Here is a 288,358-nt window from a genome sequence, read left to right on the forward strand (position 1 = left end):
CTCTCGCTCTCCTCTCAAAAAAGAGAAAATTAAAAAAAAAAAAAATACCGCCCACAATACAACCCCCCTTCCCCAAATATCAGCGCCGAGGCTGCTGCTCCCGCTCGTGCGTGCGGAGGAGGCTGGCGACCCCATTCAGTCCCATCTCGTTAGGCAGAGAAAGTGCCATTTCCACACGCGGCGCAGCCCGGCAGCGGCGGGAGGGGAGGCAAGCCCGAGTACCGAAGGAACATCCTCTCTTCCTCCTCCTCTTCATTCCAGGCGGCAGCGCCTCAGCGGCCGGCGGCGCGGCCCCCTCCCGTGCCCCAGCCCGCCGGGGGAGCGGGCACCGCCGCGGCGGCTCCTTCTCCGCCGGCTTCTCCTCGGAGTTTCCCGGCGCCCCGCACCAAAACAGGCGGCGGGGGCCGCGCTCGGCAGTCCAGCCCCCTCCGCCCGCCGCCGCGGCTCAGGCTCACTCCAAGGAGAACAACACGTGACGGCGCCAGTGCGTGGACCATCCCCGGAGCCGCCGCCAGGCTCCCGGCCAGCGCCGCCGCTCCGCCCTCCGCCCTGCCCTCATTCAGCGCGGCCGCGGGGCCGCCGCCGCCGCGCCCCCATTGGTGCCGCCGCCCGTCCGTCACGGCTGCGGCGGCGCCCGGCCGGGCTGGGGCGCGGCGCGTAGTAAAGAGGCGTAGACGCCATTCAGCGCCGTGTTCTTTATACCCGCCGCCGGCGGCCTCTGCAGTGTGGCGGCTCCTGGGCCCGGCCGGGCGGGGAGATGCTCCCGCCTACCCGCAGCCCTTGCCGCCGGCCTCGTGGGGAGGGGAGTGGAGGGGAGCGAAGCGGGGGCGCTGTGCCTGCGGCCGTGGGGCCCCGCCCGCCCCGCCCGGGTCTCATTCCGCTCCTCGGGCTCAGACGCGGCCCCGGCGCTGCCAGCGCGGCCGGCCCCCAGCAGGGGCCTGGCGGGAGGGAGGGCTCGGCACGGCGCTGCCTCCATGGCGGGCGAGGCCGGGCCCCAGCCGCGCTCCCGCCACCGGCTGTGCAGCGGGTCCCTTGTCTCCCCGCGTCGCTCCGTGCTAGATTAAACCGAGCGTGCAGCGGCCGTGCCGGAGCTGGACGTGCCGCGCCCGCAACTCTGCCCCGGGCCCCGGGAACAAGTGCGGGAGGGAGCGCTGCGGCCGCATCCGCTGCTCAATGCTGCCCTCTGCGGGACAGCGCCCGGCCGGGTGCGGGCTGTGCCGTCGGGGGCGGGCTCGGGGTCTGGGGGGCCTTTGGTGTGCCCTGGTGCCACTTAGGATGGGTCAGCCTGGACAGCCTGGCAGGGACGCGGGGCTCTAATCGCCCTGAGCTGGCACTGCCCTGCCCCAGCAGACTGACTGCAGCTGGTCAGAGGTGAAAGCAACACAGCAGTGCTCTCCTCTACTCTTCAGGTTTAAATTAAATAAAAGTATACTCTCGTTTGGATTTGTGTCGGTCCAAATACGGGGTAAATAAGTTGGAGGTTTTTCTAATGCATCTGCACTACAAAGTTTGCTGCTGCGCCGATCGTGGCCATACAATTATTTGAGAGGAGCAGTTGCTTGGTCAAAAGGTGAAAAATTCCCCTGAAAGAGCTGAAACACAAGGAGAACCTAGAAAGGACAGCAGGCAGCAGCACTAACCACCCTTGCATATCATCCTGTAGAAAACACCATAAAGCACAGAATTGTTTAAGGGTGTTTGCCAAACACAAAATGACAATTTCTAATGCACACAAAATGACAATTTCTAATGCAAGAGCAGAGTCTAGCTGGTGAGGAGTGAGAAAAAAAGACAATCCAATCCATGCTGTAACAATAACCTATATCATCACCTCATTCTTTCCTCAATACCATAGCTCATAATGACCAGATATTTGTATTGAAAATAAATCTGTTATACATACCCAGAGATAAAGATTAGCACAAACCAAGTGGATTTCTATCCTCCAACAAGTAGGACAAGAAACTGCTCCCCCAGCCCACACCATGGAGCTGTGGGATAGAATTGCAGCCCCAAGGCAGATTAAGATCAGCTATCGTGGCTGTCATTAATGACAAGGTATGTTTGTGAGAAGAGGGCACCATCCCCATACATCCACAGCTAAAAGGTCCTGTGGCAGGAGGATAGCTCCTAAACCTCCTCTCCCTGTCCCTTCAGAAGCATGGGAATGCATGTTTGTGCACAGAATATATGTGCTACTTTTGTAATTAAACAATTTGCACATAGTAGGTAAGGTTATTAATATTAAATAATAAATTTTATTTGCTCTGCCCCATTCTTTCTCTTGGCAGGTGTTCCACTGATGTGCACACATAAGTGGAATGATCTCTTCATGGAGAAAAACTACCAGCTGACTTGCATTGTCTCACACCAGGAAAAATGGATTTGAGAGTACAAGTAGGAGACAGTCCTATAATCATAGAATTTCTTGAGTTGGAAGATACTCATACAGATGATCAAGGCCAAGCCCTGCTCCTCACAGGTCTAGCCAAAACTAAAGCATCTGACAAAGGGCATTGTCCAAACTCTCCTTGAACTCTGACAGGCTTGGTGTTCTGACCACTTCCCCGGGGAGCATGTTCCAGCGACTGAGCACCCTGTCAGTGAAGAACCTTTTCCCAATGTCCAATCAACTTCCCCTAACAGTTTCATTTGGTTCATACCATGTTCTAGCCACAGCTTGTGGGCAGACAGTATATTTAAATGTGCTCCATTCATCCTGGGAACATTCTCTTCAATAATAGCTGGTTTTGCAGATAAAATAAAATCTGGTAGTTCTTATCTGGTTATCAAGGGGATTCAGTAAATGTCCCAGAAGCGTTTTCAAACTTTATATATAGATTCATGGCCTTTGCCCAGCAGAAATAACAGGCAATAACATACTTCCAGCACACTCTGAAAACTATTTTTTAAAGTTAGTTTGCACCATGCCAGACCACATGTTGGAATTGTTTTCTTGCTCTTTGAGTTCCAAAACTCTGAAGTACTGTGCTTTTCTGTGAGGTACATAAGTGTCCACACCAGCACACCAAAGAGAAGAATATACCCTTACTGTTTCTATTTAAACACTCCCCCTGCCTTGACCATGAGTACTGAGAACTCAGACTTTGTAACTAGTTGCAAAGGGCTTCAAACCAAGACATTTAATTCTCTTTGTAAATACCTATAGCTATACACCACTGTCTCTCTATACAAGAGATTCAGCTTCAATAAACAAGAACAAAATTGAAGTTACTTTTCTAGCACTCATGTCCAAATCCTAAATTTCATTTCTGCATTCTCCTATTCTGATCATACACCTCAGAATATATATACACACACATATATATTTATACATATATATATATATATCCATATTCATTCTCTTGGAGACAACATGATTATTTGATATAGAGAAGGGAAAAGAGTATAATAGAACAGATAAGGATCAAAATTCCTAACTTTTATCTGCCCTAGTAAGTGGCTGAAAGATTAATTTAGCACAGAGTAATCTCATGAGGCATAAAGTGTTTGAGACAATTAGTTCTCACAGTGTCTCTCCTGAACCTAGCAGAGCAGATCAGTAAGGATTGGGAGAAAATCAAAACTTGTGCTTTGGTAATGCTTTCTTGGTGAAATGTCATCCCAGGAAAGCAACTGCAAGGATCCAAAAGTGACTGAAGAGGTAGTGCTGCTCTAAATTACAGCGAAGACTGGTTTCTCTTGAAGCCACCTTTACCTGTTTACATAAAGATTCTCAGAAAAACCCAGCTCTGTGTCCATCACACCAACACAGGTATGCTCTGGGCCTTGTCCCAGGGTTGAGTTGATTGCATTTTATTTTTTTAAATCTCATTTGTAGTATTTACTTTTCATCCAGTAAGGGTGAAATTTGCATAACTCCTCCTTCAAAAATAGTGTGGCCATCTCTAAACTAGTTAAATCATTACTTAAGTAAACAAGATGTTTAATTTCTCTGTTAAAGGAATGGCAGTAATATTATGATTATCGATTTTGTATCACTGATTTCTACCATCATCTCTTTGAAGCAAACCAAGAACATATATGGAATGACAAATTAGAATCTTCAAGTGCCTTCCAAGAATCTAAATTGTTATGCTGCCAGCTGTATCCCACTGCATCACAATAACAAGGACTACAAAAGTTCAAGGCATCTTTTCTATACTTCAGTTATTAGGAATTTTTCTATCATGTCTTCTCCAGTTCATGTGTAAAACACTGTTACTCATAGCAGCATTTAGAGCGCATTATTGATATGAAATATTTATGTTCTAGTGATCAAAATTAATTCATACAGATTATATTTTTTGTACATTAGTACCTCCCTATATAGCTTCATGTGTCTTTGTTTAAAGAAGCCAGAAAAGATAAAACATTATTCCTAGGCTGTCCATTGAGAATACGGATATCCCAACTGAAGTATCACTAAACTAACAGCAAGCTCAGTAAGCTTTTGGATAATTCCCAGGCTACACTGATCAACCTTCAGCTCTGCATCTATTATCTTTATATTTCCTTGCTGTAGTAAGTTCAGAAACTGTAGTGATGCTTCACAGATTTTTTTTTGTGCTTTAATTCTGTCTCCTTCACCACAGACAAAATTGCCTGGAGCGTGAATTTCAAAGGGAAAGTTACAGAATCTCTTATCTAATTTATAATAAGTTTTGTCTGTGTATAGCTCAAAGCAATGGTCTCAAGCAGTTTCTGACTGAGCAAGGGAGTTTCATAGGTCCAAAGGGGGTTGGTTTGGGTTTTTTACCACCGTGGCCAAGTCCACAGAGGTATGAAAATCAAAGCCAAATAGAGGGGTTTTTCCTTGGTTACTTGGTGACAGCAGCAGTGTCAGTCTTGCTCAGTCAGCTTTATTTCATCTTTGAGGTGTCAGTGTTTAACCCTGAATGCTAGATAAAGCAGAAGGTAATGTGCCTGCTGCTGCCCACAGTGCCATTTAACAGCTACAGAGGGAAAGGAGAAACATGTTCATCCCTGCAGGATCCTACAGGGGAGATCCTTCTGAGGCAATAATCAGCTGCCTTTTCCCTTGCTTTGTTGGAGAGGAGTGAAGGGAGTGGGGCTGTGCCCAGGCCATCGAGGTGGGGTAGCCAGGCTGATCACTGCTGTCACCAGCTGCCTTTGCTGCTGGCCTTGCACTCAGCCTGGCCTCAGGGCTGGTTATTTCTAAGCAGGATGTGCTGCAGTGTTTGGACATGAAAGATTCCTCAGTTGTGTTTGTCAGGAATGGGGAGACTGAAAAATGGGATAACAGAGCAAAAGACTCAGCAATGGTTTCCAGAGAAAAAGGAGATTTACTCTGGTTTTCTTCAAGGCGTTTAGCAGCTGAGCTTATCTAAAGACCTGACTTATATCCAGTGATAGTGGGCAAAATTTATTGATTTCTATCAACCTGAGAAGACATGGACTCATTTTGCAGGCTCCAGCTGTGATTCAGAACTCCTTGAGCTTTCCCTTGTGTGATATGATCAAGCTTAATCATGACGTGCTGATTGTAAATGGAACATACTTCCTTGGTCTCTGCTCTTTCAAAGAATTACTGAAGGTTCAAAGAGTTACAGAAAAGCCTCCTTGCACTGTGTGATGCTGGGCAATAAACAGTGAGCTTAAACACACGCAGGAAAAAGCCATTCTGACTTTACATATTTAGTGACACGGTCCAAGTTAGTTACAGCTACTTTTGAAGATGGCCTTGGAATTTTAAGAGTTAGCTCTTTAAAAACAGCAGCTCAACACTTTTGCAGTCAAAAAGCAATTAGAAATTATCATGTAAAGGAGAGAAAACAAAATAGAGACTTTTTTTTTACATGCGCAAACTATTGTACATCTTGCCCTTGCCTACTGTGGAAAAATTCTACTTTGTGGACTTGAAAACAATAATGAAGAACTGGGAAAAGATAACAGTACATGATTAAAGATAGTGCAAACTGAGCTAGCAGACTGAGATTTTTCAGACTGGATAAAAAGTGTCTGGAAGAGATGTGACAGATACCTAGAAACATCATTCCTGGCATGGAGAAGGTGGAAAGGATTGATTGTTCCAATACAAAAGATAAAGAACATGGACTAAAACTAGAAGGTTCAAAACAAAGTTACTTCTTTTATGTGAATGAACCTGTGAAATCATTGCCACAGAATGCTGTGACTTGAAAAAGCAGTGGACAGGTATTGGGAAAGTCTGTCCATGCAATAGAAAGACATGAAAGGCAGCTCCAGGACTGCAGGAGATACAGGAGCTGGGAGAATACTTTAAAGGAAGAGTCACTGTTTATGGATCTTACTCCTGTACATGTCTTTGTCACCAAGGAGCACCTAGATGGATGATGCAGCACACATGCTTATGCTTTTAAGTTTAACTTCACTTGGTCCTGTAAGGGTTCTTTGATAGCTGTTCACATTTTCTGTGTTTGAATCCATAACCTGGCTCTTCTATTTAAGAAACATTCAGGGTTTCTTAAATGGTGCTGTTAATTCTGCATTATTTAAACAGGCACCTGCCAAATATCCTATTCAGTTACTGCAGTAAGAATTGCAATGATCTTTTTTAAAAAAGGCTGTTGGACAGAGAATGATTCAATGACTTGCTTAGAATCCCACACCTCTCCTAAACCACAATATCTCAACAGTTTCTGGGACAAGACCCAGAGAACATCATATGCTCATGTGATGCAAGCAGCACTGCGTAGTGATTTCACTATTTATACACTGGTTTTCATTACACCTTTCACACAAAATGCCTTTGCATATTGGCATAAATCTCCCAGAAAAGGTAATTGGGACACCTTCCCTAGCAAAAAGATGGTCTAAACTGGACTCATCTTCAAATCACTTGAACTGGAAATTGTTGTTACCAGTCTTCCTCTGTCATCACTTCCATTTTTCAGATTTCTGCTGAGCATTTTTAACCACTCCCCCCATGAGAAGGTCTTACATCAGGGATGAAGGTGCATGGTAAGTGCTCTGGGGCAGGTTTTAGCCAAAGCCTGTTTTCCCTTGATTTCTACATGCACCTGCAGCTGATTCAAGTGCAGGTCATCACACAGAGGTTTTCAGCAAGCCTCCCTTGAATTTTAAATATAAAAATAGGGCATGACCACACATATGCATGTCAATTACTGTGCTTTATGTTTAGTGCTCCTCAGTTGCTAGAAGGTTTTATCTGCATTTGGGGAGGATTTGCAGGGTGGATGGCAGGGCAGTATGTATAAAACACTGAAAATATTTATTTTCATATATGCTCACTGATGAGTAAGTATCCCTGCAAGTTCATGCCTTTGGACATGCAAAGGAAGGTACTGAAAGAATTTAAACCCCATTTTCGTATTATTCAATTTTCTTCATACTTTCAGGACTCAACATTTTCTTGACTGATGTCAGACAAAAAGCAAATTTAGCAAATCTTAGACAAAATCCTATCAATTGTTTTGAGTTCTGTCTGCATGAAAGAGCAACCCAAACTACATTTCTTTTTTTAACACTATTAAAATTTTTCCTTTTCTAGCCTGTTCTGAATAGTCTAGTCAAAATCCATTAATTTCTCTCAATTTCCACCTCTACTTACTGCAGGTTTGCTATTCAAAATGAAAGGCACCCTATGCATTTAAAATGTTACCACAGTAATTACTACTCAAACAATACATGCCAAATTAGAACAGTCATTTTTAGGGACATTGCTGAAGAAATTGTTTTCAGCCTAATGGAAGTTAATAACTGCTACTTACCTGGAACATCATTACTATTATTGCTTAAATAAGGTGACATTTAATTAGCAAGTCATGAGCAAGAATATTCTTTAAAATGCCTGGTCCTGGCTCCTGCAGATATTCTATAGATTCAGTTGAAGGTGCAAACCAGCAGAAGGAGGGAGGTCCTGCATGGACTGGGGATGCTTCTCACCAGTCCTGTGCAAACCCTTCACCTCAGAGGGCAGCAGCCATCCAGAACTGCTCACCTGCCCCCTAACATTGGAATGTCTTGGTCACTCCAAAGTGCTGGTTAGAAAACTCTGATTTCTCAGATTAGAAATACTAACCTGATTGAAGGAACAGAATAGCTAATTCTGTATTAATGAGGTTTAAGGTTTTGAAGATCAGGAAGGCCAAACAATCTGGATTGTATTTCCATAAACATATGCATCAGTGGGGCTGAAACCAATGGGGATCTGCTCTTTTCAGTGGAGGATTTAGTAATGGTAATAGCAGCTTCAAAGGGCAATAAGGAAGAAAATGCCACATGAAGAAACCTTAAGCTTTTTTTCCCTCTTAAAACATTATTTGTCTATTTTTAATATGTCAGCTTAGAATTGAGCAAGACACTGGTTCCAGAAAGCCAATGGTTTTACCCTGTAAGAAACAATTTGGTTATGGGGTTTTTAAATTTGTGGGTTTTTTTTTTTTCAATTAGTTTCAAATTTTACATAGATTAAATTACTGAAATACTCAGTTTGGTTTATTATATGTCTAACATGTGCCAGGCTCAAAAAAAAAGACTGTGATAAAATAATGGGGTTTGGTTTTCATCTTCTTTCCTCCATCTGATGTGGTTTGAATTAGAAATTACTTTAGGACTGCCATAAAAAGGTCCAATTTTTGTCTTTTAGGAGCAAAGAAAACAACTTGAATGTAAGCAACTAAAAGCTGTTTACCAAACCAGTATGTGTGTTTATCCCTAAATAAATCTGTCACAAGGCTGTTAGATAATTTGTTTCTAGTGAGTACTTTGAAAAATTGCTATTTAACAGATACTGGAACTTCCTTCCAAAAGTTGCCTGTTGAGATTTTTGTGAACTTAGTAGAGAAATATGTATTTGAGAAATGAGGAGATAGGAAACAGTCTGTGATTCCAGTACAATGTTGATCTGGACACAAAACAGTAATTATAAAAAAAAAAAAAAAAACAAACCTAAAATGAGCTGAATATCAGTTAAAACTCTGTTTCATTAGTAAAGTGAGGAGGTCCAAGTTACTGTTAATTCCAGGGCCAAGGTAAACTGTTCCTGTTCACAGTGAAAATATCCACCAGAAAGAAAAGAGAATATATAGAAAGAAAAGGAAATGCACATATGTTTCTATAGAAAAGCTGCTTTAGTTGAATTCAGGAAAATCTCATTGAGCAGAATGAGACAAAAGCCACTAACTGAGAATAAACATTACAAATGAAGCATTCACCCAGGAGTTTAATTTTTTTCAATTCTGATAGCTCCTTTAGAAGGCATGGACATGTAATGCCCAATTGACAGGGCCTCTGAAGTTACATAACACAGATCAAGGCTCTGCTCTGTCTGTGGGGGAGTCCTCAGGCTCCTCTGCTCCTCAGCCAGGATCTGTACCCACCCCAAGACCTGCATCTTTATACACCCTACAGCTACAAATTAAAAAAAAAAAATCCAAATAGCTGTTAGCATTGTCAACTGTAGCCACTTCTCTCTAAAATTAAGCCAAATTATGCAAACTACATGACATCTGGTCTCCTTCATGTGTATGCTAATATTAGAAAAAACTATTTGCTGCTCCAATACTGCACACAGCATGACACAGGTAATAGAAACAAAGCAGGATTTCCACCTCTTTCAGACTGCTCCTATAAATAGAAATTTAAAAAAATGATCTGCCACAATTTCATTGTCTTAAAAGAGCATTTTTTGTCAATTTTGGACATCAAAAGCCTGACTTTAAAAGAACTACAGATACCTAATTCTCTTCAACTTCATAGAGAACAAAGAAAGTTTGTTTCCAGAAAGACTGCCCGTGAAAATGCTAATGTTCATTAATGAAACTATTTTGCTATGTACTTACATGCCAGCACACACAAGTATTAATGATATTCATACTTTTGAATTAAATACAACATATTACTTGAGTTACTGCTATCAAGTGTTTTTCTAGTGCTGACAATTATTTTGTGTCTACTTGGCATGCACAGAGCTACATCAGCTTCAGCCATTTCCCAGTCTCTGCTGACAAACAGGAGGTCTCCACACCTATTATTCACTGCTGCCTTTCCTAACCACTTTAACACATTAATTCTTGAGGATGCTTTAGTTGATTTACATAAATACCTCCTCCCCTCCTACATGCATTAGATTATTTTTTACAAAGCATTACTGGGGATTATTTGCAGCCAGCAGAGTCAGTATGTCCTCACCATACAGTCCAGAAAAACAGAGTTGACAACCAGGCTGTTTCCATGGTCTCCCTGACACGCTGGTGTTCACACTCAAAGTACAGCAGGCAGCTGTTCTCACCCAAAACATGAGCCCAGCTGTGCAGAGGAAGGTCTCACAGTGGGTAACATATGCATTTGTTTTTCTAAAATATAAAGGAAGAAAACATTTATCAATTGGTGGATTTAGGTAGACTGAAAAGAGCCAGTAAAGCCCAACTGTAAAATCTGAGAAAATCAGGATGGTTATTAAAGGGGAGAGAGAAAGTGGTAAAATAGATCACTTCTATTTCTTTAAGTTTCAGGGTTTCCCTTCATGTAACCCCAGTGTGATCAGGAGATGTGGTGCTCAGCCCACTGCACACACTGGCAGGGCCACACTCTTCACTTCACTTCCCATCCTGTACTTGCAGAAATCCAGAGCTAAAGGCCCAAAATTCAAGGGCTGAGCCCCAGAACAAAAAGTTTATTTTCACACCCAAGATCTCCCCAGGTTTGCAGCAGTTACATTTATCCAGCTCTCTGAATCACTTCTGTATTTATTGCTTCATGTTACAAGTACAAAACTAGTGTAAATACCATGAAGTAAAAAAATTTACTTTATCTGGTCTGTTTTGCACTCTCTCATTTCCATGTTGTTTCTGTCAGCATACAGGAACTGTTTCCAGACACCCCTTCTGTGCCCATTTGCAATTCCTCGGAGAGCAATCTTTAAGGATCACACAACTTTCCAATTTTAATATTTTCACCAAAAAGAAAATGTGAACATGCTACTAAGCATATTCTGGTTCATACAGATTGCTACAATTGCCTTACTTATCCCCCTTTCATAGGATTAACCTATAAATTGAATGAATATGAACATAGTTATTAAAATGATTTGTCTGGTTTTTCTGCTATTTCCAAAAATAGCACCCAGGAGATAGGAACAAATGAATTTGGTATTTCATCCAGAGACAGGATACCTCTTGGGCTTTCTAAGCCTTTAAAAATTATTTAGCAGTGATGACAGATGCAAGACTGACATCTCAATACAATGAAAACCTCAATTTATCCATGCTATCAGCAAGGCTCCAGTTATTGAACAATTCTATAGCTATGCAGTTTGTTACTGAATTAAATCCTTCCTATAGGATAGTGATTAATAATCCCTGCTTTTGTTGTTTAAAACAGATGTTTCAGGGCACAGAATGACAAAGATCAACTTAAATACATGAAGAGAGTATAAATGTCTTCCTGAGTCTGCAGAACAACCTGAAAAAATTTGATGGAGAGGTCTGCTTCTCCCTAATCACCTGAAAGGGTTGTCACGTCTGGAATGGAAAGATAAGTTACAGCATTGCCCTCAGTAATTATTTCTAGATGGAGAATTCCAGCAGAAGCATCCAGCTTTTGTTCTTAACCTCCAGTCCAAAGCTGGCCATGCAGTAGGAAAAGTAATAAAAAATAATATCTCAGAGGAATTAATTCTCATTATGAAACAGTTTCATATTTAACTAACTTCAAATGTCTTAACATTAATTAAGCTACTGTAGTTTCTTCTGGTGCATTAGAGTAGCAAATTTGGTTTAAAACACGGGTCCAGTTTGCAAAATGGCATTAACATCCTAAACACACCCTCACTAAGGTCCTGCAGGTGTGTCCTACAGCAGAGCACTGCATCACCAACCAGCACAGTCATGCTCTGGGTTGGGCAGGAATTCCCCTCCCTGCCTTACTTTTAGTGGCACAAGGAAGTTTAAAACCAAGGTGTGAAAAGGTACATCAGGCCCTCCTTCTCAGCTGAGCCTGCTGACTGATCCTGGCATCAGTCACTTCAGAAAGAGAGTAAACCAGCAGTTACTTTTTTGGTGTCTTTTCCATGAGGATTACAGCTGACAGACTGCAATGTCTCCCCCTTCTGTGCAGCTGGAGATTCATGCAGTGCTGCTTGTCTCAGCAGAGCAGTGGCACAACACAGATGCCTTTCCCATGGTTTGTAAATCCTGTATTTTATATCCATGACCTTTGCAAATCAAGCCTCAAAGAGAAAGCATAGCCTATATAAAGTAAGTTTATACTTTGAAGACTTAAGACTTGCAAGTGAAATATATCTGTTTAGAGGCAGAAAGTAGAGGTTTCTCAGGCAACTAGAAGCTCTCTCTGTGAAAGCAGCATTAAAGACCCATTTTCTTTTAATCTGTGATGACAAACTGCCTCAACAGCTGCATTCCTCAGAAATGAAGTGACCAAACTCATGGGTGAAACTCCTGTGAGAAGACAAAATCACCCTACCCTGCTGGCTTAAAACTCCTCATACATTTGAAATAAGGACCACAAATTCAGGTATAAGTGGTAATTGTCTTTTCCCACAGCAACAGTCAATAGGAATAAAGGATAGAATACAAAAATAAGAGTGAAATAGGAGCTAAGAAATTCAGAAAACAACCTAAAAGCAGGCATGGGAAAAGTCTGGCCCATACATGTGCTTCCCCTTGCTTTGTGAACAGGAGACATCAGACCATTGAGTTCTGCAGTTTCAGTATCTGAGAACTGGGATATTATGCTAATAGCTGTGATGATAGCATTTGATGTGGATTTCCAGGTCATTAAGGATGCCATCAGGGTCATCCACTGAAGGAACACACAATTCCCACTGAAGACACCTCACTGGAAGGTCAGATAATTAAATGTAAGCAACAAGCCCTCTCTCCTGCATACTTTCCTGCTTCAGGATGTGAGTTGCACACTGAGGACTACAAAGGTCACAAGCCCACTGGCCAGCTCCTGGCTAAATCCTTTCCCACAGCTGCATGAAAGGTAAGTAGCTTCAGGGGAATCAGCAATGAGTTTACTGGTGCAATATTCAGTAAATGTTGTCTCTAGTGCACAGTGTGAGAGACAGATCTGTAGCCATTGACCTTAATACTACCGATTACCGTGTGGTTTGTTGAGTAAGCACTGTGTAAGTGAGCAAGTCAGAAGCACAGCCTCTGAATAAAGATAACATTACATCAATATTGTGTTATTTTAAGCCTATATTAGCAACCCAAAAGTATTTGTTAAACTAGCAGGAACTGTGCCATGGGAAGCCCCTTTTCACTCCAGTTCTAATGTAGAAATACCCTGCAGAATAATCTCACGAGCTAAGACTTGCAGAACCATATAAAAGCAACAGGGACCAGTTAGGGTTTACATGTACATTTTTAACCTTGTTTTTTCCAGACCTTAATTTTATTTCTTAGTTCTTGACAAATTTCTGACCATGTTTAGTTTTATCCACTAACACCTTTGCAGGAACTACTGTCTCTTAAGAATGCATCCTTTGCAAAGCCAAAAATTTCACACTGGTACAGAAGCAGGGAACTATCACAGGAGTGCTGAATTAAATAGTTTTAAGTAATTTTGCAAGAAATAAAAAAGATGCGGCAGATTACTATTCCCAGTTTTAATTTATATATGCAAAACTAATCATCCAACATGACCTAAATGGGGAGTGCCACTTTCTGTTCAACAAAAATGCAAATGGTTAAGGACCTTGAGAAGTGGTGCTCCTTGCAGAGGTCACCTCACTGGTCTGTTATCAAAGCCTGCATAATGAAGTCGATGACACAGCCATTAACTTGCATATGGGCTTGTATATGTCAAAGCAGACCAGCTTAATCTAAAGGTGAATTCAATAATGTTATGCTGAATTGCAGTACAAAAAAAGCCTGCAAAAGCCTATGATTAAGGGTCAGCACATCTGGCTTCTGATTTGATGTCAGCTGCTAACCCTTCTTTGACCTCATCCCCTGCAGACTGTCTAACTGCCTATTACTAAGGATATTTTACAAAGTCATCTTGCAGACTCTCACTGTGCACTGAGAAATACCATGTATCTTCCCCTTTGCTAAGTTAATTTCCAAACCTCTTCAGTACACACGGAAAACCAACATTTAATTTCCTAAACCTGCAATAAATTGTATCTCACATTGGGAGATAGTGAATGAAAATTGTAGGAAAGCTTATTTTTCCTTCCAAAATAACCATTCTGTCCATTAGCCAGTGTGATCTCTCAAATTTGCATGCTTTTCATAATAGCATTGGTGACAAAAATTTATTCATCCTTAGCGTAGCTGCATGAAACCAAGAGCAGAAAAAACTTGCTTACACTACATGGGAAATCATTCACACCACATGAGATTTCCTACTTTACTGACTCTTATTGTTCTTCCATTTATTCATTTCCCTATATTTGGCAGGTTGGTGTCCCATTTCTGTTGTTGATAGGCTGAGGCTTGTTTATGCTTTTGGGTAGGGCAGTCCAATTCTGCCAAAAATTAAGGACAAAACCTGTTGAGAGGCTGCATCCTTCTGCATAAAAAAGAGAAGAGAAACCTCTCTCAACTCGGCTTTCCATTTGCATCAGAAAACAATCTGTTCATTAGAAACACTTCATAATCTTAAATGTTTTTCTAAGCTCCATACCAACTGATTCTTGTTTCAAAACAAACAAAAATTACAGTTTACAAAAGTGAAAGGTAGATAATTACAGCAGAACACTCAGTTATAAGATCATTTCCAAGTACACAAAAGGAGGGAAATGAACGGTTTGTGAACACCCATATGCAATCGCAGACGTTTCTCAGTGAGAATAAAGGAAAAGTTTTTCAGTACCATGAATGCCCCAAGGCACCACATGAATTTACTTCATAGGTGTAAAAAAAGATACATTAATTTGATACCTAAATATTTTAGGAACACAAATCAGTTAGAACACACCTTGCAATTATTTCAGCTTCATTCTGAGAAGAATGTGCTATAGGCTGACATTAAGGAAAAAAGAATTCCACTATTTCAAATGATACATAAGCATTTTTTCATCTATTCAGGTTTATAAAAGCTTCAAAAAAAGAAGCTATCCAATACTTGAGTTATTACATGCATCAAGACACAACACAAAAGATTTCTTTTAGAATTTTACCAGTGATCAGCATTTCTCACTTATTTTACCCTTTCCACCACATTTAGGGAAAATGAGGCTTAATTATGGAAACCAGCAGCTGTTGTAGCTCCATAATGCATATAAATAAAACACCAAAAGACTGCAGTGCCTTCTTTTGGGGTTACTATTTTAATGAAACAGTATCACAGTTCTAGCTCATTCCACCCTTTCCAGGGTGCATATCAGCAGTAAATCTCATCGACTGCATGCTGCATTGCTGAATTAAAGATAGAACCTACTGGGATGGAGCTGAAACCAATGGGAATTTAGAGCTACACCACACGTAGCAGGGACTGGGCTCGTTGCCCACATCATGGCCTTATCAAAGTATCAAGAAAATAATAAACATAAAATATAAAGTTCAATAACTTTGTTATCAGTATAACTAAACACAGCTTTCATAAACATATCAGGTCTATGCCTGCAAAGCCTTATAGTCACTTTTTCCTTTATTCCTCTCAGCCAAAAAGCAAACCTTCATTATCACTTAGAGTCCACCTGGTTTTCCAAACAGCAATTACACCACCTGCACTGCCATTCCACACTAGAGCAAATTTAGTCCTACTTCACTGCCATTTCTGCTAGGCTCTAGCTGCCACCCAGTCTATCTGCCTCTCATTAGCAAGGCAGACCCTGCTAATAAGCAAAAGGACTCTTCATATGTGCAAAGAGACAGGGAAGACATCTGATGGATGCCATCCTGCCTCTGACTCCTGTGTCCATCTCAGCAATGCAAGCCCTCCATGAGCACCAGTAACTGCGCATGCACTGAATATACATTTCCCCTGCTTCCCGAGCAGGCTGGGGTTGGCACATGCAGCAATCTCATTCTGTTTGTGTGAAAGTTTCATATTTTTCCCCATTATGAGTCCCCACAGCCCAGATTGATAGTAGACCCAGCTGTCCTTTATAATTACATTTTAATGACTTAGGATGGTTGTTTGCATTTTGGCAACTTGTTTAATAGTGATGACATTTAAATTGTCACAACTAGGCTTCAAAGTTATCAATTTATTAGATGATCAGGAAACTTCACACCTACAGTGGTGATGTTTTTTGGCTGCAAAATCAGTAATCCATCGGCACACTGATTTATATAATGAGGGTTATTTCATAGGGATATGCTTTAGTTAATTCAGCCCTGAAAAGGATTCACTTGAACGAATTAAAAAGGTTCTGTTTACTTATTTATTACTTTAGATTGACAGATACTCTAAAAACACACATATTGTGTTTTGCCTTCTGTTGCTTTTTCATTTCAGTACATTGACTTTTTGTGCACATATCCATTTATTTCTTCTCCTTCTTTAAATGAACCTGGGATTTGCAGAATCACATATGATTCCTTCAAAGAAATGCTTCTTTGATACAGCAACAGAAGCACTCAAATATTGCACATTTATATTCTCAGTAGATTTTTTTTTTTGCTAAGTATTTCAGTACCCAAGCCCCAATGGTGCATCCAAACAGTTGTCCAACTCCTTATAGATGTAGAAGTCATGAAGAGCAGAAAAATTAACCCTGATTGCCTGAATGTCAGGTTTAATCATAGTACTGTCAGCTGCCTGGCACATCCCCTACACACTGCTTGTTTACCCCTCAAATTCCCTGCTTCCCACTTTCAGCCCAAGGGTTTCAGTCTCCCTCCCAGCCCTATTTTTGACCTGCTGTTTTGAAAAGAGCCAGGACATGGTAGGGGCAGGTAAAGCCCATCAATTTCCTCACAAACTCACTACACAGGCCCAGCTGAGAATGGGGCACAGCTACAGATGAGCAGTGCTGGCCAGGCCCTTTAGAACAAATTGGCATCCTGCCACGTCTCCAGAACTGGGGCTCAGCCTGGCAAGCACAGCCTGGCCATTGCCATCAGTGGCACAGAGCAGCTGCCCTCCCCAGGCAGGGTGACCACGATGGCAGCTGCAGGAGGTGTGGGGCTGCAGCCCACCAGCAACACATGCTTCTGCCAGAGGAGACTGAAACCGGTCAGGTGATTCTGAAGTTACTGGGAGAGCAGCATGCAGGTAAAATTGTCACATGTTGATTTTTAGGAAATCAACTAAAACTTACTAATACACCTGATTGGTGATTGGTATCAACAGGGATATGCCGGTCATCATGAAGGACAGTAGCTCTGGGAGGGGCAGGAGGGGAATTACTGCTCAGTGCCAAGCCCCTGATGAACAAATGGCACTGCTGACAGGCACCATGCAGATGCAAGCAAACACCCTGTGAGCTCCCACCTACCTCAGGGACTTGGCCCAGCATAGGGTGTGCCATATAATCTGTTTTCCAAGAGAGAACTGGCTGTAATACATAAGTACAAAGAAAAAAAAAATCTAATGAATGTACTTCTCTTGACAATTTTGACTGCATTTTCCTCCTTATCAGTGGTATTACCTTCATGCAAGCAATCATTAAGTAAACAGATCTCAAAGAAAAGTCATTTCAAGTACAGATTTCTTCCACTAAACTCCCTGGAGTGCCCACTCTGTAGCCCTTGGGCAAAATCCAGCATGAATTTATCTCAATAGGCCAGTGCTCATTAATCAAGCAAAGGCCTGGCTGCAATCCTCGCAGGCGGCTGCGCAGAACGCCAAGTCACCTTGTTGTAACTGATCTAGGTACTCTGCACTGCCAAAAGCCAGAAAGCTGCCAGAGACCATTATATTACAGATGGAAAGCCAGTAAAGAGAACAAGGAAAGTAATTAAAAAATATATTTCTCAAGCTCATTGGACATGGACCAAAATCCAAACACAGAATGTATAATTGAAATAAAAGTGACAGGTAGCAGAAATACACATTAGTGAGCTGCTGAAAGAAAAAGCTTCAAATAGACTCTCACAAGCTTTTAGAAGAGGAGGAAGAGGTCCCCAGGGCAATCCCCATGGGAATTCTTTGACTCTGGGAAGTGGGAGGGTTCATCTAACTAATGGTTGAAAAACTTGCCCTTCTACCTAGAAAGCTGGAAGATCCCCAGAAACCTGAACAAGTCCTAGAAAGTTTGCACGAACACCCCTGCAGATGGCTGAGCACTGTCTTTATGCCCTTGCCGGTGCTCGTTCCTCTCCAATCTAAGCCCTCTGCCCTGACCTCTGCTCGGTTTCCAGGGGTGGCCTTCGAAGTGGGTGATTCCCGCACTGGCGATGGCTCGGGGGACAGGACAGCCCGGGGCTGTGACTTGTTCTAGCGGGGAGCTGTGCTGGCTCCCAGCACATGCAGAGCACGGTGTGAATCCTGCCTGCTCCAGCCACACCCAAGCCCCGGATACAGCCTCAAGCCGATCCCAAGCACCTCGTTGATTTTTTTTTTAAAGAATATTAGAGAGCAGTATCAGCAGAGGACTGACAGGCAATCATCTTCAGCAGAGTGAAAAATAAACTGGAGCAGTAAGCCAGCAACCTGTTGTAGCTGTTTGCTCAGCGAGCGCACGGCTCAGAGCATTGCTGCGCTGCGTGTCACGACAAGCAGTCACACAAGGACAGCACGGAGCCGCCTCCTGCTGCTGCCCCAGGCCTGAAGGAAGGCTCCCACCTGCTTTTATTGGTCTGACAAGAAACAGCACATCTGTCTTTGTCCTTAGGCGATCACTATGGCCACAGCAGCACTACCACAAAAATGAGGGTGAAAGCTGCTATTTGAAACCAAGGTAAAGACTGAAGCTTATTTTCTCTACATACAAAGCAAAAAGCAGCATCCTCAGCAGGCTCACCAGTTATTTCCCCCAGCTGCTATCAGTAGTCTCCAGTGTGCTAAAGGCAGTCTAAAAAAAATACACATCAATTTTTATTGAGCTTTGAAGACCATAGCTTCTATTTCAGATCTGAATAAAGCATTGTGCTCCTGAAAGCTTGTCTGCTTTTCCCATCTATACTAGCTAACCACATACAGCATATGGCATTTGCCAGAAAATTCTACATTATCAGGTTAGAGTGCAATTTCTCCTGAGCTGAACCTGAGTAACACTCAGGTACTAAATATAAGCTCTCAGGCTTGGTGATAGTCAATAGTTTTATGTGGTTTGATTCTAACTCAAACAATGCTTTCTATGCTAAAAAATATTTAAGTGCTTCAAAACCACAATTTCATCTTCATTTACTTTACTGCTTTCTACAGCAGTCTTGTAATTTCTACTGAATATTGTAAAAACCAATAATGAAAAAGGTGAAAACAATGCTTCAATAGAGCTTACCAGCTTTGAATTGTCACTTTCAGATTCACTGCCTTGAATATTGTACTCACCCCTTCCTTGCTCTGGAACAACCTCTGCGAAGGGGACCCAGCTCCAAGGTACCTGATTAAGGGGCAGGAAAGGTCCAGGGACAGCAGCTGGTTCAGCCAAGAGTCCAAAGCACAAGGTAGCCCATGAGGACAAGGCAGGGCAAAGACAAGGGCAGAAAATCAAAGCAGGCATTGCCCCCGGATGGAGCTGTTTGGAGACAGAACCCTCAAGCAAGGGCCAGGGCAAGGCTGGGGGCAGCTGGAGACCAACCCTGGTCCAGGCCTGCTTAGGGGAGGACTGAGGGTCTCAGGCTGACCTTAAATGGGGCTCTGAGCCCACAAGGAGGGGGTGTGGCTGGGGGACCCAGGTGAGGCTGGCCAGCCACTATTAAGGCCTAATTAAGGCAGACCAATGCACTCTGAGCTGTGACAGATGCTTTCATTAGGCTTGGTTTTGTTAAACAAAAATATGTTAAAGACAGCTTCAGGAAGTTGAAACCAACAAATCAACAAACAAAACCCCCCAAACAAATAATAATGCCCATTTCAATATTATGGATATTATGAATATTATGGCTTACTATGTCTCCTCACACCTTCTGGGATTCAAACTTCCAAGGGAAATAACACTTCCCTCTTTGAATGAAAACAGAAATAAAAGAACCAAATTTTTGAAGTGGTCTTCTGCCGGTATCAGCTCCTCTTCCAAATGCTTCCTCACCCCTGCCCCTGCCTCTCAGTCTCTCTGCAGAGAACAGGAGTCAGGCTAGTGACCATATACAATGTAGGACCAAGGTTAGCATAAAAGACAAAAAAACATGCAGACCATGAATTCTACTCATATATCCAGAGGATAATACAGAGCAAGAAAAGACTTCCAAGAAGAGGTTTAAATGTAATTTCTGGTTAAATTACTGTACTATATTTGACAAATCCTTCTTTACAAGGAGTGCCAGATAAAGCCCTCTGGTATTGCCTTTGGATTAGCCCAACTTTGAGAGCTGGAAACCTGGGAGAACAGCAAATCGACATTTCATCTCCCTTGGGAAGGCAATTGCTTCCACTGTCCTGGCATCCTGCAGGCCAGTGGAGCACAAAAATGTCACCAGAATACTGACACATCCTTGTTATAAAGTAATTCAAATTTCATAAAAAATTGGATCAAAATCCATGTTTCCGTAACAGAAAACATTACATGAATGCTTTATACAAATGGGAAATAATCACAAAATTTTCACAGCTAGAGCATTAAGAAAAATTCCCTGCCAGCAGCAGAATATACTTCAACTTTATGATTTTTATAAACTGTGAATGATGAGATGTAAATTATGCTGCCACTGAAAAAACCCCAAACAACTGTATTCAACAGAATATTTTCTGCCTACAGTATTACTACAAGTAACAACTTCCTGACTATTATTCCTGAGGTCAAGCAAAAGAAAGATAAATGTTTGCATATGCAACTTTTAAAATTGGGTTTAGATGACAGCAGGTTACTCTTTTGTTCCTTATACTCATACCAAATAACTTTTCACATTATAGTTTGTTGTCATCAGTGATGTCACATCCTATTCTATTTGCTTTTGACACCTTTTTTAGAAAGCTCTTCAGTTGCACAGAAGAATTGCCTGGTACCATCTTCTTGGCATAGTTTACACAATTTACTTAACACTACCTGTTGGTCTACTCCCTTCTCTTCTGCTTACGTACAGCAGCTCAGGATTTTGAGCTTTTTCAAAATGCTTTGGCTTAACTGAAGTGTCTCACTGCAGCATGGAAGTATCCAGATAAGCAGGAGATGACTGATCATCTGATCAGATGCCTTTGGCTGTAAGTGTTGGGAAACCTTTCTGATGTTGGTCCATTTCTTCCAGCCCACATTAATACCAAGACACTCCTTTAGTTTCCAGCTGTTGTTTCATCTATGTCTTCTGGGAGTCTATATGAACAAATCAGGAATCTCCAGCATATATTCTATCTCTGCAAGCTGGAGAGAAAGCATCTCCATTTTTCCCTCCATTTGTCCATATTGTATTATAAAGTTACTGTGTAGTGATGCTGGCAGCTGAACTGGAGAAAGGAACCTGTCAGCAAGGAAGAAGTTAGTAAAGGTGGACTAGGTAGTTAAAGCAGAGTTAATGTCAGATCAAAGACTCTGGAAGAGTAAGCCCTGAATTTATACAAAACATTCACTATCAGATCTTATTTCCATCTGTCTCTCAGAAGGGCTTGTCTCCACAGTTTCCAAGGCATTATGTTGTTTTCAAAACCAGAATAGTAGCAGTGTATATAAACTAATAACATGTTTAAACTGGTCCTTTGATCATCTGTATTTTGTTAATTTTCTGACAGACTCATAATATTCGGTGTATCAAATTCTGGGTTACTGCTTTTCTCTTCTCCTGCTTTTTGTAAACACTGTCACGTACTGACAGTCTGGGAAAGCCACAGTTCCTTTACCATAACTGCACTCCGGCATTCTTCTTACATTTGCAGGCTAGTCCTAACTAGTTCCTTCAAGATTAACATAAACAGTGTTTCAAATGTGCTGCTATCAGATTCCCAGCATTAATTAGAAAAATAACCTTCAGATATGGATTTAATTTGCATCCATGCATTCATAGCAGGATGTTTCTTTGCAATTGTTACATGTTGAAAACCCTCTGTATAACCCTCCAAAAAAGCGAGTATTCTGAGATCTGCTTCACTGCTTCTAAAACATGTTTAAACTTTCTGCTATTAAGCAAAGATCTCAATGTCACTTTTTCATTAGGGGTCAACATATGACTAAGCTGTATGTTTACACTGATAATAGCTGGATGATAAATATTTACATGGATTATATAGTTGGCAGTAAGGCGTAAGCAGTGCTGACCGTATGCGTCACTCCTGTACCAGGAGTATACGCATTAGGAAAATGATGCTTTTGGTTTTTTCTTCTTTATTTTCCTTCCAAGAGTTGAATTCTCTTCCTAATCAGGCCAGACATAACCAGGAAACAGAACCTATACTGTTAATAGTTGTTTAAATGGAAAGGGATATTGTCTTAAATTAATTCAACCAACCTTTTATGTGTAAGCCCTTCAGTTATTCTTACTCAATAACATTATTCATGTTGAGGAAAGCTGAGTTACAGCTTGTATGGCACAAGTATATCAAATGTAGAATTTGTAAAAAAAAAAGAAAAGTTGTAAAATGTGAATAGTGTTTCCTATTTCATTCAATTTTATTGGTAAGACAAAATTATCATTCAGCCAAAAATTAAAAGAAATCCATGAGGTGAATAGTGGTGTGAGATTAAAGAAAGAGAGCAGAAGGTGTTTTTTTTTTTCTTCTAACCAGCTATTTATGTAAGTATAAACTAACCCAGAAGATCTGGTGGGATATTAATAAAATTTGTGTGGAACAAGGAAAAAAATGCCAACTTTTAAGATCTTTATGGGTATAAAGTCCCATATGTGGGTAAAGAGTATAAGAACAATGGTGGGGTGTTTTTAAAACCTAGCTACATATGTGGCCCATTAATTATAGCATTAGAACACGTTATTCATTTTCTTAGCCTCCCATTGTTTCTGTGACTTTTGTTATCCCTGCTATATCATTAAGGATCTGAAAAGAGAGAACAGTAATATACAATTGCTCAGATTGACCCACCAAGGGAACTACAATCCTCTAGGTCCCAGAAAGGAACCACAGCCTTAGGACTTGCACATCCAGTAATAAGATCTGGGCCTGTATTGAGGCAAGAAATATGGCATCTTTAAGAATTATGGACTGTAATTATTGTTGCCTGAAAATGAAGTATGCTGTTACAGGAAATGGTGCCAGTTGTAGAAAACTTGGTGTATGATAAAAAAAATCTATCAGTTCAGGCACTTTTAACTCCCACATCCTGTGATTTCTATGAATTATTATGATTAGCGTTAATTGAAGTAACAGATCTAAACGTGCCAAAAGTAAGGAGCTTAAGGTAATGTGTCTAAATGGTGGCACACACTGAGCCTTGCCCGCCTCTTTTGGCTTCTGCTTGTTCTTGGAAGCGAGGACTATGCTGAAGTTGCTTGTTTTGGCAAAGCCTGCTCCTTTAACTTGATCTCCACCCTGTTTCTAGGAATTCAGCCCCTTTCATGCCTGCCAGTCTGCTGAGCTGTGTGCTGTTTTTGGAAGGGCAGAATGCAATTTTCTTATAAATTGTATGACATACTTGTATGAGTTGCCAAAATGTTCTATGAAACCTGAGTGCCACATAAATGACAGCAAAATCAGGCCGTTTACATGTAGCTTTGGCTATGGGTTTTATATGATTCATTTCTAGTCACATATTTGCACCATCAGCTCACCAACATTTATATGAGAACCTATTATTTCAGACACTTATAATTTGCCCAGTGTATTCCCTACTGAATATTAATAAAAAAGCTCACAGTCTGGATATTTGTGTCAAATCTGGGAAATAATACAGTGACAGCAGTGACTAGTACTCTACAAAAGTGAAACTAATGCAGTCTTTAGCTGCACCAGGGGAGGTTTAGGTTAGACATTAGGATGAAATTCTTCACAGAAAGGGCGATTAGACAGTGGAATGGGCTGCCCAGGTGGAGTCACTGCCTCTGGAAGTGTTCAGGAAAAGACTGGACGTGGCACTGAGTGCCATGGTCTGTTTAACACGGCAGTATTCAGTCGTAGGTTGGATTTAATGATCTCGGAGGTCTTTGCCAAACTTGTTGATTCTGCGATTCTGCAGTGTCTTCATCTAATTGCTTCTAACGCTTGGGGAAAAAAAAAGTCCTCGAACTATTAAACTTACAGAACTAGTTACTGTTTTGCATGTGCAGTAAAACGCGCTCAAAAGGCAAGGCGATTATGTATTTTAATAGTGGGCAGTGCCAGCGGCCAATACCCGCCCCGAGCGGCCGCCTCAGCTCTGCCGCCCCCGCGCTCCGCCCTCAGCCCGCCCGCGCACAGCGCCCCTGGCGGCGGGGCGGTCCCGGCGCATGCGCGGTGCGTTCCCCGGGCGGGGCCGAGGCCGCGCCCCTCGCCGCGGAGTGGCGGCCGCGGGTCACGCGGGGCGGCGCGAGGTTCCGGGTCTGCCGCCGCCGGAGAACGTGAGTGCAGGGGCGGGGGGATGCCGGAGCCGCCGTCGCCGCCTCCTCCTGCCGTGCTCCCTTATTCCGCTCTCCTGCCCTCCTCCTGTCTTGTCTTTGCCGCCGCCTCTCGGCGGAGAGCGGCCCCCCGGCCGTGAGAGGCGCGGCCACACCCGGGGAGCGCCGCCCTGCTGAGGGGGGCCCGGTGCAAGCCCCGACAAGCGGAGCTGGGCTGGGTGCGCTGCCCTCAAGCTGCGCTCTGTAGGAGGTTTCCCTCCGCCGCGCTTCGCTCCTTCCCGCCGCTGCAAGGAGTGGGAATGACGGAGCTGAAGCGGCCTGAGAAGTCGAATCGCCGATATTTCACGGTTTCGCAGCCATTATCTTCATACGCACACCCAGCGTCGTGCCCGTGGACTCGGCTCCCGGGAGCGCTGTGGTGGCGGGAGGAGCCGGGTGTCGGGAGCAGCGGGGCTTATCCGCAGCCGCACATGGTGTGCTCCTCACACCGCCCCAGCGTGGCCTTACTGCTTTCGTTCGCCTCCTTTTCCGCAGTGGTGTTTTTTAAAAATTCTAGAAACAACTTCTTAACAAAATCAATAACTCGCCACAGCTATATCCCTTTCTTTGTTAATACTACAAAACAAAAAAACCTACCTCTACCCCTCAAAACTGCAAATATCTTGGGGCTGTATCGAAGAAGAAGCAAAGGCAAGTGTATCTTGTCTGCATTTGGTAAGCCTCGCAGTTGTTAAACGCCGAGTCTGAGTAATTCAGGTGTCTGTGAAATGTAATTAACAATACCTGAGCTGGTTCGATTTCCTGAAATAGCACAGTGATGTTCTTCCTGGAACTGCTTTTTATTGACATAGATTGGAGGTGTTGACAACAGCAGTATAACACTAATACTAGGAAGCATGTGTTTCTGAATTGTTTATTTCACCAGTATTATTTTAAAGTGGATTTCTTCAGAAAGTTCCTGTTCTTCCTTTCCTTCCTTTCTCTTACACACTGCAGGCAAATTGTCCTTCAAAGCTACCAAGGAATGCCAGAATTGTGAGAGCTGTTGTGCTTCACACTTCTGTAGTGGAGTCAGGCAATCTTTGATGGTTTAATTTTTCATAATATTAAAAAGTTCTTCAGATAAAGGAGGATGCTCTTCTAGTATGATTACCCAGTTTTAACACTGTACACAACTATTGCAATTGAGTGGGGGAAAAAAACCCAACAAACCCCAAATCCCTGGCCCTGAGTTAAATATCTGTGAAGTTAAAACTCAGCTCTGGCCTAATCTGAAGTTCACTGTTGTTTTGATGTATTTTTATTTTAAGCTGTGACATCCTTTTACCTTTATAAGTACAGTGATATTAAATATTGATGGCTATTTCACTTCTCCAACTTCAATTAGTGTAGATGTATCCTGGTGTTTTGAAAGGCAGTTCCTAATTACTGTCTGTTATGAGAGAGATTTGACCTAGTCCCTTGGGTTCTTTCCTGTGAAAGCTGTCTCATTTATTTTGGGATAAGGTGGCTAAAATGATTCTTGGCATGTATTGTTTAACTTGTGTATATTTTATTGTGAACTGTAGTTGTTGCAACCTTCAGAACACAATTTTCAGTTTTAAGGTGAAGTTTTTAGTTAAAAAGCTTATTTTGTTGAGGACTTTCTCCTTTAGTGGTACCTAAGAGGATTAAAAAAGCTATAAAAGATTTTCAATTTTCATGCTGAAGCAGATAGAAGAGGCAGAAGAACTTCTTTATTCTCACAGAAAACTTTGAATGAAATTTAAAATGTTGCACAATAAAAAAAGCTGTGATATAGCCATTTATGAAGTCATTGAAGGCTGATATTTAACATTGAATTGTCTCAGTAAGGGAGTTTAAATTGTTTTAAAACATTTTTATTACAGATGTTTGACTTCTCTTACCAAATTGTGAAGTGCTGTGTCTTTTGAGTTCACCATTCAGTATTCCTTTGTGAAGGAAAGCCCTTTAAAGGCACATCTGATGAATCCAGAAGTTGTTCTTTATGAAGTAATTAATTTTATAATTAAGTCAGGACCTTGTCTATGCTATGAACTGTGTAGGTGACTGGACATTTCGAAGCTGATTGTAGCTGACAGCTTGTGGCTGACCTTCTTGCATACTTATCAGTATAAACAGGATGATTCATTGTGTTTCAATTTTTTAGTTTATTTTTCCTTGCATTGGTTGTTTTTTCTGTTCGGCATTTTCCCCACCTCTCTCCAAATCTGAGGCCACAGTCAGAGTGTTTACAGTTGGCTCCTGCTTCCTTTGCCTCCTCTTTTGCCCTAAAAGCTCTGATTTGATTCTGCTGTACCTGGAGAAGCCTTTGTGTCCTGAGACTGTCTCTTCACAGACAAGTGCTGTGGGCCTGCTGAGGTTGATCTTCACTGGGGGATGCTTTGTGCTTGGGATCTGACACTCATCCTTCTGTTTCAGGTGGCTTTGACTCTGGTCTAGCTCTAATCTCAACATGTAGGCTGAGTGCACAAGTTTTTTTCCAGAGTGTACTTGGTTTTGCATAAACATAAATCAAAATTTCAGGGTAGTTATGTTTGTTTTAGGAGGATTCTCTTCCTCTAAATTCAAATTACAGCTATAAGAAAATGCGGTAGGACGTTTAATTTTAACTGATATTTACTAAAATATTTATTTTTTTTTAGTAATGTGAAGTCATAATATTTTATGGTCGCCGAGTGAGGGGGTTTGTCACAGTAAAAATAAGTTTAAATGCTTTTACTTGTTTAGTATGAAACAAACAAATTCCAAGAATATTTAGTTCAGACATTTATCTTGAGTAGGTGACAAAAAATGCAGCCACGTGGCAGCCTGGATGTAAGACAAATGTCTGTTTCAAGTCATTTCTGGAAATTTGTACATTTTGAAGTAGGTGGCATATTTTCAAAAAAAAAAGGAAAAGGAAAAAAGTGCTTCATTGTTTCAAGCCTCATTAGAGTTTTAATGAACAGTAGAGGCTGAGGAGGAATGTTCAAATTTAAGGGAGCTGCATGAAGGAGGCTCTCAGATAACTCCTGTTCTCTTGCTGGGGATCTTTTCCCCTTTGCCTCAAACACAAATGTGTTTTGGCTGACATTTTTGGTTGCTCCCAGTAAGGGGAATGGTTTATGATAACCAGCACTGCTGAAATCATGATGGAGATCATTCCCAGTCCTGTTCCATGATTATTGTCTGGCTATGTGCTCGATGAGGGTTTCTTTTCTTAGGTGCATGGGTGTTGAAAGTACTTAAATTGGGAATTTAAGGGTGTCAGAAGCAGAGATAGGAACTTTGAAACATAAGAATGTTTAACAATTTGAACAATGTGGTGTATGGCAAGATTTTGATGTTTCCTCATAACTTGCATTTAAAGGATGTTCACCTTTAAATTTTAACAGTTTTTGTGTCCACTGTTTTGTGGTGAAAAAGATGTGTGGTACAAGAAAAGCCAGAGGTCTGGGCAGAACATTATTAGAATATTGGGGGGTGTTGGTGTACCTGATGTCAGAGCTAGTGTGGAAAAAGAGAATTACATCGATTAAACTTTGGATTAACTAATTTTTTGGTAATGTTGACTTTAAATCAGAGACTGACCATGTAATTATCTGCAGTGGCCAATTAGCAGTTTAACATTGTTCATTTGAGCTTTGTGGGAGCTACAGCTGTGGTCTCTGCAGTTAAACTGTGATCATTAAACACTGGTTTTAGAAGGCACCAGTGTAGGAGGTTACATGTTCAAGAGGCCTGGTATGTTTCTGTTGTTTTCACTCTGTTTTGGACAAGGTTTAGGCATTATTTACCATTTCCAAAATAATAACGTGGGAAAAATGTAGTCAGTTTCATTGTAACGTAGCAAATACATTTTACATGCATTCTGGTTTACTGCAGTCGTTTTCAGGATAAAAAACCACAGCCAATTTGGTTTTTTCTTCTCTCAAATTGCTATAATAAGCATAAATATGATTGAAACAGAAATACAGAGACAAAAAATACTTAATTATAAGAAGTGGCATTAATTAATTCTGTGTGTGAACTGGCATGGAAGTGTGTGCTTCTCTCACTTCAGGATAAGCAGAGAAGGTGGCCTGGCCCCTAGCAGGCTGTCTTTGATGTTCCACCCTGTGCAGGTCTCCCAGGTCCTTTTGCTGGTACAGGGTAACATCATCCAGAGATGCTTTTCAGTTTCCATCTGCTCACTCACTTTGTGGAATGCAACCCAATCAAATTATCGAGAATACTCTGAATATCTGAATAAACATATGTAGTGAAGTGTTTGCAGGCATGGCAATGGTCTGTAGAAATGTGAAATTAGTAAATCCTAACAGACATAATGGGGAAGGTTAAATTTTGCAACTTGAGCTGTCCTTTATAAATGTGCCATTTTTTTCCCTGTCCTCCAGAAGAATTAGATTATTGCTTGTTTATCTAATGAAAATGTTGAAGAGGAATAATTTTGTATTAATTGGAAAGGCTTTTAAATAAAAAGATTAGTAAATTAACTTCAACTGTGTTTAGTAAAAAAAGGTTAATGGGGTGTTGAAATGAGAATTTTGTATATATCTCATTATTTCAGGTGGTTTCATTTGAAAGCTGGTGGCAGAGTTTTGAAGAGGAATTGTGTTTTGCTGGTTCTACATAACTGATACTCACACATGTGTTGTGTCTCCAGTAGCTCTGCAAAGAAGGGACACCCTGGAGGGGAGGAGAGGCTGTGCTGGGGCACCTTGCAGAGTTCTCAGAGGTGAAGCAGGACTGGCCAAGCTGGCTCTGGTTCTGAATCCTGGCTCTCTTCCTGTCTTCCACAGGTGGCTCCATGCTCACAGCCCCTGTTACCCAGTGCAGCTTCCTCCCTCCTCTCTTTCAGTCCCTGTCAGAGTAAATCTGTTTCTAGCCAGATCTGTTTCTGTAGCCCTCTTTAATCTCCTGGTTTTTTTCTGCCATAATTAAGGCAAAGATGAAAATTTTGTTACAACTCTTTAATTTTTTTAATGCTGGTTTTATATATGATTTCCCCCTATAGTTTTCTCCATCACTTACTTCTAAACTAAACTCTTCATTCTCATCCCTAGGAAAGCAGTAACAATTTTCAAATTGCATCTAGGAGTACTTGGCTGTGTCTCTGTTTCTTTTGTCAAAATTGTGACTTTTAATTTTCAAGCTTAGCTTGTTTTGAATATTTGTAAAAGTTAGAAAAATGGTCATTAAAAAAAAATTAAATATGTGGCAAAAATAGGGATCCTGGAAACTGAGACTCTAGAGAAGAATTTTGAACTGCTTTCCTTCCTGTAATCTTAATTATTCTGACTGAATCGGAGTTAATGAAAACATGTCCAGAATACCCAAGCATTTTAATGGATTGAGTACAGCCTGTGGAAGGATGTGAAACAGAGGTTGCAGACTGCTTTTTCTCTCAATGCTTGTCTGGATTGCCTGTATAAATCTCTTTTATTTGTGTTTTGTATCAGTTTACGAATTCTGATTTCTTTTCCTCACTTGAATTTTTGTTCTGATATATCAAAGGTCTCAGCTGATTGCCTTGATGAATTTTTTTATGTTTAAAAACTTACAAAAACAGTGGTGAGCTTCAAAACACTGCAGTATGTGTGTAACAAGTTATCTTTTTTCTTTCAGAATTTCCAAAACTTGTATGGTTTCAAAATTGAACAAAAGACTGGAAATTGAAATAATCTTCACATTTCGTTGAATGAAGAAGTAACCATGGAACGAAGGCAAAGAGGAGTCAGTGCTGGACTGCTTTTGCTGCTTTATCAAATTTCTCAAGTTGGACTCCAGAACATTCCTTCTGTTACCCTTGGGGTACTTGTGCTGAATATTTTTCTCTTTCTGAATCCTTTGAGGCCACTCTCTGAAGTGTGTCTCAGTGTAAATGAAGCTGTCCACAAAAAGAACTGGCAGCGTTTGCTGCTTTCTCCTTTCCACCATGCAGATGATTGGCACTTGTATTATAACATGATTTCCATGCTCTGGAAGGGCATAATGCTGGAAAGAAAGCTGAAGAGTATATGGTTTGCCTACATAATTGCAGTATTTTCAGTACTGATTGGAGTAGTTTACATGGTGCTGGAAGTCCTGCTTGTGATAATTCTGGATGATCCTTCCTATGAAATGAATTGTGGCGTAGGTTTTTCAGGTAAGACACAGAGTTGGTCCAATTTACAAATGTAAAATTAATCTGTATATTTGCTATGTAACAAGAACTGTTAATTGCAGAAAGAGAAGAGGTGTACATCTGTATATATGTATGAGTGTCACATCAGTATCCACATCCAGTTTTTCAATTTAAACATGTACTATGGGCATGAACATAAAGTAATTCAGTTCATGTTCTTGTGACCAGCAGGGACTTTAGATGAGAACATGAAAATATCATCATCCTTGGAGAATTGTGTTTTCTGTTTAATATTGCTGTTAATTGAAGTCTGAACTCTTAATTTTCAGATGTTGTATAAGCATTTCAAGAATGCTCCTTAGGTGGCTTCTAGAAAAGCCTGTCAGTTTAAAATTACTCATGCCTGTCTTTGGAGAGACTCCCCTAGATCTGCTTCTGCTAGCAGCATCCAGACACCTGATTGTGGTCATCTTCCTTCCAGCAATGGTCTTGTCTCCTGCTTTAGCAGATCATTTTCAAGTCAATAAATTTCTTCTCTTTAAAAAATCTGTAATCAAGTAGAAAAGTAGCCCTGCATTTCTAGATAAGTAGGAGATTTCCTTGCTGTCCTTGGGACCTAACCTTAGAAGGCAAGCCTTCTTTCTCAGCCTTTAAGAAAGTTCCTCAGACCACTGTGAGCTTTCTCTTGAGAGGGACTTTTTCATAAATACTTCCAATAAGTTCTCTGAATTCATTCCATCATATTGACTGGCAGTTGCATGATAAAACAATTGCAGTCAGTTAGAAATTAATACTATTTACTGTGATTAAAGGTGATTTATCTACTTTTTTTTTGCAGAAACAAGTGATTCTGGAGTATGTGTAAGATGATTTTCCATTAATTCAGAATTTGAACCTACTGTTGAGCTTTACACATATTTGTTTGTCTTGTTTTCAGTAGTGGCTTTTCTCAAGTCACAGAACATGTTTTTGAGTTCACTAATTTTGTCAATTATTTCAATAGAACTCCCATTTTAAATGTTTGTATTGTTTTGAATACCTGAATAGCTACAGTGAGCAGGCACATTAAAAACCAGCTTAGATTTGGCTGTTAGACAAATACACAATTTTTCTATCTTTTTTTTAAGTCACTGAAAAGTATCACTGAAAGAACAGAACTGCTCTGGCATGCAGCAATATGCTTCGTGGTGCTTTGAAATTGCATGGTACTTCAAATTGTTTGCATTTCTTTATTATTTGTGCACAAGTATTTCTCTCTTCATGTGATTTCTTCTTGTTTGCAGGAGTCTTGTTTGCTTTGAAAGTTCTGAACAACCATTACAACCCAGGAAGAGTGAGCAGTGTCTTTGGATTGCCCATATCCAGTAAATATGCTTGTTGGGTGGAGCTGCTGGCTATTCATTTCATCTCCCCAGGGTAAGTGTGGCTGATATTTCAAGGAAAGGAGAAGAGATTTGGGCTGTCTGGAGTAGTTTGAGGTGTGAGTAGTGTTAGCTGGTATCCCAGTGCAGTGTTGGGCCTGCAGTATGCTTTTTCCTTAAAGCTCTCTGTTTTGAGTACATCTCAAATTAAAAACCTGAAATACTGTTCCCAGCAGGTGTATTTGAGTATTTGAGGGAAGATAACAAAAGTTGATGGGCAAGGAAAAGGGCTGAGCTTTTTCAACGAGGTACCTAAACTGCTCCACTAGAGTGCCCAGGGCTTCATTAGCTGAGCAGCATTGCACTCTTTGCTTGCCATTGCTGTTCTAGACCCCTCTGGCTTAGTCACTCCTCTGATTTATGATCAGAATATCATCCAGCATTCTGCCAGTTCTGTCACTGTCCTGCAGTGCTGCTGGTCATCTCCCTCAGTTTCCCTGGGTGCTCTGTGCCAGCACAGTTCATCTGCCCCTACCTCTGGAAGAACCATGCTTTTCTTTGCAGTTGATTTTTTTAAGTCCTGTTTGCAAGTGAGTAATTTTCCTATGTAGCATTTTGTAACTGTGAATCACATTGCTGAATATATGCAAAGTACAGACACAAAACCTATGAACTATCAAATCATAGTTTATGTACAATTTCCCTTTGTCAGAAAGATTAAAAAAAAAGAGCTCAGCAATACTGAGATAATCCTTGTCAGGTACTATGATACAGCTGATAGAACATTTCCTAGCACAGAAGGAGAATTCAGATATTGCTTAGGTTGAGCACTGGTTTTATGGCTTTATGCCTGGCTGCTCAGTTAACTGCAGTGAGGATTAAAGACAGAAGAGTGCTCTGCCCAAATGCAGATTTGTTTGTGAGCTGCATGGCACGGCTACAAATATAAAAATAAAGCTTTCAGTGCATTAAAAACATTCTTGTGAAATACATAAACCGCTGTTTTAGCTGAACATAGGTTTTATTTGGTGATATGTTTAACAATACTGTTTTTAATTAAAGAATAGTGGAAGGGCATTATGTATGAAGTAAAACCTTATCCTACTGTGTAAGGTAGAGGAAAAACATGATTTCAGACATTGTGTGCTGTTCTTTTTCAGTTGCTTTACTGCAGAAATGTCTTTGGATAGAGAGTGGATAGAAAGTCCAAAGATAATATAAAAAAAAATTCTTAATTTCATGGAAGTTTAGATTGCTGCCTCATCTAAACCTTTACAGTGACCTCTACAGAGGGCAATTTCACAGCACTTAAATGATAATGGGGGCTACAGAAAACAAGTAGTGATCTCCAGAAATTCATGTCCTAGGACATATGTTTGATTAGTAACTGCCCACTGCCTTGCAATGAACAAGAGCAATTGTATCTCTCACAGCATTGCTCTTACATGCTCATCTGTGTGCTCAGGGCACATTATAATATTTGAAGTCTATGTTTAACTGGTTCCTTTTATGAACTAAATTGCATAATTTAATTTTGAATAGATAAGAGGTCAGTAATTGAGGCAGAATTCTGCCCAGTTAGAAAGCTTAGGCAATAAATTTGGACCTGCTTTTGTGTGCTGGGAGAGGGTTTAGAATTTTACTGGCATCTTAATATTTTCTTTCTCATTAATGTTTTTGTTTTGGAAAAAATTTAAAGTGCATTCACTATCCTTCTAATCTTCACCTTCCATAAAGGATATAGAGACGTAGGCTTTTGGGATTATTTGTTTAATGGAAGAAGAGACATGTGAAAAGTTACCTTCTGTTTCATCTGTGCCTCTTCCAGAACTGAGCAGATATCTTAAGTCTTAGGTGAACCAATATAATGTTGGTGATTTCTAATGTTGGTGATGTCTAAGTATTTTTAATTTTCTGAGGTCAGATATTTTCTAGGTCAGGCATGCATTTTTCATAAATTTGGAAAATATGCTCCAGAAAATCTGTTTGGAAAATTAGGTCCTTATAGATACTTTATTTTGGTAACTACCTTTTATCTGTAAGTTTTCACATCAGCATTTATGTGTTACTCTCTGGAGAGTTGTTGGTTTTTAACGAGAGAGAACTGCAGCTCCCCATGGCACTATAGGGTTTGAGGTTGAGTAGGTGGCAAAAGAGTGAATTTAGATGTGATCTTCACCTCCCTCTAGTGACACCTGCATTTTCCTGTCTCCTTTTACCACTGATGCCTGGAAGGTGGCTTGGCTTGAGTGCTTGTGCCATCATCTGTAAAACTCCTGTAGATCACTGACCTGAATGTAAAAATTTATACAAACATTACACTTGGTGCATTAAACAGAGGTTTCATTTCTACTTTATAAAGGAAAAAAAACCTCATTTTAGCTTGTATAATTTAAATTTTTTGACAATTAGTATAAATGAGTTATTTCTAATTGCACATATGAGGAAATTTTAATGTTTAGTGTATTGGCTCCTGTAACTTGGTAAGAGAGGTGAAAAATTTGCAACTAGTGTTTACACCTGCTTGAATTCAGAAGATTTTCTCTTAATCTATGTCAAAAACTTGAGCAAATCTTGTTTACTGTAAACATGTTCTTCTGGTTTGATTTCTCAAAAGACTCAGAGCCTTTTCCTTCTTTATACAAATGGTAATGATATTTTTAAAAGAAATTGTTGGTATGCATAGAAAAGAATTTGGATCTCAGCAATTTGATTGTTTTAATTTTGAAGAAAGTGTATTACAAAGATTGCAGTGGATCTGCATTCATGCTTCTTTTACACTAATTGTAGGATTGCATGGATAGTGCAGTAGAAAGTATTGTGTTTGTGCTTTCACTCAGAAATGTAGATGGTTTTGGTAAGATCTACCCAGACATTACCATGTAAGTCACTTTTCTAAAGTTTAAAACCAGTTAACTCATTTGGTAAGTCTTTAAATGCTTTTAGGGAATCATATTCTATAGCAGCTAAAATGATCTCTGCAATTAGCTTTCTCAGGATATTTGTTAAATTCTTTTCTGTAACTGTGTAACTCCCAGTTTTAAGGTAGTTACAGAGAAAGAAGACTTGGCATTATAACCTTGCAGGCAAGTGATGTCTCTGTGCTTGGTCTCACTCAGGGACTTTCTCTGGGATGTCTCAGAGACTTTATTTTTACAACCAGTTCTACACTCTCCCTTTTGTATCCCTGCCAAAAAAAGTCTCCACTACTCACAGGATTTTTTTATTTTCTAGGACTTCTTTTGCTGGGCATCTGTCAGGGATTCTTGTTGGATTAATGTATACTATGGGACCTCTGAAAAAGATCATGCGAGCCTGTGCAGGTAAATAATTTTGTTGAATTTACAAAATCTGCATAAGGAACACTTTTATTTTTAAAATTTGGTAAGTCTTGCATAGAAATTCAGCGCATTCCAGCAAGTTTTTAGACAATTCAAGATGTGCTCATTTTATTTAAGTGGGTGCAGAAGAAAAAATCCTTTTTTTTTCTTAAATACGGATAAGAACAATTAAGACTAAATGTGGCTTTCAGATATTTTTACTTAGAAGAGTATCTTTTACTCTTCTTTTCAAGTATTTATTTAGAGTATAATCTTTCAATGAAAATGTCACTTCAAGTGTGGTGAAGCCATAAACATATGTCAGAACAAAATGTTTCCATCTTGATTTGTGCTGTCATATTGATTCTAATGGAAGTCTCTGGTTTGATGGTGGTGGGATGCTTAAGAAATGGTTGCTGGATTTCTCAAGCTTTCCAACAATGTTATTACAGCTTTTCATATTGCAATAATAATTATTTTCTAAAAAATATTATAGCTTTAGACATCTTTAGTCTTAAAAATTGTTTTAAATACAGCCCTGCAAACTTTTAAATGAACAGTGCCATAGATGTTAGTGTTTTAATTGGAAGTCTAAGCCCCAACACAGCAGCTGTGCTGGGGTTGGTTGGCAGAATATTTGGCTTTTTTTGTCTGAATGCTTGATAGGTTGAGTACTTTATTCATGAGTGTTCCATCAAATTGAACATGGATATGGTGTTTGTACAATGGGGAATTAATTGTTCAATTGTGTGTGCTCTCACTGGGGCTTTGACCACAGCTTAGGGATATTCTGTAGGTCATGTATGGTCAGCAGCTGGAAGGGAAATGACACCAGAGCATCAGCTTTCCTGCCTTGCTGCAGGAACAGGCATCAGGTGTCCTGTTAGTTAAAGGTTAACCTTGCATGATGCTGTGCCACAGGAACTGCCTGATCACTATGGAACAGGCATCAGCTCAGCTGCCAGGGCAGCTTCAGGGGCTCCACCTTGGGCTTGGCAAGATGCAGCCCTGCCTGGGTAACCTCTCTGATCCCCTCACTAACCCTGCTCTGCTTGGAGTTGGACTGGGGCCCTTCTGAGGTCCCTTCCAATCAATTTCTCTGGGATGTTGGGGGGATAGAACATAAGAAAATAAAGATAGTGTAGAAAGTAATCTTACCCCTAAGGAGATGCAGCTGGGCCAATTATCAAAGATTAGGAACAGGCCTGGCTTTAACAGGCCACAGCTGTAACCAATGAGAAGCAGAGTGCTATAAAAGAGTGGGGTGGCCCCTTGAGAAGGGAGCTGGAGTCAGTGGCTGCTTTGTGAAGAAGGAGTCAGTGCTCTGAGGAGCTGCCCAGGAGAAACACCAAGAAGCTATGGAGCTTTTGTGATAAGGAGACAGCAGTATAGAGCCCCTGCAATAAGATGACAACACTGGGATTCAGGGATAACCCCACAGTACTGTCAGTGAACCCTGCCCTGGCTGCTGTGCAGGTTCTGTGTGACTGATAGCTGCAGGAAGCAGTGTTGAGCACACAGGCATTTTTTTTTCTCCTATGTAGCAAAGCAGGAATAATGCAGTGTTGCTCCAGTCCTCAGTTTGCTGTGCATTAAACATTGTTAGTAATGAATACTCTCAGTAAAGAAAGTGTTCATTATGTGTTCTGGGAGAACATAGTAGGTTGCTTTGCTTTTTTTCTAGTCTACATGGATCTGTTGCTTGAACATGGCACTCTACTATAAAATCTGGAACATACAAGATTGCATTAGTATATTCTCTCACTGATGCCAAAACAGATACCCATGACTGATTTCCTGCCTGTATCTTATGAAACAAACTCTTAAAGAAGGGGTACTTTAAATTTGAATTTTGTATTCTATAAAGAAAATATGATTATTCTAACAGTATATGCATTATTCTTTTATTTAGCTGGCATTTCCTTCTTCACTGAGCCTGACAGGCCAAGGGACTACTATTCAGGTAAGTACTCTTGTCCACTTAACCAAAAACTTACTCCAGCTTTAAAAACAGTTTCTGCTAATGATTAGAAAACCTATAGGAGAGCTATGTGAATGGAAACATACAGAGTGTACAAAATATTCTGCACACATATACTTGCTAAACTTATATTACTTCTCTGGACATGTCTCACCTTTCCTCTTCAGGCAAGTGTGTGGATGGATTTTGTACAAGAGGCTTAAGCCTCTAATTAAGGTCATGACTTCCTAAAATGCTCCCTCAGGAAAATATCATCCCTTTTGCACAAGGTGTAGCAGTGGGGAAATTGTGTCTACTGAAAGCAGCCTTTTGGACCTAGGTAAATATGCCCTCATCTGGCAAATTTATATGTTCCATTCTAGGGTGGTTTTTCCCTTCTAACAAGGATCTTCTTCCCTTGAGCCCTCTCTGTAAAAGAAGTAATTTATGTGCAGAAAGCCCCTCCTCAGCAGACCGAATTTAGGCCATCTGCAGTTTCTAGATGGATGGTTGGAATGGTGGCACTGAGTGGAGCTCATTTGATTCACCTCTCCTGCAGAGCACTGAATCATTGCCTGTGGAGTGTACAGGAATAATAGGTGGGGGCCAGGAGAGGCTGGGAGAAGGGCTCTGGGTGTAGGATGTGAGCTAAAGGATGCAAATCCTGGCATCTCTTAGCTCCTGCAGTGATTTATGCTCTTTCCTAGGCATCTGCTGGAAGAGCAGGATAAATGCATAGTGATAACTCTCTCAAATATCTGCCAGTGTGCAGTGGCTTGTGGCTTAAAGATGTTCTCAGCAGAAAGTTTTATGGGAGGATTTTGTCTTTAATAGCCTGTGGTAGATCCTTCTTCCATCAATTTGTCAAAAGCTCTTTGAGTCAACATGAACACTTTTAACACCTACATCATCAGAAAAGACTCACAGTGTGGTTCCTGCTTTAGAATCTGTCACTTTTTAGTTTGGCTTAAACCTGCCAGCTGCTAATTTCATTTTGATGCACGTTAATTCTTCTTTGGGGAGGGAGACTAAACCTTCATTCTTTATGTACTTCTTTCCTTAGTGGTTTTTCAGGCTTCAGTCCTGTACTCACAATGGCTATATCTCCCCTCCTTTCAGAAAGCTGAAGTCCGTCTGGTTGCTTGTAAGGAAACTATTTCACACATTTGATCATTCTTACTGTTCTCTGATGTTTTGTCAGGCAGGGGTTTTTATTTTGTGTAGTCTTTTATAATTGAGATGTGCTTACTTTGAGCCAAGTTTATAGCTACTTTTATTCTCCCTGATGGACTTTGTCTTCCATGATCTATCTCCAGTTTTATTATTACATTAAATAGTTCCCACAAGTAGGATTCTGGGCCCTTAAGTATTTTTGAAACATCTGTTTTGTAATTCCTAAACAAAAGATCTTAGTCTGCTTTCTTCAGCAGCAGCAACAGGGATTGTTCCAACTTTCCAAAGTATATTTACCCAGGGTTTTCATTACTCTCATTTACTGTCAGGTCACAAAACATTTGATCTAAAGGCCAGTAAAGAAATAAAACAATTACTACTGAGAAGTGACATGAGAGGTGAAGGCAGCGTGTGCAGCAAGCACAAGTGACAGCACAAGTGACCTGTTGCCATGGCTGGCAGTCCCAGCCCAGGGGAAGGGGCTCATCCAGGTACAGGAGCTGCTCACAGACACTGAACCTTCCTCCAGTATCCCACAACAGCAGGGTGGGGGGAAACTCAAAAGATTTATATTGGAAAAAACTTTTTAATAGCTAATGAAGATAAGAATTTGTACTTGACATTTAAACTCTGTGATCTGTTACAGCCCCTGTACAAACAGCAGCTGCTGGGAGCTTGGGTGGTTGTATGAGACCACCCTTGTGGAGGAGCAGCAGAGATTCTCAACAGCCCTTTCTGTTTGCTTTTCCAGTTCTTTTCAAGTAGGGAAAATGGAAGAGATTTCATGTAGTAGATCTGCCATGATGGGGAGGGAAAAAAAAGCTGTGGTATGCTGGCAACAAGGAAGTCTGGGATTTTTTTGTGTGTTTTGAGCAGTCCTCAAATGCTATTACTTTGAGTTCTTTTGGACAAAGGGGAGATGGAGAGAGTTAACCTGAATTATCCTGTCCTCCAAATTTGCCTTTAGATATAACCATTTAATTTTTTTTTTGTACCAAATTCATTTGTCGAAAATGACTTACAACTGCAGTTAAGAAAATATATATTTGTTGTGTTCATTCCCTGTTCACATACTTTGTAATTGTCTTTCATCCTATTTGCAGAAGTCTTAATGGAAGATTTAACCTTTTGCTTGGTGTGTGATATATGGAATAAATTTGGCCATCTGTGAATGAAGAAAACTCTCCCTAGTGTCATAAGCTAATGATGCATATCTTGATTAGTTTTTCACTTTCTGGCATTGCTCATTTATCACTATGTGCCTTTAAATACCAATTTAAGTAGAAAAATAGATGAAGCTATGGTCAGAGTATATTTTATGAAACAGCACAAGGAAACAGCTTTGAAAGAAAAAAGGTTTTAAGTGTAATTTTAGCACATTTAGTATTTAGTAGCTGAATTAGGTTTTCTCTAAGTGCAGTTCATGAATGAAGGATTAGGACATTTATTTTGATTAATAGGAACACCTTGAACATGTCAATGTTAGCAAACTGTGTCTCATCTTAAAATAAAAGATTACAGCTTTCTGAGTACTTACAGCTTGCTGGCAGTGTGAAACATAAACATAGAAAAAACTACAGCACTAGAACAAAGCTAAAATACAGCATCCCCTTGCTTTCATCAGATAATTTAATGCTTTTAGTAGCAGGATTTTTACCCTCTTCATGCATGTAGTTTTGAAGCCTTCAGAAAATAAATTTATAGCTGAGGAAATGTTGATTCAGATTAACATAAAGCAGAGGAGAATGAGGGCAGTGTACAGACATAACAGCTAAATGCTGTCCCTCAGTGAGATTTCACTGCAGGTGTAGGAGAAATCTTCCAATGTCAGTTGTGTTCCAAGACAAGAAAGAATTGGGAAAAGACAGAATGTGTGTGTTTACTGTGTATGTGTACATGTCTGTGCAAAGTCAATGTGGGGATATTTGCAAATACAGACGAATATATATGATTCTATGTACTTTGTGCAGTTACTCTGTTCAGTTTTTCCTGCTTTTTCTGTATAACTTTCAAGACAGAGTATTGCTGGTTTTATTTGACTAAAGATTCTAGAGCTTGGGATATTTTTCTTTAACAAAATAATTTTTAAATATAAATTATTTATCCTCACTTTGTCATCTGTATTTGTTATTAACAGAAACTTCACAAATTTCACCTAGAATTGATAGAACCAATGAAAGATCATAAGACTATCATTGATGCTAATTATCTGAAGAAAAAGGAAATTGCCTGCTGTACTTGTTTAATTCAAAAATATTTCCATTTTTCTCATTTTGAAGAACCTTTGTATAGTTTTCTCTCAGCTGGAAGAAACTGGCAACTTTTGTGTACTTTGGTTCTTCAAGATCCCTTGCTCAGCTCTCTGGAAATGAACACATCACAAAAGCTTTGTATTTTGAAAATACAGAAATGGAATAGAAAAACTGAACTTTCTCCATAGTTTTCCTCAGTTGAAAAGTGTGACTTTTTTCCATAATTTTTCTCAGCTTAGGTTTTCTGTGCTCAGTCAAGATCAGATTGTGTTGTTAGCAGGAAGAGAGTGTTGCTCAATTCTCCAGCCAAGGAATTTTTTCCTTTTGACTCCCATGTGTTTGGGTGGGTGATGGCCTGTGCTTGGTTTTGGCCAGCTGTGCAAAGGCCAGGGAGGTTTGTCAGCAGTGCAGCAGCAGCAGTGAGAGGGACACTGATGGGATCTGTGCTGTGCTGGCTTTTGGCAGGGCAGCTTTAGCTGTGCCAGGGCACAGCAGGAGCTCTGTACAGCACTGCAGGAATTTGCAGGAATCTTTTCGTGTGACTTCTCGGGGTCCAGAGATGACTGGAATTTATGGTGACATTGTTTTATGGGCCCTGGGGGAAAGGGGAAGAGAGGTGGGGAGAAAAAGCCTGAACAGTACCAGGTTTGTGTTCTGGTGATAGCAGTAAGGTCTCCAAATATTGACAACTAAATGTTAAAAAGAGATGAGCAAAACTGTCTTTCAATTTCTGTCTGAAACTTGTTAGTAATAGCAATTCTATGACACTTACTTTAACAGTTATAAGAAATTGAGATGTTTGGTCCATCTTTTTTTCTCTTGTTTTTTTTTTTTTTTTTTCTCCTGTTACAATGCTGTGGCTTTGTAAATTAGAAGTTAATTTATGGCATATATTGTATAAGTAATTGAACCCTAATAATTTTTTTCTTTCCCAAATTAAAACAATTTGTGGAAGAAAGATAGCAGGAAGGTAATATCTGATTTCACACTTGCTGAGTAGCAGCAATTGATTTTATTTTTTGATTTGTTTTACAGAGTATTATGGCTATTATCCAGATTATCAATACAGAGCTCCAAGGAGCTACTTTGATTATACAGGTGGGCTCACTGAAGAAGAACAGCTTGAAAGGGCAGTGCTAAACAGTCTTAATGAAAGAGGTAGGAATTTTATTGCATTTTTATCTCTTAAGTTATGATTCATACTGAAAGGGACTTAGGAAATAAGATGTATTCCCCATGACTTATTTTTGGACATGTCATTTTGGGAAGGAATTGATATAAAATGAGCTTTATTGTAAAGGATATTGTCTATTTTACTGTCTTTTTAAGATGATATTTTGCATAAGTTTTAACACTGAGTTTGAGAAAAAAAAATCCTTCCTTTTAATATTAAGCATTTTGAGATGTTACTTGAAAGAATGAGCCATTTTTGTGGAGTTTTTTGAAACTGTCAAGAAAACTGAATATGAATGAGTGATAAGATTTAAGTAGATAGTATGCACTTTAAAAGCTTACATGTATGACTTTGAAACATCTGCAACTTTCATTTGTAGCCTTAAATAATCTCCAACACTCCAGGTAAGATGTATTTTTTATCCCCTTGTGGTTTTGAACAAAGGTAAGTTTTGTGCTGTCAGAGGGAATGTGTTTTTTTGGGAATGTCCTTTGATGAAACACAAGAATGAATTTCACTAGTACCTCACTAGTAGATTGCTGTGGAACCAAATTTCACTTTAGGCTTCCCTGCCAAAAGCAGCATTTCTTAACACTGCTAGTGCCTGGTTTCAGTGCTGGTTGCAGTTTTTAAGCCTCACAGGCAAGTGAAGCATGAAAAGGTACCATCATATATTGTTTCCAGTGGAATTTGGTGTGATCACATATGTAGGGATCTTGCTTTATTTTGCACTTCTCTCTCCTCCCTGCTGGAACACTTTTTAGTTTGGACAAGCGAGACCTAAGATTTGAGCTCTTAAAATACTTGCTTAAAGAAGCTGTGCAAAGGTTCAGTTTGCCTATAGGCAGATGTCTTGTTTCACAAAGAACATAATCCAGAGCATGTCACTGATCACACCTGTTTCAGGGACACAAAGGAAGAGATGAAATTTACTGCACTAATGGGCAATTAGGATATTCTTCCCTGTCAGTTAGTTTGAAAAATAATTAGCTTCAATGAGCACTATCCTTTGAACATGATGTTTTTCCTAAAGTGTGAACATTCAGGGATTCTTGCAATTACATAGATGATGAAACAGGTACTTAACATGACAAAAAATTACATAAAATAATTTGAAATAGGTTGTATTAGCAGGTACCACAATTAATTTAGGGCTCTCTTATAATATATTTATTTTTCAGAGATTTTTAGGATATTTTAGGGGCTTTTTTTTGCAGGAGTTTTTTAGGAATTCTCTGGGAATGTTTAGGATATCTTTAGGGTTTTTTCAGAGTTTTAAAAGAATTATTTTAGGGTGTTTTAAGGGCTGTCTTACTACTAATTGGAGTTGTTAGGAATGTTTTGGGTATCCTTGGGGCTTTTTTAGGGCTATTTAAAAGTTTTTAGGGCTTTTTGAAGAGTATTGAGGGTCTATGGAGAACTTTTTAGGACTAGGGTATTTCTAGGGTTTTTGAGGGAATTTTTTAGGCTTTTTTATCAGGGCATTTTAAAGCTTTTTGGGGTATTCTTAAAGGTCTTTTAAGACTATTTAGGGATTTTTAGGGGTGTTAGGGACTTTTTAAAAGAAGGGTATTATTAGTGTATTCTGAGGCTATTTTTAGGTTTTTGTGGGGTGTTTAGGACAATTTGAGAACTAGGGCTTTTTTAGGGAATTGATAGGGTTTTTTTAGGGTCCTTTCAGGGCATGACAGAGGGTGAGGGGCACTGTGGGGGCTTGAGGGTGGCAGAGGCTGGGAGCTGAGGGAGGAGCAGGGAGAGGGGACAGTGGGTGACACACAGAGAAGCTGAGGGTGGCAGGGGCAAATGGAGGGTGACAGCGAGAAGCTGGGGCTGCAAAACTTTTTCCTTGCAAACAGCCTTAGGCCTAGGCAGAATTTAGTGCCTAGGTTAGGGTTAGGGTTACACCTAGGGTTAGGGTATTGAAAATCACAAAGCCCAGAGTTCCAGGCACACTGCAGCTGCTAAAGGCATCCCCAGGGTTTGGGTTAGGTTTAGAGTCAGGATTTAGGGTTAGGGTTCTAAAAATGTTACCAGTGTGCTTTTAACAAATTGTTACTTGAAAAGAGTTTATTTCAAGTATCAATGGATTAAAGATTGTCTTTAGCCATTTCCTCTCCTAACCAAAACAAATTATCAGACTTCTGTAGAGGGAATGGTTTTGTGTATTTCTCAATTTTACCATCTTCTTTTAAAAACAAGAGAGAGACAGACACTGTTCAAGATTGTTCTGGCTTGCTCTTGTAACAATCCAGCTATGTCTGGATTCATTGTATGTTACTTTCCTTCTGAACTCATTACCCTCAGCTACTTCCCTGCTAATCTGATTTTTCATTTGTCAGCTGTTCCAAAGCATAGCACAGAAACAGTAGTTAATTCCATCAGTCTTCTTCACCAGTTTATGTTCAAGTCTGTAGATAAGACATATTGACAGGATGAATGGTGTGCTTCATAGCATGATGAAATTTTCATACATTGACAGAAACTGAAAGGGCTGTGCTAGAAACAATAGCAAAGGCTAATGAATGTGGTCTACTTGAAGCTGAGCAGGAAAAATGAGGCAGTGATAAGTACCAAAAGCCAAAGCTCTCAGACTGTATAGCATGTCTGCATTTTGCAGAGGGAAGGACAGGAAAGAATAAAAGCAGTTTTGCCACTTTATATTTTTTATTCAGTTGTAGTTTCTGTCTGACTTCTAGTGAAACACAAAGCAGTGAAAAGGTTGCTATGTTTTGTGTGTCTCAGCTGTTTCTGGAAGCCTCCTAGTCCTGCTAAAGTATGAAAAGAGGAAAAAATGCCTGCCTCTCCTTAAAATTCTCTGTACAACTCAGTAAATTATAAGTGAGTTTGATTAGACCTAAAGACTTGACTATTCATTGGCTGGAAGAGATGAAATGAGTAAAGCAACACTGGGTTTTTGACTCTGGTTTTTTGCTGCCTTCCAGTTTGCTGCTTCTACCTCCAAATGTATCAAAAATACCTTGGAATGAGCTGTGCAGCGAGGTTGTGGAGTCCCTGTCCCTGGAGGTGTTTAAGAAAAGGCTGGATGTGGTGTCAGTGCCAGTCTCCCTGACAAAGGGTGTTGGGTCATAGGCTGGACTCCATGAACTCAAAGGTCTTTTCCAACATCATTGCTTCTGTGGGAAAAAAAAAAAAAAGGATGTTTATAAACTAAGAGACCTCCCATTTTCTTAAATAGAGCACTTTAAACATGGATGTTTTTGCATTAAAAAGCAAGGCAAGTCAGGTGTTCAGTATATTGCACTGTATATCTGTAGCACACCCAAGTGCTGGTTGGTAAGCTTTAATAATATTCTGTGGTTATAACATATTTAGCAGGGCTGTACTATTTATGGAGGAGACAATTTATATAAAACTAGTAAAAATGAAAGCCAAGCAAGTGTTGGAAGTTGTAATGACTTTTGATCAAATATCCAGATCAGAGTTCTCTGTTTTGGTTAACTGTGTGGTCCTTGCTGGGTTCAAAATAAATCACCTCATTATCTTCCAGAGCAAAGCCTCTCCAGAAGTAACAGATTTGTAGAAATGAGAAGTGTCTGTTCTTTGTATGGGTATTTAAGTGTTTGTGTAGTTTGGTTCTTGTATGGATACCACACTCAGTAGTGCCAGGACAGATGGTGATACTGAAAATGGTAAGCTGTTCAACTGAAATATTCTAGATTGTTCTTTAACGCAACTAAAGCTGGCATGACAAAAAATACAGACACACTGCTTTGTGATACCTCTGCTGTTCATTTGCTACACTCCTCTTATCAGACCTAATTGCATATTTCAGTTTGGTAGCTTCGTATATTCCTCCTGACTCTTACAGAGACTGTCCTGCAAATCATGTTATCTAGCCTAAAAATAAGGTCATAACTTCAGAGAAGAGGAAAAATCAAGTGAGAATGTTTAATGTAACTCTTCGGTGGGATTGCATTAATACAGGTGTAGTTACATCTGTTGCAATTGCAGCATTTTTCTTCTGCTCCAGAGTGCTTTAATTGTGAACTTAAGTAACAAAAGAAACTCCTACACAGAGTGACAGGGTAGGGATGGAGGTCTCAGTCTTCTGTATTCACAGAACGTGGTTCTAGTTCACAATAGATTTGTAAAATATGCCATGGAAGGGTTAATGTTTTGTTCTAAGTTTGTTGTACTATATCCTTTGGTGTTGTCTATCACCCGGTGTTGTTGCAGTTTTCCATGTCCTTTGAATGCAGGATTCCATTAGTCTTTAATTTGCTTTTGCTGATGTGTTGAAATGCCTGTGTTGGTTTCTTGCACAGATGTCAGGTGATGTTCAGTAGTAGCAGTGGCCTAATTACCATTTCTGAATACTGTGGCTTATAAATATTTTGATAAGATGAAGGTGTGATTTCATTAATATTTCTGCAGTAATTAAAAGAAAAAAGGTGTCAGGGAACTATTTTAGGTAACAGGATAATTTAAATATCTACATGCAGATACAAATACATTTGTTTAAGACATCCAGACTTTGCTGTTCACCATATTGTTTGATGTAAAAAAAAGATCTTTTCTTCAACCTAAAACTTGTCAAAATGTATTGTGTAGCCTTCTATTTTTGGGTCAATATATAAAATAGCATTTTTCATCTTTTTTATAGCACCTCATTCTATTACTAGTGATTATTAAAGCACATGTATATTTGAAGTGTTGAGCATATTTTATGGGGACTAAGCAAAGAATTGTCTTGACTGTGTGAGTGGTATCTGTTTTCTTAAATAAAAATTAACTCGGGATGCTGTATAGAAAAATAAATGTTTTTATAAGAAACTTTTTTATTTAGTTGACAATTTCACTACTGGAAAGAATTTTTTAAAAAGTGCAAGTAATTTAATTATGATTTAAAAATCAGTTATTAAACTACAGCATTATGATGCAGTTTTAACCCTGTGTGGCCAGGTGAAAGCTCAAGAAATGCTGAGTGTTACAAAGGTTTTATTACCTTTAAAGCAAATGTGCTTGTCCTGGACACTGCCACTGTGCTCAGAAGGCAGGCTGTGGTTGTGTTTCCGGAGCCCCTCAGCTGAGCTGCTGTGTGTAACCAAGCCTTGGTTGTTCCTTGCTGGGTGCCTCCGTGTGAGTTCTGGAGAGCTGCTGGAAGGGCCAGTCCTGGCTCCTCGGGGTGCCAGGCCCAGAGCTGTGGGTCTGGGAGTGCTCCTGCTGCTCAATGATTTTGCTTACACTTGGAAGGGTTGGGCTGCCGCGTGTCCTTCCCTTGTGGAACTGCTGCCAGCTGGGGGTGGGAGCTGTGTGTGCATCTGCTGTGGGGCTGCACATGTTGGACTCAGTACTAAAAGCAAACACAAAAGCTGCTTTTACCAGAAACAACTGCTGAGGACACTGAAATAGTTTAACATTCTGGAGTTTGCTGTGTAAAGGAGGGATCGTGAAAAATGTGAATACTTGTTAATACTTGTTATTATTAACTGGTTAATACTTGTTACATGTTCTTTTTGTTGTGGTTTGTTGTTTGGTTTGGTTTTCTTGTTGGGTTGGGGTGGTTTTTTGGGTGGTGGTAGCTTTATTGATTGGGGGAGTTTTCTGGTTTTGGTTTTTCTTTTAATTTGACTGTTTTTCAGAGCAGTTTCTGGACTTTGTAATTGCCCTGAAACCATCAGAATTGAAAACATTCAATTCCCTGTCTCCTTTGTGTTGTGACGCTTTGGCTTACAGGATGTATGTGCATTTTTCTCCTATTACAGACCAAAATAACAATTGTTTTTCATTGTGTCTTGTAGATTTTGGTGGAGGAACACACAATCATGAGCAGCGACCTTATGGGTTTTGGTTTCCACCTGAGAACTCAGAAGAGAACATGAGAAGGCGAAGGCTTCGTAGGTTTGACAGATGATGAAGTGGGCAGGTGTTGATGTAAAGTGCTATTCAGGCTTACCAAAATATTTACAGATTTATTTGTAATCTGTAATTTACAGAATAATTTATAATATTTTCCATTATTTTTACTACTTGTTGCAAAACTGCATAGGATTTTGTGAGTTCAGACTCAAAGTTGGAACTTGAATAAAAGCATGTGAGATAGGAATGAATATGTGATCTTTGGCCGTCTCCATCTTAATGCACCTTAAATGGAACAAGACTGATGGTTTTTCCAAACTGTCTTTTTTTCCTTAAATTATTTTGTATAGCTTTAAGAATTCCTCGGCTTCTTGACTGCTGATGTTCTCAGACAACAGGTTTTCTTCATCCATTGCAACTGAAATGTTATGTTTTCTGTGTAACTTTAAAACTATGCAATTTTTCCTCACAAACCTTTCTCAGTTATCTCTGACGACCAGTTCATTTTTTAGGATTACCATCTGAAATGACACTTGAAAAGATTGGTTTGATGACAGTAGCTGGGTTATGTGAATCTAGGCTTAAGCTCTTGAGCAGACAAATAGTTGCAGCTATCCTTCCCCTGCTGTCCTTACCAAGGAATTTTTCAATACAAACTTCAGTGTGGCAGTCTTCCTCACACCATATTATCTAGAACTTGGATGAGATAAAACTGAGTGGTTACTACTTATGTTTTCCTAAAGCCTTTCTTAATATTTATGTTTTAAATCAAAAACTGCTGCTCTTTACAGAGCTGAAATAATTTATTAGGAGTTTTCTGTAAAGGTAGGTGGCTATGCCATACAAAGCATATATTTATTTACTAATATTTTTAAGTGTCTGTTTCCCTTTCTAAGAAGGCTTGGAAATTTTCTTTTGTATATGCTGTTCATGCAGCTTTAAAAATTCCACTATTTCTCAATATTTATCTTGTTTGAAGACCAATCTCAGAGCTGAGAGTTTGTAGACTTGTGGAGATCACACCTAAACACAGGCTACCTTGAATTCTTCATTTTTGAGAATTTCCTTACCCAGCCAGAGGAGTTGACAGGAGACCTGAGAGCTCAGTGTCCTACTGGGCACACCCTCCACATAAGTCTGTCCTCTCTATGGCACTGCTGCCTCTTAATGTTAACTGATGAACCTTGAGGGCTTTGGTTTCCAGTATCACCATGAAAATCACTCCTTGTCCAGGCATTTTATCCTCAGAATGAAAGAACTTGGGGATGTTCCTGTAAATCTGTTGCAGAGAGGTGTGATTGCAGAAGAATAATTTGGTTATTGGCTTTTCACACAGACCTGTTGGATTTTCCTCATCAGCACTGAAGGAGTGAGGATTAGATAAGCAGTTCAAGGGTTTCACCAACCTGTGTTTTATGAAGTCTACTTTTCTATGAGGTTATTTTTTTAATATAAAAAACAGTGCTGTATATTTCATACAGAAAAATATCCTGAAAGGAATTTTTTTACTGTGTTCTTTAAATAAATAGTACCTGCCCTTTCTGTTTGTAGCTAATGTATGTAAGGGAAGCTCTTGTTTGCTGGGAAAAGCACAATATCAGGATGCAGACTTTGGGCTCGAGGTTTTGGGACACAACAGGCACAACTGCAGTGGGAATCCAGGTACAGACAGAATGCTGATTTCTGGTGTGTTCTTGGGCTTGGTTGATTTTGTATATATGCAATAGCCATAGAATAAAACAGCAGACACTTTTATAGAAGGCCAACTTTCTTATGTTCACTGAAAATAAATCTCAAAAACCTGTATACTTTTCTCAGCAGGTAATAATCAGATGTAAATGAGAAGAATGTAGCATTGGTTCCTCAGAAATCCTTTAATGCTCTGGTCAAAAGTTGCAGTGTAACATACTGTGTGTGCTAAACTGATATTTTTCTTTAAAAGCACAGGATGTGCTGCTAGTCAGGTAAAAACAATACTTAAGGAAAATCAAAAACCCGATTAAAATTTATAAGCACTTGGTTTTGTAAAGTGAACTTAGACATACATGCCATTAAATATTCACAAAAAGTTTCAGTACTAATAAATGTTCTGTTGTTTTGACTTTCTTTTGTATACAGAATTGAAATAAATATTTTTTTAACATTTAAAGCTGTTTGGTTTTAATCATAGTAATTAATAAAGTGTATATTTTAAATTACAGAGCTAGTGCTATGTTGTTAGAAATTAAGATTTGTGATACCAAGGGGGTAGATTGATTGTATTGGGACTAACATTGTTTCTTTTTAATTTAGGGAAAGCTTTGGAGTTAGATTACTGAAAAGTTCTGGTATGTACAGTGTTTGGAAGGTTTATTCACACCTGCTCATTGCAGGTGGGTTGGCCTGGATGGCCTTTAAAGGCCCCATCCAACCCAAACTATTGTGTGGGTCCTCAGCAGGATTTTTGCCATGAAAGCCCCCATCAGTCAGTTTCAGAGCAGTGCTGAGGAGAGGTGGCTGATGAATCCCCAGTGTGCTCTGTTGCACTTGGTCTCTTCAGGGACAAAAATTAAGGGCAGTTACCCAGGTAAGTGTTGGACCTTGCTTCTCCTCTGGCCTGGTCACTGCCTGACTGCCTCTAGGGCTCTTGAAGCAAACGTAGCTTTGTGTAAAATATTTCAGCATCTGCAGTTTGATTCCTTTGTTGTAGGAGCTGTGATTTCTTGTGAGTTGTTTGTACTTCCTCTAAACTCTGTGATCAGGTACCATGTAAGAAATTCCGCTCCCTAATTAATCCTAATCAGCAGACTTGTTAATGGGCATATTCTTGAAATTTAATGGTTGAATGACCCAACATATTACTGTTAATGAATAAGGGTTTCTCACAGCCCAGAATTAAGATGTGATGAAAGAGCTGTGTTTATCTTCTAAAATTCTTTTCCCTCTTCCATCTTGTGTTTAAGCACAGGCAAATTCTGTGGTTTTGTGTCAATGTGCTGATTTCCCTGAGAGCACCACTTCTCCTAAAGGGAAAAAATGCCCCTTAAAATACCAGGAAAACAGTATTTGTGTACCCCTGTGTGCCAAGTGTATATATGCTGTTATACAGTAACAGAGAACTGCTTAACCTTTGAAGCTGCTGCTTCTCTCCAGATGTGCAAGGGTGGAGATGGCCCAGCATGGAGGAGGGAGCAGTTTGGATCCAGCTGTCCTCCCTGCTGCTGGGAGGGGCTGGGAGTGGGGATTGCTCTCATTTTCCCCTCTGATTCCATGGCTGGGGAATTGTGCCCCTTTTGGTTCAGCACTGAATGTGAATTGTGCTTCCTCACACAGCTGGTGAGCAGATCCTGGTGTTTGTGCTGTGCCTTCTGAAGTGTGCAGACATGAAGGACAGAGTTATTGCATGGGTTTATTATAAGCTTCCCATTGTTTCCTATATAAAAAAATGCTTATTTCTTACTGGTTACCAGATTTCAGAAGGCAAGAAAATATTAACGTTTCTGAGCTTTCAGTTGTAGGAGCTGCTTCTGAAGGAGTGTCAAGCTTTCTAGAAAGTCTTACAATAAATTCTGATACCCATTTACTCTTTCAGGAGCTGGGAAAACTGGAGAAACTCAGACAGTTTTTCACAAAACTCTAATATGGTTTGGGCATTTTTGTTTATATGATCTGCTGGGATGAATAAAGCAATTGGGTTAGTGAAAGAGCAGATCAAGGATATGTATGACAGCATTCTTCTGCTACATGAGAACAGCAGTAAGCTCAGCTCTCTTTCTATTTACCAGCAGAAATTGGCCTAATTTGCAGCAAAAGGAGTGCAAGCAAAAGATTTCTAAACATGTAGATGGTGAACTTCCAAATAAGCTAGGGATATTCCAGAATTTCATTCTTCTCTTTGCAGCAGGTTAAACAGGTACTCCTTCAGGGCTGTTGGGCAGGTCAGCAGTAAATGTGCTTGCCTTGGTGCAGAATGTTGGTTTAGGTCTGGTCCTTCACCAAACCATTCTTTCTAGGGATCATTTAAGAGAGATTGGTGTGCAGCTACTGGGTTCTGTGAATCCCTGTTTTCCTTCCTTATGCATGGAACAAGTGAAAGAACAGCCCCTAAATCCATCCAATATTAGTGAGTATGGAATGACCTCTTTGCTGACTTAAAATTATAAAGTACTTACATACGAAGTTCTGCAGCTGAGAAGGCTGTTGTGACATCATCTATGCAGAGATACAACCTGTCTGTAGCCAAAACTTCTGTAACATCTGGTACCATTTATTGCATCTATTTCACTTTCTTACATGCATCTTAAACGTTTAAGCACAATAGAATCACAGCATTCTAAAATAATAATTTGTTTTGTAGTTTTAAAATGCAGATGTGCAGAGTCAAGCAGACTACAGCTACAACTGCCTCAGAGTAGCCATTTTTAATTTTTTTTACTTCCCATCAGAATTTAATTGATTTCTGCCCATGAGAAAGTTTACTCTCCACTTCAATGAAAATACCCCTTTGTAGTGGTGTTTGCCATGTGCATGGAAGACTAAATTCTGGAAAAGTTCTTGTTTTCCTGGGTACTGAAACCTTGTTTTGCTAAGCTGAACCTGATGTCAGTTTGGGATTTGAGTGCTTCATTCCAAATCTTGCTAGAAACCAATCAGGAGTAACACACAGGGACACAGCAGAGACTCTGTAGGGTGGTACCTTACTGTGGGTCTTCCATTAGGACTTGGTTGGGATATTGTCTCACATGTTCTGCATTTCTAATTCAGTGAATCTGTGGAAAACATTTAAATACGTGGAACTTCAAATCCCACGAAGCTCAAGCCTGTCTTTTGTGAAGCAGTGGGGCAGTGTGTGGTCAAGCACAAGGTGAGCTGTGCTGTGAGGTGTGTGAGCTGCCTTACATGGAGGAACTGACTTTGTTGGATAGATTCGCTCCAGAATGATAAATACGGAGTTGTTTTTACTTTGCACTTACAAAATGTCACCTCTAATTGAACTTCCAGTACCTTCTGGAACATCTGGGTGAAGTGACTAGGAAAGGGGAAAGCTGTTAAATATGAATATGGAGCAGCATCTGTTGGAGTGCTGATGGGGATTTTTTCTGCACCTGGCTAGTTTTTCAGATGGTTCAGGTGGGCAGAACTTCAGCAGCTGTTTATGTTGTTTGGTCAGTTTAAAATGCTGATTTCTGAAATCAGATCTAGTCATGAAATAGATCCCCAGTTTGATGCAGCAATTGCTTCACCTGCTGGAAAGTTCTTACCAGAGCTGACTGAATTTTTTTATTGTTTTGAAGACTAATGGGCTCTGTCCTTGCTTGACTGCTGCTTCTCACAGCTGGCTTTGAAGAGATCCTTTTTCTTGCAAACAATTGTTCCCCTTTACAGCTCCTCCCTATGGCCTTGGATGGTTGTTTTCTGTCTTGCTCAGACAGTTCTAATGCAAGTCAAGCCTTAGAACAGAAGTCCTCATCTGTGCAACATCTGTCTGTGGATGGCCACTGAGTGGAGTTACAAGTTACTTAAGGATTGTTTGTAAGGACTGGGAGTCAGTCTGGGACATCAGTGTGAGGTGGCCATGTGGAATAACAGAAACTCCCAGATGGTTGTGGTTTGTGCCCTGAATCTGGATGAAGGTACAGGTTGGAGCATTGCTTGTGGGCTGCTGGTGTGGCCCCACATGCTGTCCTGGAGGGCTGGCACAGTCCCTACAGGCTGGCCCTGTGTGCCCAGAGCAGGTGTGGTGCAGAGCACATTCAGTCTGCTCCAGAGTGTGCTTTAAAGCTTTAGGGGGATCCTTTCCAAACAAGTGAGCTGCCTGGGTTAATGGATAAAAGGTTTGCTTAATTTCCCTTAAATACAGGCAAAAAATGTATGGACTGTATGAATTCTGGGGTTTCACTGTTGTGATACTGCTTTTGTTTTCCTCTGGTGCTCGTGAACAAGCCAAACTCAGAAAAAGGTGAAAGAATCCCTGGATCAGTTTTGCTTAAACTGTTGCACATGATAATGTGATTCTGGGAATGACCTGTGCCAGTGCAGGTACTGCCACAAAAGGGCTGCAGCCTACAGAGGAACAATGTCAGAGCACAGGAGGAGAGTGAGAAGGAAGGTGCAGCACAGAGAAGCCACTTTGTACCTGGAACAACACTTGTCCCAAGAAGCTTCTGGCTGCCCCCTGCCTCACTGAAGGGTCTGATGGCACTTGCTGTGGTAACAAGGGAGCAGAGCAGGGCCTGGACTGAGTTGGCCCTGGGAAACTTGGAGGAAAGGTATATTAGAGTTTGTCAACTTTTCCTCCAAAATAATAAATTGAATTCCCTGAGCTGAGTCTATTTACCCCCCAACAGTGCATGGTAAGTGATTTCCCCATCTATAAACCAATGAGTTTTCTTGCTCTTTCTCCTCCTGGGGGCTGAAGCAGCTGGGCAGGTCTGTGGCTGCCAGCCAGGGCCAGCTGCCCACCCTGACAGCTCTCAGCACATGACAAGCAGGGACCTGGGGCAGCAAGACCTGGCCATGGCCCCTGCACTGCTCCTGTAGGAGGCTCTGTCAGCTCCCAGGCCCCAGCCAAACACCACCTCTGTCTGCAGCTGTCTGCTGTTCTCTCATTCTGACACCTGTTCTATGCATGTGGATTGTGGACTCTAAAGTTTTGCTTTAGTCTCTCCCTTTTGACATACTCTGTATACACCAAAAGACATTCAAGAGATGTTTTCAGTGTTGGCTTGTGCATCTCCTTCCTTGTAATGAAAAACATCAAATGAAGCAAAAATGGCCACATTTCTTGTGAACAGATCAGGTTTCAGGCCATGCAGTGCTTTCATTCCATTTGTTATCCTCTAGAAATCCTGATGCACAGGGATGTGAGGGACAAGAATCTGCCACCTGCCATGAGGATTTGCCTTGAGTTAGAACCAGAACCTTCCCATGTCCTGGCCATGGTTTGCTAGGGTGATAGGCAAGCAAATTTCATTAGAAATCACTGGATCTGAATTTAATTCCAGGTCAGTTTACCCCAAATGGCTCCAATTTTAGTGACCTCCAAGTGCAGCCAGCATCACTTTCTGTGTTGCTCTTAATATCCTGCCTGCTGCTGAGGATAAAATTCACTTCTTGACTGGGCCTGCACAAGATTCAAGCTCTGAAACGCCACAGTAAGGGTAATTTGGACTTCAAGGACCAGCACAAGGCCATTGCTTTTTGGAGTGTTTTTACTTTTAACAGTTTCAGTTATGCCTTTTCACACTTAATTTCATAAATAGGATCCCTATGAATAATTTACCAATTATTTTTCTGCTTTTAGTCATGGGACAAATGATTGCAGAGTTAAAGCATCTGCTGCTTTATATTTTGATCTGTTTTACTTGCTGTGTAATATTAAGCAATTTATCTGCAATTTAATTTTGAATTAGTACAATATTTCTGATAAATGCCTTATGGAGTTAGCTGAGCACGGAACAGGAATTTGCACACTTATGAAATATCTGACCTATCAGTAGTAGCTTAAAATATATTTCCTAAATATGTTCTTACAGACCATAGTAAAATGGAACTGGCACAGTTGCAAAACCTCTACATAAAAATGATACACAAATGTGGGGGGGTTTGTGTGATATTTTTAAAGCAAACGAAAGAGCAAAATGGTAAAATGCTGTGAAATAGCCTATTTAAATTATTGGTGAGGCTTTTTGCTGATGTCTTAAAGATTTTTTGGTGCCTTTGTTCAAGTTAGGTGAACACAGATGCAATTCTAAAAACCCTTTTTATTCCTTTGTTCTCACCTTGTTCCTATGACCCAGTTTGCAGTAACAAGGTATATAGGATTTTGATTGTTGCTTACTTCAGTGCAGTTTATAGCAAAAGCCCCACTTTGCTTTCCAGGAAAGCCCCAGCCCCTCTCCAGAGTTTGTCACAAGAAAAGAAGCTGCAGGTGAGTGAGAGGAGCACTGCCAGGTGAGGCTCATAAACCGAACCTCAGTGTGGAATCAGCTGAATCCGCTCAGGAAGTGGAGCCATCACCTGAGCCACTGGTGTTTGTTCCTGTGCCTGTGGGCAGCAGCTGCAGCTCCCTGCCCCGTGGGGTTTTACCTGAGGCCTTTTAGGAAGCACAGCTTGCACACCTTGGAGAAGGGGTGGCCTAAGCACTGGTGCTCCTCTCCACTCACTGCTTTCTTCCTGCAGGAAGCTCCTGAGCTGCTCAGCACCTCACAGAGCCACAACTGTGGGGTTTATGTCAGACTGGAGAGCTGCGCTGCCCCGCTTTTGTAGGATGCTGCCTGAATCTGGAAGGGATGGAATTCCTACAGGTCAGTGCCAGGGATTGGCCCCTGCACCAGTGTCAGATCTGCTGGGTGCAGTCGGGATCACCCGGGAGTGACCTGAGGTGTGCCCTGTCCCAGCAGGCACAGGACCAGAGGGAAATGTTCCCTGGCACAGGTGGGAATGGCACATGCCCCAGGAGAGCTCCTGGCCCTTGCCCAGGTGAAAGGGCAGAGTCAGTTGACCACCATGTAAGCACAGCACACGAGAGAGCATATTTGGTTGGTTGTGTCAGGAGGAAGTTGCACAGTCAGATGGATTTACACTCGACTGGACTTATCCTCTGGCTGTTTTGTTTTCCTCTGGCTGAGTTTGGAATGTCTGTCTTTCCTGCTCTTTGAGTTTGTGTACCCAGCTTTTAAATTGGCTGATCAGCCCGTTGTACTCGTGATGGCTTCAGAGGGAGTTTACTTTCAATTAGGACCCTTGGATGAGGATTCAGTTTCCTTGAAAATCCTTTTGCTGGGGGCACCTCAGTGAACACAAATTGAAAAGTGCTGGAAAAAGCATTTCATTCCATTCTATTAAAATGTAGCTTATTTAAGTGGTAAAAGGGGCATTTGTGGCCCTTCTGCACATGATGGATTCTCCACTTGTAATCTGTGTTTTCAGATGTTTCCCCATGATATAGAACCATTGAATAGTTCTGGTTTTACAGATGAATGGAGGAGGTACAAATGTGTTTTCATTTTTTCAAAAGGTGATTAGTGCTTTAGGATATGAATATTTTTACAATCAGTGCTTTAAAAAATAAAAAAAGATCTTCAGAGCTGTCATTCCATAAGGATCTTAATGGTGATGGTTCTTTTTTTCCTGGTGTATTTACAAACAAAGAAGCAAAGAATTAATGCAGTTTATTGTCCTAACACTTCTTATATTCATCACTCAGATAAGTTCACCCATTTTATCCCTATGTCACTGTTTCTTTTCAGTTAATACTAGAAATTGCTTTGTTTCTTCAGAAACTTGGATTAGAGTTTAATAATTTAATGTAACTGCTCTTAGAAATTAATTGTAAATATAAATACAGGTTTTTAAGGATTTGTTATCACAGCTAATTTTATTTTCTTACATAATCTCCTGTTAAATGGATTTGCAGCTTTTTGTTGCTTATGAAAGCCCAATTAACAGTTCTTTCAGTCTGGTTCAGTACTGCAGTGGGAAAAGACTTTGATCTTCATTGTTTTTATTATTAGATTATTTTTTAACAATTACATTTTTCCCTTCCCTCAGAAACAGCAAGTGCAAAGTTTCTTTAGCTTGGGAAATTCAGCTACAGGGCTTTGACATCTATATGTTTGCACATTTCTATTGGCATGGACAAATATTTATAATATGCCATGTAAATGCACATATTCTTCCTGCTGTAAATACCATTTGTGACAGGAAATCCATTCTCTTGCACAACAGGTATGGTGTCCTTGGTCTTCCCAGATTGACTAAATCCTCCAAGCGCACCTTGTTCCCTGTGCTTTACAGCAGTGGACTCCAGTGGGACAGAGTTTTGTCTTTTCTTAATAATTTTACACGAGATTTTACTGCCTGTGGATGTGTGTACATGGGCAGATGAGGCTCAGCACATCCCTCATCTGTGTCTTATTTTTCCATTCCAACAAAGAACAGTGCTCCACACTTTGACACAGATTGAAACACGAGCTGCTGTTTAAACCTTTGCACTTTGCTCATTCTCCCCTAAGCCTCTCTCTGTAGCTGCCTGCTTTTGCTTTGCTTCTTAGCCATGCTTCAGGCATACCTGGCATCTACTGATTTTTTTCCTCTGCTCCTGTCCTTCTTTAAGAGTCCCTGACAGGGGGGCTGATGCAAACTGCAGCTCAGGCATCACGGTGGTGAGCCAGAAACTGTATTCATTAGCGAAGAACTGACAGGTTCCCCGCTGGCCCTGGCACTCGATGAATGGTGCTGATCTGAAGTCTTCCAGGCAGCTTCCAGGGGACATAAGGGACTGTCCACCACCCTGGTCACCAGATCCAGTGTGCTGGAAAGAACAAAGAGACAACTTGGTAACTGTGAATGAAAAATAGGTAAATGACGTTCATCTGTCTTTTTCCCTGCTTGCTTTTAACTGTGTTGGTTTTTTGTAATCTTATATGGGAGTAAGATTCTCTTGCTGGAGGAAATTTTAATTTGGTCTGTAATAAATTAATCTCAAAGTCTAGAGCCAGCTCACTTAACTTTCAGGTATTTATCAAACTGAAGGAAGGAGTAGTCTGGGTTGATTCAGAATGATGCCATTATACAAATGTAACTTGAGGATGGCATTAAAAAGACTGGAGCTCTAATTCTGAAAATTGTGTCTTTGTACATGAAAATCCCACTGTTTATTATTATGCAAGGAGGCAAAACCTTTGTTATTTTAAGAAATGTGTATCTTAAGTCTTTAAGTACAGTATATGTAGCTACAGCCAGGTTCTGCAATTTGGAATGGACCTTTGTCCTGTTTCTTGTGAATTTTCCTCTTTAATGTTTGCTAGACACTGAATAATTTACTTTTCAGAGTTAAAAATCCTTGAACCTTTAGAATACAAAAGCTGGCTGAAAGAACCATATCTATATACTGATGCACCCACTTTCTTACCATCAGAAACGAGTATCCTATCCAAAGGCTCCTCCAGCTGGGTGGGCAGGGGGGAATGGACTGGTCCTGGCTGTGCAGTGCCACGGCCTGTGCAGGGGCCTCGCACACAGCACATCTGCTGATGTAGGGCTGGATCTCCTCCTCGGACAGCGGCGCCGTGGGCAGCGGGGCCGCGCTGGCCAGCCAGTAGGACTTGTCATTGCGGCTGGCATAGTAACACACCTGGTTGATGTTGCAGTAGGCAAAGGGCATGGTACTGAACACAGGCAGGCAGGACCCTGCCAGACCTGGAAATTACAGTGAGGGATGCCAATTATTTCACTTCCTAGGTCAGTTGAAAATTGTATTCTGGCCAATATTGCTACAAAAATATGTATTTTAGCAAGATTTAGGTAATGCACAGATGTTAAACCTCCCAAGCCCTTTACCAAGATGTCTACATGAAAAACAGAGACCTATTACCAGTATGTATCTTCCTTTGACCAGTAATATTTAATTGTGTTGATCTGATATTTAAACATGATGTTGTAGTTTGTCACCATGAGAAACAGTTATGATAACAAATTTCCTAGCTGTGCCAACACTGAAAAATAAATTAGGCAAGAGGTGGTGGCTGGTTTAAAAGGAGATCAGCTATTTACAAACTCATTAGGAGCAGTGAGAAACCAAGTGACAATGCTGATAAATAGAAACATTTTTGTGAAGTATGACAAGCCACTGCTAGCAGTCCATTAAGCTGAAATCCCAGCAACTATCCTACTGCCTTCCAGAAAGGCTTCACAGACTCCCAAAGTGAAATAAAAGGATTGACAGATTTTGCAGGGCAAATCCTGTAAAACTCCCATCAGGCAGACATCAGTGGGAACCAATAAGTGACCAGTGCATACTTCTGTGGTGAACTTCTTCCAGAACTGAATTTAGAAGAGTTTCATGGTAGCCTATTGAGTTAGCAATAATCACTGCACAAAGTTCTGCCTTGAACTTGGTGTGTGAAGTGTTATTTCTGTAATGCCTCCGAACCCAAACACTTTCATTAAAGGCATGTGACATTTCTGTACAGAAGCCAGTTTTGTTTATCACTGATAATATTACATTCCAGTACTAATGAAGGATCTGGAGCAACCTGAGTAGGAAAAATGCCTGCAAAATCACAGAGGATTTTCTTTGAATCTTATTTTCACTGCTGTTATGAGGCATTCTGTTAGCAAGTGGCTCTCCTGGGAAATGCCAAACACACAATAGTGAAAACATTCTAAAACATCACTGCTATTCTAAAAATAGTTCTTTTTATTGCTCTTTTAAACACTTCTTTTTTGTTCAGCTTATTAGGTCCTTGATCTTTCCTCCTCAGAGAATTCTCTGACTCTTGTATAACAAGTCAACAAGAATTTAGGAAACTTTTCCTGTGCAAATTGCCACCAATCAGTTCCTCAGGCTGCAAGTCAGGCAGCTTATTTATACATCTAATTTTAGTCAGAATTGTATAAGACAGGGAAGAAGTGACCCAAGGCACCAAAAGCAGCTGTCTCTGGAAGGAATTTGACTTTGGCTTTTCCAAAAAATATTAGCTTCTGACTCTGAAAAGCAAAGGATTCTGCTGGGCACATGATGCATAATTTACTTGTAAAGCTTACTTATACTGCCCAACTGTATTTACCCAACTTAACCAGCTCTTTCCCAAGCTGTGTTTACAGTAAAAAAGGAGCAGATCCTCCAGGGAGTTATTTCAGAGTGGCCAAATAAGATTTCTGACCTAGGAAAATCTCTCCAGTGACTTCAAAGACAGCCTAAAATGAGCTGGGATAAGCGAAATAAACCCCTCATCTCTCCAACTTCAAGTCAAAATTACTTAGAAACACTTTTGCATTCAATTGCAGAGCAGCAGAAAGCCATTTTAAATGGGCGACAATAGGGCAAGATAACCAAATTCATTATAATCAGTATAAATTAGTGCAGAAAATAAGTAGCTGATAGTTTTATAGTTTGCTCCATGTGACTTATCTTTCCTTGTGTAGATAACACCGTATTATTCCTTAGCTGGAGAGCAATTATGTACAATACATACCAAGATCTTGATTATGGGCTTTCTCTTGTCCCTCCAGGTACAGCAGACTATAGCCAGTCCATAACTTTGGCATCCCCTGTGGGCAGAGTGGTTCTCTGTCTGACTGACTGTGAAGGACGAGCAAGAATCCACTTGCAGATCTAATCTGGGGGCCTGGTTGTCCTGGGACACCAGTCTGGCCAGGTGGACCTTGGAGAAAGGTAAAAGAAATTTACTTGTATAAAATACAAAGTTCACACCTGCTGTGTGTAAATGTTCAATAAGTTCCCAACTGAATATAATACAACTTCAAGGCTGTCATGGGCAATAAAGATACAAGCAGACTTCTGTAATTCTTTTTCTGGGAGAGAAATTAACTAGATTGCCACTGAATGCTTGGCATTTGGCTTTTCTGTTGTGCCTCTGTCTTGTGTTGTATAGATTAGGAAATGAAGTGGGCAATGATTTCCCAGACTTACTCGCTAGGATGAACAGAAGATTTGGACTGAATTTGAATCTTTGCAGTAACAGTCAATGCCCCTTGCTCACATATGTATTAAACCCTTAATTTATTAGAGAGCAGTCACAGGTAAAATACAACTTTAATTACTGCCAGACAGTTGCCCCATTAGCTCTGGCTCAGAGGTGCATGCCTATTGATATATTCTGTGTGAGCATGGGTGCTTAATTGCCTTTCTGCTTAGCAATGGATGCTGAGATAAATTTTCTTCCAACGGGTCTTGTTATGAAATCATTCACAAGTGTCACTGTCAGTGCTTGAACTGAGAAGGGGCAAGAGGTGTCATGGAATCTCAGGCTAGAGGTGGATGTATCCGTGTGGGAACTGGGGGAGCAGAGAGAAAACTGAGTCCGTGCATCATCTCACCCATCTCCCCCCACACCGAAGTCATGCTCATTCTTACCTTGTGGCCCAGCATATCCTTGCTCTCCTCGGCTCCCTTGGTCACCTGGTGGTCCAGGTGCCCCAGGTAACCCATCTTGACCTGGCAGGCCATATGATCCTTCTTCACCTTTTATGCCTAGATAAACACAAAGTATGTGCTTTTCCTGCATAGGGCTGCATTTAAGGTTCTGCTTGTCCAAACACAAAGGGCCAGTCAGCAAAATGGACACCAGGACAGGGAGGTGCAGAACTGCTTCTGCTGGGAATTCTCTTCACCACTTATTCACCCTGTGACCACAGCAGTAGCTCAGAAGTATGAGTTAGGAACAGCAGCTCCTGATAAGGTTTTCCATCCTCTCCAGAGATCTTGTGTGATTTACAGTAGAAATCAAAGCACTTCCCAACAAACATTATCATACAAGCCTCGTGCAGACCTGCCATGAGGATCTGCACCATGGAATGAGCTGTAACTCCTCCTGAGGCAAGCCAAGCTGTCAGCTTGGAGAACCCCATTCAGCAAAGTCTTAGAACACATAGTAAACTCCCTTTGAAGTAATGGATATATTGGAGTACTTAGAGAACAGAGAGGGACTGCAGAAATGGACATTTTTAGGCTCCTAATGGCCTCTCTTTTTTGTATTTCTCACATGTCCATGCACTTTATACATTGGAGGGAAGGTGTGGTGTGACAGTAAATGATGCATCTCGTGTAGTATGCAGATAATGATGGGCCTGTTCACTGGCTACCCAAAACAATCTGAATTGAACAAAGCAACACCTATTAGGTATTGTTGCCCTTAGAAGTGGTTTTCCCCTTTTGATAAAAAGCAGTTTTCAGATAAGGGTGTTTCTCTAGCACCCACCACAGTTGTTTCTCAGTAATGATGTTTCATTCCTTGCAGACTTTGTTATTTAACCTGCAGCTGAGTAATTCAAGGTTGTCTCAAAGCATTCAAACTTCCCCTTGTTACTTTTTACTAAGAAAGTCTGAACCAATTAAAAAAAAAAAAAATTAACAGCTTTTCTAGGTTGGTTGCTGAGTTCTTCTTCCAAAGCTTAAGCCCATTGAGGGATTTTAATAAAATCCATTGCTTTTGCTAGTAAAACTTACAGTTTGCCTTCCAAGCCAGGAAAAAATTGGACTCTCCCATCTTAATGAAGGAAAAAGCATTACTATTTCTTTATTTCTTTCATAAAACCAGTGTAAATATGTGTATCACTGTATCACCTGGTTTTAAAAAACCCTTAATGATGTATATAATGGAAACACAGCTGTGTAACCCCAGAAACTCCTTTTAGCTGACAAATCAACTAAGATACCTAAAACTAGAGAATTAACTGAAAACTGCATTGTTTCCTTTCATGCTGTAGGGAGTCTCCTGGGAGACAATCACAGGGGTTTTTCTCTGGACCCAGAGCAGCCAACACAACAAATTTTGGTTTCCCAAGTAGGAAATACCTAAAACCACACAAGGGATTCCACCATTAAACTGAAGACACTGCAATACAGCCTATGCTGTGTTTCTGTGAAGGTGGCCTCTCTTTTGGGATCACCAGTACCAGCATCACCCTTGTTTTCTTTTCATCTGTCAGAAGAACATTTCAGTCTTTCATCACTTCCTTTTTAAGATCTCTTTGGTCAGTTTCCTTTGGTGGTAACTTTTTCATGTTCTAACAGATAAAGACCTCTATTGTAGCCACTTCTCTGACTTCAGTGTCCTCTTAGGACTTTGGTTAGCAGAGCTTTGGGATTCACTTTTGCTAGATTTTAAAGCAAAAGTACATTTTAAGCATCCTCCAAATAGGTCTAAGACAGAGGGCTGGTTTGAGGTATTGCTTTATAACTTGGTGGGGAAAAAGGAAAAATACTTAAAGAATTTTTTTCTCAACAGTGTCTTATGCTTTTGCCCTGCCTGGCCTAGGAAATGGGAATGTAGTTCAGGCAGGCTCAAACAGCCTGGTTCAGCTACATTTATCCATCATCCTCAGCATTCACCAGCCCATTATGTACTTCTGGAGACTGTCAGTAAGTGTTTAAGGAGAAGAGAGAGGGTAAAACACGGAGAAGTAACTAACATTCTGACCCTTTTCAACTTGTTGTCTAAATGGCTGAGAAGAACATCCAAGCTTTCAAAACATGAGCTTACCTTGGGGTCCAGGGTGGCCTATTGGCCCTGGTAATCCTGGAGAGCCATCCTCTCCTCTTTGCCCTGCTTCCCCAGGAGGCCCTGGGATGGTAGGGCATGAATCATCCACTTTCCCTGGCTCACCAGGGTCACCTGGAATGTGTAATGGGAAAGTGAATTGCCAGACTGGCTAATAGTTCCTGTGCAAAAAGTCAACGTAAATGTTAGCTGATTTGGTTTTTCAAGAGTATGCTTTAAGTATTTTAAAATATTGAATAACTGAGTCCTGCTGTTTTAATTTTGCTCTTAGTCTTTTAGCACAGTATTAACAGTGTGGCAAGCCAGTGTTAGCAAGTGTATGTTAGCTGGTCTGTGATCTTTGCCCAGGTGGGCAAGAAAGTCAGTGGCATTCTGCCCTGTGGCCAACAGGACCAGGCAGTGACTGCTCCCCTGTGCTCAGAACTGGTGAGGCTGCTCTTGAATCTGTATTCAGGTTTTGGCTTCTCACTACCAGAAAGACACTGAGGTGCTGGAGTGTGTCCAGAGAGAGGCAGTGGAGCTGGGAAGGGTCTGGAGCCCAAATCTGGTGAGGAGCAGCTGAGGGAACTGGGGGTGTTTAGTCTGGAGGAAGGTCAGGAGAGACCTTACTGCTCTATCACAGTTACTTGAAAGGAGTTTGTAGAGAGTCTCTTCTCCCAAGTAATAGGAGGAAATGGCCTTAAGTTTGATCAAGGGAGACTTATATTGGGTATTAGGAAATATGTCCTCATGGGAAGGGCTGTCAAGCCCTGGAACAGGCTGCCCAGGGAAGTGGTGGTGTCACCAACCCTGGAGGCAATTGAAAAGATGTGTAGATGTGGCACTTGGGGACATGGTGTAGGGGTGGCCTTGGCAATGCTGGGTTAATGGTGGGATTTGATATGTTGAAGGTTTTTTCCAACTTAATTCAATGATTCTACATTTCACATATTTGGTATGAAACTTCTTAATGTGCCCCAAACTGATTTGAGTTAAAGCCTAAAGTCTACCTAACCAGCTTCAGTGCAAACACCTTAGCACATGGAAAATTTTGCAGTATTTTGCCTATTTTGTTTTTGCAAAACTATCAATAGGCAGGCCAAAAAGGCTAGCACATAACAGCCATTTGAAGTGGTTATAATACATAATAATAAAAAAGAATAGTCACATTTTATATATTGAAAGTTACTGGCACCTTTTGCCTGTTTACATTTTGGATCAACATTTAGTCAGATGGAAAGTTCAGTGTTTGTAGTAATCCAGAGTTAGGATTCAAGCTTTTGCTACGATTTTGGTTAGAAAGCATTTTGTGTGAAAACCAAAAGAAAAACCCAAATTAGAACTAGAAACAAATGTTTGACAAGTCTAATTGACATCCTAGCACGAGAGTTCTCAACAGAGCATTCTCATGACGTTGGTGCTGTTTATGTGAAATATGAATTAGAGCTATATTCTGATAGCAGTACCTACTATTCCTAGAAACCACACCAAGGATGCCTTCTAATAAGAGCTGAATGTTTCTATATATAAGGGAGGGAGCTCCCATGAAAAGAACAATAAACAAAAGTCATGAACTTACCTATGAAACCTGAAGGATTTGAAAAATGGAAATCAGATTGTGGCCATTGAGGTGCAGGTGGAAGCAAGTTTCAGGCATGTAAATTAGAGTAAAGAATGGAATGAGAACTGAAATCACTTACGTGAGGTGACATTAGAAACAAATAGTTCAGAAATTTTTAATCAAATGAGAAATCATTTAAGTTGGCAACTGCAGGGGTCTTTTTTTCTGAGATTGTTTAAATTATTTGCATGCAAGTTAACATTAGTATGATTATATATGAATTGAAGGATCACAGTTACAGTTGAATGACACTAAGCAACAGGTTCATAAGTACCTGTGGGACCTCTGGGACCAGGTCTTCCTGGAAAACCTTGGTCTCCTTGTTGTCCTAAAGCACCAGGTGGACCCTGTGGGCCATGGACCCCCATAGGACCTGGAAATAAAACAGACAAAAATATAATGCAGTCTGGATGCTTGGGAATCCTCAACTCTGCTATGGCAAAGAAAAAAAATACATATTTCTTCTTCTTTTTCTGTTCTGGATCTAACTTATGACTTTTCTTTTTGTAGAGATTGGAAGTGATTGGTTTAGATGGGATTTCTCTGCAGGGTGTGAAAGAAGCAGAGTATCTAAGAAGTCATAGTGTAGATTTCTGTTTTCAAACTAAAGAATCTGTTGAAAGCTCCAAGCTATTGCTTTGGGGCAGATGTGAGACTGTTAGTTCAAACTCATCTGCATTTTCCATAGTTTCTCAAGACTGCTGAAGCGGGGATCACGGTTTGCTTTTCTGGCAAACTCAAATGTTTTACTGCCTTATTCTCAGAGTGGCAGAAGTGTCTTCCAACAAGCTGTTGTGAAGCAGTGCATGTGAATTTGTCTCTACTCTCACCTTCTACCCCAACCCCATCGTGTCTGTAGGTAAGCAGGAAGAGCTGTGGAATGTCCAGCCTCCACCCCTTCTGACTGGCTCCATGTCCAGTGGGCACCCCTGGGCACAAGGCTCAGTCACAGGGGCTGGGAATCAGTGCACACACAACTTAAAAACATCTCTGACCATACCCTTTGGGCCTGCTCTTCCTTGGCTCCCTGGAGGGCCTCTGGCTCCCTGCTGTCCTCGTGGCCCAGGATTACCTGGTGCCCCACGAACACCACTGTCACCTGGATCTCCTCGCACAAAGATCGTCTCTCCGGGAGCACCAGGATTCCCAGGATCACCTATGGAAAAGAAATTTATTCTTAATGTATGCACGAAGTACAAACATTTAAAAATAGCCATCTTCTGCTGGTGGGTGTTTTTTTTTTATTTTACTCTAGAGTGTTTTGGTTTTGTTTTTTTTGGAGGGATTTTGTCTAGGATGTAGGACAGCCCTTGCATATTTCTGGAAATACTAGTGTTAGCCTTTGTCCAAGGAAGACAATAACAGGAATAGTTCCCAAAGTTAAATAACTTCTCTGCAAGCAGCAAGTTACTGATACATTCATTGAAACACGGTTTCTCTACATTTATATTTTAAAGCTTTATTACTGTGTTGCTTTATGTGGAGATCTCCATTTTGTCCTTGGTCAGTTACCTACCTAGTGTTCACTGAGGTAGTGATGGGTTTCTTTATTCCCTATGCACTTCTATACGTTGTTTCACAGACAGTAACCCTGTTATTCCTAGTATTCACAGGGGGTTTTTACATTATAAAAATTGATATTTTTAGTTTTAGTACCTCTGATGCCATCTAAACCAGGTAATCCTTGATCACCCGGAGGACCAGGGGAGGCACTATCAGGAGATCTTCCCATAGGTCCAGTGGGTCCAACAGGTCCTCTTCTACCTAAGGGATCACATTAAAAAAAAAATAAATCTGATGTTATTCTTTTTAGATTACAGGCAGAAGTTAGTAAGTAAAAGAATGCTGACATGAGAAGTCATGGAGGTAATGTATGGTCACACTTGTATACCAAACATACCGGTCCCCAGGCTAATGAGGCCATCTTGTCAAAGTGAAAATATTAATTATCTTTTTGAATTTTTAATTCTTCCCATAAAATCTGTGTAGCCTGAGGAATACATCATCCCATGTTGGCACATTGCCACAGAGAGCCACATTTTCCTGAACTCCAGCAATGGGAGAAATTATAACAATGTAAGGTGAGTGGGGGCTATGAAATGATTATGCCTGGGGCAGGAAAAGTATTCACAGATTGTTCCTAGCAAAAGGGAGTTACACTGATTCCTAAAAACCTCAGTGAACAAGATGAATTTACTAGCCTTAAATGCATTCTTTCCCCCAATCTTTAATGTGGATTTTTCCACAATAAAACATTTATGCCCTTACTTGTGACAGGCAGAGTTCTCTGCACAAACTTTTGAACAGTTGCAGCTTGTTAACATGTGGGTTGCATTCTGTTGCCTTCTCTTTTCTACCAAAAAGCAAATCTAGTTTCTTCAGTCTTGCTTTTCACCCCATCCTTCCATTTACTTTCTGGTGAGTTTTCTCCTTTTTGTCAAAGCTGGTCACAACTATCGAAGACCTCGCTTATCCCATGTAAGACAGTGTTAATACCTCTCAGAATTAAACCTGCTCTTTTTTCCTCAACAGCACAGTTCTGTTGACTCACCTAGTCCACAAACTAGTAACCAAACTAAGAAAAACGATTGTGTCTTCATTTTAGAATAATTCACCTCACCAGATTTCACCTCCTGCTATTTTTCTTCCATGTGTTATGTGACAAGGTCTGGCAGTGTAAAGCTGATGTCACTTCTAATCACAGAGTTGCTGAGGCTTGAGTGGGTCTCTGGAGACTTCCTAGACCAGCCCTGCCCTCAAAGCAGGATCAGTTAGAGCAGGTTGCCTCAGGTTCTGTCCAGCTGGGGTTTGACTATCTCCAATGACAGACCCTTCATAACTTCTCCAGGCAACTTGCTCCCATGTTCAATTCCCTTCACAGGGAAAATAAAACTTTTCCTTACAGCTAAGTAGGATGTTCTGTATGTTAATTTGTGCCCATTCCCTCTTGTCCTCTCACTGGATATCGCTATGAAGGAACTGTCTCCAGGTCCATCCTTTAGGTATTTACTCACATCAATAAACTCCCCCTGGGCCTTCTGTTCTGGAGACAAAGCAATTCCCCCTCTCCCTCCAGTCTCTTCACTTTCTCAGTGGCCCTTCCTCAAACACTTGCTTTTTCCCATTTCTGTACAGTTTGTATACCACCAAGCTCTAAAATAACCACTATAATCTTGTGAAGCAGTTCTATCTTGCAATTGCATCAGAACAGTTGATAGATTCACTTTAGTTCTGGGACTGCCAGATCTTCTGCACTCCTTTTCTTCAGGAATTTCTTCCCAGGTGGCAACCCTACTAGCAGTTCCCTGAGTATATTCAAGTCCATAATTTTCTATTTTCATTCTTTCCTATAACATAAACCAGAAATTCTCTGGAGACTCTCAGGAGTCTCTGTATCTCTACCAGAAACATCAGCGTGTTACAACAGAAGTGGTTTTAGGGAAAGAATCTTCTGAGTAATGTTCATATTAACCAGAGTAAGTGCCTTTAGAAAAAGAAATTAACTATGAGGTTGATTTCTACACTGCAGAGCAGCACTTTGGAGAAAACCTTTTCTTACCTGGAAATCCTGGGAATCCCCTTTCTCCAGGGGGGCCTGGAATAGAAATACCAGGCCATCCAGGATCACCTCTGTCTCCTTTTGGTCCAATTTCTCCTGAGTATCCTGGGGGCCCTGTCTCACTCTGACCTTTATAAGAAAACAATTATGTACATAAAGCTTACAGCGAGTACAAATACAGATGTGCAGGACAGAAATACCAGTTGCAGATGTTCTTCCTTGCAAGAGTTGCCTAGTGCTGTTTTTCTGGTTCCCTCTTGGAAGCTGGATAGAGTTTAGTTGAATCTGGCCCTAATTCATCACTTTCAAAGAAATTAATCTTTTTGCTTAAATGCTCTTCTTCAGGGGTTATTTTACATGGTGTCATTATGGTAACTTGAAATGTAAATTGATTGCATGGTTCAAAATTTAATTTTCTATCAGCATATATGTGCAATCTTTAGATAGATTATAAGCATTGTTTTTTAACAGTGCTTCAAAAGCACCTTTTGAAAGTTGTGAATACATCAGCATGAGTGAAATCCACATTCCTCTTAAGTATGAGGCACAACTCCCTTGGACTTTTAATGGAGCTGGGATTTCACAAGTCTCCTTTTCATTTGTTAGTTTTATCTTTTGCGTATTTAAGAAAAAGAGACTTGGCTCTCCTTTGAATCATCTGCACTGAGCTTTTTAATTTTATAAACAGCCTTGAAGCATTCCAACAAAACTATGTGAGTAATGGAAGTTTGAAAGTTTTCCCACAAATAACTGCAGGTGTGCCATTAAGCATACTTTAGATTCTGTTTGAAAGTTTGGTCTGAGCCTTAATGATATCTTCTGGGCAAGGCAAACATCAAAATAATATGCATCTTTCCTTGCACATTCAGTCATGTAGAAGATTTTCTGTTCCAGTTATTTCTCATCTTTACCTGGAGCTCCTGCAGAACCTTTTTGACCTTTTAGTCCATCCAAGCCATCCAGTCCAGGCAGTCCAGGAAGACCTGAGAGGTTTTACACAGGTATGACTGACCAAAAATCCATTACAGTCACAATTAAAAATCAAGCCTTTTTTTAATCTGACAACATCAAGGTGGGGTATTTGCTGAATTTGATTGCTGGCAGCTGCAGATGAGATCACATTGCAGTGCAATCTTTTTGGAAAGGCAAATGTGAAAAGTTTAAAAATTGCAGTCAATACAGTTTCACATCAAAGCAATCAGAAAGCACAGCTTTTAATCCTTTAGGTACTTCCATCCTGCAGCTAGCAGATTATGGGCTAATCAATAGAGACCCTTCTGTCTGTGACTGGACTGCCACTGTAACATGTGCTTGCTATTCCAAAGTTCACTGTGCTACCACTTCATGGCCACTGATGGGGTGCAGACACTACCTAAGATAGCTGTAAAGCTGAAACTTCTTTACAGCTTCTGTTCAAAATAGAAGTGCAATTTATCTAGCAGCAAAAAGAGGCTAAATTTCCACCTGGCTTCTTTTCTCTGGTCCTGCAGATTTCACACAGGAAACTATGCTTTTTTGCATCACTCTATTACAAAAGCTCTTTGATCTGAACAGCACAAAATCTTTGAAACAGCAAATCTATAATTGAAACCTCTGGTGTGACACATGGTAGTATATAGAGCAGCTCTGTTACTAGTGATGTTCACTACTAGCACTGGCTGAGTGTTTGTGGTAGTCAGACATAGCTTTTGCTTTATTACTTGTGCTTTTTTGAAAATTGCTAAAAGGTAATAAATGAAACAATAGATGGCACTTTTTAATCCATTTTTAAGAAAGTTGAACTAATCTAAGGTTGTGTTTGTTGTTTGCAGTCAAGGGTATAAAATATCTCCATGGCATCAGTGCTTTTTAGTTCCTTGGTTGTATAGATGAAATGTGAGAACAAACATTTCCTCAGTGCAGACAGCAGTCTGTCACCTGGTGATAGCAACTGGTCTGGCAAAACTGATGGGTCATTTGTGACAGGTTTCAAAGAGGTTTCAGAGACAGGAACAGAATTGGGATGCCTCTTGGTTCAGAGAGGGACGCTGATCATCAAGGAGCTGAATGATACTGTCAGTGCCTGCTCCTGTCCCACTTCTGCTGCTCATCTCTGCCTCCTTTGCTTCCCCATCAATTCCTCTCCCTGCCCTGCAGGATTCCCAGTGCACTTGCAGTGGGTTTCTCCCAGAAGTCTGAATTATCTGTGTGTGTGTGTCTCCTTTCCTCTGGCTCCTTCCTGCCACAGAAGATGTAGGTTCTCTGTTGGGTGCCTGTGCTCGTCCCAGCATGTCCTGCAGCTCACCACTCCGCCATGTATCCAGAGCAGGCATCATGGGACAATTTATTGCTCTACTTAAGCACATAAGAATGGATATATTTTTTAAAGTTTGTAAACTGGTCAAATTTGGCAAGGACAAATTGCTGTAGGAACAGCAACACAAATACCTTTCATCAACTGCTTCACCTGCCAAATTTAAGTGTCCCTAGTTCAAAGATGGGTTATCTGAGAATGAAAAATAAAAAAGCCCTAGAGTTCTCTAGCAGGCACACCAAAAATTATAATAATATAGCTTTGTTCTCAGAAACTGTAGAATTATTTTAGTTAAAAATTAACAAAGGATGAATTGCAAAAAATAAATCCAGTGTGTAGCAAACACCAGTCTGGAAAAATTTTAAATCCAGAAAAATTTTTGAAAACCTGCAAAACATTGATAATATACTCTCTGTGTAATTCACTTTATAACATGGGATACTAGTAATCTGACCTGTAATATCTTCTATGACCTTAATTAACTGTTCTTTAACTTTTCATGACATTCTAACTTTCATTCCTGCTTTCTGTAGCCTTCCTGTGCTTTGGACATGTTCCCATTTTAAAATTTATGTATGAGTTGCTTTGGGGGAATTTAGCAGGGGTATTTTAAAATTATTAAGAGCTCCTAACTAATTTTGGCCCCCAGGTCACCACTTAAAACTTTTTTTGATCTTTGGCTCATTCTGGCAAGATTGATGGCTTGGTTTTACTTGCTTTCCAGGGAATTTCTGACACATTTGCCAACAATCCATTATAATATCAGCACTTGTACTTCTAGATTTTTGGATTGCTATGGTCCCATATTTCTAGGTATAGCTGAATTGGCTGACCTGAGCATGAACCACTGTTTCTGTGTTGTACAGCCCAATTCAGCTCCTACTCACACAAGTCCTCCTGGTGATGGTCTGAGTATTACTTGCTCCATCAAGGATTACTCACACAAGTAAGGCTTGCCAGGCTTAGCCCTTAACTAGTAAAACAACAGTAATAAAGAAAATGGGGTTATGCTTTAATAGATGATGTTTATTTTTTTTTAAATCTAGAAGTTTTTTAAAATCTGTAAGTTCAGGCACAAGACCTTTAATGAAACTGAGAACCAATGAGACTAACAAGGCCATGTACTTAGCCATGAATTATCCATTTCATTTCTAATGCTTGCACCAGCACTTGTTGAAAACAGCACCAAGATCTATACATCCAGTTGAACTGGAATACAAATACCAGTCAGTTTTCATTACTGGGTGTACTTTCAAAGGTATTAACCTTCTTTTCAGCTATGCTGGCAATACATAGAATCAGCTTAGCAGGCAACTCGCTCTCTAATGAATTGTCATTTGGGACTGAACCTTCCCCTCTGCAGGACATGTGTTAATGTCATGTTCCTGTGCAGGACTTGGGATAACTTCTGCACAATGTAGTAAAAGGTGTCTTATGGCAAGAAGGAAAGAGCCCATCAATTATGAAAAAGTTTGCAGCAGAAGAATGCTTTTTTTTTTCTTTTCTGACCCCTTTCAGACATCCCTGCCACTGCAGATCTCTGCTTTTGTTACAGCAAATATTGCTTGCAACACTGAAATGTTCTCTTGCACATTATGTACCAGCAGGGAATCTGTCATGACAGTTTAAATCAGCACTGCTTATTTACTGCAAACAATCATAAATTGTTTCCATTTTTCATTTGAATTTTCATTAATTTATAAGAAACTTCTCAATTTGGCCTTAAGCTGAATTTGAAAAAGTGGATCTATTGTCCTCTCTAACCATTTTCTGTAGCCCCAAGTGTTACTTTACTGTGGTTTCTGCATATGGGTCACTAATCTTCTTCCTGTTTGGGAACTGGTTACGAGGCACACTATAATAGACACAGGATACAGAGCTGATAACTTTCTTTAGGGAGTATTAATAACTTACAATTACAGTTCTAAGCATAGTAAAAGTTAATAACATTCCCCAACAAAAACAGTTGTATAGATGAACTGACATTCAATCTAAGCACAACAATCATTGCAAGAAGTGTAAATTAGGATTTGGAGGAAACACTTCGATACTAAATACTCCAAAATCAGACAAGCAACAAGAAAACCAACAATAAAATGCAACTCAAGTTATCACAATTTGTTAAAACAAATTTGAAAAACAAAGCTGTCATAGCAGCCTGCTGGGTTTACAGAGTAACAGTGGCACTCCATGGTGAAAATGTAGAACACAGTATAACTGAAGTGAAAGTGAAACAACTGAATTACTGCAAACACCTTTTTCTTTCCTAAAGTCCTGCTCTTGGTTACAATCAGCTAAGCCAGACTCTGTTTCTACCTTCCCCCTTACTCATTTTAGATTGTAGCCCAATTCTCCAAAGCAGCATTTCTACTTAGTTACTTATACTTAATGGTAATGGGAACTGGCCTAAGTCTAAGCAGTTTAAGAGACCGCAGAGTCCAAATCACAGTCACAGTTAGGCCTTTTCCATTTTCACTACTGAAAAAGTATTTATGTCTGGTACTGTCACATTACCAATAGAATGGCACTGTATATTCTTTTTACCTTTTCTTTTATTCTTATATTCTTACCTTTTCTACCTTGGGATCCAGGTAACCCTTGCAATCCTGGAGGTCCCAAAATTCCAGGTTTCCCTTTTTCTCCAGGTTCTCCTGGCAATCCTTGAGGACCTGTAGCTCCTGAGAGTGAAAGAAACCCCTGTGAATATGTAATCCTATTAAACTGTTGATTTTTTCCCCCATGCTTTGCAGCACACAGCTGTGTTAACAGCAGTACCTGCATGTGTCTGGGGATGCAGGATGAATTGAAGGGTCTTGCTGTCTGAGAGTGAGCAGACAATTGCTGCTATAGGTACAGAAATAATTTTCAGTGCCCCCTTTTGTATGAGCTCTGATTTCTCCAGCCTCCTCACAGAGATGCCTCAATGCCTTCTCCTGTTCCATATATCTTTTGAGCTATTCCATGGCACTATTTTTTGGACTTTTGCATTACCTGGTAATCCAGGTGGCCCTGGATATCCTGGGTCACCCTTAGATCCTGGTCTTCCAGGCTGCCCTTGGATACCCGGTAAACCCTTTTCCCCTGGAAATCCACGAAGTCCTTAAAGGAAAAAAAAAAGGCAATTGCTACAGAATGGCTCAAAATGCACAGGGAGCAGAGCTCCCTCTAACACAACTTAGAGAAAATTAATTTTTAAGTCCAATTTTGTTTCCATCAAACAGAGGTACCTGGCAATCCTGGATCTCCCACAGGCCCTTTCTGACCGTGTGTACCAAGCAGAGGAGTTGGGTCACCTCTCTTGCCTGTTGAGGTACAATGAATTCCATTTTATACAAGCATCCTTTCCATCCACGAAACCAAAGCTGGACACTTTTGTAAGATCAGGAAAGTCATTAATAGGTATAAACAGCTACAGAAGGGGCTGAGAGAACACAAAATAAGAATTGCTCTGTCACACGCAAATTATGACAGTTCACTTTGTTTGCATTTTCTCTTATTTGATTTGACAAATTTTCCATATCTGTACGAATGGATTTGTACATGGTTTTGATGGAATTTTAAAGTTCTATGAAATTTGACAGGAATTTATCTTCTAAATTATCAATACCTATTTTAAAGGAACAAGCTGTTGAAGAATATACTGAAATCAACTTTTGCCTTCAGGTAAGTAAGACTTGTTTTTAATTACATCCATATTTTATGGGAAAACAAGACAGAAGTGAAAATAATTTTCTAGTGGGTCTTCCCCATCTATTCCACATATATCCTAACAATATTGCTCCATTCACAGCATGTCTATATAAACTCATTACCTTTACATCCTTTGGAGCCAGTCAGTCCTGGATATCCAGGGTTTCCTGGTAAGCCAACATCACCCTAATTTTTTTTTAAAAACAAAATAAAAATATTTGACATAGGATATGTGTAGCAGGAATGATCTGCAGGAGCATTTGGTTCTCTTAACAAAACTATATCTTAAGCTCACAAAAAAAAAAATCTCGTCTTTGTTATTCGTCTAACATTGGCCAACAGCAAGGAACTGTAGGTTAGACTTGCTAATAATTTTGAATTTATGCTTTTATAGCTTATTCTCATTCTTGGCTCAAACAGCCTAATTTCCCCACAGATGGCTTGAATAATTTGATTTAAAAGGTACCATAAAATATATATCCAATATTGTTGTATGTTACCCAACATTTACTATAAACATTAACCAGAAATATTGTGATGTCACAATAAAAATGTAAATTTCCCTATTTTTCTTTTTGAATAATGAACTTTATTCAGCAAAGAAATTTAATTAAACAAGCTAAGCAAAAGTACATCTCTTTACCAAGAAAATAACTGTGCCTTTTCCTTTATGTAATTTCACTGTCTACCTACCCAGCATACAAGAAGTGAAGAATTATACCTTCCATGAAATGTTTGTGTGGTTTTGTGTATTTGTTTTTGAGCAACACTGCTTGCCTGGGCTCTGCCTGGGGCAAAGATGACTTGCTTTGTCTTGTCTGTTGCCTTGGTTGCTTCACACAGCAGGATATGAAGAAGCAGCTAGATATTAACTGCATAATGGTGCTGCTGCTATGTTATGATCTCTGTGGTAAGTGGTTTGTCAATCTGTTCTTAAGAATAATGTTAAAAACTTGATTGTGCATCTGTTTTTTGCCCCCCTATTTAGTGTAGTAGAGCCTGGACTTCAACCATGTAGCAAAGCACTACATCAGCCAGGAGAGGTCCTTTCCTAACTCCCACCACAGTTCCTGCTAAAATGTAACCAAAGCACAGAGGTGTTTCATTAGGAATTTACAGCTCCTACTACTCTGGCTGTCTCTTTTCAGAGGAAATATCTAATGGGTGAGTACAGTACAAGCACCCTTCATCATATTTCTTAGAGGCAGGAGATAACTGCAAAGTCCAGGACACTTCACTACCACTCTGTTTACCTGGTCACCTGGTTCTCCTTGAAAACCTGTCATTCCTCGAAGGCCCTTTGGTCCAGGCAAACCCTGTGATCCTGGAAACCCCATCACTCCAGTGTCACCTTGGTCACCTGGTAGTCCTGGAACACCATTCTTTCCTGGAAATCCTCGTGTGCCTCTGAAACCAGTATTGCCTTTTTCACCTGAAGTTGATTGCAGAAAAAGATAATGACCAATCAAGTCAAGCCAGTGTTTGATATTGGTTTTCAATATGGCAATGCTTTCGCTCATGGTGTATTGCCTTAGTGACAACACAAAGAAACTAAACATCCAGTTTAGGAACCTGCAAACATGGCTGGCTGTTACTGCAGCCCTGAGCCCACACTGTGAAAAGCACCAGTGGTTTATGTCAGAGGAATGTGTGTGTATGCAGGGCTTTCATGAACTCACCTGTGTCACCTCTCAGTCCGTGCTCCCCAGGAAACCCTGGGTCCCCCCTCTGGCCCTTCTCCAGGCGGAGGTTAACGCAGCCGCTGTCTCCTGGAGGCCCCCTCTCACCTTGGAAGTAACATTTGCAATGTAAATACATCCCCACAAGTGACATGTCCTGAAAATCACCACCACTGAGTGGTGACTTTCCTAATAGAGAAAGCCTTCAAATACTAATATGGTTCTCGGTTTTCTCAGCAGGCTCACTGCTGACAGAATTTGCAATCCTTCCCTTGATTTTTTGTTTATTCATTCATAACCCAGGTGATATTAAATCAGAAGAATATGGAAAGATTGTGAAATTATGAAAGACAGCAATTTTGAGCTGCCTGTGATTGCATCTTGCAGATGGTTACTCTCTTTCCTATAAAAAATTAAACAGATTTTTAACACAGTAGTAACAAAACTAAACATAGCGACAATATAACTACAGAGTAAAGTGGATTTTTACAAACCTTTCATTCCCATATCTCCACATTCTCCACTAGGCCCAGGTAGACCCATTTTTCCTTCTTCACCTTTTACACCAAAGATTCCCATTGGGCCTTGTATTCCTGGGAGTCCTGGGAATCCCTGGGGTCCTTGAATGCCTTTGCTTCCTGGAAATATGAAATGCTTTATTTACATGTCAAGTCTGCTTATATTGCTACTGTCATATTCTGAGGAATAGTATAAAGCAAAACCAGGATGTTTAGAAGGACTTCTTAGGAAATCAGCAGAACTAGAGAACCATTAGTTGGACCATGTCTTCATGCCAAGGTCAAACTTCTCTTGAAACTCTGATTCTACTGAGGCAAATTGCCTCCTCCTACCTGCAGTCAGCCCCTGAAGATTTAGGCTGACCTTACTCCTAAAGCAGTTATCCCCAACACACCACCAGATCTTGCATGTGGCTGCTGGATTATGGGGGCTTTGTTCTGCTCCCTGTGGCTGCCCTCCAGTTCTGGAGGCTGGCACCCAGAGAACAGTTGGGCTTGCCATTAAGGACTGAGGCAAAGAAGGCATTAAGTACCTCAGCCTTCTCCTCATCCTTTGTCACTGTTTTGCCCCTCCCATCCATCCAATAAAGGATGGAGATTCTCCTTATTCCTCCTTTTGCTGCTGATGTATTTATAGAAATATTTTTATTGTCTTTTACAGCAATAGCCAGATTGAGTTGTGGTTGCATTTTGGGCCTCTTGATTTTCTCCCCCCATAACCCTGCTACACCCTTATCCTCCTGAGTTGCCTGTCCCTTCTTCCAAACTTCAAACACTCTCTTTTTTTCTGAGTTCAGCTAAAGCCTGTTCAGCCCAGCTGCTCATCTTCCTCACTGTCTTGTCTTTCAGCACATGGGATGGCCTGTTCCCATGCCTTAAAAATTTCCTTCTTGAAGAATGTTCAAGCTTCCTGGGCTCATTTGTCCCTCAGGACTGCCACCCAAGGGATTCTGTTAACCCTAAACATATTCCTCTTATTATTGCATATTACAACCTATTACAAATAGTCAGGAAATAATATATAGAAATATGTCAGTGTTGTAAAACAACTGAAGCACCAGGATGCACCAAGATGCATCAAACTATATTCATCCTTTGTTTTTATCATATGAGAAAGAACAAAGGACGTTTCTATGGTTATTGACTCTACCCTGCTGCAGTCTTATCCTTGAAGTTGGAAAGGGAGGTGGGTGCAAAGAACTTGCTAACCTTAACATCAGTAAAAAGGGCTCCCTCTACAAGAGAACTTATAGGAGAGGTGGTCTGCAGGATATGTAACATACCTGTTTCTCCTGGGAAGCCAACAGGCCCTCTATTTCCTGGAAGTCCTGGGGTACCTCGTGAGCCAGGAGGACCTGGGAGACCTTGTGAGCCCAGAGAGCCTTTGAGGCCTTTGATTCCATGGGGCCCAGCCAGGCCCCTGTCTCCCCTCTGACCTTTAAAGCCTGGTAAGCCTGAGAAAGAGAACTTTAATCCATGTATGTAAAGGCAGGCAAAAGTTACACAGTTGCATATAAAAAGTAGAAAGTGATAGATTTGGTATAAATTTGAAAATCATCAAACATGGCAAAATAAGTTGAAACCTTTTTTTTACTATGTTGGAGTTCTTGCCCTGCTTATATTTTTCAATTGGAATGTTTGTTTTCTTGTATTTCTTTAGTGACAGTCAATAGAAGAGCACTGTGAAAAATCTCTACTAATATGTAAATACTTTTGATAGATGTCTCTCCTAGCTCTTCATAAATAACACTTCTATTGAAGAATTATGAAGATAAAAGCATCACAGCAGTGACAGGAGCTGAGTTAAGTTACTCAGGACAACAGACATGAGAAGGGAAGCTGGGATACACCTGAGATGCACAGTCTACATTCCCTGAGTTTAAAGAGGTGTGCAAAACATAATGTACACCCCCAGTAATGAGCAGCTCCCATGGCAATATTTGTCATGGCAGCCACAAAAATCATGTGATGAAACCTAGCAGAAAATATGTGCAAAGTTTAGGGCTGTGAGGCAGCCTGCTGGCTGTTGTGTACCTTGAGGTCCTGGCAGGCCCATGACACCTCTGAGTCCAGGTGGTCCTGGTAAGCCTGGGACACATGGTGAGCCAGGGAAGCCCGGGCAGCCTGGTGCTCCTACATCACCTTCTGGGCCTCTAAAGCCTTTGGCACCTGGAAATCCTGGGGTACCAGGTTGTCCTAGGAAAAAAAAAATTGTTAGTTCCATTACTCACTGTTCCTCAAAATTCCTAGTTTTAATTTTGAAATGTACATGTTAGGTTACTATAGTATCTTATTTATCCTCTAGTTTTTGCACAGTTTGTGAAAAGTGATGCTTTTCTGCAATTTAAAATTGGCTGTTGTGGAGAACTTCTTTCTTTAAGGAACAAATACAAATTCAACCCTCATCTATAGGTATAGAAGAGTGTTTCTGATGTATAGGAGCAGCTCACTGGCCTGCACCAGGTGCACAGCACTGGCTCAGTTCTGTAGGTGCTCCCTGCACTGAAGGATGGGTGTATCTGCTTAGGGCCAGGCAAAAGGAACATCTGTAAAAGGAAACAGCAATATCCTCTATGGGGTGGGAAGGATGTGGTGCTTTGGAGACATCACTGCAGCAAACAGCAAAATGTAAATGTAAAAACAGGGAGTACTGTTAACAGTCACCATTATGGATCTGAGTGAGAGGCAGTTTTCTCTGAACCAGGAGCACCTTTGCTCAGATTTTGTCCTTTGAACATGTAGAAGTGTTTCACAGAAGCTGGCTCATACCTTGAAGTCCAGGAATGCCTGGATTACCCCTTGCTCCCTGTGCACCAGGGTGTCCTGGCAGTCCCCTGGTGCCTGGGATTCCTGGAGGGCCATATGTGGTGTCACCTGGAAGACCTTTCTGACCATCTGGGCCAGGTGGACCTGGAAGGCCATTTCTGCCATCAATTGTAGATCCTCTTTCACCTTCATCACCAGGATCACCAGCTGTGCCTCGAAAGCCTGTCAATAAGATTTTTAAATTCAAATAGAGCTTATATCAAGAGTTGTTCAGGGTTTTTTGTTTTGGTTCCTCACCCCTCCCAAATGTGGAATGTTGTAGTCCGAATTTAGCCAAATTTAAATTGTCACCTTCCAAAGAAAAATAACATTATAAATTAAATTTCATGTTTCTTATTTATAGCTAATGATACACGAGGAATGAAGGAGGTAATTCCTGTGGGAAGTGACAGGGGTTTTCTTTGGGGCAGCATCTGTCTTGAGTACTGTCACTCTTGTGTGGTTCAGTGCTCTCTGGACACTGAACTATTCATTTCAGTTCAATCCTGCTTTACACTACTCTATCTTTCCTTGCATTAGAACTTGCCCAGCAGCTTTCCCAAATTAGGGAAAGCACAATTCACCTTCTGGCCCAGGGATTCCTGCTCCTGGCCTTCCTTGATTGCCTTTTTGCCCATCAAAGCCATTTGGTCCAGGATGCCCAGGGAGTCCTTTTAAACCTTTTTGTCCTGAAAATCAAAATGAAATACATAAAAAGGCTGTCAGAGCACTAAAATGTGTGATCTAAGGATTTTATCTTTATTCCATGCAAATTCATGTACCTTGAAAACCAGCTGATTTCATCTGCTTCTAACACTTTGGACAAGAGCCACTGCCCAAGTCATAAACAAATGCATGGTTGCTGTTTTTCTAAATGAACACGTTCCCTATTCCATTAACAGCAGACTGCAAATCACTAGTGTTAATTAGGAAAAAAATATTTCCTACAAATTTTCATGTGGTCATGAAACAGTATTAACCTAGTGAATAACAGATGTCAGCTCAAGTTCTTCTACTCTTCTGTGCTATGTCCTGCTTCTGGAATGGTGCAGATGAGCTCAGTACACTCATGTCTGTATAAATTTTTGTTCCCACCCACAACACTGATGTCAGGGAGCTGTGTAACACCATATTACACAGCTTGAAAATCCACTCTCTCCATTTCTTCTAATTTGCTTGGATATTTCAAATGTCTCGGAGCCGATCACAAGCAACACCTTGCCAGTTCCTGGGTGAGTTCTTTGAATTTAAATTGAATAAGTTGAAGAAATTATGATAAGTATTGAGATTTTAGGGCTCAATTGCAAGTTGCCATGAGCATTTTTAGAAATTACAGACTTGCAGCATATCTTTGCCTTGCACATCTCTTTCTCCTGGTATGGAGACGTACATACTCTAGGCCTTACCCAACTCCAGCCATATTTTTCAGACTCTCTCATGCATTTTCATTGAGGCAGGACAGAGTTTGAAGCTGCCTTGATTTAATTATTTCCATGGAGGCTGCCTGCACTCCTTCTGATGGTGCAAATGGCAGCTGTCTGGCCCTTGATTCTATTAGAGACTACATTCCTGTGTATTTGCAGTTTTACATTTTGAAACACGTATCTTGTTGAAAAACTAGAATAGTGTAGCTCTTTTCTTTAATTAGCAACTTAAAATTCCATTTCAGTATAAATCAAAAATTATTCAATAAACATACCTTGAACACCTTTAAAACCTGGGGGACCTGGATTTCCAGGATATGGTGATGTAATGCAGACAGTTTCACCTAAAGCAAGAGGGAGAAGAAACTGGCCTATTTGATTTTAGATTAGTTGGAGTCTGAGCACTTACTGCAATATTTCTGGGGAACTACCCAACCACACGTGCAAACGTGCAGTGACTGTTTATGCACATTGTTATTTCCATATTACTGAAGCCTTGATGGGGAATCTTAAAATATATTTTTCTTGATACTTCCTATCAAACATTGGTGATGTTCCAAATTGCTGTAATACAGTTGTATTTTTTAAAGGCAAAGTTTTTTTACATTGTCATGGCAACTTGTTTTACAGTACTCTCTGTTGCAAGAAAGAAATAATATTTTCTTTTAAATTCTATCTACAGCTATCAGTGTAGATTTTTTTTGCTAGGCATTTTTATAACCAAGAAAACCAGGCCAAGATTTAAGTATAAATTGTGTTTTCCTAAACATTAATATTATTTTCACTCTAAATTAGCAGCACTGTAATATATAATACATATTAAACCATGATGGATGCCACCAAACATTCAAACGCATATTTTGCTATTTCATTCTTAACATAAACATTCAAAATTACCTTTCTGGCCTTTTGGACCAGGTGGCCCAACATTACCCATGTCACCAAAGTCTCCAGGGCTACCTCTGGCTCCTGGAGACCCAGGAAGCCCCAAGCCAGGCAATCCCATCTGGCCTTTTACCCCAGGAGGTCCTGGGAGCCCAGGGAATCCTTTATCACCCGGAATTGCTACTCCAGAATCGCCCTGAAATATAAATTCTCAGTAAGTAATGAGCTAATTTCTCTCCTCTCTTTGATTATGAAAAAGCAGGTTAGAGAATTATCTGAAGAAACACTTTCACAATGGTAAGACTACATGGATGGCATTAGTATTTTTAAATATTCAAAGGCAAAAGGAACAAAAGGGTTTGTGTATTTTTTATTTCCTGACCCTGTAATATTGGCACACAGTATACGCAGAGATTATCATCAGGAATACCAAAATAAACAGTAATACTTACAAGAAATGAATTTTTAAATGCATAAAAAATTTCATAATCTTTCATAAGATAATATGTTAATTGGAATGGAAAAAGTCTGGGGAAGTCAAACATACCTCAGCTCCTTTTTCCCCCGGCAATCCTAGTTCCCCATCTCTGCCATCAAGACCTCTTTGGCCTGGAAATCCTGGAAGCCCAGTAGGTCCTCTTTCACCCTTCAATCCTTAAAATATTTTTTGGGGAAAAAAATATTTGCAGTAATTTTAGGGGGAGGAGGTATTTCTCCTTAAAGAAATGCTTTGTAACTGTTGATCCTATCTCCATGATAATTCCCAGTCCTTGAATTCACATTCCTTAATGAGGCATTTTAGGCTCAGGAAGGCAGTTTGTAGTTGGATACCTGATGGAACAACTTGGTCTCTGTAAAAGAGATGTTCACAGGCACCACAGGAATGTGGCTTTTGTCTGTGCTATACATAGAGTTAAAATATTTCACTATTGAAACATGTCACAGATTTATTCTTGATTTCAGTGAAGTCAGGATATAGCTGTGCCATATGATACAGAATATTTACATCAATATTCCCCAAAGGTTTTTGGTTTTTCCCCCCATGGATTTTCTTGCACCAATACTTATGAGAAAGTAACTTTTGTATCAAGGACAGCAAAACTATTCTAACACAAAGATTCTTTCTGCTGTGTCAAGAAACCTTTAAAATAAAAAATAAATAAATTTTATTTTGCAAATAAAAGCAAATGTTTTCCCCTATTCCAACATCTGTAAAAAAACCCACAGGCATCCAAAGCTAAGCTAACTTTTTATAAACATTAAAAAGGACAATCTTCTGTGAATAACTATTTTAGCCTTTCTAACTAGGATTTGCCATCAGATTGCCGCAGTTTATTGTTCTCTTTTTCTTTTGCCTTTACAAATCATAACCATAACTGTGGAGAGGTTTTGATCTATTTAATTACAAGAATTCCGGTTGTGCAACTGGTAGCATATTGTTTCTCTTCAATGCCTGGTCAAGAGTAATTTTTAGAAATAAGAGAGAAATCTGAATAGTCATTGAGCCTGAAGTTTTCCCAAGAAAGATGTTGGTGGCCTAATATGAGATAACAGCTATGATATTGGTATATGGCAGTTCAGTAGGTGGCTTCTGTTCAATAATATTTCTTCATTATTTCACAGTATTTGTATTCTGCTTAGTCTTTGCTGTACAGACTTCTGGAAGACCCCAATTATCAAATGAATGACACGAAAAGTCATTTGTTTGCATTCATAACATGCTGTTAAAACTGTTTAATGGCTCAACTATAGAGAAAAAAAAAACATAAAACACTGTGTTGATCTTGTGTTTAGCAAGAAGAGATGGTACCAAGAGAGCAGTTTGGATATATATGCCCTCTAGGTTTCAGTGACTTACTGAGCTAATGGATTTAGTAAAGAGTAAATTAATGTTTTGCTTACACTATTGCCTAGATATTGTATAGGAAAACAAAAAGGTTAACAGTAAAATGTGTGTTTACCTTTTATTCTAACTCTTCCTGGATCACCCTTCTCTCCTTTTTCCCCAGGCTGTCCAGCAGAACCAGGAGTCCCCTTATTGACAAAGAAAAGAGCTGTCAGTTATCTCCAGCAAGGAATCAAAGTGGGAATTTAAGGGAAAATTAGGTATCTATCTCTTGCATTGTTTCACCAAAAAAGACCAATTAAAGAAACCAAAAGGATGCACTGGTCTCTTTTGATGGTCAAAAAGAGGAGTGTGAATGGCACATGGTCTTTTCAGGCTGACTCTGCCATGTGCACAAATGCACAACTGTGCTGGTTTTGCATTAATTAATGTTTGGTGAGGAGGGAAGAAGCCACCAACAGAAATGATTTTCTGAGAGGAGCTGCTGAGAGCTTCCTCCATGCCTAATAACACCGATCACTAACTCATTTCGAATATTGACACTTTGCTAAACCACTAGAAAGTTAAACATGCCTCTGTGCACACACATGTTAAAAATGAACAAACCCTGGGAAATCTCAGATTGGCAAACCAAACCCACTACAACAACTGAAAGAAATTGTAATGCCAGAGCACTGGGCCCACAGCTGCACAGATGTGGGACTGCAAATGTAAGAATATCAAGAGACAAATGATTCATTAACTCTTCCCACTGCAGACTTCAACCCACTGAGGAAGGGAATCTCTGGAGGGTGGTGACTGCTGGATGAGGCTGTCCTCCCAGAAGTGAACACAGCAGGAAGTAAGTGATGCTTTTTTTTTGAATGAAAATCCACAAAGCCAACAATAAAAAATTTCATCTAGTTAGGTACATTATATTCTTAGATGAATATATGGCTTGAGAGGTTTAGAGGGCAAAAGAAATACTTTTCTATATTTTTATGCTGATTTTTGTTTTCAGCTGTCCAAGCAGGGTGCACTATTCTTATAATCTTTTTTCAAGGTTTGATCTTGCAACAGTATATGTAGATCAAGACAACCATGTGAAATTTACACAGAAGTAAAAGGCCACTAAGGTACAAAACCGGGGTATTATTTAGGTAGCTTCCTCTGTTACTCAAAATCTTTCCCTTAAAAATAGGTGGTACAAAACCAGTTTACAATGTGATTGACAATTTCAAGTCAGGCAGCAGACTTCTGAAAAATGTGAATCTGAAACTAGAAGTGACTATCTGTTACAATGTCTAGATCTTCAAGTAGGCAGTGATGAGTTATTAGTGTCTGAAAAGAAAAGGAAGGATTTGGGAAGAAAAGAGAGCAGAAAAATGGAGAAAAATGGTCTGTTAGACCAAAGCAGTTCTGTACTGAAGTGAGTTATTTCCTTCCAAAGTGATTACTTTGTCCTTGTTTCTCAATTAAGTAACCTAAGAACAGCAAAATTCAGGACAAGGCTTCAAGCCTTACTTCAGAGCCACAAGGGCTAAAACATACTCTCAAAAGTAACAAAAACAGCAGAATCTCACATATACCACCCAGGTAATAGGGTTTTAAGAAAATAAAGAGGGCAAATGTAAATCTTCTAATGAAATGATTGGAACTTGAATGAGAGCCCTTCCACATCCTTCTCTCACACTCACAGTGGATTTGTTTGCTTTTTTTTCTTTTGAAAGAACATGTTCTGGAAACTTTTAAGCAATTCCTTATGTGAGCAAACAGTTCTGCTATTAAAACAAACCCAAATCTCAAAAAAACAAAACAAAAACCAAGAACAAAAAAATAGGCACAAAACCCCCTCTAAACATGCCCCTCAAAACAGCCCAAAAACCTAACCATAATGGAATGGTTATAAAGCAGGGCATATCTACCTATATTTTCAAAGAAAAGCCTCTCACAAGAAAGTGTATTAAAAGAACCTTCTATTTGACATTATTTTGGCATGCAGCACCCTGGATGTACATTCCATATGTCAGACCAGAAGAAGTAGATCAAAATCCCAGCAAGACCAATAAATTCCCATATACTGTATTCCTAAAGCAGTTAGATTAAGTGGTGTTTTGAATTACTCTCACTCTGGGGACTAAGATAAACTATATGAAGCACATTAAAGAAAGTAAGTCTACTCCAAAATAAAAGCTTGTTTCACTAGACTGTATTAAGCTAAAGTAGATGAAAGTTCCAGGGCACTTCCTCCACCATTCTGCTTAAATGCCTGCTGAGTTGAGAGGTAGCTTGATGTTGTTTAGTGAAGCTCATGAGAAGCACTCACAGGGAGCCCTGGTGATCCCACTGCACCAGATAAGCCTGGGTCGCCCCTTTCTCCGTGTCTTCCAGGGGATCCCATTTGTCCTTTTCTTCCTGGAATACCTGCAGGTCCTTGCACACCACGGGCACCAGGAGGACCAGCACTACATGAGCAGAGGCCTTGACTTCCTGCATGAAAATGTCAAAATTACATTGAAACAGCCAAAAAATTATTACACAAAAAGTAATGCTGTCCTTTTTCTTTTCTGTGTGAGTAGTGCACCACATTTAGACCATTTTATCTCATGTTATCTCGCTAGGAGAGGATTATCAGTCTCCCTTTACAGTGCTGAGTAACTCTGCATTAACAGGACTCTGCTGACTCAGAAGCCCCAATGCCAACAGTAACTCTGTATTTTGATGGGCCTAAATCTCCAAGTTACCATGGACTTCTTGCACATTTAGATTTGACACTCCTGGCAAAGGTTTCATGCTCAAATTGTTGTTATCCAGGCCAACTTACCCTTCTCTCCTTTTGCCCCTTTTCTTCCTGGAAGGCCAATCTGACCTTTTGGTCCAGGTTCTCCAGGGATCCCTCTGTCAGTACAGATTACACCTTTGAAAAAACAAATTTTCCAGCCACTATAAGTCAGGTTTACTGTTCCTCCAGCTTAGGTTATGTGTCCTCCTCTCCCTTCTCTTGTTACTCTCACATAAAAAGTTAGTGATATTAATTAATGCTTTACAGGTTGTTACTTATAGATTATACTGCAACAGACTGTATGGCTAGAGTTGATGTTGACACATTGCTTCTCATTTGTGCTATTATTTTTTTTCTGCTTAAAACTTTACTTTTTTCCAAAGGACGCAGATTTGAGTTTCCTCCTCAGTATTAACTTGAACAGTTAAAAAATGGTCTATGAGACCAAAGCATTTTTAAAGTTTAATTTTAATATGTGTGTTACTTTTGTGGGTATAAATCACCCAGAAAACTATGAAAATCTTGAAAATCTCACTGATGAAAAGCTAATAGGAAAAATATGGTTTCAACATCCCATGAAAACTTTGAAATAGCTGTCAAAATGCACTTTTCAATTCTCTGTATTTGTAGCACCAACAAAAGCAGTGGCTATATTAATCTGCAGAATTGTGTTCTTGTTATATGAATTGCTATTGAACCTACTGGGTAGTCCAGGTAAGCCTTGTCTTCCTGGCTGCCCTGGTAGGCCTGGTGGTCCAGGAAATCCCGGTCTTCCTGGGATTAATTCACCTGTTCCAGGCAAACCAGGGTCCCCTTGAAAACCTTGAGGTCCTGGTGCCCCACTTACTCCTGGCAGGCCAGGAAGACCTGAAAAAAAAATAAAGGTAAACAGCTCACACAGCATTAATGTGAGATATCAAGGAGGAAACTCCAGACCATTCAGGACTGCCCTGAAGAATAGCTTCTATATAACTAATGTTGAATCCAAATCCTTGGGTTTTTCAGGATCCACAAGAAAAGAGGTTCCTGCTATAGACCTTCAAATGCTTCTATTCCTCCTTCCCTCCATTATCTCTTTTGTAGACATCCCAGTTACTCCAGCTCCTCATACAGAGCAAAGCCATCCTCAGCACATCCCTTTTTATCTTTTTGGGATGGAGAGCAGACATTTTAAGTACAGCACTCCAGACACAGTAATACCATCGATTTACCATGGTAGTATTCTCCTTTGTCTTCTGTTCCTTTTCTAGTCATTCCTAATGTTCTACTTGGATAATTTTGTTTCTTTTTCTGGCTATTAAGTGCTGAGTTAATATTTTTAGTGAACAGTCTTTACAGTTGGTGACTTGCATCAAGCAAGACCAAAGAGCAGTTTTCTTTCAGCAGCTTTCTTTCCTTCTGGTGTTTAGTTCACATTTATCCTCTACTTCTCTTACTTGTTCCATCATATCCTGGTCTTCCTAGAAGGCCTGAAGGACCAATTGGTCCAACTGACCCCATTTCACCAACAGGACCTGGAAATCCAGGATCTCCTCGTGGACCTACAGAGAATTACAGAAACATGTGAGCTGAACACCTTATGGAATTGACAGCTTAAATCTAAATTAAGCTGCAACCAAAATTATAATTTGGAAACTACACAAGAGTAAAATTACTTATGAAACATTTTAAAATGTGTAACAATTTAATTTTAAGGTGGGAGGATTTGGTTACTTTTCTATGGATTCCATCCCATTTCACAAACACATTTTTAACCCTTCATTGCTTTGTAGAAGTATCTTTGTGCTATGTATTACAAAATGCTGAGGGAAATGTTTGGCTAAAATAAACATGTGTAGCATTTAAAATAAATATGGATTTCATGTTAAGTGCTTTGGCAGTACACACAGGGATGTAATTTCAGGATCACCTTAGCTGAAATTATTCAGATTTTTAAAAGTATATTTTCAAAATTGCTACAAATAATAACATTTAAAATTGCAATTACATACTGATAAAGAAAATCTGAATCGGATGTAAACAGCTTCATTAAATTGGAAAAATAAAATATTGACAGTATTTCTGTTCTCTATTGTCCAAAGACCTCTTTCTCTGAAGATTGTATCCACTCACACCATGTACATGACTGAATGTTACTCGAGATATTAAGCATGGGGTTTTTTGTTGTATGGGCTGGAAACCATGAGGGTCTGTGGAAAAAATTTAATTTATTTTAGGATAAGACCCCGATCTAATGGGGAGGTTCTGCTGAACTGGGGTTTTGTTGTAACTTACTTCTGTGATCTGAAGAAATTTCTCGTGTTGTACTAGCAATACAATTTATGATGAGCTCTCTGTTGAAATATTCTCACAAGACAAACTCTTCAAGTATTAGATGCAAAAGTGCAACCTTGCAGGCAGCAGACCTGTCTGTTCCCCACTGCTTCCTGCTATGAAATAAGAATTTCCACACATCTTTTCACCCATTAGATGAGTAAGATGGGGATAAAGGGAGCTGGGACATTAAAACCCAGCCTGTAATAAATTGACAGGTATTCTGTTGGGAATACTAGTCCCAGGATTTTCCCCCTGCAAATAGGAAGCTTGAGTGTAGTCTAAAATCCGTGTGTTGTGGCAATAATGAAAAGAGGAATCCTAAATGACAGTGGGAAGGCAGGTGTTCTTATTTGCTGTCCATTAACCAGCACAGGCTTATTTTTCATTGATTTTTTGTAGCTATGCTTACGTCCAAGAACAAGAGTCCTTCAGATCTAGTTGTGACTGTATGCACAAAGATCTTTCACCCAAACAAACATGTAATGTGACACTTGTATGTTTAATGTAGTTCCAGGAAGATCAGCAAGACAAACAAACACAAAATGTGGCTGAACCCACAAACAGGAGTTGGCCTGTGGCCACTGGGAGTATTTTAGGGTTCTGTCCCCTGCATCCCTAGTACCACTTTCATACACCTTAGCAAAACAGGTCCTGCACTTTATACAGCACAAAGACTAGTCAAAAATAGATATAACCTTTTATAGGAAGCAGTGGAGTTCCAACAGTTCCAGGAGGACCTGGGGGCCCTTTTTCTCCTGGATCCCCCTGTAAGAGTCCAACAATAAATTTTTTTATATACAAACATATGGTGTACTACAATATAACTGAATATTTCAACAGTGGGGAGATAGATAAGGATGTGATACACAGGGCTCAGGAAACTTGATTTTGACACTTTGCAGCATTTAAAACCAAGCAAAAATATTTAAAATAATCATTATCTTTCAGGATACCAGTGGCTGAACAGTAATATAGCCGTCACACATCTCTATTTGACTCTTCGGAACATGTGACTGCTGTATTTTATTTCATTCATTTATTGTAAATATGACTCAACTACAGGAAATCAGTATCCATTTAATTGAGAAATTTTGATTTAACAACCAATCTGTAATTAAAAATTACAGAAATGCTATATCAGGATTAGGAAATTACTTCTATGACAAATAAGCATAGAGAAAGTTTCACTGTCTAACAGCTATTATCAATGGTAAGAGGTACTCAAAGCTCTTACAAGAAGTTTAAAACATCTGCATTAGGGAAACATGAAAGTGCTTACTAATGGTGAGGAAAATCACTTCTGCTTGGAGGTTTTCTAAATTAACTTGGATTTTGCTACTTAGAATTGCAAGCAAAGTGGACTTTAGGGAAGTCTTTTATGTGGCAAATTGTATTAGACCTTTTGCTTTGTAGATTAGAAATGAGCTCTCCTTTTTCAGCAAATGGGAACTAAGAAAACAAGAATGTCAATGTGGGAACTGCGGAGTGAAGCTGCATTCCCAGACTGGACTCCAGGGCCTTTCAGGACACAGACAAGGAGAACTGCATACCCATTCTTACACAAGTGAAAACAAGGCCTCTATGCCTCTCTCTTGACTTTTTTTTTTAATGATATCTCTGCAGTAGTTAGTTCTGTTACTGACTGCTGCCCTCATGATCTCTGGCCTGTTTCCTTTGACTGTATCTTGCAGAATGAAAAAATATCCTTGTGTCATCTTTGGCTCTTTTAAACAGGAACATAAATTTGTCTTCCCTAATGACACAGAAGAGTCTTCTGTGTGGCAGGAAAGAAAAGGTAAAACTAGTATTTTTCCTCCTCTGATAAATTTAGAAGGGATTTTGAGCTTTAAAATTAATTTAATGACTATTAAATAAAGATTTGTATAATATATGTATTTGGCCCAAGTCTTATATAATTTTCATGCTGATTTTTAAATGACACAACCAGAACACAAGAAAGAAATGAAGAGTAATGAGCCAATGTCAAACATGTCTGGTTTTGGTATCTCAAGTAATAAATTCCAGTTGTGGTCTCTGAAAATCTGGTTTTAGGCTGTTAGGTCTAATGACCCTCCCTGGCTGGCAGCTGCCTATTTGCTGTGTTTTCACCATTGGTACACTCCCACACAATGGCATAGATCTCTTTAGATTATTTTGTTGACTGATACTGTTTTCTCTTCCCGTGAAAACTTCAGGAAACTCTGCTTGCTGACAGTTTATTTAAAAAAAAATTGTGTTGCCAGCATCCAGGCTTAGGCTTCAAAAGCTATGGCAACAATTCCTCAAAGTCCACTCTTTGCTTTTAGCAACAGTCAGCATTTTTAAAGAAGAAATCTACTTTCAATGCAACTGGGGTTTTTTTCTGAGTTGCATTCACCTTGAACCTGAATGCATCTTAGATTTTCTATGAATATGTTTGTTTCATAAAAATCTATGCAAGGACAGGCTATTCCCAGGAGAAGTTATAATCATATTCTTGTTCCTTCGGTCCATGTGATTTTTAGTGGATCATAAGCAACAGCTGGTCAGGGCAGCTGAACAGTTGATACAGTCTGGATAGGTCTGCTCCTTTCAGGAGTAATCATATTTCTGCAATGGTTTCCCAATCAAAACTACAGCATCTGTGCAATCCCTCAGCATTTTGCCTATCTGTAGTAGTTACTCTTTTTTTATTAAGTTGTGCCTATAATTGATTTGATTTCTTTTGTTCCGGGCACTAGTAATTGTAATTTCATCTTTCTGATTCATTACTACAGGACTTCAACCATTTCCCTGGCATAACCTACCAACAATTAATCATGTTTTTGTTTACTGTTTGTAGTGTTAACTGATGGCTACTCAGGCTGTGGGCTGATCCATGGAGTCTGAGGAATGCAGTATTCTGTCTATAACATAATTTGTCTCAAGCATGTTAATGAGACCCTGAATTAAAACAATACGTACATCAGGGTGAAAACTTTTTAACAACAAAACACTTAAGATTTGATTCTAGATTCTGGGAGTATTGGACTGCAATGAATTTTCTGTTTAAATCTGATATGCAATGTTTCAGTTTAATTAGTATCTAAATTATATCACTGTGTTGTGAAGTTGATAACAACCAAAGGGGATGAAAAGTAACATCTGGGTATGACCACATAATTAAAATCTTGGCTGAAGAAGCTGGTCTAGCATTCTCCTGGCATTCTCCTAACTTTGAAGTAAGTCTGTGAGGAAGCCAAATGTTTTTATTGTACTTTTACTTATTTACTTTATGTCTTTGTCATTTCTCATTTGTAAACATGCTTTGAAAAGCTGTCTGTTGCTTTATATTTGTGTACTTTCTACTGTGTTTTTAGCTGTATACTACTTATCACAAATTTGCACCAGTCACAGTTCACTTTTTTGTGTCACCACAGATTATGTAGAACATGTTCCAATCTTAATCTTTAGTTTATAACAGAGGTGATTTTTGTGCAAATCTCTTGAAGAAAATTTACTGGCTTATATGCAGTTTTCAAAAAAAAAAATATTTCAGAGGAAAATAAATACTCCTTGACTTTTGTATTCCAGAATATTTAAGCCAAGTTCATTAGCATCACTCTTTCTGCAGTAATGTTTTTGTCCTCTGTACTGTGATGATAACTTTGATGAGCTTTTTCAACCTTGGTGTCTCTACTGATGATTCTGTCACCCACCTTCTGCATTGCAGCATTTCTCTTCTCCTCTTGCTCATACACTGTTGACCATTTGGACCCTATCCCAGGACTCCTTAGGCCTTCCCCCCTGGCTAGACTCACTGCTGCCTTGCTCCCTCTAGGGTAGCATCCAGAACTCCTTTTTTCTTCTGAGTGTGCTTTGGGAAATATAATAGTTCCTTTCATTCAAGTCTTTGGTGTTGCTCAGAATTACAACATGATCCAGTAATCAGAATTTCATTTGTTCTGCAGCCTGCAGAAGAAAATTCCATCAAGTTCTGTCCTGAAATGTCACTAGACTGACACGTGAGTCTTCTGAAATTGTTTTAAGCATCTCTTCCACACTTTAAATATTTTCCTGTTTTACTGCTTAGCCCTGGGCTGTGACACCTACACTTCTAATCCCTAGTGGAAAGCAGCAGGTATTGTAAAATAAAAGACAGTTAGTGTCATCTAAGTGAGCCAAAGTAGGAAATGTTTAAACACAGCTGGTGTGAAGGAGTCCACGTCCTTACCATTCTGGTAAACATCTTGGAACAATTGTTTAAGTGAACAGACTGAAAACATGCCAAGAGATTTCGGTAAATCATGCAAACAGGCCTATCTGAATGGAATCCTGCCACCTCATTTGGGGCCAGTTTTCATCCTCATTTATAGGATCATACTATTAATTAAATAAGAGCTTCCTTTACCTCCCATATTTCCCTGGGGAATGCAGCTCAGCTGTGAATACCTTGCAGAGTACTACAATTCATGGATTAGGTAGCTATCCTGGTATACTTACAGGTAACTATTTGGATTAACAATTCCTATGGTATGTAAAATAGAATTTCCACTCTCACCTGTACCAGCTAGGAATGTTTTCTTACATTGCTATTTACTACCATGGTGATGAATAACTACAACTATCATGAGAACAGTAAGCATTTACAGAAATTATGACTGTATAAAGGGAAATGGCCTGATAAGTGGGTACATTTGGGAGGAATACTGGCACAGAGGGGAGTGGGGTGTGAATGTGTCACGTTTTTTACCTGAATGCCTGGATAGCCAGGTTGTCCAGGAAAACCAGCAAATCCTGTTTCACCCTGGAAAGGATCACATAAATACAATTTGATTAATCTGTTAAGACATAATTATTTGAGTAAAACCCAGTAAGGCAGCTGTGCAGTACTGTCATGTTATAATTGTGTCCAGAGAATTCACTGGGTTTGTACAGGAGGTGGTGTTTCACAGACTCTCCTGTGTTGGAAAATTCACAGCCTGTATTGCCAGGTTATTCAGACAGTGCTCAGCAGATTCAGTGAAGCTGGGGCACAGAATTAGCTGGAATACATACCAGCAGTCTCTGATAGACTGTCTGCTTAATACAGTCAGTCTGTATTGAAATTGTTTTACTGCTTGCTGAATGATTCTCTTAAACTACTGCATGGAAAGCAGCTGCACATCAGCTCTCTTCTCTTTTTATGATTTTCTAATATACTCATCCAGGCAGTACTCAAAGTCTTTAGGTAGGTAGGACTAAAAAACAAAGTGAAAAGTATTTTTGCAGATAAAACAGTCACCTGGAACATAACTCTAGAGGCAAATATTTATACATTAATGTGATTTATGAACAGCATGATCACTATCTTAACTAGAGTTGGGCAAGATATAGATCTATATACATACATCTATTGTTCTTTATTCCAGTAAGATGCTGTAAGTTCACAAGTAAAATTTAGCAGACTTAGCATCACTGGAATTTCTGAAGCCAGAAACATGAACAAAACATGCATGCACCACAAAATTACACAATGTCACCATAAAAAACAAAGTTAACATGCTGCATAACTTTTCTATTATGCTGTTTGTGTGTCCCACTGACTTCTCCTCCTCCTTGCAACTTCAGATTCCATTAGCAAATTTCAGCCAAATTTCAGAGTGGCAGAAATTCAAAGACACAGAGTTCATGCAGCCTCTGTGGCAACAGGTAGCAGAACAGAAAAGAAGGAATGCAATCTGCTCTGTGAAGTATGTGGGAATTCCAAATCTGCACAAATCCACAGAAAAAAAAATCTCATTGATCCCACTGTTCAGGGAACTTCTGATACTTTCTGCCTTCATACCTTCATTCCAGGAGAACCTGCAGGTCCATAAGAACCAGGATGACCCTAATAAAAGCAAGTAGACTGTAAGCTAAAATAGTAAAAACTTGTTTAAAATTAAACCTATTCAGAACTGCTGATAGTTAATGTTACATAGCTAAATAATACTTGGGATATCTTCCAAAAAACTTTGAAGAGCTTTTGCAAATAGTTTCTATGAGAAATGGACAAGAATTAGAGCTATAGACCACAGCAAACCAGTCAAGTTTTCACTTAATTTTTTTACCATATTGCATAAAGCACAGTAGTGGAATGCTGCTCCACTTCAGCACTGTTAGGCAAATCCGGCACAAGTAAAGTTGCTGTGAAAAACTGCCATCAACGCGTATGGAGAACATTAAAATTACTGTGTTAGTACTGTGCTGTTCCAGGGCAGATTTGTGCTGCTCTGAATATTTAGAGGATAACCCTACAGATTTACTTTCTTTCCAAGGAAAGTCTGTATGAGCTTATGTTTAAGCTGAGACAGGGTAAATCCCAGGGCAAGTCTCCTAAATATTCTATACAGGAGGCATGACAGATTAGTTCAAAAAATCCTTAAAGTCTTTCCTGAAATTGCAAACTTGAACTGCCTAATTATAGTGAATTTATGATATAATTTATTGTGCAACTTTCTTACCCGCAATCCAGGGAATCCAGGAAGGCCCTTTTCACCTTTTTCTCCTCTCCCAAGTATGCCCTAGAGTAGTCAAAATAGTTTTTTTAACCGAGATGCTCAGTGAAGTGTGCCATGCATTTTAATTTTTGTGCATGTATACATTACATAGATGGATCTTGTTTCACTTGTGAGGCTCAGTCACTGGGGCTGACTTTGCACAGCATCCCCAGCAGTGCCTAAGTAGCTTCAGGTATCTGAGGAACCTGCTCTGGTCTCTTCTCTAAGCTTCATATAATTTCAGCAGTTGAATTTGTATTTGTTTTTCCTAAAGCTTTTGGCATTGTTGAGCTGCTTCAGTTGATTTCTCTGCTCTGCTTATGAATAACAAGTGTACGTATTATCATCTACACAGACAAATAGTACTGGAGTGTGCATATAAAGCCCTTTTTTTTCAATGTAAATATTAAAGAAAAAGATTAGCTTTGTTCTCTTTTCCAGTGCCAAGTAACAGTGGTCTTTTTATGATGGAAAATGAACTTCTGGAAAAGTGCCAAACTTGCACCTCAGAAAGTTGATGTTCATGCTTCTCATTTCTTCTCTTCTACTACAAAGCTAAATAAGTTTTTAACATAAACTAGAGTCATTCTTTTGTCTCCAATTTCCTCTTTATTTTTCTGAGATCTGGCAGCTTCCTGCCTATGGATTTTCCTCTTCTGGCACCTCAATGTTTAAATTGATCGTGTTGACAGAAAGCAAAGAAAATGTAAAACAGACAGTAAAAAGCAACCCTCTCTCCAAACATGTGACTCTGCCTTCTCTACCCTTGGGGTTCTCCACAATGTCAAGTTAAAGTCTTCCCTCAACCTTCTGTGGTAAACATACATCATGCCCCACTAAGAACACATTCAGATCATCTCTGTTTCTCTTCTTGAGGAAATAAAAATAATCTGTACTTGTATTTTCTTCACAGTTCCAATCCATTATGTCAACAGCACAACTGGCAACAACACAGATTTTTTTGCTACCAGGCAACACTGAATAGGTATGTATAAAACAGACTCAGAAAGATTTTCCAAAGGGTTTTAAATATTTTTGCTTTCACACTGATTTAGGCAGTGATTAAATTTCACAGCAAAAAATGCTGTGCTTTAGAAGTTTAACATAATAACCATACAAGGACTTTGCCAGTACCATGGGAAAAAAAAGTCCCATTACTTACTTTGGGTCCACGTGGCCCTCTGTATCCTGTTACCCCAGGTAATCCTTTTTGGCCCTATGTATAAAAGGAAAGGTTTTGTGTATATTAATATGCAGGATATGCCTATGTGCTAACTTTTTTAAAGTCCTATTATGAATTAGAAGTGTTAAATGGTATGTTTTTAAGCACTGGGTGTATTTCTTTATGTGTCCTAGACAAAAGAAAAGGAAGAAAAACATTTATGTACTTATCTTTATTTCTGTTAATGCTGTCAGACCAGCATAATGACTGTGGAGGGAGATGGATATATATTTTAATTTGCTGCTCTTCTTGGTTTGATGCAAGTACTTGATGCAAGTACTCACAAGCATAAATCTTCACTTTTGAGTACAGCCCCAGTCTGAATGGCTGCTTACACAGCCATGATTGTGTTGTGTTGTAGAGCAGCAAATGTCCCACTTCCCAGGAACGTGGGGAGTTTATGGAGGTTCTTTTGGTCCTTTCCCTCTCTTCATACACTTGTATAGCAGCTGTTCGCATGATCAAAGTCAAGGTCTAACATGTGAAATCTACTGGTTCCCTGAGTTGAGGCTGCAAGGAGCTGGCAATGCCAACTTCACCTTTTCATTTGTGTATTTGAGGAAATCTGACTTGAGGATGCAGAGGACTCTGTAACAATATAGGGCTCTGTAACACATTTTTGTTTAAAAAAAACATGGGTTACAAACATTCTAATGTTCCAAGCCACTCAGCTGTGGCTATGGTAGGTGTGATCTTGAAGAAGTACAAGTTGTTCAGGAAAGTTGTGGATGTCCCATTCTTGGAAATGTTCAAGGCCAGTTTGGATGAGGCTTTGAACAACCTGGTCTAGTGGAAGGTGTCCCTGCCCATGGCAGGGGGCTGGGACTAGCTGATCTTTAAGGACTCTTCCAACTCAGATGATTCCATTATTCTGTGATAAAATTTGCAATAAAAATTGACAACAAAATTACACTTAATTTTTATATTAAAAAGGACACCCTAGAAGGGTTAAGGTTGGTTCAAAACTGTAGATTGGAGTACAGTTGCCAGTGATATGCAAAATTTATATTGTATTAAACAAGTAAAGTATTACTGAAGAGCCACAAAGGGATTCAATAGCAAAGTAATCAAATTTGCCAAGATGCCTGAAACATGATTTGCAGTGACAAAAACTGAAGAACACTAAAGCAAGGGCAGTATCTCCTTTCTGCATCAAGACAGTCTTCCCTCCAGAACATGAGCCAAAGTACACATGGGGTGTCCTCTCCTGAAAGCTTGTAGGAAGGGTGCTGAACAGAGGATTCTGCTGCAGTTGGTGGTTTCTTACAGAAAGATAGGTATACCTTATGCCATCCTTGCAAAAATTACATCACAGGATTGTACTTGCTAAGTTGAGCACTGTTAAACATGATGACAAATTAACACCTTTTGTCCTTTGAACAGCTGAGCTCCAGGAGGTCCAACTAACAGTGGTGACCCAGGGGGCCCAGGCAGTCCAATGTCACCCTGTGGAAGCCAAAACAACAGCAGAGATGTTCCATGCAGCATTTCAGTGACACTCAGCTTGTTTTCCTGTTGTACCATAGCACTACATATTTCTGTACCCACTGAAAATATACTAATTACCTGCAGATAAAGGTTTGCACTGAGATCTGTAAGCCTCTTTACATCTGCCCAGATGAGTAAAGTTGGCAATCTAATCTCCTCCTGACTCATTAAAAATTATGCTACAGCTAAGGAAATAAATGAGAATGCCTGGCTCCTGCTCCAAATCTGCTGTGGAGATAGCAGATACAGGACTGTCAAATCTCTTATGTGTACATACAGTCTCTCATATTCTAGACCAAAGCCTCTGAGCACAAGACTTTGTGAATGTGAAATGAAATTATTGATTTGTTGTGGAAAGTTGTGTAGGTTAGACACTTGCACAAATTCTAAGAATTGATTGGGCCAATTCATAGAAGAAATTTCAAATATTCCACATTGGTTCTATATATCCTGAATATGCTAATATAGGTGGAGACTGGTAAAGAACTGTTATCATGTGCTTCTTACACCCTTTCCTTGACATCTGTTCTGCACTTAGCAAGAGATGAGATTCAGGGACTGATCTGGTCCAGTCACTAAGTAATCACAAATACTGTTGTGATTACCTAGGCAGTGTCTGTTCAGAATGTATGTAAATGTTAAGTAACACTGATGGTTGTTTTTCAAAATCTTCAGAATGTGCTTGATTCCTGAATGCAGCTCACTGAAGGAATTCCTTCTGCTCAGAATTGATTCAATAACTTCTTCTGTTCTAATGTGATGAGCAGGACACAATGCCACAAATGAACGCGTTCCAGGGAACTCAACAAGACTCTAGTATTCTTCTAACTCTACAGCAATAATATATTTAATATTATTTGTTTTCTTACCGGCTCCCCCTTTTGTCCATCCACTCCAATTCCTGGATTTCCCTAATTGATAAAGAATGTACACAGTTTCAGCATGATCAGAAAATATTAACATTAGAGTTTAATCAAGAAATTATTTTGAAAAACTTGATAAAAAATAAACAAAAGGAACATTTCAAATACTTGTATAAATTATTATTTTACTAACAGCTTCAGAAGTTATTACCCACCTGTTCACCTGGCAAACCAGGGTAACCTGGAACACCCTTTAAAAGAGAATGAAGACAAATCAATATGTCTGATTTAGAGACAGGTTTTGAAAATTATTTCCTCTTGCTCGTAAGACCTAGAGGCAGAATTTTCTCTTTTACCTATTCCAAAGTGCAATTTACTTCACTTGGTCACTGCTTTGGCTGACCTCTGGTTTCCCCCTTTCCTGTCTCCCACAGGTGGTCTTGGAAAAAGAGAGCACTAGGAGCATTTCTCCATGACCACAGACTGCCAGGATGAAACATGTTCACGCAGACATGGGAAGGAACAGTATATTCCTCAACTTCCAAACTCATAAGGCAAAGCTTATTACCTGCCTCAAAAATTACTTCTAGGCTTTGATTCACATTAAGGCAAGTCTAAAATGGGTAGACAAGAATGAATGCATATCCTAAGGCAAGGCTGTATAACTGTGGGGATCTTACAGGCAAGCCTGGATGGCCTGGGTATCCAGATGGGCCCGTTGTACCTCTTGAGCCCCTAGGTCCCTGGAAAAGATTGAAAAAGGTCTTTTTGTGAACATAGAAAGAATTTGCCCTTTCCTACACAAACCCAGCACCTCTAGACCACCTTGGACTCAGCCTACTGGCCACTGGATTCCACCCACAGCCTAAAGCTGACACCGTGCCTGAAATCTCCCTGTGACGAGAGCAGCCCAGCACCAGCTTCTGGGTAATACTGGACAAGGCACAGTTCTATGTTATTAATGCATGGGGAGTTCTCTTTGTCAGCAATTGTGCTATGGTGTAGGGACTTGATACAATTCATTGGTGACTGCCTTTTTGAAGGGTATAACAAGAGGAACCCAAAGCCACCAAGAATGTGATCCGGCAACAAAATTAAACTCTCTCTTCTTCTTTCATGTTCTTATGGCTGGAATATCGTAGAGTGCTACGTATTCTTGGGAGACCCATCAGATACTGTAGGAGAAGATTTCACATCTTGAAGTTCACAGAGAAAATATTCTGTGAATACCAGGGCAACAGCTGCTCCACACACAGCTAATGCAGTGAGGATGGTCTGTTTCTACTCCCTTTCAGCCAACATGAACTAGCCATAGGAACAAACTATACAGACTTGATATTTCTCAGACTTTATTCTAGAATTTCGCTATTTAAGGCAGGCAGAGAGAAACCCCAATATTTCTTACCATACTAAGGAGAAAAAATGGAAGATCTTCAAGACAAAAAGCAGTTCTAGAACCCACTGACTGTACTTACAGGCAGGCCAGGGGGTCCAGGATCACCTCTCTCTCCCTGTAATGACAATCATTTAGCAAATGAATCAGTTCAAGCTTTCTTGTGGGTATTTTCTAACTTTACAGATATTAAGATCATAAACTAGCTGTTAGAGTTGTATATGTGTTTTTAATTTTTTTTTCCCACTAAGTTTTATAGCTAGTGAGGAGTAATGGAACAATTACATTTACCATACATGTTTTCCTAGAAATAGATTATTTTTTTCACAATCAGTTACTTACCGGAAGTCCTTTTCCAAAATGTAAAATATACACTGAATTTCCTTTTTCTCCTTTTTGCCCTGGAATTCCCTTTAAAGAAAAAGAGTCTTTTAAAACATGGTCTACTTACTGATATCATACATTTCCATGGAGAATGTATGATAACTTCTCAGACTGTGACTTTCTGGTGCCCCTATATCACAGGGCAATCCACTAGGATCATGAATGATCATTTTATCTAAAAAAGCCTTCTGTACAGTTGAGCAAACCAGGTCCCCACAGCTTCTGGACTCCTGCTCTGTTTAGGTGCTCCTTAGCCTTTGAGTCCTTCAATATTCTACAATCTTCACAAATCTTGCCCTTAGTATCAATATGCTTTCTTTTTCTTTCAGGGAGGCATTGGTTTTAAGTACTAGCCCTCTGCCTTCCATGAAAGTTCATTGTGTGATTCAGAAGAATTCAAAGTGATACTGCATACAGATAAAAAAAAAAAAAAAGTATGGACTGTATTAGATGCATGTATTCAATATTTTGAATGTTGAATTGTTATTTCTGAAGTTTTTCCATTTGAAATCCAAGTACAGTGGATATAATTTAACTAAGTTAACCACCTGAATACTGAATTCAATAAAATGGGACACTGTCAACCACTTTAAAACTGTACTGGTACAGTGTTCATGATATCATAAACTGTCTGTCCAAATCCTGCAGTCAGAATGAAACAAGGAAGGTATTTCTCCCTGGAATAGTACAATAAAAGGAAGAATTACAGCTGTCTGCAGGTGGATATAGCTACAGTAGATTGGATACAATTTACAGGTAAACAACAGCTGTTAGGGAGCACAGTAAACAAATCAAAAGTTGTTTTTATCTTTAGTTATTTTACACGTGGTCTCTTTTATAATAAAACATTTTTGTTAGATTAAGTTTATCTTCTATATGACTTAGGTGAGGCCTTACAGATAGAAATTACTTTATTTCCAACAAGGTCAATGAAGTAAAGCCAATTTATTAAAACCATAGGTACATGGTGTTAAATAAAATGGTACAGGACAATGTTATAAATAAGAATTAAATAAAAATGTTGGCTGTAATGTACAGTCAAGTTAGTACCTGGTGCAAGAAATCAATTCAAAAATAGGCAATCTGCATAGAGAGGTTGGAAGAGCATTCTTGCACACAAGCAAATATGGTTACTGTGTGTTGTTTTTCTGGGTAGCCAAATGAATTTGCACTGGAATTTTAGTATGCAATCCAAGGCTACATGCCTATTGTGTCTCCCAGTTCTTGTAGGATGCAAATACTTTTCTAGGCTTTCCAAAGAGCAGACTCCTGAAATTGGTAGGATTTTTGCTGTCCCATGTTCCTTTTTTCCTTTATGCCACTTGTCTAATTACAAAAAAGTAAAACTCTATTTTGAAGACCGTAGTACATAAGAAAATACACGTGAATGTAGAGTTTCAGCAGAAGTAACAAGTTACTTGCAGAGGTATTACAAATGAGGTTATTAGTAAGTTTACAATGTTGTGTCTTTCATAGCACGAAAGTGTATTTTATTCTAATTGTTATAATCTTTGATAACATCATTACACTCTTGCATCCTCTCCACATTTTTCTAATGGCTGAATTCAGCATTTTATTTAGCTCTCACTAACCACATTTGATTTTTCATGTAAAGTGCAGTTGTTTTTATTGTGTTACTTAAAAAATTTCAGGGAAGCTGTTAGATCAACTAATCAGCTGTTATTCATTCAGAACTAAAACTTGTTTTCACAATAAATCAAAGACTGGTGACTAGAACTCTTGAGTAAAATTTCTTTGAAGCTACAGAAATAAACTACTGTAGCTTAATGGCAAGAATCTTTTTATTTTCAGCAGTTGAGTACTGCTAACACAGCTACTTAAACAATTTTAAAGTGCCTTCCATTTTACCAGAAAAAGTAAACAAATATTAAAGTGCTAATTTCAAACTTTTTAACTGTGGAACGATCTCTGCAAATACAGATACACGTCTAAGCAAGACTAGGAGTGCACAGAGCACATATGTGTAAAAAAGTGGTACCAAATCTTAGAGTGAAACAGGATTTAGCCTTGTTGAACCTTCCACTTATTTCTAAGTTACCTCATGTATGTCCCTGCTAGTCATGCTTTTAAGAAATTTCAAGTACTAATGAATGCTAAGGGGGTTTCAAGCTACTCCTTTTCAGCTGGAGTGGCAATTCTGGGGAAACAAGACAGAATTTAACTCTCAAGGCAGCCACATGTACTTCAAGGATATAGAAGCTTATTTCACTTTCAAGCTTCATCTGTTAGGGCAGCGTTTCACTCCCATTAACGTGAGTAAGAATTCCTGGGAATTCCCTGTGCAGCACTGTAAAGCTGATGCCACAGTCTAAGAGTCCTTTTAAGAGCTGTTAGCTTGGAGGGGAAATGCAGGTGCACAGTGGGAATGCCTCTCACATACATAAGGACCTCTTGGTCCCATATAACCGCTTTCTCCTGGGAATCCTGGGTCTCCCCTCGAGCCATTGCAGCCGTCCAAACCATGCTTGCCTCTGGGTCCTTCCCTTCCTGGGAGGCCCTGAAAGACAGTTCAATCTTGGTGAGAAATGATTAATGGGAAATTACTTTTTAAATTAACAGAACAGTTCAGAAATAAATATATCTCAGATGTGAATGAGATGACCTCTGATGACCTTTATGGTGGTGCTGGTTTCATATTCTTTTGCATTAGAAATGTCTTTGATTCTGAATAGATTTTTTGTAGGGTAGAACAAATGAGGTAAGTCTTTTGTTTATTTTTCTTTTAATTCTGTTCATAAACTTTTCTTTATACCCTTAAAAGTTTTGAGCCTGTTTTGCCCTCCTCCTGATCCATATCTCACAGCAGAAAATGGGTAAAAATTCTACTGGGTGCACTGGCAATTCGGACAGTACTAGACCCACTACAGCTATAAAGCTGAAAAAACCCACAAAAAAAAACCCAAAAAGAAAAAATAATAATTTCAAGAAACTTCATGCTTTTTAATTGTTAGGATAAAACAAGTAAAAAGAGGACATAGCTTGACCCAGGCACACAGAAATTACAGAGATTGTAGTTTTTCTAACCTAGTAATAACTAACCAGTGTCCAAATAAGGATTAGTTCTACTAAAAATTAGGACTTGGGCAATAAAACAATAAGATTTTCTTGGAATTATTATCCTGTTGGAGAAAAAAAAAATGCACAGAATTAAAGATTTTTGTAATGACAAAATATTAATTTTGACACAAAATTTTTTTGGGGGGGAGAAGTGTGAAAAATCATTAAGAGAGTATCCTGGTCATTTACCTGAAACACTTTTGTCAATTCTACCTTCTTCTTGTCTGTAAATTCTTCAGTCTAATTTGTGGACACTGTTTTCAAATGAACATTCTTTGAAAAAAAAATATACATTTCTTGGGAACACTTCCTCTTTTTGTGCCAAATTTTGGGCTTGTGACCTCTGCACTACTCAGACATTTTGGCAACAGTCCCACTGTCAAATGTGGACAGCTGACAAACAGATGCTACAACACCCACTTAGCTTTTGGTTCTGTTTTTACTTTCAAAACTCAACATTTTAACTCTGTTTGATCCACATGAAACTGGTAGCATCACAAGAATTCAGTTCTAGCACAGTATTTTGAAAAATGCATTATCTAAGATACTATTTCACCAATTTTCACATTGAAAAAGACATTAATAAAAGTACATTATCACATGCTTATAAAGACATATTTAGGACCCAATTTGCTTATTCAGTCCCTATTCAGGTTAAAATTACTGGACTCAGTGGTTGAGTTTCTTCCTGCAACAGGACTACAAGCAAAAATCAGAATGTTTGAACAAAAAACAGTGCATTGTTTGAGATATTCTCAGAGATGTTAAAAATGAACGAAGCAAACTACAAGTAAAGAAGTGTATCATAGAACCTGAGAGAAGAAATACTCTGCTTTTAAGCCTAGTGGCAGTCTCTGCCTTCACTGCCCCACTCCTGCTTGAAAATTCTGTACTTACCTCTTTGGGATTTGGTGGTGCTTGTTATCAATAGGAAACACAGTTGAAGTTAACCTAGTTATTTTACATTTTTTTCAAAACATGTAACTCTCTGAGAGAAATGTTAGAGGACTTGCTATGAATTTATGGGATCTGTAATTTTTACAAAGAAATATTTGTTTAATACGTACAGGAACACCATCTAAACCAGGAAATCCTGGGACTCCGGTTGGGCCCTAAAAACAGGTGATATGAAAAAACAAAGTTGATGAGATTATTACTTAAAAAGAATGAAAAAGAAGAATATGTGCTACTATATAGCAAGAAACAAAAAACCAGTCTTGTTTAAAATACGAATCAAAAGCCATAATTTTCAGAAATTAAGTATCTGAAAAAAACTTCTACAGGCCTAGCAGAAGAGTAGTGCCAACAGTTACCCATGTAACAGGTGGTACAAACACCTAATACTCAATAGCTATTCATACTCCAAAGATTATAAATTGACAGAACAGGAAGTTACCTGTAACTTATAAAATATTTCTGTACATAATTTAACAATCCTACACCTGTTTTGATAAAATTTTGGTTACAGCATTTACATTTCAAGTGTGCTAGATACTGACATTAGTGATTTCACTCTGAGATCAGTCAAATTAGACTATTAAAACTAATATGAAGTACCAAGGGCCAGGGATTGTGCAGATATGAAAGACATGAATCTGAACTGCAGATTATACTCTGCAGTTTATACTCTCTAAGTGGTAATAAATCTCTGTTTAGTGCAGCATTTTTACAAGCACTATACTGCTCCCTTCAGCTCCACATTTCTACACATTCTTTGAGATTAAGGAGGATGATGTGGTATGTGACAATCAGAGTCTGTCCACCATCTTTTACATCTTCTGACAATTCTAATTCTGCAATCCACAGCAAAACAAAATCTGAAATATTTTTTCAAGAGTTAATTATCTTTAATTAGCTTCTGTGAGAATTTTGTGTGAGCAATAGTATAGTTTGGCAAATGCTTTTTTCGTCATTCAGTTTCTGTTTCACTTATCAACATTTAACATTGTATAAACCTAAAAGAGCTGTCTGTAGTGTTTCCTACCTTATCACCTTTTTCTCCAGCTGGCCCAGGCTTCCCATTCTCACCTCTCTGTCCTTTCTCCCCTGGCAGACCAGCTGGTCCTGTAGATCCCAAGGACCCAATCGGACCTTGAGCTCCCAGCTCACCAGGCTGACCCTGAAAAGAGTCCAAAGAAGTGAATGAATACTGCTGTAACCCCCACAGCAATTCAGAGATGACCCTGTGCATAAAACAAGGCTAACAATGTATAAATATTCATGATTCAAAACAGTTGCTGGACAGCCTGCAAAACTGTCTCACGGATTAGCTGCTGTAGGACCTTCAAATTTAACAACTTGCTGGAGGTGATAATTTCTTTTCACCTTCATCAGGTCTCCAAGACCACCTCTCTGAGATGCTTGGGATAACCTCCAAGTCTTCCTGGCTCCAGCAATTTAAGTATCACCTTTTGCAAGCCTAGGACTTCAATGAGCATTGTGATTTCCCACCAGAAAAATGAGGAGTCCTTTTAGACAAAGGGACTTTGTACACAATTAGAACAATCTAGCAAGTTCCCTATTTCAAATCATGATATGCCAATTAAGTTTTTCTAGCTCACATTTTTCATAAACACTCTCATATTTTGATGCCTCATATAAAACTTGTGAAGTTCCTGGAGAAAAAAAAAATAGTTTACATATAGCTATATAATAGTTAACATATTTACAGAAAGTATCAGTTTTAATAGATTGTGTTAGAATGTTTGGCAAGTTGAAGAATGTAATTTATCTATAAATTGCTCTAAATTGAGAATTTGTACCTTCACTACCATACAATCTCCATAGATTTCTATCAACTTTTCCAAGGTACTATACAAAGCAAAATTGCTCACCATGCCAACTGACTTTTCAGTCTATAACACTGGTGTGCAGTTGTTTCAGATGTGTTGCAGTTTTTGTTCTGTGCTGCTCAACAACTGTGCAATCATAGATTCAAAGTGCTGAATGAAGCAAGCTTTCCAATCAGGCTTCACATGTGAACTGTCTACACTTCCACCCTACAAAAATCTATGTATTTGCAGGTCTTTATTTTGCTTACATATCTTTTTTATTTTATATCATTATCCTTGTTTACCTAGTACTTGTTCTGTTTCCAAACTGAAGACTGTTTTGCTTTCAAGATTTCATCCACTAATTATACTAAATTATTAGAACTATAATTAATTCTATTAGTTACACAGTATGTATAATCAATCAATAATTTATTATATTAGAGAATTAATTATTATAATTAATTATAATCCTGTATTTTAAAAGAGAGGAAAAGGGAACCCCACACATTCCTGAGAAAACCATATGGCATTAGGACCACTTGAGGGCAGTAAAAGATATTTCAGTATTCACAGAAGTAACAGGCTATATCTTTACTTTTATGAATGCATTGAAGGAAGAAAAAAAAGATAGAAATGAAAGACGATTGTAAGAAGATATGTAGTTTCAGGAAGCAAAATAACTGAATGCTTTCTTCTCAGTGTAAACATTTCAGCAGGCTGAATCTGTCTGGACAAAATCTTGTGAATTACAGCCAGGGACTTAAGCTTCTTTTCCTTTTTATTTATTTTCTCATTGTCTTTAAAATCAGTGTGATTTGACAGTGAAAAGAAGTGAAAAAATGTATGGTATGCATCATTCAATCAAATCAACAAAACAACAGAGCAGTTACTTAATACATGTTGGAACAGGAACATATTATAGGTTCCTTCCCCAGTGGAAGTAGGGCTGGATGACCAGTGGCCCTTAAACTATGAACAGGAACTTAGTCCAGAGGCTGGGAAAAGAAGTCCTACACTTAAAAATAAGGACCACCTGAAAAAAAGAATCCTCATATGAGTCATGTTCCATTTATCTTTACTTGCTCCTCTCACTTCAGCATTGATCCTGCTTCCAGAGAAGTCACTGCCAAAAATTCCAGGGCAGACTTAGCATGTTGTCTTTTCTAACAGTTACAATTTTTGAGATACCAGAATTTCAGCAGTGTAAAATATTGTGCAAATTAAGTGCTACTGGTATTGAAAGCTGATGATTCTGCATCCTTGTTAACAGTGAATGGACAGTTGGGATTCTGGGTGCTGACTGTTTGCTTGCATGAGCAGTTGCAGCCTGTCTACTCACAGAGCCTTGCTCATTCTATGTTAGAATTAATTTATTAATTGAAGTACTTCTAAGGTAGCTATTATGCCCTTTAAATATTTGATTGAAAAAGATAATTGGACAAGCATTTTAATTAAAGCATCATTTTGTGTACAAGGAAATGAATCAGACTAATAATAAAATACAACTCTTTGAGCCATTAACTTTACTGGAAGTGGCATGACTTTTTAGTTCTCTAAACTATCTGTTACTTTGCAAAATGCATCATTCATCAACAGGAAAAGAAAAGCATAAGATGTTTTGCACTAATTTTTTAGTGCATTTGTCTTTTTGTGCATTTTGTTGACAACAGGTTTCTGCACCAACTTCAGTATTTTTAATTAATAGTGTATATGCTCTGAATTCAAGAGGTGAAAGAGAAAATTTTCAAACATGTTATATCCTTTGGACAGTTAAGAAACATGATTTTTATTGCACTCAGATAAAAAAAGCTGAGACACTGTAGGCATTCTATGGTAGTTATTCTAATTAAAAAATAAACACTTACAGGACATGTAGTCCTTTAGGTTGGTAAAATGTCTTAATTTGCTGCTACACTGTTAATTTAATTGACTTCATGGTCTTCAGTAGAAGGTAGTGAAGTCATAGAACAGAGTCACTGAATTCAGAATTCACAATGGGTTTGGCAGCTGATACAACTTTAGCATGCCATGTGAAGCTGATGGATTCTCTCTCTTTCTTTCAGCTCAAAGACTGATAATGACTGGAGCTTTGTTAAGACCAAACTGATACCATGCCATAACATCTATTATCACATCTATTATTTGTGCCCATCCAATGTGACTACCACAGCATTACAGTCTCAGGACAGCTGTAAAAATAAAGAGGATGAAGGTAGTCATGCTCATGTGGAAATGACAAATTAGCTCAGATAAAATGAACAGAATATTATGCCCGCTCTGCCATCTGATGCCAATAAATTCCTCTAGGTTTTCAGTGCCTTGTTAATTGTCTAGGTCAGGAGCTACCATGCCAAGACTATAGTCTGTTATTATAGCATATCCTGGGCTTGACCTGCAGTAAGAAATTGACTTTAAGCAAAACAAGGCTATATTTTTTTTTAATTAACTATGCTTCCTAAGACTAAGACTGCAAGTACTTCAGAATCATGCAACAAAACATTTAATGCTGTTTGGAAAAGGCAATGGCCAAGGTTAACTGGAATTTTGTTTTTTTTTAATGCATGAGACTGAAGAGCATCTGATTTTGAGAATGCCTTGAGCACTTAGCTCTCCCAAGCACAATATTTTAAAGGAGTCTTAATTGGAAATAAAAAAAAGTCATGCTACTCAAGTGAATTGCCTTGCTTCTCATTATCAAAAAAGTCAAAAGAAGCCCAGTTATCACCTTCAGTGAGGAGAGTACCCTGTGTTACAGGCTATGGAGATGTACCAGTCATTTGTGAAATGCACTTACCTTCTGTTCATTAGAGCAAAAGTGAAAATGCCCAGCAATTCCACACAGATTGTAGGCAAATAGTACAGCAGCCCTTTCCACTGTGCATTGGACTCTGGCTTGTAACCAGTCATTTTCATTTCACAGGAGCAGGACAGAGCAAGAAGGAAAAGAAAGCAGTCTGTGGGCAAGAGAGGAGTGCTCACTAAGGCGTTTGGAGAAATGTTTTATTTTGTAATTTGCTTAGTGAGGTGGGGGCATCTGCTGCTGCTCTAAGCTCCACCCATATCTTCTCCCCTTTTGGAAGAGCTGGTCAATTACACCGCAAAGCCACAGCTTCCAGGGTTTGGAGGGGTGTCCATTCTGGGAAGATTCTACTCCTCATTGTGTAAGACTAGAACCAAACTAATTTTCACTGTAAATCAAGGCTCAAAAAAAACCCAGAACAAACCCTCTTCTAAATATAAACCTGATTAAGATGAGATGAATCTGAGAAATCACACAATTTGGAATTAAATCCAGTCTATTGTCCTTAATAGATTCAATTAGATAATTTTTTTCACCGATTTTTAGCCAAGTAAATGCAATAATACTTAGAGCTTGAGAATCATAGAATTTCATAGAATGGTTTGGGATTGAAGGGATCTTAAAGATCAAGTAGTTCCATACCCCCTGTTATGGTTGGGATGACCTTCCACTAGACTAGGTCACTCAAAACCTGGCATTGAACACTTTCAAGGATAAGGCATCCACAATTTCCCTGGGCAGCCTGTGTCAGGGCCTCACCACCCTCACAGTGAAGAATTTCTTCCTCATATCTAACCTAAATTGTCTTTCACCCTGAAGCTACTACCCCTTGTTCTGTTACTACAGGCCCTTGTAAATACTCTACCTTTCTTGTAAAGAAGATCTTAACCAAGCTCTGAACTATTGGAAAATTTGGCAAATTATATTTGGCAACTTTATTATATTTTTCAATGATATAATATGCTGTAAGAACAAAACCCCTGATGATGCAGTTTAGTATTCACAGTGGTACTTCACAGAAGCATGAGAAATCACAGTGAAGTGCTGAAAACATCATCCACAATGTATGCACTAGGTTTGTGTTTTAACCCTGTGGGACTATAAAAAGAAGAACTATCCAATAAGCCAGTGGGTGTCACTATTGTGTTTAACTCAACAAATCATAATTTAGCACTGAAATTCTTAACTACTAATGGCTGAAAGATACAAATAGAGAGCTACAAATAGAGCATAGATAATATAGAAATAGACCACAAATAATTAACATCAGCTTAGCTAAAATTGAGTTTTGCTCTGTAATATTTTATTGAAGTCACTGTTGACAATTTTTGGTTGATTCAAATCTGTAAAAAAGAATAATTTTGTAGAGTTTTATCTTGCTTGATGTAGAAAAGCTTGGCAATCTGCAGCAACTGAGAAAAAATACCATTTTCAGTATGGTAGGACAGGGGAACCAAAAGTATTAAGAAAAAAAAAAAGATGTCCAAGAACAAAAGGAGGTATAATTACTAAGGTCAAAACTTCTGAAAATTTGATAAATGTGTAATATGAAAAATGCTAATTTACAGATGCTGTAGCTGGACATCAATGCATGACAAACAACCTCAAAGAGACCTTGCAGTGATTGGTGTGATTCTCCTTAAAGACTGGGGTGGTTCTGTTCCTATTCCACAATCTGGTAAGCAGGATCCCATTCCCTACCAGTTCAAATCCTAACTTCTGCAGGCAGAGAACTGCCTATTCCTCTGCCCAGTTACAAAAAAAAAAAAAAAAAAAAAAAAAAAAGGTATGGTCTGCTTCAGATATAGATTTAGGGGTTTCATTTCTTCATTTCTCTGGGTCTGCGTTATAGAAAAACATAATATATTTTCAGTGAATGTAAGTGAAATGTGTAACTGGTCTCAGGAATCTTTTGCTTTAAAACTGCTTTAAAAATCTTTTGCTTTAAAACTGTTTTACAGCTAATGTACTGGGAAAAAATGATCAATGGGAGAAATCTAGATTTCCTCAGATATTAGTGTACATACATCTCTGACAGTGCACTTGAGACCAAGCAGAAGGATTTTACATATTTATTTCCTGAGCATGCAATTTGAAAATTCAAATACAAGTACAGGATATTCCATGTGAATGACAGACTGCCATTGCATGCCAATACCATAGTGTGTTTTAATAAATATCTCTTACTTCCCAAAACAGACAGAATTTGCACCATTTTCTGAGTTAGTGCATTTTAAATATGTTTACACTGTGCTGTAAATTGAACTCCAATAGCCCATGGAACCTACTAAGGAAATTTACTCACAAGATCTACTGAGATGTTACAAGAGAAGCAGTGCCAGAATACTGACTTACTCCCAGGTAACTTTGCTCATTCTTACCCCAAGGCAGTGCATTCTTGCCCTGCAGTGACGGATACCAGCTGACTTCCTGACTTACCTGTGACACCCAAGTGACTCAGCACCTCTTGTGAATGCTTACTCCTTACATCTGAAGTGTCAGAAAGTGTAAAACCCTCCTCTTAGATTTCTGTTTGCTGCATTCTCCCCTACACTAGGATAAAAAAATCAACCTCTTGCTTCATCTGCAAAAGAACAAGCATTGGTCCTGCTGAGTTCTAGCTATTATTCACTTGATCCAGGCATTTCACATGACGCCAGATCAGGTTGGCTCATGAATAGATGCTTGCCTCCCAAATCTACTTAACTAAAAACAAAGCCAAGGGAATTGAATAGGATCAAACTCTGGTTTGATCAGCACAGGGGTCAGCACAGGACAGGTTTACAATCGGTCAGTGCTAACTGCAAACTTTTTTTTAGCTATCTAAATTCTATTACAGCAGCCAGCATTTTTGGAAGCTGGTGATACAACACTGCAGGAGTTTTCCAGGAAACAACTCTCCAATTTAAAAAAAGAGGATGAAATGGTGGAAAGGTTTTACTATGTCTTTAATGAAAATTGAAATCACAGACTTCAGGTGATTCCTTCTACCAAAAAGGAAGAAGGGAAAAAGAATCTAAGAAGTCAGGTAGAACACTTACTGCCATATATATACTTTCACTAATGATGTTTTGCTTCATTTAGCTGTTCTACAGTTCTGAAATGTCCAGGTATAATAGCACACAGTGTGGACAAAGAGACCTAGCAGCACATTTTAATGGATCCTGTGGAAGAGAGTCTTGTCCTTTTGAGTTGTGACATAAGATTAAACGATAAACAGTATCATGAGAGACTAACTAATAAGACTGCAGTCCCAAGTGAACAGAAGTAAAAATTTTATTGTGGTGTGAACAATTGTAATGACATACAACTAGCAGTTGTAATTAAAATGTTTTTTAAATTAAAATGTAATTAAAAGCAGTGGTGATTAAAATGGTTTTTTCAGTGATTTCTTGCTAATGAATAGGAGTACAAATCTATTTCTTGCACAAAGTTATGGTTGAGAGAATTAAAAATGACAGGTACACAAGCTCTTCTAAAATCCAATAGAGCAACTGATGCATAGCTATAATGGTTTTATTTAAATGAAAGTTCAGGTATTTGCTTTTACTTTTCTGTCAACTTGCCCACTATCAATACATACAAATATGGCCATGGCAGTTTAATTTTTTTATTCCCATAATCTGCTGTTCTCTAGCTAAACCTTAATTATCATTATCTTGTCCACTTACATAAAGAAGGCTTTTGATATAGGAATTTAAAATATTTTCAAATGTGTGGAGGAATAGAATGCAAGAAAATAGTGGAGAAGGTGGTCTCACACCTGAGGAGTTGCAGCTGTACTAATTACCAAAGATTAGGAACAGGCCTGCCCTTAATAGGCCACAGCTGTGTCCAATAAGAAGATAAGTGCTACAAAAGAGTGGGTGAGCTGGGTGTTGGAGTTTGTTGGTTGTGCTCTGAGCAGAGTTGGAGTTTGTTGGTTGTGCTGTGAAGAAGAAGGAGTTAGTGCTGTGAGGAGCTGCACATGAGAAATCACTTGGAAGGTATGGAACTTTTGAAATAAGTTGGCAACACAAATGGGCAAATAGAAGGCTTGCTAACAAAAGTTCTGAATCTTTAGGCTTGTGTACTGTACAATGCCAGAGGCTTTTAATAACCATTTATTTTTTACAATTTCAAGACAGGATTGAGGAAGATGCAAAACTCTGAGGAACCAGCCCCAGAGTAGGATTCAGACAGAAAAGCAGATAAAGCAGATGTTTTGCATTCTAGAAAGCTAATGATAAGATAAACCAATCTTTTATTTTGTAATGGGTAGTCTCCACAAAAGATTGGAGAGCAAAGTTAGTGTGTCAGAGTGTAAAAGCAGAATACAGCAAAGTTTAAAAACCAGAAGAATTGTAGTATGAAAGAAAATATTAAATAATCCTATAGAAAATTATTAATTACCATACATTAGGATAGAAAATATGTGCAGTAATCTGTGTGAGGCAGTGTTTAGTGAAGCCATGTTTCATGTGGGGTCTGAAGAGTACTTCTGTTTCTAGTATATTGATTAATATAAATGACTGCATGAAATATAGATTAATATTACATTGGAGGTACTTTATCCATTGTCCATCAGGGTACATGTACATGCTTATTTCAGAGTTTTTTCAGAAAATGGTACAATTCTCAGACTTACAGTTGCATAACAACACTGAATTAATTTTGAAATGTTTATTACACTGCTATTTGGCACTTAAGTCTAGTTCCTTGGAATTGTTTAGAAAACTAACTGTAAATGCATTAATTGTAGTACAGTTTACATGTGATGAGGACAGCCTAGGAAAGAGCTAGAACAACTGCAGGAGGTATTTATTATTTATTGACTGATTATGAGCATGTCATTCAGAACTTCCGGGCAACTCTCTTGTTTGAGAGTTAGTTGTTTTTAAATAGCACTTCAGATCAGGTTTTTGGTATCCAAAACAGTCTGTTCAGTAGCACTGAGGGACACTGCAGAGGTACCAGTCAAAATACTTTTCCTGGGATGCCCTTTTGTTAGCACAGTGTTACAGAGATATACGCATCCTAGGCCTCTATTATGAAAATCCTACAGCATGGGGGACTTTCACATAGACATAATCCTGGAGGATTAGGATAGGATCCAAGGACACCGGGGCAGTGATCATGACACAGCAAAGCATGCAGCTAACTGCAGAAGCACAGGAAGAAAAAGGTGTCTTGCTGTTCTGGCAACTCAGGTTGTACACAAAGAAATGGGGCATGTGGCTCTTCCAAAATTGATCCACCATATTCAACCTTCCTAAACTTAAACATAGTACTTTGGTAGAAACAATTTTCATCACTGACAATTTTTCAGTTGACCACTAATCAGTACATATATACACAAAATTTGTACATATGTATGTTTTTTCCTCACACAAAGTTTAAATTATTGGCTATCTCTATATAGAGATGTATTCTGAGAAAGAACTGCCAAGATAAACTAATCATCATGAACGTATTGCAATTAGCAACATGCACAGTTACTAATTCTAGCATGTAATGTGAAAGTGGCTTAGAGCTGTTTTATAATTATTCACAAGACAAAGAAAATTCAAGGTTTTTTTTAAAGTTAGTATCTTAAGTGACTAAGATAAAAAGTCTGCTAACGTTTTTGGAGTCACCCAACCCAAATAAGAAATAACTAAGTTCTTATAAAACTAGAGAATGGCATGGACATTCTCTTTCAACCAGCCTCTTAATCGAAGACAAGTATAGATTTCTATACTTTACTGTTATTAGGAATTACATCTGTCTAATTCCTAGACTGATTTCAAAGAATCCTTAATACAAGAAAGGTACCATGATTAGTACAAACTCAATTAGAAACAGAATTCTTTACAATCTTAGGTGTCTTCAGTGACAGCTGTACTTGACACCAGTGACAGGATTATACAGTTTGTCAGATGTGCTTATGTCTGAATATTGGTTTATTGATTTATCAACCATGTTGATTTTCAGGAACAGCAATGCGCACAAAATGAACAGTATTTGCAACAGTAATTATAATTATCACTAATCACAACTTACCCTTGATCCTTTTTCTGGAAAGCACCGACAAACTGAACAATCCTGTCCCCCACATGGATCAATATATGCATATCCTCCCTAAAAATGGAAAGGTTATGGATTTATCAATGCACAGCAGACAACAATTACATCATCAAGTATTGTCAGCTGGACATATTAGCTAATTAGGTGATTTTCAAGGCAAAAGATCTCTAATCAACATAAACATGCTGGCAAGGTAGAAGCAATAAATTAAAGCTTATTACTTGTTTTAGAAGATGGAAGACCTTAATTACATGTTATGTTACATAACTAAATATTACAGCCAAATATAACTTAGGAAACCAGCTGCACCTGAAATAGATTTTAACAGAACCAGAATTTAATTGGCAATAATGTACAATTTGTGATCCATCACATTATTTTAGGAGATTGTTCAACTACAATGAAATGATAACGGGCAAAACAAGGTGTAGAAGCAAGACATTCACTCAGAGATAAAACCTTGAATTTAATTCTTGTCTATTAAATGAAACTAAGTATATGCGTGGTGTAATTATGCATTGCCTACTATTAATTTACTGCTTGTATTAAAAATTTGTTATTTTAAGAGCACAGAAATTATTGCTTTTTCATCAAATTGCAATGAGGAAAAAAAAACTATTCAAGGGGAAATGAAAACACAAATTCTAAGTTCAGTAGATCTTGTGTGTTGTAAATGAACATCATATCACTGTGCTTTTCTATTTCTCCAAATGTAATAATAAACATACTTCACATGCACTTATAAACTAAGTTGGAATGTCTACTAAATAGCATTTTTTGAGTAAAATGGTGTAAATTGTCAAAGATAATTTTAAAAGAATTTTAACAAGGAGGTAAAATATTTAAGTATGATGTAGATAAACAAGTAAATGGTGATAAATATTTCCCCAGTGTGGGTTTTCATTATTATCAAGGTCAAGATTGTTTTGTTACTGGTTTTAATACCTAACAGAACACTATAGGCTCATACTTCAATGTTTCAAGGAGAAAACTCTGACAAATATTAGATAAGGAGGTAAAATTCTGTTCTTTCTATCTATATCATTTTTAGAATATCTGGAATTCCCAAGCCTCAGAACAGGAGGCTATGATGGTCTCTCTCACACACTACTTGTCTTTCACACACTGCATTTCCCATGAAATTACTAATCTACCCTGCACTAGTCTCTCACATAGTTGTTAGAATCTTGCCTCTCCTGGAATGTCAATAGAATACAAGCTCCCAGTAACAGAACTATTATCCTTTCTTCTGATTGAACAGTTATTTTTTAAAAAATATTTCCATCTTCAATAGCTCAAATAAAAAGGGATGAGTTTGGGGACAAAAAAAAATAAACTTTACAAAAAAAAACCTTGTAAATATTTGAAAGAATACAATGAGGATGGACTTGAAAGAAGGTAAGGGCATTGCAAACATAAGAGTAATATGAAGGCCAGTACAGATGGAATAATAAAGTAGATATTGAAACTATACTATATGTGAAAATTTGGCTTCAGAGAGATGGGACTGTCCACAGAAGCCAGTTTAAGATCTAGGTTAACATAGAGAGCAGCATGGAAAGCTAGAATTGACATGTGCCATAATGCAGGACCATTAGAGAGACTTTCTGAGGAAGGAGATAGACTCAGTGAACAAGGGAGGGTTTTTTACATCCAACTTTCCAAATGTACCTCAAGAAGCCAGAATTAGAATCTAGGAAAATCCAGAGCATAAAATTGCAAATTATGGAATCTGAGTAGCAGAAAGGAAAGACAGAACCTCAGAAATACAGAAAGGAACATTACAGTTTTCCCACAGAACTATTGGTCATTTTGGTGCATGTGGTGCTACTTGTTCAAACTCTACCATTCTATCCCTCACATGCCTAAAGTAAATATCAATGTCACTTACCCCATCAATTCCTTGAGTTGAAAAAATAATCAGCATCCACCTGATTTAAAAGAAGAAAACTAAATTAAAACTGGCCTCTGACTTCAAACCTTTACAAAAATTTAGCTGGTAGAAAGTGAGAAGTGATCAAATGTACACATGATTCAATCCTGTTTGGGGTCACTACATAGTGTTCCTATAAGGGGTGCACACCATCAAGAAATGGCCTCCCATGCTGTAAATATTTTGGATTTGTGGGGCTGAGTACAAACAGATAGGCATGAACAAGACTATGTAAAAGTCATAACTCCCTCTTGTAACTTATTTCCAATCCCACAATTACAAAGGGCCAGAGGGGACCCATTCCAGACAGATTTCTCCATGGACACCATGAGGTGAAGACTGAGTAGAGACTGGAATGATCTGCATCCACCTTGAAATCAGTTAGTTGGTGCTGTTTTCTTTTGCTCAGAGGAAGAGGGCAAGAGAGAGTAGAGAGGAAAGCCACATTGAGAATAGCCACATGATTCCAGAGCAGCTGTTAGGGAAGCCCAGCTCCATGCCAACATTTCTAGTGATGGCTTGTAAAGTTTACAAAAAAAATACTAAAATATAAAGTTAGCCCAAAATTTCTGCAGCAATACAGAAAATAAGCATTCTTTTAAATTATTATTAATGCTAATATTATTTTTACTAAGAACTAAGGTGTCTACTACTTATATGAAAAGATAAATTAGGTACAGCTATAGCATACAGACTTCTGAGTACTATTCTACAGGATACAGTGAAGCCTATTTCAAAATTACTTCAACTTTGTAAATGTCTAGGTGTTTCTTATTACTGTTAAATTAATAGCTAAGAATATATCTCAGTGAATCTGCTTAAAAAATGTAGTGATCTGTAAAACTCACCAGGCAGCTGTGATAAGCCACTTAATCCGTTCAAATGAATCCTTTGTTAATGCCATTCCTGCTGATTGAGGATTTGTATATGCAGCACTTCTTTTTTCTTTAAATGGCAGGTCTTCTCTTTCCTTCTGTTTGTGGATGGTCTATAAACACTGTTCCATGCTGGTGTTGTTTTCCCTTCTGAACCTGTTTCTATTAAAATATACATCCAAGATACACATGAATAATTACTGGAAAACCAAAAATAAGTCTTAACCATTTGTACATGTTACACTGCACAGCTTTGTGTTGGCACTACATTATATTCTTCCTATTCAGGCCACATTTTATTTTATCAGCAATCCAATTATTTCAAGGGGACTATGATGAAACTGCAGATTCACATAAAAAGGGGTACAAGATTTCAGCCTAGTAAAGATAGTCCTCATTCTGTGTATAAAATAATGAACAAAGAGAATCTTGCATCATTATTTTTTTTAGGTTTTCATAGCCACCATTTCAGTTAAAGTCATTGAGACAAAAGATGAAATACCCATGTACAGTAAAAAAACCTAATGAACTTTAAAAAAAACCTCAAGAAAGTATTTGTTATAGTTTTAAGACCTGACTGAGCAGCAGCATCTTTTGCAAACTGGGCTGGACCAGTCTGTGCTAGCATCTGAGCAAAGGAAGACCACTCTGAATGCAGAATAAAACATATGCATTTGAGCTAAGAGCTCTACCCATATGCATGGATGGATGACAATCACTGGACATCACCTAGAGTTTTTCACTGTATTTTTAGAACATTTTTTCTACAGTTTTTCCAGGATTTAGGAAGCTGGAAACTCTGTGTGCAGGACTGACCAGAGGCCTCCGCAGTCCCACACAGCCAAATTTTGCATGCATAATACATAATTTGCATACATAGTGCATCCCTGACCAATTACTTAGGTCCAACAGTTTTATTTGCTGCTGCAACCTTTTTGGAAACTCGAGCTTCAGAAATCCAGAGACAGGGCCAGGTCATGTGCAAACTCCCTTATGCCCCAAATAAAAAAGAAGCTGCAATCCTTTGTAACAAGGCATGTCTGGCAAATGAGTCACACTGAGGGTTATTTCAAACTGAGGGTTTAAGGGCTGGGCTTCTCCCAGGTTAGCACAGGTTATCACAGGCTTCTGCTTTTCAGCACTCTAGTGATCCAAATGTGGGAAACAATTTTGAGGAAACTGAACACTGACTAGTGTGAATTGACAGGGGTTTGCCTCCTTTGGAGAAGTTTCCTGAGCAGAGAGTAAGGATGTGAAGTGCAGCAAACTGGCTGCTCTCTGATAGCTGTTCAGGCAGCAGCCATGTGTTTGTTAAACACGTGAGGGTAGGGTTCCTGAAACATTACTGTTTTGCTTTCTATTATTTGATAGTGTGGCATCTTTCTAACCAGAACTAATCTCTAAATAATATTGACTCCTGTGTGTGTGCACAGTATATCCAAATCCCACAGTACTAAGGGGAGACACTGGAAGCTGCTGTGCCCTGACTGATGAATAAATAGCCTAAAGGCAGCCAGTCCAAGCTGCAAGATCACTCTTTATATGTATTGTACAGTACTCCATTCATCTGTCAAATTCTTACAGTCTTGCTGTGCCCCAGTTCCCCATCTGTAAGAAAAGAAAAAAATAACATCTCTAATAAAAAAATAATATTCCAACCGCATTCCTACCTCACTGATTTTTTACATTAGTAAGATAAACAATATAAGCAAAATTGTGAGGCAATAAAATATTGCAGGGACTGATAGCCTCAAATGGAAAATCCAAGTCATAAAGTGTTGAGACTTTGCAGAAAAGTATTCCTTTTGCCCACTATCCATCTCATTATTTAATTATACAAACAGCTTCTGAAAATTAAGAAGAAAATAAAAAAGAAAATTATATTTGGTACATTTGCTTTGTATTAGCAGCGAAACTTTTATTTTCAAATTAAAATCCATTTTGATCCAACCCATTGACACAGTTTGAAGTAATACTTAATGCATGAGTGGAAGACTTGCAACCCTCTGCTTGTTATTTTGTCATGGCTATCTAAACCCCATCATTTTCCGAACAAGTTGAATTGTTCAGTAGCTAATACAATAACAGAAAGAATACAAGGTTTTGTTTAGATTGATGTGTCAAATTGATCTCATTTTTTATGTTTTTGAAGCAATCACAGCAGTTACCTCAATAAAATATCCTCAGGATAGCACACTCACTGCCACCAAAGGAATAGATTTCACATGACATCACCAAGCCTCACCTCAGAAAAGAGAAGGGGAAAAGCTGGCAGTATAACATAATCTAGATGTTTACTTTCTAGACAGGAATCAAGAAGCATGACAACTTCATTTTCAGTAACTCTGCTAAAGAACAGGGGACATGAGCCATAGTTTGAGGCAGACACACAGCTACAGTTATTGAGGTAAAAAGAATTAGAGCAGTCCTAACTGTATTTTCATTGCATCCAAAGGAAGCAACATCATGTGCAACAATACCATACAAGTTACAAAGTAAGGATTCAGAAGCTGTGAAATAAAAAATGGGGTTGTGTGCTCAGTTTTAATGTGGTTCTTTTATGCATATAATTAGGACAGTCATTTGACGTCTGTGAACATATATGCTGTTTCCCATAGGACTTCTGCCTCATTTGTGATGGACATTTTCAGTACTCTCTCCATCCTTTCCAATAAGTCCTGTTTTTTCATTTACAGTGTTCTATAAAACTTTGCACTTTATACTAAATACAACTTTAATGTTTCCCACAAAAATATTCCCAAAAATAGTATTATCCTTTCTTTACCATAGAGAATCAAAGAAACAAAACCAAAGTTAAAGTAATTAAGTATCAGTTACTGTAGAAAAAGACAAACTTCAATTAGATGCATCTTTCAATTGCTTTCTAGAATTAAGGTTGCTCTCCTGTGTTCATGTACTGGTGCTTTTGTTGGATTTTTGTAAAGTACCTCTACAGGCACCTGCAGGTATATGTTTTGGCACAACTGATAATAAACTGGACAGCTGTTCAGACATACAAGATTGTCTGAGTTTGTAGCTCTTGGATAATTTCATGGATTACAGCAGTATCAGCAACACTGTGCATCAAGGTTCCACAGGCTTTTTGTGGATGGACACTGCCCATGATGGCAGTGCTGAGCAGTGGGAGAACATCAGTGGCTGATCTTACCTGTGCAGCAGCTCAGTGCTCCTTTGGAGTCATGGATCTGTCCTAGAGACTCACATAAAGGCCTGTATGCCACTATGTGACAATCTTGGAGTGCAACATTACTTGCTGTTTCTTAACTATAAACAGACAAAACTCCCATTCAGCTGAGCCACTTAGCAGCCAGCTGCTCAAGGTCAGTGAAGGAGGTGGTTCTGCAAGTGAAGAGGATTCTTTTAAAATATTTTGATACAGCCTTATTGATACATCTCCCTTGTTAGCACTTTCACATTTTTGCTTTGAGCTTGCTGACTTCTTTTTTTTTTTTTTTCATTTCCACACAGGGTTTTCATAATTTGAAAATTGACTTAGTATCTCTTTATTATAGCAGTGTTTCATTCACTCAGTATTCTGCATGAGTTCCTTCCCTGCCCCTAACAGTGGTCTGCCTGCTTTCGTCTGTTTCTTCCAATAACTCACTGGCATAGTATTCAACAGCTCTTCTTTTGAGTACTGTCTTCTTTACAGTGAGATCTGGGGCATTTTGCATTGAAATTGTCATCATTTCAGAGGACTGATCATTCTCTTCCACTGTAGTCTCATTTGTTCTGACTTCATTGTCTCACAGACAGCTTATGCACCTTTTGTTTTCACTTTTGTATAAATAAGTGTCTACTACATTCTCTCTAACTCCAGTACTTCTCATGTTAAATTCCAGCAGTGGATACTATTTCTTCTACATGGTCACCACCAATCTGGCCTGAAACCAGAGGAATTCTTTCCTTTTCTCTCCATACCTTGCTGTCTATACCAGCATGCTCTTACAGATATTGGATATTTTAGAGTCAAGTCGTTTTACCATGTTGCTATGTACAAGATCTTTGGTACTGAAGATGATGCTCACCTCCTCCTGAAGCATGTTCTTACTGGCACTACCAAACTTTTTGGAAAAGTCACTTCTGCTAACCAGCTTTCACAGCAGTTTTCATTAGAGGTTGAGTATGGTCTACTGAGCAGAGATTCAGCTCTACTCTTGCGCCTGTCAGAGAAGCTGTTTTACAAAGCTCTTTGGCTAGCTTTCTGCTCACAAAAGCCTTTACCTTTGTATTTCATTAATACTCCTAAATTAATAGACATCTAATATATAGTTGCTTTTGCTGTATCACTTTTAGTGCAAATAAAAGCTGTAACATGGGATTTCCTGTATTAGCATCCATGAACACTACAGAGAAGATAAGGCTGCTGTGGCTGGCACTGCCAGAATGCTTTCTAAGTTTGCACCTTCTCAAAACAGCACTGTATTTAGTGAAAGGTTACCTTGAGCATGCAGCACTTCTGTCAATAACACAAATGTGACAAACATTACACATTGCCGACACTTTACAAATCACCATTCTGTTCGCAAAATCTTTTTATCATATTAGGTGGAAACCCTGAGGAGAAACATTTCTCGCTGCTTTCCATTTATGCGGTGGGGCAGCATTTTGCTCCCTCTGGGAATTTCCTCTGTCTCATAAAGAAAACACTCGGGGGAGCGGAAAGCGCTGCTGAAGGAGCTCCGGTCCGCGCCCGGGAGCGCCCCGGCAGCGGCGGGATGGCGCTGGGAGCCCCGGCTGCTGCGCTGCTGCCGCTTTCCCGGTACCGCCTCGCTGTCGGCCGCTCTCACCGTGCCCTCCTCCCCGCCGGGACCCAGAGCCGCCCCCGCTCCGGGGAGCGCACCCCGTGCCTCGTTCGGGCAGCGCCCGGGGCTGGCCCCGGCCCCGCTCCCGCCGCCGTTCGGGGCTCCCACCACCTGCGCCCTGACAGCGGCGCGGGCGGGGGACGGAGCCAGCCGGCAACCCGGACACCTCCCGCTGTCCCGGGACGGGCTGCCCCTCAGCGCGCTGCCCAGCCCCGTCCCGAGGAGAGCCAGGTGCCCCCGCCCGGGGCTGCCCGTCCGCGGCGCTCACCTCAGCTCTCAGGCGGGAAAGCCCCCGACACCTCGCTCACTCCATGCCCGCTGAGGACGGACGGACGGACGGGCGGAGGCTGCCAGCGCTGCCCAAGGCACGCGGGGGGAGATGAGGGGGTGGACGAGAGGGGTGGCCGGGGCGGGGCCGCGACCCGGGAGCGCCGAGGCGGTCGCGGAGGAACCCTCAGGCCAAAACCACGGGAGGGCAGGAGGGGGGCAGAGTGGAAGCGCCCCGGGACGCCGCGGAGGCAGCGCCGAGGGGGGATGGCCGGCGGGGGCTGCCCCGGCCGCCTGGCGCCGGTGCTGCTGCTCGCCCTGCTCTGGCCGGGCCGCGCCGCGGCGGAGGTGAGTGAGCGCCGGGACGGGGCGGCGGCGCCGGGGCCCGCGGAGGCTGCGGCGCCCTGGGACACAGCGGGCTCGGCCCCGCGCTCCCCGCTGCCGCCGCGCTGCGTTGGCCGCTGGTGGGGAAGGAAAGGTGAATGCGGGTGTTTCAAGTGATGCACCGCGTGTGCACGGCCGCGCAGGGCGAGGGGAGCCGAGGTGAAGTGAGGTGAGGCGCATGTCGCCAGCTGCGGGGCACCGCTACCGGACCCCTCTCCGGGCGGGGATGAGGGCGGGAGAGAAGGCCGTGTACGGGGCACCGCGTTCCCGCTGGCCTCAGGAGCTCCCCGCCCTTCCAGCTGAGGGGACGGCACGGGGTGGGATGGGGGCTCCGTCCCGTCCCCAGCCCGGGAAGCGGCTCCGGAGGCCCGGCCTGCGGGCACGGGGGATGCCGTGAGGGACTGGACGGCCAGGATGGAGCCCTGAGGGACAGGATGGCCCTGAGCAAACGCCTCCGGATCGGCACTTGCTGTCTGGACCACCTGTGCCTCCTTCATGACAAAATCATTTAAGAGACTTGTCTTTCATGCGTAATGACAAGCGTCCATCACCGTTTGGTCAGTAAATTCTCCTAGATCATGTTGTAGTCTTTTCTGTGCCTTTCTCCAGTGTCTGGTTATAACATTTGGATTGCACATTCGCGGCTGGGAGAAGAGCGGGCGGCTGTGAGGGCACACGGCTCGGTGTAGCTCTCAATACTTCTGGCAGTTCCAAACAGAAAACTGCCGGTCTCGGTCAATTTCTAGCAGACATCAAACACATGAAACTGACAGTTTTAAAATTTCTGATAAACCTAAAGCACGTGAAACTGACAGGTTTAGTAAATTTCAAGTTCTTTCTCCCATAATAGTCAACAATCTTAATTTTTCCTTGTAAGTAAAGCTCTAACACCGTACATGAAAATTTTTACTGCCTCTCAAAATATTTTGAAGTTCACCTTTAGAAGGAAAAAATGTGGTCTTGTACTTTGCTGTTGCTAAAGCAGAGCCACATTCTACTACAATTATCTGAAGCAGTCTAATTAGTAAAAATGTTTCTTCTAAACTCCTGCAGCTCTTTCACTCTCCCCTTCTGGGTAGAGTGTCTGGAAACAGCATAAGGTCCTCATCCAATATGTTGGGTTTTTTCATGGCACTGTAACTCCACTGGCAGTCAAGTTCAGTGATTTAACCAAGATTTAATTGTTTTATTTGTAATGGAATTAAAATACCTCTTAGTTCTTATGTAGAACAGAGTTACCAGATCTATTTGCAAGGTATGTGTTTTCTGCAGAGTTCCTTCAGGCTCCATCCAGATCTGGATGTGGAAGATGTGGAAAATTAGCAGTTCACGACCTGTCTCTCTCTTCTGCCCAGTTTGCTGGTTTTTGTTCCTTTCTCCTGTTCCTCTGCTGATACCTGCCATCCATTGCCCTTGTTGCTCTGAAGAGGTGGATATCATCATGTGGGTTTCTGGATGGCTTTTAGCAAGCACAGGCTGTGTTCCAGGAATGCCCCCCCCCTCCCACAACACACACACACACACACTTTTTCTAAGCCTCTCTTTTGGCAGTTTTATCTAAACTCCTAATTAAATATTAGTGGCTGCTGTAATTGACATGAGGTAATTGATGAATAAATCATTGCATATTGGCTAAACTGTTCATTGCAAAGAAATAGTATAGTTAGTGTTCTAAAATCATGCTACACTTTCGTATGAAAATAAATTGATGTTTGATCAGCAAGGAATACTTCTGCTGTTTACATCAATTTAAAAATGTTTCAACATAAAAAAAAAAATTAGGTGTAGTTTATTCCTGAAGACAGGTAATAAAATCAGTCATTTGTGACTGCTGCTGTTTATACAGCAAATTTTAGTCTTTGCAGCTCTTCACAGAGTCCAGACTTCTCTGCCCTTAGGAGGCTGAACTTTCTGGCACCTGCTAGGGAGTATTATTGTCTGCATTCTTGGCCACTGACATGCTCTAATCACATCTTCTGAAAACTCAGCAGAAGTAGCATCTTCCCATGTCAAAGGCCTTTCAGCTTCTTTGATCAGCTTCTTTCTTCTTCCTTGACTTCAAACAGTGGTGTTATAATTATTCTGATTTTTCTGCTGTTCATTTATATATTTTAGAATCATCACTATAATATGTTTTCACAGGACACAAGATTCTTCCTATTCTTCATCTTTTTTTCTTTCAGAACAAAATGGATTTGCTTTTTCATTGCTTCATTTTGTCTAACAGCACCTGGAAGTGATAGTGTCTTGGTGTAAATGTACAACTCAATTAATTCCCTTAAGAGTGTCCTGTCTTTTGATACCATTTATGTACTTCTCTTACATCTTCAAATTAAGTACTAATCTAAAAATATTCCCTGAAATTTTGATGTTTCAAGTGACATGTTTTTCAGTTTTTCCTAATGGGAAAAATACCTTGGTCAAGTTTATTAGTGCTCAATCGATCTTGTGGCATTGATCATTTCTATGATGCCATCATGTTAGTATTTTTCAGAACAAGATAGAGTTTCTACTTCAGCAAGATGACTTGCTTGCAAGTTAGCTGCACCTCATCTTACTACCACTTTTTAATTTGTATTGTAAATACTGTTGCAATGTTTGTTAGCTCACAAGATTAAATTATGTTGTTATGTTTTTGCCTCCATCGTGACATTTGATTTTTCTCATCATGCATTGGAGGCAAAGGAGGGGACATAACAACCTTGGTGACTGTAAGATCTGAGAAATCTGTTTTGCATTCTCTTCCTCACTCATATTGTTTGTGACTAATGCAAGTGTTCATATTTCACAACTAATTTCATTTCTCCCAAATGTTAGAATTTGCATGCAAGTACTTAAAATGAATCTTCTTTGCTTCCTAATAGCAGTATTTTTTCCCCCTAATTATATGTAACCTATCCTGCTGTCACAAGTAGATCTTAACACATGGCTCTGGAAGGAAAAAATGATGTTCTACTTCAGCCCATGGCCATCTCCAAGGCTGGTAGGAATGGCATGCAGGCTTTTTTTGACCAGCAATCAGTGTTGGAGGCACCAAGTGTCCTGGTGAGAATGTTCCTTGTCTGACAGCCTTTGGAGGCACCCAGGTTCTTTGTTGCACAAGCAGCTGAGAAGGGAAATGTGCACCTGAATATACAAGAGAGTTCACAGAGCATGTTAGAAAAACAAGTCCTTTGTGAAGTGCCCTCTTTGATTTGGTTAATGTGATCCCAGCTCCAAAGTCAAGGAGGGTGTTACTCTGAGAACTGGGTCCAACTTCTGCTAGACTCTTCTGCTCCTGATTGCCTCTACTTTTTTTGTAATTCAGCCACCACCTCCACAGAGAAACAGCCCAATGTCACAGCACTGCAGAGCAAGGCTTTTTCTACCAGGCCAAGAGAGGCAGCATAGATTGGCAGAGTTACCCAAATGTCTGTGCATCAAAATTGATGGATTTCTGCTCGTTAGCAGCACGTTGCTCTGATGGCCAAGAAATGTGAAGTGTGCCTGTGTGTGTGCTGCATCTTACAACTGAAAGATGAACCTGCTTAGATGCCCTAAGTAAACACCTGTAAAAGTTGAACTGTTGACACTTGCTGCCTTTTCTAGAAAACCTACAAGACAAATACACATTTAAGCAAATGTCTATAATTCAAGTTATTTTGCTGGCTGAATAATACCATTAAAATTCTTAGAGTAGGCAGGTTCTTTCTTCACTGCTTTGCATTACATAGAGATTTCTGTATCTTCTCCATTTTATTTATGATCTGTGCTAGCAGTGTCTCCTGCAATACCTAGAGCTGACTTGACATAACAGATCTTTGAAACAAAATACTTTGCTATTAAGTGTGACCAGTATGGGATGTCCGGTCATCTGTTTTACTGTCACATTCTCACCTTACTGCCTAACAAAGTAACACTAGAAGTATGTTGGCATGGATTACAGGAGCCTAGGAGGAAGGTGAAATCCAAAAAGACTTTTTCCTTAACTATTTGCAGCCTCAGTCTCTCACAGTCACACTGAAAAAGTTCCATTTTGTCACACCTAATATATTTTCAGTTCCATTTTCATTGTCTTACCCATTTTGTGACAGGGTAGGAGTCTCACAGGTTTACAGGTTTTCCATTTTGCCTGGCTTATTGAAGACCTTTTAACTCGGGCTTTGTGCTGCATTTTTCCACAGGCTATTTTGGAGGAAGCTGCAGGAAGAAGTGACCTTTAATTTTTTTAAATCTGTGAAATCACAGAGCCTTTCAAATAAGGAAAAACCAAAGCGTGTGCAATAAGCCTTCTCTGAACAAGCTACTGTTGCTTTCATTGCTACTTGCATCACTAAACAGAAGATGCACACCAGGAATTTTATGAATATACAAATATACAGGCCTGAGGAGATGAAAATTTTAGTGAATATCATTCCCACACTTAACAGCTGGGAAGAAATACAAAATGTGTGAGTTAATGATAACCATATTGTGGTAGGTAAGCAAAAATTCACTAGTTAAATGGTGTGTATTCTTTGTTATTAGATTGCTCTTTTAAGGTGATTGTTAGGAAGGAAGAACACGGATGAATAAGCTGATTAAACACCCTTAAGAGTTTGCTACACAAAACAAAATTGTGTGGCCTGAATTGCTTAGTCTTTTTTTCCTTGGGGAAAACAAAATATTTATTTCTGTTGTCCCCATGTCCTCTTCAAGGTCAGGAGAAGAAACCAACCCCAGAGATGGAGCTTTTGGCTCCATCTTCATAGATTTTATACATCTGAATATATCAGGAACAGTTTGGTACCATTTCTGATAGTCCTTATCACATCAACTTCAACCCTAGTGTGATGATTTGTAGAGTAAGGTATGGGTCATTATAAACATAAATTTAAATATACTCTATGGTTTAGAAGGACAAGCATCATTCTTTTTGTCTAAGAGAAAGAAATTCTGTATCTTTATAGACCAAAATTTACACACATTATAGACCATAATTTACACACACACATCCTCCCCAAAACAGGAGATTTGAGAGCCTCAACATAGAGCCTTTCAAAACTGCACACAACATACCAGCTCTACTTGTGTAGACACTGACTAATTTTATGCAATGTCTACAATATAGACCTTAGCGGCCATTGCTACAGAGCTCACAAATCATTTGAGTTTGTGAAAACTCAGTGTGTTTGGTTTGTTCTGCATTAAAACATTTTATCTGTTCTATCCTAAGGCAATGATGAAGACATGGGCAAAGTGAAGATTGCTAAGCCCTACTGTTCTCACACTTCCTCACTGATAATGAGCTGGAGAGAAGGGAGAAGCTCAGTAGAATTAATTGTGCTGTATCTGCTTGCAGAAGGGTATGGTTGGCACCATGGCAGTTGCATGTGAAACACACTCCCATTGACACAGTGGTGTGTTTTCCTGGATGAACAATTATGTTACAGTGGTCTCTTGGAACTTTTGTACAAACAGGCTTATTCACAGAACAACAACAAAAAAAAGATAGGCTGTACAGTAAGTACATCAACAAAAAAAGAAGCAAGAGATATTAGAAATTCTCTGAAAATTTTGTTTTCATCTGACTTATACTATTTAACCTGAGGTTTATGTTACTGAGTTTTTATTGTGGTAAGTGTGGATACTTATGAGAGGTTCGTCTAACACTACAAAACTCTTGTTATGCAAAGTTCTTAACCAACAGGGTTTTGCTATAAAAAGTAAGAGATTTTTTTCAAAGTTCTTTCCATCTCTGAAGTGAAAAAAGGGGCTCATACACCTGTTCCCCTTGGCATAATGGAAAGTTGTTTAAATGTTCACATACAGAAGCTTCTTCCATTTCTCTCTACGTGTCATTTAGCTTAGTTGGTTTGAAATACCATTATAAATATATCTTTATATTACATGAATGAGCAATCCCTCCTAAAAAGACCTCATACCAGATTAAAATTAAGGATTTAAAGTAAGGAGATTCTTACCAAGTTCAGATAAAAATGTGTGTTAACATCATGTGACCATGACCGACGTATCTGTAAATTAAACACAAAGTCCTGCTTCTGTGAAGTGTTATATTTTCCTATGACCACAAATGTTTAGGACTTCTCTCCTGCACTTTACACTGAAAGCAGCACATACCCAGTAATACAAGGCCTGTGTCACCAACAAGGCATTTTGATTCAATAGCTATTCCCTGAGCAGGGTTCCCATTACAGGTGCTTATTGGAGCTTATTCAACAGCTGAGCTGCCTGCAGCATAGCAGTTGTCTCCTGCTGTGTCTTTTAGATCCGGGCTCTCTGTGTTGGGTGCTATTAGTTAAGTTACAGGTGTATTTCTTTATAATGGAAAGTCTGATTGAAATAATTTTCATCCTGTGCTGGGTATTCAACTGGTGAGCAAAATGCTGTGAATTGTGATAGCATACATGGCTGTTAACAGGAGTCTTCTAAGGTAGGAATGTCTGGCTGCCTTCCAGTTCACAAGTGACTACACAATGTTTCAGGGTTTGGGAACTGACATATTTTCCTTCATCTCATCATCTCCTATTTCTGCTCTATGTTGTCTATACTTATTGAAGGCTTAATAATTTGGTTTTGTTGTACTGGTCCAGCAATCACTAAAAAAACACAAAGTTCTTCGTGGTCTTTGATAATTTTAATGAATTCATGTTTGATGCTTAGAATGCATGAAAAACTTTTAGTATACAGATTCTAATTGTGAGACTGGTATTCTGTTTTGACAGCAGTGTTTTGGAGTGAGGGGACCTCATTCTCCAGGACCTTGCACGCTCCATGGTGATTTGCAGTTGTGCAACATGAGGAATATGCTGCCAGGGTCATGTATCCACCTTGTCTAGCTAGAATTCCTGACTGTGCTAATCTAGATAAGTGTCTTAATACAGGTGTATAAGAAGAAAAAGATTTTCTTTATACAGCTTTTCTCACAGTGGGAACCTTTTTTCTGTAAAGCTCTGCCCTCAGATCATCTGGTGCAGGTTAGGATAAAAATTCAAAACTGTAATTGTATCCAAGCTAGAAACTCTAGCTACCACCATCATGTTCTTCAGAAAGTACAACATTTAACATATGTGCAGCATACCTACCCCAACACAAATCTGCAGTGTGAATAAATGGTAGAGCAAAACTTTCCCCTTCTTGTAATCACAATGTATTACTCCCACCTTTAGTAGATGCAACAGAAAACAGGTAGTAGAGAATGAGTGAAATGGGCCTTTTGAAGATTTAAGCACTGTATTAACATCAACTGTTGGAGCAGGGTTATTCTGTGTGCTCAGTTGTGATTTATAGACACAGCTGGGATGTGTAAAGTGATTGCTCTGCACTGAGACAGCCCAGGAAGAATTCAAAAATCTCCATGTGTCAGCAACCCTTGAAAATTCACAATCAAGACTTAAAGGAGCTGGCTCACTGATACATAATTTTTAATAAGTATTTAAGAGAAATTACAGAAAACTTGAAATTAGCTGGTAAGTTACTTCCACTTAGGACCACTGTGATGACATGCATGTTTTCAGGCTGCTCAGGATATCATTATTGAGCAGAAAGATGGAAAAGAATTAAAAAGTGGCATCACAGAAAAATAGATATTATCCAGTAAGTCTTGTTCCACATAGTGATAGAGTTCTAATTTAGTGAATCTTTAAGTTAGGAGAAAAAGACCTAATGGCAGAGTAGGTGAAATGCTAATAAGTATCAAGTTTAAATGAAAAATTAGTTTTTTAAAAATAAGTCAGATCAGCAGTTAGAGCAACCAGTGAAGGAAAGCAACAGCTCCATCACCCATTTGAGAGCCACCTGGGCTATTTTTACTGTCCACAGTAATTAATGGATATCACCTGCATTTCTTTTAATTCATTTTAAAATACCTTATGTTGCACAGTCATCTTTCATTTACGTTAACCAGGATTTACTTCGGGCATCAGTGGAGTTCACCCATGAAATTAAACACCAGTCAGGCCAAAAGTGCAAACTTAAGCCCTGCTTCAGCCACTTTACTATATTCCTACACATTAAAATTAATTTCATCTCAAGATCTTTATTACTCATCCTGTGTGCTCTTGGTCTGAAATATACTTAAAGAATATGGTGCTTGTTTCCTGCAGCAACACATTCTGCTGCCTCTCTGTCCTGGATGCAGTATTTTTAATACAAATATGTATTTTGAAATTGTAGCTGAGTTACCCTGATCTTCTCTGGATCTGAAAAAACAAAGACACTGACAGTTCTGTCATTGTACATATCATTCAAAAAAATAGATCAGTGGAGAAATACAAGATCATCCTCACTTTGGCTCTGTTCCTCTGTGCTCCACCTTCCTGCCTTTAAACCATTCCTGGTAGGACTGTGCTGCCCCACCAGTGTGAGTGACAGCACTCAGCCTGTGCTAGGGACAAAGTAGGAAGGCTGCCATTGCTTGCTCCTTACATTAAGACTTTGTCACATCCTTTGGCATATTCATGTTTGATAACATCTCTAAATACACTCTCTGACATTCTGCATGTAACCAGTGCTGCTGGCAAGGTGCTGAGAACTGTGTAAGATTCTCTCCAAATTAAGTTGCCACCACTGCAGTGGCTGGAGTAGCAGTGCCATGCTCAATCTACATTAGCCTTTGCATAGGTGACACTACAATCTGTAGTATGTTATTTCTTTCTTCTTTCTGTGTCACTTCTTAGAGCAATTATGTGAAGGAGAGAACTGGAATACTTTCTAAGTAGTTGGTTAAGTTACTCTCTGAATCAGGAGCAGGAAGAGGTCAGAGCCCCATAGAATCCAGCCCCATAGAGTAGGAAGGGCAATTCAGTGTTACAGATAAGGATGCACCCACTGAACAAAACATTCACCAGTGCAGTAAATGTGCCTCAGCATGTACTACTGGAATCATGTATCTGTTTATTATAACACTGTAACTATCCCTAAAAACACTTTGGAGAGGAGCTCCTCTGTAAATTACTCCAAGGGCTGTGGGGATTTAATTTTGGTTCATTGGTGAATTGATTTGATTTGGTAATCATATAATGATCTGGCTGTATCCTTTCACCTAGATTTTAGATCAAAAATATTCTTCATCTAAATATTTGAAAGAAATGTAAATTATTACAATGAAAATCACAAAACCAAAAAACATGCAGTAAACCTGTGGCTTTGGTTAATACACTTATTTATATAGATGTTATTGTGAGAATTTTGAATAAACTGTTAATACCTAATATTTAGTTTCCTTATCTTATAACCTGGAAACATCATATTGGGTTTTTATGATCCTTTGATAAAGGAGCTGCAGGCATCTTGGAAGGATGTGAAAGCATCCTGCAGTATAAGTGAGCAATGATTTTTTGGTTCAAAGCTCCTGTGCAGAAGGCGTAATCTTATCTTACATAAAAAATCATATGCCAAAACATTTAGTATTATCCAGCTAACTGACTGTGTAATGTTAAATCATTGGTCTTTTCAGTTTAGTTTAGAGTGATATGTGTACACAAAAAGACTTAAATAGATCTGAAAGCTTACTAATGGCAAATCAAACACACTCTAAGCATTCTGACTTCTTGAAGAGCAAAGGCTCTCTTTCTTTCAATTGTTTATTAACTTAGATTAATTGTATAGTGTCATAATTTTCTACATGTTCATGCATTTCTCTTCACATTGGATCATCTTTGATTATAAGATAAAAGGATTTGTTCTGTATCTGTACACATCAAATCTTCTGCAGATTATACCTGTTATGGGAGAGTAATTTAATTTTTGGATTTCTCTACATGTCCTGAAAACTGTGCTTTGCATACCGATGCTGGAAAGATCTGCTTCTAGTTTGCTTTCACAGGCAGGAATAAGGTACAACTCCATGAAGGTCTGTAGAATTATAATGGTATATATCTGTGTATACATCTTACCTGGAGCAACTGCCCTTTTTGTATTGCTTAGCAGACCTCTACCAATAATCAGTTTTGAAAAGAATGCTTTGGAATGCAAAGTACTGTCATTGAATAAGGAACAAGAAAATCAATTGTCTTATAAACTATCCCAAATTTATTTTGAGATATACATCACTTTATTCTCTTGTATTGATGCTTAAAGGCTTAAAATATCTGTCATATAACTGACTTGATGAATTTAGATTATCCAGTACCAGACAGACTGATCTCACCAAGGGAAAATCAGGGTACTGTTTGTTGTTAATTCTGCGCTAGTTCTTATTCTTGTATCCCTGGTGATATAATCATATTGATTAATATAATAGTAAAGGTAGCATAGTTAGGTGCTTACTGTTTCACATGATACCTTTGTTTTCCAAATTTCTGATGCAGTACCACTTGCATTCTAGCTGTCAGATCACAGTAAGAGTGAGTTTTCTTTAAGTATGACAAAGAATTAACTACTTAATGTTTGCATTTCTTTAGGAATCTAGCTTGAAACATCAAGTAGCTGCCTATTGATCTCTCTATAAATCAGAGGCAGACACAATAATTTCTTGAAGTCCATACAGAGCAGCAGCTACTTGCAGCATCTTTGCTGCATCATAAAAGAAACATAAAAGTTACAAATTTTAAACACTGTGACTGTTGTAATGTGAGAAACTGTAGGGGGGAGTTAATTCTGTCTGCAAGATCTCACTAGTGCTCTTATTTGTCTCAACAGACTGTACAGAGGAATAATGAGCTCCTTGCCACTGTTGTGAATTGCCTCTTCACAAACGTTTTTTATAAGCTGTATTATTTGTGAAATAATTACTAAAACCACTGAGATCTTGCCTCTCTCCAAACAACTCCATGAGAAAAAGAATTGTATTATAATGTTTGTATTTTTGTTTTTCAGAACTGTGTATGCAAAGGTAAAAGTCCCTGCTTTTGTGATAGCCCAAAAGGTAGTAAGGTAAGAACAGATACATTTTCCTTTTTGAATATTAGCTTATATACTTGGAAATTGTTGGTAGATTACTTCATGAGTGAATTTAGTTCATGATGGTATTTGGCCAATAGAGTCTACAGAGAATGATTACCTTACAAAGTTCTGTTAACTTTGGGGAAACTGTTTAACCAAGCCTTTTCAACTGAATTTTTTTTCTACATTATTATGTTTACAGCACTGTGTGATGTTTGGGCAGCAGCAGAACAACTGCCCAAAACCACCAGGTCTCTTTCACTAACCCCTAACAAATACCATTACCTTGGCAGCTGCTCTCCTGTTATAAATTTCATGATGCCATCAGGAATCTCATGCTCAGTGCTTCCCTCTGTCCATCTCTGGACCGTGCCCACCCCCCTTTGCCAGTTCCTGAAGGAAAGTTGCACACACTGGCATCAAACAGATAAACTTCTTGCACATCAAGCAGGGCATGAGTTTCTGGGTCCTAATCGCAAACACCTTGCCAGCACTGAAGGAGCAGCAAATCCATCCGCAGTAACAGATCCACAGCTCTGCCTGTTGCCAATAGCAGCTTGGCAGAGGCTCTGAGTGGCTTTTAGAAAAACCTAAATTACACAAATGCCAAAAATTCTTTGGAACTCCTGCTCACAGTTGGAAGAACAACTGATTCACAAATGAAAGGGGCATTATTGAAGAAGTCATGGTTGCAAATTAGGTGAGCCATGAACACAGGAGTTGCCATACTTAACCTTATCAACAGATTTCAGACATCTATAAAGATCTAGGACTATGGTTAGTCCCACTGATTGGTCCCATCTGCTTTTATGAAGTTGGAGAAAATTTATCTGGAAGTAAATATGCTCATTATTAAAATATATATTATAAGTGGGAAAGGAGAATACTAATATTTTTAGTAAAATCTCCCTGTTTATTTTTCATATTACTAGTTGGTCTAACCTGACTTTGTCCTAAACAGTGAAATTGAAACCAGTTGAAAACCTAGAAAAAAATAAGCTGCCCACTAAAAGAGAAATATTAATAAGAATGGACACCCAAAACTTGTCTTTATCACTTCTATGGAAAATAACTGAGAAATTTGTGGCTAAGAGTAAATAATTGTTTAGACTGATGAAGTTTTACATGCAGAAAATCAGGATAATGGCATTAATCAATATGTTTTGGTCATTATTCAGTGTTTAGAATTCTCCAACCTGAAAATCCTCAGATCTTGTTGATCTGCTAAGAAGAAAGTGTAGCTAAAATTGCCTTTTCTGTAGAGAGGGCAGTGAAGCTGTCAGGAGAGCTCTGGATTCCGCAGCTCCGTGTGGCTCTTGGCACGGGCAGGCAGGTGGAGTTTGGTTTTCCTGGGAGCTGGCACCGAACCCCCTCCAGCGGCTCATCCTGGGATAGCAGCCATCCTCCTACCTTGGGATGCTGCTACAGAACAAACAACAGAAATAAACTATTCTTATAAAAAGCTATGCCGATTTATTTTATAGATCTCACACACTCTTTATAATTCAATTCTTATTTTATATGTGTCAAAGTATTATGAGATTACATTCTGTCTTGGGAGATACAAATATATAAAATTACTATTTTAAAAATTTTTATTTCATTCAGAAGCTATTTAAAATCTGGTGAGTTTGTGGAATTTTGAGGAGTGAGAATTGGTGCAGGGAAAAGCCAGAGTATTCTGGCTTCCCAGAGACATCTCTTGGCTCCTGTCTTGTACATCGAATAGAACACTCAACCTTTGTCACAGCAAAATTTCACATGCTTTCTTTGTATAACTTTGTATAAAGCAATAGGAAAATTGGCTCTGAGAGAATTGATAATTCCATTCTGTCTCTCCCATGTCGTGCTGTGATGTTTTGAACCAGCAGCTCTTCACTGATGTAAAAATGAGCATGCTAAATTGCTGCTGTCTGAAGGGCTGAAACACCTTTTCCGTGAGCTTCCAGCTTGAAACATATAATTTAAACCAAATTAAGACTTGCATCTTCTATATTTAACTAAAAAACTGAAAATGCTCCTTTCACTCTAGCTTGGCCTTCTGTATTCTGTTTCTATACCTTCAATTTTGTTTCCTTTAGTTTATTTATTTGAATTTGATCTTTAAAAAAAAAAAGTGAAAAAGTAATTTGATTAGATTCAGAAAAATTTAAGATATTTGTCATGTAAAGCAAGGGGGTTTTAGTCTGTCTGAATGGTTTTGTTGCATTTGACTCCCACTGTTTTCTTCCTTGATTTTCATGAAGAGAAATTGAACTGATATGGTTTGAAACTGATCTTGCTGTACAGCAGAAGCTGTAGGCACACAGTTTGTGGTGATTGGGATGGGGCTGGGCTGAGCTGTGAGCAGCACTGACAGCACTGAGCCAGGGAGTGCCCAGGGGCACTGAGCAACCACCAAAGGGAACCGAGGGCACACAGGTGCAGGGCATCAACAGGAGGGGATAAAAGGTTGGGCTAAAGAACAAGAAGGGCTGACTCTTGAAGCCTTCTGAAGTGATGTGGTGTTACTCTGTATGGGTTGAATATTTCTGATATCGTGTGATGATGCTCTGTGTATTGTGGCTGTCTCAACTGCAATGTGTGCTGGCACATGCTGTGACAAGCAGCCATTAAGTCTCTCAATTTTTGTTGCTAAACATAATACAGAAGTATTAATAAGGAATACATATCAGCTGCTTTCTTTCAATTTTCATGCTGTCAGCTAACTTCCATACTCTACAAAATCCTGAGTACTATGTTATGCTCTGATAATTCAGCCATACTTACAGGCATGTGGTGCTGTGAGGCCGAGGCAGCCCAGAGATGGACCACAAAAACAGGTCAGTGTTGGCAAGGGCAGTGGATCTGCCACAGCAGCAGAAAGCCAAGGGGTACTGAAAGTAATGAATGCCTCAGAAATAAGCTATCAAAAGGAGAATTCATGGATATTTGAAGAGTTTAATTATTTTAATGTTTGCAGGGTGAAAAAGGCTTTCCTGGTGTTCCAGGCCCACCTGGTCAAAGAGGCTTTCCTGGTCCAGAAGGGCCTCCAGGGCCACAGGGACCAAAGGTAGGTATGTATGTGAGACAGAGATACACACAGAAACTACGGTGCTTGACAGTCACAGTTAGCTACGGCTGTGTAGACTATTCTGTTTTACAAAACCAAACCAAAACCTGTCTCAGAGCTTCCCATTTGGTAGGGATGTTGTTTGGTCATCAGCTGCAAGGGTCATTTTTACTGCATCAGAGTAGAGATGATATGACCATGGGCTTTGTTGTCAGTTTTCCATTTGCCAGTGCTAAAGCAGCTGGATTAAACTGCCAGAGACAATGAACATAGGTCTAGACAGATTTTTGCAGCATACCTCAGTTTTTGTCTTTGTATCAATTAACATCTTGACATTTGTTGCAGAAAAGAAAGTAAACAAGCTACTAATGAGACAAATACAAATGAGACAAAAAATAGAATTAAGAAAATTTGAAGGGAAACATGTTTTTTAAGGTACATCTTGGCCTGTTTAGGAATTACCTGATTGCTCACAGTATGGAATGGCTTTATTTATTTATACAGCTGACTTTGTGTGCACATATCGGTATTGATATTGAAAATATTGTGTGTATTGTTGACATTTATGTGCTCTTTCCCAATTGAAATGTACTGAAAAACATCACTTTCCATTTTTGATCTAGGGTTCTCCAGGACTTACAGGCTTAGTTGGACCCAAAGGTATCCGAGTAAGTGTTTGTATTTTAAACAAACTTACATGTACTAAATGTCATGCTAATTGCCAACTTGGTTCAATAATTTGTGAAAATAAAAGCAAAACATTATGTATGATTTCAAAGTATGGTTAAAATTTATGACACAGTGTATGTACTAGTATTATTTATTTTTAGAACTTTTGCCCTTTTTTGCTGCATCTTACATCCAAGGTTGTTGCTGTATGTATTTCATATTTGGCTATGCAGTGAAAAAGTCAAACTAGAATACAACAAAAAGTTGTTTGGGTTTTTCCCCTGTGGGCAAAACCAGTGTGTGTTACCTGTGTGTAACCATTATGCTTGATTCACAGTCAGAAGAGTTAAGGAAGTAATGATTTTTTTTAACAGAATCATACTTGCATTCATAATCTTGATATGATTGTAATCAAAGAAAAATTGCCTAATGAGCTTTTGTTTAATATTCATAATATTATTTCTCTTGTTTAATATCATTAGGGAGTCCCAGGAATACCTGGATTTTCAGGTCCTCCAGGCCTTCCAGTAAGTAAAAATGAAACCGATTTAACCATTTCTCTCTTACTTCAGTCTTTAGTGCACAATTATCCTCAGCTCAATGTGCTCACTCTAGTCTCAACATCAGCATTGTCTCTGTCAATTGGCCTAGAGATAAAAATCTTGGCATCAGCAATTCTTACTCATTGTCATGATTTAAGAACCCATTGTAATCTGTCAAGTCTTGTGAAACATTGCTCCAATATAAACTCTTTCAGTGTTTCTGTAAGGCAATATGAATGTACAAAAACAAAGCTTGTGTCAATTTTGTGCTTCTTTTAGGGTGAACCAGGGACTGTTGGTCCTCCTGGGCTCCCAGGTGTTCCAGGATGCAATGGCTCAAAGGTACAAACCAAGCTGAGTCTTCTGGAGATTGCATTTGGCTGTGCATGGGAATGGACAAAAAGTGATCTAAATTTCCCCCAATCTACAACTTTGATTTGTTTTGCTTTGTGACTTTATCAGCTAGAAAAACTTGTGTCATGGGTCCAGAGAAAGGAAAAGTGCTACTTTTTTGTGCAAAATAAATACTTAAATAATACATTCTAATGGCCTTTGCTAAAAGACAAGAATAACATTTGATATTTTGACAGATAATACTTTTTTCATTAAATCCAGGAGACCTAATCAGTTTTGTCCAATGTCTCCTTTTGTTGCAATGGGTTATAAAGAAGATAGTTAATCCATTTTATTTTGACAGTATCTAGCTTGCAGTTGGCAATTCATAAATCCTGAAAGTGAAAAGGCTCAATGTTAAGTAACAGATTTACCAGGTTTTCTTTTCTCTATGAGCATTCTGAAAGGAGTCAGAATAATCCCTATTACAGAAAATCATCAATTTCTAGTGAAACTGTGAACTAATCTGAACCGTCTAGGATAGAAGTCAAGCGGCATAAAATGCAAGAAAAATCCTCTTTTAGCAAAATACGGTGGTCATGAACTCACAGTGCACTCAGTGTGATAGCATAGAAAACTTCTGTGATCATTTGACAAAATCAGGCCAAATAATAAACCATAAAATGCATTAACAATCACTGTTACTACTTTCAGGGTGACCAAGGATTTCCAGGTCCTCCAGGTCAAAGAGGTGCTCCAGGCCTTCCAGTAAGTGTGAAATTCATGATTGTGTGCATTCCCACCACACAAAGCCAGTCCCTGAAGGAGAATAAAGCCTCATGTTAGCTCATACTGACAACAGTTGAACTATATAGGTATCCCCATTTTATTGGTATGAAAACCGTGTGATAAAGAGAACAAAGTTAAAAGTAATGCTTTATTGTCTACATGTTGGGCCTCAACTTCTTAGCTAGTGACTGCATGAAATTGACTGGAGTTAGCTCTCATGGGATACTCATGAAAATTTACCCTTAAAAGTGTCCACGATATATTTAATAAATTGCAGTTTCAGTTCATGACTAAGTATCTTTGAGGAAATAATGGCTTAATTAAGTCATTAAGAACCAGGAATTAAACCCAGAACTTCTCACTCTGGGTACACTGCTCTGATCCCAGGATGTGGGATTTTTTCACTGTAGAAATGTGTTTGAAAGAAACTTCTAAAGAAATGGAAAAGGAATGCTGTCTTTTTAAGTTCTAGTGGCTTCAAATCTACTGACTTATAAATATGATCTTTATTTTACCAGCTTTGCTGATTTTGTTTATTCATTTATTAATTTCAGGTTTCAAAGCTGTTCTGCCTTCAATTGCAGAGTTGTACCTGTGAGATAGGGCATATTGTTTAAAAATAGTCATTCTTCTTAAATTGAAGTCTGGCCAGTAAACATGAACCTGGCTATGCACCTTCTTCATGAAAATAAATCACCTGAAGAGCACCAAGCTTAGACACTATTTAGAGTGTGTTATTTCAGCACTTTTATTTTTCTGTTTCAATATGATTGTTCTTCTTCCTAGGGAGTTGCTGGTATCAAAGGAGAGAAGGTCAGTTTTTTGCAAGATATTACATGAAATATTTATTGGTTATCAACAATTTCTGTGTATCTTTTTTAATAGTAGAACTGTCCATAGTAGACAGTTTCCATAATTATGCATTTCTGATATTGCTTATTTCCCTACAAACTGTATTATAAGATTTGTTGCACTACAGAGTTCTGCAGCATAACTTTTCATGTTTCTTTTTATCTATTTGTCCAGGGGTACCCTGCAGAGGGATATAGCCAAGAGTATGGTGCAAAAGGTGATCCTGGATTACCAGGAATGCCTGGTCTCCAGGTAACTCAAAATACTGGGTGCTGAGATAGATATGTATAAAAATACACAGTTATATGTATAAACACTTTCTATATAACATGAGTATATATTAAAATTGTTTGGTATTTTACATTACTTAAGTGTATTATTTACTTAATATAGATACAGCGTTTTCTACAATTGTGTCACTGATTTCTAAACCAAAATCTGTCAGTTGGCAGGCCAGTCAGATTGCAGAAAAACAGTACTTCAGGTAGGGAGAAAAACTGGTCACAGATCTATGAGTTTACCCCTACACATATAGAACAGAATAGTTCAGCTGGAAGGGACCTATAATGGCCATCAAGTCCAACTGCTAAAATTCCCAAAGTTAAGACTGAACTGGATAGACCAGCTCAACTTCTAGAGTACTAACAAAGGAAAGAGTGGTCTATATTTCAAGAATGAACATTTTCAGGGGAAGGCAGGGCTGACATTTCTTCTGACTATTGGAATAAACAAAGATCATTAAATTGAAATAAACATTTTTATTTTCTATTTTCCATTTATTTGAAAAAAACTTTAAAGTATAGGATTTATTGCATAGAATATTTGAAGGATTGAAGGCTTATTAGAGGCATTAAAGCACCATATGGATTATGAGTCCGCATTTCTCGGACTTGCTTGCATCCTCACTTGAGTAGTTTAGTTTTAGAACAGATGTTTCCTCGTGTTTCAAAACATATGCCAAATAATGAAGCAGTGTGGAAGAATTACACTTCTGTGTTTCCCTGAGACAGGAGAAGGAAATTCAGAAGCAGACCTGCTCCTCTGTTTCTCATTCACTTCATTGAATTTGGTGTTGTATTTTACTCATAATCTTGCCAGGAGATTTATTCCTGTTTCTTTTTTAATATGCAGGGTGCCCAGGGTGCTCAAGGATTTCCTGGGGAACTTGGACCACAGGGCCCTCCAGGACCTTTAGTATGAATTTGTTTCACTTGTTACTTTGACCTTTGATTTCCCCTAAACCTGTGGAATTACACAGATACAAATACTTGATTCTCTCAGACTTATTTGAGATCTAGACAGGTGTATGTAAAAAGTGTATTTTTCTGCACACATCTGATTTTTTCAGTTTCTTTTGATTACTTTTATGCATGATAATTCCTATAGTTTCAGAAGTATACCTTGTCCATGTAGGCATAAATTTTCATTTTCAAATAACTGTCTATTAATTCACTTTAAACACTAATATGCATAACATTGAGAGATGCATATGTTTGCAACTATACTGTGTAAACAATCTGTCACCCACTGACAATGGCTTGCAGTTGTAAAGGTGGAGGAAAGTAAAAATGGGATATAAGTTCTGTGGAAGTTGGATACTTCAAAACTCCTATATCAGAGACTTACAAGATTGTAAGTTTTTTAGCTGAGGAATTTTTTTGTGTGTGTGTTTTGTAGGGCATGCCAGGAAAACCAGGACCTCCTGGACCTAAGGTAGTCTCAAATTGGTAAAAAAATGAAAACTTCTGTTATGTGTAACCGATGTTTAAGTGTTTATAAAATTTAAAAAAATAACATTTGGGAATTTTTTTCAGGGTCTTATGGGACTGAAAGTAATAGGAGCCAAAGGAAGGAAGGTAATTTCATAAGAAGCTTAAACATTTTATAAGTTTTGTTTCTGTTTTCTGCATTTTCTGATTTGCTATGGTGAAATGTTTGTGGAAGTAAGTCCTGTAAAATGCAAATTTTCAGTATGCATGTGGAAGTTTTTTGTTGAAAAATGGAAACATGGCCATGTTCTCTAAGGTCAAAATCTTTTCACATAAGAGCCAATGAGATAAACATCTAGACAGAAGATTAGACACTGAAGAGAAGCCAGTAATTAATATTAATTGGCACAGAGCATTAAATAAATATATGTACTTTGTGTAGTGTTCCTAAATGCTTATCTAAGCAGATAAACAGTGGTAAATATGTAGCATTTGTAGTCTCACAACTTCTGTCCAATGTGTTTTCAGTGTCAGCCCTTGTGATACTAGCAAAACCCCCAGGTTTTGAATAAAAATTGGATAACTTGTCTTTCATGTACTTACTTTGTATTCCATGTAATTGACATTAAGCCAGGAATTACTACAAACGCCCACATTGTCTCTCAGCACCCAGCCTGCAGCTGCAGGACTACTGCAGTTAATCTGAATGTTCTTGCAAGAGATTAGGACATCTCACAATTATGCTAACTGACCTGCACAGATTCAGTTTTAACACTGTAATCACCATCAGGAATGTGCTGGGAGATTCCTGGGGAAAAAAAAAAAAAAGCCTGTAAACCTGGTTATTCATTAGTAGTAGCTGAGGTGGCCATGGAACGTCTTGCTTCATTATGAAGGAGTGACACATTCTTTGCTGTTCTGCTGCAAATTCATGCAAAAGCATTCCTGGCTTAAAATCACTGAAAATTGTGGATGTTGTTTTGATGAGGTCCACAGGAAAGATCACGCTGAGGACTTTCCCAGTTCTCAAAGATTCTTAATTAGAAGGTGCACTTCACTATTTAGGTTTTCAGTGAAGGACACATGAAAGCTTCTTTTGTCTGTTAGCACCATGATTCTGTAATCTCCCTGAAACACCCAGACTGCAGTTTGGGGGATGTCACCAAAGACAGTTCATGTAATTTACTGATTGACATAGAGACAAATATTGTAGTCAAGGAGATATTTTTGCTTGATTCAAAATAGTTTTGTACCAACTGAATAGGATTAAAAATTTAAATTGTTTCCAGAAACTTTAACAGATACCAGCATATTAATTTCTGTATTATGAAAATGTCCTCTAGGGGAAGGTTAAATCTTCCACATGACTTTTTTTATCTGGAATTTAAATGGCAAACAAAGGTAAGTGTTAATTGAATTATTGGCTGAGTGTAATGACAGAAGAATTTTCATTATATCAAAAGTAAGTAGTAGTAATTTGAAATAACAAAAACACACTGCTTGTAATTTGCTCTATTTTTCTTTTTCTTTCAAGGGTGACACTGGGTTAACCGGACCCCCTGGGCCCCCAGGAACTGTTATTGTGACGTTAACTGGACCAGACAACATGACGGTAGTGAATTTGTTAAACGTTACATTCAGATAAGCCATCTGACTAGGCTCTACTTTGAGAGGACATTTTCATCTTTGCTGCTCTGATAACATTTCCTTTTACCCATCCTAACATTTTTCAGACTTGTTTAGTTAGATTCTAAGCTCAAAGTGTCTGTGTGGAGCCACATCAGCTGAGCCTGTGTGCTCATGTGCACATCTGCACGTGCCAGTGAAATGCTTCTTGCTTACCAGTACCCCACCTGCTGGGAATCTGAGTACATGAAGAGTAAATCACTTCTGCTTCACCAAATCCACATGGATGTTCTGCATGGCTATCAAAGTCACAGCTGTGTTGATCTCTGGGCCTTGGCACTGAGAATGTCAGGCTCAGAGCTACCAGAGTTTCACAAAAGCTTACAGTGTGTTCATGTACATTTTGTAGTTTTTCTCATTATTTTTACTGCAACCTGACCATGGAAAGTGTTGGAAAGACAATAAATATGGAAGGAAATAGTCTGATTCAGCTTTAAGTATTGCTTTGTGAATTAAAATTTTTGCATTGTAGCCTTATATAGAAATTAAACAACAGTAGCTGACAGAATTGTAGGTATTCACATATTAACAGGACAAGTCTTCTATGTGTTCTTGATTCCATTTTTCTTATGGAATTTGCATCTGATCTATGGAGTCAGCCAAAGTCCCTCTCCATTATATGCTGAAGTAAAAGTGAGTTTTATATTTGGCACATGAGTCTAATGAGGTAATAATTAAACAATGAAATTTGGCTTTACAGTGACTTTAGATGTGGCCCAGTGGTGCTACACTGTAGTATAATCTAATCTTGCACCCACAGAGACAAGGATGCTGTAGGTAGCCACTACAATTGTGTCTGGAAGTAACTCTGGCTCCAGTGAAGCAACCAAGGTTTATTTGGGGTTGTTTCTTGTTGCCATTTGTGGAGATATTTACTGCAGTCCTTTTGCATGCAATCACAGGTAGGTTGTTTTTTCTAGCTCTATTCTGAAATGTGCAGAAACAGTTTCTTTTTCAAATATCACAGACTTAGGAGCACTGATACGAAGTTTCTGCTTATTTTTTGAGTAGAACCGTCTCTGCTCAAAGAATCTTGCTGGTGACTAGAAGGATTTCCTATTTGTAGAACCAGACTGAAATGGTAAACATGGAAAAATCCAAGACACCACAGTAAGCTCTTCTTTTCTGTGTAATAGGACTTGAAAGGAGAAAAAGGAGAAAAAGGATCAAGAGGACTCCCAGGACCAATGGGGTTTACAGTAAGTGAACAAAAGTAAATCCCTTAAATCCAGATGTTCAGGCAGCATAACCTAGTAAATGCTACTCTTTACAGCCCAGTATTTACACTAATTATTTCCACCTCTAGTGACAAGAGTAGAACTAATGAATAGAATAAAATACCTAATTATAGCGTTACAACTTTTTTTTAAAGATAAAAAATTATGAAACAAATATTTAACTTAGAAAATGTGAATTTCAGAACATGAGTATCCTCAGTGTAGTTTTGTTCCAGGGGCCAGTTGGTGATTCCCAAAGTGAAAAGGGTGACCGAGGAGAACCAGGAGCACAGGTGTGTGCAAACATTGAATACATTTGTGCTAGTCCTTTGTGAAAAACAGTTTTGAACTCCTGTTGCTGTCCAGTTTTTGTCTTGCTGCTACTCAGAGCAAATTTGCTTAGATTCAAAAGCTCTTTCCTGCAGTAAACTAGACAAGAGCTGGAAGTCAAGTGACTGTACTTACATGAGTACTTGGACTGAAGGTCACTTAATTGTGATTATGCTTCTTTTTTTTTTTTGGTATAAAGGTTCTGCAGTTAAAACTTAGTAAAAGAGTGCTTTGCTAGACATGTAGTGGCTCTGTAATGCAAAGGTTTAAGTAGAAGAGAAAACACCATGTTTACTTAAGGCAGCAGACTTAAACTAGTATGTTCAACCATAAGCTGTGTGGAGATATGAAGGAAGTTGCCCAAGAGTTACTTCATTAACAGCATAGTATATGACAAAACATTTATTTAAAAAATTCATATTAAACACAACTTACCTGATTATGTCTTTTTTTGGAAGATAATTAAAGGAAGGCTATTACCTTAATTCAAATGCGTTTCAAACTTTCAGATAAAATCTGCTCTATTATTTTATCATTTGTCTTGTTTCTGCAAGAACCTGATTTTGCACCAAGCTTTCTGCACTTGCCTGGCACTTTGTACTGCTGGAGTCTGGCACAAGTAATCCTTCACAGGAGAAGCAGTGTCAGTGGAATATCTTACCTGTTTTGTAGAGTTTTATGAACTTTAGTTAAGATCAATGAATACTTTAAAATAACCTTAATGGCTTTTTACAGATTGCACAGTTTACAGTTATGTGCACAGCATTGAGTTGCTATGCACTTTGAATGTAATATCTTCACTTTAAATTGTTTATTTTATATTTTTCCTTTGTAGGGGAAGCCTGGAAAAGAAGGTGCTCCAGGTCCACCTGGCTTACCGGTAATGAAGGAAGTTTTCTAAGTGATGGTCATCTGTTTATGACAATTCTGTCTTCTTGTCACAGCTTTTCTCTCATTGTGGAATGTGTTTCAAAATGTTGATTTGCATACACTGAAACATCTCCTTCATGCAGTTGACCTTGGAGCACACCATGTCCTCACAAATTTATGTGCATGAGAAAGAGGCTCTATTCATAGATGTCATTGCTTCTATGCCAAATAAAAGACCTGTTGCTTGCTGCTGACTGTCTAATGAGTTTGAGACTCCAAGTTAAGCAAAATTCTAATGAGGTTTTTCTGCTTAGTCACATTGAAATTTTTGCAAAAGAGTTATACCTTCCCTTTAACTTAAATTGAGAAGAGAAATGAATAGTTTTTAATCACTAAGATCAAAAACATTGTTTTAAAAAGAAAAGTTATTGTCAGGGTCATGGCTGTCTTGGCCTGGAACAAGATGCCTGATAGCTATTAGACTGTAATTTTGTCAACATATAGTTCTTAAAGTATGCCATTTTAGAAGCAAAATAGTCTAATTTGTGTACTTATTTAAAACTTGGAGTTGTTCAAATGTGTTTGAAATACTGTATTCAATTGGTTAAGTATCAGTTCTTTTTACTTCAGCTCTACTTTCACAACATCATAAGAGTTGCAGTGACCTTAAATATCTTACCAAAATCCTTACTGCCAGAATAGTCCATTGCACATGTATCTTACTATAACATCACCTTTGTCATGCTATAATGACCTTCACAGGCAGTCTAAACACATTCCTGTCTGACAGAGAACACTGGATGACAGACCACAAAGCTCTACTGCCTCAGCTAACAAAAAGTAAATTTTGTCATTGCTCTTTTCCCATTTCAGCTTTACTCACTAGTAGTTCATTCAACTGCATGAGTCTCCAAGGGGTCCCTCTCCCTTGCCTGTATTCATTGCAGAGAGCCTTAGCCTGCACTGTTGTGCCTCCTGGTGCTGCTGATACCTCTTGAGATCAGCACCATCCTGCAGACTGAGTGAGTTCTGGGGGAGGGTGTAGAATGGGAGAGTCTTGCATTGTGCTCAGTTTCTCCCCTTCAGAAATAATTTGCACAGGGAGAACAGATCAGAGACTCCTACACTTGTGCCATGCAGAGCACCTCCCTTGAGATTGTTATTAATAAATGCAGGTTTGGATGGGACACTTGCAGCTTTTCCTACAGACATGGAGCTACACCTCAGACTGGGTCTTTCACTGCAGTTTCTTCTCTCAAGCAAGTTGCATCACCATGAAAGATTAAAGCCTTACATTTTAGATCTTACTGTTGTCAGTGCTAAAAGATTATAAAATTATAAGATTATATCCTTATAAAATTGTGTACTATCACCTGCAGGGACAAAAGGGTGAACAGGGCAAGCCAGGACTGGCTGGAAGGCAAGGAGCTAAGGTATTGTCCAATTGTTCTGTTATTGCTTTTGAGGATGAGGTTAAGATATGTTTGGAGATTATTATTTATTGATTATTTATTGCTGTATATATAATATGTCTCACTTGGCCTAAGAGATGACAAATAAGAATATCATGGAATAGGGAATGGATCAGCTGCAACAAACCATGTGTTTGAACTGGTGTCCATGTATGTCTGCTGATGAGTCCTGTAGGTTTTGGTGTATGCAGCTGAATAGTTTTGTAAGGAACAGACTGGTCAGGAACAGTTGTTTTTCTTGAAAGTTTTGAAAATTGTACTGAAGTAACAGCGGGTAAATGTGATTCCATATATTGTTTTTAATTAAAAAACCTATCTCTGTTCTCTGACAAAGGGAATGAAAGGAAACCCTGGTCCACCTGGAGCTTGTGGTCGAGTAAGTATAAATTACCTTCATATATAATTTTTCTAAACCCTTATAATAAGAAAAATCCAAATTGTTTGCATGAGGCAATAATGGATGTCCTGTGATGCTCTAATCAGGCATGGCCTTCTCAAAGTACTGATATTGCTGTGATTCTCACACAGACGAGATCTTTCCTATGGAGTTGCATACAATGTCTGTGCCTTGTTAGACCTCACCTGAATCCAGCAATTTTGGCAGGAGATTGGACTGTCAAAGAACAGCTACAAAAACTCACAGGAGTTAATATTTAAATCAATTTCTAATCACTTCCAGAACAGGAGGCCTTAATTTTAAAATCCTAAGAACACTTTTTCAAGAAAGCAAGTTGGTATGAGTACTATTTCCTTGTCTAGTCATGCTGTCTCCCTCCTGGCTTTCCTAAAGGCCCCATGTGCACCCAATAGAAACCTTCTGCCTAAATTGTTCAGAAGAAACAGCTTTGTAAAAAGCTTTGTAAAAAGTGTTTGTGATATTGACAGAGTACTAAAAAAACCACTACTGCTAATAACAATTTTGATTTTGTTTCTGGTTGCTTGTAGTTAGTAAGATCTTGTGGTGTCAGAACATCAAAATTACGAATGAGATCAAAACATTGCTTTAATCAAGTGTTCAGTGTGAGATACTGTGCTTCTCTTTAATTCCTGCAACTCTTTCTTTTCTTACCACCTTTCTCCTGAGACGGAGTATTACGATTATGTGGTTGGTGAAAAGGGGGATGAGGGACCCCCTGGACCTCCAGGACCAAAAGGTCAACGTGGCATGCCTGGTGAGTGGGATATCAAAATTACAATCCTCTAGTAAATACAGTCCACTTAAAGAGCTTATTGCAGACTTCATTTTCAGCAACCTTCTGGCTTTACAAGAATATTCCTAGACTCACATGTAATTGCTGAATTGAAATGCATCCTGAGACTGATTTTTAGCATTATTTACCCTTAAAAATAATTGCCAGTATGCAATAGTTGCATGAGTGGTAGATGCCTACTCAGGCAAAACCAGATTCTTATTTTAATTTTTAAGCTTAAAATGTAGAAGATTAAAGTTTGTATTCAATGCTATTGAACAGTGACTTTATAGAGTATAGAGTGGTTTATCTCAAGTTTTTATTACCTTGCTTTTGCAGGGCCACAGGGTCCTCCTGGAGCTGCTGGTAGACCAGGTATTTGCAATAATAAAATACTGTTCTTCCTGTCTGTTACACTGAATCAGCTTTGTCAAATATTAATTTCAGGTGACTTAAAAAATATCTCTAAGTGCTAAAAAATTGTCACTAAAGAGCTTTGGTGGGTCAAGTACTCAGGTAAAGATAATTTTTAAATGTTTGTAGATTCTCACTTTAATATATTTCAAGATAAAAAATATTTGTGAGATGAACTTGGTGTGTTTGTCTGTCATTCTATAGAGTACGTAGCTTTAAAATGCCATTTCTTCTTTAACTCTGCCTTTTTTATTTTTCCCTTTGGTTAGGTGTGTCAAGACCTGGTATGAGAGGTCCCCCAGGATTTCCTGGGCCAAAAGGAACAAAAGGAGAGAGAGGACAAATTGGCTTGTGTATTGTAGGCCCTCCAGGACTGCCTGGTATTACTGGCAGGCCTGGTTCTGTTGGATTGCCAGGTCCTCCAGGAGAACCAGGTACTTCTAGTTGCAGATGGTTTGGATTTTTCCTGGTAGCTCTCTCTTTTAAATGAATTGCTGAATATCTCATGTTGGAAGGGACCCATAGGGATCAGAATACTGTTTCCAGCTCATCCCTGCAACTTTTTTCTCCCTTAACAAGTAGAGAATTGTCTGAATAATCTGTGATGTAATGGTGGAATACTCATTTCATTAACAGGTAGAATAACATTTGGAACTGGCCTGCCAGGACTTCCTGGAGAGCCAGGGTGTACAGGACCTCCAGGACTTCCAGGAGATACTGGCATGAGAGGTCAGTTTCAGATAACTTCACTCAGAAGTAGAAGTAGGTACAATCTAGTGATCCTCATGGATTCTCATTAGATTTTTTAAAATTTAATTTACCTTTTAAAAAATTTGCTGACTTCAGAGTTTTAAGAACATTCATTAGGGTTAGTGAGATGTCTTCCTCCCCTTACATCAACTGAAAGGGCAGTGATGTGCCAGTGCTGCACGGTTGTACAGAACTGTCTTCACTGGAACAAGTAGTTACTACAGACTGGTAGAACTTTGTACTCTGTGATGTTCTTGCTGACATTTCATCTCTGAAAGATGCTGCAGCTTCACCCACTGAGCTGCTGAATCTCTTTGCCCTTTGCTTGTCATGAGAATGACCCTGTGTTGCAGAGCTCTGTTACTTGGAAGCATATGTCCCTTACATACTCTTAAAATCTGGCTTATCAGTAAAGTGACTGTATCCAAATTGTTTGCTAAAACTTGACTTGAAAAAAATCAAGAAATTTAAACCAAATGTTTCTGTCCCTTCAATTAATTGCAGTCAGTTCTGATTGACTTTCCGACCACAGGTAATTTAGTACTATGTTAGAAGTGATCTTCCAACAAAATTAAGGCCATGATTCTACCACTCCTGGCCAAAAAGTGTTAGCTATAACAAAGTAAGTAGCACAGTAGTTAACCTTGAAAATGACTTGCTGTGGAGCAACTAATGATTTATTTTCATTCTAGGTGATGATGCTCGTGTGTGTACTGATTGTAGTTACATTCCGGGAATGCCTGGTCTTCCTGGTTCTGCTGGACCTCGTGGTCAGGATGGCATGCCTGGTAAATTATCTTGTTCCTAACAGGACAGTAGGAGTGCAAATGATTTTGGTTTTAGCATGAGAATCAGGTGTGGGCATGTCTGCAGCCTAGCCCTGAGGTGGTGGTGAGTGTGAGAGCCTGGGGCAGCTCGCTCTGCTGACATCAGCACAAGCCCTGAAAGACTGGAACTCACAGTGCTGATGGGCTTTAGGTGCAGCCTGAAGCTAGCTCAGTCTATGATGAGTAGTCAGTGTAACAACAGGAACATTGAATATTGGGTGCATTTACTGGAGCTTGTCAAAATCCATGTCCTTGTTTTCATTTTTCTTTACAATATATACTGATTCTTTTGCAGGTAGAGAAGGAACAACAGGTCCAAAAGGTTCTCCAGGTTCTCCAGGAACACCAGGGCTTCCAGGGGCTCAAGTAAGACTGGTTGTTCAGATTAACATTCGTTAATATTTGTTGTGGTGGTTGCTGTACAGATGTAGAATGAGTCTGCTAACAGGCTTTGCAGGCTCTTTGAACCCCTCAGAGTTCATGAGCCCAAGATCACTTGAGCCCAGTGTGCTTTCAGCTGGGATAGTGTACCCACTTTGTAACCTGGGGGGTGGAGAAGGAAGAGAGGGAAGTTAACTATGAGCCGGGCCAACTATGGCATTTAGTGTCCCTGGGGAAATATTCCAATGTGGAAGAGAAATCTCTAGTGAGTGCAGCACTAAAGTCCTTCTTTTTGTGCCATGGTTTTACTCATTCAATTATGCTACATTATTCCTGTTTATAGTAGCATAAATGAAATGGAAGTCTTGTCAAAAGAAGTAAAAGCAGGAGAAAAAGAAAAGAAAAAACCCCCCAAAACCCTATTCATTGAAGTATGCTATTACAGAGAATAAAAATTAGAATTGGGAGAACCCCTCTGAGGTATTTAATTCTAAAAAAAAAAAGAAAACTTGGAAACAAATGTCATACATCTAGCACTGAAATGCTTTTGATAACTCCATCCTAGGGGCCTCCAGGTTTCAGAGGAGATCAAGGCCGTAAAGGATCAAAAGGTGAACCAAGATATGTATATCCAGAAGGGCCAAAAGGTGAGCAAGGAGATCCAGGAGCCAGGGGAGAAAAAGGAAGAAGAGGTTCAAGTGGATTTCTGGGAAGACCTGGCTCTAAAGGATCCAAAGGTTCTAAAGGTGAAGAGGTGGGTATGCACTTTTTGCAATTAATATGGAACTCATGGAAACCTAAGTCTGTATTTTATTTTCTACAACAATCTGTTTAATCCATGCAGATATTCCAGCTGAATATCCCCTACCCGACTGAGGGTACTGTCCTCAACTCTAACAACCAACATGCATGAAAGAATGAGAGGAAATATTCTGATGTAATAGCAGAGAAAGATGAGACCAGTATAAGTACAAATTGCTGAAAAACCTCAGCAGTCTAGTGAGATTTTAGTTTGGATATTGATACTTGAGCATTTTTTTGGATTTCAATGATGGATAAAATCGTTTTAGAAAGCATTTTCCTGACTAATTATAATGCTTAATAATTCAAGTACTTCCTGTTCAGTCTTCATGGATTAATCTTCAGTGAGAACTGACCATAAAACTAGAATTGTTAGGAAAGAGCTCAGCAGAAAAAACCCTAATAATTGTTGTGTTATGTTGGCTGAGAAACTGTTAACATGATTCTGATATAAATGTCTCTAAACATGAATCCACAGAATTCAAGGAGAATCAGAGCTGATGTGGGTTTGGATTTTTGCTAAATGTGTTTTAAAACAGAAGAAAAGTGTACAGTGAAACAACACAGTGATTGGAAAAAAGTCACGCAATTGTATTTATTTGTAGTATTTCACTCTTAATAGCCATCTCTTTGTAACCATTGATATTCAAATTTATATTCATTTAATCACAAGTAAATCAGAGGAAATTTTTTTCTGAAATTATCAGAGTGACACTGTTAGTAAAATAATACAAGATTATAGTCAGAGAAATGGGAATTTTGTTAAGAAAGCTGGTGTGGAGAGCAAGTAATTCTTGGTATACATGTCTAACCATTAGGGATTGGCTGGATCAAAAGGAGATAGAGGACTACCTGGATTGCCTGGTGGAATTGGGCTTCCTGGAGAAATGGGGCTTCCTGGACTGGCAGGTTATGGACCACAAGGAGTTAGAGGTTTTAAAGGCTCTAAAGGAATACCTGGGCCACCTGGATTACCTGGAGAAGCAGGTTAGTAACTTTGCTATTTTACTGCATTTTACCTATGTTAGGGAGTACTAGATTAAAATTGGAGAGATAGATGGAAATAAAATAAATAATTTACTAATTTGGGAACACAGCTACAAAAACCCAGAGCTCCAGACACGGCAGCTAAAAAAGACATGCCAAGGGGAGAAAAGACCAGCCACAGCATGGCTCCCTCCCCATTTCAACTTGCCACCAGCCTCACCCCCATATGCCTTTTACTCCCTTTCCTAGGATTATGCCTAGAGTTAGCATTCCCAAAACCACAAAGCCCAGAGCTCCAGGCACACTGCAGCTGTGAAAGGCATCCCAAGGGGAACACAAAACTGCCAAGACATGGCTTGCTCCACAGCTTCTTCCTTGGAAGCAGCCCTCTCTCAAGGCTGCTTTGAATGTGAATTATGGGAAACCACTCCTTGCCATGGGACTTCTAGAACATTGTCCCCACTTCGAGTTCCACCGAAGATCGTAGAAAAGTCTTGGGATGATAAGATAATTTAGGTTTGAAGGACTTTGTGCAGTCTGAACTTCTTCATCTCAGCACAGGGACAGCTCTGAGATCAGACCAATTTACTGAAGGAATTATCCAGTTGGTCCTTGAAAACCTCAAAGGGCAGAGACAGCACATTATCTCTAGGCAATGTGTTCTAGGGTTTGGCTGACCTCTCTGTGGAAACAACAACTAATCAAGTACCCAGCCAGTTGTGACCATTAGTGTAATCTAAGTCAGCAGGTTAAATGCAAAGGGCATAATAATTTTTCAGTGCTGCAAATATACCAGTGGAAGAACTCAGCTGAGTGGCTGAGTTTGCTTAAAGATCATGCCCATTGAGCCTTTATGACATGGAATTGAAGATTTAAGTACTTGTCAGTTGTATCATTTTCCTGGTGGCTTTTTGCTTCTTTTTCTGCATCTCCCTTAGACTACAGGAGGGCTGAGTGGAAGACTGCAGGTGTCGATAAAATGATTTTACTTAATGAAGTCAGGATGTGAAGGCTTTTCAAAAATCTGTTGGAGTTTCAGAAATATGGCAACTGTAGATGACTACATTTTTAGCCAAGTAGATGGATCACTCATATTTTTAAATGCTTGGGGCTACCAAACTATATGCATTTGTAATATTTTATAATGTATTTGCTGAAGGTCTGAAAGGAGAGACCAGTAGGGCAACTCCATTACCTGCATTGCCAGGACCTCAGGGACCACATGGTTTACCCGGACCCCCAGGAGTGCCTGGTGAGTGTAGGACAACATCAGTGAAACAGTTAAAATCAGAGATTGGTTAACTGTAAGGCATCTTTGCTTGGGTTTTGTAGAACAATAGTCCTTAAAACTGTCCTGAACAGCACAGGAAGTTTTTTTTACAGTTTTATGGTAGTTTGTTTTTGTACTTGCTTCTGTTTCAAGCTTCACCCCTATAAAGTGTGTTTGGAACCTTTCAAGAAGTGGGAGATTCATGTCTGCATGTAGATGTCTCTAGGAGTCTGGAATTTGGCCAGATTGTGTAAAAACTTACAGACTCATAAATGCTTTGACACTGTGAATGCAATTAGCACTTTAACTGTAAAAACCTGCAGTGTTTAAATTCTAATATAATCTACAGCTGTGTTCCTATTAATAATGGTAAATTATAACACACATAATCTTACAAGTTGATGTTCTGTGGTAAAGATAATTCACAGTTTATTTATTTTCTTTGGGCAGGTAGGGTTGGAGCAAGAGGTCAGCCAGGTGATCCAGGACATTCAGGGCCAACAGGTGACACAGGCTTTCCAGGGCTTGGGTTTCCTGGAAACCCAGGTCCAAAAGGTAAAATACTCTTTTTGATCTTAAAAAAAGGCTAAACAAAAAGTAAAAAATTAAGTACACCTTAAAATAATTAGCAAGTTAAAAAAAGAAAATCAATGAACAAACAGATATGTGTTTTTAGCAGTCTTGTGATTTACTGCCTCAAGTCTTAGAAATATTTTGAGGTATTTCAGAGTATGAAGTATCAAAGCTGACAGTAGGGAAATACTTTTAAAGACATTGATGCTTGCTGGAATACTGCCCAAACAGGTGCAGCTATCTTATCTGAGTGCTATACTTAATTCAGATGGATTCTCTTTACCTGGATATGTGTTACAGAGACAGAACTGTGTAAGTGTCAAAGTACTTTATTTTTAATAAATTTTCATTATGTACAATGCAATATCTGCCCTAATATGCAGGTAATAGAAAGCATTTTCAGTACTTTAAATTTAGCCATTCCTCATGCAAAGTTATAACTCCCCTTGAACCTGGGGAAATTCTCATAATCCTGTAAGGACATGAGTTAACAAAAAAAGCTCAGATACTGAAACTTGTGCCAAGCTACTTGCTAAAGAGAAAAGCAAGGAACTAACATCAGAATGGCTTTACTTGGAAAAAAAAAATGGTGACATGCTTCAAGTCAGTGAATTAACAAGCAGTGTTTCAGTCAATTTTGAGTGAATATGTAAGGAACAAGATGTCTTGTGTCACATTAGCTCTGAAATCAAGATCCTCCCTTCAGCTCATGTAAGCTGCATTTTTGTCAGAGGCTCATAAATGCACACATGCAAGGATCCTTTTGTAAAATAAAGCATCTGTACTGCCATTTAATTCCTTTTGCAGGAGATAAAGGACTTGCAGGAGGCAGAGGGCCACCAGGTTGTGAAGGAAAGATTGGAGATCCGGGCCGAGCTGGAAACCTAGGACAACCAGGACAAAAGGTTTGGTTAGAAATAAAGAACAAACTTTTCCACAGGCCCCATTCATTCAACTTTTATTTGCTATCAACTATTTTTTAATAGCTATCAACTATTCATTTGCTCATTTACACTGAGCAAATAAATTAGAAATTGTAAGGAATATGGGAATTCCTTCATTTTTTGACTAATCATGCACAAACTATGAAATTAAATTCTTTCTATAAAAAGAGGCTCAAACCAAAATTTTTGATCCAAATAAAAGATTTCAGAATTCCAGGTGTTTGGGATGTTTTCCTACTTCAGCTTTCAGACCACAAGGAGGATATTGCATTGCTTAAAGCAAAAAAATTAAGGAGACAGCTGCTGAAAAGAAGCCTGTTCAGAAATCCAATTAAGCATATATTTGATGGAGGTAATTGACAAGCAAGTATGTATCTCATGTAAGCAAGTGCTCTGTTAAATTGAAGCATGGAGAAAGAAGGTTGGAGGTAATACTGCACCCACTCTTGCTGATTAACAGAAGCTAATCTACTGATTCTTGACTAGTCTGTAATCAGGATTCAATTTTTGAACAAAATGTTAACACCTAAATTATTTGAACATATGGCATTTCTTTTTTTGTACCAGTATGTCATTCTTTTGTGTGTTTTTCTGACATGACAAAGGAAGGCAGTTGAGGTTGTGATTTTTTTTTTTATTTTTTAATCTGCACTTGATGCAACAGAACATCTGGATATGAAGTGACCTCTGTGGTCCAAATATATCATTAGTGATTGGTATAAGCTCAGGTCTACGGATCTGCTTTATGAACATATTGATTTGCTGGTACTCAAAACAACCAGCAGTTCAGTCAGCTAAAAAAAACCTACTAATTCAAAGTTTCCAGTCAGGGAATGCACTTGGGACATTTGGGATAAAAGCAGTCTTCATGGACAACAATGTTAAGAAGAATGATTTGAAAAAACCCCAAAAACGGACTGAGTATCCTGACGCATATCTGGGTGCCGACCTTGATCATTCAAATAAATAATTTGATATATATAATATATAAATTTTATTATATAAAAATAAAGGAAAAGTTATATTTGCACAAACTTCACCCCCACTTTCAGATAGATGTTCAAAGCCATTCACAGCTGCAGAAGGCATCTCAATGCAGTAAAGACTAAATGGAGGGAAGTGTCTTGCATTGCTGAGTAACAACTTTTTAGGGCTAGGAGACAAAGTTTAAAAGCTGTCTAGATTAATTATTCAGCTAGCTAATAAGGAATGTCCAGTGGTTTGCTGAATTGAAGCCGCTAGAAATTATAGTGTGAAAGATCCAAAGGGAATTAAGAGAATTACCCTAATAAAATAAGGTCATTATTACTCCAGTGGAGAAAATATTTTGGCAGATTTGCAAAGCAGAGAGGATTGTTTATATTTCTCTCTGTGTTGCAGGGTGAGCCAGGCATGATTATTCCTGGAGAGCCAGGCAGAATGGGTTCACCAGGAGGTCTCGGCAGTCCTGGCTCAAAAGGTGAAGTTGGACTTCCAGGACTCCCAGGCCTACCAGGGCATCCTGGGCATGATGGTGATGATGGCCTAAGAGGTAATGTTGCCAGAGAAGCTCAGGGAGCACAGCATGTTATTTTAAGGAAAATCAAGTCAAATAAGGTTCACTGAAAGCCTAAAACTTACTTTGGCTGTGAATCCACTCTCATGTCTTTTAGGAGATCGTGGCTTACCTGGAGCTCCTGGAGACCCAGGTTTTCCAGGGAAACCTGCTGAATGTCTTATTGGCCTGCCAGGTTTGCCAGGTGGCCAGGGAGCTACAGGCCCACCAGGTAGGAATCTCTGATCCAAAAATGCCATTTGACTGGGTGAGTCTGGAGTTTATTTCTGCCTTCCAATGGCCCTAGGGAGCTGAAGTTGTTTCTGGATATTGGTTATGGAATAGTATGCAAGAAAATATGAGTCCATTTAAAAGATGCTCTTTCTGTAGATGGGAGGAAGCACAGGCACTGATGAAGAGGGATTAAGATCCAGATTCCATTGGCCAGTATAAAGAGTAATCACAAACTGACCCAAATTCCCAGGAAAAGGGATAGATATTTCTGACACATCTTCCCTGTGGGACTGAACTAGATCCTTTGGTGCAATGGGATTGATAAAGAAATAAGTGAAAGGAAGAGCTCAGCTAGGTGGGAAAAGAATTTAGGGTGCCAAAAGTACCTGCCTGTACTGCATATGTTTTTCTTTTCAAAAAAACCACACTCAGATATACAACACATCCTTCTCTTATATATGATCTCAAAAGGATTTTTAAAAGTAAAATTTTGTAAGGAATGAATGCAAAATGATGGGGTTTTCATATTTGGGTTTTTCTTTTTCTGGGAAAGAACAGATTTGTCTACTCTCACTTTTTTTTTTCTTCTTTTCAAAAATCCCAACCTACAGCCCTTATGAGATTTTCTGAATGTATTTGTTGCCTTACAGATCTCATGTTTAGCCTCAAACAGATGCTTATGATGTAAAGACAGAGATGAAGGTTTGTTTTTCAGATGAATCTACCGTACTACACTGTCCTTCACTTTTCTGTCCTTCACTTTTCTTAGGAGGAAGAGGTTTACAAGGTTCAAAAGGAAACCTAGGTACTCCTGGTTTGAGTATCCCAGGAACCTATGGAAGGCCTGGGGAACCTGGATTAATAGGTCTTCAGGGAAAAACAGGATTACCTGGTCCCAAGGGACAACCTGGAAGGCCAGGAATCTCTGGCTTGCCAGGTAAGGTTTCCCCATGTATTTGTTTTGATGTAGAAAGGTGTTTTGCAAAAAGGTCGTGTTTTTCCAAACTGAAGATGCTGAAATATTTCTCCATCAACACCTTTCATTTGTCTTTGAGATTTTTATGAAAAATGAATAAATCATTCTTCCTTAAAAGATGAGCATATCTTGAAGCTCTCTTGACACTGTGGAATCTTCTATAATAGTCTTCTGAGAACAGTGTTTTATCTAGTTTTTGTAAAGGAATGTCCTTGCAGTAGGACATGAAATATTTAATGATAAAAGCAACTCCCCCAGCACAATGGAATTGCAAATTGTTTAGCTCTTACTCAGCATCCTTTTTCAAATAGTTTGTAATGCCAGCTTCTTTTTCTTATAAGCTCAGATCTAGAGTCTCATAGAGTTGAGTCAGATCAAGTTCTGTCACTAACCAGAGCTAACTTTAAGTAAGCTAAGTGGTCCCTGTAGGGTTGGTTTGGTTTGTTCTTTCAGAAATCTGTGGAAATTTGTTTTGAAGAATAAAATATGTCAATCATATAATGTTTCTTATTTCTAACAAAGATTTTCTTTAATATCAAATCATTACACTGTGGTAAGGAGATGGCACATGCCTTTTTATATTGAGAATCTGTAAAGCTTTTGATAAACATGTAGGACTTGACTCAGTTATGCAAACATAGACTTCTGATGGCATTTGAGGGAGTTGTTATTTCCCAGCTAGTCTTTGACTCCTGAGCCTGAAAGGAATGTCATTCCCACACATCTCATGACTGATCTCTCATCCCTGTGTGGATATCTCAGATGCATTATCCTTACTGTTAGTTATTTAATTCATTGATAGGAGCTGTTGCAGCTACTAACTTAGGTAATTTGGGGGTTATAAGTCATGATCCTGTGGTTAAAGATGGGAAAACTGGCTTGGACAGTTACAGAAATGGAGAAAAAATAAAATAAGCAATTAAACACTGAAATGACAGAGGTGTGTGTAGTTTTATGAAGTAATGTTCTATTTAACTGATTTAATGCTAACAAATACGTTCCTATTGCTTCAACTCCACAGGTGCAAGGGGAGATCCAGGTGTAATGGGACTGTTAGGAATTCCTGGACCCCCTGGCATGGTTGGAAGACCAGGCAACCCTGGTATCCAAGGCAAGTGATCACTTTATCTGCTTTCCTTATCACTTGGAATACAGGAATTTCAATGCTCAAGTTACTCTTGTGATCCATTTTTGTGTGTATTAGCACTCCTGAGTACAGATGTTTTACTGGAATTTCTTTGAGTCTTGGTAAATCTATTTTCTGTATATGTGCAGTCTGCAGACTGAATAATATAATATTTTTTAGCAGTTTTGACTTGCCACCCTTTCTTTTTTTTTTTTTTTTAAGTGGCTGGTGATTTGCCAGCCACTATAAAGAGCAGAGAGCCTTTTTGCTGGCTTTTTTTTTCCCCTCCTGTGTGGATACCATTATTATATTTATTTAACAGACACGAGATTTTGTTTTTATTCTCTATAAGAAAAATCTTCCATGTCTTGCTGGAAGGACAAGCATTATTTGCTACAAGTAATCTGTACTTGTAGGTGTTTTATTGATGATTGGAGCAGTTAAGAAGCTAGTTTAGGTTGTTTTGCAATGTATATTTACATAGGTAAATTACAATTGCTCTTGAAGATTGGCATTATCTGCTTTGCTTTATTATATCATCTAGTCAGGTCTCTTCAGAAAATTTCACTCTATTTTCTTGCAGGCTCTCCTGGCTTTCCAGGAATAAAGGGAAGAAAAGGATTTCTTGGAGAAAAAGGTGAACCAGGTGATAAAGGTTTTCCAGGACCATCTGAGACCTTGGTTGGTATTGGGGACAAAGGAGAACGAGGTTTAAAAGGTACACATTCATTGTTCTGTCATTAAAACTAGCCAGGGTTGTCATCTGTTTTGCAGTTCCAGTGGACTCTAAAATATGGAATAAACTGATGCTACTGCTGAGAGTAATCACATTGTTTTGAAATAATTATTGCTAAACACTAGAACTGCCTTCTTTTTTATGGAATAGTTGGATATTACATTGAATATTCAGTTCAATTTTAGTAAGTCCTAAGTCCTTTAAAAAGCTCTCATTTTTATGCTAAATAATATATCAGTAGTACCAGGAGGCTTCTATATATATATACTCTACATTCATGTTTTTACATTTATATTATTCTGTGAGCACAGAAATGGCTGCACTTACCAACCAGAGGCTGGATTGCAAAGACATTAAATCTGCTCAGAAGTACTTGACTGCCAGAAAAACTCCTTTGTTTGCAATATTAATATAGACTCTCTATAAGAGCTGTAGATGGTTAACTAATGCTATCTGGCTTTTTCTATTGGTATTTTCCTATGGAAGCTTTCAGGAACTTCCTATTGCCTCCACATGAAAAATATAGAAGATGTTGGATTTGAGTTTGTGCTTTGCTTACGTGTGTTCACCATGAAAATCCCATGCTCTACTTCTGTTTCATTAGCTTAAAGAGTTATAGAATGTTAAACTTTGTACAAAAGTTATATTCTAGGATGTTGTTTTGTAATATCTTTCAAATGAAATTTCATTTTAGGAGTTCAAGGCCATATGGGTGTGAGGGGAGAAAAAGGAGATGCTGGTGTGCAAGGTCCACCAGGTGTTGATGGGTCTGAAGGAATGCCTGGTGTACCAGGTATGGAATATGTGTATTGGAAATTGCTGTGCCATGTGGGCAGGGAGGTACTGCTGCTCCAGTGCACACCAGCTTGGCTCCAGAAGCAGCACTGCATTCTCTGTTAACTCTCAAGCTTTCCTGAGAATTCTGAAACTGGGCAATTTCAAAAGCTGCAGTTTGAATGTCACAGCAGCTATCACCAAATGATTCTTTCTTTTCTTTCAAGTATAGACCATTGTTTAGGATGACAAATAGAAAAAAAAAAAAATATTAAATCCTGAATAACAATAAATCTAAAAGCTGATGAAACCAATGAATAAAAATTAATATTTCTAAAAAGCAAAAAGAAGTTTGAATTTTCAATATTATTTAAAAATTAATTCTAAAGTACTACAGTTTTGCACAAAAATATTTTAGGAATTTTTTTAATTTCAGATGAATTATATTTCCCTTTTCAAAACTTAAATATTTGACTTGTATTTCAAAAGTTAGCAGATTTCCAGTGAAAAGCAGCTTTAGAAATGTCAGGCTTTGGCACACTGGCATTTAGAAAGAATGTTCACGGATCATTCTAGATGTATTTGGATCTTTTAGTGATTAAACTGAGTGCTAATTTAGCTAAATGAATCTCAAGATAAGTGAGTGAGGGGAAAATTGCTTAGGTCACATTCAGCTTTTTACTATATCCTAGTCATGAGAAATCTGTCATAAGTAATAATGTGATTGTTCCATGCATAAAACTAAACTGAACTGGAGTGCAAGTAATGAAAGGAGAGTACAATGCATAAATAAAAATTCATGATCTTGATCAAATTCAGCTAAAATATATTGCAGCGACTGCCACAAAGTGCGTGGTCACAAACCTTAATTTTAATATTGCTACATAAGGTATTTGTTATTTCCTTGGCTTTCTGAAAACAATAATGATAATTTTATCTGTATCTGTATCTATATCTATAGAATTATCTATTATTATAGTAATTATCTATATAATAGGTTATCTATATAATAGTAATATTATATATATATTATCTATATAATAGTAATACACTAAATTATCTATATGATAGTAATACACTAAAAGAAGATGTGTGGTAGAGGATTTTGTATCCATCACAGTTCTAACATGACATTTATTTCTTGATCTTGCAGGAGCCAAGGGATTTATGGGTCTTCCAGGGATTCCTGGAGGACAAGGATTCCCAGGTGCACCTGGAGACCAAGGGGACATGGGAATTCCAGGTCATTTTCTTTGAAGTCATATTACAAATTCATAAAGCTCTCTAGAAGCATTTGCACAGGTCTGAGCTGTTACTGTCAGCACACCACACAATTCTTAGACTGGGATTTACTCTTTAGTATCCATAGACTTATCTTCACCCTAGCATTTGCTTGACTTGCAGAATGCAATTCTCCCTCTCTATCCAAATTCTTTAACTTATATATTTTACATGTAAGAATCTCTTTTTAGAAATCAAATCACAGTTTAAATTACTTTAATGAAGAATTAATATCTCTATATATAAAGCAATAGCTCACAAAACATGGAGTGTGAAAAGCAATTATGATCCTTTTAAGAATGGTATCAGTATTGGTATTTTTCCAGGTCCAAAAGGCCAGAAAGGATCTCCAGGCTTTCCAGGACCATCAGGTGACCCTGGTCCACCAGGCTATGGTGGCTTTCCAGGTGACAAAGGAGATCCTGGGTACCCATCTGCTGGGCCTCCAGGAGAACCTGGCCCAAAGGTATAAAGGCAGTGGAAAAACTTTCCTGTTAGGCAGAGCCTTTGACTATAGAAACAGAACAACACGTAAGCAAGAGCTGCAGAGTTTGCAGAAGTAGTTGATTTATTAGTGGTAAGAAATATGAAAATTCTATTGTGTCATTACTCTGGAGAAGTTTTTTCATTATATTTCACTTCATTTGCGCAAGAATTACTTATTTATAAAGATGAAATATCTTGAAGTAATTTGCTTTCTGTAAAAGTTCTAATTCATTAAGAACAAGAATGTTAAAAAGTTAAAACATCAAAAACTCATCTTAGCAAATGCAAAAGTTTTATAATATAAACTTGCACTGTTAGGTTTTGATAGTCTGGTAATATCCTTGCACAAGATTTTTTTTTTTCATTAGTAATGTGTATTACATCCAGTTTATGCTGTTTGGTCATACATACCTTGCTAAGAAAAAACAGTATTTTTAAGTTAAATCAGTTGGATAGTTTAACTCCACATGTTCTGGTTGTTGAATAACTGGAAGTCTTTTTACCTATGAGATTATCTGAAATGTGTGGCTGAGGCTGTAAATTCCTCTATAAATCCTGTAATTTAAATCATTTGTTTATTTTCAGTATGAGCTGGGTAGCCCCAGTGAGATTACTGTGAAAAACGTCAGTAGGAATTCAAGGAAAAAAATGCAATTCAGTATTTTGAATAGCTGCATATTACCTAAGGAATGAATGTTTGGATCAAAAGAAGAGCGGGTGGAATAAAATTGAAGGGAAATCTGTGCCAGGGAAAAATCTAAAAACTGCTTGGTTTATAAAGGTTAAAAATAGATCTTAACTATTTCTAAAAGATCAGTGGTATTATGAGAAGACTTTGTATTTAGTCTGCTTTGGTTTTTGTCTGAAAATCATAATGAAATGTGATTACATGTAAATTGCATGTGATTTTTCTATTCCACAGTGTGATTCTTTACCTGTGTGTGTGCAACTGTTTCTCAGGGAGATCCAGGTCCTCCAGGAGTTTTTGGCAGCAAAGGAGAAAAGGGCTCTGAGGGGCAACCAGGGCTTACAGGAGTACCAGGACCACATGGGATCAGAGGGGAAACTGGAGGTGCAGGAATCCCAGGTATGGGGTGCTTTTGGAGGGCTGGTGAGCTGGTGACACTTGTAGAAGACAATTCCTCAAGTGCACGAGTGCCTGGGGGTGACACAGTGACTTACACTGCCTGCTGCAAACCTCAACAGCTCCTCTGTGGTCACAGCAGCCAGGCCAGCTTGGGTCACCTGGAGAACTTTTGCAGCTGGCCAAAGCAGAAACACCAGCAAAGCTCTAAACTGAGTCTGGATCTAGAGGTGATGCCACTTCCCCTCTGCCACACTCTTTCTTCCCACAGGGCAGTGTGGACCCCCTGGAAATCCTGGTGTTAAAGGATGCCAGGGCCGCCCAGGACAGCAGGGAGTCCCAGGCCCTCCTGGTATGGTATATAGCTTCTCTCCTAAATCACTGCCCTGGATTTGGGATTTCAGTTCAGTCTGGGGCTTTGTTTGCATCCTTTTCACAGCCCATTTTCAATGTTAACTGTTCAGCTGAGGCAAAAAGTTTTAATTTTGCTTCACTACTGGAAAGTGTGAAATTTAAAAATTATGAGTACATATCCAAGGGTCTCAAGATGTGATAGCCACACAATTGTAAGAAAGGCTTAGGTTCTTTAAGTTCTACCTACCTATACTAAGATATAGGTAGATGAAGAGAAGGAAACTAACTGGAGTAACCAAGAGTTGTAGTTGTCTGCTAAAGCAACAGAACTAAAACAGAACTAAACTATACCTCAGGGGCAGTGTGTATATGTAGCAACAGAGAGGCATGCATTGAAGACTTTATTATGTCTGTGAAAATAGAGGGGCTGTTAAATCCACTGAAGTCCAGTGAGCTCTATACAAGCTATATGCTGCTCTAGACCAGCACAGCTACCCCTATCTTTGAAGTAGCTGAGCTAATTAAATTTTAATAAAGGGGAGTCAGATCTTCTCACTGCAAAGTTACAGAAGTAAAAAATGATATTGTGGTCCATTGTAATTCACAGGTGCTGTTGGAGCCCCTGGAAAACCTGGGCTTGTTGGTGAAAGGGGTACTCAAGGTCAGGATGGTATGCCTGGTCCCCCAGGAGTAAAGGGAGAACCAGGTAACAGCAGTGAAGTATTTTCATTCTCTTTGACAATTGGGTTTTTTTCTGTAATTATAGTGACAAGGATGATTTGGGAAGGATTACCAAGGAGCTTCTGTGGAGCCAAAGCTAAGTTTAGAAGTAGAAGGTTATAAGTGGTTTTCTATGTAATTTTTGTACACACTGTCAACAACCCAAGTGCATTACAAATGCTCTATTCTACACTATTCTACACGTGTTGTAATGTCACCTAAAAATGTTCATGTCTGCAAGAGTCAAAATACTGCTGTTAACAGCTCTTATGGGTTTAATCTCAAAGAGTTTAAACGAACCAAAATCCTTTCAAAGCAATCTTCTGTCTTACATGAATATAAAATAAAAGGAATCACAGTGTTTTCCTGCATAAATAGTGAAAGCTTCCATGACCAACACCTTGGGTTGTGAAAGCTTTCATTTAAAAGTCATTCCTGATGTTAACAGTGTTCAGATGGATTTAGTCCTACACTGAATTCTGACAGAATTTTACACTGAAATTTTTTTCTTTGCATCCTAGTATCAAGAAGATACTTAGAAGGCATCCATAGTATTTAGAAAGTATTCTCATGTTGAAGTAATCACTGTTTGAAGTAATCACTGTTAATGTATTTTCTTTTATAGGTTTACATTTGTTTTTCTATTTTTCTTAATAACTAAATTAAGTGTGCAGGGTTTTTTCTTTTTTTTTCTCTGAAAAGAAAGAAATAGCTTCTTCTTGTAGAATGTTCCTCAAATAAGATTGACCAATAAGAGTTCTTCCTATAAATAAAAACATAAAAATTTAATTTGTGGTTTTATATAGAAGAAGTGGATATAATACTTTACATACATCTGAACTCTACCTTTTGATTCCATGATCACTGAAAAAATGTCTGAAATATTAGAAAACTGTGATGTTTTCAAAAAATTATTTTGGACTTTGAGTGTAATGTGACCCAATATTTTACAGGACCACCAGGGAGAGGGATCCCTGGTTTTCCAGGTATTCCTGGGCGTAGAGGTGAGTTGCCTTTTTGAAAAGCAGCAGCTTAATTTTTAAATCCCAGACCCATCATCAAGTCCTCTCCTGCTTTCAGGTGCTAGAAATGGCACTAAGTGTCAGAGGAAATCAAGAGTGATTCTGTGCTTTTGATCAATGGTTTGGTCCTATGTAGTAAATGTCAAGAGTTATTGCTTGTAAAGTTTAGATTGTTGTAAAAGGCAAATAAAGGAGCTGACTTCTGTGGTCTTCTGAAGGTGATATACACATTCTAGAGCTTTTGAAATGTTATTGTGATATATAATTGTATTACCAGAGTAGGTTCTTATCAAAACAAGATCTTTCTGAATAATAAGCACATTTTGAGAAAGCTGCACTGGTTGCATTTTAATTTTGTTCGTCTTCCCTTTGATATTAATAAACAGAAGATGGACTCTTCCCATTTTTTAGGTTTTACATTGCTGGTAGGAATCCACTGATTTGCTTTACTTTAAAAAAGTAAAATTAAAAGCACTCTAAGATTGACTTTAAACAATGTCCCTATGGAATAGTGTCTTATTTTGTTGCATTCATATTGATCCAGTTTAAAAGGATTTCTTAGTTCTGAACAAAGAAGCATTTCTTCTACTTATTCATCAATAAATATTCCCTTCTCTGGTCTGTTTATCCTCCTCTCAAGTTTATTCCTTGGGATGAGCAAGCTCTGAAATGGAGTGGGATTTTTTTTATTTGTGGGGTTTTTTAATTTTAAAAAAGTGGTGTGTACCTTGCTGTGAGTCCTGTCTTCTCAGCACTGTTTTGCTTTAGGGTAGCAAACTGGCTTTGGGGACTTCTGTACTAAAGACAACAGCTGAATTCCACCTTTGCCATATAGGAAATGCATTTTTAGAGTTGTCACATCACCTCACTGTCTTGACAGCCTTCTCCACATGTGATGTCCACACTTTGCAGGAATCAAAGGGGACATGGGACTGCCTGGTTTTCCTGGGCCTCCAGGTGTGAAAGGTCATCAGGGAGATCAAGGACCCATTGGACCTCCTGGCTTAGTGGGGTTACCTGGATTTCAGGGCACCACAGGCGTGGCAATCATTGGCCAGAAAGGGAACAGAGGTGTTCCTGGCACACATGGAAGACCAGGTGTGTTGTTGGAACTCCTTATTTGTCTGAAAGGATATACTGATAATTTAAAGTAGAAGTCAGCCTATCCAGAATTCAAGTTTGAAAGGGGTATTCCCCCAAGAGAGTTTCATAATTAAACAGGTCCTTTAGTAGTTAATGCAACATTACCATTGCAAACAACGTGATCTGTGCAGTGACATTTAAATTAAAATAACTAAGCTTTTGAGTTCACCCTATTGCATTATCTTGCTTTCCTCCCATGTGGTTCGTGAGGCAGCTGAGATCCAACTTTAACAAAGTGAGATAGCCTAACACCTAAATCTAAGCCATGTTGTCACTAAACCATGTCCCTAAGTGCCACTCACGATAAGTGACAACATGGCTTAGTGTTAGGTTTTCAATTGGACTTAATGATCTTAAAGGTCTTTTTCAGTGTAAATGATTCTGTGATTCCAGACTTAACTACAACTGGAGGATATGCAAAAGCCTGTAGTGTTAAAGAGTACTGTAAGTTCTGATTTTAGACTAAATTAGCAGGCTAGGAAATTTTTTTTTTTTTTTAAAGTATGTATATTTCCTTGGAAATCACTGAGGTGATAAACATGAGTTTTGTTATGGAGCCATTGAATGTTGCATTGTGCTGTGTGTAATCTAGGTTAAAAGCTGTTGGCAGCAGTTTTCCCTTACTCTGATATTTCTGTGTAGGTGCTCCTGGTTTTCCAGGCCTTCCTGGTCTTTCCACTCTCAGCGTGAAAGGAAGCAAAGGTGTCCAAGGGGCAGATGGAATTCCAGGGCCAAGGGGCCCAGCTGGTGACATTGGCCCTCCTGGTCCCAAAGTCAGTGAAACGAACAGTGCTTCTTTCTTATTGCATTGATAGTCTGCTCTTACCATGAAAAGATAATAATACCCATTAAAAAACCCTCCAAAATCTCTAAACAAACAACAAACCCAAACAAGTGTCCCCTCCCACCCATTTTCACAAAAATACCTTGTTATGGAGGAAATAAAGTGGATATGAGAAGCCAGTTTTATGGACTTAAGTGGGTCAATAAGAATTGTTTTTCTAATTCCTGGTGTGTAATTTCCTTGGCTGGTCTGCATTACAGGATAATATGAACAATAATATGACAATTTCTAACATGCTTAAAAGTGGAGCAGATAGTTCTAGTTACAGCATATTCTGTGAACATAATGCCTTGAATATTCTGAACAAAAATAGAATGTATTTCATTGTGTGAAGATGCTGCTCCTGTTTATCACTGATGTTCTCTGTTTTGCAGGGAATAGAAGGTCGATCAGGCTATCCTGGTGCAAGAGGGGACCCTGGATTTCTTGGATTCCCAGGTGTAAAAGGTATGAATATATTTATTATGTACACTTCTGTGTGCCAAATACAATCATTTACATGTTGAGTTGTAATTGTATTTGTGTATGACGGGTTCTAGACACACAAAGTTTTGCCACGAAAGCCCGGGTTAAGTCAGGTCTAAATGAAAGCACTGACTGAGAGTTTTCACTGAGGTGCACACTCTGAGTGGGTCCTAACTTAAGCTCAGGTGAGGAAAGGCTGACTAATCCACAACCTCCATTTCAGGCAAATTCAAAACAAGTTTGTCCTGAGTGAGTGATGAGCTCTAAGGACTTTGGCACTGAGTCTGCCAATTGGAAATATCCCACTACTGCTAGAAAATGTGACTTTTTGATAATCTCTTAGCTATAGAACTCAGGAGCATTTAATTATAATTACAGCACTGGGTCTGTTGTTTGCTGTAAGAATAGTTCCAATTAAAAGCTCATTTACAGTTTATCAGCAGATGAACTGTTAAATGTATTAGCTTCATTAATTTCATATTCCTGAGGGTAAGTTGAATCAGTAGTTAGCTAAAAATTCTTTTAATTCAGACAATTTTCTAGTGATTTAAATATGATGTAGGCCTGCATTACTCTAGTATTCTCATTTTTCAATTGCATGACTTACAGTTCCACAGAATTGTCATTACCTGTTTAACCTACCTATTAGTAATCCATGCTAACCATTGTGCATTTTAAATTTATTGTAATTGGCAAAGTACACAGACAGTAATCTTACTTTCTTTAACCAAAAACTCTCATTTCACATATGTCAAATCTCCCAATGTGGTATTAAAAATACTTTTAATTAATACTTTTGTTTCAAGCAGAACTGTGGAGCGTGGTCTGTAACCTCATGTTGTGCTTAGTGAAAAGAATGACTTATCAAATTTCTCAACAAAAACTCTACACCTCTCTTAAAGCCTTCAGCATAACTGACAGTAGGGTTAAAGGGAGCTGAACTCCACTTGAAGGCTGCAAATCCAGGGACAAAAACATGTAAGATAGAAAGAAAGGATATAGTCTAAAGTTGAGAATTTAAACTAGGTTTATGGAACAACCTTAATATAGATAGGCATCATCTTATAAATTAAATGCACTTGATCTATAAATTATGCAGTTGCAGCAGAGGTGAAGAAACCCACTTTCACATTTCAAACCAGTCTATAGGTTGAATTACCCTTTGCATGGATTATGCAGGACTCTTCAACAAGCCTCTGAAACTTTGATAGTTGTTTTGACATTTTAAACCCGAGAGATATCTTCAGTCTTCTCTTTTAGGAGAAAAGGGTAATCAAGGACCCCCAGGACCACAAGGTGCAGAAGGGCCAAGGGGACCAAAGGGCCAGCAAGGTAATCAACTCTTCTCCTTCCAATACCAGCTGACATAGCTTGGTTTATTTGGTTTGTTTTGTAGTTTGTTTGCTTTCCCTCATTGTAAAGCAATAGATCTTCATTATATTTTTGCTACTAGGCCCACCTGGATTCCCTGGAAAAATATTCTCCATCCCAGGAAGCAAGGGTCCTGCAGGACTGCCAGGAGTCCCAGGAACACCAGGTGATCAAGGAATTCAAGGGATTCCTGGACTACAAGGTGATTTATATTTTTATCTCTATGCATGCGTCTGTGTGTGCTGCTTAGGAGAACATTTTGGTTTGGTGGAAAAAACTTCTGCACAGAAATCTGACCTGTTTTAAATCTTCACCATATGCCTCTGGGGAATTTTTTCTTGATTGCAATTTAGGACCCAAAGGAGTAAAAGGTCTACCAGGCCGTTTTGGTCACCCAGGACATCCAGGATTGCCTGGTCCAAAAGGAGACAGAGGATTTCCAGGACCAAGAGGTACAGGAAAGCAGAATCTCTGTTTGGTACTAACTGAATTTACAGATAAATTGTACTGCTGATTTCTGTCAATCCTTCCTCTTACATGTATTGAGATTCTATCATTTACAGAACATTTACAGTAACTTTAGGGACATATGTAAGTACATTCTTAGCTTTTAACAGATGCTTGTTCACAACTGAAATAATAATTTACAGAAATATGCCTTGACTATGCTCTTCTGTTATTAATCACTTATATTTAGTCACTTGAAACCTGTAGGTACCAGGGTGCCTTTTTATTACATCAAAATAGAACAAAATATTTTTATTTAGGCACCACAAAATGTTTTTACTTTAAGCTTTTTTTGGTTAAAATGGCCATGGTTCTTTAAAATACCTCACTATGCCATAAAGCTATGCAGTGTAAAGCTGCCTGAGCTAAGTCTGAAGGAATTCCTATATCTGGAACATATTCTACGAGTTTTTAAGTTGTATCTTGTTAAGTGGTATTTTTTTTTGTTAGTTTTCAAGCAGTTTCACAAATTTAAAAGAAATGAAAATTTAAACAAAATTATAATACTTGCAGACATATTTATTTCTCATCCACAGGACAACCTGGATTGATTGGCTTTCCAGGTCTGCAGGGGTTACCTGGATCACCAGGTACTATCACTGCTGGTCCAACAAGAAAAGGATTTATCTTTACCCGGCATAGTCAGACAACAAAGATTCCTTCGTGCCCACATGGGACATCCCAGATCTATGTTGGCTATTCACTGCTTTTTGTACAAGGAAATGAGCGAGCACATGGACAAGATCTTGGTACTGTATTGGTAAAAAAAATTCAGATTGTTTTCTTAGAGTCCAGTAACGCTAAGTTGTCCTGAAACCAAATTTACAGTAAATGTCTGAGATAAACATTGGTTTCAACCATCTGTCTCCAGAAGGGCCTGGAGTCAATTCAGGAATCATGGTTTAAAAGACACTTTTCTTTCCTGCACTCCTATATTCCCTTGTTGATATCCCTAGAGATTTTTGAGGAAGAATTCAGTTACTTATGGATAGGTGTCTAGTATACATATAACCTCGACATATATAACACATATAACCTATATATGACCTTGACAACATTTGAGCTGACACAGGGCTGACAGTAACATCACAGGATGTGAAGGAGAATCTTGTGGGTTTTGGAGCCTAAGTGGGATACTTTAGGGTGTGAATAATGTCACCAGAAACTGTTGTTTAAGCAGCTGAGTCCCTGCTACTGTGTCAAGGGCTGATACCATTCAAGAAGATTGTATTGTTTTAACAGATTTTGTTCTTAGCCCTGGTTTATTATATAGATATTTTTGTTTAAGCCAGAAGCATTTTGCTTTCAGATAATCTTACTGAACAGATTCTTTTTATAGTTAATAACTGTTTTAGTTCTTCCTATAGTAGATTGGGTGCCATCGTGTGTCTCTTCGGGTCACTGCACTAAATTTAATCTCCTTCTGCCACAAACCTCTCCTCTTTTGTCCTCCAGGAACAGCTGGTAGCTGCTTGCAGAGGTTCAGCACCATGCCATTCTTGTTCTGCAGCCCCAATGATGTTTGTAGCTTTGCTTCTCGCAATGACTACTCCTACTGGCTGTCCACTGCAGTGGTGATGCCACCAGACATGGCACCCATTTCTGGCAGGGCACTCGAGCCCCAGATAAGCAGGTAAAAGGATAAGAATTTTAGCACTTCTGCCCTGGAACTGCAGAGGCATCACAAATTGTTTTAAGTGGCAAATCTTAGGCAAGACCTGTCTGTGTCAGCCAGTACAAGCAGTGACTTCATCAGCCTGCTTTTTGATTGCTCACCTAAGTATGTCAAATACTCACTGATACTCTCCAGAAAAGTTGGAATAAAGCTAGGGTCCCACCACAGGGCCTATTGCTGCAGAGCCAGCATAAGAAAGTGGAACACTGTCCTACCGATTGCAGGGATTGTTTTCTTTAGACCCTATCATTATTGATATTAGAGACAGACTAAGATTAAATAAAGACAACTTTGTTATTTAGAATTAAAGCACAAATCAAGTTCTGCTTTCAGTTCTGCATGATGTATTTAGTTAGTGAAGAACATTGTAAACTGAGCTGAAGGTTCTCAGCTATGAAACACTGTTCTGCAAGCATGGCCTTTTCTATTTACTTGGAATAGCTGAGAAGGATGGAGAGCAATGTAAGAGAAAAGTCCTAAAAGCATGAAAGGCCTAGAGCAGCAAAATCCAAGGTGGGAAGGCAGGCTTTGCACTCTTATCTTCTGTCCTGCCCTACCCTGTTGTTGCAATCCAGTAACTCAGCTTCAGTTTCCTCATTTAGGAAATAAAGATTACTTTTTCTAATCTTAGCAAATAAAGGTACAGAAGTACAGAACTTTGAACTAAAACAGAACAATACAAAATAGTGAGCATGTGAAAAAGGTAACATACTGCTTATTACTTTGTTAAAGGCAAAATTAAGAAGCTCAAATGTTCTGGAATTGCTTCCCATCTTAGAACAGTTTTAGTCTGGTGTTACTAGTAGAGATTGCAAAGCAATTGCAAGGTAAGGTATATGGGTTCAATTTACACAAACCTGTGGGAGCAGTAGCATTTATAGTAAAGTGTGCTATGCCATGAGGTAGCTACCATCCTAGAAGGCACAAGTTTGCTCTGCTTTCATGTTTTCCCTCATGTCTGCACTGAATGTATGTGCTTTCCTTCACAGGTGTGTTGTCTGTGAAGGAGCTGCAATGGTAATAGCAGTTCACAGCCAAACAGCTGTAGTTCCTGCATGTCCAGATGGCTGGATGTCTCTCTGGAAGGGTTTTTCTTTTGTTATGGTAAGGATGTAACAACTTGAATTATTAATTTTATGTCCTCTCATTTTCATTGGTGTTTTCAGAGCTCATTTGTTTCTTAATAACTGTTAAATCCTTTTAATTTTTTTTCCTCTGCTGAGAAGTAGAAAATAATTCTATTAATTCTTATTCAATTCCAAAAGCATAGAAACAGCTATTCTGATCTGTTCACAAAAATAGGTGGCAGGAGGAAAAGCAGAAAAGATAAGAGAAGTACTGAATGATTTTAGGCTGGCAAAAATAACTGCATGCATTCACTTTCACATGTTATGCTAAGACCTAGGAAATAGGTTTGGAGAGTAGAGTGGTTAAAATGGTTCTGAACACAAAAACATAGAAATAAGTGACCAAATTCCATGCCAGGAAGTTCTTATAAAAATCAGATTTGGGGCTGAAGTGCACCAAAAGCTAAAATAAAAATAAATGCAGAACCCTGTCTACAACAGACTGCCTCGGCAAGTTTGATGCCATAATTAGATACGAGTGAAGAAAGTTCATAATGGAAATGCACATTGAGAACTGCTTATGGGACTAACAGTATATTTATAATAGGAATGTAGCATTTCATCTGTGTTACCCATGTTTGTGGGATGTCATAGGGATTGAAAAATTAAGGTAGAGGAATTTTAATCCCCTCTTTTTTCCATAGTGTAAAGTCCTTTTAGGTCTAGGATGAGGTTTTTGTTTCTCCTGTGATTTAGCCCCAAGTAGTAATAATAATAAACTTGGGAAAAAAATGAGAGAATCTTTTAGCATTTGGTTAAAACAATTTACTTGTTTCCAATATCAGCAAAGTTAGATGGTATTTTCTAGCCAATTTTACACCATTGTAAATTATTATAGAGCTATTTCTACAAGCATTTACCAACATCAGAGAAGGAAATGCCTTTTCTGCTTTTTGTGTTGGGAGAAGTGATCAGTGCAATAAAAAATATGAAAACACACCCCCACCAATTTGGTTTATTTGTAATGTAGTTACTGTTGTACTCAACTGGACAGAAGCCAGCTTTCTGGCTTTGTGCTGGTTACTGCATTTCATCGACCTGAGAAAGGCCTTTGCAGGGACTTAAGAAATGCCATAGAATTTTCAGAAGGCTTCTGTGCTTCATTTTTATCAAATGAATCTGCATTCATTTTATTTTGTCCAAGATATACCACAGAACATTTGGTATATTTTAGAAAGAGGAGGAATTTTTTGCTGGCAGTTTACGAAAAGCTGATGGACAAGTTCTCATGAAAATGTTTTGGTGGTTGCAGTACACAAGTGCTGGCTCAGAAGCTTCTGGCCAAGCATTGGCATCCCCTGGATCTTGTCTGGAAGAATTTCGGGCCGTCCCATTCATAGAGTGCCATGGCAGGGGGACATGCAACTACTACACAAATTCCTACAGTTTCTGGTTGGCATCATTAAATCCAAGAAGAATGTTCAGGTAAACTGTACTTCCCTGCATCCCAGTGCCCGAGGACACAAATGCCTGCAAAACCTGTGGGAGCTTCCTTTTTAACTCCCTTCAGGTTAGGCACCCCTGTTTGTCAGGTGCAGAGTAATTTTGTAGCACACAGATGTTTGAGCCAAAAATTTCAAGGTTGTTGTCAGTAATTCCATATCCAAAGTCTCATTGTCTCTCCCTATTTTTTAAAGAAAAAAAATTGAATGTTTGGGTTTTTTCTTCTAGGAGACCTGTGCCACAAACTTTGAAAGCAGGACAACTAGAGAATATCATCAGTCGTTGTCAGGTCTGCATGAAGAGACCAATCTAAATGCTGGCCACTCTTCACAGAACATGAAACTGATTTATTACAAAGAATTGCCTGACTCTGAAGAGCTATAATTTATTGAAGTCCTGCTGCATCTGGAAAGAGAATTAAAAATTCCCAGGGCAGCACTGTGGTGAGGTAGGGCAACAGTTTGACTTTTGTCTATGGCAAATGACAAAGCACTTTGTTGGAGGAATCTTATAATGGCATCTGCAGGGACATCTGCTGAACCTTGTAATTTCTGAGCTGCATCTTCACCATAAAACTACAGCATCACCAGATCCTTAATGAAAGATGTCAATGCTGCCTTGTGTCATGTGCTTTTCAAACAGCAAGACAATCTAAATGCTCCTGTATCAGCTTACATATGTTCAGTGTTTCAGGTGGATATCATTTAAGATGCCAGTCTGGCACTTATGAGAGATAGGGTTCAATAGGAAATATTTTCAGTGCACTTTTAACTATATAATGATTCATTAAGAGTTGTTTTGGTTTGGTTTTCTTGTCTAATAAACAAGTATCTCCCCACGTACCTCACCCTTGCTCTGGCTGGCAAACGGGAATACAAAGGTTTTTGTATCACTGTGATGATGATGGTGCTTGACTGGCCAGAGAGGGAGCGACAGCAGGCACTGGGCAGGCAGGACAGTGGTGACAGCACTGGCTCTGTGCTCCAGAGTGACTGTGGCTAAGGGCTGACTGAAGAAAGTGTTGGGAAGTTTTCTTTAGATTCCATGGCTTTTGACATTGATCATGCAGTCTTTGAGTTCTTCAAATTTGGCAGAAGTTATTATGGTCACATGCTTTTGTCTCTCCTGAAGAAAGAACTATTTACCGTGTAATTTGGGATTTTGTTGGAATTAACAATTACTGTATGGCTCAAGGGCTCCCATGGCATTGTCAGGTTATTACACACCCATCAGGATGTGATTGCTAACAAAATCTATAATACTTCCATTTTACAGTATTTCATATTTAAATATTTATCACGAATTGTAGTCTGTATTTAAATATTTAGCACACATATATGCAAATGAAACCATTTATTCCATACAGATAAATGTATGCATCCAGAATTTTTAAAAAGACTGATATTTAAATTGTACCATCTAAGCACTGACTTATATACAAGAGAATCCAACTATAAATGAACATAAATACTTGAAAAGCACTTTCATTTTCTCATATAAATTATATTAAATTGTAGCTCTGAGGTTTTTTAATATTTATAACATTGCACTTGCAAGGCTATTTAAAATTGTAATGTTGACATTTAAAATGTTAATATTTTTTAATACTTGCACAATTTATCAGAATTTCAGTATTTAGTGAAGAAGCCTAATTCATCTGAATAGTTCTGTAAATGCACCATTTAAAATGTAGGGTCTAGCAATTCAGTGAAATAACCAGGATTTCTCATTTAGATGTTTTTTTAAGCCAGTGAAATTTTATATTGTTTCTGTTAAAGTACTTGCAACGTGTTTGTCAGACTGTTTGAATTTTCAGTGTTAACCTAACTAAGAAAAGGTTTTGTCTGTGTTCCATGCCTGTTTCTTATGATGGAGCTAAGATGAAGATATCATTTATATGAACTGAATGGATATTTTAAAATTATTGTTTGCTTGAACAGTCATAGTAATTCTGTTTGCAAGGTACAATTGTGAATTTACAGGGTTTAATGAAGAATCTCTTTGCAGATGCACTACTGGTAAGAAGGTATTAATGTCAAGTTAATATTTAGTCTTTCATTTGAATCAAGCCTGGGGCTGAGATTATCTTCCTTAAAACAATCACATACTAGACTTTTCCATAAACTCTGAAGTTTGCTTTAAATACTCAAAGACCACACCTATTGCTTGGTAGGTTGTTGGGGTGCTGGTGGTTTTTTTTTTTTTCATTAATGCTCATTGCAGTCATCCAAACATAGAACTGATGACTCTGGAGACTTCCATAAAACTAGCTGGTAAAATGCAAATGTGAGTACCTGAGGCTGAAGTCTGCTGGAAATGTGTCCAGTAGAGAATAATGTGTAAGGAGAAGGGAATGGATTGTGGCTTTGAAGTACAAAGGTAAGTTACAGAGAATTATGTCTATTAGTATAGCATGTAACTGGAAGTTATGCCTTGTTCCTAGTTTTGGATTCTGCTGCTCACTTTTTTTTGTGGCCTTCAAAAGTTACTGAAGAAAGATGTTGATAAATAGCTCTAGATTTTGAGTGCTCAAAATTACTCTCTCTTTCAAAAGCATGAAATACAACTGCAGGGACACATGTTTGTCAAGCCTGGCATAATACAAGCTAGACACTGGAAATCAAAGAAAAACTTGGGAAAAGTTGATGTTGACTTCTCACTGCAGCTGCAGATCATTTTCCTTCCCTACTGCTAATGGTTGTTGTGAGGATTAGTTACCTGCTGTCTGTAAATGCTTTGGGAGCCTTAACTGGAAAGTGCTGATGAGGTGCAAGCTGTTAATATATTGTACTGAAAGAATGGACACACGAGAAATTGGGAATAACCAGCAAATAATGGGGGCTGTATTCTGCTAAATACAGCCAAATAAAGATATTTTGACTAAATAAAAGATCTATTTCCATGTTGGCTTTTTTTTCCCCCTTTTCTAGTACTAATGCTCTTGTCCACTAACTGGGCATACAAAAAAAAAGGGTTATCTGATTAAAACACATGGGGTGGAGTTTGTCGTAAGAAAGACACTCACTCCCTCTGACCTGGACCACACTCCAAGTTTAGGACTTGAGTGAGAATACTCAAGCTGGGTCTGTGCATACCAGCTTTCTTCCTACATAGGATGCTGTGATGAGCTGGGGTTTTCCTTCTCATCAGCTGGTTCATGGCTGTTTTGGATTCAGTAGCAGAATTTACATTGCTAACTGATAATTTATATTGCCAACACACTGATGGATAGGTTGTTGCTCAGTAGTGTTTACTCTAAGTCAAGGACTTTCAGTGAGGAGAGGCACAGAAATGTGGGAGGAAGCATGGCTGGGACAGGTGTCCTGAACTGGCAATTCCATGCCATAGAACATCATGCCAGTATATGGACTGGGGAAATCACCTGCAAAAGGAGGCTGATGGTGGATCAGGGACCAGCTTGGCATTGGGCACCAATTGTATTGTCATCACTTGTCTTACCTGGGTTTTATCCTCTTCTTTCCTTCTCCTTTTTATTGCATTTAGTAGTAGTATCATTATTATTACTATTTTGTTTCAATTATAAAACCATTGTTACCTCAACGTGAATTCTATTTTATTTTCTTGATTCTCCTCCCATCCCATGGTGGGGTGGGATGTACGGAGTGAGTGGCTGTGTGGTGCTTGGTATGATCAAAGTGTGCAGAAAGAAAAAGGCACAACCTAAAATTAAGAGTTCAGCATGCAAATAAAGAAGACAAACCAGCAGAACTGTAAGCAACACGCTTAAGGATGGCCTTTTAAATCACTGATCTGAAAATCAAGAATATCTGCAGCGAACTCTTCAAACTGTCAAAGAAAGTTACTTGTGCAAGCACCTGTACACAATGCAAAAAATGGAAAGAATATCTGAGAGGGGAAGGGATACAGCCTGATCCAATTCTTTTTGAGTTGGGACAGAAGACAAGGGGGCAAGGACAGTCGTGATCCTCTAATGGTAATTTATAATGTGATACTACACTAGAAATCCCCACCAGAGCTTTTCTGGAGGATTTCCTGTCACTCAGAATGACTCAAGTGACTTGTCTGTGACCACTGAATTTATTAACAACAGTCATACATTAGATGGAACAAAAGCAGTCACAAAACTGATCTCAACACACGGGGAATTACAGGAGAGGAGCCATATTTCTAGTGTGCTTGAAGAACAAGTTTTCAGACAATAATTGCTTTGGGGTTTTCTTGTTTGTTTTTATTTTAAAGACTAAATCCTTTTGATAATTTACAAAATGTTAAAGAAGAGGTTAAATTGAGGACTCCACATACAGAATGATGAGGATTGCTGGGTAAGATGTGTTTGGGGCAGCTCATGTTTCAAGGCAGCTAAATATAAGAGTAAATGTAAGATCTTAAGGCAACTACTGTATCATTCTCAATGTTAGACAACATTGGTTTAGTAGGAGATCATATTTCTGACCACTTGCCTATGTAAAACAGTGCTGTTGATATTTGTGAAGAGCTGAATTAGCAAGTTGCAAGCCCTTGATCAATACATGCTTCTGTGGTAGAACTGCTACACTTTCTGACCTCCAAAACATTGTAATCATAAAACCAAGGATAGGGAAAGCTCTGAGCCTGCTTCTTTTTGAAAAGTACCTCAAAGATGCAACAGCATCTTTCATTACATTTTCCTGTGTGGAGTTGGAAAATTGGGTTATGCCATGAAGCAGCAGCTGCTCCCGGGCTCTCTGAGAATCAGGAGGGGCCAGCTAATGGTGCCCTTGGAAGGTTTGAGCTCTGCTGGGCAGAGCTGGCGTGTGCGCTGGGCGTCAGCGGGGCACGAACGGGACGGCTGTCACCCGCCTTTGGTGACAAATGCTCTGTGACAGTAACGGGGCGGTGATGGCTGCGGGCCGGGCAGGGCCGCGGGCGCTCAGAGCCGGCCTCAGGCGGGGCTGCCCCGGAGCAGCGCTCAGGGCCCCGCGCCAGAGCTCAGCGCACACCCGGACACGCACGGGGCACACGGCACCGCTCCGTGTGTGGGCACAGAGCGCGGCTCTCCCGCTGGAACCCAGCCAGGGCAGGGCTGCGCCATCCCCGCCCGCCGGGGCCGCGCCGCGGGTCACCTTGCCGGGCACACCAACGCGCCCGCGCGGCGCACCCTGCCCTCAGTAAAGATGGCTGCCCCCGCCTCCCTCACACGTGAGGCACCGCCGAGAGCCGCTTCCGCCCGCCTCCAGTCACGTGACGCGCGGCCCTTACGGAGAGCCGATGGGGACACGCAAGCCGCGTTTGGCGGCTGACGCGCGGAGCGCGGTGCGGTGCCGCGGTCCCTGACGCCCTCCCGGCCGGGCCGGGCCGGCAGCGCTACCCGGCCTCCTTCCGCCGTACGGGTGAGTACGGACCGCCGGGGCCTGGCGGCAGCGGCCCCAGTTCCGCTCGGAGGGCTCGGCCTGCCCGCGGGGCCGCAGCCGGCCCTTCGCCGCGCTCGCAGCCCGAGCCCCTTCAGCCCGTGTATTCCCCGCTCCCCGCGGCCGCGCGTCCGCTCAGCCCCGGCCCCCTCAGGGCCCGTCCCGCCCGCCAGCACCGGCTCCGGGCTGCCAGCGCTGCCCCCGGCCCGGCCCGGCCCCTCGGGCTGTGCCCCGCGGCCCGGCCCGGTGCCGGGGTCGCTGCCGGGTCGCCTGGGAGCGTTCGGTAGCCGGACAGGGCACAGCCTGTGCCGGGGCTCCGCCTGCCCGGGACACCGGGGCCGCGAGCTCCCCAATTGCCCCGGACGTTATCGGCTGAGCCGCCCTGACCCCCCATAAAGGGAAGGAAGCACCTGCACCCCCTCTATTTCCGAATGTTTTTAGTGCCGCCACAGCGCAGTGAATAGTTGGGTGTTCCAGAAAAATGGTTGCCAGAGTGATGTTTTTTTTTCTAACGTTCTCCAGCATTTTTTTTTTTCTTATTAAAAACAAAATTAAAAGTATTTTGTGTTAAAGCATTCTGCTGGAGTAAAACCAACTTGAAAGAACAGAGTCTTTAGAGGTTTGTGATCATATAGCCTTCCCGTGTGTCCCAGGTGCATTTTGTTGATGTCATCCCAGTGCTGAGGAGAGGGGCCCGTGCATTGTTTAAGTTCAGCACCTGTAACTGAGCTCTGCAGAGCGGCTTTCAGCGTTTAGCCTGGCCCTGGTGCTCCTTTCCCTCAGATTGTTCCATTTGTGCTTTTTTTAGGTCCCGGTCTCTCTGGTCTGTATTCAGTTACAGCGCCCCAGAATAAGGGCTTTTGGGTCCTTAATTCACATCCTCAACTTTGCTCTGAGTCTTCCTCTTCCCCCTTTTCCTCGTCCAAGGATAACTAGGTGTTTACCAAGGGAACACTTTGTATCTTATGTGCATGTGAACAGAGGATCTGTGAAGTAGCCACATCAGGAACAAACAGTAATGGAGTGGAGAAGCTACAGTCTGGTGTGGGTTGTAAAACCTCTCTGAGCTCCGTGCTGCCAGAGCTATACTGTTACCAGAGCTCATCTTGTATCTGGGGCTCCACACTGTACAGAGCATTCCCAGTTGCAGCACAGATATGGCCAATGCCTGATTATGGCCAGAATGCTGCCAAACAGTCGTCCCTCACATTGGTATGCATTGCTTCAGCCTCATCTCTTCTGTTCTTGTTTAGGAGAAGGAGGTTCTTCTGTGCCTTTCTGAACATGTAGTTCACTATTAATAACCTTTTTTTTTCCTCTCTTGCTTTATCATCCTCTGGATTTCTCCTTGCTTATTTTCTTTCATTAAATGCTGTTGATGCTCATTTGCACATCAGCCATTTTCTATTTATCCTGTATTTGTGATTGGATTTTTATTGTCTTATCATTCTCAGACTTCTATTATCATGCCTTTTTAAGAGGTACTTAGTTCTGTAAATATCAATTTTTAAATCCTCAGTCTCCTGATTTATTATTAATGCTTTCTATAAATGCTTTGTATAACAAGGACATTGCAGAAAACATAACTTTGTTTTGTTCAGAAGCTTTGTTAAGATGTTTTATTTGTTGCTGAGATCTCATTGTTTCTGTTCTGCTGGTCTCCTGTAAAAAGGGGTAAAATTTGAAATCACTTTGACAGCAAATCCAGTTCTCCAGTTCTCTGGCACAAAGTAGATGAGAGTAGGAAGATATTGAGGTTTTGCATCTGTAGGGCCTTGGCAAGCACTGCTAAACCCACACAGTGCTATTTAGTTTATAAATACTTTCTGCTGCTGTCTGGCTTTGTGTAGGTTTTGCCTTGCAGCTGGAAAGCAGTTGTTGTGCAAGCAGACCTGTGTCCAAAAGCCTCACTGAGCTGTGGTGGAAACACTGCTGCAGGGCAGGGATGCTTGATCACTAAACTTGGAGCCAGCCAGGTGTTTCCACATGAGAGTGAAGCAGGGAAACACCTTTGGTCACATGTGAGCAATAAGTGTGCCTAAAGCTGCTGCCAGTTGATACTCTGGGTTCTGTAATTTCTTAAAATTTGGTCTCTCTGTTGACATTATGATTTTTATGAGATTGGGAAATGCTTCACTGATCACAGACAGTGTTTAAAATGAAAAGCACCTTTTGGAATTTAGAAATTTCAGATGGCTGTGTATTTTGTTCATGTCACTAGCTGATCAAGCCAATGTCTTGCAAGAGGTGCAAATCTAGTCTGTAAAATCAAAAGGCAGGGATGAAAAAACTCCATGTGAAAGGGTTAACGTTTTGGAAGTGACAGATGCTTAAGCACCTCTTGAACTGCTATAAAGTGTTTATTCCTAATTAAATGGGTTGTTTCACTTTCTTTCACTTGATAAAAACTGTGATAATTAATACAGGTGGATTAAATGTGCAGCACTTCAAGTATTTCCTTTAAAACCATTTTTTTTAAAGTTTACATAGACCTTTTTTAAGTTTACACAGTGATCTTTAGCCTGCTCCCTGATCACCTGTTCTCCTACTGTGCTACAGTGACACTTGGAGATTATTGAGATGCTTTATTTGATCTGTGATAGGGAGCCTTGCAAGTAAGATGAGACTTGCAAATAATAATGAGACTCGCAGGATGGACTGCCAGGTGATCACAGTGTGTATGCAGTCATGTGTTACACAGTCCAGATCCTTCTCTGTGCTTCTGTCCATGGCCTGGGGGTTCTTCAAGGTTTTACTGGTAAATGTGGAAGAACTGCTGGTGTGGGATGGTGGGGGGGAGGGCTTGGGCTGGCTCACCTGCCTGGGGCTGCTCTGCACTGAGGCCTCTGCCTTCTGCACGTTCAGCTCTGCAGCGCACACACAGCGACAGACGTGGCCTTGAGCCAAAAATAGTAAAGGATTGTAGCTGCAATTTTAGTGGCAAACCCTGCCTTTTTGCCAGGATGGGTTACTTCATTCGGGGACCTACTTAAGCAACACCACTCATAGATTTTGTGCTAGACTTAGCCATGCTTTGCATAGGCAGGTTTGCCAATGTAAGCTATATTTACATGTTGTGTGTGTGTGTATATGTCTAGAAACTTTGTTTTCATATTCAAACCCTAAAAAAACATCATTGCAATGTGAGCTGCTGACAAGCTCCCCAGCTGTTGCCTGGATAAAAAGTTTCCCACAATCAGTTCTTGCAGCTCAGTGTTTCCTCTGGGAGCCCCTTTCCAGCCCCCTCCAAATGCAGCTTCAGGGTGTCTGGTAACTAAGCTCACAGCCATTATCTGGGTCTGAGCCATCAGCAAGGTGCACTGACCACTGCCCAGGTAATCAGCTCCTCCCAGCTGTCTGAGGTCCCTTTCCAGCCACCCCCAGGCACAGCTCTAGGATTTCTTTTTCTCTCAACCCTAAATCTAACTTCAGACTCCCAGTTACCTTGGTCTTTGACACAATCCCAGCAATTGCATTGGTAAGTCTCTCGCGGCCCAGTTTCTAGGGAACTCATCCACTGCTTCATTGGAAATTCCACTGCTTTTCTAGGAAAATGTACATACAAAGGATTGGCAAATGCTTTTAAGTTTAAATAAAGTATTATTCTCTCTCCTCCTCATCTTGTATCAGTTCCACAACAGTAAGATGTTAATTTAGAGAAAAATATAGAAGTGAGAAGTTTAAAGAATTGCTGCACTTGGGAAGGGTTATGAATATTCTCAGTTTTCAAGCTGATTTGACAGGCTGTTGATAAGGAACTTTGTCCTTGTAAGATCTGGGTGACTGACAGTGAGCAGGAGGCTCCTGCCCAGGCTGAGTCCTTTCTGTCTTCCTTTGCCTCAACAATGCAGTTTTGTGAGACTTCAGCCATTTTCTCAACCACAAGTATGCTGGATTTCTGTAAATGCAAATCAGTAATTTAGATTTCTCACCAATCCTGAATAGATTTCTTACCAATCCTACCGATTCTTTGATGTGTTTGTTTATGTTTCTATTTCTGTCAGCCAGTGCAGGAATAGTACCTTACCTGCAGAATTTCCAGGTTGGTTTGTTTTTGTTTTTTATTGGTCATGGCTCAGTTTGAGAACCCTCAATTTGAGCATTGTCTACAGTATCACTTTGTTCTTCTTTCATTGCCTGCACCTCCCAGCACTTTGTGACTACACCTCCTATGAATTTCACTGTGCAGTTTGCTCCTTTAAATGAAACTCTTCAGTTATGATCTCCCACTTCCCTGGTGCCCTGAGCACAGCACCTCCTGCCCCCCCTCCTGCTGGGTGCGTGTCCCTGTGTGAGTGCTGGGTTGCCTTGCAGGATGAGCGGGGCGGCGTTCCCGTCGCCGGCTGCCGAGATGGCCGAGATGAACCGGCTGCAGTACGAGATGGAATACACCGAGGGCATCAGCCAGCGCATGAGGGTCCCCGAGAAGCTCAAGGTGGCTCCTCAAAACTCTGACCTGGACAAGAGCAGCCTGGAAGGATTCCCAAATGCCAGTGTAACCATGCAGGTTCCAGAGCGGATTGTAGTGGCAGGTATGTCTGCATCGCACTCAGGTGAAAACTTGAATTAGTTCCCTTGATTTCTGGATGGAAAAAATAAATACTGATATATAAATAATAAATAATAAATTATATATATATATAATTTATATTTTATATATATATGATATATATATATATATATATATATATATATATATATATAAATGATATGTCCTTTTTGAAAGAATAACTGCTTTCTGGTGTTTAAATAGTTAAAGCTCTTTAACTTGGGAATTTTTTTAAGGTCTGAAAATGTTTCATGAATAGTTTTGGTGTAGCTTATAATGGAGACAGTGATGAATTAATTATGAACAGAAGGTTTAATCGCTGATGTTTCATCTTACTATGCTATTTTTGGAGAAAAAATTACTGTTTATTGATTTACACCCGATTTTTAGTAATTAACTGTAAGCTAAAGTAACTGTAACAAATTTTGGGGATGGACTTTATATTTGTCATGCAAAACATATTTGATTTTAATCAGAGTGCTAATTTTGTTGATAATCTGTCTATTATGAGTGGACTCTATCAATGTTAGCTTAGTATTTGTGGTCATGGGCTTTACAGTGACATATCCAGACCTGATGAAAGTCTAACAAGTTTGCAATATGTGTGACATGCATATATTTTATGCTTTGATGTCCCCAGTCAAAAACACTGATAGGACTGTGTCTTGAGTTCTCTCACTTGCATAACAGTTTATGTGGTTCAGGGTTACTCAAGATCATTGTCCTCAGAGAAGCTGCTCAAATAAGTGTCAATGTGGTCTTTATGAGCACTTCAAGAGTAGTTTTTAACATACAAGAAGGTTAAAGAAGGTTATACTTCATCATTTGGCACAGGTAGGAGAAGTTACTGCTGTGATGTCCTTTTGAACTTTAGGCACAGGCCTTCAGGCCTCAGAACAATTTGCTTTCTGTTGACAATTGATGTTCTTGCAGGTAATAGTGAAGACATTCCATTTTCCAGACCAGCAGACCTTGACATTCTTCAGTCTACTCCATTCAAACCACTGGCATTGAAAACTCCTCCCCGTGTTATTTCTCTTAGTGATCGACCGCTAGATTTTTTGGATCTAGAAAAACCTCCACAGCAGACACCTCAAAGTGAAGAGGCCAGTACTTATTTTGCTTTTTCCTTAGATGAGAAGCATTCTGCTAAAGAAAGTGAAATGACCAATGATTTCTCTACTGTAGTGCAGATCAACCTGCTGCTGACATATGTTGGGAAAATACAAAAATATTTTTATTAGCACTATAGTAGTTCTGTTTAGACTTTGAAGTGGCAGATGGCTGGAATTGCCATGCTCAGCAAGCTTACTCACTACTTACAAAAATAAGATCATAATTAGAACTACTCAAAATAATTCTAACAAAAAAATCCTTATGATGAAGAGAAAGCTGTAAGGTTTTTTTGTTTATAAAGTATCAGAAAAATGTAAGATTCTTGTATATAGTTATACATTATAATGTATGTGGTTAATTTCTGGGCTTAGGACTTCATAGCCAGATGATATAACACCACACAGAGTTGCTGAGTTTTAACAAAACTCTAAGAAAACAACTTCAAATAATGGTATAGCATTGGCATCCATGTGAACAATGGGCAACTGACACTTTAAAAACAGAAAATTATTTATGAAGCTGCATATTCTATAGGCTTTTAAAATAGAATAGAAATATATTTATCTCTGGTGGTGGGAAGTAATCCCAGAATGGGTAAGACTGGAAGGGACCACTGGAGTTGATATAGTCCAGCCTCCCTCAGCAGGGTCATCCTAGAGCATGTTACTCAGGATTGTGTCCAGGGGGCTTTGAGTATCTCCAGAGAACATTGGAAATTCTGTTGGTTTGTAACTATGACATCAGGTCACACGGATAGTGCAACCCTGCTGTTACCTAAGTGTGGAGCTTGATTTTACATGTACCAGCATCACATCTGTCATCAGCTGTTTTTCCCCTAATCCCTGTGAAACCCCTGGAAATGTGCCTGTGTGTCTGAGGGCAGATGTGGGTGACAGGCCTGCAGAGCACAGAGCTGTGTCCTGGGACTCTCTGGCTTTGATGTCTCCTTTGCTGCCGTGCTGCAGGTGCGCGCCGTGGGAAGGCTGAAGCGAGAGCGCTCCATGAGCGAGAACGCCGCGCGGCAGAACGGGCAGCTGGCCCGCAACGACTCCATGTGAGTGCAGCCCCTGCAGGGCCTCTGCTGCACCTCTGGGACACCCACCCTCCTTCCTGACCTCCTCCTTACTGCTTCTCCCAACTAATGTTTTCTATGTTGTGGCAAGAACACCATTTTAACTATTAGAACACCAGTCTTTTTCTTTTCCCCCATGGGTTTTGTTTAGGGAGGTGACTTCTTGCAGGGGATGGGTGGAAGTGTTTGTGGCTCACAGTTGGTTTCACCACTTACCAGGAATTGTTATTTCAGGAGATTTTTCAGTTTCTGAGTTGGTACAATATTTTCCCCCCTGAATTTTCAGGAAATGGCATTCTTTGTGCATCAAAATGTTCCCAATTCTCCCACTGTTAATATTATAATGATTTTCATTCATTGGAGAAGAAATATTTTTATTTCCTCATAAATATTAGAATAAGTATTTTTTCTATGGTGTCACTGTACTTCATGTATTGGAATCTGTGAGAATATGCATCTTAATCTTTTCTGACCAAAATGGCAAGGAGCACTTAGAATTGGAAACTTCATCCATTGTTACTATCCAAAGTTTCAGTTCTGAACACATAGATGTCTGTACATTTTTATTAGATATGATAGTCTTGGATTAATCATGCCTTATTCTGAGTGACAGCATCTTTCCACCTGGAAATAACTGGTTTTGCAATATAACACTTAGGAATCTTTTATGTATGAATTTTAATACAGCTGCCATAAGGAATACTTGCCTTAGAAAAGGCTTTAAATTTAAGATTTGAAAGATGGGATTCATCTGTCCCAATGTAGACTGTATAACAATATTGCTAGATCACTATCAAACTTAATTTTCAGTAACTAGAGGGAAATAAGTGCATAGCCTACTTAGGGTCTACCTATTTTTAGTCTGAAGTAGATCAAGTGAAGTATGCCCTAGAAATGCCTCTTCTATTGACATCAGGGGCACTGGGAGGTACTACTGTGTGTACCACATATCTGTCCACCTGTTAATTTGGCTAAAATGAAATGTACTCTGATGCATGTTACACTTCTCCTTCTCTTCCAGATATTTGTGGAAATATTGTTTCATATCTTCCCCTTCTTATTTGATGAGACTTTGGGTTCACACAAGTTTATAGATTGCATATGTCTAGGTGCTCAGGTCTGCAGAGTCACACACATTTACTGAGCTGGCAAAACTCAGATTCCCATCTTTAAGTGCCTGACCAGCTCAGTCTCTGGGTGTTCTATCATCCTCCTCAGTGTCCAAGCTCCCTGTGGTGTCACTTACCCAGTAATGTCCTACTGGACTGGACACACTATAATGTCACTTCAGAGTGGCTTTCTCTTGCCCATCTGGCAGTTTGGACATGGTACCTGCTGGAGTACCATGGTCTTCATGTGATGGGAGCTTCCTGTGGAAATATTTCTGCCTTTGATGCTGCCAGCTCTGCTTTGCCAGTCTTTGATGTATTGCACTTAAAAGGAAAAAACAGTTGGTAAAGAAATTCTTGCAATCTCTTGAAATTGCTTTACACTTGATCCCTGTGTTAGTTTAGTTTTCCAGAAGTCATGGGCCATGCCAGCCACCTGAGAAAACAGTAAGATCAGCTCTGCCTGTAGTTGCTGTCAGATTTCTCACATATCTGGACTTCTTGAATCTGAAAATCCTAAATCTGTAAAACTTGCTGTCCTGTGCTTTGCTGTCACTCAGTAGTTATATATAGAATTACTGGGTTGACATGGCCTGAATGTTATTTGCTGTCACAGTATTTTAATCTTCTATCAATCCTTCAGAGGCTTAGCCATACAATGAGCACCTGGAATCCTGTAAATTTAAAAAGCCTGTGATGAAGGAACATATGACTGGCAGCTGGCATGACTCAGTTGATCATTTACAAAAGCCAGGAAATTATTACACACCTGGAGATCAGTTTTCCTCTCTTGATACCCACGCTAGTGCTTGGTAAGGTCTGCCATATAAATCATAGCTCCAATGCCAAGCACCTTCTATTGTATCTTTTTGATTGATCCAGGATCTCTTCTCTTGCTTGTAAGATAAATAACAGCTTGATGATATTGAGCCTTCGCATCTGTATTCTCTACTGCCCATGTGGAAGATATCCTTCTTCATTGCAGTATTCTGCACTTCTGACCTGCAGATAATGTATTTTAGTAGGACTTCATTTTTCTCTTGTCCTCCCAGGTGCCTGTTTTCTTATGACAGAAGTTATGTTATGTGTCTAATGCTAGATCATCTGCTTTGAAATCACAGTTTCTTTTTCTGTCACAATTGCTTCTTCTGATTCAATATGATCCAAAGAAAGAAATCACTTTGAACATACTCTGGCATTCTGATGCTGGGTCTGACATTTCTCTCTCATCCAGGTTTTGTCACTCTCCAAGTGGAGAATGTGACTCTGTACCTGGCTACTTCTCAGGAGAATGTTCTAGGAATTCAGATTGTAAAAACACCACAGTCACAGTGGAACCTGTGTGGCTCTCACAAATGCAGGAAGGCCAGGCCTTCTTGCTTGGTGGATTGGTGGAAAGGTAACATCTTGGCTCTTGTTTCCTCACAGTTTAAGCCCTTAGGACATACAGTGTAAACTGCAAAAAAAATTACAAGTTTCACGTACATCTATTCTTTGCACTACAGAAAATGCAGTTGTGCAGCTGCTGCCTCATTTATATCACCTTGGAATTCCTTTACCATCTGAAAATACTAATTTTCCAGTTAATTACAAGAATACAAGAAACTAGCTGCTGCTAAAGTTCTTATATCCAGTGTTGTTGACTGAAAAAAATAGTTTTCTTCTGCACTAACAAATGCTGTGGTGCTCTACCTTGATAAAAATCAGGTCTTTGTTTTTGTGCTTTGGTTTGGTTCACATCTTCAAATAGAAAAGGAAGTCCACGTGGGCTGCTCAGATGCTGTGATGAGGATTGAAGAGGTGCTTGGAGCACTGCCTTTTAAAACCTTTGTTTTCAAAAGATGATTACAGTTCTCAAGTTTTAGTCTAGGACACTGTTGTCCTCCTTGGACAAAATATTCAGATGTACTGTGTGAAATTCCAAGGCTTGACTTAGAAAGTGACAAAATCAAACATTCTGGAATAGATGGTGCAAGTGAGAGTTGGCTGGGCTCCCTGTCACAGTGTTCTTGACATGCACAAATAGTGGTTTCTCTTCCATTGACTTTCTCTTCTTGTCATCCAGTTGCATGCAGAGACAGTTATGAGGACTTTTTGGCAGCTGGGCTTCATTAAAGTCAGTAATTCTCTAATGCTCTTAGAAATCCTGGGACTAACAAGTACCTGCTGGTACAATAACTGTCTGTGTAGCAATAATGACAACTCTCTAAACTACAATCCCTCTTTTTCTAAGGATGCTTACTTAAGAGATTACAATTGTTATTCAAGGTGGCACAGATCAGATACTGTCCCAAGAAATAAAATGCCACGGTTCCAGTCACCTCTTTCGACTAAGGATTGCACGTAAGCCTGAACCTTCCCTGGTGTATGAAAAGCAAGAGTGTGAATAATTCTGTAGCTCTCTGCAGTACTAATATTCTGACTAAGTACCTCTAGTTTAGAATATAAAATCTGAAACAGCTACACTGAATGTGTTGTTTCTAATTTTGCTTCAGGGTTTCTCAAACTTGGCCAAATTGTTTCCTTCTGTAAAGAGCACAGGGAAAAACACCTGACAGTCAATGAAAGAGAAATAAAATTTCAAATTAACTTGTTTGACACTCTGTTCTTTGGCTAGTTTTGTATAGCTGGAGAAACAAAGCTTTTTGTTGGTCATTGCCAGCCAATACTGAATGCAAGGATTCCACATCTCTGCTGGAAGTCACGAAACCACCAAGAGTGCATGGAAAACTGGGCAACACTTAATTTTCTTTTTGTTCCAGCCTTTTCCTTTGAATAACACATCTTTCTAGAGAGTTCAATTTCACAGTTTGAGAAATTCTGTTCTTCTTGCAAGTCATGGAAGAAAAGGTGATGGTGTGCACGTCTCTCTATGTGCTTGAATTCAAAGTAACCTTAATTAGTTAAATCTGTTTACCTCTAATTTAATACTACCAGAACTGCAAGTCAGAAAAATACCTGAAATAAAGCCTGAGTACACCACAAATGCTTTGAGGAGGTTTAGGGGAGATTGCTGCTAAGCTAAAACTGCATATAGCAACATGCTACTGTACTCTTTCATAGTAATGTCTGTAATTTCATCCTGTCTGTTTTGGTTCCAAGCTCTGGAATTGACTGGTGTCTGAAACCAGGGAGGTTACAGTGGCTGGAGCTATATATAAGGAATTCTTTTCAGAGATGAGAAACAAAATTATACCTACAACTAGGACCTTTTCACTGAAAATGGAGTGGGGAAGGGGGGATAGCCACAATGTCTAATGATAAGTGCTTACATTACATATTAGAGAATTTCCTTATGGCAGAGATTTTTTTTTCTCTTATGTTATCTGGGCTGATTTGTATCAGGTAATTGCTTCATAATATTTCTTCTCCGTGGTCTCTGACATAGTCCAAAGGACTGCCAGATGCTTACAGGACAGCAATTTCAAATCCTGAAAAAGCAAAGTTTTCAGAAGAAATATTTTGCTTCTCTCTCGAACCCCCAGTCATGGCCTTTGTGCCCTTCATAGAACTATTCTTGTTTCTGTTTTTTTCTTTATTATATAACTTTGAATTTAATCAGCACATGTAACTTAATGCTAAAGAATTCTGTACAGTTTTAGTTAAAACTGGGTTTTTTGGGTTTGCTTTTATAATTTATTAGGATCTTTTTAGTATGTACAGCAATCTTTGTATGCAAAAATCATTACTATAGTATTTATACTAATACCATTCTGGACAACAGGAATTCCACAATTTTTTCTGTTTTGCAATATGTTTAAATATTATTTGCTACCTTTTTTTATTAAGTTGTCTTTCACCCTATTCTGCACATCTCTGAAGTGATGTACAGGGAAATTAGTTTTAATGCAAAATATGCTGTGATTTCAAGCCTTAACTCTTCCCTCATTTGCCTGAATCCAGCAAATCCACAAGGAGTAAAAATTCTGATAGATTCATTTTAATGGCAATATTTTGAACTTGCCCCTGCTGCTTGATATTTTTCAGTTGAATATTGGCATTTCTAGTGCAGTTCCATAGTAAAGTGTGTGGGTGTGACCACTACTATTGATTACAAAATAGAAGTCATCATAAATATAGAGAAAGGTGGATTCTACAAGTGTGGGAGAACAATAAAAGCTGTAAGGAAGCAACCAGATATTTACTGCACTGTAGTCTGTGGCAGCCTGAAAAGCTACCTGCCCTTGAGGTAACAATGACCAGTGTCAGCCTAGCCCCAGGTGCTGCAGTCTGTGGGTGTCCCTTGAAGCCCCGGATGGCTGAGCTCTGCTGTGGCAGAGGTGACATTCCTGTAACATTCTTTGATTCAGTCTGTTCAGTGAAGTTTTCTGTCCTGCTCAGTTTTGTGTTCTTGCTGCCATGTGCAGAGCAGCTCTGTTCAAAGTAAGAGTAGCCACAGAATTCTGACCCAGCTTGAGATTAGCCAAATACCAAACCAACTTCCAAGTACTCAGCATTAATGTTTTATTAAAATACCATGGTCAAAAAGATTGACATTTTAAGTCCAAAGCTGTTGTAGCAAAGCACAAGTGGCAAGGAAATGTGTTGAATTATGGGTGCTAATCTCAGAATAAAAACTAACCCAAGATTTAAAGGGTACAGTGGCTTGCACTTGGTTTGCATGTGTGTTAATATTTACATTAAATTAACACTAATTAATTCCTACTAAAAAAGCATTTCACCTCTAATAAAGTTTCCAGATTAAAAAAAAAAATCTTGCTGTGTACAGGAAAAGTGAATAAAGTCACTTTGAATGTAAAGAAACATAAGCAAATCGTAGGCAGCTTATCAAAGCTATTTTCTCTCTGATAGACAAGTTTGATATAATCCAAATGGCCATGTTTGAAGTCCAGTCCTGCATATTTTAAATAATATTTTTTGCATCATAGTCAACATGTTAGATCATGTAATTCATTGTCACTGGGATGTGAATTTTGTACTATTCTTAGAATGTGTTGCATTTTGCCTTTAAACTTGTTCATATGCAAATCAAAATACTGTCTTGATCACGGCTTCCAAAAAAAATTTTTGAAGGGGTTCTGTGTGAGATTGTCCTTATTGAAAAAGGCTTGTGTTTTGAAAAGAGATGATGTGTAGGATTTTCTTAAAATGCCAGTGCTTGTAAAAACACTCCTCTGATTGATGTCAAGTGAGGACTTGAACACTGACTGCAGCAGGTACAGATTTAGCTGTACAAGCACTTTCTAGGACTAACTTGTATAACAGATCTAAACTGTGTCCTTATTACTACCTGTGTGTGTTTCTGGTGAACATATGTAAATGCAGCTCATAATCCCCACACTACTGGAATTTGGGAGTGTTACCTTACAGTGGTGGGAGAAGGGTAAACCAAAAGCAAGCAATAAGCATTTTGGAATGGGGTCTATCTGAAAAGCTTTTTTTTTCATTTAAAATCTGACTCTAGTGTTTCTCTCTTCATTTACTATGCTTGTACAAACAGTGTGACCCCATCACTGCAACAGGCCCGTGTCTGTCCTCCCAATATGTTACCTGAAGATGGAATTAATCTTTACTCTGCTCGTGGCATTTTGTCGTTTATCCAGTCTTCCACTCGTAGGGCTTACCAGCAGGTCTTGGATGTGCTGGATGAAAACCGCAGGTGATTGGTTGTCACTGGTTCTGCCAGCTTCTGCTGCTTTGTTTTTCTTTTCTCCTTTTTAGTGGACTTTGGTTTCTGTTTACACAACAATGAGATGAAATTATTTGCTTTTGCTTTCCTTTGCTTTCAATATTCATAAGCAATTTAAATCTCCAAAATTCACATTTCAAAATGCTTCTGTTTCAAATACAGCATCGTTTTGGTTTCCTTCCAAATAAAAATCTTCATGAGGAAGGGTTAGCCTGTGGTTGCAAGGAGTTTTGCTGGTCCAAGATTATCAGTGTATTCTGCAATGAATACTTGACCCTGAGCCTGCAAATTTACAAGCCTTGTCTTCTGCTTCTCTGTTGGTGAGCAGGGGTGCAAATCAATAAGATTGGGTTGATGATGTCATGAAGCATTAAAAAATGTGCAGAAAGAGGGTAGAATATTAAAAGGCATTGTAGACTACTTGGATAATATGTCAGGACTTGAAACTGTTATGGTTTATTTTGGGAATAATTCTCTCTGTTGGCCACATGACTGATGGTGGCCACCCTGGATGCTGAGAGCAGGAAAGGCAGGGGACACGGGGGAGTTGGTTGCTCCTCTGATTTTATGGATTACCTGACACTTGGAGAGTAATGAGCCAGAACAAGCCTCATGGCAATCCCTGTGTAGTTATTTCCTTTCTCTTCAGTGGAATTTTGCTCACTTGGTGTATCCTTAGACTGTATGGATTTGGGATTTGGAAGCATTCCAAGAACAGTATGTTTAATACTACAGAAACATTCCTAAAGACTAACAATGGCAATATTCATTTACTAAAAGCAATTTCCAGGCTAGTTGTATGCCAGCACGGAAGTTCAGGTAACAATTGCACACAGCCTCCAGTGCAGGGCTAGCTCAGACCCCCAGGGCTTGCCAGGAGGTTCAATTAGTGGAAATAATTGGGAAGAACACTGGGAGGACCTGCTCATTTCTCCTGCAGCCCTTCAGTGTGGCCTGTGCTAGCAAGTTCTTTGAAATTTGCCATGTGCCTCTGCTATCTTATCTTAGCAGCACACTTACTGTGTGTAGTGTGAAGTTTAAATTATTTGCTCTCTAGTTGTTTTGGTAATGAAATGTGACTATCAAGCCAATCTTACTGTGAATGTCTGTGTGTTTGCAGTCACTTTCCAAACTGGCACCTCCTGTAGCTCACCATGTTTGCTGATCTGACAATATATAAATGCCCATATTAACATTCCTGAACTGTAAAGAACTCCAGTATTTTTGGCCTTTGTATTCTTAAACTGGGACTCAGAAAAACAAGCAAAATCAGCTGCACAGAGTCCCTTGAAATACTGTGGGTTGGGTGCTTAACTAATGAATTATTTAATCCTGTGAAATGCTAGGCTGTTAAAATTTTGATGCCTGTCTATCAACAGTTGGGCATCAGTACTTTTTTCCCCTTATCAATATTAAAATTATACAATTATAAATTTGTTTAGCCAAATTAAAGCTCCCAGATAAGAAGAAATTGTACTGTCTATAAACAGTAGCACTTAAGGATCCTGTGCCAAGAGTCCTTGTTAAAATATAGATTGGAACTGTACCCCTTTTCCCAGACTGCTGTGAAGCTAACAGGTTTTATTCCTGGCTTCTCTTATGCATGCTCTTGCCTGTGTTTTGTAGGATTCTGGAAAACAAATCCATATACATACACTTTCAACTTAGTTCAATTATCAGAAAAATTCTGGGATTCTGAATACTTGAAAAGCTGCAATTAAACTCATCCTGGTTTGAGTTAATTTTCGAGATGTTCTTATTAACCTTCCTAGAAGGAATGGGAAACCTGCTTCTAGTCACCTATGAATAAATAGGTGCTAAAATAATGAACTTTGCAATAAGGTGAAAGTGTATTCTTTGTGGCTGGGTGTTTAGACACCCACCATTACAGCTGGCGTGGGAATGTGAAATTTGGATGATCCACTTGCATGGTTGCAAAATATTATTCATTTTAAATTGCTCTAAACCTGCACTCTGTTCTTTTGCTCTGTGTAATGTGTTTTCTTTCTCCAAGCCTTACCTATTTTAACATTTTATGCTTAATACTTGAAGAGATCTTTTAAAGCTAACAAGATCTGGCTGTGTGTTACTCACTGAAAATATTTTTAACTTGTTTTATAGCTTGTCTTGTTTTTTTTCTCCCCCAAACATTTTCCAATCTACTAAAACTGCTAACGGTAGGTGCTGATGGTACTGCTGCAGATAATGAGTTATGCCTAGCTCAGCCAGCACTGCTCACATAAAGGATTATTTAAATGAGCTACAATTTAATGATCACTGTTTACTCTTGCATTTCCTTCAGCTTGGACAAGGACAATAGGTCAGTTTTGGTTTCTAGTTCTAACCATTTTTCTGTTTCAATTTCTGTGGGATGACTGTAGGACCTACCCCTAGTGTCCTTTAAAGGCTGATCTTTTATGCTGTAGGCAGCAGAAGAAAATCTGAAAACAAACCAGCCAAACAAACAAGCCCCCAAAAACCCCTATGCATTTATGCAGGAAAAAGAGACAATTTCATATCTGCATAGACTTGTTTTAAAATCTGTATTTTATCTAAACCGACTCATCTCTTGAGTCAGTACATTTTACTTAGGAGGAAAGAGTATGGCAATTTATTTCTTTTCTTTAGGATAGTCCTTTTTTAAAAAAAACACTATCCTTTTTAAATGCCAAACTTCACCCACATATTCATATCCTGAGATTTTATAAGATCATTTTCATGTTGAGAAAGTTAAAGATTGTAGAAATAAAATGGCGAGTTATGACCATCAAAGAGGGCTACATTTGACTCTGGCCTGGGGTAATGATGGTTCAGAAGGAGATGAGATTTGTCCCCCCTGGTTGTTTTCCTCCCAGACCATGTGTTTAGGGTTGATTCCTCATATGGAAGCAGCAGGAGACAGACCAGGTTCAGCTGCTCCTTGCCTTACTGCCTGTTTTCCCACTGGTATTAAATTGTATTCCTGAGCATTCCCTTCAAGTTTGAGGTTGCTGCTGTGTTTGCAGGGAGTACACATGACCTTGGTGTTATGGCTTCTTCTGATCATGCACTAATGTTTAGGATGGAATTGACAGAAGTAGCCAGAAAATTCAGAGTTCTAATGTACACTTCTTTTTTAAAGGAGGCCATGCATTTAATGTCTTGCCTGTATTATACTTGTACATTCTGTATTTGCCAAAAAAACTTACTGCTAATTTGGGGGTAAAGTTCTCAGTTATGAGGCCACTGTGATCAATGTAATCAATTCTCTGTTGATATAAAAAAAACAAGCAAGTAGAAGAGATGGGGCAATATTGTGGTATTCCTTTTGGGTCCATCTATAATGAAATAAAAAGTGACCTGTAAAGAAAAGGAAGAAATCACCTGCAGCATCTTAAGAGGCTGGCTGTGTTGGGAAGTAGGATCAAAGACTTCAGTTTGAGTTCCTGCCTTGCACAGGTCTCAGAGTGCTCTGGGTTTGTGCCTTGCTGTAGCCCTCAGCTGTCTCCAAGCCTGTGGCTTTGCTTGGGAAGGGTAATTGTGAATTAGGATTGATAAATTCTACAACAGCTGTAAAACTTTGTTTGCCAAAAGAGAGCACAGAAGCTGGATTTAGAGAGCACTTGAGACTGTTGTTCTCCTTACACAGAATCCAAATGTCCTGTGTCAGATGGTGTGGGCAGTGCCTGCTGGGTACTGGCTCTGGCATTCACATATCTGCCAGTTAGTTACAGGTGACTGAAGTTCTCAGAGAAATTCTGTGGCCTTCTCCATAGCTGCTGTTTACTCAGTTTCTTACACCATCTCAAAGTATTTAGTTGTGGCATCTGTCAGAGAAGATTTTAGACAACTGAATTATTTCTCTGGTTAGGAATAGGTTTTTTTGGATAACTTTCTGCAAGACCTTGTACATTTAGGTAAGAACATTCATACATTGCATGTATCAGAAATGGGGCTTTCTGTTTTGTAAAACAAATCATGCTGGCCTAAGTGCTAGAAAGGAGAACATTGTGGTGTGCACTTCTGGTGCTAACTAGACTAGGATGTGGTCCCAATAAATAGTTACCAGGTAGCAGAGTTTGCCAAGGCTCCTAGACCCTGATCTTTTGAAGTGAAGCTGGTGGCTGTGATATCTCCCAGCCACTGTGGCACCAAAGCTCTGCCTCCTACAGGGACCTGCTGTAAAGATTTTCATACCTAGATTGTCTTCAGTTTTATAGCCTGCAGGATATGTGGGCTAAATGCATGGTACCAGTATCTCCAGTTGGCATTGGGAAAATGAAGGAGATTGAGATTTCAGGCTCCTGCAGTTGTTGCACACCTGTGATGTGGAACCCTAATGCCTCATTACCAGAGGCACTGGAAACAAGAGTGCCAGCTTGTCAGAGGGTGCTGCTGGTGAGCTGCAATACAGCAACTTCTCCTTGCAAGATTCATGTATATTATTGCAGCAGTTAAAAAAGCTCTACCTTTTCTTCCTCCCTGCCCAGAAAAAAAAAGGGAGAAGAGCAGCACTTGTAAGGATGTTCAGGAGATGTGCTTGAAGGCTGTAGTCACTTCCTGGACAGATCTCCCTCTCTCCAGGTTATACATAGCCCTTAGGCTGCCAGCTCAGGTTTCTGAATTACATCTAGCATAGATGAATGCAGGAAATACAAATCTCCCCTTTCCCTGCAGGGAGCAGAGGGTGATTAGAAGAGCGTTTATAATTATGTCTAGTACTTTTATTGATTTCCTGTTATTGTTGGGTGAGGTGTTAGATTTGGGGGTAATTTATTTTTTTTAACCTGAAGTTCCCCATATTTATTTTTTAAGGCTAAATTTCTATTCCACCTGTTTGTCTTCTGCAAATCAAGCTTCTCCAAATCTGCTTCATCAAAAATTTGCTTATGTGTCTTAGCTGCAAAAACATTCAGTGTTGATTAAATTTGAACGAGAGAAATATGGAAGTGCAATGTACAACAAAATAAAAGAAGTTATATTGAAACATAGAGTATATCTGGAAGTATTTTGATGTTCCTTTGATCCTTGTGTTTTACATCTTATCTCTTGTTTGTCATTTCCTGTTTCTGTCTTGTGCTTTCACTCTACAAAATCCTGCTGTAGGCCAATGTTACGTGGTGGGTCAGCTGCTACCACCTCCTCTAACCCTCATCATGACAACACCAGGTAAAGAGCATTTTTTGTTAGTCACAATCCACTAATTCTAAAATTCAGATTTCTATTTCCCTCTTCTCAGCAATGTTATTTTAAAGCACAGTGCTCATTTTTATGCTGCCTCTCAGCTCTTGAGGTATTTCAGGACTTTATTCCTTCCCCATCCAAGTCACCTGCAAGATCTCAGTTGTCTGGTAGATACAATGTGCTGCAGAACTCTGCCTCAGGTGAATGTCTGAGAGGAGGCTCTTACATTACATGAGCTGTATAGTTCAAGTATTTGCTATTTCATAGAGAGCTTACTAGAAAATTTGGCCTTACCTCACCTAATTTGGAGGTGCTCTCAGCCTGTGATTGTTGGTTGTACCTGGAGGCCTCTTCACTGCCATTGTCTTGGCAGATTGACATAATTTCAGTGGAACTGGGTAAGAGATTGACACGTAATCCCATGGTCAGGATGATGGGGAAAAACAGTCCTTTCACATCCATTTTTCCTGTTTGCCTTTCAGACTTCAGTGTTTTCATGGAAGTGGAGGTTAGATTTGGGTGTAAGTAGAAACTGGATTCAAACAGATTCTTCTCTAACTCAGGAATCAGTTTCTGAAATGGTCTAAGAGCGATCTCAAGGGGGTTTTTGCTGGTAACCCTCTTGATTCAATACTTTGGAAGGTCTGGAAATTGTGGAGCAGCTGTCATACACTGTTATGTGAGTTGGGAGGGAGCCTTGTGCATCTCCTTGAAATGCTGACCCTCCCTGCCTTTCCCAGGAGAGAGTGAGGGACAGCTGTGCTTTAGATCTGGTGGAATTTTCTACTTTTTTTACCATGTACTAGTAACAAAAAAAATAGCTACAAAAACACCCTTGTCAGAAATCTCTTTGGTTTTCAGAGGGCATTCTAGAGAACTTTCAGGAAAGTGATGGGAGAACCTGCAAATGCAAAAGCAGTTTCTGCACTTAAGGGCATTCTGCAAACTCCATGAATTCTACTTATATTCTTATTAGTTTGAGATTAACTGTCATTAAATACTTAATGTTCTTTTAGGTGTATTTGTTGTTGGGAATTCAGTAACCTTGACATTATTTTGCTCCATTTAAGCTGTCTGCAGCAGTTGTACACAGGTCCTCATGAGAATGGAAGTCAGGGTGAGCTGATACTGGAAATGGAGGTTTTAAGACACAAAGTGAGAAGCTCAGGAGTAGGTGGAGGATCTGAAACTGCTTTACCTGTTTAGTAGTTGGAAATAAATCTGGCTAAGAGCTAGCACTTGTATGATCAAAATAAAAACCTGTAAAGACTTTCTGCCACTTTTGAACTGATAATAAATGTTGTTTATTTATTTAACTTGTCCTGGAGTTGGAATAATGCTCTTTCTGAATTGCTGCATTCAGAAAACTGAGAGTGCTCTGGGAGCAAACTTTCTAATGCACACAAAGTTCAGCAAGCAGTGAGTGACTGCACTGGGCTTTGTTTGCCAGATTCTCTGCCTGAAATACAGAGATTAATGTGACTGAGGTTCTTAATCTCAGTAAGTGTCCTCTTTGGATATTGAAGTAGGTACTGAGCATAAGACACTTTGCAAGTCTGGTTATTTCTACTCTGGCCAGGTCTCTTGCAGCTTTGGCACTTTAGGTCAGGCAATGTTCGTGTTTCATGAATCAGTTAACTGGAAATGGTCTTTTGAGGAACTGTGTGTTAGAAGGAGGTTTGTCTGTGTGGAGAATTTTAAGTATGGAGAGCAATCAACCTGAATTTAGTCAACCACTAACCCACTTCATATCTCTTTGTGCTTTACTCAGTTAGGATCCTATTGAAATGCAATTCTGTAACAGCTGCAAAAAGAAATTTTAATTCTTGTCTCCATCACCACCAAAATATAAATCTGCTAGAATGTTGATAAAATATGGTACTTGCTGATCTGCATGGCTGACACAGCTGAGCCCTGTCCTTCATTTGCTAGATACACTCTCTCCAGCTTTGAAACGACGCTCGAGGGAACCCCAGATGACATGACAGTCGTAGATGCTGCCTCCCTAAGAAGACAGGTATGTAAAACACAGTAGTGACAACATTAGGACAAAGCTGTAGTGGTAAAATGGGGAAGGTTTTCTCAATGACTACAAAGGTACCCCCAACAGGCAAGGCAAGGGCTCCTCTCTGTGCCCCTGCTGGACTGCCCTCACATACCATGTCCTGTTCTGGGAGTCTGCAGAATCTGATTCCGTTTCTGCTCCTAAATAATAGGGACTGCAGGATCTGATCACTACTGATTGAAGAGAGAAGGTCAAATTATCAACTGTTTAACATCCATCTGTTTGAGATACTAATTTTACATGGTTATTCAAAAGCTTCTAGAAAGTGTGGCAACTTGTAATGAAATAATAAAAGCCTTTATTTGTTTTTAGATAATCAAACTTAATCGCCGTCTCCAGCTCCTGGAAGAAGAGAACAAAGAGCGTGCTAAGAGGGAAATGATCATGTATTCCATTACTGTAGCTTTCTGGCTACTCAATAGCTGGCTTTGGTTTCGGCGCTAGACACAGCTCTCAGAAAGATTTACTAGCTGCAAACACAAACAATTTGCAAAATTCCTTGTTTGTTTCTGATTGTATGCTGTTTTATAATGAATACACTGGAAACTTCCACCACAGATAAAGGCTCTAGAATTGCAGTGTTAAAGGGACACCTTGTTCATTTATAACGTATTTAATAGATTTGCATTGCAAATGCTGCAGTATCCTCCTTTGCATGCTTCTGTGTAACATGGACCAGCCCATGGGGAATCTGCTTCATGCAATGTCAGTGCTCTCCAGGACTAACCACTGGAGGTTGTGTTGAGGAGAGAAGAGAACAAATGGAATGGGTTTGGAAAAAAAAAGAACAAAAAACAAAAGGAATACAAAGTCATTTTTATTGTTCTGTTGTTAGATGCAATTAAACAATTGCACTAGTTTTCCTTTAGTCCAAGTAGTTTGAGGTGTGCCATAATCAAGGAGTGTGTCCTGTTTCATGAGTATGTTCTTTGTTTAGGTATATGTTCAGGTTGAATAATAAAACGAATTCTTTGCTAACATGCAGATTGTCCAGAAGTGTGTAATATGTATTTTTTTTAGGTTTAATTTGGCAGATGTTTTTCTATAAATTACATTTTTAAGCAAGTTAGTTTGTGAGTGATCAAAATATTATGGAGTACAAGATTTTGGTGTAATATCTTTAATAAAACTCTCTCAAAAATGCCCAACCCCAAACCATTGTTTAATATAATTTGAAGACAATTTATTTGAGAATTTATGTGAACTATTAGTCTTTGATGTAAGTAGTTACCTCCAAAGCAGCAGGCGGGCATGTGACAGCGCAGTGCAGGCTGCCACCGCTGGGGTTGTGGCCTGGTGTCAGGCTGTGTGCGGGGGATGGGGGCCAGCCTGGGGTGCCCTGATCCCGGGGTCAGTTTAACCATCCCCCGCTCGGCCTCGGCCTGGTTTGGTCGATGCTGTCACAGGGGTGACAGCTCCCTGCAGGCTGGCGGCTCCATGGCCCTGGCACGGCTGCAGCAGCCGCAGCTCCTTCCCCGGGGCGTACAGAGCAACTCACCGTGCCCGTGTGCCCGAGACCGGCAGTGACACCTCAGCGCTGCTCCAGAGAGAGCCTTCCTTCCTCAGCACAGCGGGACCCAGAGCCCTGTGCAGGGCCCTTTGGGGGCTGTAGAGGGGCACAGCGGGGTGAAGAGCTGCTGAAGCACGGCGGCTGCAGAGAAGGAGCCGGGCTCTGTTTCAGCGCTGTCCTCGCTCCTCCCGCAGTGCAGAGCCCCAGTCCAGTGCCAGGGCTGCCCGTGCACAGTGGGACCCAGGGCGGTGCGCACGGGCCCGGGGACCGTGCCCGGGTAAGGACAGGGGACCCCGGGAGCAGCAGCATGAGAACGCCTGATGATTTTGATACAAGTACTGCGAGTGCCTGCAGGAATGCTGCTCTCAATCCGTTTCCTGTGCTGTGGAGTCAGACTGGGCTCGGTGTGTGGCTGTTGCACTGCTGAACGGGCTGCTGTTCTGCTTCCTTGGCTTCCACAGGGCTGTGGCGTTTGTTCTTTCTGAGCTTTGTTTACTGTGTTCCGTGACTACATCGGGGCGTGTGCTGTGCATGTTTTCTTACCGTGAATGTTGAAGCGTGTGCCTTTGTCTTTTAGTAAAGACGACAAAAAGGGCCAGGCCTGCTTTGCACATTTTCTGCATTTTCATGAGTTTTATACCATGACCTTTGCATTGAAGGTGTACTGTATGAACTCTGATGGTGCAAATGAGGGCTGAGAGATGTACAAAGAACTGTATAGGCGATAGTCAAAAATAAAGCTTCTTTTAAGTGCACAAAACCGGACTTTGTCTTGCACGTGGGAATGGAACTCAAAAAAAAAATTTTTAAATACCGCCACCTAAGGGACAGCGCGTGGGACACGTTCGGTGAGCGCCACAGCCCCGGGACCCGCTGCGAGCTCCGCAGGGGTCACATCACGGGGCGGCTCCGGAACCGCTGCCAGCTCCGGGCGCCCATCCCGAGGGTCTCTGCAGCTGGCGCTGCAGCTGCCCCGCTCCTGCCCTTGGCCGTGTCCCCGGGTCCAGGCGTGCCCGGCGGGGGCCGCAGAGCCCGGGCCCGGTTCCGCCGCCCCGGCCGGGAGCGCTTCCGCCCGGAAGCCGCGGGGCGGAGCCGCCCCTGCCCGCACCCGCCATGGCCGCGCGGCTGCTCCTGCGGGCGGCGCGGCCGCTCCTGGCCGGGGCCGGGCGGGGCACCGGGCTCGGCACCGCGTTCAGCACCGCGCCGCCCCCCGAAAAGAAGCGCTGGCTCCGGGCGTACCAGGAGCTGCAGCGGCTGCAGGCGCCTCCGCAGCGGCGGTGAGCGGCGGGAGAGGCGGGCGGGACTTGGAGAAGGGGTGCGACGGCCTCAAAAAGGGGAAAATCAGAACGTTTAGGCCCCGTCTGCTCACGCTTTGGAGCAGAATGGGTTGAGCTCCGCAGGTTGGCATAGTCCGGGTTGAACGGGGCAGGCAGACGGGGGTGCGGAACCGACCCCAGGGATTTAAATACTGGGTTTGGTGTTCAAGCTCAATCTCGTTTCTCGTGCCCTTTCGAAAGGCGTGGGGCGGGTAACGCGTTCCGTTCCTGAGCTGGTTCCCTTCCCGCGCCCGCAGGTCCGAGAAGCCCAACTGGGATTACCACGCGGAGATCCAGGCCTTCAGCCACCGGGTGCAGGAAAACTTCGCCCTGGACCTTCTCAAGACTGCGTTTGTTAACCCCTGCTACATCGAGAGCGAGGAGGCGAGGCGCCGGCAGCTGGGGCTGGACAAGGACGCGGTCGCTCTTCAGCTGCAGGACAACACCGGCCTTGCGGAGCGAGGGCTGCGCTTCGCCCGCGCGTACCTGGCGCGATGCTTTGAAGGCGCCTACCCAGAGTTACCTGCAAAGGGCGTAGAAGCACTGGTTAATTTTCTGACCAGTCGCGAACTTGTCTCTTATGTGGCTCAAAACCTGTCCATACAGGACCTGGCGCTCTGCAGGGATTTTCCTGCCCCTCCAGACGTGCTGCAGAGGACGTTCCTCGCTGTGATAGGAGCCCTGCTGGAAAGCAGCGGGCCCGAGAGAACCGGGATCTTTGTCAGGGTAGGTTCAATGACTGCTGGTCTGTACCTGGATGGGGAGAGATCCAGGGAGGTTGGCAGAAGTTTGACAATACCTGTAACAAGACAATTTACCGATGATATCTGGTGTGGTGGTGATCATCTGGGGTTTGGGGGTTGGGAATTTTGTTGGGGGGTTTTTCATTAAGAAGGCTGATCAAGTACATGAAATCATACACTTCTGGATTATGATGGTGATATTAATATTTGCTGAAAGTTGGTAAGGGAAAGCATTATAGTCCATGCACTATATTATCAGATAATGAAATGATTCCATGTGAGATTTCATTTATCTTCAATTTAAAAAAGCTCCATTTTATATAAACACAGATGAATTCATAGATTTTGCATGTAGGAGTGCAAGCCCCTGAAGATATTTTGTACAAAAATGTTTGATTGAAATTCAGTGGGACCAAGTAGTTTTAGCAGGTATTGTTGTTTGTCATCCTTTTCACTTATTATTAGTTTTGCCATGGGGAAGTGTTTGTTAAAATGTTTTTCCTGGTACAAGAGCATTGAGAGGTGTCTGTAAGAACAAGGAGCTCTCACAGACAAGAGAGTGATCCCAACAGGTGAAGGACCCGTGGGTTTGCACATTCCCAGGTATTGCCCCAGCTCCTCTGCTGCCACAGCTTGTCCCTCGGGCTGGAGCTGTCCCTGCTCTGGGTCTGGGGCTGACTTTGCCCCGGGCACAAGTCTGTCGGTGGCTACACCACAATCACGAGCACTGGGATGGGGCACTGAGGCAGCTTTATCATTCATTTCAGCAATTCACTGTCAGTTATTGTCTCTTCACACTGTATTTTCATTAGGAGACACCAGAATCTCAAGCCATTAATTGTAACTTCTAAATTTTCTTGTTTAGGACTTTTTTATTCCGCAGCTGATTGGAAAAGATCTGTTTGAGATCTGGGAAGTTGTAAATCCTATGGGCTTACTGCTGGAAGAACTGACCAAGAGGAATATCTCTGCTCCAGAACCAAGAATTACCAGGCAGCTGGGAGTCAGCACAGTCCTGCCAGTCTACTTTGTTGGGTTGTACTGGTTAGTGCAATATTAATCTAAAGTTAAATGGCTTTAATTGGAGGAGTGAGAAGGAGGGAAGATGGTCTTTTACTTTTCTACTCATGCTTTTTGGTCAGGTTGTTCCAGAAAAGAAATGTGATAGTAAGTTCCATATACAATGAGCCATTTAAGCATTGGCCATAGCTTGCTGTCATGATACATACACAGTCTCTGACTAAGGGCTCCAGAGGCTAAACAGGGTGCACCAAAGGGCCTGGGTGTGTTCTGAGTGATCTGACACAGGAACTTTGGGAACAGCATAACTGCATGGCTTTGGATGGACCACAGCTGTATCCAGGGCTTAGGCAAGCATAAAGAGACATCAGGGGAGTGAGTTGGAGAGAGACTCATTAAGTTCCAGAGAAGCTTTTAAGTTTGAAAATCAGCAGCGCTGTAAACTGGCCCATAGGAGTGTCTGTGTCCAGGCTCTTAGGAAGTGCCAGCTGTCCCTGGTGCATTTGTGTCAGGTGTGGTCAGTGCCCAGCAGTGACAGTGCTCCTGTGGGGCAGGACAGAATCCACATCACTGCTGCTCTCCTAAAGGAGCTGCAGATGAACACATGCCTTGACTTGTTCTGCTTTACCCTGCTTTGGTTTCTGTCCCCTATAAAATGTATCTTATAAAAAAGAAGGGAACTTTGATTGTTTCTCTTCAGGAATCCCTGGTGTCCCTTCATGAACTGTTAAACAGACATGAGCACATAATTCACAACAGAGAGAGCTTCTCAGTCCTTTTGAAGCAGTTTGAAATACTTCCTTACCAGGGGAGGAGAAAAGACAAAAGCACTTCAGTTCCTGTTTAAGCTAACCAGGGTAACAAATTTGCGTATTTTTATCAGGGCTGACAAATTGAATGCTGTAAAGAATCAGTGCTGTGTTAGGAACCTAAATGAACAGTGGTGTTCTCCCAGGAAATGGACACATTTCTGATCTGAGTTTCCATTACTGAATATACAATTTCTTACCTTTGCAGGAAAGACCAACAGAAATGTTTCCATTGTGTGTATATAAAAGTCAGTGTTCACAGACATTGGAGAAAAACCAATCTATTTTATTGACAGTACACAGCAGTGCTCAGGGTTTTATGATGGAAACTTTGGTTTTTCATGGTTGTAACTTTGGTTTTCTTCCCCAAGTGATAAGAAGATGTTAGCTGAAGGCCCTGGTGAAACACTGCTGGCTGCAGAGGAGGAGGCTGCACGAGTGGCACTGCGGAAGCTCTATGGGTACACAGAGAACAGGAGACCTTGGGATTACTCCAAACCCAAACAAGAATTGGCAGCTGAAAAGGAAACAAACAAGGAAAAGGCAATCAGCAGTAACTAGATGCTAAAAGACATTTCTGGTGTATCTTAAAAATCAATGACTTCCATGTTGAATCTAGGTGTATTTGGAAAGGCAAAATACAGTTTGTTTTTCTGGTCTTCAGTGCGTGAAACTTCAGAGTCATGTATGGTGTTAAATAAAGTCTTTTCCTTTTGCACAATATTTAAGGTTTGCTCATTTTCCTGGATGTAAAAGAAGTGCCCTTAATCTGAATTTTTGCCTTTTGGCTCAGAAGTTTTGCTGTGCATCACAGGAGACCATCTCTAGTGATGTTTAATAACGTGTGACAAAGTCTCACTGTACAGAAACAGCTTTCATGAATGCTTTCTCAGAGATTGTTTGGAGAGGATTTGTAATCAGCTGAGTTGAATTAACATATGTTACATCAGCCTTTGGATTGGATCTGGATCAATGTGTCCTTCACTTTTTGAAAACATCAGGTGTGATGATGATCCTGACACTGTTGGGGATTCAAACTCTGAGGTCTCACTGCTTTCATCCAAATTTTATTTGCCGTGCACATTGGTTTTTATTGTTGGACCACGCTCTGAAAGATTTTTAAAACTTGTAGAAATGCCTCTGCTGCAAAATGAGAAATAGGTGAAAATTAGGATCATGAAGGCCTGAACCTAAAGAAATTGGAGAACATGATTTCATCATAGGCTATAAGCTTTTTCTTTTTTTCTCTTTTTTTTCTTTTTGGTACCTTTTCTGTTTAGTCCATGTTCTTTCATTTAAACAGTCCCATGATAGAAGTATTGGATTCAGTGAAATCAGTGTTTGTCTTGTTTGCAACATCTGTAGCTGTTTTAGTGTAACTCCAAATGTATGGAAGGACACTTTGGAATAATTTAGGTACCTGCATGATATTTCTGTTAGATGTCAGAAACTCAGCATGTCTGCCAGAGGGCAACAGATGTGTGAGAACTGCAGCTATTTTGGAATAATTTTCTTAAAAAAGGAGTGAGCATCTATTACAAACTTGTCTGAGCCCTGCAAGGAAGAAGCTGGATGTAGGACCAAGAAGCTGGATGTTCAGCAGTGTTTCCTGCTTTGTCCCATTGTGAGCACTGATTGCACAGGAAGACACCAGGTAAATGAAAGTGCCTTCACTAAGGAGGGGGAGAATCAGGCTGATGGCCACTGATCCATGTTTGATAGTGCTGTCCTCACAACACATCCTTTGCCTTTGGCCCACAAGATGGATTTAGGGAAGGACACTTGGCAGCCAAAGGTCCTGTGCTGTGACAGTGAGTGCTGGCTGTACCAACCCAGTGGAAAGAGATTCATTGGTGTGAGCAGGAGGAGTCTGTGTGTGACCCTGGGTGTCTCCAGCACTCAGTGCCCTGCATCTGCCCAGTGTGGAACTGTGGCTGCAGAGCAGTGAGAGCTCCTGCTGCCCCTGGCTGAGAGGGCACACCAGGGAGGGCTGGAGTGCAAAAAGGAGGGCAGAAAGATCAGCCCAGCAGAAAATATGCACAAAATTGCTGCTGTTAAACGAAAAATTCCAGCTAGGCAATCCATTACCACTTACATAAGCAAAGCCAATAAGGTCACTATATTCCAGGGGAATAAGAGCAAAATGTGAAAAGATGGTAAAATTACTCATGCTATTTTTAGTTTCCAGGTGAGGTTATTGCTCTTTACCTATTTTAAAATGACAATAGTGAAGGAGGATTTTTTACAGCCCAAGTTACCTACTGCTTTTATATACTTATTTATGCATTTTGAGATGGAGAAGCAAATTTCAGTCAGTTTACCTTTGAAAACAAGATCTCCTTCCTGTGGCTTTATAGTTTGGAATGTGAGCATAAGTCCTAGGAGAAGTGGAATACTGTGCTGGTAAAAGATGAGTGATGCAAGATAAATCAGTTTACTGTGTGGCACACAAATGGAATGTATTAAGACCAAATGAAAAGACAATTTGGGGACATGGAAAGAAAGGACTGGGTTCTTATAGAGGTGTTGACTGAAACAGGAGTTTTTGTAAGAAAATGTCCAATTTTCACATTTCTAAAGATCAAAAAAGCATTTTATGTGATATCTGTGCCTTAATTTCTGACACTCAACATGTATTTCAGGATCTACAGCTGTGCTAGTGGGATCATTTGCATACTTCAGGTTACCAAAGTTTTTCCTTGTTTTTTGAATCAGTAGCCATAAACCATAGCATAGTTAAAAGATTTGTCAGACCTACATAAATAGTTAGCTATAAAGTGTGGTGAAAATGGCAGCTCACAAATATTGTTCATGAAATTCCATGGCAGTTTTGTCTGACAAGTGCTTTGTGAGCTGCTTGCATTGGTGCTGAGTACAAGTGCATTTATGTCCCCCTGTAGTTGTTCCTTTCTCAGTCACATTTTATTTATCTTTCAAAAGACAACAGATTGAGCAGACTGTCCATAATGACTGACAGGAAGGAAACATGACATTTTATTCTTGCAACCCATTGAAGAACTAGATTATTGTTACAAAAATTACATTTGTAAACTCACTAAACAGTAGGAAACACTAGTAACCTAGACTTGCTTTTTCTCTAAATGTTAGGTAAATCCAGTATGTGAATGGTCTTGGATTACTCTGTTTCTGTCATCTACATCCTGTCTTTTTTTTCAAGTGTTGTAGAAGTAATTTTATTTTGAGGAAGGTGAGAGAAGTTGTATTCTATTGGTAGCAGCTAAGTAATTGGAGAAAATGTTTCACAATATGCTTTCATGCACTGTTAAGTTGCTTCTGATCTCAGGAACAGAAGCTGCTCCATTGCTTCTCTGTGCCTTTGCTCCTGTGTCTCAGCAGTTCAGTGATGTGACTGAACACCCAGTTCTGTCTTCTTGCTTTCAGATGCAGCTTCTGGTTACAATAACCAGATGTTTGGCTTCAGTTTTCTCTTAACAACAACAAAATAAAGTCCAGGAATAATTCTTGTGTGAATTGTTGCTGTGACTTAAAGGCAGAAGATGAACACACAATCATTTCACAGTTATCTCGGTGTTAATTCAGAGTTTGAAGTTGCTGGTGAAAAGTTAAAGCTTTTACTGGTTTATGACAATTATTTTTTTACTTCTTATAACAATCTCTTGGATTATATGATAAATCAAAAATTTAAATGAGGTGCTCTGGTGTTATGCTGCTATACAAAGCCATGAAGAATTCACAACATCAAAAGATGCGTTGTCATTGTGTTTTGCAGGGCAGAGGGAGGGGATGATGCAGTACACAAACATAAGAAGAGCCCTACTTTCCCTTGTCCTTAACTTTACTGAGTGCTGTGGTAACTTTAAAGAGGCTCTGAACTATTTGGGTTCTGTTACATCAGAGCTTTGAAGTTTAATATTGAGAGATGCATTTAGTGTTGAGAAGCAAACACTTCTCAACAAGGACAGATTGGTTTTTTTCTTTCTAAATCAATTCCCCAGATGTAATGGCACTAGTTTTGCATTTTTGCCTTTTCAGCTTGCCTAAGAAACTAAAGATCCAGGGCTCACCAGTTGGTCAGTAAATAGCCCCTGCTGTAGTTTGAGGCTGCAGAGTGGGAACAGCTGCTCTGTGTGACAGAATCAGAGCATTATTGAAGGCACTTGGTGATTCCTAAATCACAGGCACACTGCAATGCAGCTCTTCGTGGTGCACATAAAAACTGGGCTGCTCTTCCTTGGGAAAAGGTTACCTCTAGGGAGAAGGTAAACATCATCCCTGTCTATTTCTGTGTAATAAGTGTAATGTTTCTGCCAGTCTGTGGCAGCTGTGCTGGGGACTGTGCTCTTGAACTTACAGGTTTATAATCAAACATGTTAATTTTGGACACAGTAAATCTGTTGCTCCTGTTGCTACAGCTGGAAACAATTACAGAACCTCGCTTTTCTGATATGGAAATTAAAATTTATTCTTTACCTCTGGAACTGTTCATTGCCAGTTGTGCTCACTTATTCTTATACCAATGTTCTTTATCAGAAGAAATCTTGATTTTATTGATGTTGGAGGAATTTTACATTTAATTGCAATGAGATTAAAATTTCTTTGAGTGTTGAACATGCTTCAGGGCTCCCCTTTAAGGGATATCTCAATAGTTCTGCAGTCCTGTGTTTTCCTTTAGTCTGGAATGCTTATATAAATCAGAGCAACATTTGTATTTCTAACTTGAGTAACATTTTTAGGTAAGTTGTTACCTGACTCTTTTAGTTTAATACTCTTTTTCCTGAAGGCACCATTTTGGTTTAAAGCACCTGATTTTGTTACTTTATATAGGAAACCAAAATAATTTTCATCAGTAAGTAACTATTTCTATTAAAAATGCTTTTTATAGTAGTAATTTAAATTACCTGGCCAATGTTTATGTAGCATTTCCGAATACTAAAAATATGCAACTTGCAAAAAAAAAAAAGTTCTGACACAATATTTTAATATCTGCCTTCAAAAAACTTAACACTTTTTAATGCAAGTTGTTTCAGTAGACAATGGTGAGCTGTAATCCTTTGCTCCTGACAAGAGGTTCTGTAGTTTTATGATTCCCACATATTTAGCCAGGTACTGAATCAAATCTTCAGTTTGTCAATGCCAGTGTATCTGTTTGGCTTTTTGTAGGCTGTACTTGGGTGGGGAGGAAAAGTGCCCCTGGCAAATTTTCAACCTTAGAGAAGGGAGAAATGAAATACTCGTGACTGGTGCAGGATATCAGTTTCTGAAGTCACAAAGTTTGGAAGTTTTAAAATGTTCTGCTCTCACTTATTTGACCATTTCTAGAGAATGGTGCCACACAGCAGGTAGTGAGTGAGGGGAAACCCACTGCCATGCTGAGACAGCAGATTTGGGGGATGTATCCAGATTTGGGATGAATATCTCTGAGGTAATGCAGGGGATATTGCCAGGTCAAACAATGAAGCCAAGTGGAATGAAAAATCAGTGTGGCTGCAGGAAACACACAGGTGGAGCTCCACTGCCTACACTAGACCTAAACCTATGAGAGAAAATTCAGAGTAATTGGAGTTCAAAGATAGCATTCTGAAACCTGTTCTTGTGGAGTATTTCCTCCACAGAGGCAGTTCTGCAAAATTAAGAAAATACTGTTGAAACTAAGGAAGTGTCACAGAATTAGTCATGTTAGAGGAGGATTAACCAGGGGAAGCATTCCCACCATCAGAGGGCAAGGATTTGTCTAAAAGTTCTGGTGGTTAAATAAAGAACTCCAGTTACTTTAGTGGTTATTTCAGTAGCACTAGGAGGCACAGCTTTATTCTCCAAGTTACTGGCAAAAAGGTGTTTAGGATGACAACAGAACAAAACAATTTGTGAAAATCAGTCCAGCATCAGAGAATGTTTAAGAAGGAAAAGAGTCCAGACAGAAAATGGCTTCAGTAGTTGAGCTAGTTGAAAGTTAATGGAATTTATTCTCTTTAATTTCAAGTGATGGAAAGTGGAAATGTTTATAGTAGTCCATCAGGAAAAACACAGTAGCCTAATCTAAAAGTGTGTCAGAAGGTTTCCTATTCTATTACACATACCTTCTGATTGAGCAACAACTATGGCAATGAGCTTGGGAGAGCTACTTTATAATTTGATTAGGTTTTCATTACTAGGGAGGTGATGGGTTTAGATTTGAATTGTTTCCCTGTCATTTTCTGTTTATAATATAAGAGCACAGTTCAGTTTTCTTTCATGTTTCTTTTGCAGTAAAGATATATGTTAAATATTTAATTCCTACCTCAAATATCATGTGATGCTATTTCAGCATGTTTTCAGTCAGGCAGTTTCCAACAACCTGTGGCCATCAGGCAATGAGACAACAATTGGAGAAGAAAAAAGATGACATTCATATTGACACTTAGCAGATCCCCCCATGGCAATTCATTATTGCTTCTACTGCTGCTCTGATTACTTTAGAAGGAACTTAGATGCCCACACCCACCCAGTTTCACTTCAGCCCCACAGCATTGCACATTTTTTTTCCCAGCTGCTGGGAATCTGCTCTGACAGTGTCCTGTGACTGCAGGCACGATGGCCAAGTGAGCTTTGCGAGGGTTTCTTTGATTCAGGCTCTGTGCTGCATGACCAGCAGGCAGCCTGCTGAAGTTCATGGAAATCTAGACCATGAACAGAAGCACAGAAGCAAACTGATGATTATTCCCAGGTTTCAGAATTAGGTCATTTATTTCATAGTTTATTTCTTTGAAAGTTTCCTTTCAAACCAATTAGTTCCTAATTGGTTATTTCAACTGCACCCTGCAAGCTCAGCTGTAAGATCAAGTGTTTAAGAGATGATCATGGATCAGGTTGAATTTGGTTGATCTCATATATAAAAACAGACTATTTAAAAAGAAGTTTGAACATTTTTTTTCCCTTGATTGGAGTACTATACTCATCATTTCCTAGTAGCCAAAAGCATCAGGGATTAAATGATAACAACAAAAATAATAAAGTTTGATAAAATCTGGAATAAGTTTTGAAATTTTCCTTTAGAGAAAACTCCCCCTGCTGCAGAAAGAATTTGTTGTTAGTGACAGTATACACTGCTGAGCTATCTGACTCTTACTAGCTAATTTTTGAAGCCTGCAAGGAATAATTTTATGCTTCAAGATAATTTCCAGTTTTGGAGCATAACAGTACATCATTTAACATGAAGATGTTATTCCAAGGAGCTGTGACAAATGGTTATTTGGATTTCATTATATAAGGGGACGATACTGGTTGTCTGGAGCACCGAGGGCAATTGTGGGCATTGCCTGGCAATGCTGGGGGGCTGCAGCAAAGAAACAAAACACAAGTGCTCTGAACATTCACTGACTGTTTCTAATGAGAAAATATAGGAAGTGCTAAGCCTTTTGGCAGGTGGGTTTGAACAGTGATCTCTGTCCAGGAGTGTAAAAGGAGTTTACCCTGGCAAATGCCTAGGTCAGTATGAATGAAAACTTTTCAATAATTACTGTGAAACCTTTCTCTGTCAATTGTTGCTTTGCTTAAATTAGTTCTGTTTTGAGTGTGTACACTCCTAATCAGCAAAGCTGTAGTGCAGCAATGCACAAAGCTGCTCCATCCCCTCTATCTCCTGCCTGCACGTGTCCCCATGGCAGCTGGGCAGATATCTGTGCCACAGAGGAACGTGCAGGGGGGGACAAGGACCTGAAGGTTTCAGAGCAGTATTTATAAGCTGGCTATGAACACATCAAACTGTAACAATTGCAGAGCTGGACCTTTATTAGTAAAGCCCTGGGCTCTGAAACAACCACTTGCAAAAAGGAGCAGGATGTAAAACCTCTATGTATTCATAAAGTGGACCTTGATAGTTTAGGAAAGTCAGGGTAAACTCAGAAGAGAGATCTGAAAAGTTATACTAACAGGGTAACAAACTCTACAATTACAAGAGACTTGATTATAAGTCTTACTTTGTAAGAAATACTATGGTTTCCTAACAGCTTCTGTAATATTTTTGTTTCCATATTTGTTATGATTTGTTAACTGTCAGGTTCCTTCTCCCCACCAATTTTCCTTATCCAAGGTAGCCCAGAGGACCTTGCTGGTAGGGTTTTTTTCCATTTATATAACATCTCTTGGACATCAGGGGTGTATGTCTCAAATGTCTCTGTTTATGTCAGTAAAACACTGCTAATTTCTCCTGCTGTTATCCCAACTTTTTCATTCACTGTGCTGCTTCAGAGTATTTATTAATTCTCTTGCTGCCCACAATCCACACCAAGGTTTTGTTTTGTTCAGGCTGTGATAAAGTTCTGAACACTTACTCTTTCCCCATTTCCAAAACCCAGTACATGGAATGTTACTGTGCACAACACGCCATTGACTATTCATTTGTTTCTGGTGGTTGTTTCATTGTTGGGTTTTTGTTCTGTTGTTTTTCAAATTTTTAAAAATTTATTTAAACATGTAGCTAGTAAATATTAAATATTCCTGTCACGTAATGAAAAATGCTTCTTTTTCATGTCAAGATATTTTGGTTAAGTCACATGAAGATAAGCATTTTTCTTTTTTATCTCCTGGTTAAAAGAGAGTTTTTCTAATTGACAAATGCTTTCAAAACCAACCTTCTCAGTTGAAATTCCCACACATTGTTTCCAAGAGACGTGTCTGTCATTGCCACTTCAGCAGAGAATGCATTCTTGAAAGAAATCTTAATTTTTTCACAGCTGTTTGTAACTACAAGTATGGCTTGCAGTGTTAAACACAGTTCAAGGCAAGACACTGCAGGTGCTCTTGCTGTACAGAGAAGGTACAGGAGGCCTGAGTGTCAGGGGATTAATTTTTCTTGTTAAACCAGTTATTCTAAACAACAATTTGAAGGTTTGTTTTGTACTTCTGAAGAAAATGACATGGAGAGAAAGTGCTAAGCCATTATTAGGTTTGGTATTGTTTTTCCTATGTATGGATTGAGATTAGGCTTCTCCTGCAGAAAACCTCCCCTAAGAGGGTATTTGCAGCTACCAGGGATTATCCATATCCACTCAGTGCAGCTGCAGGAGCCTGTGCTACATTCTCTGGGGATCTTTTTGTCTGTTGTGCATCCTGTTAGTGCTTTTACTTTTATCTGTTATTGCTACCAGTCATAAAGCCTTTCTCTCTTCAGTTTGAATGAGACAAATTCTCAAAGATTAATGGAAAAAATCTTGGTGACAGCGTCTCAGATTTTAAAATTACAGTAGTGAGAAACATTACATTAAAGTTAATAGAATTGGTTTTCTTTTTGTAGTTGTCCTTTAAAATATTTTCTTTCAGAAATGGACTGACTGCAAAACCTAATTTTCCCATATTTACATGACAGAGATTATGTTCTGTATTCTTCTAGTTGAGTGTCTGACATCAAAAAGCTGTTTCCTGTATTTCCCTCTTTTGTTATGTCCATTTTTTAACTCCATTTTTTAACTCGAAGATATTGTTCTTTTTCATCCCATTTCAGGTCCAAATGGGTGTTTCAATGATGTTTAGCTATTCTGACACTTGTTATATTCATTGCTTTGTGCAGTGGAGTGTACAAAACTTTGTTTATCAGGCAAGACTCGAACATTGCTCCATTGGAGTCACTGATTTACAATCCCAGTGTTTCAGATCATGCAGTGCATGACAGGTATTTTGTGACTTGTCTTGGGAACTGTGACTCTGCACCTTTTTTCTTTCTTTTTGTCCTTTTTCATTCTTTATATAATCAGGTTGCTTAGAGAATTGGAAAGTTATGGATCTGTTTTCTAGATTCCAGTTTTAGACTGGTTCAGGGTTACCATGAGCACTGAAAGATGTCTGCTCAGAACAGTTAATTCTACTCTAGTGTTTCCCAAATCAGCCCTCAAGTAATGTTTATTAAAATAAATAAAATTCTAAGGAAGTATGAAGGAGAATATGTTAGTTTTGTCAAGTGTGGGCAAATAGAAGAACACTGGCTGAATATGCTGTTTCTCCTATCTATTTTAATAGTCTTTCCCTCACTGAAGATCTGTGTGAAATTATTTCTTTTTGCCCAATCTAAGGCACTTCTAAGACAGCACTAACCAATAGCAGCTTCCACAAATTAGACTGACTAATCAATAATTTAAATTCATTAGTGCAAAGCAACAAAGGCCTCTCTTCACTCCCATGGGAGTTTTACAGAAAACAGGCAGGAAATGCTCATCATCAAGTGGAAATGGTACTGAAGAACTGAACTTCAAAATACATTGGGCTTTAAATACAAATCTCATTTATAGGTCAAGAAATAACTTAAGTCTTTAAAGTTTAATGTGAAAATTAAGTTGTTCCTGCTCAGAGAGCTGGGAGAGCATTTCCTGGTTCAGTACTTCATGTAGCCAAATACTGCAGAAGCTGTGGGGGTTTAGATGTCTGTTTAAATTCTGTCTCCCTCTTCTAATTTAGAACTAAAGGAGTTGAAGAGTTGAACTGTCTTACCGCCATTGAGTTCTGTCTTTCACATTTGTGTCCTAAATATGGGGTTTTTCAATCCTTGTTGTTTTGTTCATATCAGTTCCACAACTTTTCTTCTACCCATAGACTCTGGGCTGCCTTGTGCATTGCCAACATTCCTGTGGGATGTTCCAGCAAATATAAAATATTATATGACTTACCCTTGTATTTCTATTGCTGTAACAGGATCAAGTATGAATGTACTCTGTGGTTTGAAGGGTTCCACTCTCCCCTCTGAAAGAATGCATGAAACAATCATTTTACCAAAACTTCTGTGACAGCTTACAAAGCATCATTCAACTACAGGGTTTTATAGACTAATGATAAACCAGTATAAAACAAAAAACAGTAATAGAAACATTGGCACATTCTCTAAAAATGTACTGTAAAGATGATCATAAAAATTAAATACATTTGCCTTGCATACAAGATATGCATTCCTATGACAGATATTTTGCCTTCACTGCAACTGTATATAGGCATGTTCTTTCCACTGCCTAGTCTGTGATTACAAACTGGAATATGATCTTGTGCACTCAAGGCACGATGGAATTCAAGAACTGTGTCAAATAAAGGGTCAAGGCTGAAATATTGATAACCTTTCAACATCACTGGCCAATCTAGAAAGCAGGAAGAGAATCATATGGTGACTGAAAACCATCTCCTACCCCATATTGCTCCAAATGAATTAGGTGTATTTCACACAAATAAAAGATGAGATGAAAACAATACAGACCACTAACTTGTTCATTACAAAAATTACAAAAATCCCAAGCTGATGAGACTGTCTCTTTATGTGAGGTCAGTTTCTTATTCACAGCTGTTAAGGGTAAAGGCAGGGCTTTCCATCATTTACCTTTTCTTACTACATTAATGCCATAGCAGTGGGTAGGAAATGTCCAAGGGAAATGGCATTGCAAGTAAAGATAATGTTGTAATTCAATCATATTTGTCTGACCATTTTCTTGCACTGAATTGTCCAGATTTAAATAACTGTCAACAGGCAGTATGATTTATATAACCATTACTATGACTTTCTCTTGTTCTGATCTCTTACCAAAACGTATCTATTCATTAACAAAAAGCTACTGCTTGAATAAGGCCAGGCACAGACACATTAATTTCTGCTCAGTGGACTGAACCTTGAGTGGAGCACATCAGTGAATGTTGTGGCTGTGTTCTTTGCTAGCATTTTCAGGAAACCCTTCACATACAAATATGAAGTGAGGTAGCAGTTTATCCCATCCGATATACCTAATCCCAGGATTAATTCTGTGTGCCCATCAGTGGTGAAGCAAGATGGATTTAATAGCCCATTAGCCTTTCAGCATGATAATTTTCACGTCACTTATCCTGCTGGGTTAATTGCTTTAAAGTGGATATTATTGACCTCAATCCTAGTGGCAAACAGAGAATGTCTTATTCATCTCCCAAATGTACATTCTTAGAGTCTTGTTTCTTTTGGTCCTGACAATAAATCCACTAGATTATGTGTTTGTATATTATAATTTATACCCTATTGGCCCATATTTAAGATCTTACCGAAGCAATGTCTTTCAGATATTATTACCCACGACTGGAATATTAAATTCTGGTTCTTATGTAAAGAGAAATGTTGCAAGCATAAAAAAATAAATGTTTTACCTCTTGTTAAGAAATTAATTTTAATGCTAAAAGCTGTAGCAGGTGCAGCAGGGATTAAGCACTTTTGGAACAAACAGCTGGACAGTATGTTTCCAACTGCAGAAGTCTGGTCATTAGAAGGAGAGAATGAAGAACAAATTTGGACAGAGAAGCTGCAGGAATGGAAATTCAGATTCTAGCATAGTGAAACAGAAAAATATGTAATGAAAAACCAAATGTAATGACAAGAAGCAGTTTTATTCATGTGCATTATTTGTGGATATTTTCCTTTAGTGATTTAGAGAAAACACAGACCAGCTGCTTTGAGGGAATTAATGCTAGCTGTGAGCAGTAAAAAATAGAAAAAGCAGGAATGGAAGAGGAGCACAAGTTATGTTATTGCTTGTGGGGAGGTGAAACAGAGCTGGAAGTTACCACAGCCAGTTTTTAGCTCTGTATGTCAACAGTGTTACACACAGTTCTACTTAGGGCCTTGCATTCCTTAGGTTCCTCCGGGAAACAGGAGGGGAAGATTTAGATACTTGATTGTAGGAACCCCAGGTGTGCCCACAGACTCTGGAAGAACCCAAATCCCACAGATCTCATTTGTAACACTGTGTATCCTCACACACCCCTGAGGTCCCATTCTGTAGTTTCCTGGGGTAAATTTGCTCTGTAAGATACAGGATGGAGAAGCTTGTTATTTACAAATAGTAGTTTCTAAACCATGTTAATGTTAACATAGGTAATTCATCACTAGTGTAAGCCTATCTTGGCTCAATAGGCTTATCAAACAGCAGAATAATGGCAGGACTGTTTCTTCACAAAGCAAACTGGAGCCACAGATTCCTACTGAACTTTCTGATCGACTTAAACAGTGCTAGGATTTTTCCTGGGAGCTCAGTTCCACATTTTACTGACAATGACAATGTCAATGTCAGTGATGTAGTTTTGATTAGCAGCTGTTCCTGTGTGACATTGACATGAGTTCAGTCGTGACACGAGCAGTGGAAGCTGCTTGCTCCTGCTTCAGTTACAAACCACCTTTGACTCTGGTTGAAACTAAACCTGCCTGCATGGAGCAACTCTCTGCTGCAGCAGGTGCGTGGCCAGTCACTGCTCTCTGAAGGATTTTCCAGGAAAAAACAACAACTTGTTTTTTAACCTTCAATTTTTTTTTTTTTTCTAAATTTAGGTCATCTACTTTAGGTCATTTAGGTCGTTGGAAAAGGTACAATGTTAGCATGTTTCGTAAAAGGCAAAATAAATGAAAGCTTCTGAATTACAAGAATATCAGCAGTGAGAAGCAGTGAGAATTTGGTCCTTATAAGACTGGAAATATTTCCTGTTTACTCTTAAGAATGCTATTTAAGCATTGGTGATTATTTAGTGATGTTTATTTTTCACTTTGAACAGCTCCTGCCATCCATACTAGGAAAAAATTAGAGCATTGCCTTCTGTGTTTAAAACTTAGAACTGGTTGATCAGCTCAGGTAAATTAGCACATAGCACATCCAGAGGAATCAGAAGAGGAAGGACAGATTACTGATGCTGAACACTTAGTCATAGATTTTTTTAACTTAAACTATGAGGAAAATACAGTGGATCAGATCTTGTTCCCATGTGTACTGACGTCAGGGGCACAAAACTTGACCCTAAATACATTGTATTGGGTCATTAAACATTAAAAGATTTTAATACATAGCGTTGCTAGGGTGAAATCACTGAAATATAAAGTGCATTTACTTTTTTCTCTAACATTGATTTCGCACACTGTTAGGCACCTTTGTGCGGAACAAACACGTATTTTGTGGATCAGGGGCTGACTGGGGTTTCCTCTCGGGTACCAGAAGTACAGGACTGCTGCCTCTGCTCTCTCCCCTGCTGGGGGAACGGCCAGCCGAGCACCGAATTCCCAAAGGAGAACTGTGCATTTCTCACCTCCGTCCCAAGAAAGCCAGACCCCGTGGGGGTGCTCTCCCCACAAATCCGCTGCAATCCGCCCTGAGGATCTTCACGGAACCAGGGCCACCAGCCCGCCCCCCGGGCCATCCCCGCCGCCAGGACCGGCGGGCACCTGAGCTGGGACCTGGAGCGCCTCCGCTCTCGCCACGCTCCGAGACTGAATTTCCAGACTTTTGGGACGCAGAGGGACACCGGCAGCGCTGGGCTGGGGACGAGGCACGTGGTCCTTCTTTCACGGAGCACCTCCCGCTGTCCCCAGCCGCCTGAGCCCACTGCCCACGAGGGGCTGACGGGCGGCGGGGACTGCCAGGCGCTCACCCCGCGGTGTGAGGGGAACAGCCCGCCCCGAGCACCCCGCTGAGCGGGAAGGCGATCTCCTCCTCTCCGAGAAAAGTCTAACACTTTTTATTGATATTTTTCCATTGGGATTCTCCACAGGACTGATCCCTGGCCCTCCCCACCGGGTCACGCGGGGTGACTCGGCCCCGCCAGAGGCGCCGCCCCGGGCCGGGGTCGCGGCGCGAGGGGACGGAGGGGGTGTAGTGCGCCCTCCCACACGGCAGGGAGCGCTGCAGCCGGCGGGCGCGCGGGGCTCCGCCGCCGCCGCCATCTCCTCGCTGAGCTCATAAAGGTGTCGCGCAGGTTCCGCCCGGGCTCGTCATTCCGCCGCCCCGGGCCCGGTGCTGCTGCCGCCGCCGCCGCTTCCCCTGAGCCGCGGCCCCCGCCCGCTCCCTCCCTCGTGGGGCTGCCGGTCCGCATCAGCGGCCACCCCCTTCCCGTACCGGCCCGCCGGCAGGCGCCGGTTGTGCCCTCCCCGCCCCTTCCTCCCCTGTCTTCCCCTCAACCCCCGCCCGCCCGGCCCCTCTCCCGCCGGCCGAGCCCCGGAGCGCCGCCGCCGCCGGGGTCTGAGCGGGGCCCGGCGCCGTGCCGGGCCGTCCCTCGCCGGCGGGGCCATGGCCGCGAGCGCCAAGCGGAAGCAGGAGGAGAAGCACCTGAAGCTGCTGCGGGAGATGAGCAGCCTCCCGCCCAACCGCAAGTGCTTCGACTGCGACCAGCGGGGCCCCACCTACACCGACATGACCGTGGGCAGCTTCGTGTGCACCTCCTGCTCCGGCATCCTGTGAGTGAGTGCGGGAGGGGACCGCCGGCTCCATCCCCCCGGCAGCGGTGACCTCCACCCCCGGCCGCCGGGGCACGCGTCCGCAGGGCGGCGGCGGCCGGGCGGTGCAGCCCCGCCGCGGCTCTCGCAGCGCCGCCGCTCCCCCCGCGCTCGCCCTTCCTGTTGCCGCTCGGCCACGTCGGAGGGCAGCGGGCAGGGGGCTCTCCCGGGGAAGGGAGGGAGGCCGTCGGGAGGCTTTCCCGGGCGCGTTCGCTGGAAATCCCCGTCGGAGCCCCCGGTGTGGAGGTGGCCGCCGCTGGCAGGGTGTGCGGCGCTGGGGCGCACGGCAGCCCCGCGGCCCCGAGGTGGTCCTGGGGAGGCTCCTCCGGCACGTACGGGGAGCGCGCACGGGCAGCCCGAGCACCGCCGCCCCGCGGAAGTGTCGGAGGGTGGTTAATGAAGCAAGTGTGCGACAATACTTGTGGAAAGGGAAGGGGCACGTGGCTTAGCAGTTCACTGTCATGATAGCCTTGAAGATGCGGGGATACTAACCCTGTCGTGAATGCGTTTACAGATATTACCTAAAGGTTAAGTTAAATCACCAGCATGGTTTTATGTGCATCGAGTTCTGCTTGGTGATAGTTTGTAAGACAACCGTTTAAGCTCTGTCTCAGTCGAACTCTAGGCCCAATGGTTTAAGAGGTTTGATCAGAAAAGTGGAAGCTGGCTGGGGTTTTTTGACTTTACATCGACTATTTCCTACAAACTATATATATAAACCTGGGAAAGGGATTGGCTCTGATAAAGTGATTGCATTTTTCCTGTTCCTCATTCCTGTATGGGCCTTTCTACTACTCCTCCCTTTTCCACCCATCCTTCCCAGAGATAGTGTGTATGAAACTAAGAGTTGAGGTCAGTCAGTTGTGAATTTCATCACATATCCATAATTTGGGAGTCTTCAGTGCTGCTTTTTCCTTAGCTATATCCGTTTGCTTTTATATGATTCAGTTGCATTGTGGCAATGGAATGGAGCAGAATCAGAGTAACCAAAGAAGTAATAAATAGTATGTCAGAGGATACAGACTGGTGTTTCTAAAAAGCATTCAGGAGCCTGAACTAATTTCTGTCTCCTTACTACCCCAAACATCCCTTCCAAGTAAGGTCTTGTGTTTTAGAACAAAGTTGGTAATTATGTTGAAATGCAAAGCAAATATATTAGTTCTTTGCTGAATTTACATGGAACAAACTGCCTTTTATACTAATAGACAGCTAATTAGACTTGGAGTTCTTCTGCTTTATGTAGGCTTCTGATCAGACTTGATGCAAATACAGAAAATACATTTAGGTTGTGAAATTGAAAAGAGACTCTAGGTTTTCACACGAACATGCCACCCAGTCAGCCAGCTCTGGCTATTGTTTGCTCTCTTAGCAAACTGTTATTTGTGCTGGCATGTGAAACTATTTTAAGCTACTGCACTGAGCTTATTGAATGGTTGCACATGTTCTTACTGGGTTAGACTGAAAGTGTGGTAAAGCTGCACCATGAGAGTGTTTGTCTTTATTTTTCGGGCTTCTTAACCTTAATAGGCAAGTATATTGTGAATGCTGCTGAGATGCTTAGCGTGGGTTCAGAAGAGTCTGTTCCTTTTATCTGTTGGCTGGGAGGTAGGGACTACTGACATAGTCCAATTTACAGCAACCAAAAGGATGTACAGGCAGTGAAACAGCTCGTAAGCAGGGGACAGCTGCACTTGGTGTTGGCCATCACTTGGATGTCACCATGCTTAAAGGAGGAAGACTCTCTGCAAAAACATGGTTAATGTATTGGTATTCCAATGAAACACAAATGGTTTTTTCATTCTAAATATGCAGTGTTTTTGTCTTGCTGCAAAAAAGCAACTACAAACTATATGGTTCTTACAGCTAGTAACACCTACACTTATAGCTGGAGTAAATGACTATTAAGAGGACTTAGTTTCCCTCTAAAATAAATTTGGACTCATTCTTTCATGTCAACTTGGAAAAACTTCCATAAGTTGTGTGTGCAGGATCATATATATTGGTTAACACCTCATGGCCTAGCCAGTGGCGTTTATTTGTTAGTGATGAGACTTGGTGTAGGTCATGTCTGTTTCATAACTGGAAACTTATTTTTAACACTTCCATGAGAACAGTTCTTCAAACAACTTGTTTATTTCCAAACACTTTTCACTGTAGAACTTCACGGTGTAGGGAAACGACTTGGGAACAAACAACATAATGGCAAATATAAAAGTATTGCTGCTTTTGGAGTTCTTAATGGCTGTTTGTGTTCTGCCTCATAGTACTTGCTTTACTGTAAGGTTTTAATAATCTTAGTACTTTATCTTGTTTATATGCTATGTGAATGACTTGCATTGCTTCTTGTTTTAATTATTTTTTTCTAATCGGGTACAGGAAGTATTCTTGAAGTCAGGTAGACCAGTTTTTTCAAGTATGAAGTGCTCAATGCAAGATTTAAATACTAGATTAAAAAGTCTCCTTCAGAAAGGTTTCTCAATTAACTAAAAGTGATTGCTAACATCAGTATCATCTTAAATAAGCATGTTATTCTAGCTACAGTTAACTCTAAGCTCTTTAAAACTGTAGTATAACTTTTTTACTAGTTTTCTGAAGTGTTTGTTCATTGTCCTGGCAAGGACTGTCTAGTCGCATCCAAAATCTTAATTCTGGATCCATCCTGAATTTCCTTAAAGTATTTCATGTCTATCAAAAGAGTGATGCTATGTATTACTAGATTTAGCTTTAAAAACCTACTATTCCCTCTACTGTTTCCCAAAACAGTGTGTCTAGCTTTTTCATACACTGCTAAAAACAGTGACAGAGCCTAGTGGCTTTGCTAAAAAGATCTGTTTCTGACTTAATGTTGAAGGTGAGTCTTGTCAAGTCAGAAGTGTGGGTGACAGGAGGTTTTTTCCATAGTACCTGGGGTTTAAGTGACTGGGTCAGACCAGGCTTAGAAGAGCAGAAGTTTTGCTGTGTAAAATGGTGCATGCAGGAGAAAGTTCATGCACAGCGGTGTGAATTTGCTTCCTCTTAAAATAGTTCCACTTGTCCCTTGTGTTTAAATTCTTCATGTGGGCAAAAAAAGTGTGCTAGCATCACACAAGGTAACTCAAGTCTTTGGTGTTGTACAAGAATCTAAGATATCTGGAATTCTACACAATTTCTGCCCTGAGATTGGGAGGAGGTGCTCTGGAGGAGCAGTTGCTCAGGTCAAGATTACAGTCATACACCACAGGAAAATTTCTCTTTATTACAGCAAACCTGCATCTTGGGAGATGTTGGCAGGGAGATTATTTTGGTTTGACAGAAGTCCTTTGATTCCAAGGATTGTGTTGGTAGCTATGACTGTTGTTTTCCTGGATGCTCCCATGTGGCCTGCTGACAGTGACATCCTTCCCTTTGTCTTATCAAATGCCTCCCTGCCTTGTATCTCAGCTGTCTGTGCATCTCTGCTTTCAAGTACTTCTGTAGCGCTCGCAGCCAGCCCGCTCCCAACTTTGATAAAAAGAACACGTTTTTCAGTTCACCAACAGAAAATATCCCTGTGTAACAGTCTGCTTGCACATGTTTTGAATTATATAATTTTTTTATTTTAATCTTGACTCATTTTTGTATCTGCTGATGTGATAATTAAGGTACTCCTATCCTTTCTCTCTTAACTCCCTCCCAACTTATTTAGGAAGTCTCTTGTTCAGCAACAAGGAATGTTTAGAGCATAATAGGTACTTTGAGAAATGCTAAAGCCTTTTTATGCTAGTTTTTTACAACTGTTGGCCTTCTTCTGGCTACTTGTAATGCTCCTAGTTGAAATTTTAAATTTAAAATTTTCATGGGTAGGGGACTTCTGTATTAGCCAGATAGAAGTATTTGATGGCTGATGGAATAGTAACAAATGATAACATCTCTGTGCAGTGGTGATAAGTTATTGTTCTTTACCTAGAATAAGCTTAGCAGAAATTTTAAGAGTCTAAATAAACAGTGCTAGAGTGAAAGTGATTGAGTTAGCATGACTTTGCAGTCCTTTTTTCCCTTTGGAGCCTGTTTGGAAAATGACTCCATGTGTCCTGGGCCTCTGTGTATGTGTAAATATATTTTTTTAAGGATATTTTTTGTGTTTTCAGTTGCAAGGCAGGAGAGCAAAGGAAATGTGTTTATACCACATTGAACACTGTGCAGTTCAAAAAGAATGTTTGGTTATTTTTTAAGAAAAAACCTAAAATAATATTAACTCTGCTTCAAAATGTGTGTATGAGTCGTCTGCTATTAAAAATAAATGAGCTTGTGAGATGGCGGAGGGTCTCCAGGGAGGTCTACAAGTATCAGGAATGGCCAGTGCTGCTTATATTCCTTTTTGCTAATTACAGTAGCACAGAAATAATAATGAATGCTGTCACACTGGGTTTTCTGCTGCTTGTTTTCTGGACATCTGGGTGTGTGGGGTGCTCTGTGATGGCTCGGTATTTGACTTGCCTCTTTAACTTCCTGCATTTTAGGGGATCACATTTTGCTGGCTTAGGTTCGAGATGGTGTTAGAATGTGATCCAGGGGCCATGAGCAGCGTTGAGCAGCCGTCTGCCCACCATTCCTCCCTCGAAAGGGACCCTCTGTTCTGCCAGAGCTCACTCTTCACATTTTTCTCCCCTCCCAGCCCTAGCCTTTGCAGTCGGCCGCTCTGCCAACAATCACAAGTTCAACTATAATTTGCCGCTAAATTATGTTAGAAACAAATATCCACTGCTTGTTGACTGTGTTTTGAATGTTTAATGTTTCAACTGCCAGACTGCAGAATCCTGTGTCAGTGGCCTTAAAGCTTCCTTTGTTTGTGAGAGCAGCAGTTTAACAATGCCCTCTGGAGAACAGAGGTCTCATGTTCTCCGAAGCTGCCCCTGCGCTGAGCTGTGACTCAGTGAGGGTCAGTGGAGGAGACTCTCGGGGCTGCAGTCTCTGGTCACAGTGCTCTTCCACAGAAATAATCGTTGCTGAGCGTGAAGAAGTTGGCAGTGATGAGTGGGATCTCTGTGTGGGATGTTCTAGCTCTGGTGTGCTGGATAAGTGCAGATGGCAGAATTGTCTTACTCTGTCATCCTTCCCCGGGGCCTCTTGGGAGGAGAGAGCTGCAGTCTGGTGTAAGTGCTGAGGTGGCGTTTGGTTGCTGCCTTCCCCAGGAGCTCTGTTGTAGGGAAGGGAGTAACTGCTACTGCTGCACAGGGGCAGGTTGCAAATACTTGTTCAGGGTCAATTTAAATTTAGGCATGGATAATTTGCACTAAGGGGCTGTAATCCATTCTGTCCCCTGTTAAATACGGAGTACTGTAAAGCATTGGAACTGTGTGAAACACTTGTCAAATACAAGGAAAGAAACATTTTTCCTATGAAAAAGGAGATTTGGTAATTCCTCATAAGGGATAATTGTACTTGGCTGTCTACCAATAAGCTTCCCCCATATGTAGATGAGGTGTTTGTGAATCATTTGGGTCATTAAATAGTCTCTGTAAGGTAAGGAAGGGTTGGTCCTTGAATCTTGTTTCAAAAATTGCACAACTGCTCTGTTTTAGGGAAATTCCAGGCCATTCATGGATATTAGTTAGAAATCATAAAAAAATAGTTTGCTGTTCTAACGGTAGAATCAAAGTAATTTTTCTAAGGAAGATAATGCTTGGGCTGTGTTTGCGTGCAGCTTCTTGTCTTGAATTCCTTGTTTTGGGCTGACTTCTTAGGCTGCTTTAGCTTAAGAGGAAGCTTTACATAGGTTCCCTGCATCCTTTGCCATATTCAATGGACATAAATACTTGAATGTACAGTATTGCAGCTTTATAGTTTACTTTAGATTATGGCTGTTAAAGTTTTGTTCAGAATTTCCAATACCCCTGGACCACTGGACGTGGCGCCATGCTCTCTTTCATCCTGCCAGACATCTGACACCTCTGTGTGGTGATCTGATCTTTAGGGGGGATGTCTTCCTTCTTTTAGCAGGATGGTGTAAGAGAAATGTGAATTCCTCTTATCCCATGTGGATATAGTGTGTATAGCAGGAAACCTTATATGTCTGAACTCTTCACTGGAGAGAGAGGCATGGAGGAAGTCTCTGGTGAGATTTAACAAAATCTTACGTAGGTCTCAACCACACTTAATATTGCTGCTTAATAGAGCTGAAGATACTGAAGATGTCAGTGTTTGCTGCTGTAAATGCTCTAAAGAGCCCTGGTAGATCAGTGTAGAGTAGGTAAGTCTTAGAGAACTTGTGCAGTGCCTTGAAATTGCAAACACAGGTACAACAGAGCACTTAAACTGTACTAACTGCAAAAAGGCATTTCCAGCAGGAGCTAGTGGGAAAGTTGAGATACACTGCCTGTGCTGAGAAACATGTGAATGTGTTAGTGAATAGCTCTGGCTTTTAAATAGCCATTAAATAGTTTACAACTACCTAACTGTGCTGCTATTGTAATTACTAGGAGGAGAGTAAATTGAACAGACTAAGGCAGACAGAACTGCTTTTATACTTGCTGTAAAAGCAGGGGACAGTAATTGTCATATGACATTTGATGGAGCAGATAGATCTGTGTGAAGTGCCAAGTGGATGCCAACTTTGTTTCTGTGCTGTCACTCAATATGTGATGCTACAAGTGCCATTTAGTGAAGTGTAATTACTTGCATGCACAGACTGAGAAGGTGTTTCTTATAAAAGCCAAAAATAAGCAAAACCTAATCCTAGCACCGGCTCTGAAACAATGAATTTTAACTGCACAGAACTCCTACAGGTTTCTTTTAAATTACATCATCTTAAAATCAGTACTTAGTTTAAAAAAACCTCAGATAATATTATAGTATTTTAATAAATGTAGTTTATTTGTGGTGTAGATGATACAGCTAGATGAAAGATGTTAAATTAGTAGCTTTAATTTACCAAGAAATTTAAATATTTTGAGAGAAGATAGTTTAATCAACTATCATAAAACCTCTCTCACCAATTTCAGTGAAACTTCTACCTTGTTAAGGTGCTTAACTGTGGAGTCGAATGTCAGCTGCTCTGATTTCAAAAGTTTGCTGAAGCAAATGGTATTCTGTGAAACAAATTTTCATATGCCTCTAGATTTGGAAATGACTTCTGCTTTTAAGGTATTCAAAATGACTGCATTTCTTAGCAAAATACAATTAATTGTTTATCCAAGTGTTTCAAACAGTGATTATCTCAAATTTGTTTGCTCATGAAACTTAGGCTAAAATGTTACTGCTTAGTGTTCTAAGTCATATTCAACTTCTGATTAAAAATGTGGAATTCTTTAAAACAGGATCAGAATTGTCTTACAGGTACACTTAAATTTAGGTGTGGATGTGAATTTCCAAGCTAAATGCACAACAGTATTTTTCCCATTAGACTTACTTGGAAAACTTGAAGTGCTAAAATTTTTCTGCCAAAGTTGAATTTAAAATTAATATTTGGAATATCAGATTTTTGTCATAGGCTGTTCTGATGGATAACAATTTAATTTATAGCTAAAGTTCTTGAGATAATCATGGAGTTTTAAGAAATCTACTGGCTGTCCTAAATTAGATGTCAGTGTTTTTTTGTTGTGTTTTTTCTTTTTTCTTAAAAGCAGTCTGTACCAAATTTAGAATTAAAAGTGTAGGGACAAATAGAACCAATACAGTTGATTTTCTTAGTGATTTGTTAGACCTGCATTGCATCCCTGGAAAGCTTTTTGTGTGCTTTGATATCTCATGGTTAGTGTATATGAATTGTTTTTTAAGATGGTATTTCAGAAATCCAGGCCTGATTAACCTGAGTGTTAAACTGGTACTGCCTGGGTGAGTGTCTGCAGTGCTTGGCACCTGTGGGATGGGATGTTCTTGCATCCACTGGGCAAAGCACAGCTTGGCTCTGATTGGAAGCAGTTGTGGGCAAAAGCAGCAGTAGCTAGCATGTGTTTAAAGGAGGAGTTGGAAAAGAAAGCAAGCTTTGCTTACCCTGGTGCTGTTGCTCAGCATGTTTTCTCTGTGTGCTCGCAGGCTGTGGCTGAGCTGCGTTTGACAGTGTCAGGCTGTGGCAGCACAAATGCCTGGTGTGCTGCTGGCCCTGCTGTGGCAGCCTGGCATGGATGTGACAGTGCTGCCAGTCTGGGCTTCAGGCAGGGCTGCTCACGTTTGAGCTGTGGCATTAGCAGTGGGATCTCTCATGTGACGGCACACTAAAGCCTGTGTCATTTTGCTTTTGTTCTGGCTACTTCAGTAGTGTTCAGGAGGAGGAGTAAGCCCCTGTGAGTTCTCAGGGGCAAAAAGTAAACTATAAAAATATGCTGTGAGGAAACAGGAAATGTAGGTTAAAGCAAGAGAAAAATACTGAGCTGGGCAGTTTAGCTTGAAGAAATCTAGTTACTGTGTAGAAGTTGTAATAAGAGATCAAAGTGTGGAAAGAGTTGGAGGAAAAGGAAACTACAACCAAGAAACCCAAGAGTGAGAGACAAAAGGTAGAGGCAAGGGTGAAGCAGATTAGGATTTTTTAAAAAAGTCTAATTTTGTTTTCTTAAATTTGCATAGAAAGTGCCTGAGTTATTTTGCATGAGCTGTTGTGAATATTGGTCTCCCCTGAAGTTCTGTTACTCAGCTTTGTATACTGAATGTTACTTGAGAAGAGTGTGCTTTACAGAGATGGCTCCTGATTTTAAAACTGTCTGACTTCTAGCTGTAGTGTTAAACGTGATTGTATGGTGACAAATTTCCCAAGTGCTGAATACCTCTTTCTTCTTTCAGGCGGGGCTTGAATCCACCCCACAGAGTGAAGTCAATTTCAATGACTACGTTCACACAACAGGAAATAGAATTTCTGCAGAAACATGGAAATGAAGTAAGTGTAATTTGGAGAATAAAGTGGGTTTGGCATTTTAGTATTAAGGTTGAAAACACTACTTAAATAAAACTTAGGATTTTTTGTCTGGGTTTTTTTTTGGCAAAAGCTAGACAGAAGTCTTTCGAAGCCAACATAATTTGAAATGAGACTTCTGAAGAGCTTATTTCATTGGGTAGCTGATCATCATAATGCTATTGCCCAACCCAGACAATCCAGATTCACATGATCAGTATTTCTGAATTGGGTTTCCTTTTGAGTTTGCATAAGGCAATATGACTTTTTTTTTCCCCTGTAAGCTCAGAACTTGAAACTGACTGCAGCAGTATTTCCTGAAAGAGTGTACTGTGCCAAAAATAAATAAAAAAGTGCAGCTTGTAGCTGTATTTCTTCACACTTGGTATCAGAAAGTCTTCTAGTAGTTTTAGTACTTAATAAAATAATAATAAAGAATTAATTTATAATTAATAATAATTTAAATACTTAATAAAAGTATATACATATAATTGTGTATGTGTGTTAAAGTCTATCCATATTGAATGTTCTTGGACAGAGGGAGGAAAGAGAGAAATTGTTATCTAGTGAGTAGTTTGTGGCAGCTTTGAAGGTGACAAGTTCTAGCATACTGACTTTTTGTTCCTTTGAATAGGAGGAAAAATCTGAGGTAGATGTTGGATTGACTCTGTGGGAATACATGGAGGTGTTGATCCCTGGATGTGGCTGTTGCTGACTTCAGTTTGAGGGTGTAGTTTGTTTTAATAACATGCTGGAGCCTTGAGGATTTTAGAGGCAGATTTTGCCTGTGTTCAAACTAGATAAGGTTCTGCTTCACATTGATTGCATCTGTACCCTGTTTAGTAGAACTATTGATTGTAGGCTAGAGTGTGTTTTATTAGTGTGCTTTTGTGAAGCTTTGTGAGGATAAATCCCATCATTCAGTAAAATGCTGATACTTAACTTTCTTAAAGTTGGTCCATTCATAACTGTCAGGTTGAAGAATGAAAACAGAAGTAGTAATTTCTTTTTCTGCCCTGGTAAACATGTGTTATTTGTTGAAATGACTGTTAGTGGCTGATTCCTTTAGACAGAGCTAGAACAAGGCCTGAACTGTCCCAGATCTTATAAAATACTCTTGATGGCTTAGGTTGGTTGGGCTTTTTAAAACTGTAGAGCATTGCATATGTGTGTGTATATGTATAGAGCATATATTAGTCAGTATTACTGACTTTTTGCATAAGGAAATTTAATAAACAATCATCTGTGGATTCACATAGAGTGTGTTGGAGGCTCTTTCCATAAGATTAGATTGTAAACTTCAGTTTTGCTTTAAGCTTCACAAAGTGTAAAGGAAAACGTGTTTGTAGCTCCCTCCCTATATTTGTTTTAATTTAATTTCTTACTAAACTTGCTGTGTCTAGAGATGGCTTTGAGTTTGTTTTCACTGATCTGGAACCTTCTCAACTGATCAGTGTGGCTGTCCTTCACATAGCCATGACTAGTCTGCTAATCTTAATGATTTAGTTGATACATAGTTTATTATTGACATTAAAACAGCCACAGACCTCTGCAGTGCTACTCTGTTTCTAAAGCAGAGGTCTTTGTGCTTGTAGTACTCTAATTAAAGAATTGTAATGATTTAAATGAGCTGCCTCCTGAATGAAAATGTCCTTCTGAGTTTAGTTTTAGGTTGTTGATTATTGCTTTAATTCTTAAATAGAACTGAATAGACGCACTGTAAGTGCTGATGGTACATTTTTAGGAGTGCTCAAATATTGAACAGAAATTATTATTGTTTTAAACACTGTTAGAAGTTTAAAACCTAGTTAAACATGTTGTTGTACTTTATGTTGCAGTAGTTAAATAGGCATTTTGCTTTCTCTTGTTAGTATTGGACTTTGGAATACTTATCTGTAGATAAGATAATGTATTGGACAGAGGAAATTCATCTGACAAAAACCCCCCATTTTTCTGCTTAGCTTACTGTTCAGCATAGGAGGCTTTTGGAAGAAAGGAAATCACCTGAAATTAGACTTTTCAAACATGGAGTTGTCCAATGTTGTAATATCAACAGTTATAATAATTTTACAGCGATACATTTAAAAAGAAGCTCAACTTTTTTGGCAATCTGTCATGTTTAATTTCCATTTTTCTGTAACTTCTAAAATACTTTCATTCCAACTTTCTTGTTCTAGTCTTTCTCCAGCATGGCCCAGGCCTCTGTGATAACCTTTCTTGCTTCCAGATGAGTAGGTCATGCTGGTACAATAGGGATCTTGTTCTGAATACAAAGTAAAATAGCAAGAAAACTTCCATGAGATAAAATAGTTAAGGTGCTGAGTTGTTCTTAAAGAAAGTAATTTTCCACTCTCATTTAAAGGGTATTTGTAAGGTCAGTGTGTTGTTTGAGGTTGAAGTCCTCTAAAACAACCCAACCACCCAAACTAAACAAAGAAGAAACCCCAAAATGCTTCATAATATTTTAAATACCAGCTTTTCCCCGGTTGTTGTAAATGTCCCTCTTTGTGGCACACATGGGTGAAACATTCAGTTACTGAAAGGCTTCTGCAAAGCAGCTGCTTCAGGGAGAGATTATGCAGAGCAGCTCTTCCTTAGGTGAGGCACCATCCTCTTCTCCACATGTGCACATTCTAAAAAATTTCTGGCACAGGTAGCTTGAAAATTATTAAATTATTTTTAATGAGCTTTTACTGCTTCAAACAAAGTTTTGAATCCTTATACTGTATTAGAAGACACCTATATTTTGGTGTTGCTGACTCATCTGGAGGTATAAACAGCTGAGCAGTCTCCAGCTGTGCTTATGTTGGGATTAGGTCACTGTAGCAAGAAATGGAGGCATCTTCCAGCTGACATTCCTCAAGTGCCTTCTGAAATCCTTTTGAAGGATAAAGGCAGTTCTGAATCACTGGGTAGGGTTTTTTGTCTCCTTGCTGTCTTCATGAAGAGCAGTGTGAGGTATTTTCACATTTTCTCCTTAGGAATAATGAGGAGAGAGTGAAATGGAGATGTGTCTGTTTGAATACTCATCCTCAAATGATGCTGGTGCTGATTTGGCCTCTGATTCAGTTGTGCAGTGGTAGTAGGAAGTGAACTTGCTGTTTGAAGAAAGTGGAGGTGGTGCTAATCTTCTGTTGCCATTATAGCTGTGACTATTTATTCAGAAACTTTTCTTCTAAGATGAAGAATAGTATTATGAGGCGAACCAGTTACAGAGTTAATTTTTCTCCTACCCTTTTGAAAGATGACAGATATTTTATAACCTTTCCAAATAACCCATTCTAATTTGCATGTGGTTGAAGAACAAAATTTTGATGGTCTTGGATTTAGACAATTTCTGCTACACTGGGGCAAAGACCATGTTTACCTGAGCAGAATACATGAAGGTATGCTCAGCTGCTTGGAGTTATTTTAATAGTGCTGAATTTTGGTGCCAATTTTCCTGACTCTCAGTAGCACCTGTACAAGTGCTTGTTTCCTGCACTCTTGCAGAACTGGCAGCAGTCTGAGCCTGGTTCAGAGCTGGTGTTAGGTCAGACCAGAACGCTTCCCTAGAATCTCCTTTAGTGTGGAATGTGGCCTGGACACCCTGGAGAGAAAGGAGCAGTCCTGAGCTGGAGCTGATGAGTGCTGACAGCAGGAGCTGTGCACTCATGTGTCCTTGGAGTACATTGCTGGTTCTGCTAATACCATACATGGATCCATGAGCTGATTGTGTGTAGAATAATGTCTTTGTTAGCTGGATTTACTGCCTTCACTCTACTTATGAAACCACTATCACTTCTGGACCCAAACTGCCTTTGAAATTAGTACTCTGGCTGTATAAAATTCTTTTAACCTACAGATATTAATGAATAATATTGACATGAGAAGTGCAGGATTACTAAACAAAGCTATAACTTGCTTACATAAAGAAACTGTTTCCAAATCTTTCTTCCTGTAGGGTGTTACGTTTTGAAACATAGTTTTGTTGTGTGGTAATGTGCAGCTCTTTGCACTGCCAGCATTATATTTGGTGCATAACTGAGGATATTTTGTTGGCAGGGATGGGGAGAAGAAGAAATCTAATTTGGCATTTACCAGCCTCCTGAAAGGTATTATCTTGTTAGAGCTTTTTAAACTAGACTGACACATGTAATCTTCCTATGCAGTGGTATGTCTGGGTCTGCAGAAGTGTTGCAAGTCAAGTAGTGTGCTTTTTCCTAGGTTGAAGTGCAGCTCCTATCAACACAAGCATGTGTCCTGTGAGAGCTTTTCCTTGCCTTGCTGCCTTCATCACATACAGGAGCAGGAGGCTTAATGAGCAAGAACTTAACTTTGCTGGCCTGACTGAATTTTTATTCTTCCTGACTAGCACATCTGTGCTAAGAGGAGTTTCTGAAGTGTGGTGGCTCAGTGTGTTGTGTAAGCAGAAGGCCTTTGTCTCTCCCATATCCGCCTTTCCCCACACACTGGAGATCTCTATCAGTGAAATAGTTATAACATGGCAAAGCTTTGTTTGGTAGTTGAAATACAAAGCACTGGAATAGAAATAACTGAAGTCTCAGATTCTCAGTGTTTCTGCAAAATTTAGTGGATAGTGCTTATTCTTAATTAACAGTTTTTTAGTAGGCCTGTTCTTTCCTCCTTGCCCAACTCTAAAAGCACACAGGAAAAAACCCCAAAACATGTGAATAAATGTAAAGCAAAAAAAAAGCTAAACTTCTGTGGAAAACAGGTACATGTACTTTCCTTTTAGTATTAGAGCTCTTCTTGGAACTCCTGAAAGCATGAAATGTTACTGGAGGCTGGGTTTTAAACCAGAAACCTTTCTGATTAACTTTGTGGTGTGCCAGATGTGCACTGAATAGGATGTGCTCTTTGTTGCTTTCTGTCAAAGCTGAAAACAAAGGTAATTTCTCAAAGTGCAGGGCTATAAATGTAAATACGGTATGGAAAACCCAATGTATGGTTAATATAATTACTCTGGGGAAAACAGTCTCAGATGAAATAGCTGTGGAGTGCATATTCAGGGAAACCAATGCAATGAACAGAAATATAGGTAAAGGCTTTATTATAACATACAATATGCACTTGGCCCAATTTCTCCTTTCAATGATATATTTAAGTTACAGAAACTCACAGTTTCTGCCTTGCTACCTCCTGGGTTTTTATCTAGGTCAGGGTGAGTAGGTTGATGCTGGTTGTGATTCTCTTTCCCTCTTTACTTCATGCTGTACTTGCTGATCTAATTCTGAATGTCCCAGTATCTGGTTGCCAAGTGTCTAATGACATCCCTTGCAGGACTGGAGCTTGTTGGCAGAGGACAGGTACTATCCTTCCCAAAGCAGTTGTAAAGGGATTCTCATGAATTCTTAAATTCCATGAAGACAACTGCTGAATCTTGGTATCTACTTATTGTTATGTGACAAAGTAAAACTTTGCTTTGTCTTGATTTTTGCAGCCCCCAGAGTGTAGTAGGGGCAAAACTTCAAAGTATTGCTTCTGTCAAGCCTTCAACAAAAGTAGACTTTCAAATGCTGCATACGCTTAGTCATTCTGACTTCAATGCTCTCCTTTTTTTTCCCCTGCTCTGTTGGTGAACCAGTGGGACATGGACTAATTATACTTTTCAGGGACAGTGGACAATGATTATGGATTGTTGGATATATTCCACTGTTTCTAGGGGCTTCCACATAACTTGAATGTTTACTCTTGGCTCCAGCTTGTCAGACTCTTCTCTAAGCAGAGCATTTTATTTGATAGAGCTGTGATTATCAAAAGGAGGAGTATTGCAAAGCTTTCAGCAAATAAACAGAGCTTTTGAGCACAGACTTATTTGTGCTGCTGTTGCAGAAAGAACAATATTAATATTAAATGGCTGAACCAGAGTATTCCCAATGAGATGGTGCAATGTAGAAGGATTTCAGAAAGTCATAGAATTTTTAGGCCCACTACCTTAATAGTAGTGTTGTGTAATTGTGTGGTGAGTTGGGATGATGGTTCATATATTACCTGTAAAAGCAAAGGAATGAGTAATTCTGTTAAAATGGGACTGAAGATGTGTCATACAACTTGAGCAGTAGCATTTTCTGAATGAGCTCTGCAAGTGTGATTTATATATGGAGCTGTTAGAGGGGTGGTTTGAAATACATGCTCCTTGGGATATCAAATTCAAATTTCTTAAAACATATGTTTTCAAAATTACCTAAAATTGAGAACAATTACTTCCTTGGATTTTTTTTTCAGATAGTGAATTTGTTTTAAATAAGAGGAAAACTGTGTTTAGTAGAGTAACTGCATGCTTAAGGCCTGGGTTTGTGCAGGTTTACATTTGCTTTGATGCCTTTTTGTAGTTCCTCCCTGCTCCCATGTCCTGCAAGTAATGCCCTGCAAGAGTGAGCACATGCTGTGGATGGCTGTGCTGAGTAACTGTGGGAGTAACTCTGCTCTTCAGGTGTCCTGCCTGGGCAGCTCTTGGGCCAGACAGAACATAGCACTGAAGCTTGTGGTGAGGTGTTGGCAACTAAAGTTGCCAGTCTGATCTTTCTATAGTTGTGCTGGCTTTTTATTGCTGTTGTAATGAATCTTTTGGTATCTGTCCAGTTCAGATGATGAATTAGTAGGGAGTAATCAGGGTACCAAAGGTATAAATGCTGAGTAATCTTCCCCCACCATAAACAGCAAGTTGTATGGCATAAGTTTCCCTGATATTTGTCACAAGAGTAACTTTTGAATAGCTTTGAAACAAAAAAAATGTGATGACCTGATCAATAAAATTAAAGCAAAAATAAAAATTTCTCAAAGCAAACTCCTTTCTTTGCACAAGATTCAGGACTGTTGGTGACTTACTTTAAAATGACTTTGGACAGATAACTACTTCAAGAAAACACAATTACATGATGTGAGTTCTGTCTTTGTCAACAGTATTTTTTAAATTTTACTTTTCAATTTTCATTTCATCCTGTGGTATTGCACAGCTCTCTGTCATTTGTGGTTTTTTTAGATGGCTGAAAAGTGTTTTGTGGTTCACTTGAAGCATAATCAATGCAGTGTTGTGGATCCCTGTCAAGTCAGATGATGGTAGCAGAAGTATAACTAGACAGAGCACACAGGTCACCAGCAAACAAGGGAAGACAACGAGCCTTTTATTGGGCTCTGAATGCCTGCTTGCAATGGCTGCCGATGTTCATAGCATTGTGTGCTGCTTCAGACAGAAATATGTGCCTTTCCATGCTTTCTGGTGTGGGTCTAAAACTTCATAAGATACAGCTTTCCAAAGGACTTAAGTCACAATTGTGTAGGTTGGAAAAAACCTTTAAGATCATCAAGCCCAACTGTAGTAGGAAGACACAACAGCCTTTTTTTGGCATAAGCATGGTCTGAAATGCCCTTATGAGGATGTGATTTACCCTTCGTATTCCAGTCATGTTGTACACCCACGTACAATCTTAGGGTTTCTTTCCATCCTTCCCACTAATCCAGACTACTCTTTTCTATTGTGGGTGTCTGGTTTTGGTTTGACTGGTCCATTTTAAGAACATTTAAGAAATTGTACTTCCTCTGATAACTCTTTAGGTTAAGAAACCTAGGTGGAATTTAATTTGCATTTGGTGTGGTGAATGTTTTACACTGCTTTTGTACGGCTCCTGCAGTCAGACTGGTACAATAAGAATGTCTTGCTGAAGTGTGTGTGACTAAGTAGGCTCTTTGGCTTAGTGGTTGTCCATTAATAAAACTGGTAGTAAAATTGGTTGCCCATTAGTAAAATTGTTCTCTGTGCTACCAGCAGCAGAAGAGCACAGAGTGCCTGGCAGTTTGTTTAAATTAATTACAGCAGTGACTTGAGGCATATTTCACTTGTTACTTCCTTTTGTGGTTAGGTATTTAGAAGGAATTAGTTGCTCCAGGAAACACTTTTGGAAGCCTGAAAGGTTTTCTGACGGTTTGCAGAAATTGCAGTGCAATGGCAAGAGCTGATGCCTTTAAGAAGCTTGCATCATTTTAAATGAACAGGTGTTTGTTCAGCACAGTCCTCCTCCGTTCCTCTTTGCATATTCATAGAACTGGATCTACTATGGCTCTGTAGCTGCTAACGATCTGGAGTCACACAGCACCTTGTTTTCTGAGTCCTCACAGAAACTGCCTGTAGTGGTCATGATGGCCTGAGACATTGACACGGAGCTGTGGTGGTATTTTTTGTTTGGATTGTTTGTTGTTGGGGGTTTTTTTTGGTTGTTGTGAGGGTTTTTTGTTTGGTTTTCTTCCCCCCCCTTACTCCAAATGCTTAGGCACTTCATGGGGAAGAGTAAGCAGAAAACTGGGAGGGAGAAACATGAAAAACTGGGTTGTGGTTTGTTGCTGTGAGTTGATCTCCAGGTCTCAATGGTAGCAGTGACATGGTAATTGTGATGAGTTTCTTTGATCTGACTTGTTTTGGATGGCAGGAGAAGCAGAAGGAATTGGATGGGCTGGTATGGGTGGGGAGGAGGCCTCCTCTGTCATTGGCCAGCACATCTCAGGCTGGATGCAAACTGATTATCATGGTAGAGCCCCAAGTGTTACAGGGCTGGGTGCAGAATCAAGTGGGGGCTGTTGTAACATTTGTCTTTCTGCTTGTCTGAAATTGAGCCAAATTTTTCTTTTCTTCAGTGTTTCCTGATGTTCTTTCCAATATTGAAGTTGGGGCTGGGGAGGGACTGTAGATTTGAGCACCACCAACTCCTGCTGCTAGAGATTCTGTAAATAGCCACAAGCAGGACTTCTCTTCCTCCTAGCAATCATATGACTGCTGCTTGGATAGTTATACTCACAAATCTAAGTATGGAAATACTACTGCTGGCTCACTTCAGGCTATTCACTGCAAGTTTAAAGCTACACACATAAATATTCTGATTTTATATATTTTGTCACCAAAAAGTAGTGAAAGATTGATACTGTTAAAACAGTGATTCTTGATATTAGCTTTTACTTTAGAACAGACTTGTGACTTTTTTGACTAAATTTGTCTTCTAATTTCGTATGAAGATGTATTAAACAAATAATTAAGCTTCATTTTATCTATTACTATACTGTTAATGACTGTTTAATTTTGAGAACTCAAATCAGTGCGTTGAACTTGATCCTGCTGTGGAGTACAATTGCAGAATGAATGCAGAGTTGCTGAGTTTGAGGTAGTAACTACTGATCTTAGCTCTAAATTAGCTATATAAATACTCATTTAAAAATATCTTTTGATCATTAGATCTGTTTCCTGTTGTTGTTTGTCTCTATCCAGTAGGATGATGATAATGTTGGTAATAAGGACTGTTAGGTGTTGAATATGCAATTGGATTATTTAGAGCTGAAACATCAAAAATGAAATACATAGTTAGGATGTCTGCCTGATCTCTCTAATGCTGAGCAATTTTGGAAATGACCTATAAGATTTATCATGTTTGCCAAGTAGTTTGGGGAAGATGCTGAGGTGGGAGTATCACAGCTTCTACCTTGATTTGCCAACTTTCAGAGCAATCAGTTTTGCAGCTCTTGGTTGTTAGAGCCTGAAGGTCACTGGGGACAATGTTGAAAACCTGACACTTGCAGGGATAGAGGGCATGTTTGTAGTAGGCAGGTAGGAGGCATGGTCAGGGCTATTTCAGAAAGGGTGTGGGAAGAAAAGCTATGCATCATAAAAACAAAGCTTTTTTGACTCTGCTTCTCTGGAAGAAACCTGTTTTAAAAGGGCACTGTGATTTTTGAGGGCAGCTAATGTTTGGTGTTGTTGTTTGGGTGCATATTCAGGTTACTTGCAGAATAGTCTGAAGAGCTTAAAACATTTCATGTTAAAACTCCTACATCTGCTTTAGTTTGAGAACACCTTTCCTCTTGTTTTGCTCAGGAATTAAAACTTGAACATACTGAGAATTTTGCAAGTGGTTAAACTTCTGCTCACTCACAACTACAATTAGAAAACAAAATTGGAGCAAGAGTATTTTTACCCCTTATCTCATACCATCACTCAAATGTATATGGTATTGTAGAAACTGCATCATGGTAACAAAGGCTGTTGAAAAAACAGTTCTTGTACTCAAATAGTAATTAAAAGTATAAATACTGAACCTTGGTTTCTTTAAAATCTACCATTTGAGGCTTAAGGCATATGGAATCTGTTGAAACAGTTTAAGTCCTGAAGTATGGTAAGGGAATGTGTAGAATTAGGTGAAGGAGAAGAATTTTAAAGATTGCAAGTAGAAATCAGGTGCTTTGCATTTCATGAGCACATTCTACAAATACTTTGCAAAAGGAGTGTTGAATGATGAAATTGGATGCTGGGATCTGCTTGCCCTGCTGTGACAGGCAGCTTTAGGTATTTAGACCAGTACATGATGCACCAGTCAGTTGTTAGAGCAGCTCAGTCTGGAATATAAATTATGCAGCCACACACTTTAATGGTTTAATGTATTAACAATAGTAAACTTATTTAAGTTTTGAATTAAGGAATTTTCTCTGATTAATCTGTGTTGTTGTGGTTTTTTTTTTTTTTTAATTAAGGTGTGCAAACAGATTTGGCTTGGCCTATTTGATGATAGATCATCAGCAATTCCAGACTTCAGGGATCCACAGAAAGTAAAGGAATTTCTACAGGAAAAATATGAAAAGAAAAGATGGTAAGATACCTTTACTATTATAAAGGTTGCCCCTATGATGAGGAGTGAAGATGGACTTTTTGCTCTCATTTTGAATGTTATTTCCTTCTTTGAATCTGCTTACATACTCTAAAGTGAAATGATTTCTGAACTTTATGTAGAGCTCCTATAGGAAGCAGAGAAGGCAAACTAAACAAGCTTCTCAGTGTTCATATTGATGGAACAGAAATGGCATAAGAGGGTGTCAACAACAGTGTAAAGTAACAATTTTGCAAACTGTTATTTCCCATCCGGTTTATTAGTATGGGAAAGACATGTTTTGTATTGACTAAGTGCTAAAAACATTGATGACTTTAAATTCTAGTCCATTAATAAAAACCAACTCTGTCATATTTAAAGAATAGGTACTTTGCAAACTACTGATACGGTCTATTGCAGGATCAGGGTTTCAGTAGCAAAGCTGAAATCTGCCAGTTCTCAACTTCAGACTCAAGAACTTCCATGTGAAACTTGTGAAAACCATTGCTCTTCTTGCATGTAGGTATGTTCCTCCAGAGCAAGCAAAGGTGGTGGCATCAGTCCATGCATCCATCTCGGGCTCTTCTGCCAGTAGTACAAGCAGCACGCCTGAGGTGAAGCCACTCAAATCTCTCTTGGGAGAAGCTGCACCCGCACTGCACTTAAACAAGGGCACACCTAGCCAAGTGAGTAATGATTGCTGAGGGGCACAGGACTGTTTGCAGTCCTTGTAACTCTTTCAGTGGCACAAAAATTCTTGCAGTAACAGCTGCTGTGATCTGTAGGAACTGATATGATCACTGTATATTGTATATTTTTCTGAAGTATATACATGTTTGCAGATCAGGTACTAAATGAAGTTTGTTTCTATTGACCAAACTGATTTTTAATGGTTATTTTCAGTAAATAGAGTTGTCCATTGTGATAGGGTTAATTAATTGTCTTTTGCATAAATACCTCTAAAGTTTAGACCTAATGTGCTATATTTTAATTTTTGCATTTTCTCTCTGAAAATAAGAAAACGACTGATGTTGTTAACTGTGAGATTAGTAGTGACTATGTGGATGAAAGCATGTCATATTGAAGTCAATATGACTTCCTATGCATTCTGAAACTGTCTTATGCTGTAATGTAAAGTCAGACAACACTGTGTACTTAGATTTTTGGAGGGAAGACAGTTTGTTTGAAAACTGCCGTCAGGATACAGGCAACTCTTAAATGGACCTCTTTTAACTCAAACAGTAGCAAATTGCAACTTCAAGCCTTGCTATTAAATTCTTCAATTTTTCTCTCTTATACTGAATTCTAATTTTTTTTTCAGAATGTAGTGAATAAATATTTTCTGTCTTGTAAAATTAAGTTTTATTGCTTGTATTTGTACAGTATTTACAGTTTCAAATGCAAAATCTGAAGTTGCTAATAATATCTTGCTACTTTAGTTTTCTGGGTGCATTTAAACCATGTAAATCTGCAAGAGTTCCTTTAAGAGCCAGAGTAATAGCATATAAATAGTCTTCCTTATACTGTGGGAGGAGGGTGTGTACTACATACAGCATCTTAAACTTCAGGAATAAATGTGTTGTTAAAGAAATAAGCTTAGTCTAGCCTTCTAATATTTTGTAAATGTCAGTGTGGTAAAACACCACCTTTTTGTACTCGCTAATTGAAATCTTGTTTGTAGTCTCCTGTTGTAGTTCGATCTCAAGGACAGCAGCAACAAGAAAAGAAACAATTTGACCTCCTCAGTGACCTTGGCTCAGATATCTTTGCTGCTGCCCCTCCTCAGTCAACTGCTACAGCGAATTTTGCTAATTTTGCACACTTCAACAGTCATACAGGTAGGTATTTGTACCACTGTACCCTTTTTAATTGTATAAAATGTAGTTTTAATTTTGATGGCTTTTGACTAAACTTCATGAGATGTATGTAATCTCTGTGCCTTAGGAATGTGGTATTGTTGAAAGTTTCTTTCAGGTCTTTATAAAGAAAGGTTGAAGACAGAAAGACTGACAATTCTGCTTTGGGAAGTGGGGGTTGCTATAGCTGTTCTCTAGGATATATATGATTACACTGTTTCTGCCTACTACTAAACTTTAGGTTCTTTGGGGGAAAGAGTGAGAGGATGAGTAATAAATTGTTGAGAGAAGCTGATATCAGACCTTCAATTTTCTTTCTGAAAATTATTAGGAAGAGCATTCATGAAAAGCAAGCAGATACAGAGACTTTAAAGCAGTTCAAATGTATTGATAATAACTACCAGTTTGTCAAAGGAGAAACCAAGGCTTGCCCAGTTTAAAGAGTGATCTCATCTTTTGTGTGTGTGTCTGTTTGAAAGCTGAGTACTGCCCATGTGAGCAGTATTCTGTAGTTTCAGGAAGGATAAACAAGCCTTGAGCATATGTATTGACTGAGGAAAGAGGATAGGCCTTGCATTCTTAGAGGATGACTTCAGTAAAATATATTGAACCCTCAGGGTTTTTTTTTCCCAGCCAAAGACCAAGAGCCATAGAAATGTATCCTGAAGACAAAGTCAATTCTGTGGTCAGTGAAGTTTCTTGTTGCTAGCTTGCCTTGTAGTTGTGGGAAAGTACCTTTGCCTGCCTGGTCTGAATAGGCTTTTCATCTAGTTGTTCTGAGAGAAACTGTGATGCTGCTAAGCTACTCGGAGAGATTTCTTGCAAATCAGTCCTGAAACTGTTAACAGACAAGATAAACTATCATAGGCTGGACTTCAGGTTCACACCTGAGGTGCTGAGCAAAATACTAAGATCTATCCAAATTGATGTGAAATAAATGTCTGAATTCAGTAACACTGCAACAGCAATTGTTATTCTATGTGTTTTGTAAAATCCTTAAAATTAGATTTCATGTTAATCAAAATTTTGGAGGTGTTTTAACTGGGAGAACTTCTGCTGGCCAGTGCTGCATAGTGTTACTGAAAAGGCTGCAGATGGTTAATTTTTTCTAGTAATTTCTTTCCAAACTTGTTGCTGAATGATTCTTTATTTATATACCCTTTATTATTCTTAGTGCTTTTTAGGAGATGAAAATTCCATTAAAGCAGTATTTCAATACTGTGTTCCAAATCTAGGTAAAATTCCACTGCGTCTCTGCTGGGTAATTTTTAGAAGGATAGAAAGCTGTAGGAACACTCCAGAATAAATAAAATCTGAGGAGAGAGTCTGTTAATTTCTGGTCACAAACTAACCACTGTGGTCATTCCCATGACTTCTTACCATAAGTTTTAGAGCCCCAAGCAGTATCAGTGCTAGTAAATCAGTTTCTAAAAGGCAGAAACCTGATGCTGAGTGTGTGATAGCTGAACATGTATTGCAGACTTGCTACCTGAGGGTGTTTTCTAACTTGCTGTAGTAAAATGCTTGTAAGGCATGTCTTGTGTGCTGTAAGTACAGGGTAGTGTTTGTGAAATGAATAACAAAATGTTACAGACTCTTCCTTTGGAACACAAGGAGGGTTGATCAGTCTGCCAGCTTTGGCAGAAATGAATTTGAAATGCTCATTAAGGAGCTGTCTAAACGTGTAATTTTTGTTAGCAATTACACACTGCTAAGGAGGATGGGAGAATTTGCACTTAGTCCAGTGCTCCTTTCTCGAAGTTTACAGTCTGGTCTTCTTGTTTTAGGGCTTGGTTTTAGCTGTGAGTGGACTTTTTTCCCTTCCTGTTCACAATACCAACTAAATCACTGAAGAAACCAGCAAATTAAGATCCTTCAATACAAGTTACTGAGTGTGGCAGCTGATAGGAAAATATAACAAACTTGTCCTGTAATCTGGGAAGTGTAGGTGTAAATCTTGAAAATGATGCAGGAACTGCAATTTGTGATATGTTTCTGCTTTCCAAGTTCTTTAATGTATTAAGCCGGTTCAGGATATTGTTGCTTGTTGAAGGAGAAACATACTGACCTTATGTTTGCTGTCAGTATTTAATTTACAAAGTTCTGTAATTTCTGCAAAATTGAGATTTTGATTTGTCTGTAGTTTATAGATTGGTAATTGCAACAAGGATCAAAATTTTTGGCACGTAAGTTTCTTAAAAACTGATGGAATAGATGACCTGCACAAAAGATATGACAAAAGTGTAGTGACACAGCACAACTGTATTACAGATAACATGGAAGAAGAGACTTTATCTAGAAAAAACAAAATAGTATAAGAATTATTTTGTAGAGTTGTGGTTTTTTTTTTTTTTTTTTTTTTTTTTTTTACTTTAGGTATAGGTAGATTTTATTTTAGTTTTTTTTTTCTATTTTTTAGTGTTTCATTCCTTTATTACATAGGAGGTAGTACAAACCTCACAGAAGAAACTGCAGAGATTGTAGGAGCAGCTGGCATTGCCATGACTGCTGTTGTCATCCCTGGCTGTAGCCAACTGGCTTTTGTACTGCCTTGTTGGTCTGCAGTGTCAAGGGCAGCTGTAAATCCATGGCAATCTGCAACCCCCTGCAGTTCCTGAGCTTACTTAGGATTGTTTTTGGGTTTTTGTGTGGAGAACTGAATTTTGGAATTGGCAATTTATGTATTGTCCAGGTGAAGGAGAGTACAAGTCTTGCCCGGTCTTTACTTTTGTGTCACATTTACAAAGGTTGACATTTTACTGCATAAAATAAAACGAGATTAATATCAGAATACTCTGCTGAAAAGGTTTTGCAGCAGTACTATTTGAACACGGGCTCACTTGAAGGTCATCCTTTCTGTGTCAGCTGATAGAGTAAAATGAAGTGTTTTGTAATGTAATACACTCCAGTTTTTAATTTGGGCCCAAAAGATATTTCATTTAAGATTCTTGACATAGTTTTCTGTTTGTGTGAGTGATTAAAATGAATAATCTTGCCCTTATTCTAGAAGTGACATTTAAGTGCTTAATCCTCTTTGGTCAACTAAACATCAGTCTCTTGCCTGTCCAATTGATGCATTAGGATGAAAGTATCACTTTCATTTTTAAAGTAAATTCTTAATCTCTTCCTATTAAAAAACTATTGGTTTAAACACCAAAACAGCTCAAACTTGGGGATTTGGAGTCTGTAAAATGTTGTTTGAACCAATACACAGGATATCATAGAAGTAATTTTTTGTCTGTTTGTGCCAACTTTTTGCTCACTTCAATAACTTTCCCATGATCTTGCTTTCACTTTGATATTCTTTTTTTCTCCTTGCTGACTCCCATGCTGTGGTGGGTTCCAGGTGCCCAGGGGGCTGTGTGTTCACTCTCCCATCAGCAAGGTTGGGGAAGACAAGAAAAAGCTGCTGAGTCAAGAGAAAGTAACTGGGCAAACCAGACTTGACTTATTTATTGACAATAATAGAGTAGGATAGTAAAAGAATAAAATGAAATCCGCCTTCATCCCTTCTTGTGAGGTGTAGGTGTGTGACGTGTCCTGACCATTTTAGTTCCTCCCCATGAGGGAGCTGAGGAATGGGCATTGCAGTTAAATCATGACATTTTGTCTCTGTTGCTACTTCTTCCTCATGCTGTTCCCCTGCTCCAGTGTGGGTCCTTTCCATGGGGTGCTGTCCTTCAGGCAGGGTCACAGCTCCTGCCAGAAACCTGCTCCAGGAGCAGCTTTCCATGAGCTCCAGGCTCCTCATGCCCTCTTACCTGCTCTGGCATGGCTCCTCCAAGGCTGCAGGGTGAATGTGTTACACCATGGTCCTTCATGGGCTGCAGTGGGACAGCCTTCCTTACCATGGTCTTCTCCATGGGCCTGGAGCATGTCCTTCCCTCCCTCTTGGCTGACCTTGGTATCTGCAGTGTTTTCTCTTGCATTTTCCTCATTCCTCTCTGCCACAGCTGCTGCACACTGGTTTTTAACCTTTTTAACCACAGTGCCCCAGCCAGCACTGCTGGTAGCCTTGGCTTTGCGCAGTGGTGGGGCAGTCTTGGAGCTGCAGCAGCTGTGCAGCAATGGGGGCAGCTTCTGTTCACTCCTCACAGGGACCACCCTGGCTGCTCCCTGCTGCCAAAACCATGCTCTGTAACCTAATGCTTATGCACATGGTTTATTAAATGTGGTATTGAGTCCAGCCAAACCTCACTCTCTCCCAGGGTACTCGGGGAAGGAAAGTGCAGGCACTTTCCTGCTAATTTATATTAGCAGCATTGTGGAGTGCAGTAGTTCGTATTAAAATGTCTTTTCAGTTTTTAAGTTTATAGTACAGATATTTTTGAATAGAAATTAATTTAAATAATACAACTTTTAATTAGCACTATCAGATTATTAAGTTACAGTACTTCAGCAATCAGCATAATTTATTCTCTTTGTATATACTTAATCTGCAAAATCTCTCCAGAATAAACAAATTCTAACCAAAAAATATAATGTATTGCCATCTGTTATTCCAGAAGGTGTTGTGTGAGCTTTCTTTAGATTGTAATTCAAGTTATCTTTATAAAAAGGTTTGGTTTGCATTTGATTAAAAACATTTTTTCCTTTGTTGCTTATAATAGAGTTGAAGGGCTTCTGTGGAGCTTACCAGTTAGGTGTGCAATTTCTGTTGAGTCTATAGATGCTTGAATGTCCAGCTGGTCAAAATTAGATTAGTGTTAACTTCTGTTTTCTCCTATAGTATGGCACAAAAGGAAGGCAAAAAATGAAGTTTTACTTGAAATTTCCTTGCATTTAATTTTGTGGATACACCATGAATGCTATCTTCTTGTCACTGGCATTGATTTTCCATATTTCTGTACTCTGATTTAGTTTTTTTTAAAGACTGAATTTTCCAGTTAAATGAATTTATAAACCTAGCCAAAACTATTCAGGCTGTGCCAACCAAAATTCACCTGAGGAAGAAGCACTTGGTGTATGAGGAATTTGAATTGCCAATGTGTTACAAGAATACCTTCTATTTTTGTGCACAAAGAAATGTTCAGTTAGCTCACAAGTTCTAGTTTTGGAAACCAGGTATTCTGTACTTTGTGGCTGTTTTTTCCTGGGCAGCCAGCGCCGCAAGCACTGAGGGTTAAGCTGGAGTGGATCCCATTGGGTCATAGAGTTGTGAGCAGCAGCTTGTGTGGGAAAGACAGGAGTGGCATTAACTGATACAGCAGTGTGAAGGTGATTTGTGAGAGCTTGTTCAAAGACAACTTTCAATTGTAGAATAACATGTAATTTTCTTCATGTCAAAAGCAGCACATGTATGGTAGGCCATAACCCTTGAAGGCTGTCATGACCATGAATTCAGTTAATACATCTGTTTTTGTGTTTATTTCCCATATCCATTAACATGTTTTGTTCCTTTGCGATTTACAGCGCAGAACTCTGCCAATGCAGGTTTTGCAAACTTTGATGCATTTGGACAGTCTAGTGGCTCGAGTAATTTTGGAGGTTTCCCCACAGCAAGTCAGTCTCCTTTTCAGCCCCAAAATACAGGTAGAAGTCCTAGCACTTTTGATTAATCCTTAATTGAAATAATCCTTACCTTTATGTTGAAAGGTACCGAAGTTGAGTTTTCTTGCATCTGCCTGCTTTAATGTGATCAAGCCATCTGAAGCTCTGGGGAAACTCAAAATGAATTCCTTGTGTTTGGTGTTGATTTTTTTTTTTCCCCTAACGCTACTCAGAAGTCTGATTTATGGCACTGTGTTTGTTAGCTCTACACCTGAAATAACTATGAAAAGAATAAACTCTACTGGTTTTAATAAGTATTGAATTGACTCTGTCTTCTAAGAGAAGCACTTCAGTAGATCCAAAAGGATGTCACAGTACCAAACAAGTGTGTGTCTGCATATGTATGGCATGTGCACACACTTCAGTGTGTTTGACTTCATGTGTAGAGCCTATTGCTAAGATTTATTTTGCTTTCCTTTAATTTGATCATGCTTTAGAACTTCTGCTTGAGTTTACACTTGCTGTTTGTCTAGATCTTTGGCTGACTGACTTTCTTTTCCTTTTTTTTTTTTCTTTTGAGTGTGGTGTTGTTTTAAACTTTTTTTTCAAATTTTCTTTCTCCCTTCTTATGTTAACTTTAACCCACACACAATTTCTGGCTGTCCAGCGTTCAGAACGCTTTCATCTAGCTGCAGTTTTGGTGAATTTACTTCAGCTTTTCCTCTCCAGGCTGTACACAGTAAGTTCCACGCAGTGGAAAACTCAGCTTGCTTCATTTTATGCCATTGTAGTATAGCACTTCCATTCCTACTGTTGCATATGTTTCAACTTGTTGCTTATGCTTTTAGAAAGTTGTGTTTCTGTTTTAGAAAGTTCTGTAGTATGAGTGGAATCATCAACCAACTGTTATAAAATGTGGTGCACTTAATGGAACAACTCATTTAAATTTGTGACCTGCCTAGATTAAATTGTCTGGACAATGAAGAGATGGAAGCTCATGGTGTCATACTTGATCTGAAGTTCAGTTGTATGGACTCATATAAAATTTATAAAATTGATTTATGTATCTCTGACTTCAGTGGAGATTTGTTATAAAAGAGCTGTGTTGTGTCTTCCCCTAACCTCTTTCCTGATTGGATGCAATCTAAAATTCTTGAGAACAGAGAACAAAACTCTTTAAACCTGGGCATGAAATCATATAACTTTTGGACTTCCAGGCACTTTTTTTTTTGTTTAGGATTATAGCTGACATCTGAAATGACTAAACATTGAACCACTAAGCAAATGTAAATAGTAGTTATTTGTTAGCCACATATGGTAGGGAAATGAAGCTTCTGTATTTTGAGTATTGAAGATTAAGACAAAATAATCTTTTTCCAGGAAACTTTTATTGTTGAAATTACTTTTAACAGCTAAAAATAGCATATAGTTTTCAGGATAAAATTATGACTGTGATTTAAAGTGTTGAAGTTTGGGGTGTTTATCCCTGATATGCAGTCAAAACACTATTTTATGATTTTTTTCTGATGGCCCACTGAACTTTGAAGGAAATGGGAAAGAGCCTTAAATGGGTAGGATGGGGCAGGCAAACACATTGCCTCACATAGCCACAAAGGGAGGGTTATTGTGCCATCAGTTACATTTGGAGAAACTTCCTAACTTTGGAGCATTGATCATGTTTAACTTAATTTGTTACAGGTGGAAGTGCTGGATCAGTGAATGCTAATTTTGCTCACTTTGATAACTTCCCCAAATCCTCCAGTGCTGATTTTGGATCCTTCAATGCTTCTCAGAGCAACGCCACAGCAACTGCAGCCAGTAAAGCTGCAGTGAATAAACTGAATCTTCAGTCAGCTGACAAATATGCAGCTCTTGCTAATTTAGATAATATCTTCAGTGCAGGGCAAGGTATTAAACTTTATTGTTTGCCATGGTTATTCTATATGTGTATAGTTACCACAAGGATGGCTGTCCTTGTCCAAGTACTGTTACAGTATTTCAAAATTTCTCTAAGTCATCAGCAGAATTTTGTTTCGATGTACCCTTAAATATGCAAGATATGAGTTTTAAGACATCATTTCAAAAGGATATCATTAGAAGACTGCTGTTTGGGAACCTATTTCCCATTGAGATGAGTAATTCAAAATTAAAATATCTAAATAATCATTACTTCAATAATGAAAACATGCAAAAATACCAATACATATTTTATATTTGTACTACAACCTAGAGTGGATGCTCTGGAATGGAGAGCTGCAGTTGTTGCAAAGAGCTACCAGAGCAGTTTTCTTCCTCTCTGCCACAAAAACAATTGGCTTTTGTTTTTCATAAAATAGTAGCAATGCTATTTGGATTTAGTTGATCATAAATTGAGGAGAAAAAGCTACTTATTCTGTTCTTCTCAAATGTTGTGTTAAAACTTATGTTCATTTGTACTCTAGAGGTTTTTTCTGAAACGGATTATTCGAGGTTAGGTGTTTTGTTCATTTTCTAGTTGAAGATGAATGGATTCTTTTTCTAGGAAAACAAAAGCTCTTTGGGGCTGCAGAGTACCTATAGAGGCAGGACATTTTGCTGACAGCTAATGGCTTGTTAAATACTTTTCCCTCTATGCCCTAGTGCATATTTAATTTTTGTCTGCAACTGTCTGTGAACTTTCATGTAGTTCTCAGTGTCAGCAGGGCAGAAAGTGAAACTATCTCCAGTATGCTTCACCTGCTTGCTTTCCTTCTAGGTGGGAGTGAGCAGGGAAGTGGCTTCAGCACAGCAGTGTCCTCAGCAGGCCCTGCCCTGTCAGCCCCCAACCAGTCAAGTGCGTCTTCGGACAAGTACGCGGCGCTGGCGGAGCTGGACAGCGTCTTCAGCTCCACGGCCACCTCCAGCAACGCCTACACCGCCACCAGTAACGTCAGCAGGTACGCTGCTCGCTGCCCACCCTGCCTGCAGCAGCACCCAGCAGCTGCAAGGCGTTTCTCAGACCTGTTCTTTTCCAAACTGGGAAGCATTGAATGAGTTTAGAGGCAGTGCTGAAACTGCATCTCTTGTTTTCAATAATGGCAGGACTGAGGGATGGCTGACTCTAGGAATACTGTCAGCGGAATGTTCTCTACTTCTTTCTAATCATGACGTGCTAAACCTGTTAGATGGTAGCAATTTGCTCTGCAGAGCACCTGCATGCTTACTCCAAGTCAGAGGATAATCCCTGAAAAAAGAATTCACATATTTTTAATGTAAATGGTGCCACCCATTTCTGGATCATTGAAGTAACAAATACCAAATGCCTGTTAGGGGCTTGGCATTGCAAGTGCCCCTAAGGCTTTTGCTTTGCAACCTTTATGCTGCTGGCCTTAGTTCTATATTCCTCCTCCTACTGTTGGTGGAGATGACTTTCCATTGCTCAGCACCAGTGAGAGTGTCTCACCCTGGCATCAGGGAGGTACACTGCAGTCTGCAAACTGCACATGAATGTTCATCCCCTTTCTTTTACATGCCAGCAGTAACTGTAAATTGTATTTAATTATTAAACAAGCAATTCTGACTTCACTGAATGGATTGTATAAATTATTTCCAGCAATGCTTTTGGAACAGTACCTGTAGCTGCTACAGCACAGACACAGCCTGCATCTTCAAGCGTGCCTGCTCCATTTGGAGGTATGGAAGTGTTACTAACACCCTTGGGGACTATAAGTAAGCAGTCTACTAATTTTTACTTGATAATGCTCTGCTTTGACACCACTAGTACTGCTAATAAAGGTGCTGTTAACAAAAAAGTACTTCTGTCAAAATAACTATATTTTTAATGTATCTTATATATTCCTGATTTTTGGCCTAATTTTAGGTATGTGTGTCTTCGTATAAAGGTTGTGTAGACTTCATGTGAGTGAAATTTGCTGTTAGAGAAATGCTTACTTAGTAAAATGTCTTTAATCTTTCAGCAACACCTTCCACAAATCCATTTGTAGCTGCCCCTGTTGCCCCAGTGGCACCTTCAACAAATCCATTCCAGACCAATAGCCGAGGAGCAACAGGTTAGGAAAAAATACACTGAGTGTTTGAGAAACTTTCTTTAAAGAATTGCATTGATTCTTTTTTCCTATATCTGTGTAATATGTTTCTTAAAGATTTTCTGTATTATCTGTCCCTAGTCTGACATGTTTTGTGTTTGCTCAATGTTGAAGTGCAATTCTAGGATTTCAAATGGTGGTGATGAACAATGTCGAAATGATCTGTTTGAGCTCTACCTGTCTGTGGTATATGTATCACCAGCTGGCTTCCTTCCAAAACTATAACCTTGGCTTTAGAGCATGCTTTATAGAAGGTAGCCCTGAAATGAGGGATCTTGAAAGCTCTTCTGTTTAATTTCTTTCTTTATTTCTAAGTGTTGAAAGCTCTCAAAACCAAAGAGCTGGAGCCAGAACCATCCCAAGGCTCTTGGGATGCTAGCTCCTCACCAGTCCACTTAATTAGTACATTAGTGTCTCTTTTTTAAAGTATATGATTAATCTTTACGCTCATTTTTATATTAATTTTCTGTGGGGTGATTCTGTAGAATCATAATTCTATGGGCAAAATGTAATCACTTTTTAAGAAAGCAAACTTCTACTTTAAAATTATGAACTTGGATTAGATGGCTGCTAGGTTATGCTGATTTTCCTCTACAGAGCAAGTGCTAAATGTTGACATTTTTATCTATTAGCTGGACCTCAACAGATTAAAATCTACTGATGTGTGCATTTTGACATTTGAAATGTGGTTTGCTCAGTGATTTAGGTAGGCTGAGTTAAAAACTGATTTGATAAATTTTTGTCCTCTATTAAAATTATTTCTGTTTTCAGTCCTTTTTGAGATATTATGCAGCTAAATTTGTTCAGATATTTAATGCCCAAAATACCTTTTTTCTTTATTTTAATCCCATTCCTAAATGGGCTAGTTTGGATCATCGTTAAGAATTTGTAGCCTCTTTAGATAAATTTCTTGAGTATGGCACCTCTATCCTTCCACCTTCTATGCAGCTGTCCCTGGCTTGCTGAGGTTCCAAGCCTTTGGCAGCATCCTGATGTTCCACACTGGGTGACAGAGATAATGTCTATAAGTAAAGATAATATTCATCCCCTTTTAGTGTAAGGTGTAAACTTACAGCTTGTCCTTTTATGTGTTCTTCCTGCATGAACGTTGCTGTTAAATACATGGGAGATCTATTTTGTAGAGCTTATTTCTCATGGTTTTCTAATACTAATCTATGGCTGGTCATGCTATTGATGAACTGTTTGGTACATATATGTGTATCTATTTCTCTCTATATATAAAAAATTAAGAAATGACTGTTCAAGAGTGTATAAATGATTTGACATTGTCTGGTCTCTTTGTGGCTTCCATAAGGCCTCTCGGGAGCAATGCACTCTCACATATTTCCTCAGGCTCATTTTGGTAGGTGGCCACATTTGGTATCAAGTTTCTTGTGGCTAATTGTTCTTGCTTGTAAAAGCTTATTGACAGCTATCTGGTTCTCTGCACAAAGCATTGTGGAAGGCTTCTTAAAAATGGAGTGGGTGTGGATATTTGGCAAGTGGGCAGAGGGAGAGAAGAGCATACATAGACATCCTGTTGAGCAACCAAAACAAAACCATTATTGGTATCATCTATGGTCACCATATAGTGCCTATGAATGACTGTTGAAGTTTCTGCCAACAGTAGTTTGATGCCTTTTGGGATATCCCAAGTCCCCTGCTGATTTTGTTGTGCTTCTTTTTGCCGTTTTAGCCAAGTTTGCTGTGGAGTAGCTGCTCTGCTCACTGTAACTTGAGAACAGTGTTGGTACATTAGTTTTGCGTGCACGTGTCTACACTTTGTCTGTACAATGTCTTGCCCTTGAACACTTTTGGGGTAAATACTTCAACTGATAATTAAGCTATATTCATTAAATTTATTTTATTAGCTTTATTAAACAGTTGAGCTTGCATAAAATGTAGCTTGTAACATTTCAAAAGAGAAGTCCTGTTTAACTAGCATAGAATACCTGGTGTCTGTATTTGTACCAAAAATCTTCCTATGCACTTCTCTTTTCAAGAACAACTCCCAAAAGACTGAATAATGGTTTTGTTACTATACTTGTGCACCTCATGTGCTCCTGTTTATTTGCTGAAGGCATGGGGAAATGCTTATGAGCTTGTGTGTTCTTTATTTGAAATATTCAGCAGAGAATCAGATGAAAAGTTTTGGGCTCTTTTTGTTTTAAGTTCTACCTCAACAGTAAGAGAGTTTGCAGCAGAAACTTTGTGTGCAAATAATGTGCATGGTGAGAATCTCCTTAAAGACATTAAAGATGGGATTCTAAAAGGGGATGCATGTATCCCTTTGTTTTTTTTTATTTATAACCTCCTGTAGTGCAGCTTGAAGTAGGAAAGTTCTTTCATGCTTTTCTAAGGAGAAAAACAGAGGGGCTTAGGCTGCCTGAACCTGCTTGCTTCTTATGTGTACAGACTTCTACCAGAAAAACTGTGGGGGAAATATATGATAACACTCGGAAGAAAAAATAATTTCCTCTTCACAAAGTGTATCTGAATGTGCTGGATCTATAAATTTTAAATAACACCATTCATTTTCAAAGTGTAAAGGCAAATTATGCACCCAGTTGGGGGTGATGGAAGGGAACAAATCAGTTCAGTGAGTGGCTGTGGAAGTTGAACCAAACTTTTGTCCAGTCACATAGGGCATTAGAAGACTTTTAACATGGCCTTATAGTAATTTGTTTCGTGAAAAAAATGATTTCTTACAAATAATTGCATGTTATTTTTTGCCTACCAGCAGCAACGTTTGGTACTGCATCCATGAGCATGCCGGCAGGATTTGGAACTCCTGCCTCCTACAGTCTTCCTACTAGTTATAGTGGCAACTTCCAGCAGCCCACGTTCCCAACCCAGGCAGCTTTCCCTCAACAGACTGCTTTTGCTCAGCAGCCAAATGGTAGGTGTGCATGTTTTAGATAACCTTGTCTAAATCAGAAACATGGAGAAAATGCTCTGTCTATAAGTTGGCAATAACAGGTGGATATTTATTTCTACATGAACTTGATAGTAATGTTGATGAAGGGTTCCCACACTGTTCTGGCTCTGTAGATGAGTCTTCTGACTTGGCTGTGTGCAATTGCCTAATTACCAAACTGAAATTTTACCAGAATCCCATTCTAAAATGGTAAGTATTCCCAGGCTTAAAGGGGTTTTAGGCAAGAAGGGCTGTTTGGAAATGTTTGCAACATACTATTACACTTCCTCTAACTTCATAGAACACAGGCAAGAGAAAATTGGAAAGCATTTTATCCCTGAATTTATATGATATAACATTGAAAAAGGTGCATATGTAGAAATTGGAGATTGGTGAGTTGTGAACAGTTGATAACAAACAAAAAACCAAAAAGCTCAGCCACAGTGTTTGACACTTGCATTCCTGATCATGTTTAAGTAGGATCAGTCCTGCTGATTCTGCAGTTCAAACTTACACTTAATTTTGGCTGGGAGCTGCAGCAAAGAACTCTTTGAACATTGTTTACTAGTATTAATATTATTTTGCTTTTCTTTCCAAGGAGCAGGTTTTGCTACATTTGGGCAAGCAAAGCCTGTAGTAACTCCTTTTGGACAAGTTGCAGCTGTTGGAGTATCTAGTAACCCTTTTATGGTGAGTTGTTGCATGTCAGTGACTTCTGTATGTCCAAAGAAGAATAGTCTGTAACACTTAATTTAGAGATAGACAAATATTAGGAAGTTTTATTGCTTTTTATAATGGAGGGAAGCATGTGACTTTCCTAACTGCAGCTCACTATTTGAATTTATGCCATTTGTAAGGATGTTCAGACAAAGCAGAAGTACTTTCATACATGTTCCCAGAGTAGTGTTATTCCAGAGAAGCAGCAGAAAGCAGATTGCAATATAAAACAGAAGTACTCCCCAGCAGATTATTTTTTTTAAATATATTCTGCATTTATTATTTACAGTATGGAAAAAATAATCTTAAAATTCTTGCCTTATTTTTCTTTGTTCCTTTTCCCCCAGGCTGGTGCACCAACAGGACAATTTCCAACAGGAAGCTCATCAACCAATCCTTTCTTATAGCCTTATAGACACTTTACCCAAAAGAACTCTTATGTGGTCACATAACATCTCTGCGCCTCTTGCACTGTTGTCTTGTTTCACTGATATTAGCTTTAAACACAAAAGAAGTCTTTAAGAAGTAAAAATAAAAGCCTGCATTGTGTACCTTTAAAAAGTTTCAAAAAGGAAAAAAAAAAAAACACCACCCGACACAAAAAGCAAGAAAAGCAACCCCCCACGAGGTAATAAGGTGCAAAACAGAGGGCTGTGGTAACATCCTTGAACCTGTGAAGTGGCAGGTACAAAGTAGCGGTATCATGTGTATTACAATTGGCTAATAAGTTATTGCAGATACCACACTCATTATGCTGCAGTACTGTACATATTTTTCTTAGAAAATAGCTATTTGTGCATATCAGTATTTGTAACTTTAACACATTGTTATGTGAAAATGTTACTGGGGAATAGATCAGCCACTTTAAGGTGCTGTTGTATCTCTTGGAATGAATGAGCTGCATCATTTTAACCATTGGTATTGGAAGTCACGAAGTTAAATTGAAGGTTTGTTCATTTCTCAAAATGTTTTCCTTTCCTAAGAGCTCTTCTATTTATACATGCCTAAATCTCTAATGTTAGAGGGATACCTGTCTGCATAATAAAGCTGATCATGTTTTGCTACAGTTTGCAGGTGAAAAAATAAATATTAGAAAAAAACCCCTGTGTAGCATTATTTCTGTGCAGTAACATGTACTGGATGAAAATGTGCACACTGTGTCTTGTATACAGATGAAGTGTCCAAAGCAGTGTGTTTAAAGGTGAGCTAAGCCTAAAATTTTCACATCCTCACTTGGATGTTTCTTTTTGCCCTTGTGATGAAGCTCACTGTTCTAGCTCAAGTGAAGTGACCTGTCACACAGGAGAGTGTTAGGTGAGGTTTGGATTGTTTGCATAGAGTGTGTCATGAAGGACACTGGAAGCACTGGGAAGGGTAGTTATTGGAGAGGAGGTTTGCAGCAAAGGACACCTTATTATGGGTAACTAATGACAGGCCTTAGTTGTGCTCTGAACAGAGTGTGTAACAGCAGGCCAAGGGACCACAGATGTAACAGCCCTCTCTTTATTAAAAACTGATACCTATCAGTAAGAGCTCCTGTGGAATATTAAATTTATTTTTTTAATTTACAGAAATATTTTGTGCCATTCTACAGTGAAACTTGTAGGGGGAAAATGTCTGGCTTTGTCTTCCTCTGTAACAGTGATAAGATTCAAGGAAAATATAACTGCATCAAAGTAGTTGGTGTTTTAAACAGACGTAAATTTGGCTACAGTTCAAGTGTAATACTGGAACTAAGCAAATAATGTAAGTATATTGTGAATACATAAACTGCAAGCTTAAAGGTTTCTGACCAGCTGGAGAATAAAATTCTAACAGATTTTAGGATAATAGGAATAAATAAGGTGAGATTGACTTTTTTTAAAAAGAACATGCGAGTCCATTTGAGATAAACATGAAAATTCTTCAAGGTAACACATTTCACTTGTAACTGACTGCCTGAATGTTGGCTAGGTTTTTCTAGGGCATCTGAAAGGTTTGACCTCTGCTTGTAAAAACATTTGTGCTGATGCTTTTGACTTTTGTTGCCTGCCTGTGGGGATTGTAATTTCTTTTTGGTTTTGTTTTTTAAACTTTGGAGATACCAAGCTGGAGACAGGCAACTCATAAAGCATACTGCAAGTTTTCTGAACTTAAATGTCTGGTTTTGTCCTGTTGGTATATTTAAAACAGGCTTGAAGGCTCTCTTTTGTTTCTGATGGAGACTGCTCAACAGTGTGGTGTTCAGTTCCCAACATCCTCTGAGGAATTCACTGAAGAAATCCCCAGCAACTGGAGGTTTGCAGGGTATTAGTAACACCCTTACTCTCACCACTGTATTTTAGCACAGTGTAAATAGTTGTAGCTCTCCCTGTTCCCCAGCCTTGGCTGTTTTGGATAGTATGAGGTAAATGCAGTAGAGAGTGGAGAACTGCAAGGGTTCAGCTGGGCTTGTGGAGTACTTAAAAATGCCTAGTGCAGAGAACTGGACCGAATCAAAGACATGTCTTGTCAATGAGATGAAAAGTGTTATGAAAGAGCAACAATTCTGTGCCTTCTTCACTTACAGTGGTGTGAATTAGGCTTTGGGCAAGGGCTAATGATATCAGCATCTATAGAGATTATTCTAATCCAAATATTACTGCTGAGATACTGAAACTGATTGAAGTATGCAAGGCATGTAGTTTAGAATATGCTGTAGAAGTCTTTATTTTTCATAACTGACTTATGACAGATAAAAGGTTTGCAACTTTAACTACACACAAGCACACATCTTTAGTCTGTGTTCACAGATTTTAGATTTGTCCAATTCCAGATAAGCTGAAGATCTTGTATTGTTTTGAATCTTCTGTATATTGAGCATTAACTGGCACCATTGGTGTTTAGTTGTTTAGGTTTTAAAATAGCTTTATTTACAAAATTAATTTTTCACCCCTGATTTTAAATGTTTTTTATCATGGAGATCTCTGCAGTTATTCCCTTAATTGTTCATGCAAATAGCATAGTTGCCTAAAAGCTGTATTTTTGTGTTTTAGCATCAAAGCACTTCACTTGATAACTCTAGGCCCCTTATACAGAAGTTAATATGGAGACCTCTTAATTAGACTTCAGTCCTAAACATCAGCTGTTACAAGTGTAAGAAGATGCTACACTTGCAGGACCATCCTGAGCTCTGTAAGGCAAATGTGATGTCCAGTTGAAAAAGCCTTGAAGTTTTCCAAAGGCTTCTGTGACAAATTATCTGACAAGTCATTGTATGGTTCAACTGCTTTAGATTGCCTGGGCATGTTTGATGGTCTTCTGTCAGTGAATAAATTGCTTTAAATTGAAATACTCAGTAGAAGGCAAAGTCCAGGAATTCTGTGAGTTCCTCTGGTGTGAGGTTCAGGTATTTGTATGTCCTTGTGCTCACTGAGCCTTAATAGAAATTTGTATGTCAGATCACTAAACTTGAATTAGAAGACTGTTTGAGGAATGTTTGTATTAAACTTTTGGTGAAGAAAATGGAGCAAATGCATCATTCTGCATTTGACAAAGCTCTCTGTGCAGTAGGCTCATGAACAGCTTGCTTCAACCTGGACCAGTTTTCCTTGATTGAATGTTACATTCCTCTTGATTTCTTGTCCAGATGACGGAGCCTTCTGCATTGTTGCTTGTAACCATTGCTTTTGTCTTGGTTGTTAAGGGGCAGTGCTTTCAGCAGCCACACTTGTATTTCTGCATTTGATGGAAATTATGGTGTACACGCTTCTGATCAGGAAAATTCCAGTTATGACTGCGAAGTAGCTGCCATAAATGAGAAACTGGGAAATGGAGGTGGGGAGGGAGAAGAGTAGTTATCTAACAGGAAAAACAGTTTTTGACTCTAAGGGGTGTCTCTCTATTGCTGCCTTCCCTTCCCTGTCACATGTGCCCAGAATGACCCCATCTTGAGAGGATTCAAGAAGTCTGGACTGCTTGACTTTACACTATAGAAATTCTGTGGTTGTAAAAGGGGGAGACAAGGTTCTGATATGTCCTTCCCCACCTCAGTAAGGGAGGACAGCTGTCTTGCACTTTGTCTTTTTTCTGGAAACATGAAACCTAGAGTCTTAGACTCATTTTGTGTCTCTGTTTAAACTAATTTTAGAAATTTAATGGGGAACTGCAATGAGTTAATTTCCAGAATTACAGTAACTTTAAAGGTGTGTCCACTGGAACTATGTAACTTAGAATTACCCTAATAATAGACCTATAGGTTGTCTTTCAACTGGCTTCCTGCTTCTGGTTAGGGTATTTTGACTATAAACTTGTGAATAGTAAGCCTTGAATTGGAAGAATACCCAAAGTAATAGGTGGTCACCTTTGCCCTCTGTTTTGTGAACACAGAATATTTTCCAGTCATCCCAGTATTGGGAGGCCTAGAGGACAAGCAGGTTGTAGTAGTTCAAGCCAGTTCACTTTAAATGAGTTACTTTCCAGGTGAGTAACTGTCCTGAGCTTGCACATTACCACAGGCTAATCTTGGAGTAGAACCTGCTTTTGAAGGAGAGTAGGGGAACTAAGCAGTGGGACTCAGTGGCTTACCTGAGTGCTGATATCCAGTCCCAGACCTCCTGAATCTACTACAACAACAGTTAAAATTGTCTGAATCACCAGTGCAACAAAGTTGTTGAAGCCAAACATCAAAGCATAACGCTCCATGCTGAGGTTGATAGCAATCTGAAACCTGACAATGAATGCATATGTTTACAAAACTGTGGAGAACAAGGACGGGTGGATGCACTTATGGGAACAGTTTAATGGGCACAGTGCACTCTTCAAAGTACAAGATCACTTTAATCTTGGCTATTAAGCTTTATCAGCTTCATTTTGACAGAAATATTTTTGGTTTTTCTGGCTTTGTGACTTTTGTGCATCTTATTTACCCTTGAGTGAATATTTTTGCTAAATACCTGTGTATATTCACTGGATCATTTTGAGAACACTCATGCATTGGTTAGTGAATGGCCAAGTGCAGAAGCTACCTTGTTCTCACTTGGAGTGTACTATTGTAATGGTTAGGTCATATAATTTAACCCAGTTTTATACAGGCTAGTAACAGTATATGCTGCTGTCATAACCTGTTTGTATTTATACCTAGGGAAACGTCCAGTAAAATTTTGATAAATATAAAAATTTGACAGTGATTTAAATCCAATTTAGTTAGAAGAGTTGTGTGTTGTACTTACGTGGCTATTGTTATAAGAAGCATATAGCAAGCTTTAAATGCAAGGTAACCAGCATAACATGCCCAGATGTTGTCAGTGAAGTGCATAAGAAGCAGAGAACCACTATCCAGTGCAGAGAAAATTCCCAAAGCCAGTTCTCCAGAGAGATCCCAGTTTACTTTGACATATCCAACTGCCATGGATGTTGCTGAACCTAAAAATTGAAAAGTAGTAATTAAAACTTGGAAACATTATCATTGAGAGCCGTTGCATAACTGTCATTGGATCATGCCAGGAGCTCTTCAGTCTTGCTCACAGTGGACTTTGGTAATGGTATGGATCATATTTCTTGTTAGGGATGTGGGAGTCTTCTGTTATTTGGATGTTTTCTTCCTTGTTTAGACCTTTCACTGCCTGAAGTGCTCTGGGAAAGTGCCTCATGCCTAAGGCTGGAGGCAGCAGTGCACTATCTATTGTGGCTCTGTTTTTAGACAACTATGAGCAAAGAGAAGAACAATCCCACCAAGCATTTTCTGTCAAAATATGTATAATGAGTTTAGTTACTTCATGTGAAGTTCTTTATGGAAAGAAAATCTTAGCACTTTATGCCTTTTTTGTTTTACTGGAAGTGTATTTACAGGTTCGGATGAAAAGCCTTATGAAACTGCATTTGTCAATGTCCTATTGGCCATCACATGTTAAAACCCTTACTCGAGTCAATTACAGTGTAGCAAACCCCATGTTCTCAGGTGGGCTAGCAGAAAAACTGGACTTTTTTTGCTGGTTATATGTATTCTTCATCAGAATTCCAGAAACTGGAGCAAACCAATCCCTTTGGTCCATCCCTGCCGTGAGCAGTGGTTCCCAGTGGTTAATGTCTTCTGTAACCATGAGCACTGGTTCCCAGTGCTGTGAGTGTCTTCTGTACTCTGAAGGTGTGTCAAATGCCAAGTAAGGGCAAGAAAGACTTTGGGAACTCTGTTCAAAGCAGTAGTCAGAAGTTCTGGAGTAGCTTCAGTAAAATGGAATTTCAGGCTGATTGCAGGGAGGAAAAGTAACCTGACAATTGCCTGTAGCAGTGTGGGATACAGCTCCTGGAATATAGGGAGAGACAGCTGTGTAAATGGGAGCTCCATAAGGAGGCTGTATTGGTGCTGTACAGCCATGTAAATGAAGTTTCACTTTACCCATACCCTTCTGTGGCTAAAGAGAAATGGAATTTGGGTGGACCAGGTAAATAATGAGAAGCAGAATGGCTGAGGTTGGAAGATACGGAGGTCACGTGGCCCTGTTAAAAGCTGCCAGCTAAAGGAAGCTGCTCAGGATTGTGCCTAGGTTTTGACTCTAGGATGGAGAGTCCACATCTCTGGCCAACCTGTTCCTGTTTAAAATCACCCTTGGAATAAAAATGTTTCTCTGTGTTTAAGTGGAACTTTGCTTGATTTTGTGACCCTTGATTCTTGTCCTGGCACTGGCCACCACTGGGAAAAGCATGGTTCCAGCCTCTTGGCTCCTCCCCTTCAAGTCTCTATGCACATTAATAAGATTACTTGGTTTTCAAGGGTAAACAATTACAGTGCTCTCACATCACAGAAATGGTTTCACAAAATATTCTAACTTGGAAGGGACCCACAAGGACCATCAAGTCAAACACTGAAGAGAATGGCCCATACAGGCATTGAGTACAACCCCTTAGTTGTGGCAAACATGCCAGTCAGGACACAGATGTATTCAGGATATTTGTTGAGGAGCACTAAGACTGGAATGATTTTTAATCCAGTGTCTAAATAGACATTTTCACAGTATGCTCTGAGTAATACTTAGAGGAGTGTATCTGTTAACATGTTCTTTTAATTCTTAAACCAGCCAGCTTAAGGTGTATTTGAAGGAGGAATATGGAAGATATCATTGCACAGTTTTAATGTGCTTACTTAAGGTTAAAGACGTGGTCTAAACAGAGCAGTAATCTTAAAACATTTTGGCAGAATGAGTCTCCTCTAAGAAGAAAAAGCTTATTTATATATGTTTTTAAGACTAATTTTGAAGAGCCCACTGTAAAAGTTTATAGTAAAATCATGCTTTGCACACTATTTATCTCTGTCTGTTTACTTAGCTCTCATAGGAGGTGGAAAGGTACCAAACACATTTCTGAAGAGTCCGTCAGCACAGGATGGGTTACAAGTACCTGCTAATGATTGCTTACCCAAAAAGGTTGCTATGGCTTCCACAGCTCCATTGTACACTGCGGAGCTGTGCGAGGGGGCTCGCAAGTCCCACAGCACCTGGACATAATTCACCACCTGGTTGAAGCCGGCCGTGGCCAGAGCCCACCACAGGGACCAGCAGAGGAGCTTGCGGGAGCCGTAGCAGTGCCTCAGGTCCCTGCCCAGCTGCAGCAGCACGCCCAGCAGGTGCCTGTGGGGCCCGGCACTGCCGGCCTGGGGCTGGGGGCTCGGGGCCCCGGCAGCAGCAGCAGGGCTCCTTTCCTCTTGGCAGCTCTGGGGCCTGGGGGCAGTGCCCACGGCCAGCCCTTTGCCAGGCTCTGGCACAGGCTCAGGGGCATCTTTCCTGTGGAAGAACATGCTCCTCTGGGGCATGGGCAGGAAGAGCGCGCACACGAACGCCAAGGACACGGAAGCCAAGCTGATGGCGTTGAGGTGGAAGTAGGAGACGCCTGCTAAGGACACCAGCAGCTGTCCCAGCACGGCGGCCACGGTGGCTGCCACCAGAGTGACGCTCCTGCAGTAGCTGGTGACCCTCTGGTAGTGTTGGCTGCTGACCACGCTGTAGATGTAGGCGTAATAGGCCACCTCGGTGGCTGTGACCATGCCATAGAAGAATTCCACCAGCTGCATGGCCACCACTCCATGTGCAAAGAGCAGCAGCAGCCACGTGACGATGAGGCTGAGGCCCTGCAGGAGGAGGACGGGCTTGTAGCGCACGTAATCTGTGAGCAGGAACACTGGGAAAAGGACAGCCAGGTAGGAGTATGTCCAGACTGGAAAAATCTGGTTGGTAACCTAGAACACAATGAAAGAGGAGATGTTAAACAAACAAAACAGCCCCAACCCCCCATGTGTTTGAAATACCCTCTTGGATGGTTTTTGATGGTGTTACTGCTGAAATGACATAGTTTTGATGATATGAAACATTGGAATGTGTGAACAGTGCAGGCTTAAACTGCTTTTAGTTACCTCACTGTGACTTCACTATGTAAGGACTAAAGACAGTGACGTTATGCTCCACTAAAGAAACAGATTGGCTTAAAAAGTAATTCCAGTAAAGGCCTATGAAGAAGGCACCTTTTGATGTTCAACTGTTTAAAGCAATTACGACTTTGTGTCTGATGTCTCTCTGGTTTCAAATCCTATTCCCTCCAGTATCTGAAAATGAAGGCTTGTTTTAACGTGTATACCTTTGGTCACGTCTTTCCCTTGTTAGGTAGAGATAAAAAAAAGTATGTGCTTCTTACAAAGGGGAATTGGAACAGCACAGAATGTGTAACTGCTACTAGCGTACAGCACCTTTTATGTTTTTTTCTGATTTAAAGTAAATTTGAAGAAGTCTTCCAGTAAGTTTCAGATGGAGTTCAATACATAGATGCCCTGTGAAGAAATTCTTTCTCTTTTTTTCTAAAACTTCTGATTTTGAGTTGGAAGGTGCTGTTTGTGGTTGCCACTAAAGCTCAGTGCTTGCCCAGGCAGTTTGGGCACACCTGGGGCAGGTATCCTTATAGATGCACATCGCAAAGCACCCTTCTTCTGTGACTCTTAAGTTGCCTGTTTTGGACAGGTCTTGCCCAGTAATTGTGGGGCCTGCTAAGGTATCCATTCCTATCTCTTGTTCTCTGCTTAAGCAATTAGACTAGAAAGGAACTGTATCAAATGCTGGAGGAATGTTTTTTACTTCTGAGCAAGTACTGGAATGATTTTGCATAGTGAGCAGCAGGTTCACTGTATCTTTCTGTGTGACTTCTTTTGTTTCTCTGAATTTAGAATTACCTCATTGAATTAACTCACTGGAGGTGAGTTTGGCTGAAAGAGACAATATCTGTACTCTGCTTGATTTTGAGTTAAGGATTCTTGCTGAAATCAGAATTAAGGCACTCTATGATGCTATCTGTGTGATTTATATAAGAAATAATGCTTTCCCTTGTGGTTACAAAACAATATTAAAAGGGGGGAGAAAAAGACTCCCTGACAACCTAAACCACAAATACCTTTTTTCAGCAGAAACCTTGGGTTCACAGTGTGCTGGTGGATTCTGCCTTAACATTTGCTACTGCACATCAGGAATGACTGTTCCTCATATTAGCTGTATGTGGGTGTAGCAAGCCTGTGTTTTCTAATTATACCGTTAGCTCCATGACTCAGCCACGTGTTAACCATGTCCCCTTTTGCTGGGAGGTGTACTCCTGAAGCAGCCAGTGCTGAACACAGCACATAGCAAGGAAGCTTGGAGTGCATGTTTTTTGTCAAAAACCCCCAATTTTTCTGAATGTGGCTTAACCTCCAAAGGTTAATGAATGCATGAAATATAGGAAATAAGCTTACAACTCATAAGGGGAAGGCTGCTTAGCTGGGAAGGCTGCTTAGCTTTCTTATGTTTTGAAATCAATTCTGTCAGTGTAATCAATTCCATGGTAAGTATAAATAAATGTCTCCTCTGGGGTGGAGAGAGGAACTAGCTGACCTGATTTTGCCAAAAATATCAACCATCAAAGGGGTTTCAAAGTTCTGAGAATGTAGGGACTTTAAAATTTGGACCTCCTGCCAAAGAGGTGACTCCCTACTCTTTTCCAAAATCATCTTAAATATGGATCTTTAGATAAAATGCACTTCATCTTCCCTTCAGTTACTGCTGTAAGACCTAATGCTTTAAGCATTTTAGTTACTGCTTAAGTGAATAGTTACATACCTCTTCAGCTGTTAGGTTTTTGTCTGGTCCTGTTAGATAGGGGGTGAGAAAAGATTCTGATGGCCTCATTGTGGTGAAAAATCCATTTGCACAGATGATCACTGTGGGATAAATCCAGCTGTGGTTTACGGCTCCCTTCCAGCAATCCATAATCTACCTAAACAAACAAACGAAAAAAAAAAGGTATCAAAGGAAGAATAGGTGCTCTTCACAGTTGGTAAAAATTAATTTTCAAGTTTACATTTTAACTAAACCTACAGTCACTCCCCTGCAGCCATAACCACCAGTGAGGGCTGTGGTGGTGGCATCCAGTGTAACTGGACTTAGGGGGACAGGTGGCAGTGTGACAACCAAGGGCTGCCTGCAGAGGTGGCTCAGATGTCTGGCTGGTGTGCAGATGTTACCAAACCATTGATCTCAAGCTCTCCTGCACTGAGCTGCACTCCTGGATCTCCTCTTGGGCAGGGACACCTCTGGCACGCTCCTGAGGCTGAGATTCTTTGCTGCAACACATTCTTGGTAAGTGATTAACAGCATGCTCAGCCTTGAAACCTTGGCTACATCATATAAAGAACTTATTGCATTTATTGCATAACCCTTTAGATGGAAGCAGTTGACCAAATCTGGGACTAGGAGTGGGTCTAAACTGCACCCAGGCTCCTCTCTGAGAGGAGTTTAGAGCCCAGTGACTTAGGAGGAGGGTCTCTCTGAAAGTTTTACCTGATCTTGCCATCTCTGCACTAAATCAAGCACACTTTCCTGTTGAGTCTTGTTAAACCACTGTCACATTTACCACTGAACTTTGTTATATTGATAAAGGGCATTGTCACTTCTGTCTCACGAGTGAAGTGCGTGGCTCCACCTGTGCCACATGCCTAAGCCAATGTTCCCTCACTGAACCTGCCTGGCTCCACAGCTGCAGTTTGGAAATGAGCAACTGGATCAAGGTGCACCAGCCCTGGTAAACTCAAAGGCTGTTCATAGTGACGTGCTTAGGGCTCAGTGGCTGTGCTGTAGCAGAAGAATAAAGTTCCATTATAGCCTCATTTCTGAGTGAATGGGTGGGCAAAGTGTGAGATCAAAGCTCATTCTGTATGCTCAAGGAGGTTTTTGTCTGTTGATTTGCAAATCTGTTTGATTTTTTTGTTGACTGATTTTACACAGTGACCATGCAAATGTTCTTGATGGCAATAAAAGTTATCAGGGAGCTCAACCCATTTTGATCCTAGCTTCTTAAAAATGCCTTAACACTCACCATGTTTCTTGCACTCCAGTCATTGGAGAGGGTAAAGAAAGACCCAGAAACTATCTGCTCATGGTACCTGCTCAGACTTAGAATAGAGAACTATTGACTTCACTTTTGAAAGTGATGACCAAAAGGAAAAAGAGGCTTGTTTCTTCAGTGTAGCTGGCAGCAAAAAGAAGTCGAGAAAGATTTGGTTTTTTAAGTTTATTTTACTGCTTTTGTGCTAAAAAGTCAATTTCACTGATCCTGAAATAAGTGAAACAGTGTTTTCAATCATAAGCAAGTTAAAGCAAAGCACTAGCTGATGTCTAATCATGCTGCTACAAGCTGTGTATCTTAAATTGCTGAATTCCACTCTATAGCAGGCACTTTTGAAAAAGTGCTTCTGCTTGCACTGAGATGATATCCATTAAAACTTAGTATAAATCATATGTTATAAAGACAATATTTGTGTGACCTCAGAGGAATGTTAGAAAAAGCAGCCCTAACCTTGTAACTTGATTTTTAAAAATTGTCTCTGTCATCTTTCTCCTACAAATAATTGTAACTACAATTTAGTCTCTAGTATCTTTAACTCAAGCCCTTATTTGAAATGTGATAAAAATATAAAAAATTAAGCCCTGGACTGATCAGCAACATCTCCATAAATCTTGCATCACCTCCAAATGCACTGAGCAAGTGAGTAGCCAGCACACTCCCAAATAAATGATGAATTACCTGTCAAGGCTCTGGCTGTGGGGAATTTCCTGTGGATTCAGGTGCAGTTCTTCCTAGGATGACTTTGTCTTGTAGAGAAGTGAGAAACCACCCTTTCGAGCTGGTGGTAGTCAGATATTTCTGTAACTTTTTCCAAGAAGTTATTTCTAAACTTGAAAATGTTATCAGAATTTAAATAATAATAATAACAGCAACTTGTCATAGTTGTTCTTTCTTGCAGAACTTGTCCATGAAGATTGTAGGGAAAGTGTTCTTTATGCGTTTTGTCAGCAAACTGAGTTCTGTTTTTAAGATAAAACTATAAGATTTAGTGTAGCTAATGATTAATAAGACCTGTTGTGACAAGAAAGCAATGATTGCATTCTTTCTGTTAATAAATACCATTAAAAGCTCTGGTCTCTGATTTATGGAAAGACAGATAGCCAGTTTTAAAATTTGGACTAACTGCCCCTGTCCCGTGCACAGCACAGAGGCCTCTGGGCTCATAGGGCATCTCTGACTGTCCTGGCTCTGCTGGGGCTATGGAAGGTGGGACAGCAAATGCTTCCTACTATTAGTTAGCCTGGAATTACTTCTCTATAGGACAAAGGGATTAAATTCAACTGCTAAATCTAGGTTCTTAGCTAAAAAATTACCAGGCTTGTTTCAGAGAAATGCTGCTGCTTTGCTTTCCTTTACCCATTTTTTTTTTAGACTGTACTGCCTGCATCTTCCAAGGTTCATCAGAGGCTGGAGTTCACCCTGAAACCTGTTGGTAGGATGTGTGTTGACGCTGGGAGCAGAAGCTGAGGCCCTGGCAGGAGAGGCCCTTTGGGAGCTTGACAGAGCCTGGTCTGGTCCTGCAGGTATGGGAGGTTCCCTCAGGGCTGAAATTGGTGCAAGCAGGCAGGAAATGCTCAGGAGAGCTGGACCTGCCTCTGCCCTTCATCTTCCTCCCTTATTTCCCCCATAATGCTTCCTGCCAGCTTCCAACCTCAGAATCATTATTTTGGAGATTAGAGAGAATAGGAATAGATTTTTTCTTTGAAGTCTTATCTGTTTTCTGAAGATGGTTTTCTCTAAAGCTGCAAGCGAAATACACTGTGTCTGCTCGGTCCTTTGCTCCTCAGTGACATCCTACAGACACAGAGAGCAGTTAGCTCTAGCCAGAACATAAGAATGGAACTGAAAATATGAAGTTCCTCTTTTTGATTTAAACACAAGCTCTTATTAACTTCTAGTCCGGGACTGACATCTAGTTCTAAACTGAATGCCTCAAAAGAAGATTGCTACTCACAAGGGAGAAGAGAAAAATAGTCCTTACTCTCCTGGATTCTGTCCCTGTTTCTTCAGGCAGGAGCATCATGCCCTCAGTTCTGCAGTAAGAAATGAACTGCCACTGGAGACTAAGTGCATCTCCTATTTTTATGACTGTAATGATTAAACTGTTCTGCTTAGAGCCAGTTTAAAACAGACAATGTCCCCACAATGCACAGTAGTAAACAAAAGGCCTAAAAAATTAGCCAGGTTCATTTTGTCAGATCCTACTGATTCTTCTTGTGACTTGAAACAAATTGCTTCGGTCCTGTCCTTGCCTCTGGGCACTTTGTCTGTGTTGCAGTGTGTCACAGTGGTATGAAAAGCTGGTATCTGTACAAATGATGGCTTGTGTCTCTACAGGAAAAATATTCTGTAAATGCTAAGTGGTTTTTATTAGTTAGATGTAGATATTGGAAGCTAGAAGCAAACAGCAGTACAGAAATAACTTCAGCATATGAATATGGTTCATATTAAATTAGACATTCACTATGCAAACTCATTTCTAGTGTCTTTTTTCTTCTTCTGGACTGTCCTTTGGACAAAATTAGCTGTAGGACTTGGAGCTTCTTGACATGAGTTTGGCTGATCCTGCCAAATTCTTGGCCAAGATCAGTGGACCTCCCTCACTTGGCACTCAAAAACACACATGATGCTCACTGTTTGTTTCAGTTATAAATCTTGGATATTCCTGTTAATCTGGAATTTTCCTCTGTGGAATCAGCTAAATTTCTCCACAATGTCCTTCTCTGGTTTTAATCTGTGCTACTTAAGCCCTTTCATATTATTTTTTTCCTGCTGAAAGAGGAAGATAGCCAGTCCTGAGTTTAATTTTACTGGAAGTACAAAGGTGCTCTTGCCTTTTGCTTGGACTCTGGAATTATTCTCTTCTCAGCAGAGGTTGCTGTGAAGTCAGCACAGTGTTTGTAGCTCTCAAATGTGGGCCAAGCAATAACTGTGATGTTGCAGTGCTGCAGTGAAGCTCCCAGGACAGGTTGTGCAAGCCCAGCTTTCTGCAGCCTGTGTGCAGAGCTGTGGATGAGACAGGAGGAGCCTGTCCCCCATCTGCCTGTAGTGGGTATGAAAGAATAGAATGATGCAAACACGATCTTTTCTTCCTTGGTTCAGAACAAGGTCTGTGCAAAGGGGAGACACACCCTCAGCCACTGCATCAGCAAATGTGACAGAAGCAGCTTTGCCAGCACCACATTCAGGAGCTACAATGAGCAAGGCAGGGTGAATTCTGCTCTCTGCCATCATGCATGGGGGGAGGCAAAGGTGGTTGCTCTGATTCTGTGTATAACTTACTGCCCTTAAGCTATTTATATACATGTAAATAAGAATCTAAAGAAACTTATCTTTTATTCTTGGCACAGTGCCATTCTGGTGAGCTCTCTGCTGGCATATGTTGTGCTGAAGATCTGGAATGATTCAGCGTAGCTTTTCTTTTCAGGGCTCAGTTGAACGTTCTTCTTGCACTGCTGTTCCCTGCATGCTGCTCTTCTTTCCTGCTGGGAGCCCTTCTCCCAGGAGAAGCCCTTCTCCAGCCTGCCTGCCTCCTACAGCCATGTCATGTGGCTTGTGACAATCTGCTCTCTTGACTCGTGCTCAGCCTGGTTCAGCTGCTCTGTGCAAGATCTCACTATTTTCCTTTGGCATTTGCATGAAACCAGCACACAAATGCTTCTGATCATGAAAATCCCATGTATGACTGCGAAGTAGCTGCCATAAATTAAAAACTGGGAGAGGAGGAGAAAAAGGCAGAACAGTTAATGAAAAACACATTAGAGAAATGCTGCTTCTTCTGAAGATGAGAGTCACTCTGATTTTCTTGTGTTCTGGCAGTTTCTCTACACTTGAGTTTTTGCTTTGTGATTAAGCAAAATCTCAGCTTTTGCTGAGATACAGCAGATAACTGTGAAATGAAGAACTGCCCTTCCATTCCTTGCGCCTCTTGACAAATGTCCAACAGGGAGAGGGATAAGAACAGTCCTGAACTCCCATTCTGCATCCGACCAAACCAGTCTGAGCTTTTGGGAAGAGAGGATGGTGTCCTATTAACTATTAAAACTGGTTGGATAGCAGGGCCTGGTTAGTTATGTTCTCCCTTTGAAAAGTAACAGTCCAGCATCAGTAATCCTAAATGCATTAAAAGGCAAAAGGGAAGAATGATGTCTGGATTTCTATAGAGGAAAGATAATTAAGTTGTCCTTTAGCATAGGAATTTTGAAGATGACTTGGCTGAGCAGTAAGTAGGAAAGTAAGGTAACTGCACTTACTTGAGTCACTATGTCCAGTCCCAGGCCTCTTGAATCTACAACAACTATTGTGAGAATGGTCTGGATGAGCAGGGCAATGAAGTTGTTGAATCCAAACATCAGGGCATAGCGCTCCATGCTCAGATTGACGGCGATCTGGAACCTAACAGGAAACTGGCAGGTTAGTCACTGCCCCTGGGAAAGCTATTGCTGTCTAGCAGTTGATGAAGAGAAAGTGATTCATGCAGATGGTCCATCAAGGACAGAGGAAATGGTGCTTCTTTGTTTGTTTGCTTCATTGCTTTCTCTAAAACAAAAAAAGTCTTGGGTATCATAGTGTATTTTAATGGGTTTTTTTGACCTGCATGGACTGCTTTTCTAAGCCCTGCTTTCAGATGATCAGGTAGAATGTCAGCTCTCTGTACCCTTCCCCTTTCCTCCTTCTCTGCCTGCACAGACTATGCCAGACAGGCTGTAGAGAGTCCATGGCTGGAAGCTTTCAGAGACCAAGCTATCCATGGTAATAAGTCACATTTTGCTTTGTGATTTGACAGTGGAGGTAACTTGCTATTTATTTCTGTCAAGAGCCCATAGATTTTTACTTGCAATATCTTTTTTGACAATAATCAAAACATCTTTCTTCACAATATACACCTGCAAAGTTTCTATACAAACAAAAGGGTGTTACTACTTCAGGATTCATTTTCAATAATTTTAGCTTGGGAGTTTTTTGCAAGATTTTACTTTGTTGGGATTTTTTTTAGAATATATTGAAATAGTCCAGGTGTAATTAACTATAATGTAATAACAATCTACAAAAATGACAATTAAGAGCTCACTTGGCTTCCTTCAAGATAGGCATAACCTTGCCATGCATTATAATGTCAGCAATTTTTTAAAGTGGTATCTGATTAATTTTGGAGTTTGACACAAAATGCATCCAGTATTTTTGTTAATGAAATAGTGTGGTATGTCTCAAGACATTCCAAACAAGAAAATTACTGGAGCAATAACATTTTATATTTATTACACAGGACGAAATATTTGTTGTTAATATTATTTATGTATTTCTATTTCTGACAACAGAATAGCTTGGTCTCCTATGAGATCTCATCTGAGTTTATATGTCCTATCCTCCTTTTTATTCCTTCTTTACATCTTAATATCATTATGATCAATTGTATAAAATTATGTTAGGGTACACTTTATGTGGAGTCTTTTCCTGCATTCAAGCAGTTCATGACATGCTAAAAGGGTCATCAGTAGGGGGTCTAGGCAGATGGTGATCCTAAAGGATGGCTGTCAAGGTATGCTTGTCCCTGTTGCTCATTTTTCATCTTTCATGCCAGGAAGGAGGAAAATGGCTTCTACATTTTGCAGTTACCATTGCCTTTAGTAACAAAATTACCTTGTGCTTTGTTTAATTTCTGCTTAGGTAAATGTTCAATGTCCTTTTGACAATTTTTCTCTCCTGGTTGTTTGGAAGAATGAAAACAACATAACCAGACATTTAAGTGTTCTTGTCCTTACCTAAACAGTTATGTCAAGCATTAGGTCAGCTACCTCTGAGGAAAAGGATGCCCAAAGCAAACTCAGAGTAGGGTCAGTATTCTGTGCATGATGAGGATGATGCATTGTGATGTTTTGTACTTACGTTGCTATTGTCAGGAGGAGCACATAGCATGCCTTGAAAATGAGATATCCAGCATAACATGTCCAGATGCTGGTAGAGAAATGCATGAGAAACAGACAACCTGCATCTATTGCAGAGAAGATCCCTAAAGCCAGTTCTCCAAAATGGTCCCAGTTAATCTGCATATATTGTACCAGGAAAGATGTTACTGAGCCTAGAAAAAGACAAAAAAATATGTGTAAATATTGTATCTGCTCTACAGCCTGTATGACCAAGTCCTGCCACACTCACATACCAAAAGGCAATGCTGAATAATGAAGCAGAGTAGTCTGAAGTTTGAAAGCATTTCTGATGGCTTCTGCAGCTGTGCAGATGACTGGACATTTTAAGACAACAGCATATATCAAGTCTATGCCATTCCATTCTTAGTGCTTTATTCCACTTCACAGGATAAATTTACTGTAATGTAGGAGGATTCATTATTTAGGTGTCTGTACACAGCATGGCTCTCTGGGGAGAGAATTAGGAACATGGTTTGGAGTTCAAGAAGGAAATTCTTCCACCTTCTCCTAGTTAGGCTAGTAAACCTTCTATTGAACAGTTTAGCTCTGTGCACCTCATAGAGAGGTAAACTGTCAAAAAAGTGAGTTTTGAGGCATCAAGGAAGTATATCCAAGGAACAAGAAAGGATAGGTTTGCTTTTTGTGGACCTCCTAGAAGATGCATCTGTTGCAAAGTAGAGCCACCTGGCTGCCCATCTTAGGGGTCCCAGACCCTTTTAAAAACTTCTATAAATTATATTTAAAAACTTCTATACTTATACACTGAGAACTAGGCAAGTCCATGAGAGAGAAATTCATCAAGGAGTAGATACTACAGGAGGTCTTCAAATTCATGATTCATGTGGTCTGTTTAGTTGCCTGCTGCAAGAGTGGTATCTGTTTCTCCTTAAAGACTGTAAGGGTGACCTGAATGATTAGGTGTGGTGCAGATGTGTTTATTTTTCCTGATAAAACACACCCCCACATCTTGTGCAAGTTCTTTACAATAGCACAATGTGAACCAAGGCAGGGTGGTATCCTCTGATGTTACCTTTTGATAACCTCACTTTGCATGTGTGATGTGAGCAATGCTCCTGGTACAAAAATGGAATGGTTCAGATCAGTATCGTAAGGATTCATAGGGTCTTTTTTCCCCTGAAAATTTTTGTATCATGCAACGACTAAAATTTTTCTTTTTGTCTGGTTGCACAAGGGTGTTTCACTAGGAAAAAAAAAAAAGAGAGAGGATTATGTTCATTTTGTGTAAAATTTTCACAGAAAATTTCTCTTAACTGTGTAAGCTGATAGCACTGTTATAGAAACAATGCAATATTTTATTTGGGGGAAAAAATACCAACACACAGTAGCCTCATCCAAAGAAACAGGGGTGCTTCTGAATGGATTTACCAGCTAGATGCAATGTCTGTGTGACTTGCACACTTTCTGCATACTGGTAAAATACAGTTATTTGTCGGCTATAAAAGAAAAACTAACATAACTCACATTTGAACTGTTGTACATCAAAGACCTAGGTCTGGAATGCACAGGGTGTGCACTGGCTCCCTGGAGCGCCTGTAATGGAATGGCACTTAGAAAGTTTACTAAAGTGAAACTTCAGAGGCTGTCATTGTGGTCAATGTTTAAACACTGACTTACTCAGAAACGTTGCTATGGCTTCCACAGCTCCATTGTACACTGCGGAGCTGTGCGAGGGGGCTCGCAAGTCCCACAGCACCTGGACATAATTCACCACCTGGTTGAAGCCGGCCGTGGCCAGAGCCCACCACAGGGACCAGCAGAGGAGCTTGCGGGAGCCGTAGCAGTGCCTCAGGTCCCTGCCCAGCTGCAGCAGCACGCCCAGCAGGTGCCTGTGGGGCCCGGCACTGCCGGCCTGGGGCTGGGGGCTCGGGGCCCCGGCAGCAGCAGCAGGGCTCCTTTCCTCTTGGCAGCTCTGGGGCCTGGGGGCAGTGCCCACGGCCAGCCCTTTGCCAGGCTCTGGCACAGGCTCAGGGGCATCTTTCCTGTGGAAGAACATGCTCCTCTGGGGCATGGGCAGGAAGAGCGCGCACACGAACGCCAAGGACACGGAAGCCAAGCTGATGGCGTTGAGGTGGAAGTAGGAGACGCCTGCTAAGGACACCAGCAGCTGTCCCAGCACGGCGGCCACGGTGGCTGCCACCAGAGTGACGCTCCTGCAGTAGCTGGTGACCCTCTGGTAGTGTTGGCTGCTGACCACGCTGTAGATGTAGGCGTAATAGGCCACCTCGGTGGCTGTGACCATGCCATAGAAGAATTCCACCAGCTGCATGGCCACCACTCCATGTGCAAAGAGCAGCAGCAGCCACGTGACGATGAGGCTGAGGCCCTGCAGGAGGAGGACGGGCTTGTAGCGCACGTAATCTGTGAGCAGGAACACTGGGAAAAGGACAGCCAGGTAGGAGTATGTCCAGACTGGAAAAATCTGGTTGGTAACCTAGAACAGAAGAGGAGATGTCAGTGTTCTTATTGTTGAGGAAAGGAAGTTCATGTATTTTAAATGGTGTTGTAGAGGGGAGTTTTTTCTCTGAAGGAATTCATAAAATATACAACCACATTGAATCAGCATGGGACTGTTGGGCAGGCAAATGGATCTTGGATCCGTTAAATGGATATTTTATTTATGCAGTCTGCTGCAAATTGCAACCTGTCAGAGCTAGTTAAATTTGTGCTTTTTTTTTTATTTTCATCCTTTTAAAAAAAATTAAACAGTGTTTTCCATTTCTCTTTTCAATACAGTTAAAATAAATCATAGAATAAAGCCATACCTCATCTGTGGTCAGGTTTTTATCTGGTCCTGTTAGATAGGGTGTTAGGAAAGGTTCTGATGGTTTCATCATGTAGAAGAATCCATAGAGGCAGAGGATCAGGGTGGGAAAAAACCAGGTGCTGGTTTTCTCTTGCTTCCAGCAGCCCATGGCCTCTACAGCAAAGCTGAAGATAAAGTTTGTTAGAATAATGACACTGCCCATGCAAGTGCAAAGAGATCTTGTAACTGATTTTTATTTTGTGGTTTCTAATGCTAAGGAGTACTCTTTAGAGGTTGATGGTTCAAAAGAATTTTTATTTATCATGTTAAAGTGAATAGCTGTTCCTTACATTTGTCTGCTGCTCTCTTTGTAGAAAGGGCATAAAAAATGAATTGGAAGATCCTTAACTGGAAGACAAACTACCCTGTCATTCTATCTGCACTGAGCAAGATAAACACAGGAAAAGCCTTTCTAGATTGAAGTGGCTGAAGACAGTTGAGTACTGAGATTTCCCTTGACTCCGTGACTGATCACAGCCAAGCACCTTTTATATGACAAAGATAACTCTGGAGCCTTGCAGATGGAGCTGCTAAGAAATACAGAAATTATATCAAGCCAGACTCTCATCTGGGATTATCTGCATGAGAAGTCCATTTTGGATACAGACATCATATTTTCCATTTATAAACATGGTCACAGAAGGTTAACAGTTCATGCTGAAATGAAATGAAGCAGGTATTTTTGTTCTTGTCACTAGGTGAGGTGGTTGAATAAATTAAAATTTGCAACTCTGCTGGACAGAGCCCAAACAAAAGTAAAAATGGGTGTAAAGGGGACATGCAAAGGAAGTTAACATCCATATTCATGTTAGTATAGGCAATGTCAAGAACCTTAATGCATGCAGTTTATCTTTTGGAGCCCTTTGGACTTTGTATATTAGCAGGTTGGATTTCTATCACTCCAGTTTTGACCTTTATCTACTTCCCTACTGATAACTCTTTCTTTTTTTGACAGAAAATGAATCTTATAAAAATCTTTAAAATGAAGGAGTGTTTTTTCACAAAATTTTTTTGTAAAAGCTGAAGGAAGGTCTATTCAGGCCAAAGCAGTCATGTCCTGATGAGTATATCACTTCAGATAGGATGGGCAGAGGACCCTTTTTATAGGATGTGATATGTACAAGGCAGTAGGCATTATGCATCTTCTTTTCTAACTTCATGCTATGACAGCACGTTTTACTGACAGCCTGACACTCTAAGAAATGAGTGCAGATCCAAGGGAATTTGAAGTTCTTCCTTTGGTGCATAAAGGCCAAAAGCATGGGCATTACAGGATTGCAGCACGAAGGAACCCAGCTCTGTGTCAGCTCTGCAGTGTGAACCACTAGATGGCAAGGTGGCCCAAGCTGGGGAGGACTGACACACTGAGTGCTGCTCCAGGAAAGAAGCGTTTCTGCCCCTCCTTCCTCCCGGCTGTTGGAACACCAGCCTGCTGCAAACGTGGCTCTGGCAGGACCAGTCTGAGCCCTGCCCAGGATCGTGCTCACTGAGTCACCATAACATCCCCTGCTCTCCTCCCACCTGGTAATTATTAAAGCCATACAGCACCTAGTGCCATGGGCATGCTTTGTGTGATTCTGAGATAATCACACCAGAGAGCGGGGTGGAGACCATCTCTAACACAGTAATGAGAAACATTTGTACAAGTCAGCTTTGGGACGTAGCCAGGGCATATTTTTCCTTTTCCAGCCTAGATTCTCTGCCCCGTTTCAGGTCTTGCCCTGTTTGCTCACCCCCAGCAGGCTGTGTGAAACAAGGGCAGCAAGTCTTATGTAGCTTGTCAAAATGTCACACACACCTTGGGAGGTGAGTGGGCAGCTGCTGCCTCTGCAGGGCTTGCAGGGCACTTGTGCTGCCCCTGGGATGCTGCCCATGGGTGGCAGGGCTTTGCCATCCTGTGCAGGAATTCATGGTTTCTGCTGTACACAGAAGAACTTGAGGTGTGTCCTGGTCACTGCATCCCTACAGTGCCAGCTGTGCACTGTTCAGGGTTTGGGGCTACACCTGTACCTCTCCAATCTGCACTTCTGCTCTTTGAGCTGCCAGGGTTAGGCTGGTAGGTGAGGTGAGAATTTTCCCACTTGATACAAGGAGCTGTGCAGAGAAACCTGTCACTGGTGCTGGGCTGGGAGGGGCAGGGGGCTGAGGGCTCTCAGGGCAGCCCACTCTGCCCTTGGGGAGTGGGAGGGGGTGTCACCTCACCTGCCCTGGGCTTTGTGTTCCACTCACACCCCAGCCCTTGGGGAAGCCCCTCCAGCTCTGCAGCTGCTGTACAAGCCCTCCTTTCTGCATTCCTAACCACAAACCTCTGACAACCACAGCTCTGCCTTGCTGCTTGAGGGGGAAGGATCCAATTTGTTCCTTGTTCAGTCATCCCATGTGGTCAATTTTTCTTTTATAAATCTAGGTTTTGTTCACTTTTGAAGAGATTTTAGGATGCCTTGGTGGTGTTTTGCAACAACAACAAAAAAATCCTCTGTTTCTTTTTTCCTTCAGCAATTCTTGGTGCCAGAGCTGTCAGCTCTTCTACACACAGCCTAACACAGACCCCCAGCTCCCCGCTGAATTGCTCTCTTCTTTCCTCCCACTTTCCTTTGTCATTGCAGGATTTCATATTTCTAAAGTTCATATATAATCATACCTTCTGTGCTGGAGCTCTTCCTTTCTTACTTCCAAGGGAAAAGCCTCCTTTTGGTATTCCCAGTCTTACTTCTGGTTGTCCTGTGTGTATTGCAGCTGCTGGACTCTGTTTGGGTTTTGTGCTTCTCCTGTTCTTCTAGTGTTACAGCTTGCTCTGACACCTCCTTTGGAAAGGCCTCCAGCTGGCTTTCTTTCAGCACCCTTAAAGGAACAGCCAAATAATCCTGGCCTGACTTTGCCCCAAGGCAGCAGTGAATCAAGACCCAAACTACAGTCTAGTGCCTGACTGGCACAAAATCAATAGAGGAAGTTCTGTTCCCAAAGAATGTGGGGTCTATTTGACAGGATATGTGTCTTGGGAGCCATCTGTGCCTCAAACTGACCTATATTAAAGAGGGAGCAGTAGCTGTGCGTGGGTAGTTACAGAGGTGAGGGTGAGCAAATACCACTGCCGTAAGGTTGGAAGGTATCCACACCACTTACATGGGGTTTAAAACTATTCTAAAAATTTAAAAGGTAAAAAGTAAAACACCCTGCTCTGCTTCCTCTTGACTTATTTGCTGGAAAATTTGTCAGATTTTTTGCTTTGACAGGTTCTTACAGTGCTGCTGAAGATGGGGATAGCTGCCCTATAGCCAGCTTCAGAAGTTTCTGTGGGACTCACAACAGCAGAGTACATTCTGTGAAATGTACAGACTTTCACCAAAAATATTTACACAAATTTAGATCCACTCCCACCCTGGTCTCACAGCATGTAGGTCTGGAATGAGTGATGTAATAATTATTTAGGAATATGACTGATACAGTAGGAAAATGTGTAAATATTTGTAAATAACAGTGAATTATCCAACCAGAGGAAGGCAGCACCTTGGTTCACACACAGTAAAATGGAACAGTAATTTTATGGACACATACATGAATATGAAAAAGGTATGACATTCCTTGCTGGGTCAGACAAGTATCTCAGCTCAGCCACCTTTGCCTGCACTCTTGGCCAGGTTTTGCAACCTTTGCCTTCTATCCCTCAACAATCCAATATTACAGGATTAGTGATGTTAGAGGGGCCATCCCTGCCTCTTGCCTTTATAGCTTTTTTGTTGGCCTTTGTCCATGAAACCATCTCCTCCTGCCTGGGGCAGTGCTGTGCACTTCTGGAGTCATGAGACACCTAGAGCTGGGAGGGAGCCATGGGGATCATCATGTTCCACTCCTGCTCCTCACAGGACTCTCTCCAGCTGAACCTTGTGACGCATGGTGCATCATCTGACACTCCTCACATGCTGGCAGCCTCTCTAATGCGTGTGAAACTAACTCCTGGAAGGAATGTAATAATTCCTTAGGGCTCTTTCCCAGCCATCAGTCACTGCTGATACTGATCCCAGAGTTGTCTTGGTTCTCCTGTTCCATTGACCCTGCAGCTATAGGAGGTGACGGCCCCTCTGAGAGAACAGTGAGAATACCTGCATTTGGTTTTATTCTCACAAACGCTTGCTAAAATGCAGAGAACTCTTGAGGGGAACAGTATTACTTGGTGTTTGCATTGACTTACTGAAGAATCCAACTCAAATTTATTGACACTGAGAAAAACTGCAAAATTCTGTTTTTCCTGTAGTGCAATAATTAGAAAGAATGATTTAAGTAAGTTCCAAGCATTGATGATTGGTTTCTCTGCTTTCCGATCCTCTTTTATCCTTTATTTCTTCTTTCCCATAGTCTTCAATCCATCTTGTTTGTAGTTAAAATTTCATGCTTTTTCACTGATTCACTTCTGAATGCCAAATAGAAGACTGTAAGCTTATGCAAGTTTTTGGTCAACTTGAGCCCTATGCTATAAGGAGCCTGCAGCAGAGCTTAGCTGCTGGGTTTGAAGGGAACTACACTCTTTTCACCAAGTGTAGTCAGATGCAGAAATGTTGTTCTGCTTGGAGGGTGGGCTGGGCAATCTGTTTCTAGCTGGCATCGCAATTCTGTTCACTTGGGAAAGGGAAGATTCTGTAAGAGTGGAGGAAAGGTGAGTTTTATGCTAGTGGTGTGTCCTGAAAAATTAATCTAATATAGTCTCTAATGAATCAAGGAGATAGGAAAATTCTGAGAGGGGAAGAAAGGCAGTAAAAGAACAAGACTGAAAATCTTTGTCATCTTGATACTCCCTTCTGCCTCTGCTGCCCTTTGGACTCAATCCTGATATTATCTCTGGTGCTTCACAGGATGGCACCAAGGCTGAAAGGCTCATGGTGGCAGCATGAGGTGTCTCTCTGTCTGGTTGGGCACTGAACATCAGCTTACAAATCAAATCTGCTTCTTGATACCTGCCCAACTCAGACAAAGAGGCTTCTTCAATCAAACTGATAGCTTATTCTATTTGAAGAATGTGTACTTTGTTCTCTAAAGGAAGTAATAGCAAAGAAAATTTTCTATGGCTATCACTTCCTTTAGAAAAATAGTTTCCTTCCAGAAAAATACTGAAGATTTTTCTCCATTTGTGGTCAAATACAGCCTATGCACAGAAAGGTTTCGATGGCAGTTAGAATAAAGTGTATTTCTGTCAGATTTCTCAGACCCAAGAGTACTCACAGGACAAGTTCATGTTCTGACATACAGATCAACTGATCTTTATCTTTTCTCATGTACTGCATGCTCACTTTGGGAACAAGTTTCTCTCTGCAGGCTGGCCCTGAATTCCACAGTGTGTGGGTGAGTGTTTCCATGACTTGTGTCTCAGCTGAATCTTGCCCCAGGTTCCTGACGTAGCAAGACATTCACATCCTGGGCTCAGGTGATTTTCATCTGAGACACAAAAATGAATATGCAAAGTTTGATTTGGAGTATTTAGATAGAAGGTACTAAGGGCATTACTCCAAGGGGTAGGTTAGGAAATACATTCAAACTAATGTCACAGGTACTTGGTTTAAATGTACACTTACAGCGGCTTCCTTATTAAAAAGTAATTCTATAAGGCTATTTTTTACTATGCTGTACCTTACCTAAGGATAATGCCTACCCTTTTTACCTATTCACTCTTCTTAACTCTTGTCACTGGAGTGCCCATTGCCACTGGCACCATGCCACGGTAGTGGCTGCTGGTAGCAGGGCAGGAGCTGGAACAAACAGCTGTGCCATTAATCATCACCCTGAGACATTTTGAGGGGGTTTAATTCTTTTTTCTTACAGGCAGCATTTTTGTGTTGGCACACTTGGGCACCAACAAGACCTGGACCTCTTGTTATAATGTGCTACCAACATGGTATGGAGCACACAGAAGTCCTGTGATGAGTTTATAAAGACTGGTTGAACCTACTTTGGCCATGCTTTATGTACCTTTTGTAAACAAAGAAGTCTGAGCAAATGCTGGTTTTAAGGCATTTAACCTCTTAATCTCCTCTTACTGGCCAGGGAAAGTTAGGTTGCATTACCTTTCTGCAATATAGGTCTGACAAACTGGCTGCTTTGTCTCCTTTTGGTTACAGGTTAGATGCTGAATTCACTCTAGGTGAGAGATCACTGATGTAGTTGTGAGAGACTGAGCAAGGAGCACCTGATTGCAGTGGGTGTCCCTTTGGAAGCATTGCCAAGGCTTTACAGGCATCCTTATTTGCATGGCAGTGCCCTGCATTACAGCTCTCTGATTTGCTCTGTGCCTCTTACAAAAATCTCTCCCAGATCTTGGGAGGTTTCCAGATAAACGTGTTTCCCACTCTCTGAGGACTGGGTTTGGTTATCTGAGGACTGGGTTGATTGAACAAGCTTTTACTTTCTCCCTCTTACTGGCACAAAGCACACTCTGCTCTCCCAACTGAGGCATGCAAAGCAGTCAGGTGTTGGAAGGTGGAGAAAACTTTTGTGTTTCATTCAATGTCAGCAGAACAGAAAGATCTACAGAAGAACAGGTTATACCTTAACTAGGTCATTTAGTTTTCCTTATATTTTTCTTCTGGATCATCAGTGGAGGACAGGGACCACTCTTTTGTCAGTGGAACTCTCTAAGGACTTTCCTTTCTAATTAAATATTACGAGGTCACTGCTGTAAGTTTGCGGCTGACTTTTGTGCTAGTGCTGACTGTGGCTGAGTGCACTGGGCTCTGGTATCCCTCAGTCCCCTACACTGTCTGTCAGCTCTTCTAATGGCATAGAAGCCATCAGGGTTTAAAGGAAGAACAGTAGTTTTTTGTTTCTCAATGAACTGGGGAAAGATGATTCTGGTGAGAAAAAAGTGACACATGGTAACAAAAAATGAGCAAAAAAGCATTGCTTTTAAGAGATGAGGAAGAATATGAAAGACTCTATTAAGCTTCATGTTTAGAATTTCTAACCACAGCTGGAAATAGATGTATGTAGGATGCTTATCCCAGCACCAAAAAAATCTCCCCTATCTCCAAGTTTGCTCCTTGATGATTTGGCCTGGTGACTTTAACATCTTATTTGTAGTTTTTGTAACAATGCCATACAATCCAATTCAATACCTGTGCTTTAGTCTTTTTTGGATTGCATACCTTTAAAATCTCCAGTTAATTAACAAAAGGGAAGTGATATATACGTCAGAGAAATCTCATTTGAAATGGTTAATACTTGTAGTGACTAATGCTAATGCTCACTCACTGTGGTTTGTCAAAGAGAAATGAGAGGAAAAACCTGGAGGGATTTCTAAGGCACTTTCCATGTTGAAATAGCACTTTCCAGGGTGTGTTCCCCTGTAGACTTATTCCACTAGTGGCAGATATTGTCCTGCTGTCACAGACGCATATCTCGTTTCAGAGATGCAAATTTATGTTTGCACAACCTCTGTGTGTAGGAAGTTTCATTCAGCTCAGCATATCCTCTCTATATTTCTTTAACCTCAAGGTTCATCTCATTACAGACACCACGGGAGACTCTAAATCATTGCAACAGCCCAGGTAGTGTAAAGTCCTGCTGGAAGAGCATTTGTCACATTTTCATAAGTGGTCATAACAAGCTGGCTGCTTCATTTAATGCTAAACCTCTATTGACAACTGAAACAGACTTAAAATAGGTCCATTATGCTGCTAGTGTTTGCTTAAATGTAAGAATTCTTTCACTTAAAATGTCCTGAGTTCTTCTAATACCCTGATTTCTTGCCAGCTCCAAAGAATTTTGATCATAGAGTTATTAAAGTCTTTAGGGGTTTTGGTTTTGTTTGGCTTTTTTCACTAACAGTGTGTTAGGTTTTATCCCTCTCATGAAGAATATCTTTTTTTAATGGGGTCCAAGTTTTTCTCCATGTTCCTTCACCTTCCTGTGAGTTCTTTCAAAGGAAAAGCAGTTACAGTGTATGTTATACCCGGGAGCTCTGGCCCTGGTTGCCATATGCCTCGATGGCCCAGGTCAGGTACAAACACAAATAGAAAAAGGACCAGTCTGTGATCTGAGGAAGGCTGAGCCTACTTACTTGAGGAGATGTTCTTGAAAAACACAGGTCACTTTGGAATAGCAGATTTCTGTCAAGCCCAGACTGCTTGACTTAAAATCTCTTCTGGCTTAAAACAGTTTTTCTGTCTCTGGGTCTTGCCTTGTTTACAGGAGCCCTGATGACTGTGAGCAGGCTTGAGTGGACTGCACCACCCGCAAAGCCCTAGCCAAGAGCCAACCAACAGGGCACTTCTGGGGCTGGCTGCAGTTGTCTGGACTGGCAGTAAGCAAGAAAGACTCTGAAAATGGGGACAAGCAAGAGAGTGCTTGAAGCAGCCAAGAGAACCCTGCAGAAAAAGAGGAAAAATTACCCGGGCAGATGGCTTCCTTCACAGGAGCTAGGGCAAAGCTGCTCTTTCTAGGACCTCCAAATGCCTCTTGCAGAAATCAGGGGGTGATAACCAAGGTCCAGAAAAGGGCTATAGGAGGGTGAGAGAGTCAGTGATCTCAGTTGTGTTATGCAAATAACCTGTAAGAGTCAGGATGGAAGGGATGTGGTGGTGTGGTTTCCTTGGGAAAAGAGCAGGCCTCTTGGAAAGAGGGAAGTCCAAGGCAGTGGGTTTGGGCAACTGTGGTTTAAAGCTCCTCACAGGAAAGTCCCTATAACGCAACCCTGTAGTGGTGAAAAGCTGCAGTGATTGCAGCTCTTGTCTTGAGAGGGCCTGTGTCCACAGCTGCTCTGCCAGCTCTCATGACACAGCCACTCCACTGTTAACTAACAGCTATTCAAAACAGTCTTGATTGGTTTTTGTGTGGCAATCCCAAATAAGCAGGTATTGCTGGGTATTTTTAAGCTGGTCTTCCAGTAAGACATGACAAAACGCTGGCTGTGTTCACAATGTACTGAGTAGTCCAAGTAATCACATATTCTGTATGTCAAGTAGGACTTAGTAAAACCTTCATGATTTCTCTTGGTTGACTTAAAACATTACTACTTCATGTTGTTTAGTTCTTTATTCTCTTTTCTTTATAAGGCTTGGATTATTTGTCTTAGGTCTTCCTGAGGAAGCAAACAGAACACAAAAAAAGCAGCTTCCTATTTTCTTAATAGTTCTCTTCTAATTTTATACAAAACCATGTTTCAATTGAATTAATGAACAGTTTCAGCCAACCTAAAACTGCATTTTAAAGAAAAATTTAAGTCACAGATTTTCTTCCTCCCTACTTCTGTTCTTGTATTTTACTCTCAAAATTCAGAAAATGTCACATATTTCTCTTCGATAATTGCCAAGGCACAGTATCTTTTTCTCCTCTTTCTGAATTAAACATTTTTAAAGTGCAAGCCCTCATTTTATCGGTATCAGAAGGCATTTTCGCATTCAGGCTGTGGATTTTGGCTCCACCTGGCGTGGTCCTGCCCCTCCTTCTGCACTGCACTTGGGGTCTGCAGAGTGGTTTCATACATCTATCCCCCACATACTCATTCTTTTCTCTGGCTGCAGTTGCACAGGGTTTTTTCCCCTTCCTAAATACATTATCCCACAGATGATACCACTGTCAGTGATGGACTCAGCCTTGTCCACTGAGTCCTTCCTTGGAGCCAGCTGGCATTGGCTCTGCCAGACATGGGAGAAGATTCTAGCAGAGAATCCACCACCAGTGCCTACCCAAAACCCTGACACACAAATCCAATGAAGACTTTTTTTCATTCTTCTTTCCAGTTATAGGCTTTGCCATCACATTTGAGAGGTCCCTTTCTGTGAAAAGGTGGTCGGCTACCCCAAGGGACTGTAGACAGAGGAGAGTTAACTTTGCAGGGAGAAATCTTCCTTCAGAACATTAGATATTTAGCTTCTGCATGTAGGTAGCAGGAGGCAATCAGCAGTGCTGGGATGCTGCCAGGATGCTCATGTCAGGTGCACCAGGTCTACTCATAACCTGCACTTTCGATAGATGGGAAGCTAATTTCTCCCAACAGGCACAGATCTTGTCCATAATTGCATCAAAGCAATGTCATTCAATGGTATTTCTAGATCTGTAACATATGAAGTGCAACCTCTAATTAGTGAAAATTGGCTTCTTCCTCAGATAACAACTTTTGTCAGTCATGCAGGTACTGAATTGCCTGAAATCACTGGATTGCATCACAGCCTCTACAGCTCCAGAGATATTGAGCAAGTTACCCCTGGAACTTTTGTGCTCGGTGCTTATTATGCATTTACTCATCAGAGATTATGCAATTATTAAATCCCCGTATTTGGCCACGTTCCTTCCGGCTACTGCCTTCTCATGCACTTTGCTTTATCAAAGGAGCCCTAAACCTCTGGAAATTACAGAAGGGAATTTCCCCCATCTGGTTCTGTGTTTCCTGGATGATCAGCAGTATTGCTGTACAGTTTTATTCACATCAGTCCAGAAAAGGCACTAATAAGCAATAAAACAATATCTCTTTGTGAGGATGGAAAACATGGAAACTTGTTATCTGCTAGCTCATTAACAACTGGCAGTATGTTTCTCATCTTATTGTAGGGCACAGGTAAAGATACTAACAGTGGCTGACATTCAAGTTCTTTACTTTAGTCTTTCATCTTTAATGTTAGACCTAAGCACATAAAGTGACAATAATCAAATGGTTAATGATTATAAAATTCCTTCTCTTTCTCTTCAAAAGTCCATGAAGTATTTTAACCCTTGCATGGAAACCAGGCAGACTGCTCCTGTGCTTTTCTGTGATGGGGAGAATGATGTGGTAAGCCCATCCCCTCCCCACCAAATTTTTTGCCCTGTATGGAGGTGTTTATCAAGGTTGAACTATTAAGCCCTCTTCAGCAAATATTTCTGTGAGTAAAAGTTCTTTGGGATATGAAAGAGGAAGTATATTATCAGGATGCAGCAGCTTGGTGACCAGAGAAAGTTGCCTGTGGCTGTAGCTTTGCAGATGGTGTCTGAGAGCAGTTTGATGCCCCAGCTCTCCTCTTTAACATCCCCAAGCTGCTCAGAACTGTCAGTTCCCCAGTATTACTTGGGAAAAGGCTCAGTTTTCCCTAATGCATTTCTTCCACAGGACTGACTGTAGCAGTGGCACCTAGGCTATCTTTGCTGTTAGACACACAGGAGGGGTTTGAGCCTGCTTTCTCTGGCCCCTGGAACAACAGGAGAGGAAGCTTAGGAGAGGATGAACACTTTGTCAGTCTGTGTTTTGCTGCTCTGCCTTACTGTGTGTGCAGTTACTGTGAGGGGATCTGAGGAGGGACAACAGGAGGAAGGGAAGCTGAGAAACTTACAGCAAAGTCAAGTCAGGAAGACAAGTCAGGGAACTAAAATAAGAAACAAACAGCTAAATGTGAAAAAACCCAGAAAAATAATTTAGGGTTGATTGTGGCTTGGGAAGGAACCCAAGTTTAAGATCATGTTCAGGGAAAGACCACATCCAGCTTGAGTATCTGCAGGGCTATTCAAACAAGGCTTTCCCATCCTGGGCAACCTGTCCCAGTGCCTCATTCCCTTGCTGTGGTTTCTCTATGTCTGATAGGAGTTTCTCTTTTCACAGCTTGTGGCTGATACCTGTCATGCTTTGGCTGTACCCTCTGAGGAGACCTCCCTACACAGGCCCCAGGGCAGGGAAATGATGGCTTCCCTTGACCTGGTGGCCCCCTCAAGGTGTACCTTTTGAACTGCAGTAGCGTTAAGACACTGAACACATTTAAATGGCACCTGCAACTGAGCCAGGAACAGGTTTGGAGGTGCCATTGCCACCATGG

The 288,358-nt window shown here is 39.9% G+C and overlaps 8 protein-coding genes across 22 annotated transcripts; 5 read left to right on the forward strand and 3 right to left on the reverse strand.

Annotated features, from left to right (window-relative positions):
• The first annotated feature begins 24,438 nt into the window (after nt 1-24,438).
• RHBDD1 (rhomboid domain containing 1) lies at nt 24,439-49,800 on the forward strand. 2 transcript variants are annotated; one of them, XM_058812136.1, is made up of 7 exons: nt 24,439-24,464; nt 30,093-30,612; nt 31,875-32,007; nt 35,187-35,275; nt 37,185-37,235; nt 41,693-41,815; nt 47,594-49,800. In XM_058812136.1, exons 2-7 carry the CDS (start codon nt 30,180-30,182, stop codon nt 47,704-47,706), a joined length of 942 nt encoding a protein of 313 aa, XP_058668119.1. In that variant the 5' UTR covers nt 24,439-24,464; nt 30,093-30,179; the 3' UTR covers nt 47,707-49,800. The 2 variants fall into 2 exon arrangements, with proteins under 2 accessions (XP_058668119.1, XP_058668118.1); XM_058812135.1 differs by lacking the exon at nt 24,439-24,464 and adding an exon at nt 29,043-29,202.
• Nucleotides 49,801-56,856: 7,056 nt separating this feature from the next.
• Nucleotides 56,857-123,558, reverse strand: COL4A4 (collagen type IV alpha 4 chain). The gene is made up of 47 exons (XM_058812028.1): nt 123,463-123,558; nt 118,342-118,530; nt 117,452-117,491; nt 115,537-115,614; nt 105,926-106,060; nt 105,009-105,053; nt 103,265-103,381; nt 100,822-100,890; nt 100,562-100,597; nt 99,767-99,829; nt 99,302-99,337; nt 99,093-99,134; nt 98,101-98,181; nt 96,676-96,729; nt 95,478-95,537; nt 94,820-94,864; nt 93,746-93,799; nt 89,730-89,799; nt 88,155-88,259; nt 87,421-87,585; nt 86,761-86,853; nt 86,263-86,426; nt 84,073-84,145; nt 82,659-82,765; nt 82,124-82,307; nt 81,502-81,570; nt 80,387-80,491; nt 79,767-79,985; nt 79,032-79,193; nt 78,281-78,451; nt 76,974-77,117; nt 76,480-76,587; nt 76,054-76,232; nt 74,923-74,986; nt 74,338-74,412; nt 74,102-74,209; nt 73,681-73,788; nt 69,729-69,800; nt 68,818-68,946; nt 66,915-67,022; nt 66,259-66,414; nt 65,533-65,631; nt 63,641-63,772; nt 61,513-61,629; nt 60,611-60,799; nt 58,546-58,832; nt 56,857-57,945 (listed from the first exon to the last, which is right to left on the reverse strand). Exons 2-47 carry the CDS (start codon nt 118,395-118,397, stop codon nt 57,682-57,684), a joined length of 5,037 nt encoding a protein of 1,678 aa, XP_058668011.1. The 5' UTR covers nt 118,398-118,530; nt 123,463-123,558; the 3' UTR covers nt 56,857-57,681.
• Nucleotides 123,559-124,378: 820 nt separating this feature from the next.
• Nucleotides 124,379-176,125, forward strand: COL4A3 (collagen type IV alpha 3 chain). Its single transcript, XM_058811852.1, has 52 exons — nt 124,379-124,402; nt 134,643-134,699; nt 137,671-137,760; nt 138,384-138,428; nt 138,912-138,956; nt 139,251-139,313; nt 140,019-140,072; nt 140,880-140,906; nt 141,120-141,197; nt 142,077-142,139; nt 142,623-142,658; nt 142,760-142,801; nt 144,189-144,266; nt 145,477-145,539; nt 145,794-145,850; nt 146,723-146,767; nt 148,137-148,190; nt 148,564-148,605; nt 149,314-149,401; nt 149,759-149,794; nt 150,103-150,267; nt 150,470-150,562; nt 151,276-151,371; nt 151,706-151,776; nt 152,357-152,545; nt 153,411-153,579; nt 154,739-154,831; nt 155,300-155,404; nt 156,230-156,327; nt 157,747-157,897; nt 158,019-158,132; nt 158,904-159,071; nt 160,132-160,221; nt 160,820-160,954; nt 161,667-161,765; nt 162,900-162,989; nt 163,354-163,493; nt 164,474-164,600; nt 164,869-164,949; nt 165,559-165,657; nt 166,625-166,675; nt 167,606-167,791; nt 168,479-168,609; nt 169,055-169,127; nt 170,406-170,477; nt 170,599-170,718; nt 170,870-170,968; nt 171,560-171,772; nt 172,479-172,656; nt 173,688-173,802; nt 175,078-175,250; nt 175,497-176,125. The coding sequence occupies exons 1-52, from the start codon at nt 124,379-124,381 to the stop codon at nt 175,579-175,581; spliced, it is 4,956 nt and encodes a 1,651-aa protein (XP_058667835.1). The 3' UTR covers nt 175,582-176,125.
• Nucleotides 176,126-180,484: 4,359 nt separating this feature from the next.
• Nucleotides 180,485-203,631, forward strand: MFF (mitochondrial fission factor). Of its 7 annotated transcripts, XM_058812141.1 has the most exons (9): nt 180,485-180,619; nt 184,952-185,169; nt 186,120-186,292; nt 187,268-187,356; nt 190,752-190,826; nt 193,945-194,103; nt 199,219-199,281; nt 201,229-201,313; nt 201,674-203,631. In XM_058812141.1, the coding sequence occupies exons 2-9, from the start codon at nt 184,953-184,955 to the stop codon at nt 201,803-201,805; spliced, it is 993 nt and encodes a 330-aa protein (XP_058668124.1). In that variant the 5' UTR covers nt 180,485-180,619; nt 184,952; the 3' UTR covers nt 201,806-203,631. The 7 variants fall into 7 exon arrangements, with proteins under 7 accessions (XP_058668124.1, XP_058668125.1, XP_058668128.1 ...); XM_058812142.1 differs by lacking the exon at nt 199,219-199,281; XM_058812145.1 differs by lacking the exon at nt 193,945-194,103.
• Nucleotides 203,632-203,967: 336 nt separating this feature from the next.
• Nucleotides 203,968-207,482, forward strand: MRPL44 (mitochondrial ribosomal protein L44). Its single transcript, XM_058812414.1, has 4 exons — nt 203,968-204,148; nt 204,445-204,913; nt 205,796-205,974; nt 207,131-207,482. The coding sequence occupies exons 1-4, from the start codon at nt 203,985-203,987 to the stop codon at nt 207,318-207,320; spliced, it is 1,002 nt and encodes a 333-aa protein (XP_058668397.1). The 5' UTR covers nt 203,968-203,984; the 3' UTR covers nt 207,321-207,482.
• Nucleotides 207,483-221,603: 14,121 nt separating this feature from the next.
• On the forward strand, nt 221,604-257,116 carry AGFG1 (ArfGAP with FG repeats 1). Of its 8 annotated transcripts, none has more exons than XM_058811949.1 (15): nt 221,604-221,922; nt 230,695-230,788; nt 241,316-241,431; nt 241,952-242,114; nt 243,110-243,266; nt 248,697-248,816; nt 249,442-249,513; nt 250,473-250,682; nt 251,509-251,689; nt 252,346-252,425; nt 252,710-252,802; nt 254,154-254,201; nt 255,579-255,737; nt 256,354-256,445; nt 256,820-257,116. In XM_058811949.1, the coding sequence occupies exons 1-15, from the start codon at nt 221,756-221,758 to the stop codon at nt 256,877-256,879; spliced, it is 1,812 nt and encodes a 603-aa protein (XP_058667932.1). In that variant the 5' UTR covers nt 221,604-221,755; the 3' UTR covers nt 256,880-257,116. The 8 variants fall into 8 exon arrangements, with proteins under 8 accessions (XP_058667932.1, XP_058667933.1, XP_058667934.1 ...); XM_058811950.1 differs by having other exon boundaries at nt 255,582-255,737; XM_058811951.1 differs by lacking the exon at nt 254,154-254,201.
• Nucleotides 257,117-259,154: 2,038 nt separating this feature from the next.
• LOC131562457 (thiamine transporter 2-like) lies at nt 259,155-268,955 on the reverse strand. The gene is made up of 6 exons (XM_058812203.1): nt 268,521-268,955; nt 266,558-266,714; nt 263,844-264,660; nt 261,662-261,854; nt 261,018-261,159; nt 259,155-260,254 (listed from the first exon to the last, which is right to left on the reverse strand). Exons 2-6 carry the CDS (start codon nt 266,705-266,707, stop codon nt 260,132-260,134), a joined length of 1,425 nt encoding a protein of 474 aa, XP_058668186.1. The 5' UTR covers nt 266,708-266,714; nt 268,521-268,955; the 3' UTR covers nt 259,155-260,131.
• A 2,398-nt stretch (nt 268,956-271,353) lies between these two features.
• On the reverse strand, nt 271,354-276,702 carry LOC131562574 (thiamine transporter 2-like). The gene is made up of 5 exons (XM_058812386.1): nt 276,553-276,702; nt 275,405-276,221; nt 273,729-273,921; nt 272,096-272,237; nt 271,354-271,555 (listed from the first exon to the last, which is right to left on the reverse strand). The coding sequence occupies exons 1-5, from the start codon at nt 276,700-276,702 to the stop codon at nt 271,376-271,378; spliced, it is 1,482 nt and encodes a 493-aa protein (XP_058668369.1). The 3' UTR covers nt 271,354-271,375.
• Between the last annotated feature and the right edge of the window lie 11,656 nt (nt 276,703-288,358).

Source organism: Ammospiza caudacuta, chromosome 11 (assembly GCF_027887145.1).
Source record: "Ammospiza caudacuta isolate bAmmCau1 chromosome 11, bAmmCau1.pri, whole genome shotgun sequence".
NCBI lineage: Eukaryota > Metazoa > Chordata > Aves > Passeriformes > Passerellidae > Ammospiza > Ammospiza caudacuta.

Bases quoted from the DNA above. Each gene is read 5' to 3' on its own strand.
- LOC131562457 (XM_058812203.1), bottom strand. From the start codon at position 266,707: ATGGATTGCTGGAAGGGAGCCGTAAACCACAGCTGGATTTATCCCACA. The intron at 264,661-266,557 runs GTATGTAACTAT...ATTGTGTTCTAG, and splicing joins AAAACCTAACAGCTGAAGAG to GTTACCAACCAGATTTTTCC. The intron at 260,255-261,017 runs GTAAGCCACTGA...TCCATTTCCCAG, and splicing joins GACTGGATATCAGCACTCAG to TTTCTCATTTATGGCAGCTA.
- COL4A3 (XM_058811852.1), top strand. From the start codon at position 124,379: ATGACAAGCGTCCATCACCGTTTG. The intron at 148,606-149,313 runs GTAAGTATAAAT...CTTTCTCCTGAG, and splicing joins CACCTGGAGCTTGTGGTCGA to ACGGAGTATTACGATTATGT. The intron at 161,766-162,899 runs GTATGGAATATG...TTGATCTTGCAG, and splicing joins AGGAATGCCTGGTGTACCAG to GAGCCAAGGGATTTATGGGT.
- COL4A4 (XM_058812028.1), bottom strand. From the start codon at position 118,397: ATGGCATTAACAAAGGATTCATTTGAACGGATTAAGTGGCTTATCACA. The intron at 106,061-115,536 runs GTAAGTTGTGAT...GACTCTTTTCAG, and splicing joins TTCCAGAAAAAGGATCAAGG to GGTCAGCCTGGTGAGCTGGG. The intron at 74,987-76,053 runs GTAAACAGAGTG...AAAAAAAATTAG, and splicing joins AAGGAGAACCAGGTGACCAG to GGTGATGTTGGCTTACCAGG.
- MRPL44 (XM_058812414.1), top strand. From the start codon at position 203,985: ATGGCCGCGCGGCTGCTCCTGCGGGCGGCGCGGCCGCTCCTGGCCGGG. The intron at 204,149-204,444 runs GTGAGCGGCGGG...CCGCGCCCGCAG, and splicing joins CAGGCGCCTCCGCAGCGGCG to GTCCGAGAAGCCCAACTGGG. The intron at 204,914-205,795 runs GTAGGTTCAATG...TTTCTTGTTTAG, and splicing joins GAACCGGGATCTTTGTCAGG to GACTTTTTTATTCCGCAGCT.
- AGFG1 (XM_058811949.1), top strand. From the start codon at position 221,756: ATGGCCGCGAGCGCCAAGCGGAAGCAGGAGGAGAAGCACCTGAAGCTG. The intron at 250,683-251,508 runs GTATTAAACTTT...CTTTCCTTCTAG, and splicing joins TATCTTCAGTGCAGGGCAAG to GTGGGAGTGAGCAGGGAAGT. The intron at 252,426-252,709 runs GTATGGAAGTGT...TTAATCTTTCAG, and splicing joins CGTGCCTGCTCCATTTGGAG to CAACACCTTCCACAAATCCA.
- LOC131562574 (XM_058812386.1), bottom strand. From the start codon at position 276,702: ATGGGCTGCTGGAAGCAAGAGAAAACCAGCACCTGGTTTTTTCCCACC. The intron at 276,222-276,552 runs GTATGGCTTTAT...CTTCTGTTCTAG, and splicing joins AAAACCTGACCACAGATGAG to GTTACCAACCAGATTTTTCC. The intron at 271,556-272,095 runs GTAAGTGCAGTT...CTCCTCTCCCAG, and splicing joins GACTGGACATAGTGACTCAA to TTTTTAATTTATGGCAGCTA.
- RHBDD1 (XM_058812136.1), top strand. From the start codon at position 30,180: ATGGAACGAAGGCAAAGAGGAGTCAGTGCTGGACTGCTTTTGCTGCTT. The intron at 35,276-37,184 runs GTAAATAATTTT...TCTTTTATTTAG, and splicing joins GATCATGCGAGCCTGTGCAG to CTGGCATTTCCTTCTTCACT. The intron at 37,236-41,692 runs GTAAGTACTCTT...TTTGTTTTACAG, and splicing joins GCCAAGGGACTACTATTCAG to AGTATTATGGCTATTATCCA.
- MFF (XM_058812141.1), top strand. From the start codon at position 184,953: ATGAGCGGGGCGGCGTTCCCGTCGCCGGCTGCCGAGATGGCCGAGATG. The intron at 190,827-193,944 runs GTAAGCCTGAAC...TTGTACAAACAG, and splicing joins CTTTCGACTAAGGATTGCAC to TGTGACCCCATCACTGCAAC. The intron at 199,282-201,228 runs GTAAAGAGCATT...TTCATTTGCTAG, and splicing joins CCTCATCATGACAACACCAG to ATACACTCTCTCCAGCTTTG.